This window comes from Camelina sativa, chromosome 6, assembly GCF_030686135.1.
Source record: "Camelina sativa cultivar CO46 ecotype springtype chromosome 6, ASM3068613v1".
Classification (NCBI taxonomy): Eukaryota; Viridiplantae; Streptophyta; class Magnoliopsida; order Brassicales; family Brassicaceae; genus Camelina; species Camelina sativa.
Genome location: NC_141885.1, coordinates 23,810,881 through 24,055,775, shown reverse-complemented (window position 1 = coordinate 24,055,775; position 244,895 = coordinate 23,810,881). Strand labels below are relative to the sequence as shown.

At 35.2% G+C, this 244,895-nt stretch overlaps 48 protein-coding genes, 2 long non-coding RNA genes and 12 pseudogenes across 77 annotated transcripts; 29 read left to right on the top strand and 33 right to left on the bottom strand.

Moving 5' to 3' along the window:
- The first annotated feature begins 2,413 nt into the window (after window positions 1–2,413).
- Window positions 2,414–5,702, top strand: LOC104792666 (KH domain-containing protein At2g38610). The gene is made up of 7 exons (XM_010518863.3): window positions 2,414–2,913; window positions 3,021–3,112; window positions 3,492–3,643; window positions 3,828–3,944; window positions 4,054–4,170; window positions 4,313–4,456; window positions 4,942–5,702. Exons 1-7 carry the CDS (start codon window positions 2,828–2,830, stop codon window positions 5,092–5,094), a joined length of 861 nt encoding a protein of 286 aa, XP_010517165.1. The 5' UTR covers window positions 2,414–2,827; the 3' UTR covers window positions 5,095–5,702.
- A 21-nt stretch (window positions 5,703–5,723) lies between these two features.
- On the bottom strand, window positions 5,724–7,102 carry LOC104792665 (acid phosphatase 1-like). Of its 2 annotated transcripts, none has more exons than XM_010518859.2 (4): window positions 7,055–7,102; window positions 6,434–6,821; window positions 6,140–6,352; window positions 5,724–6,048 (listed from the first exon to the last, which is right to left on the bottom strand). In XM_010518859.2, exons 2-4 carry the CDS (start codon window positions 6,796–6,798, stop codon window positions 5,871–5,873), a joined length of 756 nt encoding a protein of 251 aa, XP_010517161.1. In that variant the 5' UTR covers window positions 6,799–6,821; window positions 7,055–7,102; the 3' UTR covers window positions 5,724–5,870. The 2 variants fall into 2 exon arrangements, with proteins under 2 accessions (XP_010517161.1, XP_010517162.1); XM_010518860.2 differs by having other exon boundaries at window positions 6,956–7,099.
- Window positions 7,103–8,764: 1,662 nt separating this feature from the next.
- On the bottom strand, window positions 8,765–10,104 carry LOC104699303 (putative F-box protein At5g41510 pseudogene; annotated as a pseudogene).
- A 967-nt stretch (window positions 10,105–11,071) lies between these two features.
- LOC104792663 (uncharacterized) lies at window positions 11,072–15,409 on the bottom strand. Of its 10 annotated transcripts, none has more exons than XR_015559419.1 (17): window positions 15,216–15,396; window positions 14,754–14,967; window positions 14,365–14,409; window positions 13,990–14,052; window positions 13,849–13,911; window positions 13,693–13,755; window positions 13,528–13,590; window positions 13,363–13,425; window positions 13,199–13,261; window positions 13,042–13,104; window positions 12,880–12,942; window positions 12,533–12,595; window positions 12,369–12,431; window positions 12,209–12,268; window positions 11,918–12,036; window positions 11,751–11,843; window positions 11,072–11,665 (listed from the first exon to the last, which is right to left on the bottom strand). XR_015559419.1 is itself a non-coding variant. In XM_087453775.1 (17 exons), exons 2-17 carry the CDS (start codon window positions 14,961–14,963, stop codon window positions 11,282–11,284), a joined length of 1,530 nt encoding a protein of 509 aa, XP_087309901.1. In that variant the 5' UTR covers window positions 14,964–14,967; window positions 15,216–15,409; the 3' UTR covers window positions 11,072–11,281. The 10 variants fall into 10 exon arrangements, 6 of the variants coding, with proteins under 6 accessions (XP_087309901.1, XP_087309898.1, XP_087309900.1 ...); XR_015559421.1 differs by having other exon boundaries at window positions 14,365–14,406; XR_015559420.1 differs by having other exon boundaries at window positions 14,754–14,981; window positions 15,216–15,380.
- A 75-nt stretch (window positions 15,410–15,484) lies between these two features.
- LOC104792664 (uncharacterized) lies at window positions 15,485–17,267 on the top strand (annotated as a pseudogene). The gene is made up of 7 exons (XR_015559423.1): window positions 15,485–15,960; window positions 16,088–16,168; window positions 16,269–16,343; window positions 16,426–16,470; window positions 16,565–16,654; window positions 16,752–16,853; window positions 16,933–17,267. The product of XR_015559423.1 is annotated as an uncharacterized LOC104792664 (transcript).
- Window positions 17,268–17,440: 173 nt separating this feature from the next.
- On the bottom strand, window positions 17,441–19,816 carry LOC104792662 (transcription elongation factor TFIIS). The gene is made up of 2 exons (XM_010518851.3): window positions 19,365–19,816; window positions 17,441–18,775 (listed from the first exon to the last, which is right to left on the bottom strand). The coding sequence occupies exons 1-2, from the start codon at window positions 19,527–19,529 to the stop codon at window positions 17,705–17,707; spliced, it is 1,236 nt and encodes a 411-aa protein (XP_010517153.1). The 5' UTR covers window positions 19,530–19,816; the 3' UTR covers window positions 17,441–17,704.
- A 126-nt stretch (window positions 19,817–19,942) lies between these two features.
- Window positions 19,943–22,524, bottom strand: LOC104792661 (protein FATTY ACID EXPORT 3, chloroplastic). The gene is made up of 6 exons (XM_010518850.3): window positions 22,030–22,524; window positions 21,375–21,759; window positions 21,117–21,284; window positions 20,729–20,778; window positions 20,604–20,641; window positions 19,943–20,310 (listed from the first exon to the last, which is right to left on the bottom strand). The coding sequence occupies exons 1-6, from the start codon at window positions 22,276–22,278 to the stop codon at window positions 20,190–20,192; spliced, it is 1,011 nt and encodes a 336-aa protein (XP_010517152.1). The 5' UTR covers window positions 22,279–22,524; the 3' UTR covers window positions 19,943–20,189.
- Window positions 22,525–23,450: 926 nt separating this feature from the next.
- Window positions 23,451–24,292, bottom strand: LOC104792660 (non-specific lipid-transfer protein 1-like). Its single transcript, XM_010518848.3, has 2 exons — window positions 23,789–24,292; window positions 23,451–23,673 (listed from the first exon to the last, which is right to left on the bottom strand). Exons 1-2 carry the CDS (start codon window positions 24,133–24,135, stop codon window positions 23,664–23,666), a joined length of 357 nt encoding a protein of 118 aa, XP_010517150.1. The 5' UTR covers window positions 24,136–24,292; the 3' UTR covers window positions 23,451–23,663.
- A 1,181-nt stretch (window positions 24,293–25,473) lies between these two features.
- LOC104792659 (non-specific lipid-transfer protein 1) lies at window positions 25,474–26,235 on the bottom strand. Its single transcript, XM_010518847.3, has 2 exons — window positions 25,813–26,235; window positions 25,474–25,700 (listed from the first exon to the last, which is right to left on the bottom strand). The coding sequence occupies exons 1-2, from the start codon at window positions 26,157–26,159 to the stop codon at window positions 25,691–25,693; spliced, it is 357 nt and encodes a 118-aa protein (XP_010517149.1). The 5' UTR covers window positions 26,160–26,235; the 3' UTR covers window positions 25,474–25,690.
- Window positions 26,236–27,549: 1,314 nt separating this feature from the next.
- Window positions 27,550–29,210, bottom strand: LOC104699302 (non-specific lipid-transfer protein 1 pseudogene; annotated as a pseudogene).
- Window positions 29,211–34,424: 5,214 nt separating this feature from the next.
- Window positions 34,425–35,211, bottom strand: LOC104792658 (non-specific lipid-transfer protein 1). Its single transcript, XM_010518846.3, has 2 exons — window positions 34,781–35,211; window positions 34,425–34,631 (listed from the first exon to the last, which is right to left on the bottom strand). Exons 1-2 carry the CDS (start codon window positions 35,128–35,130, stop codon window positions 34,622–34,624), a joined length of 360 nt encoding a protein of 119 aa, XP_010517148.1. The 5' UTR covers window positions 35,131–35,211; the 3' UTR covers window positions 34,425–34,621.
- A 3,112-nt stretch (window positions 35,212–38,323) lies between these two features.
- Window positions 38,324–39,784, bottom strand: LOC104699301 (protein DETOXIFICATION 53). Its single transcript, XM_010414626.2, has one exon. The coding sequence runs from the start codon at window positions 39,782–39,784 to the stop codon at window positions 38,324–38,326; it is 1,461 nt and encodes a 486-aa protein (XP_010412928.2).
- A 6,332-nt stretch (window positions 39,785–46,116) lies between these two features.
- LOC104792656 (gibberellin 2-beta-dioxygenase 8-like) lies at window positions 46,117–47,831 on the top strand. The gene is made up of 3 exons (XM_010518845.2): window positions 46,117–46,778; window positions 46,988–47,312; window positions 47,402–47,831. The coding sequence occupies exons 1-3, from the start codon at window positions 46,270–46,272 to the stop codon at window positions 47,627–47,629; spliced, it is 1,062 nt and encodes a 353-aa protein (XP_010517147.1). The 5' UTR covers window positions 46,117–46,269; the 3' UTR covers window positions 47,630–47,831.
- A 1,729-nt stretch (window positions 47,832–49,560) lies between these two features.
- LOC104792655 (CBL-interacting serine/threonine-protein kinase 22) lies at window positions 49,561–51,890 on the top strand. The gene has a single exon (XM_010518844.3). It carries the CDS (start codon window positions 50,133–50,135, stop codon window positions 51,417–51,419), a length of 1,287 nt encoding a protein of 428 aa, XP_010517146.1. The 5' UTR covers window positions 49,561–50,132; the 3' UTR covers window positions 51,420–51,890.
- Window positions 51,891–53,121: 1,231 nt separating this feature from the next.
- Window positions 53,122–57,258, bottom strand: LOC104792654 (uncharacterized). The gene is made up of 4 exons (XM_010518843.3): window positions 56,978–57,258; window positions 55,095–56,779; window positions 53,951–54,891; window positions 53,122–53,674 (listed from the first exon to the last, which is right to left on the bottom strand). Exons 2-4 carry the CDS (start codon window positions 56,550–56,552, stop codon window positions 53,590–53,592), a joined length of 2,484 nt encoding a protein of 827 aa, XP_010517145.2. The 5' UTR covers window positions 56,553–56,779; window positions 56,978–57,258; the 3' UTR covers window positions 53,122–53,589.
- A 2,788-nt stretch (window positions 57,259–60,046) lies between these two features.
- LOC104792653 (CASP-like protein 4B1) lies at window positions 60,047–61,311 on the top strand. Its single transcript, XM_010518842.3, has 3 exons — window positions 60,047–60,571; window positions 60,662–60,785; window positions 60,867–61,311. Exons 1-3 carry the CDS (start codon window positions 60,324–60,326, stop codon window positions 61,056–61,058), a joined length of 564 nt encoding a protein of 187 aa, XP_010517144.1. The 5' UTR covers window positions 60,047–60,323; the 3' UTR covers window positions 61,059–61,311.
- On the bottom strand, window positions 61,209–64,022 carry LOC104792652 (putative WRKY transcription factor 33). The gene is made up of 5 exons (XM_010518841.3): window positions 63,292–64,022; window positions 62,813–63,016; window positions 62,188–62,723; window positions 61,945–62,106; window positions 61,209–61,839 (listed from the first exon to the last, which is right to left on the bottom strand). Exons 1-5 carry the CDS (start codon window positions 63,526–63,528, stop codon window positions 61,428–61,430), a joined length of 1,551 nt encoding a protein of 516 aa, XP_010517143.1. The 5' UTR covers window positions 63,529–64,022; the 3' UTR covers window positions 61,209–61,427.
- Window positions 64,023–65,116: 1,094 nt separating this feature from the next.
- LOC104792649 (uncharacterized) lies at window positions 65,117–65,808 on the top strand. Its single transcript, XM_010518839.3, has 2 exons — window positions 65,117–65,305; window positions 65,445–65,808. Exons 1-2 carry the CDS (start codon window positions 65,177–65,179, stop codon window positions 65,568–65,570), a joined length of 255 nt encoding a protein of 84 aa, XP_010517141.1. The 5' UTR covers window positions 65,117–65,176; the 3' UTR covers window positions 65,571–65,808.
- Window positions 65,809–66,155: 347 nt separating this feature from the next.
- Window positions 66,156–69,133, bottom strand: LOC104792651 (solute carrier family 40 member 1-like). Of its 2 annotated transcripts, none has more exons than XM_010518840.3 (8): window positions 68,859–69,133; window positions 68,388–68,548; window positions 67,878–68,225; window positions 67,318–67,797; window positions 67,047–67,218; window positions 66,748–66,885; window positions 66,547–66,657; window positions 66,156–66,430 (listed from the first exon to the last, which is right to left on the bottom strand). In XM_010518840.3, exons 2-8 carry the CDS (start codon window positions 68,543–68,545, stop codon window positions 66,266–66,268), a joined length of 1,572 nt encoding a protein of 523 aa, XP_010517142.1. In that variant the 5' UTR covers window positions 68,546–68,548; window positions 68,859–69,133; the 3' UTR covers window positions 66,156–66,265. The 2 variants fall into 2 exon arrangements, with proteins under 2 accessions (XP_010517142.1, XP_087309897.1); XM_087453771.1 differs by having other exon boundaries at window positions 68,388–68,551; window positions 68,859–68,994.
- Window positions 69,134–69,360: 227 nt separating this feature from the next.
- Window positions 69,361–70,468, bottom strand: LOC104792648 (uncharacterized). The gene is made up of 3 exons (XM_010518837.3): window positions 69,933–70,468; window positions 69,730–69,799; window positions 69,361–69,629 (listed from the first exon to the last, which is right to left on the bottom strand). Exons 1-3 carry the CDS (start codon window positions 70,257–70,259, stop codon window positions 69,592–69,594), a joined length of 435 nt encoding a protein of 144 aa, XP_010517139.1. The 5' UTR covers window positions 70,260–70,468; the 3' UTR covers window positions 69,361–69,591.
- A 166-nt stretch (window positions 70,469–70,634) lies between these two features.
- On the bottom strand, window positions 70,635–76,998 carry LOC104792647 (protein SCAR2). Its single transcript, XM_010518835.3, has 9 exons — window positions 76,377–76,998; window positions 76,001–76,164; window positions 75,779–75,902; window positions 75,564–75,693; window positions 75,221–75,282; window positions 71,668–75,109; window positions 71,501–71,587; window positions 71,205–71,312; window positions 70,635–70,967 (listed from the first exon to the last, which is right to left on the bottom strand). The coding sequence occupies exons 1-9, from the start codon at window positions 76,529–76,531 to the stop codon at window positions 70,914–70,916; spliced, it is 4,326 nt and encodes a 1,441-aa protein (XP_010517137.2). The 5' UTR covers window positions 76,532–76,998; the 3' UTR covers window positions 70,635–70,913.
- On the top strand, window positions 76,982–79,497 carry LOC104792646 (uncharacterized). Its single transcript, XM_010518834.3, has 8 exons — window positions 76,982–77,168; window positions 77,344–77,652; window positions 77,892–78,042; window positions 78,130–78,283; window positions 78,352–78,432; window positions 78,632–78,739; window positions 78,829–79,098; window positions 79,178–79,497. The coding sequence occupies exons 2-8, from the start codon at window positions 77,352–77,354 to the stop codon at window positions 79,271–79,273; spliced, it is 1,161 nt and encodes a 386-aa protein (XP_010517136.1). The 5' UTR covers window positions 76,982–77,168; window positions 77,344–77,351; the 3' UTR covers window positions 79,274–79,497.
- An 863-nt stretch (window positions 79,498–80,360) lies between these two features.
- LOC147942950 (putative F-box protein At5g41500 pseudogene) lies at window positions 80,361–81,492 on the top strand (annotated as a pseudogene).
- Window positions 81,493–82,096: 604 nt separating this feature from the next.
- On the bottom strand, window positions 82,097–83,603 carry LOC104792645 (pentatricopeptide repeat-containing protein At2g38420, mitochondrial). The gene has a single exon (XM_010518833.3). It carries the CDS (start codon window positions 83,573–83,575, stop codon window positions 82,205–82,207), a length of 1,371 nt encoding a protein of 456 aa, XP_010517135.1. The 5' UTR covers window positions 83,576–83,603; the 3' UTR covers window positions 82,097–82,204.
- A 147-nt stretch (window positions 83,604–83,750) lies between these two features.
- On the top strand, window positions 83,751–85,287 carry LOC147942949 (putative F-box protein At5g41510 pseudogene; annotated as a pseudogene).
- Window positions 85,288–86,517: 1,230 nt separating this feature from the next.
- LOC104699299 (putative F-box protein At5g41510 pseudogene) lies at window positions 86,518–87,395 on the top strand (annotated as a pseudogene).
- A 2,240-nt stretch (window positions 87,396–89,635) lies between these two features.
- Window positions 89,636–91,245, bottom strand: LOC104792644 (uncharacterized). The gene is made up of 5 exons (XR_015559418.1): window positions 91,106–91,245; window positions 90,837–91,003; window positions 90,288–90,440; window positions 90,152–90,191; window positions 89,636–90,020 (listed from the first exon to the last, which is right to left on the bottom strand). It is a non-coding gene; the product is annotated as an uncharacterized LOC104792644 (long non-coding RNA).
- A 417-nt stretch (window positions 91,246–91,662) lies between these two features.
- Window positions 91,663–95,286, top strand: LOC104792642 (TOM1-like protein 6). Its single transcript, XM_087453770.1, has 9 exons — window positions 91,663–92,110; window positions 92,321–92,399; window positions 92,500–92,598; window positions 92,691–92,804; window positions 93,057–93,346; window positions 93,457–93,538; window positions 93,621–93,706; window positions 93,823–94,116; window positions 94,201–95,286. Exons 1-9 carry the CDS (start codon window positions 91,992–91,994, stop codon window positions 95,057–95,059), a joined length of 2,022 nt encoding a protein of 673 aa, XP_087309896.1. The 5' UTR covers window positions 91,663–91,991; the 3' UTR covers window positions 95,060–95,286.
- Window positions 95,287–95,715: 429 nt separating this feature from the next.
- LOC104792641 (alanine--glyoxylate aminotransferase 2 homolog 2, mitochondrial) lies at window positions 95,716–98,401 on the bottom strand. Its single transcript, XM_010518831.3, has 7 exons — window positions 97,971–98,401; window positions 97,007–97,552; window positions 96,744–96,920; window positions 96,426–96,651; window positions 96,224–96,337; window positions 96,054–96,140; window positions 95,716–95,968 (listed from the first exon to the last, which is right to left on the bottom strand). The coding sequence occupies exons 1-7, from the start codon at window positions 98,211–98,213 to the stop codon at window positions 95,925–95,927; spliced, it is 1,437 nt and encodes a 478-aa protein (XP_010517133.1). The 5' UTR covers window positions 98,214–98,401; the 3' UTR covers window positions 95,716–95,924.
- A 5,868-nt stretch (window positions 98,402–104,269) lies between these two features.
- Window positions 104,270–106,150, bottom strand: LOC104792639 (peroxidase C3-like). The gene is made up of 4 exons (XM_010518830.2): window positions 105,857–106,150; window positions 105,495–105,686; window positions 105,231–105,399; window positions 104,270–104,853 (listed from the first exon to the last, which is right to left on the bottom strand). The coding sequence occupies exons 1-4, from the start codon at window positions 106,082–106,084 to the stop codon at window positions 104,390–104,392; spliced, it is 1,053 nt and encodes a 350-aa protein (XP_010517132.1). The 5' UTR covers window positions 106,085–106,150; the 3' UTR covers window positions 104,270–104,389.
- A 2,752-nt stretch (window positions 106,151–108,902) lies between these two features.
- On the bottom strand, window positions 108,903–110,889 carry LOC104792638 (peroxidase 22). Its single transcript, XM_010518829.3, has 4 exons — window positions 110,512–110,889; window positions 110,178–110,369; window positions 109,920–110,088; window positions 108,903–109,466 (listed from the first exon to the last, which is right to left on the bottom strand). The coding sequence occupies exons 1-4, from the start codon at window positions 110,737–110,739 to the stop codon at window positions 109,006–109,008; spliced, it is 1,050 nt and encodes a 349-aa protein (XP_010517131.2). The 5' UTR covers window positions 110,740–110,889; the 3' UTR covers window positions 108,903–109,005.
- Window positions 110,890–113,370: 2,481 nt separating this feature from the next.
- Window positions 113,371–116,007, top strand: LOC104792637 (WEB family protein At2g38370-like). 2 transcript variants are annotated; one of them, XR_015559417.1, is made up of 3 exons: window positions 113,489–113,777; window positions 114,219–115,759; window positions 115,964–116,007. XR_015559417.1 is itself a non-coding variant. In XM_010518828.3 (2 exons), exons 1-2 carry the CDS (start codon window positions 113,595–113,597, stop codon window positions 115,632–115,634), a joined length of 1,599 nt encoding a protein of 532 aa, XP_010517130.1. In that variant the 5' UTR covers window positions 113,371–113,594; the 3' UTR covers window positions 115,635–115,962. The 2 variants fall into 2 exon arrangements, 1 of the variants encoding a protein (XP_010517130.1); XM_010518828.3 differs by lacking the exon at window positions 115,964–116,007 and having other exon boundaries at window positions 113,371–113,777; window positions 114,219–115,962.
- Window positions 116,008–117,458: 1,451 nt separating this feature from the next.
- Window positions 117,459–118,588, top strand: LOC104792636 (PRA1 family protein B4). Its single transcript, XM_010518827.3, has one exon. The coding sequence runs from the start codon at window positions 117,592–117,594 to the stop codon at window positions 118,252–118,254; it is 663 nt and encodes a 220-aa protein (XP_010517129.2). The 5' UTR covers window positions 117,459–117,591; the 3' UTR covers window positions 118,255–118,588.
- Window positions 118,589–120,818: 2,230 nt separating this feature from the next.
- LOC104792633 (dehydration-responsive element-binding protein 2E pseudogene) lies at window positions 120,819–121,752 on the top strand (annotated as a pseudogene). The gene has a single exon (XR_015559416.1). The product of XR_015559416.1 is annotated as a dehydration-responsive element-binding protein 2E pseudogene (transcript).
- LOC104792634 (protein DETOXIFICATION 44, chloroplastic) lies at window positions 121,664–124,988 on the bottom strand. 2 transcript variants are annotated; one of them, XR_015559415.1, is made up of 13 exons: window positions 124,437–124,792; window positions 124,233–124,342; window positions 123,980–124,135; window positions 123,752–123,873; window positions 123,505–123,640; window positions 123,197–123,310; window positions 122,998–123,098; window positions 122,744–122,907; window positions 122,530–122,601; window positions 122,333–122,449; window positions 122,158–122,253; window positions 121,949–122,070; window positions 121,664–121,871 (listed from the first exon to the last, which is right to left on the bottom strand). XR_015559415.1 is itself a non-coding variant. In XM_010518825.3 (13 exons), the coding sequence occupies exons 1-13, from the start codon at window positions 124,667–124,669 to the stop codon at window positions 121,811–121,813; spliced, it is 1,587 nt and encodes a 528-aa protein (XP_010517127.1). In that variant the 5' UTR covers window positions 124,670–124,988; the 3' UTR covers window positions 121,664–121,810. The 2 variants fall into 2 exon arrangements, 1 of the variants encoding a protein (XP_010517127.1); XM_010518825.3 differs by having other exon boundaries at window positions 123,214–123,310; window positions 124,437–124,988.
- Window positions 124,989–132,978: 7,990 nt separating this feature from the next.
- On the bottom strand, window positions 132,979–137,471 carry LOC104792632 (protein trichome birefringence-like 34). Of its 2 annotated transcripts, XM_087453769.1 has the most exons (6): window positions 137,390–137,471; window positions 135,183–135,488; window positions 134,488–134,665; window positions 133,969–134,165; window positions 133,721–133,879; window positions 132,979–133,367 (listed from the first exon to the last, which is right to left on the bottom strand). In XM_087453769.1, exons 2-6 carry the CDS (start codon window positions 135,272–135,274, stop codon window positions 133,007–133,009), a joined length of 987 nt encoding a protein of 328 aa, XP_087309895.1. In that variant the 5' UTR covers window positions 135,275–135,488; window positions 137,390–137,471; the 3' UTR covers window positions 132,979–133,006. The 2 variants fall into 2 exon arrangements, with proteins under 2 accessions (XP_087309895.1, XP_010517124.1); XM_010518822.3 differs by lacking the exon at window positions 137,390–137,471 and having other exon boundaries at window positions 135,183–137,358.
- A 1,540-nt stretch (window positions 137,472–139,011) lies between these two features.
- LOC104792631 (abscisic acid receptor PYL4) lies at window positions 139,012–140,303 on the bottom strand. Its single transcript, XM_010518821.3, has one exon. The coding sequence runs from the start codon at window positions 139,922–139,924 to the stop codon at window positions 139,301–139,303; it is 624 nt and encodes a 207-aa protein (XP_010517123.1). The 5' UTR covers window positions 139,925–140,303; the 3' UTR covers window positions 139,012–139,300.
- A 2,030-nt stretch (window positions 140,304–142,333) lies between these two features.
- Window positions 142,334–144,457, top strand: LOC109133366 (protein neprosin-like; annotated as a pseudogene). Its single transcript, XR_015559414.1, has 5 exons — window positions 142,334–142,539; window positions 142,680–142,829; window positions 143,013–143,177; window positions 143,467–143,520; window positions 143,684–144,457. The product of XR_015559414.1 is annotated as a protein neprosin-like (transcript).
- Window positions 144,458–145,208: 751 nt separating this feature from the next.
- On the top strand, window positions 145,209–145,832 carry LOC104699297 (uncharacterized protein At5g01610 pseudogene; annotated as a pseudogene).
- Window positions 145,833–146,831: 999 nt separating this feature from the next.
- LOC104699296 (protein neprosin-like) lies at window positions 146,832–149,102 on the top strand (annotated as a pseudogene). Its single transcript, XR_015559413.1, has 7 exons — window positions 146,832–146,954; window positions 147,044–147,115; window positions 147,230–147,379; window positions 147,565–147,729; window positions 148,037–148,090; window positions 148,252–148,401; window positions 148,674–149,102. The product of XR_015559413.1 is annotated as a protein neprosin-like (transcript).
- A 284-nt stretch (window positions 149,103–149,386) lies between these two features.
- LOC104792629 (uncharacterized protein At5g01610) lies at window positions 149,387–150,754 on the top strand. Of its 2 annotated transcripts, none has more exons than XM_010518819.3 (3): window positions 149,387–149,641; window positions 150,006–150,063; window positions 150,264–150,754. In XM_010518819.3, exons 1-3 carry the CDS (start codon window positions 149,555–149,557, stop codon window positions 150,632–150,634), a joined length of 516 nt encoding a protein of 171 aa, XP_010517121.2. In that variant the 5' UTR covers window positions 149,387–149,554; the 3' UTR covers window positions 150,635–150,754. The 2 variants fall into 2 exon arrangements, with proteins under 2 accessions (XP_010517121.2, XP_010517122.1); XM_010518820.3 differs by having other exon boundaries at window positions 149,418–149,641; window positions 150,006–150,060.
- A 593-nt stretch (window positions 150,755–151,347) lies between these two features.
- On the bottom strand, window positions 151,348–153,120 carry LOC104792628 (small ribosomal subunit protein eS4x). Its single transcript, XM_010518818.2, has 5 exons — window positions 152,974–153,120; window positions 152,549–152,626; window positions 152,276–152,456; window positions 152,088–152,185; window positions 151,348–152,004 (listed from the first exon to the last, which is right to left on the bottom strand). The coding sequence occupies exons 1-5, from the start codon at window positions 152,974–152,976 to the stop codon at window positions 151,576–151,578; spliced, it is 789 nt and encodes a 262-aa protein (XP_010517120.1). The 5' UTR covers window positions 152,977–153,120; the 3' UTR covers window positions 151,348–151,575.
- A 3,749-nt stretch (window positions 153,121–156,869) lies between these two features.
- LOC104792627 (uncharacterized) lies at window positions 156,870–158,951 on the top strand. Of its 2 annotated transcripts, none has more exons than XM_010518817.3 (5): window positions 156,870–157,470; window positions 157,638–157,714; window positions 157,819–157,855; window positions 157,984–158,056; window positions 158,166–158,951. In XM_010518817.3, exons 1-5 carry the CDS (start codon window positions 157,248–157,250, stop codon window positions 158,740–158,742), a joined length of 987 nt encoding a protein of 328 aa, XP_010517119.1. In that variant the 5' UTR covers window positions 156,870–157,247; the 3' UTR covers window positions 158,743–158,951. The 2 variants fall into 2 exon arrangements, with proteins under 2 accessions (XP_010517119.1, XP_010517118.1); XM_010518816.3 differs by having other exon boundaries at window positions 156,907–157,470; window positions 157,945–158,056.
- Window positions 158,952–165,216: 6,265 nt separating this feature from the next.
- Window positions 165,217–168,632, top strand: LOC104792626 (ammonium transporter 2). Its single transcript, XM_010518815.3, has 5 exons — window positions 165,217–165,757; window positions 165,839–166,129; window positions 167,417–167,702; window positions 167,818–167,921; window positions 168,000–168,632. The coding sequence occupies exons 1-5, from the start codon at window positions 165,446–165,448 to the stop codon at window positions 168,432–168,434; spliced, it is 1,428 nt and encodes a 475-aa protein (XP_010517117.1). The 5' UTR covers window positions 165,217–165,445; the 3' UTR covers window positions 168,435–168,632.
- A 97-nt stretch (window positions 168,633–168,729) lies between these two features.
- LOC104792625 (AMP deaminase) lies at window positions 168,730–174,800 on the top strand. Of its 2 annotated transcripts, none has more exons than XM_010518814.3 (20): window positions 168,730–169,405; window positions 169,562–169,746; window positions 169,828–169,993; window positions 170,324–170,502; window positions 170,580–170,631; window positions 170,745–170,872; window positions 170,957–171,136; window positions 171,219–171,286; window positions 171,475–171,617; window positions 171,742–171,803; window positions 172,505–172,618; window positions 172,747–172,887; window positions 173,025–173,177; window positions 173,263–173,316; window positions 173,406–173,516; window positions 173,612–173,785; window positions 173,992–174,072; window positions 174,172–174,270; window positions 174,357–174,450; window positions 174,551–174,800. In XM_010518814.3, the coding sequence occupies exons 1-19, from the start codon at window positions 169,036–169,038 to the stop codon at window positions 174,423–174,425; spliced, it is 2,529 nt and encodes an 842-aa protein (XP_010517116.1). In that variant the 5' UTR covers window positions 168,730–169,035; the 3' UTR covers window positions 174,426–174,450; window positions 174,551–174,800. The 2 variants fall into 2 exon arrangements, with proteins under 2 accessions (XP_010517116.1, XP_087309893.1); XM_087453767.1 differs by having other exon boundaries at window positions 168,796–169,405; window positions 174,357–174,465.
- A 367-nt stretch (window positions 174,801–175,167) lies between these two features.
- On the top strand, window positions 175,168–177,022 carry LOC104792624 (bifunctional monothiol glutaredoxin-S16, chloroplastic). The gene is made up of 2 exons (XM_010518813.3): window positions 175,168–175,629; window positions 176,452–177,022. Exons 1-2 carry the CDS (start codon window positions 175,192–175,194, stop codon window positions 176,950–176,952), a joined length of 939 nt encoding a protein of 312 aa, XP_010517115.1. The 5' UTR covers window positions 175,168–175,191; the 3' UTR covers window positions 176,953–177,022.
- A 642-nt stretch (window positions 177,023–177,664) lies between these two features.
- On the top strand, window positions 177,665–222,284 carry LOC104792615 (vacuolar cation/proton exchanger 1). Of its 3 annotated transcripts, none has more exons than XM_087454572.1 (11): window positions 177,665–177,682; window positions 218,545–219,011; window positions 219,314–219,381; window positions 219,988–220,016; window positions 220,127–220,323; window positions 220,592–220,816; window positions 220,915–221,043; window positions 221,175–221,291; window positions 221,418–221,588; window positions 221,684–221,774; window positions 221,867–222,284. In XM_087454572.1, exons 2-11 carry the CDS (start codon window positions 218,727–218,729, stop codon window positions 221,947–221,949), a joined length of 1,395 nt encoding a protein of 464 aa, XP_087310698.1. In that variant the 5' UTR covers window positions 177,665–177,682; window positions 218,545–218,726; the 3' UTR covers window positions 221,950–222,284. The 3 variants fall into 3 exon arrangements, with proteins under 3 accessions (XP_087310698.1, XP_010517105.1, XP_087310699.1); XM_010518803.3 differs by lacking the exon at window positions 177,665–177,682 and adding an exon at window positions 216,400–216,556 and having other exon boundaries at window positions 218,565–219,011; XM_087454573.1 differs by lacking the exons at window positions 177,665–177,682; window positions 218,545–219,011; window positions 219,314–219,381; window positions 219,988–220,016 and having other exon boundaries at window positions 220,215–220,355.
- On the bottom strand, window positions 178,240–179,815 carry LOC104792623 (trihelix transcription factor GT-3b). Its single transcript, XM_010518811.3, has 2 exons — window positions 179,260–179,815; window positions 178,240–179,002 (listed from the first exon to the last, which is right to left on the bottom strand). The coding sequence occupies exons 1-2, from the start codon at window positions 179,572–179,574 to the stop codon at window positions 178,442–178,444; spliced, it is 876 nt and encodes a 291-aa protein (XP_010517113.1). The 5' UTR covers window positions 179,575–179,815; the 3' UTR covers window positions 178,240–178,441.
- LOC104792622 (jasmonate-induced oxygenase 4) lies at window positions 184,514–186,918 on the top strand. Its single transcript, XM_010518810.2, has 3 exons — window positions 184,514–185,233; window positions 185,823–186,156; window positions 186,547–186,918. Exons 1-3 carry the CDS (start codon window positions 184,587–184,589, stop codon window positions 186,793–186,795), a joined length of 1,230 nt encoding a protein of 409 aa, XP_010517112.2. The 5' UTR covers window positions 184,514–184,586; the 3' UTR covers window positions 186,796–186,918.
- LOC147942948 (uncharacterized) lies at window positions 187,006–187,828 on the top strand. The gene is made up of 2 exons (XR_015559412.1): window positions 187,006–187,314; window positions 187,445–187,828. It is a non-coding gene; the product is annotated as an uncharacterized LOC147942948 (long non-coding RNA).
- On the bottom strand, window positions 187,993–189,515 carry LOC104792621 (pyridoxal 5'-phosphate synthase subunit PDX1.1 pseudogene; annotated as a pseudogene). Its single transcript, XR_015559411.1, has one exon. The product of XR_015559411.1 is annotated as a pyridoxal 5'-phosphate synthase subunit PDX1.1 pseudogene (transcript).
- LOC104792619 (E3 ubiquitin-protein ligase APD1-like) lies at window positions 189,491–191,924 on the bottom strand. Its single transcript, XM_010518808.3, has 10 exons — window positions 191,838–191,924; window positions 191,520–191,662; window positions 191,317–191,423; window positions 191,093–191,221; window positions 190,854–190,947; window positions 190,500–190,580; window positions 190,342–190,427; window positions 190,091–190,243; window positions 189,915–189,990; window positions 189,491–189,797 (listed from the first exon to the last, which is right to left on the bottom strand). The coding sequence occupies exons 2-10, from the start codon at window positions 191,650–191,652 to the stop codon at window positions 189,631–189,633; spliced, it is 1,026 nt and encodes a 341-aa protein (XP_010517110.2). The 5' UTR covers window positions 191,653–191,662; window positions 191,838–191,924; the 3' UTR covers window positions 189,491–189,630.
- LOC104792618 (E3 ubiquitin-protein ligase APD4-like) lies at window positions 192,869–195,543 on the bottom strand. Of its 2 annotated transcripts, none has more exons than XM_010518807.3 (10): window positions 195,136–195,543; window positions 194,926–195,032; window positions 194,701–194,826; window positions 194,459–194,552; window positions 194,062–194,124; window positions 193,899–193,981; window positions 193,662–193,814; window positions 193,488–193,563; window positions 193,115–193,370; window positions 192,869–193,015 (listed from the first exon to the last, which is right to left on the bottom strand). In XM_010518807.3, exons 1-10 carry the CDS (start codon window positions 195,407–195,409, stop codon window positions 192,940–192,942), a joined length of 1,308 nt encoding a protein of 435 aa, XP_010517109.2. In that variant the 5' UTR covers window positions 195,410–195,543; the 3' UTR covers window positions 192,869–192,939. The 2 variants fall into 2 exon arrangements, with proteins under 2 accessions (XP_010517109.2, XP_087309891.1); XM_087453765.1 differs by having other exon boundaries at window positions 194,062–194,139; window positions 195,136–195,528.
- LOC104699295 (protein neprosin-like) lies at window positions 199,535–202,513 on the bottom strand (annotated as a pseudogene).
- LOC104792617 (E3 ubiquitin-protein ligase APD1-like) lies at window positions 204,538–207,931 on the bottom strand. Of its 2 annotated transcripts, XM_019246973.2 has the most exons (12): window positions 207,789–207,931; window positions 207,202–207,302; window positions 206,861–207,108; window positions 206,655–206,761; window positions 206,440–206,565; window positions 206,227–206,320; window positions 205,831–205,911; window positions 205,667–205,752; window positions 205,419–205,574; window positions 205,252–205,327; window positions 204,834–205,140; window positions 204,538–204,694 (listed from the first exon to the last, which is right to left on the bottom strand). In XM_019246973.2, exons 3-12 carry the CDS (start codon window positions 207,096–207,098, stop codon window positions 204,619–204,621), a joined length of 1,347 nt encoding a protein of 448 aa, XP_019102518.1. In that variant the 5' UTR covers window positions 207,099–207,108; window positions 207,202–207,302; window positions 207,789–207,931; the 3' UTR covers window positions 204,538–204,618. The 2 variants fall into 2 exon arrangements, with proteins under 2 accessions (XP_019102518.1, XP_019102519.1); XM_019246974.2 differs by lacking the exons at window positions 207,202–207,302; window positions 207,789–207,931 and having other exon boundaries at window positions 206,861–207,188.
- On the bottom strand, window positions 208,276–210,125 carry LOC104792616 (GDSL esterase/lipase At2g38180). Of its 2 annotated transcripts, none has more exons than XM_010518804.3 (6): window positions 209,753–210,125; window positions 209,404–209,481; window positions 209,147–209,287; window positions 208,968–209,044; window positions 208,744–208,887; window positions 208,276–208,656 (listed from the first exon to the last, which is right to left on the bottom strand). In XM_010518804.3, exons 1-6 carry the CDS (start codon window positions 209,861–209,863, stop codon window positions 208,386–208,388), a joined length of 822 nt encoding a protein of 273 aa, XP_010517106.1. In that variant the 5' UTR covers window positions 209,864–210,125; the 3' UTR covers window positions 208,276–208,385. The 2 variants fall into 2 exon arrangements, with proteins under 2 accessions (XP_010517106.1, XP_010517107.1); XM_010518805.3 differs by having other exon boundaries at window positions 209,758–210,120.
- A 357-nt stretch (window positions 222,285–222,641) lies between the features above and the next one.
- Window positions 222,642–224,763, top strand: LOC104792614 (uncharacterized). Its single transcript, XM_010518802.3, has 5 exons — window positions 222,642–222,976; window positions 223,154–223,265; window positions 223,455–223,551; window positions 223,760–224,308; window positions 224,413–224,763. The coding sequence occupies exons 1-5, from the start codon at window positions 222,871–222,873 to the stop codon at window positions 224,497–224,499; spliced, it is 951 nt and encodes a 316-aa protein (XP_010517104.1). The 5' UTR covers window positions 222,642–222,870; the 3' UTR covers window positions 224,500–224,763.
- A 977-nt stretch (window positions 224,764–225,740) lies between these two features.
- Window positions 225,741–227,172, top strand: LOC104792613 (uncharacterized protein At4g19900-like). The gene has a single exon (XM_010518800.2). It carries the CDS (start codon window positions 225,816–225,818, stop codon window positions 227,028–227,030), a length of 1,215 nt encoding a protein of 404 aa, XP_010517102.1. The 5' UTR covers window positions 225,741–225,815; the 3' UTR covers window positions 227,031–227,172.
- Window positions 227,173–227,961: 789 nt separating this feature from the next.
- Window positions 227,962–230,233, top strand: LOC104792610 (uncharacterized). Its single transcript, XM_010518797.3, has one exon. The coding sequence runs from the start codon at window positions 227,962–227,964 to the stop codon at window positions 229,987–229,989; it is 2,028 nt and encodes a 675-aa protein (XP_010517099.3). The 3' UTR covers window positions 229,990–230,233.
- A 69-nt stretch (window positions 230,234–230,302) lies between these two features.
- On the bottom strand, window positions 230,303–231,094 carry LOC104792612 (small ribosomal subunit protein bTHXc). Its single transcript, XM_010518799.3, has 3 exons — window positions 230,819–231,094; window positions 230,669–230,733; window positions 230,303–230,572 (listed from the first exon to the last, which is right to left on the bottom strand). The coding sequence occupies exons 1-3, from the start codon at window positions 230,973–230,975 to the stop codon at window positions 230,438–230,440; spliced, it is 357 nt and encodes a 118-aa protein (XP_010517101.1). The 5' UTR covers window positions 230,976–231,094; the 3' UTR covers window positions 230,303–230,437.
- Window positions 231,095–231,122: 28 nt separating this feature from the next.
- Window positions 231,123–233,587, top strand: LOC104792609 (N-alpha-acetyltransferase MAK3). Its single transcript, XM_010518796.3, has 5 exons — window positions 231,123–231,278; window positions 231,665–231,882; window positions 231,974–232,094; window positions 232,275–232,330; window positions 233,153–233,587. The coding sequence occupies exons 2-5, from the start codon at window positions 231,703–231,705 to the stop codon at window positions 233,357–233,359; spliced, it is 564 nt and encodes a 187-aa protein (XP_010517098.2). The 5' UTR covers window positions 231,123–231,278; window positions 231,665–231,702; the 3' UTR covers window positions 233,360–233,587.
- Window positions 233,588–234,966: 1,379 nt separating this feature from the next.
- On the bottom strand, window positions 234,967–239,462 carry LOC104792608 (auxin transporter protein 1). The gene is made up of 9 exons (XM_010518795.3): window positions 239,040–239,462; window positions 238,595–238,800; window positions 238,304–238,489; window positions 238,077–238,189; window positions 237,787–237,970; window positions 237,411–237,508; window positions 236,622–236,829; window positions 236,264–236,521; window positions 234,967–235,513 (listed from the first exon to the last, which is right to left on the bottom strand). The coding sequence occupies exons 2-9, from the start codon at window positions 238,769–238,771 to the stop codon at window positions 235,274–235,276; spliced, it is 1,464 nt and encodes a 487-aa protein (XP_010517097.1). The 5' UTR covers window positions 238,772–238,800; window positions 239,040–239,462; the 3' UTR covers window positions 234,967–235,273.
- Between the last annotated feature and the right edge of the window lie 5,433 nt (window positions 239,463–244,895).

Sequence of the window (244,895 nt, the reverse complement as noted above, 5' to 3'; positions counted from 1 at the left end):
CTGTAACCTTAATCTCCAGTATTCAACGATCATCGAGATGGAGGTAACTCTTCTAAAAGTTTTATTGATGTGGAATATGAAAAGTTTAATTAGTCTGCCATGTTTTGGATGACTTTGTGAAGATGAGCTCTTCCAAAGTCTGCGTTTTTTGGTAGATTTGGATTTATCATCAAATTTACTATAAGTCTATAGATAATCAACAGATTTAGTAGCTAGTCTACGGAAATTCATAGACTTCGGTGAAGTCTTCTTTTTTTTAGTTGATTTCAAAATTATATTTTGTCAGACTTATAGTTAGTCTACGGAGATTCATAGACTTCGGTGAAGTCTTCTCTTTTTTAGTAGATTTCAAAAATATATTTTGTGAGACTTATAGTTAGTCTACGGAGATTCATAGACTTCAGTGAAGTCTTCTATTTTTTAGTAGATTTCAAAAATATATGTTGTTAGACTTATAGTTAGTCTGCGGAGATTCATAGACTTCGGTGAAGTCTTCTCTTTTTTGGTAGATTTCAAAAATATATTTTGCCAGACTTATAGTTAGTCTGCAGAGATATATAGACTTCGGTGAAGTTTTCGCATTTTTGGTAGACTTCTTAAATATATTTTGTTAGACTTATAGTTAGCCTGCGGAGATTCATAGACTTCGGTGAAGTCTTCGCATTTTTGGTAGACTTCAAAAAAATATTTTGTTAGACTTATAGTTAGTATGCGGAGATACATATAGATCGGTGAATTCTTCGCATTTTTGGTAGACTTCGTAAATAGATTTTGTCAAGTTAGTCTGCATATGTTGAGTCTATTAATCCAAAAGATGTTGAATTGGAGTCTTCGTTTGATATAGCAAACAAAAGATGTCTTCCACCGGAGGAAATTCGTGGTGCTGGTAGACCAAAGAAGTCAAGATACCTTTCTGCACTTGAAAAGGCGATGGGTAAAAAACTCTTCAAAAAAAAGAAGAAGAAGAAGAAGTTATGTGAGAAATCATCAACCCAGAAGTTACGTAAACATCATACATGTTCACAATGTAAAATGGCTGGGCATAATCGTGCAACTTGCAATAACATTTAATTATTATTTTCTTCAGGTGCTTTAACATATTATTTTTGAGAATTATGCTTTGGTTTTCAGATTATCGTTACGTAGTTTATAATTCCAAAAGCCTGATACCATCGATTATTAGTGAAGTGTCATATTCATATGAAGTTGCATGTGGTGGCTGCCACACGTGTTGTTACAACTTACAAGTAATACTCTCTTATTTTATATATATTGAGTTGTTTGTGTACAGAGAATTCAATTTTTTAATAGAAGTTTTAATCTAAACAAGAACAGAGGATTCTATAAACGAAATCGGAGAATAGAGGTTAATAATTAACAATAACCCAGCCCAGAAATCCAATTAACTTGAACAACTAAAACTAGTCAATAAGGAAAAAAGCATAATAGAGTTTGTCATTCTAGAAGTAAAACTCCCTTGAACAGAGAACAAGAACAGAGAACAGAGCATTGAATTGCTTAATAGAAGTTTTAATCTAAACTAGAACAGAGAATTCTAGAAACGAAATCAGAGAATTCTAGAAACGAAATCAGAGAATAGGATTTTATAATTAACAATAACTCAGCCCAAAAATTCAATTAACTTAACAACTAAAATTAGTCAATAAAGAAAAAGGCATAAGAGATCTTAGGTTGGTAGTGATTGAATTTGTTGTATATGGAGAACAAGAGAAGGATGTTTCACGTTTTGAAACGGCGAGCACATGAAGAATGAAGAAAGTTTCTTTGACTCATGTTAATACCAAATTAGGTCTTAAACAATTAATATATTTCCATAAATATTTAGAAATTGGATTTTAATTTAATAATTTTACGAAGAAAATCATTTGACATTTTATTTTAAAAGGAAAAAGACAAAGGATAGTTTTGGTATTATGAAAACTATTACACAAAAAATAAGTTAGTCTAACAATAAAATTAAAATGAGGTTACCATGGCTAATCATTAATAAAAGTGGGTTATCATGGGTAATTCTCTCTTTTTATTTTATATTATTTCACTTCAAAATTACGGATTAGTATGATACTTTGTTTTAGTATATACTGTATCTGTATGTAGAGGTAAAATCCATAATTTAATTGTGCGTTACATATGGAAAAAAGTCTCAAACCCAAACCTAACCATCCATCCCTACAAGAAAAAAACACATTTATTGTAAAAATATTAAATGTAAGGAAAATAAAAATACGTATGTAAAGGGCCAAAAAAAGACAGCTCTAATTGAGCGATGGCATGGGTGACACGTGTTCAGTTTTAGCGGCGTTAAAAGATACGGTCTACGTAGTCTCGCACACACCCCAAAGTTTCTCCCCCGAGTAGTAATAACTAATAATAATGTTAGTCTTCATCACTCATTTAAAATTACAGAAAAGAATCAAACGGCGACGGTTGATTTCAACCTTTTGTAATAAAACCAGAGAGATCCACGCTGTCACTTATTACACAACCTTTTATAGTTTCCTCTGTCTGTGAGTTGAAAATTACATTTTTTTTTTCTTTTCTTTCCCAGAAGATATATAATTGTTTTTTTTCTTTTCTTTTCTAATAAACAAGAAAAATAGAGGAAAAAACCAAAAAAGAAAAAAAAAAAAAAAGTCTGGCGTCTTTCCTGCAGAATTCACATTTGGTGTCTGCTGCTGGCTTTCTCTTTCTCTTTCTACTTTCTGCGATTTCCATCAAAACAAACCCTTTTGCGCAAACAATCTTGGTTTTGGGGGTTCTTGTACAGAGAAGAAGATACAAAGCCACACACCTAAAAAGAAACCTCATGTCTGGTTTGTATAATAACTCCTCTTACTTCTCTCCTGCTCGAGCTGCTTCTCCTCAGATTAGAAGCACTCCTGAGATCGACAGGTTTGTTTTCCTTTTTTCCAGACAGTCTTTTTGTTTTTTTATTTATTTATTTGTGAAAAGAAAAAAAAAACCGATCTGTGTTGTGTTCTGTTTCTTGTTTCTAACAGCTCTCAGTACTTGACGGAGCTTCTCGCCGAACATCAAAAGCTTACTCCTTTTATGCAGGTCCTACCCATATGTAGCCGTCTCTTGAATCAAGGTTCCTTCTTTTTTCCCTTTTTTTTTACTAATTTTGATTCTGATTCGGATCTAAAGTTTTCTTTTGTTTTCCCACACCACTAAAGTGTATAAATTTATACTCTTTTAGCTCTCTCTCTCTCTATCTTCTGTTTTCACCAGATTGGGGGGGGGGGGATGATGACTTGATCATGCCATTTGATTTCTTACAAAATGTTCAATTCAGTTAATCTTAATTAGTTCAAGAGAGTGAGATCAAGTTCGTTGATCTGATTCTTCAATTTTTATTGTCTGTTTGAATCCGGCATTACCTTACTTTAGTAGTAGCCTTTTTATGAGTGTCAATTGACTTGTGTTGTTGTTCTTAACTTCTTATAATAAAAGGGTTTCTTGATTTGCAGAGATGTTCAGGGTATCTGGAATGATGTCTAACCAAGGATTTGGTGATTTTGATAGACTTCGACACAGAAGTCCCAGCCCCATGGCTTCTTCTAATCTTATGTCTAATGTCTCTAACACCGGGTTAGGCGGCTGGAACGGCCTCTCTCAGGAGGTATCATCATCTACCTTTTTTTTTTTAATACAACCACTCTCTTTCATAACATGAAGCTGCTGATCTGTTTTAAACCATGTTCTAATGTTGTCTAGAGTTTCACCTTTGCTAGAGTACTAGAATACTTTTACGCTAGCTTCTGTTAAGCATTGTGAGATAAGCTAAAACACTTAGTTTCTTACAGAGGCTTAGTGGAACACCTGGAATGACAATGGATTGGCAAGGTGCACCTGGAAGTCCCAGTTCATACACCGTCAAAAGGATATTGCGTCTGGAGATTCCTGTAGATAACTATCCTAATGTGAGTTTTCAGGTTTACTAGTCTTATTTATGTGTGTTGTTCATCTTATGCTCCATCATAGATGGTAATATTTCTCAACTCCCCATTCTTATTTCCTCTGTTTTGTCAGTTCAATTTTGTTGGACGACTTCTTGGCCCTAGAGGCAACTCTTTAAAACGCGTTGAAGCTACCACAGGTTGCCGTGTATTCATCAGAGGGAAAGGTTCAATCAAGGATCCTGAAAAGGTGAGATCCATGAAACATTGAGGGGACTTTACCAAAAACTTTCACAAATTAACCAACCAGTTGAGTCCAAATTGGTATTGTGGTATTTAAAAGAGTACTGAATAACATGTCTTCTACTTGTGTTTTTGATGATACAATGTAGGAAGATAAACTAAGGGGAAGACCGGGCTATGAACACCTGAATGAGCAGCTTCACATCTTAATAGAAGCAGATCTTCCAGCGAGTATCGTGGAGATACGTCTGCGACAAGCTCAAGAAATTATAGAAGAGTTACTAAAGCCTGTGGTAACACTCATTTTTCTCTTCCCATTACTTTTAAGTTATTTCTTGTATTATATGTTATTGGTATCAGTACAAGGCATTAAGAGAATAGTCCTCGTCTTCCATGAAGGGTATTACAATGAAAGGACACGTTTTTATTTTAGGTTTTTTCCGTAGCTGTTTTGTCTCAGTGAGACTATTAGTTATTACCTGTAGGGCCTCTGTTGTTTTGTCTCAGCGTCCATATTTCAGTACCATTCTTTGGAGTTTGTGGTTAGTGTTCAATTATGCAGACATGTACATGTGTGACCACTACTGTGACGACCAACACCAGTCAAACAAAGTAGCGATTGGTGTATTCGCACACGCCAAAAATATGCCATCTTCTTTTCAAGCACTTGCATTGTTATGTCTTTTGACTATTCTTTGTTATCAAAATGCAACCATAATAGGAAAACTTGGCTTCCAGTATTATAACAATTTTTGGTTTGTTTGTTGCTATATTGAAGGATGAGTCGCAAGATTTTATAAAGAGACAGCAGCTGAGGGAACTAGCGTTGCTAAACTCGAACAACCTGAGGGAAGAGAGTCCAGGTCCAAGCGGAGGTGGAAGCGTTTCGCCTTTCAATTCAAGTGGTAAACGCCCCAAAACAGGATGCTAAGAAGCGTTTTGTTTGTCTCGCCCGTTCCTTTAAAAGCCTTATAATGGTTTCTTCAACCAAAAGAACATGTCTGCATGCATACACAGACGCACATGTGTATATTTGGTTTCTCCAGTAGTGCCTGCAATGGTGGTGGTCTGGTCTTAAGCCGTCCTGGTCTCTCTCTGGTGAGTGGACCCTGTGTGGCCTTTTTCCTTTTTCTTCCATTTTGTTTTTTTTTTTTTTTTTTCTTTGGTCGTCTTTATGAGAGACGACATAGAGATTCATTACAGATTATTTGAAAAAAAAGATTCGTGCAAAAAAAAATTAAGGAAAAAAGAAGGTATGAGATTTTATATATTATATATATAGGGAGAAAATAGATGTGGTGGCTTGGGAGGGTAAAGGGCGAGGATTGAAATTCTTATTGTAAAAACATAAACCAAAAAAAAAAACACATTTATTGGATTGATTCTTATCTTTTGATTTTTCATTTTTGAGACTTTGATGTAAAACTTTGGCTCTTTTTCATTTTTAAATATTATATTTATTTTATATTTTATTTTGTCAGTTACAATCATATTTTATATTTTAACAGGATTACTTTGCTATCAAAAAAATATTCGAAATTGTAAAACTAACACAATGTCTTTTCTAGAACTATGGTCTGATTTGTTCACACTTATTGTTATAGAACTCGTACACCATAGAACTTGAGTTGAGACATACCCTTTTGTATGTTGTTGTACATGTATTTTGATTGGTAGTAAGAAAAAGTAGTTAAAAGTAAAAAAGTCTTAGGGAACAAAGTACATAGGATTAGGAATCTTAAAGGTACGATCCCCTGAATATTCTCCTTGTAAGTCACTCCATTGGTCGCCTACATTACCCCAGATCCTGTAACCTTGTTCCATCATTTCCTTTCTGATTCTTGTTTTGTATGTTATTGCGCTTTGTCTTTTGTTATCTGCTGTCCTGCAAGTACGTAGAATATTTCGTCCAACATTGTATGTGACTTGATCTTCCAAACAAAAATCTTTAAAATAATGAAGTAAGCCTCTCTTACCTCATAATCAACCTTTCATAACCAGTATATCCTTGGTTATGCAAATTTTCTTGTGTAGCCTGACGAAGTGTCTCTTCATCTCTTCCGGTTACTAGGAAAACCTTGAAACCTGTTTCTATTAGTGTATTAAACAATTCAAGAACAGGTTGTATTGCTGGACACTCTCCTTTCATCGACCATGTTCTAAATCCGGTTGGATCATAAGGGTCACATCTACATATTAACAATTTAAACATATTATTTGGTATCCAATAATTTTCGAGTCATAGGTCTAGGAATGACGCGTGTACGTACCCGTATCTCTTAAGCCGATAGTAAAAGACGTTTGACAAGCAAGTATCATCAACATCCAAGATCCATGCGTCCATGCCATCACCAGGAAGGACTATCTCATTGAGATAAAACTTGATTTGGTCCACAATTAACTGGACGTCTCTGTCATATTGACCAGCAAGCATATATACCTCAACGTAACGGAGACACTGCAGAGGAACAATGCGCCACAAACGTACATTGTTGGTCTCTACTCCTAGTCTCCAGCTTAAGCAATAGCTAGCACCATAGTTTTCGTCCATCGGCCATGGACTTGTGCTGGTTGCCACTGAGGATATTGTCAGAAAGATGAGAATCAACGTCTCTCTCCTACACTTGTGATCCATTGCTCTTGATTCTTCTACTTCATCTACGCACCCGTGAAGGTTTTATGCAAATATTAGTAGAGATATGAGTAAAAGTGTGTATGGAAAAACTAGTGACTAATGACAAAAATTTGCTAAGAAAGGAAATTGACATAATACAAGAGGAGAGAGTTCACACAAAGATAGAGATCGAGAAAGAGAGAGCTTTGTTACTGGTGAAACAAGAAGACTAATGCTTGTAGTAATGCTTGAAAAGTGAAGATCAGAGTAATAATACCTACAGTGGTGGTGGATCAGCTTAGTTAGTAATTTAGTATTGTAGACTTTGTAGTCGTGTTATAGACTAGTATTTAAAGAGTTTTGGTTCGGTAGAAGATTCCGGATGAGGTTTCATCCACTAAGTCGCACCATTTTTTACGACCAATTAACTTAAATTATGAGGTAAGCAAAATTATTATTTAAATTCTTGAAATGGGGTCAAAACCAGCACCGAACATATTCACTAACACACATCTATCGCCACTATTTATATTCTAAACACATTCACATCCTCTACTATCTCTAATAATAAATCTTTCGCATTTACTAAGTGGCGCATGATATCTTTTAGTTAGTCCTATATAACACTATTACACTAGGTGGATGAGCTCACTAGATTTTTTTTTGTATTTCCTCACTAATATTCACGTTCATATCCAAGTTTTAGGTTTAACGATCATCTGGTTTTGGTTCAACATGTTAAATTTGTAAGTCTCCGTGCTCATGCAATATAGTAGACAAAAAGATATATACAAATTTGCAATATAGTCTTAGCTAGGAGGGTGTTATTGCTAATTATGAAGAAACCAATAGATACACATTTGTCAAACCAACAAAAAATGGACCGACCAAACAAGACTACATTTATGGATTGGATGCTGACAAGGATTAGATTGTTATTAAATTTTTGTCAACAGAAAAGTGGATGACACGTACGTTAGTAGTCTAATGGAAAATGTAAAGGACACCAACTAATGAAGTTTAGAGTTTGTCTGTCAACACTACTAAATTGGCAAATTCCGTTAAGAGGTGTTGCCTTTAATCATTAAAAACTTAAAAAGAATGCTTCAACTACTTAACTAAAACATCACAATTGCGCAACAACAACCAATTATCTTATCTCTCTTTGTTGATAAAATAGGGGCGGCAAACCCAACTCCTATCACCTAAACATTTCTTAGCAATTTAGGCGATTAAAATCTATAAATAGCATAATATTATTATTAACAAACTTCTTCTCTCTCACTTCTCTCAATCATAATAATCTTATGATTATACTGAGCCGTCCATCTTCCTTCGAGGTACTTCTCTCCTACTATATAAGAGCCACCACCGAGCTCTTTCTTCTTCTTCGCTCTCTTCACTTATCATATAAACATGTAAAAACCACAATCAAGAAGACTTGGCAGATGGAACCAATAAAAAAACCATTTGAAAATATAGCCTCCTGAATATATAATTGCTGACTTGCACTCACATGAATATTCAAATGATTACATTTAATTTGCACTTAAAACAGACCATCCACCAATACAGTTTGTGTATGAAGCCTCAGATACGTCAGTATTTCAATTGGTCTCCATTGTGAAAAAACGATGAATAGATGAAACTTTTTATGCATGGGTCATGCCTGTTCAAATGCATGAAAATTACTGGTAACGAAACACAACTTCTGTTTTGTCACACACAAGTTCAGTCCTTCACAACCAGGGCCGGTGATAGGCATGTGCAACAAGTGCATTTGCACTGAGACTATCTCAACAGCACCAACAACATCATATGGTTCTTTATCAAGTAAGATAGTAGTCATCACAATGCAAGAAGTCCTATATGGCTCGACCCTTTCAGTGTCTGCTCTTGCAGATCACAAAGTGTAATCACCATAAGCCTCACTTGCGATAAAGTATATATATAAGATACAAGAACACAACAAAAATTACCTGTAACTTAGCAACCAATCTCGTATTTGCTTCTAATCATCCCGTTTTCTCCTTCTGCGCCTCCTCCTATCTACATCCATGTCTATATGGCTTCTTCATTAGCTTTTCTATTTCAGCAAGTCTCAACATGTTTTGATCAAATTGACGCTTTTCTAAACTACTGTGTTCTATCCTTTTGCCTCGTGCAAGTTTCTTGATTTGGACCAAACTTGGAACATAAGAGCACACACTAATTAGCCAACGGTTTTTGTATGCAGGTACTCCGAGATCCAAATCTTTTGAGTATCCAGCCTCTCCGATGATCTTAATAAATGGTTTGGGACATTCGTCAGAATAAGAGTCATAACCATAGTCTCTACCAACACACATGAAGACTTTCTTCTCCTCGTCAATGAAGAAACAGTCTGGAAAATTTATCTTAAGCTCTGAATCAATTCGCAAGAACTTGCTCCAGGACACCATTTCGGCCTCGATGTTAGTTGTAATCCATATCTCAAACTCATAATCATAGTGGTGGTGAAATAAAGCTGCAATCTTCTCTTCTTTAACACAAGATAAATGTACATATGCATATTTAAGATCCTTAACGCATGATGGCAGAGGCAAAAGCGGCCCAAATCTCTCTTTTGTAAAATCAAAACAGATTATGCCATCCTTGCAACCTTCTGAGCTCCTTTCTTTAGCACACCAGTAACTGTTTCCCTTAAGAGAAACGCTACTGCTTGAACAATATATTCCCCAGTGTGGAGCGACGTCAAGAGTTGTCCATAAACCAGAATCAAAATCGTACATCTCATACCAAAAAAATTGCTCTTCGGGCTCTCTGTGAAAATAATCTACAAACCTCAACAATTTAAGGCTACGACAAGATTCCTTATCCTCGTATCCGAGAGTATAATTGAAATATCCTTGTGGAAGGTGAGTATATCTGAGTTTGATCCACCTTGTTTGGCCCCAATACGGATTCCAAACCACAATCCTTGTAACGTCTTTCAAGAAGCATAACACTAAACCCTCATAGTGGCGAATTCGGGATATACTGACTTGATTGTTAAGGAAACTAAGTTTACCTTTAAGCTCTATACATGGATCAACGTCAACCACGCTGCTCATTAAATAAATACTGTGATGCTGCACCACGATCATCATTGACTCCCTTTTTCTTGTTGATTTACCAATGTGCATCTTCTTAAAGCTCTCACTTTGGGATAGACTGTTCCAACTTTTGCATGTTAATCTCACAGCTTTCAGAGATTTCATGGGAAGCCTATTAATAATATCCTCGATCAAATCCCTTGGAAGATCGGAGATCATCGTCTTCGTCGTCGTCATCGTTTCAAATGGCAACCAAATGTGTATTTATCTTTGTTTCCTCTGATTTCTTGCGGCTAAGGTAAAGAAAAAAAAGTATACGACACATAGAGTGCAGATACATAAATAACCCTAAATAAAGTTGGGCCTAGCCTGGGCTCAGAATCTAGTCAGTCTTTAGATGTTATTACATTACTTACAAAAATTCATTAGAGTCGGTTAAGATAATCGGCTTGTATTGTATGATTAGAGTCTGTTTTTTTGGGTCACACTTGAGTTCAACCTAAAACATTTTATTGTATACCAAAACACAGCAGACAGTATCTTTGACCTGAGACTCCGGTTTATGTAGATAGTAGTAGTTCTAACGCTTCAGCATAGTTTATAGTCGGGCTTTAGATGTATCTAGTAGCCCTTGGATGTTAATTATCTCTATCTCCTACCCAAAATGGAAACACAAGGCTAGAAATCCAAGAGAGGCCGCATAAGTATTATTCAAGATAACATATCATAATCAACATTAATGCAGGACAAATCAACAATCAAATGTCTTGCAGGATTAAGCTCAGCCAGTGGAACAAAAAACAAAGTGATCTTTAAGATGTTAGAAGACAAATCATGTAAAAAAATGTGGCTAACATAAAGTTAATATCAGTGATGAGATGTATCTTATATTCTAAGAACAATAACATAGAATAATAATTAATTATATATATATATATAATTAAATTTATAATTATAAAAGAAATATGGAGTTCAAACAAAAAAAATCAAAAGATATATTATAAAATACCAAAACTAAGCAGCAAAGAAAACATATAGGGAAAATTATCACATGTGTCTAACGCATATACATTTCTCACACCTAGCTATGCCTATTAGTACTGAAGAGTTGAAATATACGGAGGATTTGACATCGTTTGTTCTGATTTTGCTTACATAGCTCAGAAGTTCAAGACTTACGTTTGAGCTTCCATGATTTTTTTTTAAAAAGAAGGACTCAGTCATCAAAATCATCATCATCAAGTCATTATCCTATCAAAAAATTACAATAGACATCTGTGTACTGTAAGTGTTGTGAATAGCTAATCAATGATCCTCATTGTATCTATGTAAGGTCCCTTCAGATTAAAAAAACAAATGAGAGAGGGAGAGAGATAGATATTGCGAGGCATCTTCTCTGACTCCAATGTATTGTTGAGTTTTACAAAAAACTATTTCTTTGCCGCCAAATCTGCACCACTCACGTATCTTGCTACAAACGAGACTAGCCTGAAAGGAGCACCTATGAGTGGAGCGTCCACCAGAGGCACACCAGCACTTGCTTCGTCTTCTCTGGCTACTACAACCTGTGATTCCACGTCTACTTCGCCATTAGCATTCAGAGAAACGGGCACTGTTTCTTCAATTTGGCCTTCTGACAAGTTCCTCTCTACCAATGCAGTATCCATGTCCCTAGAGTTATCAATTCTAATCAACTCGTCGTGTATAGGTATTTCTTCTAAGGATTCAGACTTCTCTACTTCAATGGCTAGGCTCTCAGGGGATGAAGTAGAAGCATGTTGTGCTTGGTTGAGCTTAATACACAACTCGTTCACCTTACAACGTAATAATCATAACCAGTGAGACTTTCAATCATTCAACACCAAAGTAACTCAGTAGATCTATAGCCGTGCACCGTACCTTTTCAACAAGTTCAGCATTTTCAGTGATAAGCTTTTCAACTAGTGTACACGCTGCTTCAATCTGTGAGTTTAATTCTTCCTCAGAAGCACCCTGTATCAATCATCAGAAACCGTTTTATCCGTTTCTGAGTCTCTTACATATTGTAACGTAGTCAAAACTCTAACCTTTGCGTTACTCTCATGGTTTTCATGCTGGACTTGAAGAGTGGATACAGGTTCCTTAAGACTCTGATTCTGCTCTAGAAGATTACTCTTACATTCTTCCAACTCCGTAACCTGCCAAACTTTGTTTTAATCTTCATATCAGACTAAATCTATGCAGTATTATGCATAGCCGCTTCATGTTTTACACGAATACAGCCACTAAACGTTCACTTAGGAGGCTAGAGTATCGTGTTCAGATGCAATTTCGTGAACCATCCTCGGAAATGAGAAAAACAAAATTGTGTGACATACCTGTGCTTGTAGCCTTGCAATTTCACTGTTCAGGCTAGAGATCATTTCTCTGGATGACTTCTGCAGGATTTAATGTGTATGACGAGTAAAAATGACCATCTTATTCAAGAGACTCAACTTAAAATGAGTACCAAGCTTTTCTAGCGTAAGATAGAGTTACCTCCATAGCCACCGAGGATTCTTCATCATGTTGAAGTTGTTGAACTTTCTTTTCCAGACTCGCCTGATTGAAAACCATGCAATTTTTTTACCAAGATTAGGCAACGGCAATGCATTATAACAGAAGAAAGATGCAACTTTCATCTCCAATGAATGGAGACATACCTCTTTCTGAGTGAAGGTAGATCTTTCATCTTGTAGTTGTCTCATCTGGGATTCTGTACTAGACTGTCAAATTTATATAAATGTCAGAATTACACAGTATCTTCCTGCATATGATACGAGATGTAACATATATAGCAATCTGATATGTCCTGACAACATGACTTTCTTTCACGTTAGCTAAGACCAATTCCTAGTCTATTATGCAAAATACTGGTAGGTGCTAATTTACATACTGGAGAGATAATTATAAAACAAACCAAGTTGAACAGAAAAGCAACTTTCATATGATCACACAAAGAAGAAACTGTAGTACAAAACTAACGTTCCCGGTGCTGAAGATGTCTCACCATTTCACGAAGAAGCATGTCATTCTTGTTTTTGTACTGCACAAGTCTTTCCTCCAACTTTTCCTGCATAAACACAATGTTATTTTGACCTTCACCTTCCATATGATCCTACAAAATAATATATAGCTATGGATACGGCTTTATGCTATTTTCCTCACTAACTTCATTTTGTTTGTGAGCTTCATTTTCAGTTCTCAAATGTAAGAGCCTTTCTTCCATCCGTGCCTGTGAAACACCATGTAATTTTGACCTTCAGCTTCCAGATAATGCAGCACTATAGCAAAGTTAGGATATGGTTTTATGCTATTTCTTCACTAACCTCATTTTGAATGTGAGCTTCGTTTTCTGTTCTCAAACGCAAGAGCTTTTCTTCTAGCATTGCCTGTAATACACCATGTTATTTTGACCTTAAGCTTGCAGACAGTGAAGAAAATAGCAAAGCTATGGATACGGCATCATTTTTTATGTAATTTCTTCACCAACCTCATTTTGTATGTGAGCTTCATTCTCTGTTTTCAAATGCACAAGCCTTTCTTCTAACATTGCCTGTAATACATCATGTTATATTGACATTCAGCTTGCAGATAGTGCAGAAAATAGTAAAGTTATGGATACGGCATCATTTTTTATGTAATTTTCTTCACCAACCTCATTTTGTATGTGAGCTTCATTCTCTGTTTTCAAATGCATAAGCCTCTCTTCTAACAGTGCCTGTAATACATCATGTTATTTTGACATTCAGCTAGTAGATAATGCAGCAAAATAGAAAAGCTATGGATACAGCCTCATTTTATATGTTATTCCTTCACCAACCTCATTTTTTATGTGAGCTTCATTCTCTGCTCTCAAATGCACAATCCTTTCTTCTAACAGTGCCTGTGAAACATCATATAATTTTGATTTCTCAGCTTGCAGATGAAGCAGGAAACAAAAAAAGTAATGAAAAAGACTTTAGTCTATTCCACTAACCTCTTGTTGTAGGTGAGCTTCATTCTCAGTTTCCAAGCGTCTAACATTTTCTTCAAAGCCAGCCTATTAAGACATGACAGTTCATTATCTAACCTTTAAGAATGAACTGAGAACAAAGAAAGTTTGCGAAAAGAATATAACCTCTTTCTGAAGGTAGGAGCCATTTTCATCACGTAACTGTTTGATCGTATCTTCCAGCAGCGCCTACAATAGCATTACAAACTAGTTTCGGAATCCAAGTGAAAAGATAGAAAACAACAGATTCGTCATGGTAACAAGTAAACAAAATGTCGATATTTCACTCGGGTGAACACTGATAGATACTACTGTTAACAAATTCTTATTATCAGCCAATTTATAGATAGAAACGCAAGACTTTTATTTGCCTCTTTCTGCAAACAACAAACAATGCAATACTGCTGTTCTTTTATCTTTCTCATCTACGATAATCTACTCTGACAAGTAGATACACCAAATAACGGATTAAGATATAAGACACAGTGGGAAAAATCTCACCTCATTTGTGTGGGACTTGTCCTCAACACCAGATTCATCTGCCTGCTTGAAAAAAGAAGATTTTAAAAGTATCAGACCATGAGAGGGCTCATCTCACTTGTAATATCCCATAATTTTAAGTCAACCATCTCTATACCACACAAACGGATTACAAGTAGACTCTATAGACACATGAGTTACAATAAGCAAACACCCACATAGTAAAAGGATAAAAAACGAATTTGCATTCTATCAAACCATGCAATGTAGCATAAACAAAATCAACAATATCAAACTACATTGACATTGTAAACCAAACTTAATGAATCAAAAGTCTTAACACAATGTCTTATCATCAACCAAGAGAATTAATTCAATGTAGTAGTCAGGAATGTTGCAATCGATCTTACAGTTGCGACGACATGATTGATCTGGTGAGATGGTTGCGGCTCATGGGCATCTGGACCTCCGCTAATAAGAGCAATGTCAACATCTCCGACATGATTATCATCAGGAGAGGTGGTCGTCGTTACACCGTCGTCAACACGTTTATTATTATGATTAGTCTGCTGCTTGTTCTTCTTCTTCTTGTTTCTCTTCTTCTTCTTCTCGTCATCCATTACCCTGAGATCCACCAGCTTCCAAAACGTATCAGTTATCGATTCGAAACCCCAACAAGAGAAAAAAACAAAAATCAAAACTTTATCTCATCAAAAATTAAGCAAAAGTCTATGAAACGAAGTCAGATCTGAATGAATCCGCGTAGAGAAGAAGAGAGAGAGAGAGAGAGAGAGAGAGAGAGAGAGAGAGAGAGAGAGAGAGAGAGAGAGAAAGAAATCGAATTGGAGAAATGCGTGATTCGTAAAGCTCACTTTGCGAGAGAGGCAAATCGAAAGTCGAAACCTTAGCGCTGAACGGGGAATAAACACGGGGAAAGGACAAAAACTTTGTCGAGCAGAGGTCGTTTAACTTTTTTTTTTTTTGGTCGGGGGACGTCTTACCAGCTAAACACCAATTTTATTAGACTTTTGTCTCTCAATTCAATTTAATGAGAGTGATTAGTATTAACTTTAAAGGTTAACCCATCTTCCCTTGTCCACATAGAGAGAGGTTGAATTGCAAAAGACTTCTCTCCAAGGTAATGTGCAATTGCTCTTCTTCTTCTTCCTTGTTCCTCTTTTCTCTACCCGTCCTCCTCAATGCTCGACTGGTGGTGAAACACAATTCAGAGAATTGTATTAGATGGAGGCTCATCAATTGCTCAATGAGGAATCACGTCTCAGTCCTCAAAATTGATACTTTATCCTCATCAAAAAGAGGAGCTTCATGTTCGGATAAGTTTGCGTTTCTCGGGCAATTCAGCTTTGGAGAGAAATCGAGTGACAACAATTTTGTCCCTTGTTTGCGTTCATCATCACTACCTAATGAAGAAGATCAAACTGTGGAGAGTGGAAGAGCAGAATTACCACGAGAGAGTGATTTGATTCGACTAGTTGATGAAAACGAACTGAGTAACAGACGACTACGAGATCGAATCTTGTTGCTAAGCAAGTTGTTAGTATTCAGTCAGCTCTGAGTTTAGGATTTATCTCTCAGCTCTGGGTTGACATCACTTCTGTAAGTTTTTCTCAAAGTCATTACCTTTTGGTTTCCATTACATCACTACTGAGTTTTTTAAGTCCGCTTCTTTTTCACCAAATTTGGGAATTGCAATGAGCTGGTTCATTCTGATGTTTTGTTTCAGTGGTTGGTTTTGGTGGTTGATATTAAACCAAGTTTGCTATCTGGAGAATCTGACAGATTCCTGCTCAAAGACATTACCAGGGTATACTACTACTATGTTTGGTTTCTGCCTACCTTGAAACAATTTTTTTTTCTTCTGGTAATGTTTTTACATCTCATTTTTTATATTAAGATCTTTGTAGGTGGGTGATGTTGTGCTTGTAAACGATGAGACTGTATTGGATACTGAATTCATGATGGTTGGACTTGAAACACTGGTATATATATATAGTCTACTGTCTTGTGAATTACCCCCACCTTTAAGCAAGTCTAAGATTGAGTTCTCATTTTTTGTTTTAGGTAGGTTACAGAGTGGTGACACAAGGAGGCCAAAACATTGGAAAGGTGTTAATAATATTTCTAGATCTTATTCAGTGATGATATCTGTCTCTTTTGCCAATATCTTGCCATTAGCTAAAAAGCATATGATTGATTTTAGGTTCGAGGTTACTCATTCAACATTAACTCAGGAATAGTTGAATCGCTTGAGCTCGATTCCTTCGGGGTAACCATCATACCGTCAAGCCTGGTGGGTTACCTTATTCCCTTCTTGCTTAAAACGACTTGGTTTATATGAGATACAAGCACACTGTTATGATTAACTAACTCGGTATGTGATAATGCAGGTGACTACATACAGATTAGATGTCGAGGACAGAATTGAGGTCTTACAAGATATCGTTGTGGTTCACGAAGCTGCAGCTTCTAGAAAACAGAGATTGACTAAGGTATAGGTCTTGTAATGGCATGCCTTGGGATTTTCATGTATTGTTAAATGGATGATTGAAGAAAGATTTTCAATTACAGGGACTCTGGGATACTCAGTTTGGTAGTGAATACTCTGATGATGAAGAGCTTGAAAGTTCATCCTATAGAAGACGGCGAAAGAGAAACAATAGATCCAGTAGGAAAAGAAGAGATTTAGATGATGAAGATTGGGACATCTTCCGCTAGAAGTTATGATTCTATTGTTTATCATTCAGCTTAACATATATTATCTCACGCTGTGTCTGATAGAGAATGAATATAAGATTATTTAAACATGACTTTGTTCACAATGCTATACATGTGTAATGCGATGACTTGTATACATGTCATGTTCACAATGCTGCTATACATGTTTAGTGACTTGTTCCGCTGTTTTCAGAAGTCTCTTTTTTATTTGCAGTTAAATCGAGTCAAAATCAGTTTCAAGTGATGATACTTATCGACCAGTATCACATGTACACTGAAGGCTGTTAAAGTACAGCCGTTGGAGTCTACTTCGAGATAATAAAATGGAGGACAAAAAAAGACATAATCTAAAACAAAACAATTAAAAAAACTTCAAAATTTGGTAAAATCTGCAAAAAAGTTGAGTTGACAGTTTCGACAAAGAGAAGCAAAATAAATAAGAGCTACAAACACCTAAATCAGTAAATACCCCTACTTACTAATCTCTAAGACACTGAACGATATCCTTAAACAACATCAGAGCCTGAACATACTCAGAATGCTGGCAAATGGACATAAAGCTCCTGATAAATCAATCAGAGCCTCTATGTCTTCACATGGGTCTCATGAAATAGAAAGACACAGATTAACAGAACTTCCAGTGGTTGTCGCAGTTAACACATGTAACATAAGTCGTCATTGGCTCATCAGCACTTCTTGTTTGCATCTGATAGTAGGTGCATTTGCGCTGACCACACCGCCCGCACTTGAACTGGTCAGTAGATGCTTTTGCTGCAAGACCACGCTCACAATCAAACAGATATTTCTCTTTGATCTGGTTGTTTTCTTGTTTCCTCTTGTCGCTTGCCATTTCTTCAGCAGACAATGTGATGAGTTTTTCTGGTGAAATCTCCCCGGTGAGAACCCTTCTTCTTAAGTCTGGGTTGTTACTGTCCCTCAGGTTGAACATTATAGATCTGTACTTGAGCTTCTGAGCTCCAGTTGAGCGACCCAATTTCTCAAACATGAGTGATTCCACTGAGACAGCAACACGGAGTGGATCACTTGCAGTTACTGACTCTCTCTCATAGTCATCAGCTTCTCCAGTAACCTTGACGAAGGCATCCGCAAGCAACTCACGGATTTTGTCACGCACAGGATCATTGCATCTGAGCATTGAAGTTAGTTTTGGAGGAGCATTAGGTGCCTTTGCTGGAGCTTTCATACTTGATTGGTTTTCCTTTGAGACCTTTTCATCCTTCACAGCCTGACCACGGTAATCTATCTTGGCTCCATTAGTGACTTTGTTGTCTGGTTCCTTAGTCTCTACCTTGACACCAACTTTGTAGTCTGAATCCTTTCTCTCAACCTTGACACCGGTAGTGACTTTGTTGTCTGGTTCCTTTCTCTCTATCTTGACACCGGTAGTGACTTTGCTGTCTGTTTCCTTTCTCTCAACCTTGATACTCTTAGCCGAATCACCCCTCTGAAGTTTCTGGACTTTAACAGGAGCGGGATTTGAAGGCTTCTCAACATCCATCTTAATCACCTTAGCCCCTTTGACAGTTTCAGCTTTACAACCGTTTGTGCTTTCGGTTTTCTTAGCCTTGGCAGTCTCTTCAATGACAACTTTCTTCCATATCTCAAGCAGATCAGTAGCTACGGTTTTGATATCCTCAACAGGATGTTTTGCAAGAGACCTCAGCTTCTTTCCCACCTGCAAAGCAAGAAAAGTATATAACTTTATCTAAAGCAATACACGCACTATATAACATTCCAAATAGTAAAAGTATCAACAACAATCTATACTTAGCACATTTTTCCAAACCACTACAAAACAAAAAAGTAATGTCTAATGCCATAACTCGATTCATTCTGTAAAACAAGTGTAATCATTGCTCACCCTCAAGTAAATCATATTTATGTGCCAAATTTGGGTTTGTTTCCCTTACCCTAACATGTCGAGCTGAGTTCAATGTCCAAATTGAGTTTGATTTCGCATACAAAAGCACTAAGCAGTTTGCTCAAGCTTCTTCATTTGTTGATCTGAAGTTACTCTTTTTAAATTTCTGTGATGTTTTCTCAGATGAAATCAATTCAACCCTAATTTAAGAATCTAAGGTAACAACAACACAAGTCAATGCAACGAGATTAAGCAATCAACACCCAGAAAAAAAAAACCCCCTCCAATCTAAAAACGTATCAATCGAAGGAAAAAATAAGAGAAAGATATAAACTTTTTCCTAAATGTAAAACAATCAAAATCATTTATTTAGGGTTACGAGAGAGATAAACCGGAAACAAACCTGAGTTGCAACGAGCGTATCGTATGTGACAGGAAACTTCTTGAGTTGTTTCAAGGCATCGAGACATCTCGAAACCTCCGGACCTGAGGATGCAACACCGTCAAGAGCTGCCGCATCGGCCGCCTTCTTCGCTCCTTCGAACAATTCAATCAAATCACTTTCCATCGTCCCCTTAGCTCCAACAATAAAGCGCCAACACCGACAGATCCAAACCGACACAGAACAACAAAAAAGAACAAAAATCTCTCAAAAATGGACAAGGATAAGAAGATGTTCGGTTCGGCGGAACCACGTTTTAAGTCGCGACGAAGAAGATTAGAGATTACGGACTGAAACTGTGTTTTGTCTTCCTTATTTATTTATTTATACAACCGAGACGAAGCGATCAACGGTTTCAATTAAAACCTTAAAGAATCAACGGTCTCGATCACGTGGCTAGGTCTATGGATACTACTAGATTCACGCTTCTGCTCTTTCTCCTCCTCCTTATCCCATCAAACATGGGCTCACTCAACAAGGCCCTTATTGGGCCAGAGCTATACATTTGTTTTTCCTCAAAAACAATTTATTAATACGGATTTATCTCTAATAAAAAATTCATTATTTGTTTTTGTTTAACACATCTCCCAAACGGGTCTAAACCATGTTATTGTTTGTTGAAATATCGTGAAATTGAGTGACCAATCCAAACACTCAATTTGAAGATGACTGATCGCAAAAGAATTGTACTACACAACTTGAAAAGAGAGATACGAAGGGGGGAAGTTTGGATTATCGGATGCTTATGTTGACAAACAGACACAAACATTCTCTTACCATTGTTCTCTATCCTTCACTTCTTACAAACCCATCGGCTGATTTATCTTCTTCTCCTCCATCTTCTATCTTTGGTCCTTTTTCTCTCTTTTCCACCATCTTGTACAAGTAAAATGCTAACACACCACCACTGCAACAATAATCCAACATATTTTTAAGCCTTCTTTCTCATAAGAATCCTAATTTAACCATTCTATATGCAAAAGTGTGTTTTCTTTTCTCCATGGAGTATTTGAATATAGGATTAGGAACTTTGGTCGGTTTACGAAAAAGTAAATGTGTAAAGTATATGACTAAAATATTCATTAACATATCTCTTTGGGGTTTAGTTTAGGCTCTTTTCGCAATCATCTTCCTATCGTGTTTAGGCTGTTTATGAAATTGCAAATGTATAATGATTGGTTTTGACTTTTGAGAGTGTACCTTGTAATGGTGGTAAAAAGACCGCAGAACGCCGATTTCTGTAGAAAGAGAAAAAAAGAGAGTGGATTAATGTTTCGTTAAAAGCCATTGCCATTTGAAATACAATATTAGGAAGTGTGAGTTACCTGAGACAGTAGCAACCGCAACTCTCTCAAAAATATGATTGCCACTATAGCTGTTGAACATAAGAAGAACACGGCAATAAATGAGTGGTCACAAAACTTGCTTTTCATCTAATCTCAAACCGACATGTCGGGGACAACCTCATATATCACATTGGCGAAAATATAATTTGCTGACTAAAATCATTCTGTAGGATTGATTGAACAAGTATCTCCTGAAACAAGCCTCAATTCTATACAAATCAACAATGCAACTCTTAACTAATTCTTTCATGGTTAGCTAATAGGCCATGTCAGAGGGGTTATCAAATTCAAAACTTCAAAAGCATAGAGTCAAGTAGTTCAAACAAAAGAGCTCAGTAATTCAACACAGATGAAAAACTTTACTAACCTATCTGTCCTCTTAAGAACTTGGTAGATGATTCTCCTTTCCTATGAGACTTTAGACTAGCCAAGCTCAGTGCACAAAGAGCTCCACCAAGAATGACTCCAAACCTGATGGCTGGAATGCTTCCCGATACCATAAAGTTAATGAAACCACCCACAAGCAGGAGTAGACCTGGAACGTAAACAAACATTGTCATCTGGTTCCAAGATTACTCACCAATGAAAGTTTATAAACGATAAACAAGATATATAAGATGTTTACCATAGGGTATTCCAACATGAAAATCATTCGCTCGAGAAACATCTTTCAGATCCTCAGTGGAGGCGAATGCTTCAACGATCTCTTTCACATCTGAGGGTGATTCTTCTGCTGCTTTCAAAATATATTCTCTACCCTCTTCGCCAACAACTTTAGCTTTTGTACCCAACTCCTCTTTCGCCTTTTCCGCTTGAATCCTAAGTTGTTCAGAAGTTTCTTTCAATACTGTCATCGCCTTTTGGGAGTTAACAGAGTATGCCTCTGATGACACACTCTGCATCTTTGATACCTGCTCTTTAAAAGACTCGAGAGTTTTTTTCCATGCTTCCTGAGATGTGCCATCTTCAATATCACTCTTGTCCTTCTCTACCTCAACACCTGATTCTTCCTATTTGAACAATGGCGATAAAGGGTAATAATCAAAACATGTTCTTTAGCTAATCAAAGATCATTTGATAGCAAATATTAGTCAAAAATGCCAATTTCAAACCCCCAAAGTATTGCACCTCACTTGAAATTAGCAGATTCAATTGCTTAATCAATTAAATATTCACCAAAATCTAATTCTTTTTGAGCCACGGAGCAATTTACAAGATAAAGCCTCTAAATTTCGAGATACCCAACAGAGAATTTTTGAGCACCAGCACACACTACTCACCGAGTCTTCGTGGGATGCAGCGAGAGCAACGACGGATCGATTAGGCAAGACTTGTGGAAAACAAGGCGAGCTAAAGCCGAAACGTATACTTGTACACGAAACAACAGCTCGAGGAGCAGTGAAATGTCGTCGGCTGGGGAGGAGAGGACGTGGCGGAGCAGACAGAGCTACCGGCGGACGAGAATGAGGTCTGTAAAGCAAGGTCGAATTAGGGTTTCTGATGGACATCAACTCCATTGGGATGCTCATCGCCTTGGTGAGAGAAGTCTTCGGCGAAGCAGAGATTAGAGTCTGAGAGAGAGATGAGAGAGTTAAAGCTTTAGGGATTCTCAACCTCTCCTGTGTGTGTTGTGAATGCTTCAACTACGAAGTAAGGTATTTTCTCTGAAGGATTTGTCTAAACGCAGCAAGAACAACAACAACAACAACAAAAAAAAAAAAAAAAAAAAAAAAAAAAAAAAAGATGTTTACGAAAACGACGTCGGAACATTTGGCAATACCTAAGTAAAAGCGATTGGTGCAATAAGAAAAATATCTCGAAACACATTGAAAAGCGTTTGGGATCAAAATCAAGAAACCTTCTTAATCACTAACCGAGGTTAAACCAATCTTATTTATCCGGTTAACTTCTAACCTGCATTTTGGTTTCTAAAATCTTTGAGTCAACCCTGAATTTAATCTTTCATAATTCACTGAACATATAATAGAGGCATAGTTATGGGATTTATGGTCGCATTTGGTATAGTCTCCGGCAAAATTTACATATTAGTATTGAAAATCAAATTAACCCCATTAAGATGTACCATAACCATTACGGTCTATCTACTATGCCGCTGCCGCATCCATATCATTGAATTTAATATCGTCGAGAGATGTAGAAGCGAAGCATTTAAAGCAGAATCTAACAAAGTTCCATATTTAGTGGTAGTGACGAAATGTAGCTACACCAAACCAAACACACTACAAACACCAAATTTTCCTATCGCCCAATAATTATAGTATAACTTTGTTTTTTTCATAAATTTAGTGGGGTAACACACGAATTAAGGAAGCAATCCATCTTTTTCTCGGTTATCAAATCAAGTTTTTTTTTTGCGTTTATAAACAAGTTAATAATTACAAATTTGGAGATGATATATATTATTATTATTATATATATATATCATTCTGTGTAATACAAAACTTGGAAAATGTCCCGTTTACTTTATTTATTTAGTCCATCACGTACCAATTAGTGACGAATATTTTTAGCTTTTGAGAGTCCTATAATTAGTGTGGATTTTGGTTTAAGATTTTCCGTTATTAAATTTAAAAACATGTACAAGTACGATACTTCCCAACTGTAATGCATATTAACCAAAAAAAGCAAAACAGATCAAAATAAACTAAAGCATGCTTTTAGTAAGAAGAAGATAGAGAACGACTTAAACTCCAAGTTTGAAATATCATATAACGTTGTTTGCGAACATAGTACAGACGATACATTATATGAACGCCGCGATAGAAAAGGACAGGGGAAATTAAAAACTCTAAAAAACAGCCATTCGAACATCTTATTTTAATATGATATCTCATCCTTTTTATATAATATTCGAAACGTTACGCTAGTAGCTTCATCTGTGACTCGTCGTCCATCACCTTACGCTGCAAAACCACATACAAATTAACACAACACCGTTAATATATATAACCATTCCAAATATTTAACCCAAAAACAAGTTATAACATATATATGACAGAGAGTGAGAGATTGACTAACGTCTTGCAGTTGGTGCTGGTGCTGATCTTGTAAGGAATGTTGACTCCACATGCCTTGGGGATTCCAGCTACACGGCCAGCGTTGAGACCAGAGCCTAGGCCTCTAGCGACAGTTTGAATGCAGTTACAAGCTTGCTGACGGTCTGGGGTCGTACGGGCCATGCTGTTAAGGTTTCTAACGCCGGTGCAGCACGCTGGGGGAATGACACCACCTTGCAGCACGTATCCAATGCACGGTCCCAAGTTGCTGTTAACGGCGCCACAACTCAGAGCCGCGTCAGCTGTGATTGGACCGGCAACGATCATGCAGGCCAAGAACAAGCATGCCAACTTCATCACTCCGGCCATATTGATCACTGACTTAGTTTTTTCTTTTCTTTCTTTAGTTGGTTTGCAAAATGAGATGTGTGTAGTGATATTGGATGATGAAGAGTGTTGCGGGAGTGGGTGTTTATATAGAGAAAAGGAAAGTGTATGTTTGTTATATGAATAAGATAGATCATTATAGAGTAGAGGAAACGGAGTAGTTGGTTGTTGCCTCATTTAATGTGTAGAGGTCCTAATTCCTAACTTTGTAGGACCACTCAACTAAATTTGTTTGACATGTTAATTGAACTTTATCATATGAAAAGTGATAAAAAAAAAAATACTTTTTTTATAATGTACGTGCATTCGCAGTCACTTTTATAATTATTTCAAAATTATAGCTGTGTGATAAGAAGATAGTTAATTTACATAGAAAGTTAATCATCGTCTAACATGAAAACTGTTTTGCAAAGACTAATCTTTTTCCATGTCTAAAGTGTGTCTGCATAAGTTTACCCTTTTTTCGAATGCATATAGACGATTATCTCTCATCTCAAAAATTAATGGACAAGAAAAATCAGCAAACGAAAAAGCCTGAGAACCAACATGAGTTTAACTATTTGGACTACTTGAACAAACTAACAATTAGAGATTTTAATTGTTTTCAAACAAATATTTTTGTTGAATGATGTCTCTACTCTCTAGCTAGGTTTACGATGAAAACATCGTCTTTCCTATAATTATTAATCTGATTTTTAGTTAAATGAATGAATATTTATATTATTTTTTCTTTTGCATAAAAGTAATCCTCCGTAAGGGATATACACCAAGAAAATGTCGGTTTGTTCCCACAGTACCATCGATATTAGATTGTCTCTCGGTTATCAAATCAAGTTATTATTATTACTAAATCAAGTCATCAAATCGAGTTATTTATTATGATCGGATTTTTGTTTAATGATGTCTCTAGCTAGGTTTAAGATGAAAACAACTTCTTTTCTACTATAATTAATCTGATTTTAGTTAAATGGATGTTATATTGTTCATTTGCATAAAAGTTATCATCCGTAAGGGATATTACAGCATTGATCCATCTTTTTCTCGGTTATCAAATCAAGTTAGTATTATTACAAACTTGGAGATTATTATCATTCTGTGGAACACACAAACTTGGAGAATGTCCCGTTTACTTTATTTATTTAGTCCATCTCACGTCCCAATTATTGACGCTAAAATTAGTATGGATTTTGGTTCCGTTATAAATCAATTTAAATACAAAATGTTGCCATACTCGATACTTCCCAACTGTAAAGCATATTAATTATTTATTTAAAAACTATTAAACGATTAAAGCAAGCTTTAGTCAAGAAAAAGACAGAATAAACTTAAATTCCAAGTCTGAAAATATCATATAACGTTGTTTGCGAACATAGTACAGACGATCACATAATATGAACGCCAGGGTAGAAAAAGACAGGGAAAATTATTACAAAAAAAAAAACTCTAAAAACAGCCATTCGAACATCTTATTTTAATATTATCTCATCCTTTTTATATAATATTCGAAACGTCCGCTAGTAGCTTCACCTGTCGCCCTTCACCTCACGCTGCAACCATATACAAATTAACATAACACACCGTTAATATAAATCCAATATTTAACCCCAAAAAAAACAAAAACAAATTATATATCTGAAAGAGAGTGAGAGATTGACTAACGTCTTGCAGTTGGTGCTGGTGCTGATCTTGTAAGGAATGTTGACTCCACATGCCTTGGGGATTCCAGCTGCACGGCCAGCGTTGAGACCACCGCCTAGGCCTCTAGCGGCATTTTGAATGCAGCTACAAGCTTGTTGACGGTCTGGGGTTGTACGGGCCATGCTGTTAAGGTTTCTAACGCCGGTGCAGCAAGCTGGGGGAATGATACCACCTTGCATCACGTATCCAATGCACGGTCCCAAGTTGCTGTTAACGGCGCCACAACTCAGAGCCGCGTTAGCTGTGATTGGACCGGCCACGATCATGCAGGCCAAGAACAAGCATGCCAACTTCATCACTCCGGCCATATTGATCACTGACTTAGTTTTTTCTTTTCTTTCTTTATTTGGTTTGCAAAAGGAGATGTGTGTAGTGATATTGGATGATGAAGAGTGTTGCGGGAGTGGGTGTTTATATAGAGGAAAAGAAAGTGTATGTTTATGTAATGTGAATGCGCGATAGATTATAGAGTAGTAGAGGTAACAGAGTAGTTGGTTGTTGTCCTCTCAATTAATGTGTAGAGGTCTTAATTACTAACTATGTAGGGTCACTCATCTATTTTGTTTGACATGTTAATTTAAATTTTATCATATGAACAGTGATAACTCTACCAAAATACATTATATTTTGCATTCTGATTCATTTTTATAATTATTCCAAAACCATAGTTGTGTGGTGGATAAGAAGATAACTATTTTACATATACGATGTGTGAAGTCACTAAACATCTCTGGGTCAAAGATGAAAACAACTTTTTCCTATATATAATTAATATGATTGAAGAATTAGTTAATGAATGTTTTTTTTTTTTATATTAAAATAACTTGTATAGAAGTTTTCATCCGTGAGAGATATACACTAAGAAGATGTCGGTTTGTCCTGCCCTCCCACACCGTACGTAGATATTAGATTGTATGTAGAAAGTTCGTCTTTATGTGAAAAACTGACTGATACACATAATAAATACTGAATGCACCACACATGGGTAGGATGGGGTCACGGTCGGTTGCCTGAACTCTATAATTATTGGCTTTGCTTTTCAAAACCATCACTCCTCCTTCGTCCCATATCTACTACTGTACTATACTACTATTTCTAGTCTTATTTTGGTAAAACTAGGTGTGGTGTATTTTACTGATACTATTTCTAGGCTTAAGTCACTAATTAAACATTTAACGCGCGGCGATATTTTCTCGCATACATACATACCCGGTCCGAACGACGAGAACCGCATTAACTCAAAGATTTGAGTCTCCATGTTCTATATTTTTATTACCATTTTTCCTTTATTGTTTTCAGTATTTGTTAAGAAATTGTTATTCAGTAATCAGTACTTTACTACTTTTCATCGTGGTACCACAATAGTTCCATAGTATTTAACCCGTGTTCTTTCGGTCCGACGATATGTTCAAATGTCCTCTATTTGGCTTTAGTCACACGTCAAAACAAGCTTTTTAAAAGTTTATGTAATATTATTTGCTGTGAAGTAGAACGGCAAAAATATAATTTACTGTTTCAAATTAATATTGTCGGTGCCTAAATCAAGGCTACATGATTTACGCAGTTTTCCTTTAGTTTCGGTAATTTGTTTTTTGTTTATATAATTAGGCACCGGTACCACATGCAACGTATCGTCTGTACGCACAACACGTGTGAGCATAAAGGTACATAGGTATAAGTATTCAATGCATACGATAACTACGCATGGTAAGGACCTCTATACGTGTTAGAAATTGCAATCTCTCTACATGTTATAGAAATTGAAGTATATTTCAACCTCTATACGTGTTATTAGAAATTGCAATCAAATTTAGGTGAAAAGTTTTGATGACGAAAAATTACATAGACAACAAAGAATAAGAAAGGATATACAAAATTAGAAAGGATATACAAAAAAAAAATAATAAGAAAGGATATACAAAATTAGAAACTTATGCAATGTGAAATAGTACCTGAACATAAACCTTAACCAAGTTGAAGGATTAATATAAGATTTACTATCAGTGCTGAAGTGCGCGACTCAATTTGTGATGGATATAGATAACCATCTGATTTGGAAGGAGGATCTTCACATAATAAATGAGATGAAATCTAGAATAATTCATAAAAATATGTGTAAAATAATATATAGCGAATGTTAAACCATTGATTACTAATCGATTTTGATTTGGAAATCAATAAAATTTAGCAAACTGCATTTTTTGGATTTTTAATTTGTTATCTCGATACGAGATATATATTTTTTTTTAAAACTTTTTACCAGTGTTTTGATGTTACTCGAAGTTACCTCATCAACATGTAAATTCCACCATATAAAACATTCTATGATATATTCGAGCAGTGACGTGTGTAGGAATATGTTTTTGGCGCATTTTATGACATTTGAGATTGTCAGGCCATATGGCGCACATCGGCACATGAACATCATTTGACTCAAATGGTAGTATGGACTGAAAATTCGCTTCACATACATCAAATAACTTATAGCGGTGATTACTGATTATGTTCACATACTAAAGTTGAGAAGCAAATTCATTTTAATTGTAACCATCTTAAAGATAACACCAGTGAATGTGTTGTTGGAGGTGTGTGGATATAAGGAACCTCGAACTTTCACAAGAGAAAGGAAAAAAGAAAAGAAAAGAAAAGAAGACGATAATTAATTTAGGTATAATATAGACATAATGATGCAAGATTTGATGACAAGAAATGTGAAAGTAGATGTACACGATGCACACTTATATAGTTTGGGGAAAATATAACGTAATTATTACAAAGTACATTTACATTGGCAACTATTATGGATTATTCTAGATTTTGGTACATTGCAAATGTGTCAAACAAGAGAGAATAAGCGACGGCTCATGTCTACCACATTTGATTGAGTGGGCCGGGATTGGGTTTGGGCCGAATCAGGCTTGTTGTATATATGAGTGAGAGAGAGAGAGAGAGAGAGAGAGAGAGAGAGAGAGAGAGAGTGAGATACTTTGCAGTTGGTGGTGCTGATTTTGTAAGGAATATTGACTCCACATGCCTTAGGAATTCCAGCTGCACGGCCAGCGTTGAGACCAGACTCTAGGCCTCTAGCGGCATTTTAAATGCAACCTCAAGCTTGCTGACGGTCTGGGGTCGTACGGGCGGCCATGCTGTTAAGGTTTCTAACGCCGTTGCAGCACGCTGAGGGAATGTCACCACCTTGCATCACATAGCCAATGCACGGTTCCAAGTTGCTATTAACGGCGCCATAACTCAGAGCCGAGTTAGCTGTGATTGGACGGACCACGATCATGCAAACCAAGACCAAGCATGAAGGATGCCAACTTCATCAATCCAGCCATATTTATCTCTTAGTTAGAGTTTTTTTTCCTTGGTTTGCAAAAGGAGATGTTTGTATAGTGATAGATGATGAAGAGACTGATCAGGGGAGTGACTGTAATGTAAATGCGATAGACTATAGTGGAAAAAAAAAAATACTGGGATTGGTTGTTCTTCTCGCTCATCTAATATAATGTAGGACCTCTGGTCTATTATTTTGACATGTTAATTCGATTTTATCTGAAGAGTGATAATTCCACCAAAATACAATTTAGTGACGTACTATATATATCTATTATTGTAGTAAGAAACATGTCATTTATTATGGGTTCTATTGTAGTAAGAAACATATATACCATTTATTGCCAATAGTTTTCTTTCCACAGGTGTACGTTCTATCGTGAGGTATAAGTTATAGAGAATGATTTGTAACTTGAATGAATGATTATATTACAATGTCTTACATCCTATTTATACAAGTATGAAGTTCTAGAGCGTTCTAATTACAGATTATACACTTGACATAAATAGATGATATGATAGTCCTTAACATATGTTTGATTGATTCTTGATTGATCCTTGATACGCCCCCTCAAGATGGAGGGGTCTTGAGCACTCCAATCTTGGACGTGAGATACTGGAAGGTGGTGCGAGATAATGGTTTAGTGAGAGCGTCGGCAAGTTGATCCTTAGTGGAGATGTGTTTAACGCGGAGGTGACCGGCTTGAATTTGATTCCTGATGAAGTGATAGTCCAGCGCAATATGCTTCATGCGAGAGTGAAAAACAGGGTTTGCACAGAGGTATGTGGCGCCAATGTTGTCACAGTAAATGACAGGAGCATCGTGAAAGGCGAGACCAAGTTCAGTAAGCAAGGAGCATATCCATGTTAATTCAGAAGAAGTATTTGCAACAGCTCGGTATTCTGCTTCAGTGGAAGAGCGAGCTACACCTCTCTGCTTTTTGGAAGACCATGAGATGGGATTTTGACCGAGGTAGACAATGTAAGCATTGGTGGAGACAAAATCATCTGTGTCACCCGCCCAGTCAGAGTCTGAGTAAGCATGGAGGGATAGTGGAGAGTTACGAGCAAGGAAGATGCCATGAGTAGGTGTTCCGGCAAGATATCGCAGGACTCGCTTAGCCGCCTGCCAATGGACTGTCGTCGGGGAATGCATAAACTGAGAGAGCTTGTTGACAGCAAACGAAATGTCCGGACGGGTAAAAGCTAAGTATTGGAGACTGCCCACAACCGAACGATACTCTGTTCCATCAGAGAGTTTGGTTCCCGAGTTTAATGTCAGCTTTGGTGATGTAGCGAGAGGAGTGGCAATAGGCTTGGCATGAAGCATGTTGTGACGAGAGAGGAGATCAAGGATGTAACGACGTTGTGATAGATGAAGACCAGTGGAGACTCGTTTAGCTTCAATGCCAAGGAAGTAGGACAGTTCTTCATGGTCTTTGACAGAAAAACGATCAGCCAAAGATGTGAGGGTGGCTTGAATCAGACGATGATCACTACCTGTGACTAAGATGTCATCGACATAAATCAACATATAGACATAGGAGTTACCTTTCTTTAAAATAAAAAGAGAGGTGTCTGCCATCGAATTTGTGAAACCAACCGAGAGAAGATAGTTCCGGAGCTCCGTGTACCAAGCTCGAGGAGCTTGTTTGAGACTGTACAGGGCTTTCTTGAGATGACAGACAAAGTGAGGCCGATCCTTGTCAACAAAACCAGGTGGTTGAGTCATGTAAACATCTTCGGTTAGAGTACCTTGAAGAAACGCGTTGTTGACGTCAAGCTGACGAATAGGCCAATCGAGTTTCACCGCAATGTCAAGAACGGTTCTGATGGTGGTCGACTTGATGACTGGACTAAAAGTCTCATTGTAGTCGAGACCTTCTTGTTGTGTGTAGCCTTTGGCAACTAGCCTCGATTTGTATCGATTTACAGAGCCATCGGGTTGGAATTTGGTGCGATAGACCCATTTGCAACCTATGACATTTATTGACGGAGGTGGTGGTGGAACTAAATCCCAAGTAGAGTGAAGGACCTGGGAATTGAATTCATCGGACATTGAATTCCGCCATCGATCGTCTTTGAGAGCTTCAGCAAGCGTTCGCGGTGCCAGATCAGAAGCAGCAAGTGTGGCAGCGAGAGAGTACTTGATATTAGGTTTAACAATGCCGGATTTTGAGCGCGTAGCCATAGCGTGCTGGGGAGGTGGTGCAACAGCCGGGACTAGGGAGACAGAAGACGGTGACGGTGAAGTCGTTGTCGAAGGTGACGAGGTAGGTGATGTCGAAGATGGTGATAGAGAGAGTCTTGGACTCGGAGACTGGGTCGTAGCGTGAGAAGACTCATGATGGGCCGTGTCTGAATTTGTAGCAGATTGGGCCTGACTATCAGATTGGGCCTCCACAGTTGTATTAGGCGACACAAGTAATCCAAAGTCGATCGAGTGACCCGGTGAGATAGACGGCGAAGGACCAGAGGACGGAGGCGACTCCGGTGGTAAAGAATGCGGAAGCTGAACGAGTGACACAGGGTTGTATGTGGAAGGGATAGGAGAAGCGTGGGGTGGATCAGCGGTGGTCGAGGAAAAAAGAGAGGAAAAGGGAAATGAAGTTTCATCAAATTTAACATGCCGAGAGACATAGATGCGGCCAGTGTGTGGGTTGAGACAGAGGTATGCACTTTGGGTTAAGGAATAACCGAGGAATATACAAGGAGAGGATTTTGGTTCGAGTTTATTGGAGATGTAAGGACGTAACCAAGGAAAACATAGACAGCCAAATGTTTTGAGTTTATTGTAGTTAGGAGCGGTTTGAAACAGCTGTTGATATGGAGATTTATGCGAGAGGACGGGTGTTGGCATACGATTAATGAGGTAGACAGCAGTGGACAAGGCATATGGCCAATATGATGGTGGGATAGAAGCATGACTTAAGAGAGATAAGCCAGTTTCAAGGATGTGGCGATGTCGTCTTTCAGAAAGACCATTGTGTTCAGGGGTGTGGGGAGGTGTGGTGAGGTGAGTGATTCCATTAGTGGAGAGAAAATCTCGAAGAGCAATGTACTCACCACCATTATCAGAAAATAAGGTACCAATTTTTGTTTGAAACCTGTTTTTGACAAGAGCTTTGAAACGGATAAAGGTGTGTTTGATATCAGATTTTAGTTTAAGTGGATAGAACCATATATAGCGAGTGTAGTGATCAACAATGATGAGGTAGTATTTGTAGTTGTCAATAGAGAGAATTGGTGATGTCCAGACATCACTAAAAAGAATTTCTAGAGGTCGAGAAGAAGAAATAGAAGTATCTGAAAAAGATAACTTGTGACTTTTATTAATTGAGCAATCTCTGCAAAGAGAGTTTATTTGAGAATGTGAAAAAGGTAAAGAAAATTGAGAAACAATAAGTTTAAGAATACGAAGGGAAGGGTGACCCAAACGAGAATGCCAATCTTGCAAAGTTGGTTTGATAGAGGTGGAAGTGGAAGTGAGATAGGAGAAGGGTGAGGAAGAGAGGATTTGCCACTCGTATAGCTCCGCTCTAGTTCGACCTTGGAGTAAGCGGACCCCCGTTCTGAGATCCTTCACCTGAAAATATGCCGGGAAAAAGTGAACCGAAACTTGATTAGCATTGCATAATCGATATACAGAGATTAGATTTTTGTGTATTTGAGGAACACAAAGGACATCTTTAAGAGTTAAAGCAGTAGAGGAGGAGGGAAGAGATGTGGAACCAGTATGTGTAATCTTTAAACCAGAGCCATCGCCAATGAGCACCTCCTCACTACCGTTATATGGTTGATGAAGAGAAAGATTGCTTAGATCAGAAGTTATGTGATGAGTAGCGCCAGAGTCCAAGACCCACAGATTGTTGGTGAGAGACGTGGGTTGAGCAGTGGTAAGATGTGCCCTTAGCTGCCAGTTGGTTGGTGGATACGGCAGTGTTGGAAGCAGAGCGGGATTAGCCATGGTGGAACCGGTCAGCATCTGAAACTGCGGACAACGCTTGGCCGAGTGTCCTTGCATACCACAGATCTGACACTTACCAAGATATGGTCGGGGTGAGCGGGTCTCCTGACCACGAGGAGGAAACTGGGGCTTCCATTGTTGCTGGTGATTCTGGTATGGTTTGGAACCGAACCGACCGTTGCTGCGGGTATTGTTGACATAGTTGGCGGTGATGGGAAAGGTTGCAGGAGCGGGAGCAAAGATGAGCTTAGCCTCATGGTTAAGCAGTTTTTCATGGATCTCAGTAAGGCTAGGAGAAATGTCACGACCTTCCAGCTGGTCCACAACGGATTTGTAATCTTCAGAAAGACCACCGAGAATGAAGTCGATTTGATCTTCATGATCAATGATCTTGCCGAGTAAAGCAAGGGAATCAAACCTGGTGGTGAGACCAAGAACATACTCATCAATAGTACGAGTACCCTTGGTCCATTGTTTGATTTGATGTTGAAGCTGCTTGATGTGACCACGACTTGGTTTGGCATAGGTAGCGGCAAGAGTGGCCCAAACTTCAGCGGACGTGGTAGCACGCGAGACTGTCGGCTGTACGGTGATGGAGAGAGCACCAATGAGAGCGCTGTAGATCAGTTGGTCTTGTCTGGTCCACGTATCAAAATCAGGATTTGGTTTGACGACATCATCAACGGTGATGCGCTGAGCAGGGATCGGGGCAGACGCATCAAGGTGGCTGGAGAGACCATAGCCATGGAGAAGAGCGTGAATCTGACGGCTCCACATGATATAGTTGGAAGCAGTAAGCTTAGTGACACTTGACATGTTGATGTGAGAGAGAGTGGCACCATTGACAGAAAGGGTTTCAGAGTTTGCAGTAGCCATGGAAGGAGACAAACAAGGTAAGAAAGAAGAAAGACGATGGAAAAAAATAATAATAATTAGATTTTTGGGAGTCGTATATGCTCTGATACCATATAGAGAATGATTTGTAACTTGAATGAATGATTATATTACAATGCCTTACATCCTATTTATACAAGTATGAAGTTCTAGAGCGTTCTAATTACAGATTATACACTTGACATAAATAGATGATATGATAGTGCTTAACATATGTTTGATTGATTCTTGATTGATCCTTGATATAAGTTAACTTTATTTTTTTGAATTGCCATGATAGTCGATGTTAACACTTCCCAATGTAATGCAAAATTATCAAGATTCTCATATCGTCGATTGAACTAAATTGAAAGCTTTAGTAAAAATATAGAGTAACTTAATCAATAAACTTCAAGTCTGAAATTCATATAACGTTCTTTGGGAACATAGTACACACAGACGACTACATAACGGGAACACCATGATAGAAATTAAAAACAGCCATTCGAAGTTCGAACATAATTACTTAATATTATCTCGTCCATTTTTTATTATTCGAAACTTCCGCGAGTAGCTTCATCTCACCGTCGCTCATCACCTCACGCTGCAACCACATGATACAACACCGTTATAACACATGCATAGATATAGTTTTTTATTATCTAAAACTCCTTTAATTTACGGTATATGTGCATATATATATATATATATATATATATCTGAGAGGGGGTGGGGTGAGAGAGATTAAGATACGTCTTGCAGTTGAGGCTATAGCTGATCTTGTATGGAATTTTGACTCCACATGCCTTAGGAATTCCAGCTGCACGGCCAGGGTTAAGAACAGATCCTACGCGTCTAGCGTTCTGTTGAATGCAACCGCAAATTTGCTGACGGTCTGCGGTCGAATGGGCCGTGCTGTAAAGGTTTCTGACGCCGTTGCAGCAACCTCGGGGCATGACACCACCTTGTATCACGTAGACAATGCACGGTGCCAAGTAGTTGTGAACGGCCTCACAACTGAGCAGAGCCGCGTTAGCTGTGATTGGACCAACCACAATCATGCATGCCAAGACCAAGCATGCAAACTTCATCCCTTTGGCCATATTGATCACTGACGTAGGCCTCTTTTTTTCTTATTTGTTGGTTTACAAAAGGAGATGTGTGTAGTGATGGATGGTGAAGAGTGTTGGGGGTGAGTGTTTATAGAGTAGTAACGGATCGGAGTAGTTGGTTGTTGCCCTTAGTTAATGTACAGGTCCTATATCCTAACTATGTAGGACTTTGGATATCACTAAACATCGTGTATCCAACACAAAAACTGTTTTACAAATTAAAGTTTCTTTTTTGTTTTTTTGTATCGAAAGAGTGACTGCATAAGTCTACCCTTTTTCGAATGAATAGACGATATTCTCTCAAATCAAAAGTTAATGGACAAGATAAATATATCAACAAACGAAAAAGCCTTAGTTTATTTTTGACTCCTATATAGCCTTGAAAACAGTTGGAGGTTTTAAAATTTTTCAAATAGGGATTTTTCTTTTAGGATGTCTCTACGTTATTAAAACACAATTGGTTCTTTTGTATAAACGCTTTCCTCCGTAAGGAAAGATATATACACCGAGAAGGTGTCGGTTAGTCCTGCCGTCCCACAGCACATATTGTATGTAGAAGGGTCGTCTTTATTGACTGATAAACATAATAAATACTGAATGCATTATGCACAATGGCCGATCCAAGTAGAATGGTGTGGGGTCAAATGACCCTCCATGTATTAAAAAAATATATATATATATATATATTATATGGTTTAAATTTATGAATTTTAATGCAATTTATTATAATGAACTCACAAAAATAGTTTCTTTAGTCCAAAACCTATAATCAAATTTGTTTTTCATTTCCTTTTCATATTTCGGCAGCTCATTTTTAAAAATTCTATCTTTTTATATGTTTTTTTTCTTCTCATTTTCTTTTTCTAATAGAGCAAAAAATCTAACTTAATTTATAGCATGAGTCTATTTGACAAAAGAAAACATTCATGTTATAAAACAATTTCTCTTTGAATTATATCTTCGATCCCGTTAAAAAAGGTTTTTGGATCCACCACTGATTATGCATGACACATTGGTAAGATGGGGCACGTACGGTCGGTTGCCTGAATTCTATATGGTAAGATGGGGCACGTACGGTCGGTTGCCTGAATTCTATAATTATTGGCTTTGCCACTCCTTCGTCCCATAACTACTATAGTACTATTTCTAGCCTTATTTGGTAAAACTAGGTGTAGTGTGTTTTACTGGTACGATCCACCAGAATTCTATGAGGTACATTTTAACTTTATCAGGACGACTTATAAAAATTGATCCCTTATTTTAACTGTAATATGTGTGTTAGAAATTGCAATACATTTCAACCTCAACACTTGTTAGAAATTGCAATCAAACTTGGTGAAAAAGCCTGAGACGGAAATGACAATAGAGAAAGAATACTAAAAGAGGATATATATATATATATATATATATTCTTTGTAAAGTAATTTTGATTTATAGAAACCTATGAAAAAAATTAATATAACTCAAACATGAACGTAACCAGGCTCGGCTTAAACATCAGCTACAGCCGGTGCAAAAGTGAATGTCTAGAAAAAAAAATTTGATTGGAGAAACAAAAAACCCAAAAACTGATTTATCCAAACAAAATATGAAAGGTTAAGTATGAGTAGGAAGAAATCACTAAGGGTCTAATCAAAATTAGGAGGAAGATACAAGTTTTATCCATTGGGTATTCGAATTACTTACCAGATTTTGAGGTAGCTAGTTGTAGTTGCATAATTTTGTTGAAAACAAAATAGAACGGGAGAAGCAACGATATGTTGCATAAAAAAAGAGAAGAAAGACAATTATATTGTTCAGAGTTTATTAAATAGTTTGGGTAAAGTTAAAAAACAATAAAATGAATTTGGGTTCAAATGCACTTCTTGCATTGGGCCAGCGTCGGGCCTGAACGTAACTATACTAAGTAGGAGGATTCAAAATAAGAATACTGTCAATGCTATACTGCGACTCAATTTGTTCGGGATTGAAAGAATCATCTTATTAAAAGATGGTGTAATTAAAATTTCACATGGAAATTAAGATGAAATCTAGAATTATACGTGTCTGGTAAGTTTTGGTGCATTTCGCGACATTTGAGATTTTCAAGCCGTATGGGGGCAGGGGCACATGAACGTATATTGATAATATTGGTAACCATGATCTCAACGATTATTCTAGCGAGAGGTAATCAGGTAAGTGTTGTTGGAGGTGGATATATAAAACGATGGTCGACAACAACTTTTACGAGAGGAAAAAAAAGAAAAGAAGAAGGTATTTTAGGTATACGTACCATATAGCTAGACAGGATGATGCAAGATGTTGTGATTGATTCAATATAGAAATACATGATACACACACATATAGGTTGGAGAAAATGTATACATAATTAATCTTCTTAATACTAGTATATTAACAATTATTGTGGATCACTCTAGATTTTTGTACAGTTATCTGTCAAACAAAAGAGAATTAAGCAATGGTTTAGGTCTACCACATATGATTGGGTAGGGGTGGACACTACAAGAAAACATTCAATTTCCTATCGCAGATTACAAAGGAAAATGGAAGGAAACACTTGTTTTCTACCATTTTCCTTCAAAAAAAATGGAGGTAAACGCCCGTAGGAAATCGATTTTGGAAAGAAATTCGAAGAAAATTTCTTACGAAAGTCCTACTAAAAATTTTTTATAAGAATTTTGAAGGAAAGTGGAAGGAGGGTTTCTGACTATTTTCCTCTCAAAATATTAGTAGGAAATTCAATTTTACTAATTTTCTACCAAACTGGTTTTACAATTTTCCTACAAACTTAATAAAAAATAAGTTTATTGCTGCTTGTTGGGTTGGGTTTGGACCGAATCAGGCTTGTTGCTTGTTGTATACACTGATCAAAGCCATTTGACATCCAATATCGTGACAACTGTTCTTCACTACATACTTCTGAGTTCTGAATCCCGACATACACATACAAAGATAAATATGTGAAAAAAGGAAAATATATAAAGACCAAATTAGCTCACATGTTAATAAAAGCTAAGCTCAAAATAATTAAATGATAGTGACTCTTTGGCCAAAATATTGGTTAACAGTTCTGACACAAATTAAATCTAATATCTTTGGTATTTTAGTTTGCCAAAAAATAATTCCTATATCATTAAAAATCCGTTAAAATTGTCGATTGATAATTTTAACATTTCTAGATTAGTCATTTCGTGTTTTGTAGTAAACCAATCTCCAGATCATTACTACCAACATCATCTTCGTCTTCTACTTCAGCATGGACGGTTTCTTCTTCCGAGTGACTTTTATCGGCTGCAGCGGAGGTAAGTTCCTCAGCCCGCTTCACTTGATGGCCCCAGTCCGTACGGATCAACGTATAAAGCATCATAACCAAACACGTCATCTGTGCAGCCAACAGTCCAAACCATAGCCCACGAAACCCAACCTTAAACCCAAACGTGGTCGTGACTGCCACAGGCAACCCTACAATGTAGAATGCGCATAGGTTAACGCGTGCACCATCTTTAGGCCTCGCCGTCCCCGTCAAGACTCCGCATGCAGCTGTCTGCGGCGAGTTTCCAATCTCACAAAGCCCCAATATAGGAAGCGCGGATGAAATCAGCCCGAGAATCTCCGGTTCATCCGTGAACATCTTTCCCCAAACCGACCTAAGCGCCGTTACAAAAACAGCAGCTGCTAAGCCGTACGCGACAGCAAGTATCAAACCAATCACAGTCGTACATTGAGCCCGTGTGGGTTGGCCGCCTCCTAACGCGTGTCCTACACGGGTTGCTATGGCGCTGCTTATCGCAAACGGGACTACGTATAATATCCCCGTGGTCTGAATCAGTATTCCCATGGCGGCTACACTTGCTTTAGGGTTCCCAAGAAGCCCACAAAGAAAAAGCATGATCTCATACCACCAATACTCCAAGCACACCGAGATAGCGCTTGGTGCGGCTAGAGAAAGCAGTGGCCACCAGCCGCGGAAAAGGGACCGCAAAGCCAGCCCTTCCCACGGTTTGATGATAGAATCCGAGAAGCACGTGTAAACTAGAAGTCCCACGTTGATATTCATAGTGTTAAAAGCCATTGCGATCGCAACACCCTTAACGCCTAAACGCATACGTACGACGAAGACGTAGTTGAAGAGAGGATGAAGAAGAATGGATACAATGGCAGATATTGTTAGCGGTGAAGTCAGGCCTTGCGTTCTGAGGAACGTTCGTAGGGGGTGGAGCATGGCCTGAGCCAGGAGCTCAGGGACGAAAAAGAGCATGTAGATTTTGGCGACCTTGGTTATATCCGGGTCTTGACCCAACTTGAGGAAGATGGGTTCGATGTTAAGCCACGCAAAGGCGATTGGAATGGAGACGACAATTAGAAGACAGAACATTTTCTGGAACGTGTGGCTAAGTACAGTCCAACGTTTAGCTCCGAAGGCTTGGCCACATATTGGGTCCATACCAACGGAAAGGCCTTTGAGTACGGAGACTCCGGTGATGTTTCCGAAGCCCATGGCAAGTGCACCGCCAGCGAGTTCTACTTTTCCAAGGTGACTCAGGAACCACATTGAAATTATTGATCTTGAAAAAATGAGAAGTGATGTCATCACGATCGGGCATGCTATTTTTGTGAGTGACGCCATCTCCTCTCCCACCTGCATGGGAAAACATATAAAAAAGATATGATTGTCGTTAGGTTTTTAAATATTATAGAACAACTATTTACTATTCTAGTGTTATAGGCTTCTAGTTCTAGCTAAACGCACTCAAGAAAATATTAGTGGGATTATTGGTTTGAGATATGAATAGAGTTTTAAAGATTTTAAATGTTATGTAGAATCTGTTGTTATAAGATCAACATTTTGTTAAACTCTGTTAAAGTTTAATGTTATTAGTTTGCGATTTGTAAAAAATCATTTAAAATCTTAACAAAATTGGGTTATTGGATTCAAACTTTTATAAAATCATTAAAAGTTTTGTGTTATTCAACTAAAACAAAAGAATCTGAAATTGTTAATGAATTCAATTATTATGTTATTTGTTCATGACTTTAGATACTTTCTTTACAAAATAAAGTCATGAAAATATCACATAAATACATGGATTGTTTAGATTACTTTACAAAATTTTAGAAAACCAATCAACAAAACTCTCTAACAAACTTTTATTTATTCATTTTTAATGATTTTGATGAACTCTTTTAAAATATTTATAAAGTAGAATCCAAGAACGGCATTGAGCAAAGAAGAAGATTTTTTCCTTCGTATATATATGATTTAGTATTTTGATATCATTTTTTCGTATACAACGGAAAAAGTCTTTTAATATCATATACAAGAAATGTTTAGTAGTAGACTGATTAAAGATTTGTTGAATATAAATTCATCTATTTGTATCAATAATGTGAAGTGATACAAATGAATTTAGATTTGAATAAAAATAATTTTTCTTCTGAAACAGAAGGACATAGAATACGGAAAATAATATTATATAACATTATAAAATTAAGAGCAAATTGTAAGCACGAGGAAGATGGTCGCATCACATGGCCACTGGGACTGGGATGAGAAAGTTGAAAAAGAAGAGAAAAAGTTTAAATTCTGTAACTTTTAGAACTGAATAATCAAAAATTCACAAGTGACAGAAAAAGCGAATGGCTAACTGTACCAACATTCTAGGATCTTTTTAAATAAAAATCATAATGGGTTCTAAAAAGCTCAACTGTTTTAATTTTTATATTTTCTTTTTGAACACACAAAATCAGCTTATATGTATGTCTTTCTTTTCATTCATGAGCTTGATTAGCAATATCGATATTTTAAAAACATGAAACCGTGTAAAACTATACTATATAACATAAAGACACATACATATATATATGTATATACTTGTAAAAATATCATGAACTACTACTGAAATTTCATAAGCAATTGGATAAGGATTACAAGAAACTATATTGAAAAGTAACTAGATTATATTAAAAGTGGTACTAACAAGATAGTAAACTTTTCTGTACTAAGTAACTAGCTAGCTAAAGGAACTAGTTAAAAAAAATAGAATAATAGAATGAGAGGAAACATATATAGAACACTTTCCTAAGTAAGTACAACCCAACTGTCAAGAAATAAAAAGTACAAGTACAACACAAAAAGCATCTCTCTCAGTCCATGAAAGTGATGATACATCTTTAGACATAGATATGAACATGTATGCAAACTAAAACATCATATCTACATAGACAATATGTATTAAATGTGGATCAATATATTTGTCAATCACGTGAAATATAGATGAAGCTTTCTTCAATCCATTTCTTAAAAATATAGGGATGCATTACATTTTCATTCATTAAAATGCTATAAATCAGTCAAAAGCAGCATTCAATCCAGTATAAAAACCAATTTCCAAGAATTCCATATTATTTACCACACAGAGAAAACTGTAAAGGTGGCTGTAAATAGTTCAATAATCAATCAAAAATGAGCAAACTCGTTTGAACAGTCTCCCAATATATTAATTTGATCCTGAATGAAAAAAAATAGAAGAAGAAGAAAATGTAAAAAAGGAAAAAAGAAACAAACCTCATTGAAAGGGATGCGACGGAGACCAGCGGAGAATTTGGGGTTGCCACTAGTTTCTCCTTTGACGGATGAAGACGTTGAAACATCGCATTCTCCATTTATAATCTCACCAGATTCATTGCTGTTCATGTTGGACCTGCACATGCCTCAAATATATTTGTATATATATAAAAGATAGTATTATCAGTACACTTCGTCACTTAGAACAAAGAGATATGTTGGTTACTACGAAAAAAGGATTGCCATAGAGGTTACGAGTATTTGTGTTTGTTTGTTTGTGTGTGAGTGAGAGAGAAGAAGAATGTTTAAAGTTCCTTCCCCTTCGTATTTATGTACGCTTCCCTTATTATTTGGTGCATTTAGAATTGATTTTATTTATTGGGAACCTGTTACTTGCTTTGATTTTTTTTTTTTAACTTCCACAAAGTCACCTTATAGACTGAACTAAAGTGTTTCCTTTTAACTTTATTTTCTACTTATAGTAAGGCTTGTTGACAAATATAGTAAAAAAACAAATATAATATGACTTCACATTGGTGGTTCTTCAGAGCATAAAATATTTGCCAACTCTTGCCTTTTATTATATTCGTTACTTTCAGATTATGTTTTGGCAATTTTTTTTCACATTGGTGTTACTAACAGTTTATAGATTACTCCCTCCATTTTATAATATATGTCGACATATTATTTAACACAAAGTGAGATTCATTAAATTTTCTGCTATATACCTTATATATATATATATGTATATATTAACTTCTGGTATTCTTTAAGATAAGTGAAGTTATTTTATATCAAATTTTACATCAAAAATCTAAAAAGATGATTATTTTAAAACAAATAATGAATCTTTAAATGACATTTAATCTGAGATAGAGGAAGTATATACATCTTAAAAATATGTAATACCTTAGTTAAGCATAAACAATACGCAGTTACAAATTAAAGTAATAAATATGAAAGCGAATATTCGAAATGTCATTTAAACTTAAATATAAAATAACAAAGCATCAACTTGTATGTATAAAATACTCCCTCTGTATTAGAAAAGATGATTTTTAAAGATTTTCACATAGATTAAGAAAACAATTAATGTTTAATCATAAATGTATTTTTATTTATAATAACATAACTATTAATCAATAGTAGTTTATCAAAATTTTAAATTCTCGTTTAATGAATCTTGAAATCTACAATTTCATAGCATTATTAATTAATTAAAAAAATACAGAAAATCAATCTTTGTGATAACAATTAAAGTTTAATCATAATGTATTTTTTTCTTTCTGAAATGTATTTTTATTTATAATAATGTAACTATTAAACAATAGTAGTTCATCAAAATTTTAAATTCTCGTTTAATGAATCTTGAAATCTACAATTTCATAGCATTAATTAATTAAATTAGAATGGTAATTAAAGTTAGAAAAGTAGTATCTATAATTTTCTTATGTATAATCGTCATTATAAATAAAGAACAATGTCACCAGGGTCATACTTATCAAATTCATCTTGATCTACTCCATTAGCCTTACAAGTATAAAGTAACTGGTCTGTTTTGTGGTTAATAAAGAGCGTTGCAAAATTAGTTATAAAAATGAGAGCTATGTTTCCTGACAAGAGTATGTAGATGATATCGGGAATTTACTGCCAATATAATGTGTTTCATTTGTTAGGATGTAATGGTATAGATGTTTGATTCCGATAATGAAGAGAAAGACAACAAAGGTCAAGTACGATTATCCCATATATGTTATTTGAGAAGTTAGATTTTATATATTATATGAAAAGATCAAGTCCCTATCTAATTAGAATGCCTTTCATGATGAAAGTGGAGAGATAAACAGCTTTGGGAACTCGATGTATATCATCTTTAGAGAAACCTTGATAGGACTAAATTATTATTTATAATGTATCTACAATTGCTACACCTATACTTAACTCCGCATGACTAAGAATGAATACAATTCCCATCATAGTTACACAAACAAAATAAGTCCAACAATTGTAATAAAATTTGTGAAGTTTTTTTCTTAATGACATTATGTACCAAAATTATATATGGCGACGAAGATTTTGTTCTGGTTCGACGCCTGTATGTGCTATACATGGTAAATCTCATTATTGTCGCGCTATAGAACTTGATGCAGCTAATGCACTTTATAGACGTTTTGTTGTCCTTTATGAGTGTAGCAAATAAAGTGATATGGGTGTAAGTCCAAACTAATATGATTTTCTATAATATATTTGGATAAAAAAATAATATATAAGAATAACATCTTTACTCATGTAACCAAGTAAATGTTAATATGTGTATTTAACAAAAAGAAATGTTCATTTGTCTATTTCTGATTAAAAGTAAATCTGACAGAAAAAGATCTATAAATTTTTTTTTCAAATTTGAGGATCATTTGTTAGGTTTGTCTCTTGGTAAAACCTATTCTCATTAGGGTTTTAGACTCTATAGCCTAATTAATGTTTCAAATATCAACAATTAACCTCAACAAGAGCAAGAAGATATTTTTTTTTTAGATAGCTTAGCTAATTAATTACGTAATTATACATTTGCAATGTTTTAAACCCGAGCCTTATTACTTTGAAAACCACATTTATGGATTATGAATTCGTAACAGAAAATTATCAATTTATATATTAATACAAGAGTTTAATAAGTTTGTTATTTTCGATCATTTTGCCACAAGTAACTTAAGGATAAACATCATAATAGTTACACATTGTTGAAAGGGAGAAACCAATCAATCAATAATGGTGATTAAGGGCTTCTATTTGCAATTTACATTTTATAAATATAAATTTCTTGGATAATGTAAAAGATTCTGAAGAACAAATTAATGATGGTGTCATCTTAAAGGCATATTTAGTTGCAATTCTCTTAAGATAAGTAATTTCTTCGATAAAGTGAATGTTTTGAAATAACAAAATCATTAGGGGAGATGCGGATTGTCTACTCAGAAGCATGCACAAGAGATTATAAGGTATTTGATAGATTCATTACATCTTCTTTGATAGCGACAGCTTTGGTGCCAACAAAACTTGTTTCATGTCTCCCTATTTCGACACCTACACAAATTTAATATCGTTACAACAAACAGCTTCTTTTTGAGTGTATGTAGATTTTAAAACTATTATATATACATAGTTCTGCGCTTCTAATCCGTTTTGCATAGTTAAATTTGTCATCGTATTGCCCAAAATCCTATGAAGTAGAAGAATTTTAAAGACTAATCGAACGGGGACCATACTGTCGAACCTTACTAACGTACGGAAGATGCTATATGACTAACCAATTAGTATATAATCACATGCATGCCCTTCAAACTTCAATTATGCGGACACTCACTTACCACACTTATCTTTTCTATTTTGTATGTTAAAATGTAGATTAAACAAATCCTTGTTAACTTAGTTGGTCCACTTATCTAAATTTTTTTTTAAGAAAACAAATAAAACGAGACTTGGTTGGTACAGATTTTTGTTTTTTAATTACTCCGCGAGAAAAATTGGAACTCAGAGACAGCCAATGGCTATAATGATATACACTTTGTAATACATAACAATTAGTTATAACGACCCTTCGAGTTTCGACTAGCTTGGGGTTCTTATTAACTTACTTTATAGAATTTGTTTCTGTAAGATTTGATCATTCATGTCAACGTCGGGCTAACTAGTGACTTTCCATTTAAATTCCTCGGTTGGAAAAATGTAGTTTATGGGGCTTAATTATCTTTAATAATCCTAAAAGGGACAGCCACAAAAGTATACATAAAATATTTTATCCAATCGCATGTTTCCACTTTGTTATTTGTTTACTACTTTTTATTCCATACCAACTCAACAAGCTGAAAATACCAAATAAAACAATTCACTAAGTATAAAACTAAATGTTATTCAAAACTCAAACTGAATATAATTAAAAGTTGACCAAAGAAAAAAATATTACACCTGATTTTAATTCACTAATCACAAATTTTATTATTTTGACTTGGTCAAGTGTGTTATCTACATTTAAAATCATTTTGAATTAATAATCGCTATGATATGATATTTTTCTAAGGCTGTGAGTTCCCCTCCTTTTCTGTATATGTTCCTTACACAAGAGAAGAAGTTCGAAGCCTTTTTGTCTCTTTTAAAGGCTTATCTAATCTATCTTGTCATTTGAGATTGATTCGCAGCAACTAGAAAGATTGCACATTCAATGCGGCCCACATAATGGCTCAGCCCAAAGGTGGCAACATCATCCCTGTCTAACCGCGTTTTCCATCTGACATAATCATATTCAAATATCCAAAGCTGAAATGAAGTTAGAGACCCCATATGATCATGATCATTCACCATATCATAAAACAATAAATATTAGTTATGCTTCATACAAAATTCGTAATGGACCCTCACTTTCTTATAAGAAAAATTATAAAGAAAATAATACAACAACGATGTGCCTCTAACAATTGAACGAGTCTTTTTATTTCTTTTCTTTTTCTTTGGGGCGGATCATAGTTTAGAACCGCCCGAGACCTTCGGACTCTTTTCTCTCTCTGTCTCCGATGGCTCTGATGCGAACCAGGAGCCAATTGAACGTATCTTCTTTGACTCCACCACCACCACCTCCGTCTCCGATCCCTAGAGCCAGAGGTTCTCGTTGCGCTGCCAGCGAGATTCTCACCGAGATCATTGAGAGATCCGTTCAGGTTCCTGAGCTCACGCTTCCCGAATCTCATTCTGGAGGTGAATCTTGCGGTTCACGTCATCTGATCCCCGCGGAGATTGATTTTAGGTTATTGGCGTCGAGGAGAGAAGGCTCGGTTGATCGGTTGGTGCGATCCGCGAGAGAGTTCGGAGCGTTTCGTGTGAGCTACCATGGGATATCAGGGGAGGAGCTTAGGTCTCTTGTCAGGGAATCGGGTCGGGTATTCGGAGTTTTGGAAGGAAGAGAAACCGGGTTTCGCCGGAGTGTTGTCGGAAACAGGGACGAGATCGTTTGGGTACGGTCGTGGAAAGAGCGAATGGAATGGGCCCGCGAGTATATCGGACCTGAAAGGTACCGCTGCTTCAGGTATGAAAACATCTTTGATAACACTTTGTGAAAAGGCGGCAATAACACTTATTTTGGTAGATGATAAAAAGCTTCGTTCGAACTAGTTACCTTGTGTAATACGTGTAACCTAGGAACTTTTGCTGCTGATGGTATTGTTGTGAAATGTGTGTCACAAGTAACCAGTATATTTCCAAAATAATTTATTGAAAATCTTTAATTTGTTGCAGCGAAGAAATGGAGAATGTAGCTGATAAACTTGAAGGGATAGCGAGGAAACTAGGGCAGATAATGGTAGAAAACTCAAGAAGACAAAGTGATAAGAGGATACAAAGAGGAGAATCTGTGCTCAGCGTTTATAGATACAATCATGAAAACGTAACTGAGCAAAGCCCTCCTCTGCCCAAAGAGAAGACCGAAGATATGCTTCATTACACACTTAGCCTTCACCTTCCGGCTAAGAACTGTGAGTTCCGTGTCAATTCAGGGAAAGGCCCGCTTTCTTTCCACGCCGATCCCGACACTATCCTTGTCACTTTTGGTCGTCAGCTTGAGGTATATATGCATGGACATTTAAACACTATACATATGATATGATCAATCAGTTGTATAGTAATCTTGTAAACAAATTTGTGAAACTACAGGAGTGGAGTTTAGGAGAATTCAAATGTCGTCAAGGAGAAATCATCTATCATCCAGATGTGTATGGCTCCCCCACTTCCTTCTCCGTAGAGCTCAAGTGCATGTCTCTTTTCTTATCACACGCTTCTATTGCAACGTCCAAAACCTTCTCTTTAACCCATCAGATTGTCACTGCGTTACTTCTACTTTTTATCTTCCAATCCTTTTGGATTTATGGGTCACATATATGACCACTTAGAATATTCACATATATATGTGTACATTGTTTTTTTTTGTGTGGGAAACATATGCGTGCATTTGAATCTTGGATGATCAACGGGTAAAGTGTGTTTATCTATTAGGGTGGAAACTTCGGTTGTATATGTAAACCCAACACACAAGCTTTGTTGCTCTTATAAAAAGAATGCCAACATAGAATTTGATTGATGAGTATTTACTTTGTTTGGGCTCGAATTGCTCGACTTTAGAGAAACACAAATTTTCGTTATAAGCAATTTGTGTGATCTTGAAAACGTTTTCCCCCTCCTCTGATGAGTATATATAAAATTATTTTTCATATTGGAAAAGATTAAAGATTGTAATGTGTTTTCGTAATTCAACTTTGAGAAATCGCAAATATAAATCCCTCAATATTTGATTGAATGAGTTGTAATCATAAAACCATCAAACTTTTATCATCAGAACTCCCTAGATCTTAGTAATGGTTAATGTTTTTGCGAACTTTGCTTCGTAGAGCTTATAATATATATCTTTAAAGAAATGAGACCATGACGATGTGTGACAAAGAAGAAACGTCCTAGATTAAGAGTGACGGTGGTTGTTTCTTGTGATGGTACGGACGATGTCGATGGCTTACATACAGCATCACGGTGTTAAAGACGGTGTCTCCTCGAAGCAAGATGTCTTTATTCGTGATGACGGTAACAATGAGAATCATTATTCAATGATAAAACGAACGTGACGTATTACTTCTAAAAAAAAAAAAAAAAAAAATGTTTCCACAGCATAATAAAAGAAGTACGTTGACCCGGTAGGTTGGGTGTAACAAGGATATGACTCCACAATGACGCCCAAATGTTATATCCGCGAACTTAAGATGAATAGATATGATCGACGGTCATATGGTACAATATATACAGCAAATACAGTTTCGAAAGCTAATAAATACATTACATATGGGAAACCATATGAATCAGCAGGAATTTTTTTTTTTTTTTTAATTTGTTTTACTTTGTCGAGTTTTAGCCTTTGTTTCTTCTTTACATATATATTATCTTTTTGCGGAAGTTCACGTGTAAGGATTAAATTTTGGCTTTTTCAACAACAAAAGGGGTATTAAAATGATTTTACTCCACATACGAATGACTTGGATCCACGAAATCAACTTCAAATAAATTATGAGAAAAAAGAATTCGCCTATTATTAATCCATATATTAATCAAAATTTCCAGCTATCAAAAAGTAGTTATTATAAAGCTATTGAATTTCAAACAGTATTTTAACATTTGAAAATGTTATTATTTGTCATTCAAATTTAAACGGTATTTACTCATTGGATAATGTTATTGGTTTTATTGGGTAACTACGGTTTCACTTAGCTGTTAATTAAACCAATTCTCACAGTTGAAGAACCATCTTTTATAATTAGTTCCTTCTTTTTTTTTTTTTACATAAAACAGTCTCGGTAACTCCTTGGAGATGATGAACTGAAGCTTTTTTCCGTATACTTTGGAAGATCATTCATTCATTCTTTCTCTGTAATAAGGTATCGCTTTGTTGAGTTTTAAAATGTCTGAAATCTCTTTACTAATCAAAACCTCAAAAAAGAGCACAAAAAGGATTTTACGGGTTCCTCCAAAATTAATTTAAAGAGATTGTTGATTAATAAATTGTTGTTGATTAGTGTCTCAAATTATGTCGAGTAAATTTATTATCAACTTTACTAGAGAACAGTACTCTCAACAATTTATTATTAACTTGGTGCAAAGAGAGATTACAAAAGAAAATCAATGCCGGAAACTTTTTTTTTTACAGAAGCAATATAATTAACTACACCGGTAGTGTGAAGCTTAAACCATCTTCATGAATAATTTGTTTATAAACATTTCAATAGATAGTAACGTCAATCCACGTTGTTTTATCTACGACATCATTACTCAAAAAAAAGATAATTATATCCAACTTTTCCTTCTTCTTTTCGATACAATTTTTTTTGTCAACGATGATATTTTCTTAAGAAATATACTAACTATACTATAAGACTTTAAATTCCACCTGGAATTAGGATGTTTTGGTTGACCTGACAAGTCATTTTTTTTTTTTTTTGGTTTATAAACAACAACAAGAATTTAAAATACATGAACCACACACTGGGGAAATAAAAATCATGATCAAGCGTTGAATCGTAAATTACTGACTCTTATCTATATAACCTGGATGGTATATCGCATCTAATTCGAATGAGTAAAATCGTAAATATATATTATTGTATTGCATTACCAATTTGAAATTGTCTTGTATAAAGATTAATTCTTCCGTTTTTATTTTTTTAATCTAATTATATCATAAAGTCAAACAAATATTAAAATCTGTTTTAAAATAAAATAATGACTTACGTGGCAAATTGTGGCATTTCAATAAGAAGAGGCACCGCGCGCATGTCTTTTCAATATTTTGAGTTTGTACTATAGACTGTTTCTCTCCCTATTTGGCTCTGTTTTGTTTATTTTGTTCATGGCCGAAGACTCAAGCTCCTCCGATTCAATCATCGTTAACGTCGTCGGAGATGATAACAAGTCGGCCTTGTTCGGAAAATACGATCTCGGTAAACTCCTCGGCAGCGGCGCGTTTGCCAAAGTCTACCAAGCCGAGGATCTCCAAAACGGCGGAGAAAGCGTCGCGATCAAAGTCGTCCAAAAAAAGCGTTTGAAAGAGGGACTAACGGCGCACGTTAAGAGAGAGATCTCAGTCATGCGCCGTCTCCGTCATCCTCATATCGTGCTCCTCTCCGAAGTCCTCGCCACCAAGACGAAGATCTATTTCGTAATGGAGCTAGCCAAAGGAGGCGAGCTTTTCTCCAGAGTCACCAGCAACCGTTTCACTGAGAGTCTTAGCCGGAAATATTTCCGTCAGCTTATCTCCGCCGTGAGGTATTGCCACGCGAGAGGTGTTTTCCACCGTGATTTAAAACCGGAGAATCTCCTCCTCGACGAGAATCGAGATCTCAAGGTTTCCGACTTCGGTCTCAGTGCGATGAAAGAGCAGATCCATCCCGACGGTATGCTTCACACGCTCTGTGGTACTCCTGCTTACGTGGCGCCGGAGCTTCTTTTGAAGAAAGGCTACGACGGTTCCAAATCTGATATCTGGTCGTGCGGCGTCGTTTTGTTCCTCCTCAACGCCGGCTACTTGCCGTTTCGTGATCCCAACATCATGGGACTATACCGGAAAATTCACAAAGCTCAGTACAAATTACCGGATTGGACTTCTTCAGATCTACGGCGGTTGCTCCGCCGTCTCTTGGAACCGAATCCGGAACTGAGGATCACCGTCGAGGAGATTTTAAAGGATCCGTGGTTCAATCACGGAGTAGATCCGAGCGAAATCATCGGAATCCAAGCCGACGATTACGATCTAGAGGAGAACGGGAAAATCTTAAACGCTTTCGATTTGATTTCTTCGGCATCGTCCTCGAACCTCTCCGGGTTGTTCGGGAATTTCGTGACGCCGGATCATTGTGACCAGTTCGTCTCCGACGAGAACACGGCGGAGATTATGGTGAAGGTCGAGGAAGTTGCGAAGCAGTTGAATCTGAGAATCGCGAAGAAGAAGGAGAGGGCGATAAAGCTTGAAGGGCCACATGGAGTAGCCAATGTCGTCGTTAAAGTTCGCCGGCTAACTAATGAACTAGTCATGGTGGAGATGAAGAACAAGCAAAGAGACGTGGGCCTTGTTTGGGCCGATGCTCTTAGGCAAAAGCTACGTCGTGTGATTAACCAACCGGTTTATAGAAATCCCTGACCAATCCATTAAAAAATGGTTTCGAACCGTGCGTGAGAAATTTTTACTCGGATTTTTTTCAACGTAAAAAATACAATCGTGAGGGTTTCAACATTTAAACAAGAGAACCGGTTTTTTAATTTTCAAAACTTGATTGAGGATTCGAAAAGCATTATGGTGAACCGGTTCGGTTTACATTGGAGCAGAGAGAGTAATGGAAATGTTCCGCCTCTTTGTATATAAAAAAGGAAGAATACGAACTCGGTTTCTATTTCTTCCGGAGTAAACCAAATACAAAATTTATTTATTTTATTTGTTGGAGAGAATTTGAATAAAAAGTTGATCTGAAATTTGTAGTGTGTGACTCTGTGTGCGTGTGTGTTTGCAAATTTGGGCCTTTGTTTTTGCTAAGGGACATTGCTACACCGTTTGTAATATTTCTCGTGTTTGCTAATGGTACAAGAAATAAATAAATAAAAAAGAATTTTAGAAGTTGCATATGTAGATAGGAAAATACGAACTCGGTTTCTATTTTTTCCGCATCTTTGTATATAAAAATAAAAAAAGGAAAATACGAACTCGGTTTCTATTTTTTCCGGAGTACAAAATTATTTAATTTATTTGTTGGAGAGAATTTGAATAAAATTCTGATCTGAAATTTTAAATTTGTAGTGAGTGACTCGGTGAGCGTGTGTTTGCAAATTTGGGCCTTTGTTTTTACTAAGGGACAATGCTATACCGTTTGTAATATTTCTAGATATCGATTATGTTTGCTAATAGTACAATAAATAAAAAAAAATTTTAGAAGTTGCATATGTAGATAGTTAGTCTGATCACTAGTATGATGAAAACAAAATCTTAATAGTTAGTCTGATCAAAACAATATCTTAATCTTTACTTTGTTTTGATACTGTTTGATCCTCTCCTTGTATCTAAGTATTTGATCATTTTACATATGTAGATAGTTAGTCTGTTGTAACAATTCAACATTTGAAGCTTTTCAAGTGAGTCGTAGAACAGACATGCTCACTTGTAAAACTTCAAATATAAAGTTGTAGAAATTTACCCCAATAAAACAAAACAAATATAATAATCATAATTTAAACAATAAATTATACTATCATTTGCACTTTTTTTGTCCTAGATTTAAGTTTCAAGATTATTATTGTCTTATGTGTGACTATTGTTCTTGATCAATTATCACCCACATCCAGATGCCACATCCACTATCAATCCTATAATAAACCAAATCTATAAATCAAAATCATTCTTTACAACAATACTCAATGCCAACTTTGAACGAAGTAACTAAATTTTTAGATATTTTACATGATTAAGTATATGTAAATGTAACTAAAGCCAATTTTCAAAATTTTAGCTATCTCATGTCTGTTTTACATATCTTATCAAGAAGAAATATGAATCGTCTTATCGATTCAATCCATATACTCCTTCCGTTTTAATATAAATGAATTTTAGGAGAAAAGAATTGTTTCAAATTAAGCCATATTCAATTTTTCTGCAAAAGATAAATGTCACAAATTTCTTTTTGACCAACCTATTTTACATTATATTTTCTTATTGGTTGAATTCAGTTTATTTATATAATATATATATGTGTGTAAAAAAAGGTTATATAAATATTTTGTATTTTCTTAATTGGTGTGTCAAATAGCCCAAAATAATAATAATTGGTGTGCCAAAACCTTAAATATCAACTAAATAAAAGAGATGAAGTATTTTTTTAGTCCTTTTTTAAACCAAATTTACAAATACAAAAGTTAAGAACATAATTAATTAAAATTTTCGTAAGTTAAAAAACGCTACCAGCATATGGTTGAAAAGGCCCTACGAAAATTAATCTTGCCAAAAATATATGCAGTATTATCTTCCTTTCATAGAAGGCTTGAACTTCTTTTTTTGCCTCAGATAAGTATGCCTCAAAATGAGTCGAAGAGTAAATGAGAGAGGTATGTTATAAAGCAATAGTAGCTTTCCGGTAATTACGTGTTAAGTGTATGTAAGTCTAATCGAAGCTAGCCATCTTTTTTAAGTAAAAACTCAAAATCTTAGGTTAAAGAAAACCAGAGGACAGAGAGACAGACGAGGTATATCTGCGAAAGTTGTGTCCCAAAATGATTTTCAATGTTTGTTTTTTTTTCTTTTTCTTTTAACTTTCTTGAATTTGTGACTACCAAAACGACTGTACATCTTGGTTTAGGAATTGACCCTCCACAAATTGCCTCCCAGTCCCATCACCAGTCTTCTTCACTTTCCTGCACATTATTAACAAAACACAAAAATCATTACACAGTCCTCTTCATTGCTACTGTTCAAAATTCTAAACAAACCTAATCTTATAACTAATGTAATTCAGAATGTCAACGAGCAACTCTAAATCGTGTTACAGGCATAATCTGCTCTATAGCCTAGGAAAAAAAGTTACTCTGTTACTTCAACCTAGTCTCCTTGGACACATTATTATTATATCAGCCATGCCCACAAATATATTGAGCAAAGATAGGAACTAGAGGTTCAGAAACTAGTCTTACTTGAGCCAGTGATTCGGAGAAGGGAGTTCAAATGGGTTGTCTGGAGCCATCCCAGTTGGACTCATATATGCAACATTATTCGGGCTGGCTTCTTCTGGTCGACTATGTGACAAAAGACTCTCTGTGCCAGATGATGCTGGGAGGAACATTTTCTGTGACCAGGGATCATGGTTGCTTGGACCAGCAATGGGACTGAACGCGCCACTTCTCTGATCATTTTCAAAGTAGTCATTCCTGCGTGAATACGCACTGTGAATAGGGTCATCTTTTGCAAATAACGATGATGTCCTATTATGAGGCACATGATGCACAGCATTTTCCTCATTAGATCTACTATTCTCTGAAGGTAGAAGGAGGTCTTGGCCAAAGGTGGTCTTCCACATTTGCCAACTTCCATCGTTAACTTGTTTTTCATCTGCAACTCGTAATCTTGACAAGGGAGATTCAATCGGAGATGGCTTATTGACCTCACAAAAAGGTGCATTCTTCAACAAGTGGGATTTCTCTAGTCCTACACCAGTTTTAAACTCGGCCCTTAGATCAAGTGATTCTGAAACAGGTCCCAGAAGAGATATTGGATCCGGAACATAACACGGATCTTCAAAACGCTCTTCTTCAGGCATAAAAGTACGAGCATTTTCCCCAGGCTGAGGGTGACAATTATCTCTTGAAGATGAGAAACCTAAGCTACTGATAGTCGATCCGCTGGAGTATGTAGTAGGTATGGTGAATGGTGATGGGAGCCCAAAACTGATTGGATTATCAAAGGTTCGTATAGAATGATCTTGATTAGGAACCTGTGAACTCTGAACATCTTTGGGCTTCGTACTAGGTCGACTTATAACACTAACATTGGAGGAAGCAGGCACAGATGGCGTACGGGCAAATAGTTGCTGCCATGATTTTTTAGGTTCTCCACTTGGTTGCGGCTCAGAAATAACCTGAGAGGAACATCATAATAATTTTAAGTGTCCTATATAAAACAAGTTGACGAAAACTAGAACAAAATTTAAAGTTGAACCTACTTCAACAGAGCAATCTTATCAACTCAACATATACAAAAAAGATTAGTTTAACAGAGTAGTGATTACTAGGTTCATCATTCAGATTGCAATGGCATAAGAAATTTGGCAAGAACACTTACATGACGATTAGTATTCCTTTCCCCTCCATTTGAACCAGATTTTCCAGCAACAAATTCAGGAGGATTAATATGCCTAATCTGAGCAGGTGCATGAGAATGGTCTGCAGAGCCAATGGTTGGCTTATTCTCTTTTGCAGTTGGAGCTGACATGTTGACACCTCTTCCAAAGAACCGGTTATCCGTAAAAGCCTTAGAAGACGAGAAGAACGTACCCTTCACACGATCAAAGTACCTACCGCCAGCACCTGTCATGTTACTGTTACTAGTAGCATTATTATCTACACCATGCCCATGTCTCTTTTCCATGTTCGGGCTCCTGAAATGATCATTTTTCTCAAGCTCACGCTTATGGTCAGAATCTTTTCCTATTCTCTTATCAAGTTCTTCGGCATCGGAATTGCTCTTACTAGAAGCCTTATCTCTTTCTTTCTTTCTCTCCTGACGCTTTTTCTCAGCCTCCCTTTTGGTATCTTTTTCCTTGGAAGCAGATGATGCTTTGCTACATTTCTCGGCTTCAGTCTTCTCATCTCTTAACTTTCTCCGTTCCTCCACTAGTCTAGCGACTTCCTCTCGTTGTTTTCTCTCTTCTTCCTCCAAATGCTCCTTTTCTAGCCTAGCTTGTCTTTTCTCCTCAGCCTTTCTGCGTGCTTTCTCAACCCTACTCTCATGAAAGCTGTTCCCATTCTCACCCTGCCTAGCCAGCAATCGTCTCTGGTCAGCATCAGTTGACGAATCATCAACTGAAGAGGTAAAGCTAAAAATCTTTCTCCAAAGCCACCTAATGCTCATGAAAAAAGAAGTAAGCAGTCGGCAAGCAAAAACAACGCCACTAGGATATGATTTTTCCACCAAACAATTCTCATCTTCACCAAATGTACTACCACTATTATTCCGCCAATGGGCAGACTCGCTAGTCCATGTGCTGTTATCTGGCCATTCTTGCCCGTGCATCCAACCATTCTCGTTCCATCCCTTTCCATTCAACATCTTACCACCTCTTCCTACAAGATCCTTCAAAATTCCAGAACCAGAAAGTCCTAACCTTGGAGGCACAGGCATGTCTAAGACAGGTCTCTTTGAAATATGCCCACAATAAGAACACATAAATCGCCCACCACCAGGGTTTTGGTCACGGTAAGGCGTTGAGCAGTTACGACAGCGACGTGTAGCAGTTTTCTTAAGCTTATGCAGTTCCATAGCTTCCAATCTCTTTCTCTCCCTAAGACGTGCATTTCTGCGGACCCTCCAAGTAGACAACTGAGGCATCAAAACCTCGTACCAGAACAAAGTAACCAAAAGGACAAATACACAAGCTAGCCTTGGAGAAGTGATTTCGAAACGAAAAGCAGGTGGAAGAAGCTGAGAGAGAGCCCATAGTCCAATCAAAGGTAAGACCAACCAAGGCAGCATCGTTGCAACCCGGCGAGACCACTTTTGAATCACACACAATATACACATTATCCTCTCAAACCAACCCTTTTTCTCTTCTTCCTTATCAGACCGTAACCAAACCAAAAACCCTAAACTTTTTTTTCAGAAATGATTCAACCCGCGGGATGTGCTGAGAACAGAAAACCCTAACCCTAATCTTCCTGCCAGGTTGTTGTATACCATCGAAAGTATACTTTGCTCCCCAGCTCCAGAAAAAAACTTGAGCAAAAATTAGGGCTTCAGAAGAATCAAACCTAAAATGCAAGAGCGACAAATTTGAAATCAAATTGAAGACCGCCCACATTCACAAATTGAAAGAATCGATTCGATTTATACAAGTAATGAACAAAACCAAGAAAACCCAGTTCGGAAACGAGCTCGAATTAAGTCATGGTGCAATGTGATAGATGGGAGTGGGCAAGAGAGAGAGAGAGACAAAGGAAGAAACTTACCGTGAAAAAGGAAATTAAATGGGCGAGTTGCAGCAGATTCAAGATTCGGATCCAATTTCGGGTAAAATAGCGTATTCGTTTCGATTCTTGGCAGCGAAGAAAACGAAAGATTGATATTAGATGACGAAGACGATGATGGTGATGAGAGAAATGAGAAACGACGAAGAAGAAGAAAAGAGAACCCGGGTGGTGAAATCGGGGCTGGGTCCTTAATTGTATTCTTCTTTCTATTAGTCGGTGGTGCCTTTCATGCGCCCCCTTCGTTTTAGGTTTATCCAAACACTCTTAATATTTTATTATTTTTATTTTATTATTATCTCTTTTTTTACAGTACTAATTTACACATGTTGAGTTGATAGATTAATTAAAAAGACTTTGTATGATTTTTTTCTATATTAAAAACTAAATTATGTATATATAGATTTTATATAAATCAATTGACATGAGATTTTCCCTTTTTTAATTGGGTATTGCTTCATTTATCTTTTTCCTTTGTTGGATAGTGTATAATAATGTTGATTATTTCTACTTTCTTTACTTTTTTTTTTTAGTTTATACTTTTAACTAACACAATAAATTAATGGAGCATTTACAACACCAGTAAAAAAAAAAAATGAATTTACTTGTTGTACTCTAAACACACGTATAAAATGAAATGATTGAATTAGCTTAGATACACGTGGGAAAATTGTCAAATTTTAGGTGAAAGACTACCCATTTTTTTCATTTTAGATTATCCATTCTTTTATAATTTTTTAAAAAACATTTTTGTCAGCCATTTTAAATTAGACTAATGTTTGGTTTATATGATGTAAACAAAAAAAAATCGGATATATACTATGATATGATATAGATTAAATTTAATTTATTTTCCATCACACAAACGAGAGACTTCATCTTATATGATAAGAAAACAATTGTACTCTTTAAAACAATCAAATTAAAATGTTCTTTAGAAGAAAGAAAACAGTTGTGCTCTTTCAATAAATCTCAAACACACGTCAAAGTTCAAACACTTGACCCTACCGTAACTCGACGTGACGCTACCGCCAAGCAGAAGCTCAGTGGTGGTCAATGCAAGTGTTGGTAATTTTGCAATCACGATGAACTCTAAAGTTCTTTTTTTTTTTTTTTTTTTTTTTTTTTAATATTCTTTTTGAGGTTGTGAACTCTAAAAGTTCCACAAGCCATTCCGAATCTTCTCTGAGGACATTGACGTCTTCTTCATCCATCAAGATCACTCGTTCATGTCTAAATGTTGTTATATGTTATTTCTCTGAGCTAGAGCTAAGTTCAATATAAGAAATAAATATTTTTACATTTTATATCTACAACTTGATGTAGAAGGACCTGCTGGAGATCCTCGTCGTATACGAATATAAAGATGGGTAGAAACCTCACATCCTAAGAACTCGCATGATAACGAATATATAGACTGAAGTATTTTTATTTTACTAGGGACATTGGTATAAAGAAAATATATTTAACCATTTGACGGGCCAAAGTTAACATATGGATATCTATGGAAATTGCACATTAGTATATCGAAAAATTTAGATGTAACTAAATGAAAAATCGTTCTCAGAATAACCAAAAAAGTGTTATATTACAACTGAACAACAATCTATCCCTATTTAAAGTCAAATGTTGCTGAAAATTTAGGAAAAATCTAGTAATGGTTTGCTTTGAAAAATCTCACCGAAGAATTTGTCGAAAGCTGAAAGATGGAAATGTTCACATTGTCACTTATCATGTTTACAATGTCAATTATATAGTAATGCATTGTTTTTTTTACACAAGACTCCGTTGCAATTTCTCTAGTGAACTTCTTTATGCCTTTTTTCTTTCAAAAAACTTTTCTTGATCAATCACCCCGTTTTAATTCAATGCCTATTTAAGGTTTTTTTGCCTTGGTCTTTAACAATGTTCCAGTTAGAATGAGAATTGGATCTCCGATCCCTCAATTATTTGGTGTTTCTGATGAACACATCATCACTAGATAGATTCAACAAAACGACTCCTACTTACCCCTTGCTCTGATCTAGACTCAGTATTTACAAAGTTTTGGTTTGTGCTCGATAACAACCTATTTTCTATATCATGTTTGTAGTATTAGTAGCACATGTTTTTACTTCTATATATTTTAACAGAAATGGCCGACAATAATATTTGAATAGCACATGTTTCTTGGTTCTTGAGGTGTACCTAAGACAACAAAGATTAACAATCCTTTCTCACATGTTTATACTGAAAACAAAATCCTCCAATGAGAAAAAAATAAAATAAAACCAACTCTATCCACAAAACATCCAAACCAAACTTTAGTTCCAATCCAAGGGTTTCCTAAATAGATTCTCTTATGTCTTCATTAAGCTTTTGAAGAAGTATTCCATATCCTTGGCAGTTAGCACGAAAGTTACGGAATCAAAACATCACAAATCTTATACACATTTTATATAACAAAGTAAAGTTCGACAAAATCTAAGAAATTGTCATTGGCGTTCTATTGTTGCCACATGTGTTATTTTCTTTTCAATATTTTAATTTATTTTTTAATTGATTTTATATAATATACATTATATTATTTATTTTTATATTTAGACAAAATATAATTTAATGGAATAACAATTACTTTAAAGAGTTACAAATAAAGAAAATTAGAGTTTTTCTTTTTTAAAAAAACACAAAAAATTTAAAGGTTTTTTTAAATCAAAAGATTATTCAATTCTTAGTGTTAAATTATAAATTCATATCATTGAATAAAAGTTGATGTATTTTATTATTTTCAATTATAGCAAAATTTATAGTAAAATACTGTCAAAGAAAATATTTTATTTTTAATATTAGATAATTATAACTATATTTAACGGTTTGGCATTAATAACAAAAAAAAAAAAAGTCTTGGGCAACGCAAAGGTTATTAATCTAGTTATATGATAAAATTATGTACAATGGTCGTATAATAATGTTAACTAAAACTCAAATAGTGAGTATATTTTTTTTCAGTCCGCCAATGATAAGGCTTCGCTGGCTATAAAGGCAAACAAATGCTAGCCACGATTAAAATTCACACATCTTTGTTACGCGCCGTGCGCCTCATAGCACGCGTCGAATTTAACATCTGTTAACTCACATTCATTAGTTAATTACCATTTTAATCACTCCCGCCACCACGCGTTTTCTTCACATTACAAAACTCGAAACCTTAATTACTCATATGTCGTGTTTTTTACAACAAACTGAGTTTTACTTTTCTTCCAAGTTTGTTATTCCTCTTTCCCGAATCTTCGCATTTAAAGCAAAAACTATATTCTGACCAAAAAAAAAATTCCTGAGATCTAATAGGATGACGAATCCGGATAATCAGAAACCTGTTGAAGCCACCGACGTGGAAGCGGCGGAGAAGACGACGCCGGCGTCTGGAACGTCGACGTTTTCGACGATCACTCAGAGATGGAAAAGAGAGGATTTGATCAAGAAAGCATCTCCGATCATGAGAGGATTTTGCCTTTTGTTCTCTCTTCTCGCTTTCATAATTACGGTCTCTAACAAACATGGCTACGGTCGAAACTTCGATGAGTACGAAGAGTACAGGTAACACAAATTAATCAAACATTTTGATACAAGAATTTTAAAAACTGGGTTTTGTCTATAATAAAATTTTGAGCTTTCCTATTTCTTCAGATATGTATTGGCGATCTCGATCATTTCAACATTATACACTGTGTGGCAAACTTTTTCACATTTCTCAAAGAAGGAATTTTTCGATCGCCGGACTTCTTTGTTGGTGGATTTCTCCTGCGACCAGGTAATGTAGAAGCTCATTAGCAAATTTTCAAGACTTGTGTATTTGTTGTAAAGTTATGATCTTTGATTCAAAATTCTGCAGATTGTAGCGTATTTGCTCATATCAGCTGCGTCGTCTGCAATCCCATTGACCAACAGATTCAGAGAAGGACAAGATAACATTTTTTCTGATTCTGCTGCTGCAGCTATCAGCATGGCTATCTTTGCATTCATCTCTTTAGCTCTCTCTGCTATCTTCTCCGGTTACAAACTCTCCACTCATTCTTTTATCTGATTCCTTTTCTACAGTATTGTGATCGTCTTTGCAATACGTGTAAATCTCATTCTTTTATGTGTTCATATAGCTGATGCTAATTTGGGTATGTGACTGTGTGTGTGTCAGTGTGTGTGTTCTTCTTTGATACATTACACAAAGTGGAAAAAATGTAAAAATTGATTGGTTTTATTCAGTTTTTTTGTTTCTATGGTACAAACATTAAACATATTACAGGCGTGTGAAAAAAAAAACAAATGAAATAATTTCTCTATGGACTATAGACTTTAGTAGTCTGTCTTACTATCCTGCAGGATCACTCGTAAGTAGTAAAAATCCTTTGGTGGCAAGAAATGTACAAAAGGAACAAACAGATTCCTTTTTTCTTCTTCAGGGCATAAACGAATCGAAAAACGAGGACTCCTCGTTTGGTTCTTCCTTTGCTCTAGAGAACCCATCACCAACAAAGTTTTGTTGAAGGTTGTTGTTGTTGTTGTTGTTGTTCATAGCGTAACCGAAAGGTCCAGCATTAGTGTTGTTGTTGTTGTTGTGCAGCATCTGAAGTGTATATGGTGCTTGAGAAGTAGTGTAGTTGGAGTGACCAGCAATAGCAGCTGGTCTAATTGGGACTGAAGAAGCATCTTGTGATGGTCTGTTTGTGGCGTAACCGCTACCACGAGCTGCAGGTACATCATGGTTATGTTTCCCTTCGTAGGTTGTGATTACCGCTCTTGTATCATGTGATGCTCTCTCAACATGTTTCCTCACTGGACAACCGACGGTTGTGCACTTGTAGTAGCTTCTGTTAGATTCATCAAGTGAAAAAGAAAACAAAAAGGTCAGATTCTTTTAGAAGCTTGGTTTTGTGATTTCTTGAGGAAGCACAAATGTTTATGTTATTATTTACCTTGGATTTGGGTTTCCTTTAACAACCTTCTGACCGTACTTTCTCCATCTGTAACCATCGTCAAGAATGTCGATATCACTTGTTGTTTGCACTACAATTCTCGGCTCTCTCACAGTCTTGCTTACACCACCATTCCCACCATTTATTTCATTTTCTCCTTTCCTGAAACACACAAACATGTTAGAACATTCTCATAATTCAAGGTTTGTTCAAAGGAGTGAAGAACTGATAAATGAAACGTACCATCTCTTTGCTTCAGGTTCACTTCCACAATCTTCTTCATCTCTGCTGACAATAGATGAGCCTTGTTCAAACTCATCATCACCCACAGAATCAGAAGTGGTGTTATCCTCTTGTTGCATAGGAAAGGAATCAGAGTGATGGAAGCTATTATTATTGGAATTAGGTTGATCAGAAGAAGGTTGACGGTGATGATCTAAACTGGCATTGTACACAGCTGAATGAAAAGTGGAAGAAGACGAAGAAGATCTCCTAGTGGACTGAGGTTTAGGATGGTTATGGCTTCCTTTATAGACAATCTCTGTAATCTGACCTTCCAAAGATCTCTCCACTTTCTTCTTCGTTGGACAGTTTTGGAAAGTACACTTGTAGTAACTCCGAGGATTCTCACTTCCTTTAACCTGTTTCTGTCCGTACTTTCTCCAGTTGTAACCATCTTCTCCTTTCCTTTGCTCTCTTCCATTGTAAGACACAGCTTGATTGTTTTGACGAGTCTCTGTTTGACTCCATTGATCTGACTGGTTCTTCCTCTGTTGTTCCTGAAACACAAAAACGGAGTTCAGTTATTATACACAACAATAAAAGAAAAAAAGGGATTAGAGGATCTGAGGCTGTTGTGTGAACATACCTGAGATTGAAAGATAGAACTGTTCGTTGTTGTTGTTGTTGTTGTCTTCGGAGCAGTAACTCCTGATGATTGTGTCTGGAATGAGAAATCGAAAAAGTTAATGTTGTTGCTGTTGCTGCTGTTGTTCTTCTTATCTCCCTCGTTTATAACTATGTGGTTACTTTCGTTTGTGATCAAAGCTCCTGTGGTTGGAGAAGCAAGAACCTGCAAAACCATCCCAAGAATCCAATAAAAATTAAGGATTTTGTTTAAGAATTCAAGAAAAGAGACAAAACAAAACTAAAAACACAATCTCTAGAGAGTTGACTCTGAGAGTCTCTCTCTCTATCTCTTTGAAACCGTTGACCCATGACTTTATATTACTTCCGATTATATCAATAGAAAGATGTGTTTAAATCAAAGATTCGATTCGTTGCAAAAGAAATTGAGAAAGGAAAAAAAACAGAGAGAGAGAGAGAGAGAGAGAGAGAGAGGCTTACGTTAGCAGAGGAGGAGACAAAAGCAGGGGAATCGAGGAAAACAGAGGGACTGAAACAAGTTGAAGGAGAGACAAGAGAAGGAGATATTGAGATGGAAGAAGGAGCAAAAGATCTGAACTTTGGGATCTCAAGATCTTCCAAAGATGTTCTTCCGTTTTGTTGTGACCAACTAGCAGAACCATTCATGTTCTGTCTGGTTCTGCTATTGTCCATTGTAAGAAGAGAAGAAGCAGCCATACGAAGTTGAAAAGTTTGTTATATGAAAGACCAGAATCAGATATTTATAGAAAGGTGTTAGGGGGAAGAGAGAGAGCTTGGAGAAGAGGAAGAAAGAAGAAGAGAGAAGTGATTGTAATGTTTTTCTGTATTTTTGTTAGTTATGTCTGAATATATAAAACATATTGCACGGTCTGATTGGTGAATTTTCTTTTTAATTTTAATTTTAATTTTATGATTTTTGGGGTCACAGATGAAATTTTTTAAAAAGAAGTGTAAGTTTCTGAGAAGGTGATAAAAAGTTTGACCGTTGAAAATATGATTAGAAGAAGAAGAAGAAGAAGAAGAAGAAGAAGAAGAAGAAGAAGAAGAAGGAGAAGGAGATGGTCAGACCTTGTGGCCTTGACTCTCAAATACGTTGAACAAGTTTTTTTTAGAGGCGGCTTCATGCTTTTGCTTTCATCATCTTAGGATGCCTTTGAGTGCCACGTGTATTTTTGTTTTTTCGTTTCGATATTTTTGTAAGCAATTGGGAATATTGGAAACTTTTGACTCTTCTTTTTTTTTTTTCAAGTAGGTAAGGTAGTAAGTAGTAGTAGTACTATGAAAGGTTTCAATCTTTCTTTAAAGCACATCAAGTAAAGTTTTGGAGTGAGTTTGTGAATAGAATAGCAAAACCTCTCCTAATTAAAGTCGATATTTAAACCCATTTATTACAAGGCTTAAATTCTATGACAGAAGTTCTTAATTGAGCTCAGATTATTAATTTAAAGAATATAAATTTAAGTTTTTTTAAAAAATATTTCTTAGAAAGACTACTAGTATTTGTTTTCGTCTTTTATTTGCTATTTTTGAAGTGGGTAAGGTAGTACTAATGAAAGGTTTCTCTATCTTTCTCTAAATAAAGGACATCATTAAGTTAAGTTTTGGAGTGAGTTTGTGAATAGCAAAACCTCTCCTAATCAAAAAAGTCGATAATTAAACCCATGTGCGGCTATTTTGGTTTCAATTTTACATTTATTATAAGGCTTTACATTCTATGATTAAACAAAAAAAGTTCTTAATTGAGCTCAGATTATTAATTTAAGAATACTATCAATTGAAGCTTTCTAATAAATATAATTAATTAGTAAGATTTAAATTCCATAATTTCAAACTATATATATATATATATATTTCATACTTTAACGGGTCAAAACTAGTAACACATAGAATTATAATATTTTAACGGGTCAAAAGAGTTTCACTATAGTAACCCTTGATCACATTTATAGACCTTTCCGATCAAGAAATTGGTAGTGTTATCAAGCGTAGTGTAAATCGTCAATCGCTTAGGTAAATAAAGTAAACAGTTTGTTTCTTGTTGCACGATATATGTGGTGTGGTATGGTTCTTCACATGGGATTAGACTACACGTCATGGATTTTGTGTCGATTACTTGCAAGTTGCAAATCTATTTGATCCGATGACAATATTCTTTTAGCCCAAAAAGCCTCTTACTTTAATACACGTCGGTTATCTCTACGGCTGACACGTAAACAGACGTGGCAAGAGTTGCTTCCAGAATCATTTATAGTTAAAAATTCATCTTTGGCTCTAGAAAGTGAGAAGTTATATATATTTGTAGCCTTGCTCTCAAGTCTCAAGTACCTTTATTGAAACAGCAGCGATGCAAGAAGCCGAGTCATCACGACGGTCGTCGAAGTCCCTTACGGATCGGGTGAAGACGAACTGTTTATCCATGGTAGTCACGTGCCAAGAAGGATTTAGCTATGTCAAGGCCTTTTTTGTTGGCCAGGTACGTATACAACAAGACGACCTCGTTTTGATATTATTATATGTGGTCTTGAATCAATGATCACATGACGTATTTGGTGACTCATGAAATTGCTTAATTGATTAACGTCATGTTACTGTATTGTTGTTGTGTTTGGAAGACGAAGAAGCTGACGGCGAAGAACGAGAAGGAAGCTACGGAGGCTTATCTAACGGAGACAAAGATGCAAGTTGACGCAACCGATGAAGCAGAGAATGCCAAGAAGAGACTTCATCAATCTTCTTAATGATTATTTTTAATTATATAATAAGGGAGTGAGTGTATACTTTATTAAGTAACTACAAATATCTGTTTTTTTTTTTTTTTTTTAATTCTGTTTTTACAACTAATATAAATCTTATTTCAATGTTGTTTTTTTCCATATAGAATAAGGGAGTGTATACTTTATTAAGTAACTACAAATATCTGTTTTTTTTTTTTTTTTTTTAATTCTGTTTTTACAACTAATATAAATCTTATTTCAATGTTGTTTTTTTCCATATAGAATAAGGGAGTGTATACTTTATTAAGTAACTACAAATATCTGTTTTTTTTTAATTCTGTTTTTACAACTAATTATAATGTTATTTTCAGTTTTAATTTTTGATATAATTTTTTATTCTCAAAAGATAAAATGGAAAAAATTCCATTGTTGTTAATTTATTATGGCAAATCATAAAAGTGAGTTTCATACAAAAACAGAGTGATGAACATACAAAAGAGAGGCAATTTTTTCCCAACACATCACAAAAAATTGTTATTTACCCTTTTTTCTTTTCTTCTGTGTTCTGTTTTGAGTTTTGACTATGTCTGTGACCTATTTGAACAACTATTTTAGCCATTTCAATTATTTTTGGCTGCTTTATGGTCATTTCATAAAATCATCCATTAGTAGTCATCCATGTTTGATAAAATGGTGGCGCATTCTACAATACTAACTAATCACATGTTCCCGCGAGAAGGGAGTAGCTTAAATAAACATTTGTTCAACAAAGGTATCTTCTCAAAGTGAAAAATGTGGTTTCTAATGCGGTAGAGATGAACCGTATAGAGCATTCCTGCTAACGTAACCGTGGAGAATGAGATCAACGTCAATATCCAGAAATCCTGAAAAGTGAAATCACACTCAAAAAGTCAAAATACATTATGATCTCGATTGTATAAAACGTTAGTTTCATCTACTGTATTAGATCCTTATAATTTGAAGTCCAATTTTTATTTACCTTTGGATTTGATACAATGATACCCAATAGATATGCCATCAAGTCAAGAGCCGATTGCAATGAGTTCTGAACACCTCCAACAACACAACGATCGGATTCTGAAATGAGATCCTAAACATGACCAAAAACATTACCTTTTTAGTCTTTAAGAAGTACACAATACTATAACATTACCAAAGGTTCTTAGAAACGTAAACATACCTGCATTTGTTGGATGACGGCAAGATCAAACATCCATAAGCCAAGCCTTGAAGCAGCAACTCCAGCCATTAGCATGTAAGATGCTAATTTATCCTTTTTTACCCAAATTGAGCCAACGCAGACCAAAAGGCAGCTCCACTGCAGGAACAAGAACCCTACCTTTGTGACTCTTTTGTTTTTGCATGCCTTATAAACAATTGATACTTTTATAATATTGATTACTCAAGTTCCATAACATGGTCAAGTTCTACTAGGTTCAGGTAGGTACAATTAACAAAGACTAGCTATACATAATGAACCTGAGACCAGAAGGACCAGAGGCCGGTTCTCAACGTTGAGAGACGGGATTGCATTAGAGGATACACGAATGTAGCCGCTAGTCCAACCGTTGCACTTATTCCCCTGCCTATACCGATGATATATGTAGGTATACCTTCCCACTGCAATGTAGCCGTCATCAATGTTCCAAAGCTGTGTCATCGAAAAACCACAACAATGTTCCACTTGATCGGTAGGATATGCATGTTCAAACTGAGGACTCTTAAACATAGAGATATAGAGAAAATGAACCTGAGGACGGTGAAGAACAAAAGAGCTAGAGAAACCCCGGGGAGTACAACTTCTTGATTGAAATATATTCTCCACGCACAAAAGAAAGAGGACTTGGATACTCTATCAAGAATCTTCAAGATTCCGGTTCTACTTGGTGGGGTTCCTTGAGAGCCCTCATTTGTTTCCGGAACAGTATAAACAGAAACAGGTGCATCTGTTGCTTCTACTGGCTTTTTCCGGGAACGCAAGATCCGTCTCTCATTACTTCGTGCTATCGCAGGAACACCACTATACACAGAAATGAAGAGCCAATATTCAACCCAAGCGGTTATAGTAGCCCAAGCTGCAAAAGTGATAGCTGACGCCTTAAGAGAGACAAAACTGATGATCAAACCGGTAATGACTGGAGACAGTAGCTTGGAACTCAAATCAATGCCTCTAATGGAGTTCATTCTTGTCAATACAGCTGGTGGATGACTTTCTGACATAACCACAGCCCTGTTGGTTGCCAAAAGAGTCAAAATTAACTTACTATAAATTGCACTCAAGTGTGCAAATATACAATCTAAATATTTTACCAGTCTCGTTCGATCAATATAGTGCCAGCAAGAGTCGAAAGCACTCCAACGGCGCCAGCAATGTTCGTTAACACAACCAAGATTGCAAACACCGGGAGATTCTGAGACTTGAGATCAGAAACTAGCAACAGCTTGATGACTGCTCCACCAGCAATGGTGTAGGAGAGGTTCTGGAAGAGGAGCCAGAGTCTTAGAACTTTAACGTAGTCCATTCCTTCGACCCATTGCCCCACAATGGGGCCAAAGATTGCAGTAGAACCAGATTCAATGGCGCCATAAATCGCTGCTAGACGCAGAGAGTTTGGCCACAAGTGGATCATATACAAAGCAACAGAGAATTCCCATGTTCTGCATCATAAAAACCAAGAAACTCATATACAAATCATCTCTCAACTCATCCAAGATTTTAAATCAAGTAAGAAGCCCATAATAATATTTAACAAGTTAGGATTTGCAGTGACCATTTTATTTAGATTCTTGAATTGTAAAACATGTTATCAAGAAACAAACCTAGCACTACATCTGGCAAGAAAATATCCAACATAGAGATAAATCACAAAACGGCGTCGTAACGCTGGTTGGTTTTGTGGCTGTGCTTCTTCCTCTTCTTCTCCTTCACGTTGTTGTTCTTCCTGTCGGACAACTCTCAATTCTGTCTCATTCTCCATGTTCTGCTAAAAGATCTCAGATTCAATATGGATCATACGATTCAGTATGCATTGTATATTGAATTCTGAACGAAACATAACATCTGTTGTTATTTTAGCGTATATAGACAACATTTGCATGATCGTTAGTGTGTGACAACAAAGTCATTCCTCGACAATTACGATAAATATGAACAATCATATAAATAATAATCAATCTAGGAAACAAAAACAATAATCTAGGAGTAAATTAATCGGAAAATTCTCAAAGAATCGAATGAAAAACATAAATGAGCGACTCATCAACTGACGCTAGAAACTAAGAAACGAAAACCTTATTTGTGCGCCGCAGACAGAGTTAGGAGGATGAATGATGGAAACAGAATCCAAGATTCCAAGTAACTCAGAATTACTTTTTATTCTAGGGTAGTCTTATTAATTTTGGTGAAATTCAAAAGGGATGAATTGGTGGATGAAATAACATATTCCCACTAAAGACACTTGTGTACTTGTAGTATCAATGAGTGATGGTAGAAAAAGGAAAAGAGAAACTTGTGGGAATATTTATGGTTTCGTTTGTAAAGTGACATGTTACAATTCTACTATCTCACTATTCAACTAATGTATCAGTCAAGTTTTGGACTTTTGGATGCCGAAAGCCAAAAATACTATGACTTTGAGTTCCCAAGTATGTGCTAACAAACAAAGAAACCACGGCTCAGCCTAAGCCCTGCAGTTCCAACTCCTTGTCTAACTCAACTCGTAATAACCTTTTATCCGTACAACTTGAAGAACCCGACATTGTTTACTTGGAAAATTAAGACTGACAAAAACAATACCTAAAACCCCTTTTCATTGCTAGAATCATACACTATCAGCAAAGGCTTTCACCAAGATATAAGAAAAAAAAAAAACTAAAACTTGAGTAATAGAGCTACAAAATGATAAGCAAGCATCAAAATGATTTGCGCTGATACAAAAATATATAGAGTTCATTCCTGGAACTTGGAACAACCAAGACTGAGACAAAACAGAACAAAAAACAAGCTCTTTCGATCAGGATTATGCTAATCAGACTCTGAATCAGAATCACTTGCGTTGTAACCTGAGAAATCAGAACAAAGAAAAACAAAGTTATACATCCATAAACCAAAAAGGATCAATATATTGATCAGCTAATTTGACAAGTAACTAGAAAAAAAAACCTGGTCGTTTATCTTTCACTTTCCACACTGAAGAACGAACTCTTGATGCTTTTGTAATCCAAAGTCTCCCCTATTAATGAAAGAAACAGAGAATTGAATTCAAAAATGTCAAAAAGGAAGAAACTTGCAAATCAAATTACAGAGTATAACAAAACCCTAAACTTTGGAATGATGAGATCGAAAAGAGGGGATAAAGAAGAAACCTTTTTAGCATCTTTAGGGACTCCATAGCCAGAGTAATACATCTGACCCAATACAACCTGCATAGTGATGTTCCCAGCTTTAGCTTCCTCAAGTGTGTCTTTGAACCACCGCTTCGCACAATCAGAGACCACCGTTGAAAGCGGAACAAAGCGTCGGCTACTACTATCGCTGGTTGTGGCGGTGGCGGTGGCGGTGCCGGATGAGGAATCTTTACCGGGACTGTCCATGGAGGAAACGGGTCGGATCGGTTTCGAGGATTTGATAAATCCAGCTGCTACAGCTGACGCTCCTCTTAGCCCTGTTTTGATTGGAATCGATTTTCCCATTTTAATTTATAAGAAAAAAAAAAAAAAGTAAATAAAAAGAGACGAAGTTGGGATTTTGATTTTTAATCTCTTTGTTTGGTTTGGGTTTGAGAATATTCTTCTTCCGACAGCTGAGTTGAGCAATGTAGTTTACGGTTTGGTCCGAATCACGGAAATTAAAACTATTTCTTGTTCAGTTTGACTATGGTTTTGTTTTTGGTTCAGTTTATAATCTTTTAAAATTTTGTAGTAACCACCATTTAAGTGTGTCTCATTGGGAGTTTGGGACTAGATTGTTTTTTTTTTGTCTCGTACATGAGAATGAATATGGTTCCAAATACAGTGATACACACATAACAATGATACATTACATAGGGCACTAAAAAGAATGTTCTATTGAGGAAAAAGAATATATAAGAAAATAAAACCCCACAAAGTTTTTGTAACACTACTGTAAATTCCGGAATTTACTTACAACATACACGCACAAACCTATAAAACAGTATACAATATACATACATACATGATATATAAGAGATGATAGTACTGTATTTTTTTTATGTTAATATGTCTGAAATAGAAATTGTATAACCTACCTGAGACTCTAAGCGCTTGCGCACTCATCGTGGAACAAGAACGGACACAACGGAAAAGCCAAACGATCATGGATTTAAGTTAAGAGTCACTCCAACTATCTGAATCTTCGTCCTCGTCGCTTCCAGCCATTGCCTGCACAAGTGTCACACCGGTTTAGGATGTGTATGTGATAGGGAAAAAGTGAGTTTTTAAAAATGGTCTATGATCAGGCTAAATAAGTCAATGTTTCCACTTAAGAAACTGCTTTGGAATCCAATGTGGGACAACATGATGTCTCTAGGATTAGTAAGAAGAACCATAAAAAGGAACAAAGGAAAAAACTGGAAAACGTTTACTGTTTTAAAAGGAATCCGAAAGAGAGTAACGAACCTGGCGTATTGTGTTTGCTTTCTCTAAGATTGCAGCTACCCTTATATTCGTTTTAGGACCAGTTTGGATGCTGGGTCGTGTAGCTGCTGCAGGCTTCAGATTGACGGACTGCATATAGACAAAACAGGGTCAAAAACCTCCAAAAATCTCAGATTCTGTTAACAAGATTAGATATTGCATTTGGGTTTTTACATGATCAATATAGAACCATTTCGACCTAGTGCATTAGCCAGAGGTGAAAGATACAAATTACTACAATGAACTACAACTAAAGAGGAAGAAAACAATGTTGCTACCTTATTTCGAATTTGCGCGAGCAACGAATCTTTGTCATCTTGCTTTGATTTAATTGGTGGGTGGACCATCTCAGAGACTTTCTTCATCTGCCAAATCATCAGAACAAGCGATCAGAGTCAAAATTTTAGCATAGGCATGGTATTTGCCGACAGGATGTAATTGTTACCGTGCGTCTGTCATGAGCTGCAACGGCATCAACAAGCGGACTTCTTGGCCGAGGAAGCCGAACCGTAGGGACCACTTCTGGCTTATCTGTGTCCAAGGTAGGTGCAACAGAGAACGCGTTGACAGGCCACATAGCATCTCCCGCTGCACCAGGAATTATCTTCTGAACTGACGTGTTTGATGGTTCTGCTGTATCTGCATTTGAAGCATCAGGAACACAATGACTCTCATCTTCTACCTTTGTTGATTGAGTTGGTGTCAGGGATTTGGTTTCAGGACAATGGTGATCATCGGTTGAGCTTAGTGACACAAGCACATCTGTATCGTCCTTCAAATCTGCCGATAGATCTTGAGGCAGCTGCAGTGACGGCTCTTGTGAATAAACGAAATCTGTATCGTCCTTGAGATCTTCGTATTTTGCCGATAGATCCTGAGGCTGCTGCAATGACGGCTCTTGTGAATAAACGAGCTCGTGGTTCTGAACTGCATTATCAGCCAAAAGATTGTTCACTTCAGAACCAAAATCCTCTATACATCCCTGATTAGGCATTGTAGGGAGCTCAGGACTGTCATACTGACTATTCGAATCAGCGTCAATGGTTGGGAACTGAATGGATGATTGCAACGGCGTTTCTGATGCATTGTTCACAAACCCTCCAGGAAGTTGTTCTGATTCGTCACTTCCTAAGGATACAGACATCTCTGGTGATTTAGACCCAATTTGAACGTCCAAGCTAAAATCACTGGGTGGTGCCGCTGATAGAACAGAACTACTGGTTTCGACTGATTCCCCCATGAAGGTAGGAAAAGAATGTGGAACCTTCCCAATACGCCATTGCATAGGAGGAAGGGGTGGCAGCGGTGGCATGTCCTCCTGATTGGGTGGAGTAGTCTCAGGGATCAAGCCAAAGCTAGGAAAAGTAGGATCCAGATTCAGTTCTTGGTTAGGTCTGTTCAATTCTATACCTGCAGATTGGGGTGCAAAATCTAAGCCAGCTGATTGTGGTACAAACTCTAAACCTCCGAAAACATTTGACTGCAGAAATTCCTCATCTGCAACTGTATGGCTTGCACAAGGTGTTTGCTCTCTAACTGTCTGCTCGAGAGCCTCACTCTCTATGAGGTTCAGATTATTCACTGGCGAGGAATCTATACAATTATCAACAAGAATGCTCTCACCAGGATAACTGGTTTCTGTGTCTCTGTGCCTTTGATCCTGAGATGGCTTGGGACTTATAGATTCACAACTTGCCAGGTCATTGTTGTCTAGGGAAGTATTCAGACCTTCTGAGGACACTTCCTGTGGGCTTTTCTGCATTTTTATCTCTGACTCTAGATTATCCTCTGCTGGTAGTGTCCCATCAGACTCTACTACTGTGTCTTGGCAAATCTCTCCAGCTTTAGGAGACGATCGATAAGTATTAATCGGAATCCAAGGTAGAGAACCATTCAAACTAGTAGATGACAGGCTAACGGCATGGTTAACACCACCACTGGAAGTGTCACTGTCATTATCAGATACATCAAGCTCTATGTTCGGGACAATGTCTGTAGTTGCATTGTCCAGCCCTGAAAGGTCATGAAAACCTTCATCAGAGATATGTTCATCGCTTTTGCTACAAGCAGATGAAGCATCTCCCCCCAATTTCTCTCCTCCCGAGTTAAAATCAAAAGTCAGCTTACTATTGACTTCAGCAGGCATGGACATTCCATTCTCTAGTGTGTCTTCATGGGACTCTGAAACAGATACACCAGCCGTGTTGCCAAATGCACCTGAATGTTCATTGGAGATCTCAGCAACTGAATTTTGAGAACCAACATCAGCAACTGGAGTCTGAGAATCAACTGAATTTTGAGAATTTACGTCGGTTACTAAATTTTCAGAATCAACGTCGGCCACTACATTAGTCACTGTTACACAATCAGTTTCATCACCCAGAGCATTTTTTAAATGAATTTCATCTACTGTACTTGGACCACAGACTTTATCGGGAATATCAGGTGAAACTTCCATCCCCTTCCCAGCTGAGCAAGGTAACAGCTTCCCTGCTAGGCTACTACCATCATGGCCTTCAGGATCGCTACCTGAGTTTGCTACAACTTTAGACCAAGCAACGGTAGAGTTTGTCTCAATATCATTATCACCGCTACGTAACTGTTCACCTGTTTGGATATCAACAAAAACTTGAGGACTAGTGGCTGACTTTACTAAATCTGAAGAACAATCAACCATATCGTTCTTCTCAATGGTAGTATAGCATCTGCTTCCCTCAGAAGTTGAACTAATTGACGAAGATTCAGAAGGGAAGTTAGAGTTTTTAGCATCAAAAGATGCACGGGATCTAGAACAATCGATTGGATCCACCTTGCTTACATCATTGCCTCCGTTAATTAGATCAAGCCTATCAAGTTCTGGAGAATTTCCAATGTCTACTGGTGCTAACGATTGAACAGTCCGTGGACATGATTCATCATTCTGAGAGACTGGCCTTGGACTTGAACATGTATCATTCGATCTTAATGATGTCTGGCCATCTACATTGCTACTACTAACTGATTCATGAACATTATAATCATTAGACACTTTGCTGGCTTCAGGAGTTACATGCAGCTCACTCTTAAAACTAGAAGTAGAAGGTAAACATCCAGAAAGTTTCTCTCCATCAGACTGATCATCGATGGATACGCTTGCAGTGTCCGAGTAAGAATAACTAGTGCTCCGTTTCCCGAATGAGCTTCTCCCATTTTCTGACACAGGTGTGTTTCCATTTGAATGAAAAAATGAAAATTGAGGTGGGTCCTCCATCCTCTCTTCATCCGCATCAGAATATGTATGATGGTTCTCATCCTTCAAAGCATCTGATCTGTTCTTAGTTCTATACTCATCGTCTGTTTCTGTTTCCGACTCCATGGTCGCTGGTGCGTCAACATAATTGTCAGCATCACTGGTCAAATCTTCAGAATAACTCCTCTGTTGAAATAATCCTGGCTTCTCGTTCAAATTAGTTTGTGAATCCTTTGTAAAAGTTGTACCATGGACTTCATTGTAAGAAGTAGATTCAGGCACTGTCTCTATATCTTTTTCAATCAAACCCCTATTTAAGTTACCATTTGTCACATTTTCCTGCTCACTTGGTAATGAAACCTCTGCGCTGCTTCCTCCGTGAGACTTCTCCATAGCATCCACCATACTGATTTCAGGTATATCGGTTACTATGTCTCTAGTACTATCCATATTCCATGTCAACAATCCGGGGTTTTGGGTGATTATTTCATAACTTATTTTACTATCTACACGTGTCTGCACAAATTTCTCCATGTAGCTTTCCCCTGATTTTGAAATAATGGTACACCCATCTAGCTTTCTAGTTTTCAACTTCACAACGCGCGCTGGGTCTAAATGATGAGTCTCTAAATGCTCCTCCAAAAACAATTCATGCAATCTGTGCCAGTTGAATGATATGAAGCAGCCATCGTCACTCACAATCAAATACCAATATGGGAACTAAGAGAATTATAACAAACATACAATACATAAAATAGACAATACTCACTTGGCATGTGATGATAGTGCATTTTCAGGTGTTCCTCCATTCCTCCATTGAGTAGCTCTTCTCTACAAGAGATTAAGAGGAAAAACTATGAGAAGTACGAAGAGGAAGATAATTACACATTCAAAACACCATGAGCATAAGCATTTTTCAATGGACCTGTCTAAGTTTTATGGTACGCTAAGACAAGAACATATAAAACAGAACCTACTATTCAGCAAATCGACCAAAATACCTAAGAAGGCTAAGTTACTTTTTTCCTACTTCTACAGCCTAAACTAAAAGTAGGTTTTGTCTACTATGTAACAGAAAAGTAGGAAGCTCCCTCGTTCAGCAGTACAACTACCTTTGCTTTCTGTGATTTCTTCTCTTTCTGAATATCATCCCATGATTCTTCATATGAAGACGTTTCGAGCCTAACAAATGATGGATCGGTGTAGCGTTTCAAGCATGCTCCAGCTCCCGAGATATCAAATCTAAACAAACCCATCAAAAGATGTTACATCCTCAGCTCTCACAAACTACTAGAGAAGAAATATTAACAGAAAAGGTAAATCATACTTGTCCAAAAGAAATAGCCTTGGGGGACCTCTGCATTCCTCATAAGAATCCATAACACAACGGGGTAAGTCACCACGTGTAACCACACTCTGTTCCAATTGTAGATTCGGATGCCATTCCACACCTGAAAAATAGAGTCATAGAGTCATCTTAAACTAATCCAACATCAAAGTAAAAGCTGACCAGATCATGAATGTTCATAGCAACACCAATTTATCTGACCTTTATAAGAGAAAAAAGGTGAATGATCGGTCTGACATAGTAATGCCTTCTCTATAGAAGGGAACTCTGCTTCCAGTTGCTGTACACGAGCCATAAGACCATGGCTTCTAGAAGCAGTTGCCATTACTTCTTCGTGCAAGTCATGAAACATCTCAGCAGCAAACCTTACATCACAAATTACATTAATTTAAAGTCAATTCCATCAAAAATCAAAACTTTCACTTCCAAAACTAAATCTAGATTCGTCAAAGCTCTAAGATTGATAAAAATTGCAACTTTAGAACTCGTGTGGGCCAAGGACAGTAGATTCCAAAAACTCCGAATTTGCAGCGATTTGAAGTCAATTACATAAACTTCGATTAGAGAGAAAACTTACTCGGCGAGATCACCGAGTTGACGCAATATACCAACGAGACCAGCCATGGCGACACCTTCAAGCAGAGCTTCGGGGTCATCTTTATCAGCAGCTTGGTACAGATCCGGATCTGCTAATCCGTACTCGTTACGAGACTGGTACCTCGTCAACGGCATTGTTTAAGCTTTCCTGATCAAGCTCTCTGCCAAGTAAACTTTGTTTCAATTTCAAAAAGGGAAAAAAACTTTACAAGGAAGAAAGAACTAGAAAAGCTCCTCCTCCTCTGTCTTCATTGAAGTAGTGACCGACCACATTAGATATGTGACGACATCACTTAGCTAGCTGGAAAAAAAAAACTAAAAAACGGATTTTCTGTGGTTTCGAGACGGCGGATATAGGTAGGGGCAAAGAAAGAAACAAAGAGAGAGAGTGAAAAAAAAACTCAACGCTTAAAGACTTTTTTTTTAGAACAACAAATTGAGAAATTGCCTAAAAATACAATTTTTTTTCCTTTTTTCACTAAGCCTAAAATACTTAAAAATTGTTACTTTTTCACAAACATCGTATCAAACTTTGTTTCAATAAAACCTGCATTTAAGACCAGAGAGGCCCCTCGGGAACCTGATTTTTCCAGCGCAAGCTTGAGTTTTGGGTTATGGACTCATAATTTGACTTGTCCAATTGTGAACCTTATCGAAACAAAACACAATCTAATGAAGTTAATGGAGAGATAAAAAGGGAGCGAAGAGTCTCTTTTAAGTTCACTGTTACTCTCTCTGTAGGAACATCAAAAGGCGTTGAGTCGACTAAAGGGTATAATTCGCCTTCTCACCTTCCCACCTTCCCACCTTGAAATTCTCAGCCTTTTCATATATCTCCATTAATTTCATTAGATTGTTCCTCTCTGACTATCTCTGAGCTCCAAGTTGAAGTTTTTTTTTTTCTTGAATTCGTTTTTTTTTTTATTTTTATTTTGGGTGAGTTTCAGGTTCAAACATGCCTTATATTCCACCACACAAGAGGCATTCAAAGGATCCAACCAAACCTGACCCTGTTCCAGATTCTCTTGATATAAAATTCAAGAAAAACCTCAGCTTGAACAGTAGCTGTAGCAGTGATAAAAGCAACCGGATAGTCTATTCAGGAGATTCCATTTCTAAATGGTTTCTTGTTGGTTCAAATGGAATCGAGGATGAGGTTCCTTCGTATGTTAAGTTTGTGCCCTTGTCCTCGGATTCTGTCGAGTGTAGAAAAGGAGAAAAGCCTTCGGTACTGATGCTCAACAATGTCCGAAACGGTAAGGATCTGTGTTTGTCAGTGGTGTAATAGTTAAAAATGATGTAAGCTTTATGCAGAATTGTTTGTGTCTTAACGCAGTATTTGGACTTTGGTTATGTATGTATTTAACAATACAAACATCAACTAGTTGTGACTACTTTGCTAGCGTTATGATCTTTCTAGTCAAAAGAAGGATGCATTGTGTATTTTTTAACTGTGTTTTTATATGTTTATATTAAGTGAATATGTATCTTGTAGAGAGTGAAGAAAAAAAAGAACAGTGGCTGTTAGTAGCAGAGAACGTTGGGGAGGATCTTGTGTTGGCTTATGAGCGAGCTAAGACTAAAATGGAGGAGCATCATCATGTATTGAGATTGGTTGCTCGGTTTGGTAAAATTTTCTTCTATGGGTAAGTGATTCAGCTTCTGATCTGGCATCTTTCTGCTTACAGAACCTCTTTGTATTTCTTCTTCTAACTCGTACAACATATAACCAGGCATCAAGGTAGTCCTGTGAGTGAATGTTCGCTGAAAAACTCTAAGACGTTCTCTACAGATGTCCCAACGTCTTACTTACAACACATTAAGTCTGAGGTTGTACGAAGCCATGGATTCTCTCTTGACTTGGAAAAGGAAACATACACCGTGAAGGTACGTGTTTGGATCTGTCTCTTTGATGGCACTGAATGTGTTTGATTGTGTTTGGCTTCTATTTTCAGGTATCACACCATACTCGTCCCAATGCAACCATCAACTGCAAATGTAGCCTCAAGGAAGATGGACGGCTCAGTATGTACAAGGCAAGTTTCGAGTTCTTTGTGTATGTGATTAGTTTTAGAGTAAAATCTCTTCTTTATTCCTCAGTGATCTAACACGAACAACAAATAAAAACAAGAATTTAAAGATAGAAGCCATGTTGTCTCCATATAATTCATCTTATCATTGATATTACCTTACTGTCTTTGAACTTTGAGTTTTTTTGCTGTTACTGTTGCACAGGCCGAGCTTAATCCTGTAAGGCATATGGTTGTTGATGTGTCATGCATTGACAAGAATCTCGACATGAGACTGATGCTCTCTGCTAAAAGGAAAATGACGTCTCTCACAGTGAGTTGAATTTTGGTAATATATATCTTTCTGGATAAAACACCTCTTTTGGACTTAGGTTGGGTTGATTATCTTTCTATAATGGGCAGGATAAAGAGATAAGCAACATTAAAGCACTATTGGATTCAGCGACTGTTGATCCAAATGTGAAAGGCGGTTTAAGGTGGCCATTCGGTAAAGCTTCATCCGAGGATGGATACAGACTTTTTGAAGCTTGTCACGTTAGAGCTACTATTTACAAAAGCCAAACTCTAAGGCTTAGGGTAAGAGAGACTGATAGATTCAATGAGAGGGTTGGAACAGGGGAGATCAAGAGGGAGATTACACTGATACTTAAAGACCTAAACTCTAAGTTACAGGTAAATTACTGCGCTCTTGTATTATTGAAACTCTTTTTGGAAGTGTAAGGCTTATAATGAAAACCCTTGCTGTCTGCAGGAGCAGAACATTGAGAAAAGTTGTGTTTTGGAAATGCTTTGTGGTACTCTTGGTTCTATATGGGACTTCTTGCAGTGCGATGCCTATCTTACATGATAAAGGACCATATGATGTTGCTCGTTCTATTGGGGTTGTCTTTTTACTTCCTGATGTGTGTTGGTTCGTTTTATTGGGTTTCTCTTTTACTTTCTGCTGTGTGTTGGTACGATAATGTTTTGGGTTTAGGGTTTGAACTTATGGCAAGTTTCATGTATCTGAACTTGGTATCTAAAAACAGTAAACCACATTTTGGTTATGAATGTGACCTTGACTCCTTGAGATTTGGAATACGACCAAGATTGAGACTCGTGGACCAAGTTCTTGAGAATCAATACGGGAGCTGATATCTATATAATACTATTATAATAGTTGAGAGAAGTGAGAGAGAAGAAGAAATTTGTTGAAATATTATGGAAGGTTTTAGTTTGAAAGAAATGAGAAAACAGTGTAGAAATTAGGTGTTTTTAACTTACCCGACTCAAACAATGTTTTCTAAAAACAGTAAACCACATTTCAATCTTCCTATCTTGATTCGTCTTCTACATAATTGTTTGAAGTTTGTCTCGTTAGAGTCTAAGAGGTACTATCTACCAATAACCGGAGACCGACAGATTCTATGAGAGGAGAGGTTTGGAACAGGGGGAAATCCAGAGGGATGTGACTTTGATTCTTCAAGACATCATACTTTAAGATTTCAAAAATAAGAATAAGAAACATTATAACGTACATGTAAAATTATTGTCTTTTGCATTTTTTGAAACTCTGTTGGAGTTATTATGATTATAATTACCCTTAAGAGGTTGCAGCAGTCGAGAAGAATATTGAGAGAGGTTGTGTTTTGGAAATGCTTGGAGATGGTCTTGGAACCATATGCCTGTCTGTCTTACATGATCGATAATGAACCATATGCATTCATGGCGTGTGCATAGTGCATACAAGTCGTTTAACTTAAACCGACTCTATAATGATCTTTCTAAACAGACAGAGTAAACGACATCTAAAGGCTGACTAGATTCTGGAGGCCACGCTAGGCCCAACTTTATTTAGGGTTTTTTTTATATATCTTCTTCAATATATATGTGTAGTGTATACTTTTTGTTTTTCCCTTTACATTCAAATACACATTTGGTTGCTATTTGAAACAATGACGACGATCTCCAATCTTCCGAGGGATTTGCTGGAGGAGATTATTAATAGGCTTCCCATGAAATCTTTGAAAGCTGTGAGATCAACTTGCAAAAGTTGGAACAATCTATCCCAAAGTGAGAGCTTTAAGAAGATGCACATTGGTAAATCAACAAGAAAAGGGGAGTCAATGATGATCGTGGTGCAGCGTCACAGTATTTATTTAATGAGCGGCGTGGTTGATGTTGATCCATGTATAGAGCTTAAAGGTGAACTTAGTTTCCTTAACAATCAAGTTAGTATATCCGTAATTGACCACTATGAGGGTTTTATTGTTATGCTTCTTGAAAGACGTTACAAGGATTGTGGTTTGGAATCCGTATTTGGGGCAAACAAGGTGGATCAAACTTAGATATTCTCACCTTCTACAAGGATATTTCAGTTATACTCTCGGATACGAGGATAAGGAATCTTGTTGCAGCCTTAAATTGTTGAGGTTTGTGGATTATCATAGAGCGCCCAAAAAGCAATTTGTTTGGTATGAATTGTACGATTTTGATACTGGTTTATGGACAACTCTTGACGTCGCTCAATACTGGAGAATACATTGTTCAGACCGCAGCGTTTCTCTTAAGGGAAACAGTTACTGGTGTGCTAAAGAAAGGAGCTCAGAAGGTTTTACGGATCACATAATCTGTTTTGATTTTACAAGAGAGAGATTTGGGCCGCTTCTGCCTCTGCCATCTTGCGTTAAGGATCACAAATATGTATGTGTGACTTTATCTTGTGTTAAAGAAGAATTTAATACGGAGCTTAAGATAAATTTTCCAGCTTATTTCTTCATTGACGAGGAGAAGAAAGTCTTCATGTGTCTTGGTAGAAGGTATAAATATATTGACATATATCCCAAAACATATATTGACATCATTGGAGAGGCTGGATACTTAAACAATTTGGTTTTCGGAGTACCTGCAGAACAAAACCGTTGGGAAAGTATGTGCTCTTATGTTCCAAGTTTGGTCCAAATCAAGAAACTTGCACGAGGCAAAAGGATAGAACAAAGTAGTTTAGAAAAGCGTCGATTTGATCAAAACATGTTGAGACTTGCTGAAATAGAAAAGCTAATGAAGAAGCAATTTAGATATTATTAGGAGGAGGCACAAAAGGAGAGGGGAGGGAAATCAAGAGGTAGGTTACCCTGATACTTAAAGACCTAAACTCTTTAAGTTACAGGTAAGTTATTGCGCTCTTGTAGTTTTTTGGAACTCTTTTGGGAGTGTAAGGCTACACTTGCTGTCTGCAGGAGCAGAACACTGAGAAAAGTTGTGTGTTTGGTAACGCTTCGTGGTACTCTTGGGATCTATATGGGACGTCTTGTAGTGCGATGCGTATCTTACATGATAAAGAAGAACCATATGATTTGTGTTGGCTCGTTTTATTGGGGTTTCTATTTTTACTTTCTGCTGTGTTACGGTAATGTTTCATGTATGTGAACTTCGCATCTAAATGGCTCAGTGCATCTATTGAAGTTTCCTTTGGCTTAAACAAAATGACTCAATGCGTACTGGCCATTCTTTTACTTAAAGGTCTCATCGTAATCTAAGCAGGACAATACACAGTCAAGTTTGATGAATGTGTCAAATTTGTATACACATTAGTGCAAAGAACAAATCTAGTTCCAATATTTGAGATAAGTAATATTTGTAAGATTTCTCTTTTGCTTCGAACATGTAGTTTTGAACTCTTCTCAAATCATTGCACAAACAAACTAATTTCCCTTCTTTTAAGTTCTATAACAATCATCCATAAGTAAGACCAAATACCATCAAATTTTACAAACTCATTTAGAGTTGATCCATAGGCTTATACCAGGTGTGCTAAAAGTTCAACTGCTTTATCCATCAAGCCTTTATCACATAACCTGCTAATGACTTCCTCAGTTCTTGAACTCTTGACAAACACATTCACGTTAAACGCTTCCTCCAAAAAACCTTGAGCAGAAACAACATCGTCTACCTCAATAAATGCACTAATCATAATATCATACGTGTGGCTGTTCCTGTTAACTCCATTCGTCTCCATCTCTTTCCATAGAGTCTTAGCTCGACTCAGATCCCCGGCCTTAACCAACCCCTTAATCAATATATTGTAAGTAATCACATTAGGCTCAGAACCTAGCTTGTTCATGGAATACATCATCGTTAACGCGCCTTCAACATCGTTCTGCTTGCATAAGCCATGAATATACACATTATAGGTATACACATCAGGAGCCAAACCCAACAAGAGCAACTCATCAAAAAACTTGTCTGCTTTCGAGTACTCCTCATCCGCAATCACACCTTGCAACAGGACTGTATAACAAACAATATCAGGCTCGATTCTGTCACATTTCATCTGATTCAGCACACTCACAACTTCTTTACCCCTTCCTCCTTCAACCAAGAACCTCATAACAACTGTATAATCCCGCAAACTTGGTAAAAACCGAGTCTTTCGCAAATCTTCCAAGTATCCAAGTACATCGAAACAAGACGAATCCTTGTGTTTACATACAGAACTCAACAACCGAGAGTATAACCTTGGATCAACAATAACACAATCAACGCTCATGTACCTCACTAACTCAGTAGCACAATCAACCTCACCGATTCCACATAAAGCATCAATCAAAATCCTCAAAGTAGATTCCTCTAACCTCACTCCCATCTTACTAGCTTTAACCAAAACCTCAGGAACCAATTCAAGACTCTCTCTTTTCCTCACGAGAACCAAAAGCAAAGCATTGAGCGTGTAAGCAGAAGGCACACACCTGAAATAAGGGATCTTGAAGAAAACATCAACCGCTTCTTCGATTCTTCCGGAGAAACCATAAGCAGAGATGACATCTCTGAAAATGGATTCAGGTGTATCGAACTTCTCAGAGACTTGAAGATGATTGAGAACAGATGCGATGTTGTCAAGCTGAGAGGTTTTAGCTAAGGTTTTGATAACAAATCTGTAAGCTTGAGGCGTGGGCTCACAGTTATGGAGTCGGAATGAGCTTACCAGTGTTCGTATAACACCACCACCGTCGTCGTCCTCTGAATCTGCGATTAGACTGCTTCTTAGCTCTTCCATTGCATATTTCTGCTTGAGATTGTCGTTCCATTTGGTTTTGAAAGAGGAATGAGGAAATTTTCGATATTTTCTCAAGAAATTGGACAATCGATGCCATGATGACGATCTTGCCATTTTCTTCAATTCGACAATGTAAATAAAACTGGAGGAAGAAGAAGAAGACATGATGTTATATATTTAAAGCCCATGTAAAGCCCACGATTGGCCCAGCTTCGTTTAGGTTTTTTATTTATAATATGTAGACATTATTATTAGACTTGCCCTTGGCCACAAGGAATCAGAAGTTGATTCTAGGGTTTTGATTTGAAGGTTGAAACAATGACGACGATGATCTCCGATCTTCCAATGGATTTGATGAAGGAGATTATATGTAGGCTTCCATGAATTCTGTGAAAGCTGCGAGATTAACTTGCAAAAGTTGGAATGATTTATCCAAAAGTGAGATCGGTAAAGTAACAAGACCAACAAGAGAAGGGGAGACTATGATGATCGCGGTGATGCGTCGCAAAGTTTATCTAATGAGCGGCTTCTTCGACGGCGTTGATCCATCTATAGAGAAGAGAGGTAGACTTAGGTTCCTTTATCACGTCAACATATCCCGAATTGACCACTATGAGGGTTTATTGTTATGCATCATGAAAGACGTTACTAGGATTGTGGTTTGGAATCCGTATTGGGGCCAAACAAGGTGGATCAAACTCATATATGCTTACTTTCCACAAAGTTATGACATGTCCAATTATTCTCTCGGATACGAGGATAAAGAATTTTATCGTCACTTCAAGGTTTGTAGATTTTTTTCACAGAGCGCCGGAAGAACAATTTCATTTGTATCAAATCTACGATTTTTATACCGGTTTATGGACAACTCTTGACGTTGCTCCACACTGGGGAATATATTGTTCAAGCAGTAGCGTTTCTCTTAAGGGAAACAGCTACTGGTGTGCGTCAGAAAGAAGCTCAAAAGGTTTTAAGGATCACATAATCTGTTTTGATTTTACAAGAGAGAGATTGGGCCGCTTCTGCCTCTGCCATCTTGCGTTAGGGAACGTAACTATGCATATGTTACTTTATCTTGTGTTAAAGAAGAGAAGATTGCAGCTTTATTTCGGCATGACGATGCTCCTGAGTTTGAGATATGGATTACAACTACGATTGAAGCCGAAATGGTTTCGTGGAGCAAGTTCTTGAAAATTGATACGGAGGTTTGGATAAATTTTCCAGACTGTTTCTTCATTGACGAGGAGAAGAAAGTCTTCGTGTGTGTTGGTAGAGACCTTGGCTATTCCCAAACTTATACTGACATCGTTGGAGAGGCTGGATACTTAAAAAAATTGGATCCTGGATTTCCTTTAGGACGAAACCACGGTTGGTCACGCGTGAATTCTTATGAAGTTTGGTCCAGATCAAGAAACTTTCACGTGTGGACAAAAGGATTGAACAAAGTAGTATAGAAAAGCGTCAGTTTGATCAAAAGATGTTGAGACTTGCTGAAATTGAAAAGCTAATGAAGACAAATTATTATAGGAGGAGGCACGGAGGTAACACAAAGGGAAGATTAGGTCAAAATTTTAGTTTGGTTACTATAAGTTAAATGTAAATTTTTTCGTGTGTTCTTGTATCTTAGATACTTTCTATTGGAAGTGAGGCTTAATTAATATGGCGATTACACTAGTGATATGGCAGGAGCAGAACATTGAGTGTTGTGTAAGTTTTTGAAACGCTTGCAACGTGGTTGGTGTTGTCGGGATTCTTTTATACTTTCTACTGTGTTTTTCAACAATAATGTTTTATTTTTGTTTTTTGTGTGTTGTGATGAAGGATTGAACTCGTGTGTGACAAAAAGAAATCAGAAGTTGTGTTTTGTTACCAGTAATTTCATGTATGTGGTGAAGGTCTTTGCTACTTTTAAAAACCTGTTTGTTCATTTTGACTCCTTTTTGTTTTGGTTTAAGATTACATCTGTTTATCGTTTTCCACAATTGAGACCAATTGGTATACTGAAACGGCGCTATCATGCGTCTCACACTATATAAAAGGAGGCTATATTCAGGAGGCTATATTTTTCAAATGGTTTTCTTATTGGTTCCTCCATCTGCCAAGTCTTCTTGATTGTGGTTTTTATATGTTTATATGATAAGTGAAGAGAGCGAAGAAGAAGAAAGAACTCGGTGGTGGCTCTTATATACAGTAGGAGAGAAGTACCACAAAGGAAGATGGACGGCTCAGTATAATCATAAGATTATTATGATTAATAGAAGTGAGAGAGAAGAAGAAGTTTGATAATTATAATGAAAGGTTTTTAGGTTACTGAACTTTAGAAATGAGAAAACAGAGGACAAAAGCTGTTTAACTTAACCGACTCAAACACACCTTTTAACAAGAGTTAAAACCACATTCTAAAACCTTCTAACTTGATTCGTCTTCTACATAATATTTGAAGTTTGTCACGTTACAGTTATAGAGATACTATCTACAAAAACCGAAGTCTCAAGCTTAGGGTCAAAGTCTCAAAGAGACTTGACAGATTCAATGAGACGTTTGGAACAGGGGAAAGCCAGAGGGATGCGAATTTGATACTTTCATGACTTCAAGACATCATACTGTATTTTGCATTTTTTTGAAACTCTGTTGGAGCTATAATGATTATTACCCTCAAGGGTTGGCAAGAGCAGCCAAGCAGAACACTGAGAGGGGTTGTGTTTTGGAAATACTTGGAGATGCTCTTGGAACCATATGCATATATTTCTTTCATGATAGATAAACGAACCATATACAGTACTTGGTGTGTACTTACGATACGAGTCGTTTAACCTAAACCGACTCTAATTAACTTTCTAAACGACATCTAAAAGCCTTACTAGATTCTAGAGCACACGCTAGGCCCAACTTTATATAGGGTTTTTAATGTATCTTCTTCAATTGATTTGTGTTGTGTATACTTTTTCCTTTACTTTAGCCGAAGAAAAAAAAAAGTGTGGTGGGATTTTGAACGATGACGACGTCGATGATATCCAATCTTCCAAGAGATTTGATAGAGGAGATTATTTCTAGGCTTCCCTTGAAATCCATGAAAGCAGTGTGTTTAACTTGCAAAAGTTGGGACTATTTATCCAAAAGTGAGAGCTTTAGGAAGAAGCACATTGGTAAAGCCACAAGAAAAGGTGAGTCTATGATGATCGCCATGATGCCTCACAATCTCTATCTAATGAGCGGCTTCGTCGACGACGTTGATCCATCTATAGAGCATAAAGGTCAAATTAGCTTCCCGAGCAAACAAGTAAGCATAGATCGGCTCTTCCACTATGAGGGTTTAATATTATGCATCTTGAAAGACGTTACTAGGATTGTGGTTTGGAATCCGTATTTGGGGCAAACAAGGTGGATCAACCTTAGATTCTCTCACCGTCCAGACATATGGGACATATTTTGTTATGGTCTCGGATACGAGGATAAGGAATCTTGTCGGAGCCTTAAATTGTTGAGGTTTGTAGATTTTCTTAAAATAGCGCCCGAAGAGCAATTTTGTTGGTATGAAATCTACGATTTCGATTCTGGTTTATGGACAACTCTTGACGTCGCTCCACACTGGACGATATATTGTTCAAGCAGTAGCGTTTCTCTTAAGGGAAACAGTTACTGGTGTGCTAAAGGAAGGAGCTCAGAAGGTTTTGTTACGGATCACATAATCTGTTTTGATTTTACAAGAGAGAGATTTGGGCCGCTTCTGCCTCTGCCATCTGTCCTTAGGGATCGTGAATATGAATATGTGACTTTATCTTGTGTTAAAGAAGAGCAGCTTGCAGCTTTATTTCAGCACAACAAACAAAGAGATGTAAACATACTGTCTTAGCTTAACCGATTTAACCATGGTAAACCACATCCGGATATGAAAACCAATATATGTTGAGACGGCAATGCGACTGAGTTCATAAATTCATATCATGATTCATGCATGAACTAATATTAAATCGATCTTTATTTTCTCCAGCATGTAGAAGTATTGATCTTTTTTTATTTGGATTTTTTTGTATGTGAAATTTAGGAATAATTTGTAATTTTTAAAAAATTAGCAATGTTGTCAAAATTAAATACTATACAATGCTCATCACATTTACCAAAAAAATACAGTGAGTTAAAATTCCACATATTTAATTTTCAATCAATAATATTTCCACTAATTATTTTTTAATCAGTAATATTCAGGAAAAATATTTAAAACCAATAAACTATTTTTAGTCATTTATATTTAAGAGTGATTATCAGAAAAAATCATTGTAACTGTTTGAAATTAGTAACTTAAAATACAAAAATTAATAAACCACGTATAGTCTTTATAAAATGGGTCTAGTATATCAAAATGGAGTACACATATCTAAAGTTTTTATAGAAAGTTATTTTAAAATGATTCTTTTCCTCTTTTATTTTTTCTTTTCAAAGTACTAACACCAATTAAAAACCACATGTCACTCAATTGTAGATTAAAACGTATCACAACTTTTTATTATATACACTTTCAAAAAAATAATACTTTATATTTTCTTATGTTTTGCTCATATTTTTCTTATGTTTTGCTTATAGTATGCCTAAACATTTCAAGAACTGAAAAAGATTTAAACCAATAATTCACAATTTTAAAGTATCTTGTTTGTGTTGTCTATCAAGATAATTTATAATACATAATATACAAGAATATCACAGAAATGGTAACATGTTTTTTTTAAAAATCAAAATTTGGTAATAATACATCATAAGTTTTTTTTGATTAATGTATTTTGGTAAAAAAATACAGTTTCCTAGAAATAAACCCTTCTATCCTTTTCATAAACCCTCACTTGAAACTAGTAGATTATATTGATTAATCAAGAAAAATTACATGAGCCGGAGCTGATGAAAACCTCCATAATTGAGAAGTTGTCATCATCTCCAGCTCGTCCTCTTCTTCTTCTTCTTCTTCAAGCTCCTCTCCAAGCTCCTCTTCTTCTACAAGACTGAGTTCTCCAAGCTCAAGCTCACCACCACCACCACCAGTGTGCTGACCACCGGATTTAACACAATACCACCAAAAGAGAAAGGAAAGAAGAAGAGAAAGGACAATAACAATGGATGTTACTGCAATAACAAAAAGAGAGAGGGTTACAACTATTATTGAGAGGTTTTCATCATCTCCAAGTTCCCCACTGGAGGAGGAGAATCCTCCATTCTGGTGGAATCTTCCTCCAAGCTCCTCTTCTTCTTCAAGCTCCTCTTCTCCTTCAAGCTCTTCTTCAAGAGCCTCTTCTTCTTCAAGCTCTTTTTCAAGCTCCTCTTCTTCTTCAACACTGACTTCTTCTGCCACACTGAGCTCTCCAAGCTCAAGCTCGCCACCACCACCACCAGCAGTGTGCTGGCCACCGAGTTTAACAAAGTACCTCCAAAAGAGAAAAGAAAGAAGAAGAGAAAGGACAATAACAATGGCTGTTATTGCAATGACAAATAAAACATGGTTAGGTTCGAAATACAACACAATGGAACTAGTCATTGTGTTGTGTGAAAAAGAGCTTCTTCATTCTTCATCTTTTAACAGAGAAATTAATCGATAGTACGCTTACCTACGAATTAAACCACCCAGAAAATGCAGAAGCAGCAGGAGTAGACTTTGTGGTGGGAGGTGCAGGACAGGCGTAGGCTAGAGGCTCTGGGTTTCTGATGATTGTCTGGATTTAATTTGCCATTTCTTGTTTAAGATTACCATACTGCATATTAATCTTTTTCTATATATATAATGATTATTAATTAAAGAAATCATCGTAACTGTTTTGAAATTATTAACTTAAAATACAAAAATTAATAATCCATTTATTGTAGTCTTTATAAAATGGGTCTACTACTATACTTATCAAATTGGAGTACAACATAATTTTAAATTGATCGCAAAAAAAACTAATTTTAAATGATCCTTTTCCTCTTTTCTTTTTTTTTTTCTTTTCAAAGTAATAGCACCAATCAAAAAATTATGTGTCACACAATTGTAGCTTTCCCAACTTTCTAGATAATATTATATATATATAATGATTATTAATTAAAGCAAGCTTTATTAAGAAACACAGAACAGAACAAGTTAATTTAAACTCCTTAGAGCATCTCCATTGGTTGCTCATTAACAAAGTTGCTTAAAAAGAATTTTGTCATAAATTTTGAAAAATAATATGTTAAGCAATTCATTAAGAAACTTTGAAATTTCATGGGTCCAATGATTGATCCTAAACTATTACAATTACATGTATGCAAGTATATATCTACTTCTTCTCTTCTTCTTTGTCTTCCCTAATACCAAAATCTATACAAGACCCAATATGATGATTCCTTATATCACTCTGTTTGTGTACCGGCTTGAGAGGTTTCTTCAGGTTGATCAGATCTGGAGTCATTAGCAACGACAGTAGGCGGAGACCATTGATCAGGGACCATGAGGAAGTAAGTAGTCATTGTCTTGCCTTTCTGAATCTTCTCTTATATTGCTTTGGAGAAATTACGGTTGGTGCTTCATTCTTTCTGAATCTTCTATTATTCTTTGGTGCTGCAAACAAGTTTGAATAACAGAAGAACAATTGTATTTGTATATATGAAGCCTAACACACAATTTTAAAATAACCAAATCTTTGGAAAGTGGTATCAAAAGCCTGTGGAGAAGAGAGAAAGAGAGAGAACCTGGTAGGCCAAGAAATCACACTTGTTCATAGCTAGGGTCCTTTTTAAGTAAAAAAGCAAAAAGAGCTAGGTCATGTTTTCTTTTGCTGTTTCGATCACTCGCTCTTTAATCTGAAGATTGTATTGGTATAATTACCTCATTGATCCCAAATCTGGGGGCAAAGTAGCGGCTACAGAAATCAAATGGAGAAGCAGCGGCAGTCACCATCATTCCTTCACAAGGGCATTTCGATATCTCATCTAGTCTTGGCTGCAACTCAACGACTGACTCCCAAGATGAAAGCACAACCTGCAATGAATCTCAATGGGCGCCATAGCTAGAGTAGAAAAATATGGAGACAGATAGTGAAAATATATGTATATATTACGAGATGTCTTTCTCTGTGGCTTTAACAGAAGAACAATTGCTTCTTGAACATGAAACTCATTCAATGTAAGAAACATACAACCGATCATTCAAACTAAAAAGACATGAGTATGTATGATTACTAAGCAGAACAACTAGGAAGTTAATCTTAGCCTGCTTCGATCTATCTATACTCAGACCTCAATTATAAGCGTTTATTTATTCAACAAAGTCCTCCTAACATTGTTAACTCTTTTTCCCACAGATGTACAAGTCCATTCATCGATCAAACTAAGATAGGAACCCAAAATCACCAACATAAAAGAAGGAGATACGAACCTCGTAACAAAGTTAACTTCAAACCAATCAAGGTTCGGATACAAATTCTTAGCCTTGTCAACGCATATCTTCGCTCCATTGTAATCATTCCCCGAAAGTTTCTTCTCAGCCATATTCATTGCTATTCTAACTTCTTCCTCGCTAGATTCCACTGTGGTTATATTTCTCTACTAGAACAAATCAGAGAAACAAACAAGATTCTCTGTAAACATTCCCAAACAAAATTCAGAGGTTCAATGATTTAAGAATAAGAAAGGAAGATGAATTACCTTGTATGAGCTCTTACTATGGTCTCCACTTTGTAGTCGACGCCAGCGATATAGACGAGACGACGGCAAAGAACAAAGAAACAAAAAAAAATTCCCTAGCCACTCACATACCGACACGTTATAGTTAAGATACAACTCTAAAAACTCTTAAATTAGCATCGATGGTTAAGTTTTTAGCGCTGTTTTCATTTTTTTAATTACTTTTAATTCTGAAAGTTTCTAAAAAATTGATTAAACTACCACCAATGGAGATGCTCTTAGTTCTGAAATTTAATATTACGTTGTTTCCGAACATAGTACAGACGATCACATAATATATATATATATATATATATATATATGGAACGAACGCCACGATAGAAAATAGGACAAAATTTTATAATAAGTTTAAAAACAACATTAAAAAGGGAATTATCCACCTAAAAGAAATTAATTAGTCTTTAATAATTTTAACGTTGACCGAGTAAAATAGACGCGTGGTGTTAACGCACTAAATGAAAGAGCGTGGAGCGGGAAAATTGCCGTCCTTAAGAACTGAGAAAAAGATATGTGCTTTTAATAAAATAAATAAAATAGAAGGAAGAAAAAAAAAAAAAAAAAGATTTGTTTCCTTTTCAATTTTTTTTGTTGTGTGTGTGCTTTTTGTATCTTCTTCGTGGAGATTAGAAAAGGAAAGAAAAAAGAAACAAAGGCTTAAAACAGCAAAAAAAAAAAGCAAAGATTCCTCTCTCGCTGACTTCGTCTTCTCTCTATCTCTCTCTCTCCCGCTGCGCTGGCGAAGAAGAAGATTTTCTAGGGTTTTTTTTGTTTTTGTTTGTCTCTTGCGAGTTGGGGGAATTTTATTATTAATCGGAGCACCCTTTTGATCGGGCGAAAAAAAAAAAATATGGCGTCGTCTTCTGCTTCAGCGACGGTGGCTGTTGATAAAGCTACCAGCGATCTTTTGTTAGGTCCTGATTGGACTACCAATATGGAAATCTGTGATTCTGTCAATTCTCTTCACTGGTAATTTTTAATGTTCAGATTTTGGAATTATCGTTTTTGATTTTTTGTTGTTGTTATTGGATTATGCTGGATTAGTTAATGATGTTCTTATCAGAAGGCTAACGATTACATGCAAATTTGGAGGATTTGGTGTTGTTTTAGTTCTTTGATTTTGTAGTTTACTTAGGCATCTGCGATTAACGGTTTTTTGCGTCTATTGATTTTGATCAGGCAGGCGAAAGATGTAGTTAAAGCTGTTAAGAAGAGGCTACAGCATAAGAGTCCTAGAGTTCAACTACTTGCTCTTACGGTATTTTTTTTTTTTTTTTTTTGTCAATTTTGGGACCTTGTTACTTGTGCGTTGTTTCGACTCTTCTTAACTCTCTATGTATTTAATTATTTCGTGCTAGCTTTTGGAGACGTTAGTGAAGAACTGTGGAGATTATTTGCACCATCAAGTTGCAGAGAAAAACTTATTAGGGGAATTGGTCAAGATTGTGAAAAAGAAGGTACTTCTTCTTGTTCTGTGTTTCTATGTGTGTGTGTGTGTTTCCATAGTGGTGGTGATTGTTCGTGTTGCTGATGATTTTGGACTTTATAGGCGGATATGCAAGTTAGAGATAAGATACTGGTCATGCTGGACTCTTGGCAGCAAGCTTTTGGTGGTCCAGAGGGCAAATTCCCGCATTATTATTGGGCATACGATGAGTTAAGGGTGAGTATCTCGCTTGAAATGTAAATTTTTATTGGTGGACATATATACTGTTTGGTTATTGTTTGTTCTAAATTTTGTAAGTATTGTATATTGGTAGTTTAGTATTTGATGCCACTACTCTTTTTTGGCCGGTGCTAAGTGTTGAAAGTTGAGTGTTTATAGTTGTGGAGTCATGTTATATACGGCAGTTGCTTTACTGAGATCTCATTTGCATGATATTCTTATTCTAATGGTTGATGTTACATGTTGCAGCGTTCTGGAGTTGAATTCCCCAGGCGTTCACCTGATGCGTCCCCTATAATAACACCACCAGTGAGTCATCCGCCGGTAAGACAGCCTCAGGGGGGATATGGAGTACCTCAAGGTGGTTATGGAATACCTCAAGCTGGCTATAGAGTACCTCAAGCGGGTTATGGAATACCTCAAGCAGGTTATGGAGCACCTCAAGTGGGTTATGGAGTTCCTCAAGTGGGTTATGGAATGCCTAGCGGTTCGTCGAGAAGGCTTGATGAAGCAATGGCAACTGAGATTGAGGGCTTAAGGTTAGTTAGTGGATTTGTTAGTTCAATATGATGTCGATGTGGACTGGCAGTTTTAGATTTCGTACAAATATTTACACTATTTCAATATTCTTGTTTTGGTTAAATTGTAGTTTTTCAAGTCTTGAGTCCATGAGGGATGTGATGGATCTCTTGGGCGACATGCTACAAGCTGTGGATCCCAGTGACCGTGCGGTATTGAAACCTACTATACAGCTATATTTGTAGGTTTGGGGATGAAATGAATTGCTTTACCCATGGTTTTCCTGTTATGTAGGCTGTGAAAGATGAAGTCATTGTTGACTTGGTCGAGCGTTGTCGTTCCAATCAGAAAAAGCTGATGCAGATGCTAACCTCCACTGGGTTAGTCCTCTATTTTTAGTAATCACTTTGTATTTAAATCTGTTAGAATGTGTAATGATACTGTTGACTTGAGAGGTTCCAGTGTTGTGCTAAACATCCTTTTGTTTATGTGGCAGGGATGATGAACTTTTGGGTCGGGGACTTGATCTAAACGACAGTCTTCAAATTCTGCTAGCTAAGCATGATGCAATAGCTTCTGGTACTCCTCTGCCAGTTCAGGCTTCTGGTTCTCCTCTGTCACTTCAGGCTTCTAAACCTGGTGATTCGAGCCCCAAATCTTCTGAAGCTAAAGATTCGAGTTCCATAGCTGGTTCTAGTTCCCCAATACCAGCCACTGTGTCTACGGGGAAAAGCCCTATTGATGAAAGTTACGAAGAGGAGGAAGATGAGTTTGCGCAATTAGCTCGAAGGTCTTTCTTACTAATTACGATTGGATCCGGCAACTGTGCATATCATAAACGTAGTATTTGACATATCACTCTGTATTGTTTCAGGCATTCCAAACCGCCAGCATCTGTGACTACAGACCCCACCAGTTCAGAGTCTCATAATGCTGCAAGCAATGCTCTTGCTCTTGCTCTGCCTGACCCGCCTCCTCCAGTGAACACCACAAAGGAACAAGACATGATTGACCTATTGAGTTTGACACTGTCTACACCGTCAACTCCACCGCCTCCATCCTCTCAGCCTTCTCCTCCTCCTCCCGCTGTCTCAGATCAAAACACCCATATCTATCCACAGCCTCGACCACAGTTTGATAGCTATGTTGCTCCATGGGCACAACCCCAGCAACAGCAACAGCAACAGCAACATCAGGGCTATTCTCAAAATCAACAACCTCAACAACAGCAGGGCTATTCTCAACATCAACAACAGCAGGGCTATTCTCAACCTCAACAGCAACAGGGTTATTCTCAACCGCAACAGACACAGCAGGGCTATACTCAATCACAACCGCAAGCACAATTCCAGATGCAACCGTCAACTCGACCTCAGAACCCGTATGAATATCCGCCTCCACCATGGGCTTCAACATCAGCGAATGCTTACTATACTCCACGGGCTAATGCAAGTGCGTCATACACAGACACATCGGCCGGGAGATCACTGCAGCAATCCAACTCATTCCCCACAAGAGCCGGAGATCCCCAGGCAACTTCAGCTGCTAGCAATCCAGGAGTAACTGTAGGACAGAAGCCGTTTGTTCCATCCTACAGATTGTTTGAAGATCTTGATGTGTTTGGGAGCGCAGATGGGAAGCATAATAAACCGACGAACAGTAGTAATGGTTCTCAAAGCTTGTCTGGGTCTCAGACGCAGCAGAGTATGATAGGAGGAAGGAAAATGATTTAACAAAAGTGTGGGTGCTTCGTATTTTCCATTTGTGAATAGATGGTGTACATTTTTATCCCCTTGTTTGATTTTAGGATTTGGTATGACATACTGATACGCTTTGCTGAGACCAGGAGATTTATTTTCCTTTTTTACTGTTCTGTTTTCATACCCATTTGTGGAGTTGTGTGAACTATTATTGGTTTGGAGATAAGAGTTATAACAGTTGGGAACAACAATTCATCGAATTGGGAGTGGAAATGGTACAATAGTCAGTTTCTAGTATTATTTATTGGACTGCTTTGGGTCCTTTAGTTTTAACTCACTCTCGACCTTTTAATAGGCTACGGAGACTAAAATGCTCTGGTTTTATCTGTGTCACATCATAGTTTCAGCATTCATTGTATGCACTATGCAGTATCAGATTCTTCAGTCATTCAACATCAGCTTTTTCGTTTTTAATCTCTAGTTTTCTTGGCACAGAAAACTATAGTTTGTTTAGGTACAACTTATATTGCATCCAAACTCACATACTGTCTGTTTTTGGCACTATGAACAAACAATTCCAGATATTGCATCCAAATGAGACAAATAAAGAAAAACGAACAACCACGATGACACTCGATTGGCAACACAATTTAGAAGTGATGAAGTGTGATGCTAAGATACGATTTAAAGGTTTGTAATGATTTGACTTTATTTTAACGCAAAAAAAGTTGTGAACATAAAGAAAACATAGTGACTGAGAAGCAACGAGATGTTGGCTCATCAATCTTTTGGTCGTTTGCAGCATAATCTTACAAGCATACTTCACCACAACTTTTTTTTTAACCACAACTTACTAAAGACCATATATCATAATACCATCGATCACTTTTTATTTTCTTCACATCTTCGACATTGAGTAGTCCATTGCTTCCACGAGATAATCTGCCACAAAGAAAAGAGAATTTAATTATTGTGTTCATTTTTCTTACAATAATCCTTCTTATTAAAGAAATTAAAGGGCACAAACCTGCGTCATCCTTAGTGAAGCAGAGAGGTGGTGTGATTCTAAAGACATTTCCAAAGTAGCCTCCTTTTCCAACCAACACGCCCAATTCTGTAAAATATAACTCAAGACACAAATTAATTCACCATTTTACTTCTAGTTTCACCGGAGGAGACAAGTGTAGAAACACCAACCTTTCATTTGATCCATAATGTGCAGAGTCTCAGCGGCTGCAGGAGTCTTAAGCTTGCGATCACTCACCAGCTCTACTCCAAGCATCAGTCCTCTTCCCCGTACATCCCCAATAACTACATTTAGAGACGTATAAGAAACTTAGAAACACAATGAGGCTAGTTTAAAGAACAAAGTTATGAAGAGGGAGAGAAGGATATTTACTTTCGTGCTTCCCTTTCAGCTGAACGAGTTTATCTTTCAGATAAGATCCGACCATTGCTGCATTTTCCTGAAGCTTCTCTCTCTCAATCACCTTCAGAACAGCAAGACCAGCTGTAGTAGCCACAGCATTTCCACCAAATGTATTGAAGTAGCTACGACGAGTCAATACTCCTGCTATCTCTGGAGTTGTCACAACCGCTCCCAATGGAAACCCGTTCCCAATTCCCTATGTTTTCACACCATAAACCAATTAGCCAGAGATTACACTAAAGTTAAAACTTAAATGCAGAACAAACTAAAGTTGGGACAAACTCTAACCTTTGCCATGGTTACTATGTCAGGGACAACATTGTGAGCCTCAAATCCCCAGAAATTACCAGTACGAGCGAATCCAGACTGAACTTCATCGGCAATGAACAATCCTCCAGCTTTCTTAACAGTGTCGTAAGCAGCTGACAAATAGCCTGGAGCTAGCTCCACAATCCCTCCAACTCCCTATTCACATATGCAACCATTCTTAACTCTGATCTAATAACACTTCATAAAAATGAGACTACAGCAATAGTCAAATGTTGATTTACCTGAATAGCTTCGAAAATAAAGCCAGCAATGTGTCCTGTGGTGCCATATTGAATGAGATCTTGCAAATCCTTTGCATACTTCTCTCCATCAGAACCAAACACACCTCTATAAGGATCCGCGTTCACAGCATGATGAACTCCAGTCTGAACCACATTAAACTTCCACGAGCTATGACCAGTAGCCCCCATTGTTGCAGCCGCATTACCATGATACCCGTTTCGAACCGACACAATATCTTGACATCCAGTGTACAATTTAGCCATCATGAGTGCCAATTCATTAGCCTCTGTCCCTGAGTTGGTGAAAAACACCACGTTTAGATCACCAGGGAGTTTAGAAGCTAAAGCCTCAGATAACTCAGCAATGGCATGGTTAAGGTAAAGAACAGTAGGATGCTGAAGTCTCTTGATTTGTTCAATCACTGGCTCCACCACGCCTGGATGACAATGTCCACAGTTCACAACTGCAATCCCAGCAAATGCATCTAAGTACCTCCGACCACTCTCATCAAATAGATACTGCATCTTCCCATCCACAATGTTCAACTGCAACACATCAATACCAAAACAAACAAACACACATCAATACAAATAGACAAAAAATGAATATTCTATTTGTCATTAGTCAATTTCAAAGCCTGCCAAAAAAAAAAAGATTCAACATTTATGTATTTTATTATAATATTTTAATAGATTCCAATTCCATTATTGATCAAGAATATTCGGATAAGAACATCGTAGTCTGAACCAATTTAAAAATCATAAAAAGTTTAGCTTTTTCCGATGAGTCGATCAATAAAGTTTCAAGCTTTTTCCAATACGATCAATAAAGTTCCAAGCTTTTTTCGTCATTTTCAAAAAACAGAGATCATCAACAACACAAGATCATGAGGCCGAAGAGTTCCTACACGAACCAATAACAAAAAAAACCAAAATGATGATTTCGAAATGGGATAATATGTACCGGTTTGCGATAGAGACAGAACATGGAAGGACTGAGAAACTCCTTCCTTTTAGCAAGGATAACATCGGCTGAAGGGCCAGTATACGGCGGAGGAGTGTAATCAAACGGAGGAAGCCTCGCCTGAAACTCATCAGAATCCTTAACGGGAGCAGCCGCCGTGGCCTGAGACGTCGATGAGAGGCATCGTCGCCAAAGGGAAACGGAGATGTTTTGCACCGATCTTTTCGCCGCGAGTCTCTGCATGGTCTCTCTCTCTCTCTTTCAAATCTCTCCGATGATAAATAGTTTTACAGAGAGACGACACTGTTTCGATGGTTACAATGATATGTGTGAGAGACAGAGGAGACGATAGATGTTATTTATATAGAGAGAGGACTCGGACTCCATTGGATCAATGCTGATGACGTGTTTCCAGTGTATTGAGTTCTACCGAACTTGATTTTGTTTTACATCATGGTCCTTTAACTTTTAACTTAATTACCTACTTACCTCATGTTACCCTAAAGTGTAAACAATTAGCCCTTAATTGAATTAAAAATGTTTTAAAACTAGAGTTTAAATTAGAATACGTAAAGTTTGGGAACTTAATGGTAAAATCTAAAAAATTATGTTGTTAAAAAATATCTGAGATTGATTTCCGTATATGACATTAGCAATAAATCCAACAAATGTTGACTGGCTTAACAAGACATTAAAGTCCAAAATTAGTATACTACTGAAATTATATTTCATATAGAAACAAATTGCCCCAAAAGAAAAAAATTTATAGAAACAAATTACTTTTATAAGAAGATAACATGCCAAAAAGAGAAAAAAATCAACAGAATTTCATTTTTCTTATAGTATCAAATAGTACAATTTTGTTATACAAAATATTCATTAACCTATGTATACAGTTTTATAAACTAGAGATTTTTGTTATCTTTTAACAGAGCTTACGTTAAGGTGGTTCCTCAAACCGCCTTTAGATTTTTAGAAAGGCTAAAAGTTTTAATGCAATTTTTTGGTTACAAATTTCACATACACTAAAATAAAACGACCAATAAAACAAACCCGTGTTCCAACTCATTTTCCTGACTTCATGATAGACCTATACATGTATAATTAGTAAATGTTTTAATACATGCTGTTTCGTACGTAGGCAGCTTTATATAACAAGTTGTGTAATTAAGTAAATGTTAAATCATAGTTAGTGCATGTACGTATTCGGTATTGTACCAAAACAAGTAATGCATTTGGTAAATGGAATGGGTGTCATGTGACTGATCACCTACGTCCTTACGACACTATTTGAATTTGTTTATCATTTGATAACTACAAACAAAGGTTTAATCATCTATCGTTATCCTAACACTATAAGAAAACACTTGATTTGCGACGGAAATCTGCGACGGCGCTACGCCCTCGCAAATTTGCGACGGCTTTGCGAGTCAATTGCTAGAAACACGAGAGCACTTGCAATTCCCTCGCAAAATTTGCGACGAATAAATCTCTCGCAAATTTGCGAGGGAGTTAATACAGATTTGCGACTTCGAGAAATTTCCTCGCAAATCCCTCGCAATATTGCGACGAATTAGCGATGACTTCTTCCAGATGATGATGTTAGACGAATTCGAAGAATCCGATGATGGAGAAGATTCTAATGATGATAATGTAATGGGTTTGATTGAATAATTGTACTTTTTGTTGTTTTTTTATAAAGAATTTCCAAGTTGCGAGGGATTTGCGTTGGATTTCTTACTTGTCTTTGCAGATCTCTCGCTAATCCATCGCTACTGCCTCACGGTTCCCTCGCAAATGTATTTATTCATTTTAATTAACATGTTAATATGGTTAGTGATTATCATTAACATTTTCAAACTAAAGGAGAGCATCACTAACCAACATCAAGAGACAAGAAATTTTTGATTGGTTATTGATAAATGTTGTTTAGGGTATAGGGTTGATAAATGTTGTTTAGGGTATAGGGTTGATAAGTGTTGTTTAGGGTATAGGGTTTATAAGATATATATGTTTAGGGATTTCTTTTGAGCTTTTGATTGAGTTAATTGTATGAGGAGATGTGATGACTATTACTTACTTTTTCTCTTTGCATGTTCTTGAGTTTATGAAAAATTTAATCCTTAGTTTATGAATTTGGTAAAATAGATTTGCGAGGGAAGTGCGAGGAGTTTGGTATGCGCGCTAGCGAATCCCTCGCAATTTACGAGAGATTAGCGAGGAGTTCTCGCTAATCCATCGCTACTGCCTCACGGTTCCCTCGCAAATGTATTTATTCATTTTAATTAACATGTTAATATGGTTAGTGATTATCATTAACATTTTCAAACTAAAGGAGAGCATCACTAACCAACATCAAGAGACAAGAAATTTTTGATTGGTTATTGATAAATGTTGTTTAGGGTATAGGGTTGATAAATGTTGTTTAGGGTATAGGGTTGATAAGTGTTGTTTAGGGTATAGAGTTTATAAGATATATATGTTTAGGGATTTCTTTTGAGCTTTTGATTGAGTTAATTGTATGAGGAGATGTGATGACTATTACTTACTTTTTCTCTTTGCATGTTCTTGAGTTTATGAAAAATTAAATCCTTAGTTTATGAATTTGGTTAAATCGATTTGCGAGGGAAGGGCGAGGAGTTCTCGCTAATCCCTCGCAAAACTGGTGCATTTTAATTGGTTAGTTTGTCGGCGTCCGGCGAGGGATGTGCAATGATTCCTCGCTAATCTCTCGCAAAGTTTGGCGTATTATTATTGGTCAGTTTGTCGGCTTGTTGCGAGTGATTTGCGAGGGACCAGAGTTAGTCCGTCGCAATATGTGCGAGGGATTTGCGAGGTTACAAAATATCTATATATACAATCCAGACTCAGTTTGAGCGAAGCTCAAACCCTAGCCGCACAAACCCTAGCCGCACAAACCCTAGCCGCACAAACCCTCTCTCAAACCTTCTCCCTCAAATCTCTGTTTCAATCTACTTCGTCTCTGTCTTCTCCGTCTTCTCCGTAAAGAGATTTCTATTTAGGCTCTCTTTCAATCTTTTCCGGCTTTCCCGATCAGATTTCCCGATCTCCTTCTCTGTCTTTTCCACTTCTCCGTCAAGGTAGTTCCCAAACCCTAATTTTAGTTCAGTTGTTTAGTTGTTTAATTTTAATTGTTTAGTTTGAACTGTTTGAATTTTACTTGTTCAATTTCAAATGTTACTTTGATTTTTCTAACTAATTTTACTTTGATTTTTATTGTAGATGTTTCATGGTAATGATTACACAAGATTTCTCACTAATCAACGTGTACCCGAACCCACCAGTTCAAACCGTAGTCGGGGTTCCGCCGGTTCTCAGAACACAGCGGCGGTCCAAAATAACCGTCGTTCAACGTCGCAACCACTGTCCTCTCAACAACCACTGCCCTCTCAACAACCACGGCCCTCTCAACAACCACTGCCCCCTACTAATGCAGATCCAGAGATTGGTACGTCTCCACCTGCTCATTCGACTTCTACTGGAGCTTCTGCCCGACTGAACAGTCTAACTCTGGAAGAGTTGCTCGATAGTCCTGGGCGTGCAGGTTTAACGAGGCTAGATCCGCGCCGACCTCAAGGAACTCTCTGGTAATGTTTTTGATTTCATATTAGAAATCTAATGTTTTTAATTTCATTTTTGAATTCTAAGGTTGATTCATATTCTTTGTTTCTCTTTATGTTTGAAGGTTTGGTCAAGATCCTGCTGTTGCTTCTACTGTACGAAGAATCTTTGAAAGAGATTTCAAAGAGCCCCATGCCAATTGGACACAAACGCCAAGTGCAGTGGTTGACCGATGGTATGAAACTTTTGCGTTAAGTCATTTTTTTGTTTTCAAGTTTTACATATACTTTTTTTTGTGGTTGACTGAGACTAATATACTTTTTTTCTTGGAGGCAAACATATAATTGGGACCGAGCCATTAATGAGAGAGTAAGGCAGGAGTTTGAAGCCAAGTTGAAGGAGAGGATGTGTGATCAAGTGTCGAGGTGGAAGCTAAAGTGGAAGCGAAAAGGTGATGAGGCAAAGCCACGGTGGATTGATCCTCAAGTATAGGAAGGTCTGGTTCAGTATTGGCTTGGTCCCAAATCCGAAATCAAGAGCATCAACAGCCGTAATGCTCGATATCATGACCCAGAAGGTACCGGAATATATAAGCACCGCTGAGGCCAAACTTCTTTTAAAGCTCGTGCTCGGAAACATGTAAGTGTAGTTATTTAAATTAGGCCTTCTTTTACCTTATACACAATTATTATTTGGCTAATCAATTCTCTTTTTCTCTAATTTCAGTCTGAGCGGACCGGTCAGTTAACTTCTGACTTTCTACTGATCTTAGAAGACACACATCGAAAGCCCGATGGGTCATTTACGGATGGAAAGTCCGAGTCTCTGTTCAACGAGGTGTCATCCAAGATTCAAGAGTTGGAATCTGAGCTTTGTACAGGGGACAATGGAGAGAGTGTTGGGGTGCCCATTCATATTAAAAATAAAATTTACACATCGGTAAGTTTTGTAAACTTTATATACTTTGTATAGATGCAATCATATAGTAATGTTTAGTACTGCTTCTGCTTGGTTTGCCAATCGTATAGTAATGTAGAGTACTTCTTCTGCTTGGTTAAATTTTCATTGGATAGTTGTGTCTCTCTTTCTTATGTTTAACTTACAAGTTCATATGTTTAACTTACAAGTTCATTTTTTGTTTTGTTCTTAGGTTGCTCCTAAGAAAAAAAACAGAATTTTCGGGGTTGGTTCAATGCAATTTGAAGCGTCTTCTTCAAGTAGCTGTCCACCGCCGTCTGTGTCTCCAGCTAATGATCCAGTCATTTTGGCTCAGAAACTAGCTGCTGCTGAGGAATGTATTCAGACTCAAGCGAGTCAAATCCAAGAGAGTGCACAAAGGATGCATAGCTATGATGCTTATTTCGACTATCTTGCTGAAAAAGATCCTGAGTTTGCTGCAAAGTTTCGAAACAAGACAATGGCAACATCGATGGCAACACCGACGGCAACACCAGTAGCCGGAGAAGAGGGCAACACCGATGGAACAGAAACCAATGCCGGTAGCGGAAGTAATACCAGAAACATCATCTCTCTTTCTCAATCTTTTTAATTACTCTTCCTTTTATCATCTCTCTTAATTTTCTTAATTAAAGACTATGTTTTGTAATGTAAATTTTTTGTCAAGACAAGTTAACTTTAATTTTAATTTTTATATCTTCTATTCCTAATTTTAATTTTAATTTCAATTTAATTTTAATATATTTTCAATTCAATTTTCATTCCTAATTCATTATATTTTCTAATTCGAGATTAATTTCAATTTAATCCAGAATTTGCAAACCTATATTTCATTTTAAAATTTGCGAGGATTGAATCTTGCAATGTATTTGCGATGGATTTTATTCCTCGCAAATTGCTTCAGATTTGCGAGTCAGGAGGTGTCTCGCAAACGGCTAGGGATGTGCGAGGAGTGTGGTCCTCGCAATTTGCGAGGACTTTGCGAGGGAAAAAGTTCCTCGCAAAAATTGCGAGGGATTTGCGATATATTTAATTTGCGAGACGCGATTTGCGAGGAATCGTTGTTTCTCGCAAATCCCTTACGATTGTTTATTTGCGAGGAACTTGCGATAAATTCTTCCATCGCAAATCGGTTGTTTTCTTGTAGTGTAAGATTGAACAAATATTTGTCTTTCCTTTTGAAAATAAATCAACTATCCCAAAGACAAAGATCATACACATATATTATGTGTCTTTCCTTTCTATAACGCGTATACAAAATCCCAAAATAGTGGCATAAAGTTATATAAATACAAAGTATGGAGGGACCATAGGTTTGTACGGTGCACGTGCTTTCAAGTTTATGATAAAATGCGTCTAAATATTGTTTGTCCCATTAGCAACCCAAAAAAAAAAAAAAATGTTGTTTGTCCCAATGAAACCTACAATTGTAATCAATTCGCGTACTTTTTTATTTTATTATGCGTCTGATTACATTAAGATATTCTTTAGTGGTGTGGGTCGAAATTTAAATTGTTTTCTGTTTGCCGTGAGCCAACTCACTTGCACGTATGAGTACCAAAATTATGAATATTGTCCCTCTTATCTTTATCATCTCCGCCTGACTAGGATTGAATGGAGGAGTTGATGATGATGTAGCAACCAAATCTGCTTACATATTCTTTAAAATTGGGCTTCTATGTTGTTTTCGTCCTTTGGGCTTATATTATCACCACGTAATTCATACACTTTTTTTAGTACTCATAAAATCGAATCAAAGGTATCATCAACTAAGACCAAATTTCATAAATCTCATAACTTGTAAGAACGTTATTTAGTCGAAATGTTCCCACACATTCTTATACGTTCTTACATTATCCATATATCACTAACATGCATAATCAAATAGAACTCACAACACCATCGTCGTTCTCCACAACCCTAATTCTTCGTGAATTCACAACCCTACAGTTCTGTCTTATCTCGCCTTGCGTTCCAGTCAATGGTCTAAGATTTCCCATCCTGATCATTGCCTCAACGAATGCTCGGAAGAACACGAACGTGCTGCTGCTGTATTGGTTTACTAGTGGAATGGTGTCGGCTCCTGGAGTCGAGAAGAGTTCTTGGTCACTCTGAATAAGACCTTTGCCGTTACGGAGATTGGTGTAGTATTGACTATCGAAAGCGTTTGGAGTCACGGAATCGAAGTCGACCAGAACGGTGCCGTTTCCGTTTCGAGGGCATAATCGACGGAGTTCGGTGAGGTAAGTTGGGTTCAGAGTTGGGTCTGGTCTGTTGGTTCCATTGAAGTTGTAGAGACGAGGTGTCACGAATTGGCATTGTGCTTTTCCAAATGTGTGATCACCTACCATTTTGACAAATGAAAGATTATATATACATTGTATGTTTTCTTTTCAAAGATGGTCATGTTTTTTTTTTTACCAAGTCATTTTTTATAATTAAAAGTGACGTGGTATATATTTGTTTGAGATGGTTTTCTATAAAGTCTTTTTTTTTGTTTCTCAAAATCTAGCAAATAATTTTATTTGATCATTATGACTAGATTCAGTTTAATTTAACAAATATTTTAGTACAAACTTTTATCAAAGCCAACCAAACCATTTCTAAGAAAGTATAAACTAAATAGTAACAATTGAAGTTAAGCATGCATTCTATTAAAAGTTCGAGTTAAAACCTTTAATTATATAGATGATATCTATTGAAACAATGCATGAAAATTACCAGAAAGAGCGACTAGATCCGAGGCGCGGTTAAGGCCAACGTCAGCAAAAGCAGCTTTAAGTTGAGCAAGTGTGAAAAATGGAGAGGGAAGAGCTGTATTAGCCAAGTCGAAGAAAGCTTCTACGCTGTCTCTCCTCCCCAACGGTACCGGCCACCATGGACCTCCCGACTATATATAGAACAAAAAACATTGACGTCAAAATCATAATATTTTCGATTAGTTTCATCTGAGCTATAAGTTATCTAGGCATATCAGTTATATACCAAAAGCACTGATATTTGAGAGGCGATGGTGAGCATATCTGCACAAGACACCGTTCTCGGGCAAGCTCTCTCAAGGGATGCTTTCATTCTATCTATGACATTGAACCCTCGAACCGAATTTGCGTTTGGAGCAGCATCTTTCTCGGTCCGGAATGATGTGGAATTGTCTAGCAAGATCGATGCATCGCAACCCTACAATAACCACATATAGATAACATATATAAGATGGTGTCATGATTTACTATTCAAATATATGGCTTTTAATCTAGCCTCTACTACTTCTATATATTGGCAAATGGTATGTAAAAGTAGAGGCCGTGGATTATCTTCGATAATTAAAAATGATACTTTTAAGTTCTTACACGAACAAAGCAGTCATGGAAGTGAAGACGAAGGATGCTCGCAGCAATACGAGGGTCACTCCGCAGTTCATCGACGATGGTATCCCCAATGATGCTGAAAACAGATGGGCAAGTCCTGAAGTAGAAGTCAGGCCTCAACTGAGCATTAGAGTTTGATGCTTGAAGCAGAAGGCAACCCAATATTAGGGCTCCCATAGCACTGCAAGAAAATGAAGGTGAAAACCCCATATTTTCAGGAGGGTGATGATTTGAGTTGTGAGTTTGGATGATGAGTTAGCTAAGGCCTAGAAGGATATTATATAGAGAAGCTTGAGTCTTTTTTATATACTACTTTAGACTATTAGGTATTGAGTTTAAGAAAAAATACTATTACGTCTTGTTTTAAGGCCATGTGTTTTACTAGAGTGGTTGAAGGATAAATAATAATTAGAATTTAAAAAAAAATAACCTATTATTTCGACGTGCTATCTATTCTTTGCAGATATAAAATTAAATTTGTTGGTGTTTGGTTGTATTTGTCGGACGCTGTGATAAATTAATCAGGTAAGATTGAAAATTTTCACTGTAAGTACGACTTTTTACAACTAAGTCCATACATTTTTTTACTACAAATCGACGTATCTTCCGCCTATATATAATCTTATATATTTCTAGATTTATGTTTGATAAATCATTTATAAACGACACAAATTTCAACAGTGGTAGGAAATATGAAGACTGTACGATATCGAAATCAAATTTGGATTCATTCAAAAACATCAAATTCGGATTATATATGTAGGGGCGATAAGGTATGGTTGTTGATTCATGTTAAACGTAAGTTATGTCCATGTAAAACGTAAATATTATCATGCTGTAGTATTAATTAGTAACTATGTTTTTATTCATCAAATGTATAATGACTGGTTTTATTAGTGGCGTGTGCTTGTTAATATCTGAAATTTTAAGAGGATGGAGATATTTGTATCTTTGAATAAGAACAACTTTGAAAAAACAAAAAACAAAAAAATTCTAAATCGGCGAACGCCAACGTATTCTCTATCCAAATTTATGTTATATCGATGAATGCAACATTTACTAGTTTGACCTGAAATTTTTTGCAGAGCGTTAAAAATCATGTAATGTTATTCGATTATTTAAAAAAATATGTGCTAAGAGTGTTTTATTTTTTACTAATATTTTGTGACTTAACTATCAGGCTCCATTTGTTCAAAAAAAAAAAAAAAAAAAAAAAAAAAAAAAACTATCAGGCTCCAAATGCGCCGGCAGGGCTATGTTTCTATTGAGTTTTTTTTAAAAAAAAATTAAGTGTTTTTATAAACATGCATGTAAGAGATGAATTACGTGTAACATAGATCAGTAAATAATTGAGTTGGTTGTGGTTTCGAATGAATGTTTTTAATTTCATACCTGGGGTATATAATTGGATACAAGACGAATGAGTTTTCTGTTTTCTCGTAGAACTTATCCTATCAAAGGATTATATTTCCTAATTTAGCAAACATTTTCTGAGTAAAAAAAATTAGCAAACATTTTTTCAAACTACTTTCCTAATATTTGATACTAGTATTCCTACCCGTACTACGTACAGGATAGTTAAATAAAATGATTAACATACATATAATATTACCACAAAATATTTTGAATGGTGAAAGATTTCAACATCATAAAAAAAAAAATTGAGTAATACTCAAAATAAATCTGATAAATACATTAATTTTGCTTAAAAGTATATCTTATAATATACTTTTGTTGATTTTTTCTAACGTGTTAAAATAGTTTAGAGAAAGACATAGCCAAAATAATTCAATGCAAATTGGAAGACTATATAGTTTTGTTTTTACCAACTTGAGAATTGCGCACACATATGACAAACAACTTTGGATTGAAAAATTGAAAATGAACCAAGATAATGCTAAACTTCACTTGTATATTTTATTGGAACTGAACAATCTTAGACTACAAACTTATTTAGAAATCGTCATTTCTTATGTTAACCTGCGCATAAAATCAAAGTATCTAGGGAGTAATGTAAGTGAATGGTGGCTATACTGTTTAGCATTATATGGTGAGAATACGTACATGTACTTTGGAATTATCTTCTCATAGTCATACATGTGAAAAAGTTAGAGATTTAATTCTACATAAAAGAGATTATGTGAGAGATCTAGAGAACGTACGGTCTAAAAAAGGAAATCATGGATAGGTTGGATGAAATACACCAAGTTGCAGATTTACCGGCTTACCACTTCCGAGTTCCAGACATCAGTGATTGTAGATAAAACTGATAATTGAGAAGAAAAAAAAAAATACAATTATGGTGATCAAATGCAAAGATATTGAATAAAATGAGAGTTAAATAGGACATAAATCGGTTATAGAGCGTGTTACGGTTTTGAACGTGGTAGTGATTGTGCGAGCAAATTTAGGATTTATTTGTTGCAGAATCAGTTATTCATGTGTTCTAATTATTTTGCTTTATTTCTTTTTTACTCATTATCTCATTTTTTGTTTAGGTTATTTTAATTCAATTTAAATGAAACAAATGAATAAAGGATTTGTGAAATTTTATTGGATAGGTGATTTGTGCTTTATAGAATAAAAGATTTGACAAAAAAGAAACCATGTCCTTGTGTTTCCCGTGAATACCCTAAATGTAGTCTCAGAAGTCAGAAGCCACCTTCACAAATGGATAAACTATACAAATCTTGCCCAAAATAATTTAATCTGGATTAACAAAGTTACCTAATACATATATCAATCAATTCCATACGAGTCCATATGCTAGACTTTATGGTTAGCAAAAGTTGACCTAATCTAATACTTACGCTCCTTGTCTTTTCTTCTCATTTATAAATAACCAAATTAGCGGACAAAAAATTCTAAGATTTTATATATCAAGTATCAACAATTTATTTGAATGTATATTATAAATTTCGACGTGATGTTATATCAAAAGTTACTTCGGTACATATCAGAATTTGAAGTGTTATAAACACCACGTATATTTGTATCATAGTAATCAGAAGATCGAGTCATATCAGAATTTCATAAAGCTCATAACTCGTGAGAACTTTTATTTAGTCGAAATTGTTTTCACGCATTTTATACTTTCTTACATATATATGATATTTCCCCAACATGCATAATCAAATAGAACTCACAACACCATCGTCGTTCTCCACAACTCTAATTCGTGAATTCACAACCCTACAGTTCTGTCTTATCTCGCCTTGGGTTCCAGTCAAAGGTCTAAGATTACCCATCCTGATCATGGCGTCAACGAATGCTTGAAAGAACACGGACATGTCGCTGCTGTATAGGTTTACTAGTGGGATCGTATCCGCTCCTGGAGTCGAGAAGAGTTCTTGGTCACTTTGAATCAGACCTTTCCCATTACGAAGATTGGTGTAGTATTGACTATCGAAAGCGTTTGGAGTCACGGGATCGAAGTTGACAAGAACGGTGCCGTTTCCGTTTTGAGGGCACAATCGACGGAGTTCAGTGAGGTAAGTTGGGTTCAGAGTTGGGTCTGGTCTGTTGGTTCCATTGAAGTTGTAAAGACGAGGTGTCACGAATTGGCACTGTGCTTTTCCAAAGGTGTGACCACCTACCATTTTGACAAAACATTAACGTTTAGATACATTGTATGTTTGATTCAAAGATGAATCATGATTTGTCGTTATAACAACTCTTCTTATAATTCAAAACCACGTGCTCGATGATATTTGTATTTGTATTTTATTTTCTCTCTTTATAAATTTTCTGTTCGATCGGTCATTAAAACACAACAGCTAATGGTCATGTATTTCAAGCAAATGGGTTTTCTTACTTAACTCATGTTAACTAATTCTTATACCTTCAGAAAAAGAAAAAAAAAATACTATATATATATATATATATATATTGTGCTAAGAGCCTAAGTTCCTTGTAGGAAAATAAGTCACCCCATTTCAATTTACGAACTATTATTGTAAATTTATTAGATATTTGCTCCTTCAGCTGTTATTTTTTTCGTATACTACTATGATAATATGATATTAAAACAGTATGAAAATTTTACCAGAAAGAGCGACTAGATCCGAGGCGCGGTTTAGACCAACGTCAGCAAAAGCAGCTTTAAGTTGAGTAAGATTGAAAAATGGAGAGGGAAGAGCTGTATTAGCCAGGTCGAAGAAAGCTTCTACGCTGTCTCTCCTCCCCAACGGTACTGGCCACCATGGACCTCCGGACTATTTAAAACATTAAACATTAACGTCAAAATCATGATATTGTTCGGTTAGTCTCATCCGAGATAAGCCATGTAGGTATATTTATATACCAAAAGCACTGATATTTGAGAGGCGATGGTGAGCATATCTGCACAAGACACCGTTCTCGGGCAAGCTCTCTCAAGGGCTGCTTTCATTCTATCTATGACATCGAACCCTCGAACAGAATTTGCGTTTGGAGCAGCATCTTTCTCTGTCCGGAATGATGTGGAATTGTCAAGCAAGATGGATGCATCACAACCCTACAAAAAGCCATATATATTACATCAGATGACGGCATTATTTATTAATTCAAATGAGGCTCTATTCTATAGACGTTTACGTAAATGGTATGTAAAAGTAGATGTCGCCTTGGATTTATTTAATAAGAGATAAATTCTTCACCCGAACAAAACAGTCATGGAAGTGAAGACGAAGAATGCTCGCTGCAATACGAGGATCAGTCTGCAGTTCATCGACGATGGTATTCCAAATGATATCGAAAACAGGTGGGCAAGTCCCGAAGTAGAAGTCAGGCCTCAACTGAGCATTAGAGTTTGATGCTTGGAGCAGAAGGCACCCCAATATTAGGGCACCCAGAGTACTACAAGAAAATGAAGGAGAAAACCCCATATATATTTTCAGGAGGAAGACAGAAGATATAATATATGTTGCGAGTGTAGATGATGGTGAATTAGCAAAGGCGTAGAAGGAGAATTATATAGAGAAGCTTTGAGTGTTTTCTTCTATAGTATTCTAGACGACTATTAGATATTGTATAGTATTTCTCTCTCTTTTTGAGACTATTAGGTATTGTACCAAGGCCATGTGTTTTACTAAAGCTAGAGTTGTTGAAGGATAAATCGTAAATCCTAAAAATAAAAGTATATTAACCGATTCTTTTGACTATGCTGTCTATTCTTATTTGCACATAATTTTTAGTTTATTATTGTTTGGTTGTATTTGTCGCGAGCTGTAATTTTCTTATAACTAACTCCATACACTTGTATGGCATGGACTTTAACTTACTAAAGTATCTGCCCATATATATTCTTCTCTTTCTATAATTTATATTATTTCAAGACATACATGATTCCTTCTGAGAATTGAATTCGCATTATTGGGGTTGATAAGTAATTTATATATAACCGGCACAAATTTCAACTGTGCTACGAAAATTGAAATTGTACGATATTGAAATCAAATGTGGATTCATGTAGGGTCGCTAAAGATATGGCTGTTGAATCATGTTAAACGTAACTTATGTCTATGTACAAGTTATCTATAATATCATCATGTAAGAAAATATGTTTTATTACTGACGTCTTCTTGTTGATGTCTGGATTTTTATTAGAGAATATTTGTATCTTTGAAAAAGATGCATGGAAAACAACATATGGAAAAAAAAAAAAAAAAAAGCGATTTAAATCTGCGAGCGCCAATGTTATTCTCTTCATAACTTTATGTTACATCGACGAGTGTCAACATTTACATAGGTAGGATCCATAGAGCCATTTTAACCTGTTATTGTTTGGAGATACTTAAAAGCTTTGATAAGTGATAACCATGCTCTATTACACTAAAATACGGCGTAACCATAAATCTCTTGTAAACCTGAAAGATTTATGTAAATTTGTGTGTAGACATGTGATCAAATCTATCATTAGTTTCAAAGAATGGAACTTCTTGTACCTCTGATCAGTTTCAACTTTTTGAGATGTAAAACTATTTAAATCAACTTAAAACGTGGATTGGATTTCTAAACTAAGCATCAAAAAAAAATAATAATAAACCGAGATATTACTAGAATAATGAATTTGGTCATTTTCAAATGACTTTTTTTAAAACCATCTTACTTCCAAATATATTTCAAAGGAATGTTTTTATAGACGGGGGTACATAATTTGTATTCGAGATATATGATGTTTACTCGTAGAACCTTCCTAACAACGATTGTTTTTCCTAATTGACAAATTTTTTCAAACTCTATTTTTTTCCCCCTAAAAACCAATGTACTGTATCCTCAGAAGTCACACACCATCATAAACCGATAAATAATACAAATCTTGTCCAAGATAATCTAATATGAAATAACAGAGTTACCTAATACATATATCATTTCATACGAGCCCATACACAAGACGCTATGGTTAACCTAATCTAATACTTTAGCTCCTTGTCTTTTCTTCTCATTTATGACTAAGATTAAAAAACGGACAAATGCTTAAACCGAAATTAAATCGAAATCTTTTTGTTTCATAAAGTAGGAATGCAAGTAAAGGGAAATTTAAAAAAAAAACATTCGAAAGCGTTAGTCATTCCTGAAAACAAGACGAAAGCAAAGATAAAAGAGAAAGAAACAACATGAAAAATATTAGTCTAATGGGTTGAACAAAAAGAGGAAAAATCAAACAAAAGATGGACAAATATTTGACGACACTCTACATAGCTCACTTTTATTTGTTTTCACCTTTTAGGTGAGAAAATGTACTAGAAGTTTAATCCTGTAGACAAAAAGACCTGTGTGTCGGGCACACGTTATTATCAAGACTTATATTTTTCTATGAAAGCTAATACTCACCTAAAAGATAACAAATATGATATTTTTGTGTTCAGATTCTTGCCAAGTTGTTACTCGAACTCTTCACCCCATTTTATTATTTACTCGAACTATCTTCTTGGTGGTTTGTCAAGACTGTTTTCCGGATTATCAGTAAGGTTAGCTAGAGCTCATATTCGAACGTAGCTTCTTCCTTGGCAATAAAGATTGGAATTCAAAGTACTTGAAATTGTATCTCATCCAATCACTAAGACCACATGATGAATTTACTTAAACACAAAAATAATCTCTGGTCATTTCCGCAAACATACTAACTTACAAAAATCAGTCATAGCCAACTAAGTTAATACGGAAATGCACACATAGTTTAGTTATGAGAGAAAAGGTCCAACCAAGGGACTAGCCAAATAACCGGAAATAATTGAGAGACCAATGACTCGATTTGCCAATTAACCGGAAATTAATCAACAATTTGTTTCGTTATTATTTAAATAACTATTTTAATCAGAACACATAATCTTAGAAAAATTGTTAGATCACTTTTCTATTCTAGCCGATCTGATCACAATCAAAATGTTTAGATGGGTTTTAACTATTAGCAGTTTAGAAGAGAGTGCCTCAATTAAAGTAAAGGAACTACGCGAAATTTTTGGCTTATTTCAAATTTAAACGGAGAAATAATTGTTATTTTTGCTTAAAAAAACAGAAACGGATAGGTGACTTTACAACACTGTACACGAGACGAGACGAGACGAGACGACCGTGGCGTGTGTTCCGACACGCCTTTATCGAACCAGTTTCAATTTACAAACACAACACCCAAAAGACTTTTTGGTTCCATCCTCTGCATTTCTCTCTCTTCCACTTCACTCTCTCTACTTCTGCTTCTCTTTCGTCTTTAGCTTTTTTTTTTTTTTTTTTTTTCTCTATGGCCGAATCCCTAGAACCCGACACTGTGTTAGAGCCGGTGAGTTTGAACCCTGACTCGGATCTCTCCAATGGCCGAGCCGAAATCGACACTTCAGCGCCTTTCGAGTCTGTGAGAGAAGCAGCCACTCGATTCGGCGGTTTCGGTTTCTGGAGACCTAACAAAGTCCCAGAAGCTTCTCAGGTTTCTCACTCTCTCTTTCTCTATCTCCCCTCACTTGTTTCAGAGTCTTTTCTTTACATTTTGTCTAGGAAAAAGTGATTTTTAGGGTTTTTACTGTTGTTAGTTGATTAAGCGTGCTTGACATTGCTGTTGTTTGGATCGACAAAATGTTATCATCAGATTTGGGAATTGATGTTTAATGATGTTTGGTTCCTGTCTTTAAACCCGACATTATGATGATGATGATGATGATGATACTTGATTTCCCTTTCATGTTTAGCAATAATGATGAAGAGATTATAAGAAATTTGTTCATTACCTACAATATTGCAACCTGATTTTATGGGTAGTAGCTGCGTAAAGTCATCACATTGGTGTTCTGTATCATAGTTCGAAGTGTCAAAGTTGGTTACAATTGGTATATGTAAGGTAAAGTCTCTGTCTTTCTTACATTGGTGGCAGGAAAATGTGGAAGAAACTGATATCATTGAACTCAAAGCACAAGCTGCTGAGCTACAGAACGATCTGATTTTGAAAGAAAGCGAGACACTTGAGGTGTTGAAGGAGCTTGAGGCGACTAAAGCTACTGTTTTAAAGCTCAGCTCAAAGCTGGAGCAGAGGAATGAAGCTTATGAGGAGGATACATTGAGAGAAGAAGTTCACGGTCATAGCAAGCCAGCGGGTCTGGTACTGAAGGATTTAAATCAGGCAAAGATGAATTTGTGCAAGATTGCAAGTATACGCGAATCTGTGGAGCAGCTGAAGAAGAAACTGAATGAGGAGAGGGCTGCACTTGAGAAGACACGTGAGAGACTTATGCAGAAGTCTCTCAAGGTGATTTCTTTAGAGGAAGAGGAAGTGAGAGTTCGATTTGGAAAGGAGGGGGAAACCAGCGAGAAAGATCTTGAGAATAATGCGTTGGGAATGTTGAATGAGGTTCAAAGACTGAGCGGTGAAGCTCAAGAGGTCAAGGAAACAGGAGAGAATGCACAGTCTGAAGTTGTGAAAGCAATGGCTGAGATTGAATGCACGAGAGACAAGATTAGAACAGCTAAGATAAGGTTGGTGGCTGCAAGAAAGATGAAGGAAGCGGCAAGAGCTGCTGAGGCGGTTGCAATCGCAGAGATTGAGGCTGTTACTGGATGTAAAAACGCTGAAAAAGCCAAGGCTGTAACTATCTCTACTGAAGAGTATGATGTGCTTGCTCGTAGTGTTAGAGATGCAGAGGAAGAGGCGAGGAAGCGAGTGGAAGATGCAATGTCGAGAGTTGAAGAAGCGAATGTTTCAAAGACGGATGTTCTTAAGAAAGTAGACGAAGCGGCTCAAGAAATTGAAACCAGCAAGAGGGCATTGGAGGAAGCAGTGGAGAGAGTTGACGCTGCAAATGCTTCAAAGATGGAAGCAGAAGAGGCGCTGCGAAACTGGCGGTCATCAGAGAATGGACAGAGGAGAAGATTATCTTCTTCGGTGAACAACACTTCCAAGTTCAAGAGCAAAAGAGAGACAACGCGTCTGATGGATGTAAACGGTCTGAATCTGGCATACGATGCTTTTGAAGGGTCATCATCATCTTCGTCAGTTCCTGTCTTGAAGCCAACAATGTCAATTGGGCAAATACTCAGCAAGAAGCTACTTCTTGCAGAGGATTCAGATATGAATGTTGCTAGCGAGAGAAAGAAAATGTCCTTGGGTCAGATGCTGGCAAAGAATAGCAGTAGTGATAAAATTGTAAGCAAGAGGAGTGATGGGAAAGAGAATGGAAAATGGTCGGCGACTCGAAAGAGAAAGAGCTTCGGATTTGCTAAGATCTCTGTGTTGTTGAACAAAGACAGCAAGAATAAGAAGAAGAAGAAAAAGATAGCTTTGAACTTGAGGTGATAGAATGATTCAGTGTTTTTTAGTGCAAGGAAAAAAGTGAATCAAGTGTTTATCATTATGCTAATCTCAGCTATCTAATCCCAGGACGTACGACCATATATATTAGCCTTGATAGAGAAGATGAGGTGTGGAAATTTTCAGCCATTTAAGTTCTATTATTACAGAGGTCTCTTTTATATCCTGAGAGCTTACATAAGAGGCATAGAACAATTAGTTAAGAAGTAATCTTAAAAGTGTAGAGTCTTGGTCAAATGAGCTTGGAGTCTTTTTCTAACGGTATGACTTTGGTGCGTTTACTAAACATTGAAATTGTTGGAAATTTTGTATAGCTGCAGTATGAGCCACATGCATATGTAGCGATTGACACTTGCAACTCTGAGCATATATTCACATGCCACACGAATTTCACAAATTGCCAAGACCATGGATGTGAATATGGTTATGAATTATAATGATACAGTTACTGTAAATTAATGAACTGTAGCTCTGACACCTCCTCAAGGCAAATCTCAGCCATGGCGAAATCGCTTGTCCAGGAAGAGATAGGTTTCGTCGGAGGTCTATATTAGGGTTTAGATCTTGATATGATATTTTTATTAGTACCACACAATACAGTTTATATAACAAACTAGATTTTAACCCTTTCTATTATAATTTCTATTTTATTTGTTAAATATTGAATGTTTTGTAAAGATAGGAATAATTAAATTTTCTAGTTGTTGTGCGGCTAAATATTTATATTATTTTTTAATCCGCAATATATTTCATGATTATTTGTTTGTTATATTTAGTTTGTTTTGTTGAGTGTTTGAGATTCTATTTTGATTTTTAATTATTTTAACAAAAAATAAATAATCTAAATACATAATCAGTAATTATACGTTGTGATTAAATCACATCTTTCCTAATGATTTAATACAATCTTAGTTAAATCAATTTGATTTTATGTCAAATATTATAATATTAGTAGTGTTGTTAAATAATTAAATGAGGATTTAATCCGTGTTAACACAAATTTAATAATATTTTATTAATTTCAACATTTTCTCTTTATAAATCATCTACTATATAACCACATTATATAGTATTTTTTAATTTTTTAATTTTACATATTCATAATAATTAATTTTTTATTATGTTTATATATGTTAATTATGATATTTAAATAATTGTCAATCGAACTTTTTCTTACGTTAAGAATCAAAGCTCACAGATTTTAGAAAACAAAACGAGAATCAAATTGTTTTTTTTCTTTGTTTACGAAAGATTCAGATATAGAATATCTTCAAAACACAACATAATATATGGTTAAATATATGATAGTTTTTGTTTCCATATTGATTGCTAATTGAAATGAAATGTAAAATATTTAGGAAACAAAATCTGGAGAAATGTTAATTTTGGAAATTTTTTGAGATTTAATGTTGTAAATAACTTTTTAAATAAACAAAACTAAAAGGCATAACACAAAATGTATTTAAAAAATGTTAATATTGATTAGATCTTGTAAGTTATATATATAGTACTTGAAAGAGTTAAATATAGCTACATAATAAAATCTATATACAATATTGATTGATTGCCAAAATAAATTAAAATTTTCAATAGAATAGTTTTTTTAACACGAGATATTATTTTATTTGTCGGTTAACACGAGAATTAACCTAATACAAATCATAATTAAATCAAATAAAAATTGGAAAACCAAAAAAAAAAGGAGAATACTGAAAAAAAAAAAAAAAAAAAAAAAAGCAAAAAGAGTAAAATAGTCACGTTTATTGTCGGTGACCCGAAGCAACGAAAGAGAGAGGAAGGTCAACAATTTTCTCAATCCTATATATATATATAAACTAAATTCTCTTTGCATCCTTCCCTCTTTAATTTTTATTAATCCCCAAATCTTCAACCCTAATTCTTCTTTCTCTCTCAGAGATCTACCAAACTCTTGAATCTCCCAATGGCGTCCACAGCACCACCAGTTCTCCCAATCTCAAACCCCCAAACCGTTCCCTCCGCCGCTCCTTCCTCCGTCGAATCCCAACCACCGATCGCAACCCCAGCGTTTCACAATTTCGTCAACCAGATCACCGATACCGTCAAAAACGGACTCTCTAAGCGTCGTCCTTGGACTGAGCTCGCGGATCGTTCCGCATTATCTAAACCTGAGTCGATCTCCGACGCAGCTGTTCGGATCCGTAAGAATTACTCTTACTTCAAGGTTAATTACCTCACCGTCGCTACGGCCATCGTCGGTTTCTCGCTCGTCACTCATCCTGTCTCCCTCGTCTTCCTCCTCTGTCTCCTCGCTTCTTGGCTCTTCCTCTACATGTTCCGTCCCACGGATCAGCCGCTCGTCGTCTTCGGCCGTACGTTCTCGGATCGCGAGACGTTGGGGTGTTTGATCTTGTTCAGTATCTTTGTGGTTTTTCTCACCGATGTTGGATCTGTTCTTGTTTCGGCTATGATGGTTGGTGTTGCGTTGATCTGTGCTCACGGTGCTTTTAGAGCTCCTGAAGATTTGTTCCTCGATGAGCAAGAGCCAGCTGCTACCGGATTCCTCTCTTTCCTCGGTGGCGCCGCTTCTAACGCCGCGCCTGCTATTGTTGCTGCTCGCGTTTAAATGCGACTCCGATCTACCACTCCCCCCGCGTCGGTGATCTGTTTTTTTTTTTTTTAATCTTTTAATATGATTCGTTTGTTGAATCCAATATACTTAGGATTTTTTTAATCTGAAAACAATAATTTTTTTTGTACTTTGTTCATTGGCAATAGCTATTAGATGAAATATATATATATATATATATATATATCCTTTGAAGAATTTTTACTACATTGTGTTCATCTTTGCAAGTCTTGTATTTGAAGAACTGGATCTGATTTCATGTTCAAACACAAGATTCAATGGTTTGTTTTTGTTTCCATCTGTTTATTGGATCTTGTAGCCATCTTTATGATTTGTTATGACTAGGCTTTGCATGTAATAACAATCGAAATAGTCAGAGTTGGATACATGTGTGGTATGCAAGATCCATCCGAGTTTTTTCACGGGTTTTTAAAAAACACTCATCACAATGCCGGGCTGTAAAAGTAAAATGCTTCCCGATGAGCAGCAGAGCAATGTCTACATTGTTGACTACCACGCACTTGACTTGGAATCGACTAGCACACATAATTTTTGGGGGCGGAGCAGATGCGGTTCACAAACAATTCGATGAGAAGCTTTGTGGGTGTACTCGAGTCCGGCCCATTAGAAGCTCGTTTTGCTTCTCATGCAGTCTAGTTCGCCCAAGGCACAATGTCAATGTCAAATCTTGATGATGTCAACGACCTTCAATATCGATGGGAAAAGATTATGTAACTTCTTAAGTTTTTAACATGTCTTTGATCTAGCCGTGCCACGAAAAGAAGAGATAACATTTGCTGATATCTTATTTCTGTTTACCAATCAAAAATACTTTAAAACCGAGACTTGAACCCTTTTACTTCATTCACCGCAAGCAGTATTTTAAAATGATTGGGAAAAGTTAAAATACCTATTAGGAAAAAAAAATTGAAGTGGAAAATATCAAATTGGTGGCTTACAAGTTACAAACTTAAGCCAACACCTTTTAAAGAAGCTTTCTGTTAAAACTGAATTGTTTCTTACCTAAAATTTATACTATTGGATAACAATCCACCACCTTAACAAAAGTCTTTCTTTTTCTAGAGTTGTGGCTTACGGTATAATCCACCATTTTGACGTCTTCCATCAATAGAATATTCGTGGATTACAAAAATTCAAAGTCTTATTCGCCGAGAAATCTAGTATTACAAAAAGCAAAATAAAATCGAAAGTTGCATTGACCTCGAAAACCAGAACCTCGGTAAACTAGGATTTGTCAATGCCAATGACTTGCAATTTGTTTCCTTTAGTTAGGACTTGGGCGCGCATTTTCATCGAGCTTAACGAATTCTTCAGTAACCATGGAATAGTAACAATTTATTAGCTTGTGGAGTATTTTTTATTTAACAGATTTGTCTTAAGATCTAGTTTAATAAAAGATATATATATATATATATATATATATATATCTTATTATATATTTGTAAACCATAATAATGGAGTCACCAAATAAACCATATAGTTTTCAGAACATTTAGTGTGAAACAAAGAAAAGAAAAAGGGACACCATTGCCAGAACTCAGAAATAAATAAGTAGAAGATGTCAAATTTGTTAGCTTGCAGCGTAAGCCAAAAACCCTGAAAAAGGAACATTACCCAAGATTTCATACTACAGTAAAACCTCTATAAATTAATAATGTTGGGACTAAGACATTTTATTAATTTATAGTAATATTAATTTATCTATAAATTAATAATTATTATTTTATAGTATAAATTAATAATTATTAATTTATATATAGATATTTTTAATTGTTTCTTTTTAAAAAAATTATGAATTGGAACAACTATAGCAAAATAAGATTAAACTTTCGGATGTTATAAATTTTATGGTTTAGAAATTGAACTTGTAATATTGTAATATTTAGAAAACACTATTTACAATAAATTACAAATATTAATCTGTCAAATTATCAAATTGTAAATGATGCATATCTAAAAATTAAAATTTTAAATTTTAATTATTTGTATGACATGTTATAAAATATTTTAGAGATATTATTATAGGTTGAAAATACAACATTACAATTGTTCTATAGAATTGAGTTTTAGGAGAAACATACACTATTATATCAGTATATATATATATATATATAAATTTACATAATTATTAATTTATGATATTATTGGAAGCATATTTTATAAGAAGATTTCGAAAAAATTATTATCTTATTATTTTATCGAGTATTGTTAATTTTTACATTAACGCGATTTAGGATTAGCAAAATTTATTAATTTATAATGTTTATTAATTTATAGGGTATTAATTTATAGAGGTTTTACTTTATTTATATTTTTTCGGACTTTTATTAATTAAGAAAATTAATATTCAAAGTCTTAGTCGCAAAGAAATCTATGCACCCAAACAACAAAGACCAAAAGGGTATTTGATGACGGCGCATACCAGAATTACCTAAACTGGGGACTCGCCACGTGTCCCGTAGCCGTACATTTTAGTTGTCGTCTGCACCACGCGTGTTCTCAGAGGGTATATCTAGATAAGTGTTCCCACCTTCCTTAATTTTCTGACGTCTCTTAATGCTAAATGGTGAATACTAGGCCAATCTATTTAGACCCAACTTTTTAGTTTATTTTGTTTTTGTGTTCTACGATGGAAAAAGAAGAAAGCGGATCAAAACAGAGATACTCAAGAAGACGAAGAAGAGCAGTTGAGCCAGTGGAAGCGACGTTACAGAGATGGGGGAAGGAAGAGGACGGGGAAGGGTTGGAGAGGGTTCGCAGGGTTCAAGCGAAAGGTTCGAAGAAAGGTTGTATGAGAGGTAAAGGAGGACCAGAGAATCCTGTTTGTCGGTTTAGAGGTGTTCGACAAAGGGTTTGGGGGAAATGGGTTGCTGAGATACGTGAACCAGTTAACCACCGTGGTGCTAACTCGACCCGTAGCAAACGGCTTTGGCTTGGAACGTTCGCTACTGCTGCTGAAGCAGCCTTGGCTTACGACAGAGCTGCTAGTGCCATGTACGGTCGCTACGCCCGGCTAAATTTCCCTGAAGGTCTTCTAGAAAATGGGCCTGGTGGAGAAATGAAGAAGAGCGATGGGGCGGGGAGTTCTGGAAGCTATTGGTTTGAACCTGACAACGTATCTGAAGCCCCTGATGGCGTGTTAGAAACAAAAGATGAGAAGGACTATTTACTCTACGACAACGGTATCGAGCTTGGCCAAGACAAGATTGAGAACCTTGATCTTACTGATACCAAGATGGTGGAATCAATGGTTTACAAGAACCCAGCAGTAAAAGTAGAGGAAGGTTACAGCTTTGATCGATTCGAATTGGATAGCGGATTGTTGTACAATGAACCTGGAGGCTCCAGTTATTACCAGGGAGGTGGATCTGATTCGTATTTGGAGTTTTTTAGCTTCTAGCTAGGGTTTTAATACTGTATTGATATACTGTAAGATTATGTACTGTTAGTTAATTCCATTTCCATTATTCTTAAGAGTCACGCATCATACCACAAAAATGTTGAAGCAGAACAGGATCATGATCGATCCGTTTCATTTTGGCTTCTCTGGGGTAGACCACAACATTTTCCATGGACCGGTTCTTGTCCCTAATCTGAAACATAACGTAACATCCTTAGAGGAAAGTTGTTTTGACGTGGTTGAAACTAGAATGGTCTTTTTAACTGTTACCTCCAGGTTCCAGCAACCAACCGCAACGCCATGAAGAGGAACAAACCCGCCCAGATCCCGGCAAGGCCAAAGGTTGGTGCAGCCACAAGCATGAACAATGAAGATATGAATCCAACAATCACCTGTTTCAAAACAAGAAATTTATCGAGTTATGTTAGGTAAAGAAAGTAAGAATTAAACCACCGAACTGATGAAGAAGAAAGAGAGACCATAGAGTAAGCAGCAAATCCAAAGTCAGAGACACCATAGTAGAGCCCATCCAAAACAAACGCTAGAGCATTCACTGGTTGAGATCCAGCCACAAACTGCATCATATAGCATTATTTAGATATTGTCTGAGACTACCCTTTCAAACTCTCTAGAGATTATAAGATAAGATCTTACCAAGGTCCCTGACAAAGCAATCTTTAGAACCTCCGAGTCCGTTGTGAATAAACTTGAAAATGGTTCGAAGGTGATGAACAATACAGCAGCCAAACCAGTTCCAGTTGCTAAACCCACCTATTTAAATATTGCAAGTATAAATATAAAGCTGAATTTTATGCAGTAGAATATAAACAAAAGATGCTACTGAATCGTACTTGAAGGACTCCGAATAAAACTTCCCGGGCTTGTTTATATTCTCCTTGAGAGAAAGTGGTTGCAAGAAGACTCTGAAAATAGAGGTAGAAAATATAAGTGAAAAAGTTCTCCACATAACGTAATCATGCATCATATCAGCGGGATTCTAATATTTCAGTAACATTTTGCTCGAAACGATCTATTTTGAAGTTGAGTTGCTAAAAGATAATAAACCTGTGCAGCAATGGCTAAAGCATCGGTGAGTAAAGAGACAGCCAACCAGATTTCCAAAACGATTTGATGACCAGCCATTTGAGTAGGTCCATTCTGAGCTGCTAACGAAGTAGCCAATGTGAACGGCACTAGCAGTGCCACCGTTCTACCAATCAGAAGCCCACCTAAGCATGAATCAATATATATATCATCTAGTAGCTTTGCATTTTGCGTTTGAATCGTTTATAAAAACTCGAAAATGTTTGAAGAGATACCTGATTTGAGGTATTGGTTGGCTCTTCCCACTTTGATTTGAGGAGAAAGCAAAACCACATTCTCATTCAACTTCCACAAAAGAATAAACGCAATCAAGTATCTGAAGAAACATTAACAAGTGAGAAAAAAAAGTAAGAAGCCACACATTAAGATAAATATGCTTATTAGAAACCGAGTCTACTAGTATCAAAAGATTACCACATATTTGGACGTACTCAGAAATCACAGTAGCAGCCGCAGCACCAGAGATACCAAAACCAAGGACAAATATCAGAATTGGATCCAATATCGCATTAAGTACATTCCCCGCAACTGTTGATCCAAAGTTTTACCATATCAGAGACAACGTATGTGGAACTACTAATGCATATCCGGTTCTATGAATACATTCAGATTACAAAAACTGGAAGATGAGTTTTTGGCAAAATGTTGGCCATACTTCTATTTCAGTAGATCCATTCATGCGTAAATACAAGAAGATAAAGAGATGGTTGTGCAATACTTACCAACGGCATATAGAGGCGTCGTTGTGTCCTTGAAACCTCGAAAAGCTCCTTGCGCAGCCAATGCAACTACAATTGGCGGTGCACCATACGCTCTAAGTCTGAGGAACTGCTCTGCTGGTATCCGCATTGGTGAATCCTGAAAAAATTACAAATCGAGAGAGAGAGAGAAAGATCACTTATACGAAACATCAAATATAACAAAGCTTAACACACGTTTGTATGTTCCAAGAGAGGCTTAAGACATTACAAAAGGTATAGCCATGACGTCCATCAAGAAATCAGAGCCAAGAGAGAGCGCAATCGCCTCAGCAATACCAACTCCAGCAGCAAGAAGTAAGGATGTTGAAACAGAAGGCAGCACTTTCTTACCTTAAAACCAAAATCAAACAACAGATTCAAAGTAAGAACCAATCTTTGGAACAAGACAGTAACCCATTTTACATTAAAGCTTTGAAAGAAAGAATATATAAACTACCTGTTTCCGTAGAATCATCATCAACGTCTTTATCAGCAATGGCTTGCTCCTCCGCAACAAACGATGTAGTGACATTTAACAAAGGAACATTGAAGAGCTTCGACACCAAATTGAATACAGAAACTGAAACTCCTACCGCAGCTAATTCTGCAGAACCTGTAACATTACATATGGATGTAATAGTAATGTTAAAAATGTGATTTTTATTTCGAAAATGTGAAAATTGAAAAACCAAAACAAAGAGACATGTTACCAATATGGCCAACGAAGGCAGTGTCGACAAGAGATGTAATAGGATCAGCAGCTAAAGCTAATGCAGCAGGTAATGCAATTGACATTATCTCCATTCCAATTTTACCAATCCTAAAACCCCCAATACATAAGAAAAAATTAGGAACCAGAACAAAAAAATATAGATAACACAGAAGCAGCAGCATTGGGTTTTTTATTGACGAACCCAGGATCCGGTTTGTGATCATGATCCGGTTTAGGAGAATCCACTAGATTCTGCTGTTTCTCCGGTCGACGAGAAGAAGCGGTGACGGCGGGAGATTCATCGGGAGGCGAAGATTTACAGACGATTGATCTTCGAATCGATGGATTAGGGTTCTTAGATAAAGTGTGAAGTTTTGAAATTGAGGGGGATCGAAGAGGAGAGAAACAGAAGGAGGAGGCTGCGACCGCCGCCATTGCGGAGAGAACGAGAGACGGAGAAAAATCTCGGCGGAGGAGGAAGAAAGATAACCCAAAACCACCACATGTTTGTTTCACTCTCTTTTTAATCTATCTTCTTTACTAACTGATTAAACGGTCGGGTATGTGTTAACTAGACTGTATCTTGTACTTGGACCTTTCATGGGCTTTTCAGTGGGCTTTTAAATAGCTTGTTTGTTTTTTCCTTTTCCTAGTAAAAAGTAATAGTGAAACACCCATGCATTTTCATAGTTATTTTATCAGGGAATCTCACAAATAATACCCTTGAATATCTCATACTATATACTATACGATTGAGCAGAGTTGGAATTGAATAGGTCCGTCTAAAGAATGATAGAGGAGCATTGTATTTTGAAGTCAGGCTTTTTACATCGTAAATTGGAGCGTTAGTTGAAAGAATTAAATTGAGAGAGTAGTGTTGCGACGCCGTGCAGCATCAGCAAGGCAAAAGCCTCACATGACTTGCGGTCCCAGCAACTACATTAACAGAAGAAGACACCTATACGGCTATACATCCTCTCTCTCTCTCTCTCTCTCTCTCTCTCTCTCTTTTTTCTTTTTTTTTTTCTTTTTTTTTATCCGGTACGAGTTACCCAAAATGTAGACGGTAGACCTATCTATCTTTTTTTTTTTTTTTTTTTTTTTTTTTTTTTTCCCTTTTTTTTTTACTTCATTTGTTTTCCGTATACCTGGATTATGCACGCTAAACATACAGTAACACCAGTAACCATACGGCAAATATCAAACTATATATTACACTATTACAGTAACATAACATTCGTAATGATTGGTGATAAAAAAAAAAATGGACCAATCCGACAACGGTCGTTAATTCAACTTTATCAATAATGTAAGTTTGTAAGATACATATGTATTACTTAATATTTACCAGAATCAGTTTCTCCTACGATTATTGTTATAAGATTAAACTTGTTTCACACCGAAGATGCTAGTAGACTTATCTGATTACCAATCATAAGAATGTTATTATTGTTTTATAAAATACCTAAAATATATATATATTTAACAGTAAATATTGATATAGAGTCATCCTTGGTAATTGTTATTATTGAGAAATAGATAATTGTGGTTGAAAGTTCAGTTTAAAAAAGTTTTTGTTTAAAGAAAAATTGTTGTGTGATTTATTTGTTTAAACTTTATAAACCTGAAAAGGGTGGAGAGAAAGAGATTGTGGTTTTATGATGAATAATTGTTGTTTTTGTAAAGAAAAATAATTAATTAGTAGCTAATAAATTTAAAATATAAGATTATAAATAAATATATATATATATAAATTATGAATAATATATGGAGAAAGTGAACACTCATAATTATTAATTAAAAATTATGAGTTGTTAAACTGAGAGTGATTTTAGAACTTTTTCATTAATTTTTTGAGGTGTGTTAGAAAAATTTTAAGAACTAATAGCATAAAATTTATTTATTTTAATTTATTTTGAAATTAAAATGTTTTTTTTTGTTATGCCAAATAGAAAAGAAGACTTTACCATTATTCTCGTATATTATGTATTATACTTCATTTTTAAAATTATGAATTATTGGTTTAGACCTACTACATTGCTATCAATATGTTATAACTACTGTAATTTTGAATATAAAAATAAGGTAAGAAATAGATTAAAATTAGCAAAACATAAGGAAAATATGAGCAAAACATAAGAAAAATATGATAGCAAGAATAACAAGAACTTGATAGTTTTGTTCCGAAAACACAATGAAACTAGTCATTGTGTGAAAAAAGAGTGTTGCTTCTATGGAAGAGCAATCAAAGCGTGAATAAGCAAAGATGATAAAGTTTTTATCTGAAAACTCATCTTTAACAGTAAGCGAGTGGTAGACACTCTATGTGATGTAGTGTATCCAAATTCAAACCAGTCCAGTCTTTCTTAACCCCTAACCGAGGTTAAACCAATCTTATTTTAGGCGGTTAACTTTTAATGTGCATTTTGGTTTCTAAAACCTTAAGTTAACACTGAATTTTAATCTCCAATAGAGACATTAGTTACGCGATTTATGGTCGCATTTGGTATATAGTCTCCGGCAAAACTTTACATATTGTTTACTAAAATCAAATTAAACCACATAAAGAGATTAGTGAGCTAACACTAATTTAAGGATGCAATCCATCTTTTTCTCGGTTATTGAATGACTCTTTTCACTTCGTGGACCACTACAATTTGATTTAAATAGTTAAAAAAAAACTGTCAATTTATATGCAAGTAAAATCAAACCGTAATTAAGACCCTGAAGTATGCTGTTTCAAACTTTTCTAACTATATTTTTATTACATATTTTTGGAGGAACGATGTTTAAAGAAACGGCTCAACTAACAACGCTATTCGAGAGTTATTTTCAATTCAATCAAAATTTTATATTTAGCGTGCTACATTACCATTGTATTATATAAATGTCAAATAAAAACATTTTATCATGTTTACTAATGCCAGATTAATAGTTACAGTATTGATTATAATGTTGAGAACCAACTCCTATAGTAAACAGTCGTTCCCATATATCATCGTTTATACCTCCTTTTCTTGTTGTCTATCATATCAGCAATGCACTTTGTGAGATTAATTGGTTGTGTAGATCAGTCCCAATTTTCTAAATAGACATGTCTAGTAGACTAGTATTAGTGGCATAGACAGAAAAAAAAAAAAAAAAAAAAAAAGTCTGTCACTAAAATTCATTGTGAATGGTTATTTTCTCCAAAACCCAAAAGGCCAAAACAATGTTACAGGTTGCAATCTTCGCAACATAATGATTGTCACAATGAAATTCCAATTACAACCCATCATAAATTCATAATGCATTAATTCTTCGCTGTTTATTAGTAACAGTATAAGAGTAATTAAGTAATTGAATAGTGAGGTCACAAAAAAAAAAGTAATTGAATAGTGGAATATGTTTTTCTCCTTATAAAAAATCAAATATCTCTCATCGTAGTATATCATATTTTTTTTTTGATTGGAATCGCAATATATAATATTTACGTTGAAACATTTACACAGATCGTTTTTTAATAAATATTTTCTTATTCGTTTGTAAAGCGAAACTCTAATTAGTAGAGAAAGTGAGAAACAAACATGTCTATCAAATGAGAAACTGAAATGTTCGTAAATTACTTGTGAATTCGATTTGTATGAATATTACAGTATTTTCATGCAATAAACAGATTAATACAGTATTTATGTACGTATTTGTGTGAAGAAGGGAGTGAAAACGTGGAAGAAGATATATGTAATGGAAAATTTTAAAATGAACAACCTATAAGAAAAAATAAATGATAACTGTGTATATGCATGTTGGTCCACGTGGTTCATGCAGAGCATATCTGTTCCCCACTTACCCTGACCCCAACCACAGGCATAAGTAAGTAAATCCTAAAACAAATCTTAAAGAAAATGAAATTTTGATATTGCAACTTTGGTTATAGTAGCATATCCGTTGGATGTGACCTACTTTATAATGTAAAAATAGTGGCGTTTTACCTTTTTCAGAATAATTGGTTTATAAAGTTTGGACCGACATTAATTAACTAATTTTTTTTTAACCAAAACGGTATAATAACAACACTAATCATTCCAATTATTAAGATACAGATGAAACCTACCCGACGGTGGACTCACTTCACCGGAGAAAAAAAGACTAAAGATGAGATCCTTCTTTTCTCTTCATGATGTGTTTGAGACTAATACTAACTTTTCTTAGTTTGCAAAAAAACAAAACAAAAAAAGAGATAGGAAATAGGATACTTTAATGAAGGCGATATGAAAAGAACTAAAATAAAACACTACAAAGATTTAATTTCCGAAGTGGTTTCAGGCGTTACGGCTTTGCCTTTTTGCATTGTAGTAAGAAGAGCCAATGAAACTCAGGATGGATAGCGCCAAATATAATCTATGTCAATAATGATCATCATGGCGCTATCCCTCCTGAGCTTTACAGATTCTTCTCTACTTCTTTTTTTGGAGCTATAGAGAATGAAGCTTTTTTTTTTTGTTCTATAGAGAGTAAGCTAAGACATGATGGAAGTGAGGAAGATGAAGGAGAAGAGAGGTATTATTTATAGACAAACGAAACTCAGGTTTGAAGGAACACACGTCATCTCCTCTTCGATAAACGTGAAATTATGACTTTGCATATTTTATAAATTACCATTTTTATATTAAATTTTACCTTTATTTGTGTGGAAAGTATTGATACTATATAGTCCAGATGTGATTATTGGATCCCGTATCAATCGTTTGACTTTATTTTCTTCTTCTCAGGTCCTTTGATTCACAGAAATGGAGGATACTTTGTTCAAATACATATTAGTATATGCTTTTGGTGACGAACAGTTGTAGTCTTGTAGATGCATCTATTACATATTTACATACTAATACATATGCTATTAATTTACTCCGGCCTTTAAGTATAAAATACTAGATATCATATTTGTGATTAATCTGGAAATATATATTTAGATACCGCATATAATTAAATCCGTTGGTCCAGCGTTCAAAATATTCGAAGACCATATTGCAAACTACGAGACTTTATACTTCTTTTCTTTTACTACAGTGGGTTAGAAAGTACTATAAAATATTAGTATTGTGATTTTAGATCGCGCTACTAAAAAACTATCAGAAAATCATTTATAAGAGTGATTAATTAGATTTTTTAGGTGAATATAAAACATCAGAGGGGGTCAACATCAGAAGGGGATATGATCCCTTCATCAACGTCAAAGAGTCTAATGACCATGACAAACCTTTCATCTGCCGAGTCCCTAGAAGATGTGCATTCAAGTAACCGTGACCTCACATGTTCCAAACAGCCTTTAGGCTTTTGTATCATAGCTCTCATGGACTACTACTTGATGTCTTATATTTCTACATTTCTAGTTAAGGCTTTGGAAAAAGCCCTTCTTTTGTATGTGGTTTGATTTGAATGAATGAATCCATATGTTTTGAACAAAAAAAAATAAAACATCAGAGGGGTAACAATTCTTGCCAAAATAGGTAAATTCTGGTAAATAGCGGTGAAGTGTGTTTTCCATATGTGTTTACAAGAAAATGATTAGATTAATGACTTTCAAGACTTTAACCTTTTTAAATTGTTGTTTGTATCTTTTTCATGCACTCCTATGAACTCCTCCTGCCGACTACGGTCGTTAAGTAGAACATGTATTCACTTGGTTTCAAAATATATATAAGTATATATGATTTTTATTCTCCAGCTAACATACAAAATTACCTAAGTTATAATGGCTTGTCGAGAAAAGAACTAACTTACAAAATGGCCTAATTTATAAATGATTTTGTCGAAAGCGCTAACCTTCACAATGATAATACTACTTAACATGTTATCATTTTAAAATTCCTTTCATTATATATTTTTTTTGTTATAAATATTCTGAAATTTGCAATTATATTTATAACTCTAACGAGACCTTTTAGCCGGAAAAAAAATAAAAGAAGAGAAAGAAACTGTAATAGCTATTATTTATCAAATGACTTGCTATTATTGTTTATAATTAACGGTGTATTGGATTTAAAAAAAAAAAACAAACATTTTTTGTATAGTTGGGTAAGTTTTGATTGCGTTTAGAAGAATTTATTACCAAAAGCCTGGATGGTTTAAGGTTAGGTTATATATAATTCTAACTCTAAAAGACTAAAACAAATGGAAAAAAAAAAATGAAAAAAGTTGTATTCATTCTTTTCAAATGATGATTATGTTCCCCTATAAAACGAATCTGAGCATTGATGAACAGCAAATTTTAAGATACATTTTCTCATAAAAGTGAGTCTGGGTGTTATTAGTTACCATATTCACATCAATCTCACATCATGCGGTGTGGTCAATGCTTTCAATAGTCCATCCCATATATCTCACTTTCATCACTACATGTTTTTTTCTAGAAATTGAAATTTATTTCCACTTATTTCTTTCTAAAAGAATGATGAAATCATAGGATTCATCACCAAATAGTTTTTCGGTTATTAAAGTGTTAAAATCTGTTCATAAATTTATACAAAATATATTAACATTCGAAAATTAGCTGATAGAATAAAAATCATGAATTTTTTTGTTATGAGTCATTTAACATCTCTAATCTTCACGTAGGTTCGTTATCTACCATCAAAAGTTTAACCAACTAAAATATGAAAAGTATGTTGTTGGAAGAAAGTATGATCATAATCTAACTATAAAAACTACATAGAAAATAAATGGTAACTTTTAATTGTATTAATAAGAGATGAGATGAGGATCCATGTACTTGTAAGTGCCTTAAAGAACTTCCAAATAAAAGAAAACAAAAACACACACAAGAATAATCAATTAGATAAATGTATATATATCTCCATATCTTTTACTGGCTGAGAATTTACAAACATTCAATCTGACATTATTCAATTAAATTTGGGTCAGCTTTTCGTTAGGTCATTATCATAGGCAACAGCCCTCAATCAATAGCCTGTTAAATAAATATCAAAAGGAAAAAAAAATGATTCTAAAATCTACATAAATACATGAAGATGAACGAATCTAAGTTGGAGTGTTATTTTTGCTATTAATACACACAGAATTCTATAGTCTCCATATTCTGCCATCTCTACACTCTTATGGTGTGACATAGAATTTACGAACATAGCATTTTAACGTATTTTACATATTTTGTAAAATCATGATGTGTTTTTGCTATTAATAACATATTTTACATATTTTACCAACACAGTATTTTAACATAAAAATCATTAGCTTCTGTTTTTTTTTGTTGTCAAACAGTTAGCTTCTGTAGTTCAGTAGTTCTGTTAGAAAATTTAAATACTAGTACAAAAGAACGATGGTTTGGGGACTTTGGGCATATCATAACCAATTTAATTTTGGAAACAAAATATGGCATTGGACCTGATCTACGAGGCCAGGTAATACATATGTTTGCAAAACTTTAAACTCCTTAGCTATTTTAATCATTCTTCTTCTTAATTTATTACCATCATAGTTTATGTAAGACTACAAACTAGGTATTCGAAACGTTTAACTTATAATCAAGTGTTTGTTTGTTTGTTTGAAAAAATTTAAAATCCTTTACGAAGCCAAGATTCATAGAATCAGAGTAGTGGGAAGCCTCCATATAAAAGGAACCAATATACATTCAAAAGTATTAATTGGCTGAAATTTTTTTGCAAAAGACATTCATTCTGACAAAACTCAACCTCATTTGATCAGCTTTTCGTTAAAATGGTCATCATCCACACAGTCTTCAATCAATGGGGTCTATTGCCAATTTATGAGTCAAAAACAATAAAAAAGTAAAGAAACAAGAAATGTAATATGAAGAACGAGATTCTTCGAAAAATCCAAAAAAAGGATGATTGAAATATAAGTTTTTAGAAATTCGAGAAATGAGAATTGAGTAAAAAAATAATGGAGAAATTGGGAAGAAATCAAAACAATAATTGGAGCGTCACTTCAGGGCGGCTTTATGATTCTGTAATATGTCCTGCCAACCTCCCAGTTTTTCCGCCTTCTACTTTGTGACACAGAATTTAACACACACAGCTTTTCGTGCACATACTTTCTTGAGTTTATGGTATGACTGGTAACACCATTATTTTTAGTAAAGAACTATATATATAATTGTAGAGTCTGGTTTTTGAAAACGAAAAAAAAAACATTAAATCTGGAATATATCCTAGTCCCAGTTTATCACAATTCACAAGCATGATTCTTAACATAGTGTACAAGGATAAACTAAGTAATATAAACACATATTTTAGTGGTTTTTACATACAATTAACAATTGTTATATCAGCATATGCTTTTCAGCATTTTCTGTAATATGTGTAGATTTTACAATATTCCACATTTTGCAAGTTTCATAGTTTCAAAATATTTTTAAAACTACATAGACTAAAAAATGCACATTTTTAACTAGCATATCTATGATTGATGGATTTTCTTGAAAACATATTCAATACTTTCAAAGCCTATACTAATTATGGCCCAAAACCAAAAAAAAATGTCTTGACCCAAAAAAAGGATTTTTTTGGTAATGGTTATGATTATTTAATAGAAAACTTATAGGTTCCAAGATTAAGTTTAATCAGTTAGAAAGGAATACCATCTCACCTAGCAAATTCATCCATGAAATAAGAAATGAAAATTAAGAAAACATGTTAAATTTTTGGTTTTAAAAACAAATGATGGTAAGCTAATCAACTGTACAATTGAAGTGGAATACGTAGACAAAAAAAAAAAAAAAAAAAAAAAAAAAAAAAAAAGATGTAAGCGTAGCTTTCAACTAGAGTGATTATCAACAATATAAGCATAAAGGAGTTCATTCCAAACATCAGGAACTCCAGGCAAACACCAATGTATACAATCTGAGTTACTATTTGGATTCACGATTTCATTTTCCTTCGATGGTACTTCCCACTGTTTTCTGTAGATCGAAGGATGACCTTCTTTTCGATACTCCGATAGTTGCGTAATGTTTATCATCTGCATGTTCAATCCTCGACTTTTAAGCCCGTCAAGCACATTTTCTAAGACTCTCATCATCTTTGGATCCGACCCTTTTCCAGTATATCCTTCTTTATCTATTTTACTAGTTTCTCCATAACAATTCTCACGAAGTTTTCCTCCCCATTCTTCAGCCCTACATATAATATATGTAGACTGTAGTTAATTTTACTTGTTATCTACTGTAAGAAACCAAATAATATCCTCATTATATAACAATAGTGTAATTTTAAAAATATATAACAGTAACATAATACGCTATGGAAAAAGACGTGGGAAAACACAAAAGGACCTTTAATTATATTCGAACATGAAACAAAGTTCAACTAGAGAAAATTCCACTCCCACTCTAAGAAACCAGTTGATACATTAGGAGAATAACATATTTACCAAAAAAAGTAAAGAATAATAATGAAGATACGAAAGGTAAAAAGAAAGATAAAAAAGCAGTATATATCATGGATATCGAAAAGAGTTAGAGAAAGGTACCTTTCATGGGTGGGAGACATGGACATGAAAAAAAGTTTGGTAAGATTGGGGTTAACGTGAACCTCCAACCACTGAGAAAGAGTTTGCAAAGCCATCTCATAAACCCTCACCATCTCCACTTCCTTGTATATTCCATCTAACTTCTCAAACGACCCCCACCTTTTTATATATATTTTATAGTACATTACCCATTTATTACATATTGGGAATAATTGCGTTTAACTATAAGGTAAAGAAAAAAAACTTACAATGACTTGATATGAGGCATTCTCCACCATAAATAAGAGTTGAAGACGATGATATCAGATTCTGTCCAATGCCTTGCATGTCTCTCTATTGATTGGATCCGAACTATCCGATCGGGTAATCTATGGTTTGTTGGGTCGTCCGAGTTGGATTCCACCAGTAAAGGAGCCCAATAGAAGTCTATTGTCGCATTGTACTCCTGATTATCCACAAAAAATCGAGCTCATATTATTTGGAGATCACTTTTAAACATTAATCAAAGGAATATTATTGTTCTAATGAAAAAGAATATTGGAAAAAAATATATAACAAAAGGCTTTAGTTTTTAGAGATTTTTTAAACTTTCTTCAAAAAACAATTTTAAAATTGGGGAATATTGAACTAATACACTATTTGCATATTTGCATGCAACTTTCTTGCGCATGTTCTAAAAGATGGTTCTAACCCACACCATTATTTACTCTTATGTAACCGCCCACTTTACAAAAATTAATTGAGTGTGAATTATTTGGAGTACTTACGAGAGATTTGAAGGTGATAAGGTTAGAGCCATTGTTGTGCATATACATCGCATTTGGGTTAGTAATGACCGAACTAACCATACACACCATTGATACCCATTGGCCTCTGTTCAAGGAGTCTCCTACGTACACCATCCTCTTATTTCTTAGCCTCTCCAGCAACTTTGTCCCGTTGAACCTTTTTAGATGATTTCAAGAATAACAATATTGGTAACACTAATCGTCTTTAACATATAAACAATAAGGGCCCAACTTAAGCCAAACCACATGTAAATTCACTTTTACTTTTCTGAGTAATACAAAGTGATATTACCAAAAAAAAAAATTATCTTCATATTGTCAAAGCTAATTCTCATCAATTTAACTAATATAGGACGATGGAACAAAGGCTTTACTTGTTGCTACAACCAAATGTCTCAATTAGTTAGTGAAATGAAATCATACCAACCTTTATGTACAAATCATACATCCTTACCAAAAAAGAAAACAAATCTGAGATACACATTTAAAGAAGAAGTTAGTTGACTTATGTCAAATTCTTTTTGCTAAATTAGTAAACAAAGATTCTTCTTGAATAATTTTAACTGAAAAAGTGTATAACTAGCGGAGATAATGCAACATGTTTGATACTAATTGCCATAAATAAAGAAAAAGATGTAAAATGTGAAGTGAAAACAATACAGAAGGAAATAAACCTTGGGAGATCGCATGTGTGAGGTTGCCACCTCCAGAATTTGTAACTCAAATCTTTCCTCCCAAACTTCTCACAAGCCAACTGGTCAGACATGAACTTGCAATCTTCTTCTTTATAAAGAGGGTATGACTCGTTATCAAATACCCATTTCCCTTCAAACAAATTACACTCCCTCCCACTATCTCCCCCTCGGTCCGAAACACCGTGGCTCTGATTGTATTCCTTTGGCACACCATTTCGGGACAAAAACACGGCAGTGAATATTACTCCGGCCACAAGCACGGCAGCGATAGTGTGAAAGCTTGCCCTAATTCCAAGCATCAACAGTTGTCGCTTTGCCATTAGTTATATGTTTGTTATTGTTGTTGTTATGATGTTTTGTTTTGAGTTTATATTGATGTGTCTTTCTCTGACTTGCCTTTTAACTCCAGCCTTCTTGAAGTTGTTTTGTAGTTTGGTGGCCAATCAAATTTCAGTAGCTGTCTATGAATAATGTATGCCTTTTATATACATCTGAACCATTTTCTTGATATATATTCTATAATTTCTGTTGATAGTTTGCCAAGCAATGCCCACTTGCAGAAAAATAATAATTTTTAAAGTTGATTAGCTAGAGAGGAAAGCTAACTATTCAAGACAAAATATTGAAGGCTTAATTTGGAGAGGTGGAAATTAATGAGCTCATATGACTTGAAGTTAGAGTCGGACAAGGACTCTACTAAATAAAGTAGGCAAGTCTCTATGAGATAAAGTCGAAAGCTGACTCTAGAAGAAGGAATCTGACCGTAATCGGTCTTTACAAAAATATTGAGAGAACTTTTGTATCCTAGCTGCGTGTTTCATGTCACGACTCAAGTGTTTTCTTGGCTCGTAAGTTTCACCAGCGTTGTGTGACTTGTGCACCTTTATTGTCGTTTTCAGTTAAATCACATATTGTATATATGTATCGTCAACGACTTTCATAAATAGTTTTAGATAAAACCTTTTACCGAAGAAGTAGTGGGTCAGACAACTAAAAACTGTACTTTCTTTGGTGTGGTGGTTTCGCATCTCCCTTGGTTTGCAAGTGAAGGCGACTATCGATTAGATTGTTTCTTACCGAGAATACCCCTTTGGCGTTCTTCATAAATCGTGAGAACCAATGGATTCGTATGGGTATTTCTGTACGACAGTTTAGAGTGCTTGATAGCTTTTATTTTCATAATCCAAATAATATGGTTAGATATGGTCAAATAATATAATATGTAAACGTAAGGTCAAGTTGTTGACGTTTCCACATTTATACTATTCGTTGTCTTCAAGTTACCTCAAAATTTGATTTGCGTTGTTTCGTTGTTTTTAATTAAGAATATATTATTTTATTTCTTTTTTGATGTTTTTCTGTTTTTTTTCTTTTATATACGTTTTTGTTTTAGTAATGGACCGATAAAATTAAATTAAACATTATATAACGCATAATGTAATTTGGTATTTTTAATCAAATGAAAATAGTAAACCAATAAACTCATTGAAGAATCTATTTTTTTTGTGGCATGATATTTGATCAGTTCTATCAAGGAGTTGGTTGGATCTTACTATAATGCTAACACGATCTCTCTCGAAAGAAGATCAACTGATCAAGAGATTCACGAATCAAAAAGTTGTCCGAACACTGTGTGGCGTGAAGGCAAAAAAAAAAGAGAAAATGCGTCGTGCGTGTGTAATTGTTATTACGTACACATAGGTTGGGATTGCGATCATATAAAAACGACGGGTCCAGTTGGGTATAGGAGGCGAATACTATAGGCCCATTGGTCGTGGTTCCATATATATTGACTGAAACATTAAAAAGAAAGAAAAAGAAAAAAAATGGCCGGTGCTTTTTTTTTTTTTTTTTTTCTTACAAAACAATTTTCAAATGGTGTTATATATTGTAGGCTTATGTAAGGTTGAATACGTTTATAAATTTCGTACAAAAGGTTACATTTAATATCATTGATTACGTCTCTATATTCACTTTTTGTGGATGGTGCTTCTTGTACAAATTAATTTTACATTTGTGGATTAGTTATTTCTTTATTCTTTACATATATATATATATCTATATTTTTAAAACAAATTTTTGGAAATTAGTTATTTGAATGAACCTAAAACAATTCTTCTCCTATACTTTTGGTCTTGGACCTTCTAGATGATATATACAACATAAAACAGAAAGATTGAAGTTACCTTAACTCGACCGAAAATAGAATTAAGGCCGTACGCTAAGTCGCTAATATAGGTGGGTTCGGTTTAGAAACATCACCTGAACCCAATGTGATGCAATTTGTGCATTATATACATGTTATATACGTTTATTTCTGAATTCTTATGTTATTTTCCTACTCTTTAACGAGCGGGAGAGGTCCAATCAAATTAGAGGAAACAGTGGCGTGATGGATCTCAAAAGCACACATTTATTTTATTTTTGAAGAAAAAGAAAACTCAATTTGCAAATCACAATTAATAAGTTTTGCCCAACTTGCAAAACATTGCAGCTACCCCACTCCCACTTGCACCGCCAACTTCTTTCCCATTCCTTTTTTCCTTATTTTTACAACTTTCGTGGCCACATTAAGTATATATCTTATGATTAGTAAGCTATGCTATATTTGTCAATATTTGACAACCACAAAAAAAAAAAAAAATAGTAGATGATAGTATGAAACATATTCGCTAGTATTACATTTTCATTTTATTCACAATATTAATTAAACTTTAATTGTGTATCTATGTTATATAACTAATGGTAAACTTCGATAAAAGTTGAACAAATTATAAGTTTTTAGATTTAAGGACAAAGATAAAACTTTCATTGCATACGATTCATGTTTTGTCGATCGATCACATATTTTTTTTTTTTGTGTGTGTGGATAGAGAAATGTAGAAACCTCTCGAATATAGAAAAAATCACATCTACGTATATATATATATATATATATATATATATATTCTAAGAAATCACTTGGAAACGAAACATATCGTGACTCTCGTGATGTAAAAGGACATGCAACTTGCGCTTCTCTATATTTTAAAATTATATCCTTTGGATTGAGAAGAACCATAAAGAAAGTAGAGGTAAAGATAAACAATTTGCAACTTGCATTTCCTTTTTTATTTGGCAGGAAAAAAAAATATATAAAAAAGAGAACAGCTTGGCCTTGTTGGGTTATCATTCAAAGCATCGTCCACTTGCAAATTCTTATTTCTTTAATTTCATCAACATGTTCGTATTTTATATATATTTTATTTTGACGGCCATGTTCGTATTTTGTATTCATGTAAATGTTTTGTCCATTTTACGCATTACCTTTAAAGCCTACAAAATTTCCAACTACTCTTTTAATTTAGTTTCTATCAAATATATGACAAATAAAAACTCCAAATGTTGATTTCTCTATCAAATGATTCAATTTTCTTAAAAACTTGTACAACTAAAAGCTCTATTTTTTTTTTGGAAAGTTAGTAATTTTAAATCATTATGAAATAATAAGAACTTAAATCACGATGGAACTATTTAAATCTTTGTCGAAAGGAGGACACTATATTATGCTCAAATTTAAAGCTGCCTTACAGAAAAATCATCGAATTTTCTCAAAAGCTGTTTATATAGGACGTAAGATTTTGTGTCGATCGAAACAAAGATGGCCAACGACTCAATAATGTTACGAGTTATACAAATCTGACTCGAACATTATGCATTGTAACCTTTAGACCGATCATTTGATTAACGCATTTTATGATGACATATATATACTATAGATAAAAAACAAGACTTTTTAAATGAAAAATTGAACAATAAACATAATCAATTTATCCTAATTGAATATTATTATCTTCGAGTTGTGAAAGCCGGAATAGGGCTATCCGAATCAGTTCTTTATGGTCTTATGGATATAACATACAAAAATGAGAAGAAGTAAATAAGAATAGAAGATAAATCATATGCATGAGAGATTACTCCACTAATGTAAGTTTTTTTTTTTTTTTTTTTTTTTTTTTCACACATAAGCCGGAAAAACATAGATCACACGACGGCTAAAAATCTAGAAAACGACGTCGGATCTAACGAAACTACTCTACGACGACGACAAAGACTCATTACAGAGACATCTTCTTCTTGCTCTCCGCCGCTGTATGCTCGGCTATTTTCGCAAGAGATTGAAGATTGCATCGTACGATAACGTCAACGAAGTCACAAGTCTCTTCCTTTGTGTTTCCCGGAGGAACATCAACCACGTAAGATTCCACAACGACGGTACCGGAGATCGGAGAAGGGTGAAGGGTCGTGACGGATCGGTAGTTAGAAAGCCGGTGGTCACCACCAACAACGCTGAAGCTGATGACGTGGCGTTCGTCGTCAAGGATATCGAGTCTCTCGGTGGAGCTTCCGGCGGGGAGGCCAGAAACCACGTGGACTTTACGTAGGCTACCAACGTTACCGCCGTCTCCGCCTATGACGCTACAGCTTTTGAGGAAGTGTTTGTAAGCTTGTGGGTTATCGAAGCGGCGTACGACGGACCATACGGTGGAGATTGGAGCGGAGATCTCTTGTACCACGGCGGAGCAACACTGGTTTGGACCAACCTCGTGCGTGTGAAAACGTGCCGCCGTGGAGTCGCGTGAGAGAGAAGGAAAACGTTTTTGAAACGACGCGATCATCATCGGAATCTGAACGGAATCTCCGTCGGATACGGCGGAGGAAGGACGGTGAACGGCGAGCATGTTGATCTGAGTGATGGTGTCTTCTTGTTTACAAATCTTGATCGATCTTTGATTGATCTTGAATTCTTGATCTCTCTTCTTTGAGATGGTTTTAGGGTTTAGAAAAAGAAGTGAAGGATTTGAAGAGGGAAGGTGTTGTATGGAGGAGAAGTATGTGTATATAAAAAGAAGCAAATTAAACTTTACAGCGACTTGCGAAAAGTTGGGCTGTGCCTTTCGATTTGAGAGAGAGGGATAGAGTTTTTAATGCAGAGTTCATGTGAGTGGTGATAACGAAAAAACCCGAGCAACTTGCTTAGCGTTAAATTACGGTTTTGGCCTTAGCTATAGTTGTTGACTTGACTGTTCTATACGATATTTTAATCTGGCAAGTGACCAATATATAATTCTCGTATATCAACACTAGTTCTTTTTAAAAAATGAACTAATTAATTTATTCTCAATACGTAGTAGGCAAATAAAATGATGTAGACTTTTTAGTTGCTTGACCATCAAATTTTCTCTTCTTCTTCGGATGACCAAGATAATCTAGGACGAGATTTGATTTACTAGGCTTTGAAAGTTTTGACGACATTTCGAATGGTTGGATTCAATTCGTCGAAGCCGTATTCAATTATAAAAGCTGAGTTAAAAAAAGCAATACGACAATCAACAATATTAGTTCGTTTAGCTTTTAAGTTCTTTTATTGTTGTTTTCGGTATACAACGTTTTTAAGAGTTAACCAAGTCGGCTTGATCCAATGATAAAGAAAAAAAGTTTCGTTGCATGGGTTCAAGTAATGTTGGCCAGGAGGTTCTAAATTTAACATTATTTTTTCCAGGTCCAGAAAATTAGTCTTTTTCCTAGGACTCCTAAGTTATATTTGAAGTATTCAACATGAATACCCAAAGGCCCAAACTCAAAGTGATACAACTCTCCGATATTTAATAACTTGAAAGATCTGATTGAAACGTATCTTGTTGCTTTTACTTTCATATGAATCAGATCTTCAATATAAAAAGCAAAAGTAGGATCCATTTTAGTATTTTCATCACGAGTATGATATGCATTTTCCATCATGTGATGATATGATACACATAAGATGGAGAAGAGTGAAATAAAAAAAATTGTTTGCTAATCGAAGATGATTGAGATGTGCATAGAGCTAATTTTTTTCTACAAATTAAGTAATACGCATTTTTCATGTGTGTCGATACTACCACGACGGATGAGATATGCACAGCCTAAAAATTGATGCAATGAAGTACATAGAGGTTCCAAATCAGAGAATGCCATAGACACAAAAAAAAAAAAAAAATTACTACTTTATCTATTGTTTATCCTTGCTTTAGAAAAAACTAATCTGAAACCTAAATTTATATGCAAATTATAGATATATTTGATTAGAAACTCGAGTACAAACCTAAACCTAGATCATGATCATCTATATTAATTGTGTTTACTTTGCTAATTTGCTGTTCAATTTTTTTTTTAAACCAAAAATCCAAACCGAAGTCGAACAAATTTTTTTTATTGAATGCTATTAGAAAGTTTCAACCATCAAATGACATTTTCTCTAAAACATTTCATGCATAAGAAAACATTTAATTCCACATATAACACGGGACAAAACCAATTTATTTAAGTTTTATAAAATTTCACTTTATTTTTAAAAATATTAATATTAATTTAACAAACTAGATTTTTGTATTTGACACTTTTGGTAGGTTTATGAAAGGTGATGTAATATAACTAGGATAATAGCAAGTTCTTATGGAGTTTTTTTTCTGGTTAAATTGTCGGATATTAGCATTAAAGTTAAACTGGAATAGTGTTTGGATTGCAGGTTAACCGGTCGGACTGGACTGTTCGAGTTGAGCATGAGATAACTATTTTATTATTTCCGGGACGTCCCATCAAGATATAAGGTAAAAAAAAATTCTTTTATTTTGAAGTTGAAGATTTTGTTATGAAACCAAATTTTTTTGGTAACCAAAAGAAATTTACTTTCTAATGGTGAGTCCAAAAGAATTGAGTAGAAATTTTTGTTTCTTCCTTTATGTTGTATTAGTCAACTATTTGTTTTTGTATTTTACAGTTTTAGTAAATTTATAAAAGGTGAAGTGGTATGATTGCAACACATCTGATACAGTTGACCAGAAATGATTTTATTTTGAATAATTTTTTTTTTGTATTTGACACTTTTGGTAAGTAAATAATACTAAAGTGATATGACTTGCAATAAATTTATGTACAATAATAAATTTGTTATTGTTGATCAAAAGTAATTTTATTTTTTTGTATTTGACACTTTTGGTAAGTTAGTAAGTGGTAAATGATATGACTAGCAATAAATTTATTAGTAGTTGACTCACATTAGTATATATAACGGTAAATAATTAAATGAAAAATACAAGTAAAACTTAAAAATGGGTTTACATCTAACACTCGTTTTTTCTTCTTATTTCCTCTTAACGTTAGGTGCCCATGGAAGTATAGATGTGAGATACAATAACTTATACTCTGTTGGTCTATTCTCTAAAATTCAATTGATTTTTCAGGATTTCGATTGTGTGGATATATATACAAACAACCAGCTTTTCAACATCCGATGTTGAAACACCACAAGATTCAGGTTTGGTGGCTAAACTTTTTCAATATGAATAAATGTGGTGAAAATATCTTTAATCTATGGATTAAAATAAAAGAACATATTTCATGATGTAATTCTATTTATTTTCAACTTAATCTTGTTATTCATGTGTTATGATATAGGCAAAATTCATTTCGAATGAAATCCATAAAAGAAAAGATAATTATAAAATGAATGATCAAAGTTGTCCAAAAGGAATGGTACCAATTTTAAAGCAAAGAATTGAATCTGATAGCGTTCATCTCGACACGATCGAGTATCCTGGCCAACATGTAATTTTTTTTTCTATCATGGTTTTATTGAAATACTTATATCATCTCATTCAATATTTATCTTATTCGTAGCACAATAAATGATTATATGTCATCACATTTGTTTCTTCTTTCTAATGTTGTAATTATAATACATGAAATTTTTATTAAAAGTGACAACTTCTTTATTTATGGTATATACAGTTTGCAACAATTGAGACTATATTGGATGGGACCATCTATCGAGGAGCTGAAGCTTATATAAGTATTCATAATTTAATTCTACAAAATAACCAATACAGTAAACGTCAAATTTGGTTAGAAAATGGACCTCGCAATCAACTTAATATCATACAAGCTGGTTGGGTGGTAAGTTGTTATTAAACTTATAAAATAAAATGTGCACTTTATACAAAGTAATACTATTTAACATAAGGGCAAAAACTTACAAATGTATACCTAAATACATTTAATTGTATTTAAGAGCATGTATATATTAAGTAAAAGATACTTAGAATGATTATCCACAAATATAAGAATATAACTAATTTATGGTGATCCAACGTTTGTAAACTCATCATGAGATATTGGATAACCAGACTTTGAGTATACATTTTCCTAAAGCAAACATTTTCATGAATTTTGAATTTTTATACAGGTGCATCCAAGATTAAACGGTGATAGTTTAATGCGATTTACAATATATTGGACCGTGAGTAAATTAATTATTTCTCAACTATGTTTCTTTATATATACATGGCAAACAAAAAAAAACATTTTGTGATCATAAAAATAACTAAAGTGAGACCAATGGTTTATTTTACCCTTTTTCTTGGATAATTGTTTACATTCTATTTTATGTTTTAATTTATTAGGGAGATGGCTATAACAAAACTGGATGTTATAATGTAAAATGTCCTGGCTTTGTTCTTGTTACTCGTTATCATCGGCTTGGAGCAACTTTTGATAAATCCTCTATCTATGGTGGAAAACAGATTGCTTATTTTCAACCCAAAATTTTCCAGATAAAATTTTCTTTACTTTATATATAATTAATAATTTATTTCACAATAATGACGATTTTTTTTTTGTAATAAGCATATTTGACAATAATTATAAATTCTTAATGATATCTTAACATATTGTAATTATATAAAATGAGGAAAAATGAAAATAAACAAAAACAGTATTTACATAAAAGTATTTCTAACAATTTCTCTTTAATATATTAGGATGGCTTCACCGGAAATTGGGTACTAAAATTATTTGATGAAATAATTGGATATTGGCCCAAAGAGTTATTTACACATTTAAACAAAGGAGCTTCTTTGTTATGCTTTGGAGGAAATACGTTAACATCTTATGATGGAATTAGTCCTCCAATGGGAAATAATCATTTTCCAGTTAGGGACATTCAATGAAGTTCAAATTTTGAGTATGTTAAAATTAAGGATTCGGACTATCAAACCGTTGATATTGAAGATAGGAAAACAAGACGTTACATAGATTCTTTCCAGTGTTATAGAGAAATGGAGAGAAATGGAGTATCCTTCATTTTTGGAGGACCAGGTGGAAATTGTGGTACTTGATGATTTATGAATCATGTATCGATCAAAACTATAACAAATGTAGAAGAAATAAAAGTTGACTAAACTATATCCTTAATTATTGTGTTCGAAAAGTATTTTAGATATATATATATATATATATATATATTTTTTTTTTTTTTAAAACGTAACAAAATTTAAGTTGTAATTTCAAACCACACAAGGAGACAAATGGCTTTACATTATACATGACTGTTATCCATCTAAAAATCGTTCACCAAAGCTTAAACTCATAATCTACATGAGAACGTGTTCAAGTTGACCAAAACGTTTTTGGGGGTGTATTCAAACTAGTATTTTAATTGATTTGTGAAAGATCTCCAAATCCTTTGTTATTTAATTATAAATTTAAAAACTCTAATGAAATTTAGTAGTATTGAAACTAATGAATTAAAGTATATATTAAACTCCGATGTTATTGAAAACACTTTGTGAATTTGATTTTTAATTATTTTAAAAAATTTGAGAGGATTTACAAAATACTTCCCATAAAATTTATTTGAAAAAAAAATTACAAAATAATTATAAGAACTTTCCTAATATCATCAAACTCTCATACAAACTCAAATCACTAGAAATAATAATTTGAATACACCATAGGGTTTTTGATTTTTTGACTGTTTCTTTAGTGTCAAACACTTCGAAAGAGCACGGCAAGGTAAGAGTGAGTATCGTGTCGTTTTGTTATTCAACGATGAAAGTTGTGCTTCTGTAAAAAACGCACAGTGAGAAAAAACACAAAAAAATAAACCTTAGACGGCTATCTTTCAACGGATCAAGCTTTACGTAGAAGATGAGAGAAGATATGGATCAGATACTGAACAAAGTTGGCCTTTATTGGTTAGGGCATAAGGGTAACAAAGAGTTCAACTCCGTCGGTGACGATTTCAATGTATCTTCTTTTTTATCATTTTCCCTTTCTTTCTTTTATATCTTCAAGACTTTGCTTTCCGGATTTAGTTTCCAGTTTCAGAGCAAAAAGTATCGGTCTTTGATTTTGGGTTTTGGTTAGATTCATTCTTGCAGTAATTTCTAGCAGTATTGAAGGTTTAAAAACTAAAGAGTTTTTTTTTTTTTTTTTTTTTTTTTTACTTTTTCCAGTTTTGGTTTCATAAGTTTCTTTATATCCCGTTTAAAATTGTGTTTAGTTTGATGATAGTCCTGGTTTGTCTATGTTTATTGTTTATAAATGGTTCATTGACAATTGAATGCTGCATCATTCTTGTTCTGTATGGGAAAAATGCAGAAGCCATTGCCTGAGTTGCTGAAGGAATTTGGTCTACCTGTTGGTATCTTTCCACAGGATGCTACAAACTATGAGTTCAACGAAGAAACGGGTAAATTGACTGTATTCGTCCCTGAGACCAGTGAGATTGGGTACACAGATTCATCGGTTCTGCGGTTTTCAACTACATAACCAGGAGAAAGGGAAACTAGCAGAAGCGGAAGGTTTGAAAACAAAGGTGATGATCTGCGTGAAAGTGACTTTTTGTGTGGAACTTTTTGGAGTTGTAACTAAAGTGATTATGTCGGATCAGAACCTCTATCTGGGAACATGACAGAGAGACACGGAAGAGTGAATTACACATAATATAAAAAGTGAAGTCAATAATAATAATCTCAATATTTGTAATTTTCAAGCATATTGAAGAATCCAAATTCGAAACGCAAGGCCTTTGTATCATAGAAAAACAGAGCTCACAATAGTTTGATAGGATCTTTTCTTCTGGTGTAATCTCAAAAGAAAACAAAAGGAACTCTAAAGACATAAAAGTATGAAAACAAAGTAACTCACTAACAAAAAAGGAGCCAAAAAAAAAACAAAATAGTTTTCTGAAACTGAAGGAGCAAAAAAACAATTTAAGCGGCTTGTTGAGCACAAAGTTTCTTCCTAGCTTCCCCAATAATGGTAACCTTAATACCTTTTCCTTTTGGAAGTGACACCCATGGCTTTGTTCCTTTCCCAAGGGTGAACACATTCCATAACCTCGTTGCAAGTTCATGTCCTGTTGAGTCTTGAATATGGATGGTCTCAAAGCTTCCCTTGTGCTTTTCACGGTTCTTGATCACATCAACACGCCCTCTGTTTCTTCCTCCAGTAACCATTACAATGTTGCCAACATCAATCTTTGACCAAAAATGATTTGATTGACAACAAATTTGTTACCATTGACCTAAAATGAATTTATTTGAATAATTATTTTTTGTATTTGACACTTTTGTTAAGCTAATAAATAATAAGAGGTAACGTAAAGTGATATGATTTACAATAAATATATATATATATATATAATAGTAAATTTTAGTAATATTTATTTATTTATTTTTTTTTTGTCTTTGACACATTTGGTAAGTTAATAAGAGGTAAGTGTTATGACTAGCAATAAATTTATTAGTAATTGACTCATACTATTAGTATATATATAACGATAAGTAATCAAACGAGAAATACAAGCAAAACTTAAAAATGGGATTACATCTAGCCCTCGTTTTTTCTTCTTATTTGCTGTTAACGTTAGGAGCCAATGAAATTATGGATGTGAGATTCTATAACTTATACTTTGTTTGTCTATCTCTAAATTTGATCTTTTTCAGTTTAAGAAAATAAAATTTCTATTAACTTTTCAGGATTTCGATTGTGTGGATATATACAAACAACCGGCTTTTCAACATCCAATGTTGAAACACCACAAGATTCAGGTTTGATAGTTAATTTTTTTTTTTCCAATCATATATGAAAATCCGGCTTTTCAACATCCAATGTTGAAACACCACCACAAAATAGAATTGCGTTATTCATGTGTTATGTTATAGGAAAATTTCATTTCGAATGAAATCCATAGAAGAAAAGATAATTATAAAATGAATGATCAAAGTTGTCCAAAAGGAATGGTACCAATTTTAAAGCAAAGAAATGGAACTGATAACGTTCATCTCGACACGATCGAGTATCCTGGCCAACATGTAAATTTTCTTTTTCTATCATGGTTTTATTGAAATATTTATATTATCTCATTTAATATTTATCTTATTCATAGCACAATAAATGACTATATGTCATCAAATTTTTTTTCTTATTTCTAATGTTGGAATTATAACACATGAAATTTTTTTAAAAGTGACAACTTCTTTATTTATGGTATACACAGTTTGCAACAATTGAGACTATATTGGATGAGACCATCTATCGAGGAGCTGAAGCTTATATAAGTATTCATGGTTTAACTCTACAAAATAACCAATAAAGTAAAAATCAAATTTGGTTAGAAAATGGACCGCGCGATCAACTCAATAACATACAAGTTGGTTGGGCGGTAAGTTGTTATTAAACTTATGAAATAAAATCTGCACTTTATACAAAGTCATACTATTTAACACAAAGAGCTAAAATTTACAATATATATTTCTATGTATTACATTTATGTAATAAAATTATATCTAAATACAATTAACTGTATTTAATAGCATGTATATATTAAGTAAAAGGTACCTAAAATTGTAGAATAAGTATACACAAATATAAGAATATAACTAATTTATCGTGATCCAATGGAGAACAAGAGTTTGAGTCTATGTTTTTTTTTCAAACAAACACTTTCATGAATTTTGGATTTTATACAGGTGCATCCAAGATTATATAGTGACAGTTTAACGCGATTTACGATATATTGGACTGTGAGTAAATTGTTATTTTTCTTAACTATGTTTCTTTATACATGGCAAACAAACAAATATTTTGTGATTATAAAAAATAATTAAAGTCAGACCATTGGTTAGCTTTTATCTATTTTTCTTGCATAATTGTTTACATTCGATTTTATGTTTTAATTTATTAGGCAGATGGCTATAGAAAAACTGGATGCTATAATACAAAATGTCCTGGCTTTGTTCTTGTTACTGGATATAATTGGCTTGGAATGTATTTTGGTAGATACTCTATTAATAGTGGTAAAGAGAGTATTTATGTTCAACCAAAAAATTTTCAGGTAAAAAGCTATCTACTTTATGTTAATAAATAATTTATTTGACAAGAATGATGAATTATTTTTCTTTATAATAAACATCTGAAATTTCAACTATTTGGTTTTTGCTTCAAAAAAACTTGAATCTTTCCTCTTTAGAAGTTTTTGAAGATTTGTTTTAATATAGTTTATTTTTACGTTTCTTATTCAAATCACATATATAGTTGTAAATTTGAATCCTTCCTATTTTTTAAATATAGTTTGTTTAATATTTTTTATCTTTTAATATTTATTAGGATGCATTCACCGGAAATTGGATAATACAAGTATATGATGAATTAATTGGATAGATATTGGCCCAAAGAGTTATTTACACATTTAAACAACGGAGTTTCTTTGTTACGCTTTGGAGGAAATACGTTTCCATCTTCTGATGGAATTAGTCCTCCAATGGGAAATGGTCATTTTCCAGTTGTTGATATACAGAAAAGTTCAAATTTTTTGTTTGTTAAAGCTAAGGACTCAAACTACCAAACCGTTGAAATTGAAGATAAGAAAACAAGACGCTACGTAGATGCTTATCAGTGTTATAGACTATATTATGGGGGATATACCAAAAGCACTGGAGTAGTCTTCACTTATGGAGGACCAGGTGGAAATTGTGGTATTTAATGATTTATTAATCTTGTATCAGTCAAAACTATATTATATGTAGAAGAAATAAAAGTTGGCAAAACTATATCTTTATCGTATTCAAAAAGTATTGTAAGTATTGAAAAAAATCTATTTTAAAGATAAACGTAACAAAATTTTAATCAAGTTGTAATTTCAAAACACAAAAAAAAAAAAAAACTAACGACTTTACATTATACATTACTACTGTTCTTAACTTTGTACGTGGGTTGTGTCAAGTTGACCAAAGCGTTTTTGACTTTTGGAAGAACACGGCAAGGTCAGAGCGAAAACTCATGTCGTTTTGATTATTCAACGATGAACGTTGTGCTGTTTTTGAGTTTCTCTCAGTGTTAAAAAAACACGGTGAGAAATAAACACGAAACAAACAAAAAAAAACCTTAGACGAGGACGAACGAGTCCTCCCTCATACGCGCAGAAGTCTTCGTTCTCTCTCTCTCTATCTTTCGACGGATTAAGCTTTACGCAGAAGAGGAGAGAAGATATGGATCAGATACTGAACAAAGTTGGCTCTTATTGGTTAGGGCAAAAGGCTAACAAAGAGTTCAATTCCGTCGGTGACGATTTCAATGTATTTCCCTTTCTTTCTTTTATTTATATCTTCAGGACTTTTGCTTTCAGGGTTTTTAGTTTCCAGTTTCAGAACAGAAAGTATCGGTCTTTGATTTAGGGTTTTTGATTTTTAGGGTTCTTGGAGTCCTTTTATTGTTGGTTTTGTGAACATAGGAAATGTTATTTGAGTTGCTATAGAGAGAAAGAATTGGAATTACGTATTTGCTATTGGTTCTTGAATTCCATTTTTAATAGTTAGTTCTGCAATCTGTATTTTATGGTAACAAATCATGAACAAGTTTATTACTTTCGATCATCTGAGACACAATTTTTTTTTCTTGAGTACTGATGATATTTTTTTTTGGTTGGATTCATTCTTGCAGTCATTGTCTAGCAGTATTGAAGGAGGTACCAAATGGTTGGTCAACAAACTCAAAGGTGGTTTTTTACTTCTTCCAGTTCTGATTTCATAAGTTTCTTTATTTTTTGTGACTTCACATGCTCTTTATCTTGATAGACATGGGGAACACAATCTACCCAGTTCAAAACTGTGTTTATCTGGTAGTCCTGTTTTGTCTATGTTTATTGTTTATAAATGGTTAATTGACAATTGAATGCTGCATCATTCTTGTTCTGTATAGGAAAAATGCAGAAGCCATTACCTGAGTTGCTGAAGGAATTTGGTTTACCAGTTGGGATCTTTCCACAGGATGCTACAAACTATGAGTTCAATGAAGACACAGGTAAACTGACTGTATTCATCCCTGAGACCTGTGAGGTTGGGTACAGAGATTCATCGGTTCTGCGGTTTTCAACTACGGTAACTGGTTACCTGGAGAAAGGGAAACTAGCAGAAGTGGAAGGTTTGAAAACAAAGGTGATGATCTGGGTGAAAGTGACTTGTGTCTCAGCAGACACATCGAAGGTATATTTCACGGCTGGGATGAAGAAAAGCAGGAGCAGAGATGCTTATGAGGTTATACGGCCTGGTGTTGGTGTTGATAAATTCTAGCTTATGGATCAGTTTATGCTTACAATAAAAATACAACTGCCTAAGTAATGTTTATGTGTGTATGGTGTACTCCTTGTGTCAAACTAAATCTGATTAATCAAAGTTTTACTTTTAAATGTATAAGAATGTTGGTACTTTGCTACTTTTTACAATAGATATAATAAGTAGAGAGTAGCAAATGGGTAGTGTGAATTAGTGTTGGTCATGGAGTAGCTTGAAAGAAGGATTTGAGTGCACCAACAAATAGCAGCAGCAGGACCATGGAACCCATCCATACCCTTATCCCTTCACCACACTCACTTTCCCAATCGAACTCGTAGCATATCTCTCGCAACCGCAAACTCACTTCACTTCCCAAACTAACCACTCACTACTAACTTTTAGCAAGGTCTTGAGAGTATCCACGGGAAACATGGCCATGTGTTCGACGGACCCTCCAATCGAACCGGTGATCATGAACTGCCAAGAAGAGTTCGTCGTGAGATGAGAGGGTCAAGATGTCTGGTTGGAGATCTGACCAATCGTTGGTGCTCATGGGTACCGTGAAGCGAAGCTTTTAGTGTGGTACTTTTTGGGGGTTGTGAGCTTAAGTGATTATAACCGATTAGAACCTCTATTTGGGAACATGACAGAGAGAAACTGAAGAGTGAGTTACTCAAAAATAGAAAAATTGAAGACAAAATCTCAATATTTGTAATTTTCAAGAATCAAAATTAGAATCGCAAGGCTTGTATCCTAGATAATACTCCATATACAGGAGCAAGAAAAACAGAGCACATAAGAATCTGATAGGATCTTTCTTTTCTGGCGTACAAGTCTGAAAAGTGAAAACAAAAGGAACTCTAAAGACATAAAAGTCTGAAAACAAAGTAACTCATAAACAAAAAAGAAGATGCCAAAAAAACAATAGTTCTCTGAAACTGAAGGAGCAAAAAAACAGTTTAAGCAGCTTGTTGAGCTGAAAGCCTCTTCCTAGCCTCCTCAATGATGGTAAGCTTAATACCTTTTCCTTTTGGAAGTGAAACCCACGGCTTTGTTCCTTTTCCAAGGGTGAACACATTCCCTAACCTCGTTGCAAATTCATGTCCTGTTGAGTCTTGAATATGGATGGTCTCAAAGCTTCCCTTGTGCTTTTCACGGTTCTTGATCACACCAACACGCCCTCTGTTTCTTCCTCCAGTAACCATCACAACGTTGCCCACATCAAACTTGATAAACTCCACAATCTTGTTCGCCTCAAGGTCGAGCTTGATAGTATCATTTGGCTTGATAAGCGGGTCGGGGTAACGGATAGTGCGACCATCATAGGTGTTCAGGTAAGGAATGCCCTTCTGACCAAACTGGATAGATCTCACTTTGCACAGCTTGAACTGCACCAACCAAAGATTGAAACTAGTTAGGACTAACAATTCTATTAAGTTAAATGTAATATCAGGGATTCAGATAAACAAACCTTTGCCTCCTCATCCCTGATGGAATGGAGACGGAAACGTCCCTTGGTGTCATACAGAAGACGGAAGCTTTCATTTGTTTTTGGGATAGACACAACATCTGCAAAAGAATGAAAATGCATAGGATTGCCACTTGAGTCACTGATCATGGAAGCTTGTGTGAAAACCAAATATAAAACCCTGAACTCACCCATGAAACCAGCAGGGTACGTCTTGTCAGTCCTCACTTTCCCGTCAACTTGGATATGCCTTTGCATCAAGATAGAAATCACCTCACGGTATGTCAAAGCATACTTCAATCTATTACGGAGGATAAGAACAAGGGGAAGGCACTCCCTTGACTTGTGTGGTCCAGAAGATGGCTTGGGGGCCTGCTCATTGAGATAAAGCATATATAAGCAGCAGTCAGGAAACACATAATCAAATGGATGAAATGAAGATTCAAGTAAAGTGATGGACTTACAAAGGCACCACCAAGTTTGTCAAGCATCCAATGCTTAGGGGCATTAAGCCTCTTCAAATGCTTCTTCAATCCCCTTGCCTGCAGAAACACACAAAAAAAAAAAATAACGTTTGATATAAAATGTTAAACCCAAACATCATCTTCATTCAAGCTCCACCATTAAAAAGACCAATCCATTCAAAGTAAACAAAGCTTTCGCCACATAAACATCATTCAAAGACTTCCAAAATTCATAATGCAGATCCAATGTTAAAGCAATTCAAACATTTTTTAAACTAGGACGAGAGATTTTATAAATCCAAATCTAGGTGAACAGAGCATAAATCACATTGGCTTCTCTGTTAAAGCATAAATCACAGAGTGAGACAAATAAAAAAGAGAAAGAAGAATAAATGGAAAAGTAGCTAGTGAAAAAGACGACGAACCATGTTTGCAGGTGAAACTCCGAATACGTTTGCTGATTTCCTCCGGCGGCCGTTGTTTCAGCAATTCACCTTCTTCTTCTCTTATTATCTACACCTTCTCTTGTGTATGATATAAATTGGAGCTTGCAAAAGTAAAGCCCTATTGTTATATTTCTAATTGGGCCGAGACTTTTTATATTTGGGAAGAAAATAACCGGTCCATCAAATACCAAACAAAAAAAAAACGAGACTTGTTTAATTATTAGAGGAGCTAGTATTTAGTATTTACCCTGCGGGAATTATTTTTCTAATATGGTTAAAAGGTTATTATTGTTTTATAAAATACCTAATATATATATATATATAGATTTAACATTAAATATAGATTCTAATTGATATTATTGAGAAATAGATAATTGTGGTTGAAAGTTCAGGTTAAAAGGTTTTTTTCTTTGTTTTAAATAAAAACTGTTGTGTGATTTATTATTTAAACTTTATAAAACTGAAAAGGGTGGAGGGAAAGAGATTGTGGTTTTATGAAGAATAACTATTGTTTTTATATGGAAAAATAATTTATTAGTAACAGATAAATTAAAAATATATATAAATTTTGAATAGTATATGGAGAACGCATAATTATTAATTAAAAAATTATGAGTTGTTAAACTGAGAGTGATTTTAGAACTTTTTCATTAAACTTTTGAGGTGTGTTAGAATTTTTTAAAAATTAATAGCATAAAAGTTATTTATTTTAGTTTATTTTGAAATTAAAATGTCTTTTTTTTTATGGCAAATATAAAAGAGTTTCTTTCCAGGAAACTGTATTTTTTAACCAAAATAGTAAGAGCAGAAAAACACATTTACCACCAAAAAAAACTTATAATGTATTATTAACAAATTTTGATAAATAAAACAACATGTTACCATTTCTATGATATTCTTGTATATTATGTGTTATACATCATCTTGATAGACAAGGCAAACAAAATAGTTTAAAATTGAGAATTATTGGTTTAAATCTTTTTTTAATTCTTGAAATATATGTTTAGGCATACTACATTGCTATCAATATGTTATAACTACTGTAATTTTGAATATAAAAATAAGGTAAGAAATATATTAAAATTAGCAAAACATAAGAAAATATAAGCAAAACATAAGCAAAACATAAGCAAAACATAAATTACTTATGTGAATGGCTTTGCTGATGGTAATAATGAGCCTTATCTCTGTTGTTGAATTTTGAGACTCTACATCACATAGAGTGTCTGCTTTGTTTTCTTGATTTTGATCCAAACGCTTTCAAGTGACTTTGGTTGGAGATATATTTAATTTTCTCATTGCACTTTTACTTAATAATTTGTATTTCCGACGTTGTTTTGAAAAACATCATCAGTTTAGGACAAAAACCCTACGTCGTAGTTGAAGCAGCATTCACATAGAGGATTTTTGAATCCCCAAAGTCTCTCTATCTTTCTTACAGGTCTATTCTTCTTCTTCGCTCTCACCCAAATATGAAGTCCATCAGACAATCATCAGAAACCCAGAGCCTCTAGCCTACGCCTGCAACAAAGTCTACTCCTGCTGCTTCTGCTTCTTCTGGTTCTGGGCATCCTAGGTAAGCCTACTACTACTCATTCGATTAATTTCTCTGTTAAAGATGAGTTTTCAGAGAATAAATCTTCATCTTTGCTTTTTCTTCTCCTTCGATTGCTCTTCTTGCAACACTCTTTCTTTTCATACTCTCTTTTTCACACAAAATGCTATTGAATGAAAAAGTTTAACGTACTTGAATTTTGTTTTAAAGAAATTAATTAATTTCTTAATTAACTTTATAAAGTTAGACAAAGGTAACAAACATTTATTATGTTGAAATTATTTCAAAACACAAAAAGAAATAACGAGGTTAAATTATCCATTATATGAATCGAGAAATCAATCAACATAAGAACCTGGTCCCTATTAAATTCTTATGATCTTCTCTGTTTTTTTTTTCACAGGTTTAGTGTACTGTTTTGTCTAATTTAATAGTATGTCACAACCATCCACTTTCATGTACGTATTTTTTACTAAACAATATGCTTTCATTATCTGATCCAAACACGTACCGAAATCACTATTTTGACTCAAACTGAAATGTCCCTCCTCTTTTTCAAGGATTTAATGCAAATGCCTTGTAACTCGAGAATGATGATATATATATTTCATTATATGTTTGCCCAGTATATATAAGTCATTCTCACATTTGCCCAGAATTGAAGCTTATCTAGTACTTTAGAAGTGCCTGCGGCTGCAATTGCAAATACAAAACATATACATATGGATATGTACACATAAATGTGGACGTGAGATGCAGACGGAGGAGACAAACAAGTGTAAAGAAAAAAAACAAAGGAGTGGCGACGAGAAGCTTGTGAAGGATCGATTGGAAGCCTCTCTACACGTGGGGGGAATGACAAAGTTCTTCTTTTTCCAACTTCATATCATTAAAGCTTACAATTTCCTCTCCTCGACAACTCTTTTTTTCTTTAGCTTGTATAAAATCACATTCATATATATGCCTGTTATATATATTAAAACATTTATAACATGATTTATCTTTTTTTTTTTTTGGGTACTACCGGAGGGTTCAAGAATGAAGTTCATAGTGAAATATGCTGAAGAATTTTTATATCGATGCATATGTTACATATTTAAAGTATCTGAATAGACTTATGACCATGGTTGAAATTGTAAATTATTAAAAGACTCAAATATTCGTCTTCTAATTAACCATTGAATGACTCTTTTCACTTCGTGGACCACTACAATTTGGTTTAAATAACAATAATAAAAAGTGTTAATTTCTTTGCAAGTAAAATCAAACCGTAGGACCTTGGAGTATGCTGTTTCAAACTTTTCTAACCATATTTTTGTTACAAATTTTTGGAGGAACGATGTTTTAAAAAACGGCTCAACTAACAACGCTATTCATCGGTTCACGGGGTCGGATGTGTATCGTAAACAAAGCAAAGGACCACTTTAAAACATAAATTAATTCTCTGATACGAATTCACAAAAACACATAGAGATCTATATAATTTTGGGGTGAGAGAGAGAGAGAGAAAGAGGAGCAATGCCCCGTGATTCGTTGAAAAAAAAGAAGAAGATGTGTGTGATGGAGTCTACATCAGAGACAGCTGAGCAGTCACACGCCTTGTAATCGTAATTTATTCGTCTATCTACCACTTTTTTGCCTTTGGCATTTAAGTTCCAAGCACAAACCCTAAACCTCATCATCTCATCAACCAATTTTACTTTCTACAATCGAAAAGAATAAGGCAGAAGATTAATTAAAGGAAATTTAATTTGAAATCGAAGGTCATAACTATGATCTCGATCATCAATGACCTTGGGACATTAATTGACAAAGTCTTTAATTATTCAAGTTCTTAAAAGTTCAAATCCTAATTCCGACAAAACTACTCTGAGGTATTAAAATTATATTTTCTGGAAACTGCATCACAGTATCAAAATTTAAAATTAATTCTTCGTGTTTTGTTTGTTTCTACACTCAAATAATTATACTACTATTAATGTATTTTTCTTACAAGGGTTAATTATACTAATGTCATTCATAGACTGTTGGTCACAATACATTATTTAAAAAAAAAATATATTGATCATTGTAATCGAAATGTTTGCTTGACGAGTCAAAGCAATCTAAGACTACTAATTATATGTTATCGATTAAGCATAATTCTTATCATACCAACCGTTGTTTTTTATAACTAAAGAAATTGTTACTTGTAATTATTTTTTTGGTATGATATAATAGCCTTAATAGTATATAATCAAAATTATAAATATATCTTTTAAAGTAATAGTTTTGTCCCTGCATGCATAATACTAATATGCATACGTAAATTAAAAAATACAACGTCTATTTATATATATAGAGCTCTATAGAAGAAAAAAGCCAAAACGAATTAGCTGTGAACAGAAAAGAAACACTTTTTAACATCTGCAACAAGATTTAGGTGAGGGGTTTGTCTACTTGCCCCGGGAAGAGAGAGAAATAGAGAATCTGAAGTGTATCTTGATCTAGGGTTTCTCATCGACACAGACCAAAATCTCCATGCTTTGAACTAGGAAGGCGCAGTATTCATCTTGTCTTTTATGTCTTTCATGTCAAGCCAAAGGACTTTTCTTCCAAAATCTGTATCTAGCTAAGCCTAGAATTAACCTCCGATCTATATCTCTCTTTACCATATACTTTCTATTTTTCTTTTGAAATCATTTAAATAAGAAGAAAAATGATCTCAAGTATGGAGGAAGGTGAGAAAACTGATAGAGAAGAAGAGGAGGACGAAGGAGAAGGCCAAGAGAGTAAGGCTTCCAGCAATAGTACAGTAGAAGAGAGCGATAAGAAGACAAAGGTTAGGCCTTATGTGAGATCTAAAGTCCCTCGACTCCGGTGGACTCCTGATCTTCATCTTCGTTTTGTCCGCGCGGTGGAGAGGCTTGGAGGTCAAGAAAGTACGTCCCTAACTACTATTTTTCTACAATTCACCCACATATATGAAGCTTAATTAAGCAATTCCTTGGTTATTCTTGGTTTTACTTTTGGTCAAAATTTGATGTACGCACCTTTTTGGTTCTTGTTTCTTTATATATGATCATCTTCTCTGCTTAACTATGTATAGGAGCAACACCAAAGTTGGTTCGTCAGATGATGAACATCAAAGGGCTTAGTATTGCTCATGTCAAGAGCCATCTACAGGTAATTGATCTATACATACACCCTTATATTGTCGATTTTTGCTTCGAAGGATCTACAAAATTAGACAAAAGTTTCTCACTAACTTTCGTATTGTGGAATTTTAGATGTACAGAAGCAAGAAGATAGATGATCACGGTCAAGGTATTGATTATGATCTATTTGTATTAATGAGTTATCAAGCTTCTATATATGTCAACAAAGTAGGGTTTGAATGTTTGATTTCCCGGCAGCCATATCTGATGACAAATATCTATTTGACACTTCCACAGATCGAAATATCTATAAACTAAGTCAGCTACCAATGTTCCGAGGCTATAATCATAACAATGATTCTCCATTCAGGTTAATATTGTTTAGTAAATTTAGATTTTATGTGTTCATTCATTTGATCGATATCTTTACTTTGAAACTAAATTTATACTCCTAGTTCAATTTTTTTTGTAAATTGTAGATATGGAAGTAAATTTTCAAATGCTTCGTTGTGGAGTTCTAGCTCTCACGAAACAAACCGGAGTTTGGTAGACCAAATTAGGCCCGGTTTAATCCGCAGCTCATCGGTTAGCAATAATATACGTGGTAGTGAATATTGGACTAACAACAGGTCTTTCCAAAACATCTACTCTTCTTCAGTCTCTAATCACTTACCAAAACTAAGACACGATCATCAAGAACGGACCAATTCAGTCAGCATTCAAGGACACTCATCAAGAACGTTAGAAAAGTTCCAGATCGGCGTTGAAGAGAGAATTAATATGCATGCTTACTGTAACAAGACAACGGGAAAAAGAAACGCAAGTAAGAGCCTTGATCTTGATCTCGATCTCTCTCTTAAGATAACACAACCCGAGAAGACAGTTTCGGAAGAGACAGAATCAGCAGCAACAACAACGGATCAAACGTTGTCCTTGTCGTTATGTTCGGGGTCGTCTGCATTGAAAAAGAGCCGACTGATCAAGACAGATGATGAAGAGGATCGGACGGTTAAGAGTGGTTGTCGTCAGGCAAGTACTCTGGATCTGACTCTATGAATTATAGTTAAAGAATGAGACAAATTCTAAGTGAGATCTTGAGGTACTTATCCGATATTTAAATATTCAGTGTCGTTTGTTGTTACTTGTTTCTGTATTTTAAGTATTATTAGAAAGGAAACAAAACGGTCTGATTATATTAACCATCTTGAGTTTGTTTGATACCGCCAATTTGTATCGTCATATATATAAACAAATGTTACTAGCTAGATAGTGATTCGATATGTTGTTCGTCTCCTTCTCACGCAATAATTATAATTATACATACAAGTAATTTATATAACATTTTAAATTGATCTTAGTTGGTGCTTCCTTCATCACTTGTAGAGTTGTATACGAGACCTAATTAACTGCTAAACAGTACAAATTAGCTAGTTTCTTGATTATTCAAATTATAGACACTAATATAGAGAATATACGATATCCTTGTAATTATGTTGATTACTTCTCCATCACATTTGTAATATTTAGTGTATATTCTCTAGATTAGCTTCATGCTCTCTGTATAAATAGCTGTACTCATGTCTATATTCAATAAGAAGAAATATCTTTCTCTATATGGTATCAAGAGCTTTTCTTTCCTAAAAACGAAAAGCAAATTTTTTTTTTCTTTCTTCTTCTCTGTCATGTCTTCTACAGCTTCCTCCTCCTCCGCTGCAATCACCGATGCCGTTACCACCGGCTCTTCCTCATCAACTCTGGTCAGCATCAACATCAACAACATCACCAAGCTCTCCTCCACCAACTACCTCACGTGGAATCGCCAGATCCACTCTCTCCTTCGAGGTTATGACTTGCTCGCCTTCATCGACCCCTCTCACGAACGTCCTGCCGAGACTATCACCGTTGATGGCAAAATCACGCCCAACCCGGCACATGCTCTGTGGCTCCATCAGGACAATCTCCTCTACAGCGCCATCATTGGCTCTATTGAAGTTGCCCATCAGCCACTCATCGCCGCCGCAAACACCTCCCTTGAAGCTTGGACCACTCTTGCCTCTACCTATGCCAAACCGTCTCGTGGTCATATCCGACAGTTGAAAGATCAACTGAAATTTCTGGTAAAAGGCACCAAGACCATTGATGAATATATGCAATTCATCAAAACCAAATCTGACGTTGTTGCTCTTCTTGGCAACCCCTACCACCCTGAAGATCTCACCGACATTGTTCTTGGTGGTCTGACGACTACAAACCCGTCGTTGATGCCGTTCACGGTCGTGATGTTCCCATCACTTTTGCTGAACTTCATGAGAAACTCATCAATCGGGAATCTCATCTCCTCAATCAGCCTTTGCTCTTGTCTCCGTTTCCGGTTACAGTGAACGCTGCACAAAGTCGTCCCCAACACTGGCATCACCCCACTCCCAGCTCGGTGCCTTCCAAGCCATGTTACTCTGGTCATACCAACCAGCGACTTCACTCCTCCGGTCAACGCAGACCTTACCTTGGCAAGTGTCAGGCATGTGGTGTTCAAGGTCATACCGCTCAGAAGTGTCCTCAATTTTGGATTGTCTCCTCTAGCCATCATCCTCAGCCGCGTTGTGTCTCTCTCTCGCCACCTCAAGCGTACCATGCCCTCACCGGACCTAACGAGTCACCATCTTGGCTTCTGGACACTGGCGTTTCCCACCACATCACCTCTGATCTTGCAAATCTCTCTCTTCACTCTCCCTACAACGGAAGTGAAGAAGTGGTGATTGGCGATGGCAAAGGTCTCGCAATCACACATACGGGTTCCCTTTCCTTACCCTCTTCTACACGTTCACTCACTTTACGCAAAGTTTAGGTGTTCCTAACATTACCAAGAATCTCATATCAGTTAAGAGATTATGTACTGACAATGATGTTTCTGTGGAATTCTTTCCCGATATATTTCAGGTGAAGGATCTCAACTCGGGGGCGTCGGTTCTAAAGGGCCAGTCTAGAGGTGGTGGTTATGAATGGCCGTGTGGGTTTCTCGCTCCCTCTGCTTTTTCTCTCAAAGTCTCTGCTCCTTTATCACTTTGGCATTCTAGATTAGGACATCCTTCTCTTTCAGTTTTAAAAACAGTTGTTCGCAATTCTTCATTTTCTCTTTCTAATAAAGAAAATTTTATTCATTTTCCAGCTTGTTCACTAAATAAAAGTCATAAAACACCATTTTCCATCTCGTCTCTCTCCTCCTCCAAACCACTCGAACTTGTCTTCTCTGATGTGTGGACATCTCCTGTTCATTCAATAGATGGTTATAAGTATTATGTTATCTTTGTCGATCACTTCACTCATTATATTTGGTTCTATCCTCTTCGAAAAAAATCTGACGTGAAAGACACGTTTCTTCGATGGAAAGCGTTGGTCGAGAACAAGCTACAACACCGACTAGTCTCCTTATACAGTGATAACGGTGGTGAATACATTGCACTTGCAAATTATCTCAGCAGCAATGGAGTGACACATCTCACGACGCCACCACACACACCGGAGCACAATGGGTTCTCGGAACGACGTCATCGTCACATTGTCGAAACAAGCCTTGCTCTCCTCTCCCACGCCTCTATCCCCATCACCTACTTGAGCTATGCCATTGCTACTGCTGTGTATCTCATCAACCGCTTACCTACGCCAACGCTTGCCAATGCTAATCCATATGAAAAACTCTTTCACGCTCCTGCCAACTACTCAAAACTTAAGGTATTCGGGTGTCTCTGTTACCCTTGTCTTCGTCCATACACCAAACATAAATTAGATCCTCGTTCTGTGTCGTGTGTGTTTCTTGGCTACTCCTTAACTCAAAGTGCTTTTTTGTGTCTTGATACCGTCTCTACTCGAATTTATGTATCTCGTCATGTTTCTTTCATTGATAATTCCTTTCCCTTCAAAACACTCTCCTCTAACACTCCCATCATCTCTCCCGTGTTTCCTCTCGACACGTCTCCACCACACACAACCATCTCGACACATTCACTCTCTCCACCACCAGACGTTGAGCCCCCATGTTCGGATTCTTCACCACCGGCACCTACAGTCTTTGACTCCGTCTCACACTCCACTCCTACATAGACGTCACCTGTCTCTGGTCACGGATCGTTGCCATCTTCTCCACTCTCCACTCCGACTTCGCCTCTCATCCCCTCACCACAGTCCTCGTCGTCGTTGGAATCTGTTGGTTCGATCATGTCACCATCCTCCTCTCCACATTCGACACCACCGTATCACAACTTGCATCCCATGGTCACACGGGCGAAGAACAATATCACCAAACCCGTTAAAAAAAAATTCTCTTGTTGCCTTGTCTGGTGATTCTGAAGTTGAACCCAGCTGTGTCACTCAAGTATTGAAAGATGAACGATGGCGAGGTGCGATGAGTTCTGAGTTCAACTCTGCCGTCCGTGAACACACCTGGGATCTGATACCACCTGATCCATCTCTTAATCTTGTTGGGAACAAGTGGGTTTTTCGCATAAAAAGAAAACTCGATGGCTCCATTGATCGATTCAAGGCCCGCTTAGTTGCAAAGGGGTTTCATCAACGTCCAGGTATTGATTTCTTTGAGACTTACAACCCCGTTATCAAACCCGCAACAATTCGACTGGTTCTTGACTTGGCGGTGTCTTGCGACTGGGTTCTCCTACAGTTGGACGTCAATAACGCTTTCTTGTTGGGCACTCTAACTGAGGATATCTATATGAAACAGCCTATTGGTTTTGTTGAACGTGACAAACCGGACCACATCTGCAAACTTCGCAAGGCACTGTACGACCTCAAACAAACACCTCGCTCTTGGTACTTGGAGCTCAAGACATTTCTTCAAGAGTCTGACTTTGTTAATGCTCTCTCTGATGCATCTCTCTTTTCTCTTCTCCGCAAGGAAGTTACTATCTATGTTCTCGTTTACGTTGACGACATAATTGTCACAGGCAACGACTCTCGCCAGGTGGAAAAGTTTATTGCTCTCCTTAGTGCTCGTTTTTCACTCAAAGATCAAGGTGAGCTTAGCTACTTCTTGGGCATCGAAGTGGTACGTTCCAAGTCTGGTCTCCATCCCTCCCAACGCAAGTACATCAATGACTTGTTGGCTCAAGTTCACATGCTCAACGCCAAACCAGTTACAATTCCCATGTCCACCGACTCTCGTCTTCAACTGTCTTCCGGTACTCCTCTCCCTGATGGCTCTGAATATCGCATGGTTTTGGGGAGTCTTCAATATCTCCATTTCACACGACCAGACGTTGCATTCGCCGTTAACAAGCTCTCTCAATTCATGCATTGTCCCACTGATCTTCACTGGACCACCGTGAAGAGAGTTCTCCGTTATCTCTCTGGTACTCGTGATCATGGTATTCTCCTTCGTCGCACCAACAATCTCAGTCTTCATGCATTCTCCGATGCTGATTGGGCTGGCAACCGCGACGACTACACATCCACCAGTGCTAACATTGTTTATTTGGGTCCTAATCCCATCACGTGGTCTTCTAAGAAGCAAAAGACTGTCGCTCGTTCATCTACCGAGGCGGAGTATCGTGCGGTGGCTGACACTGCTGCCGACCTTCGCTGGATCACTTCTCTTATGCAAGAATTAGGCGTCACCTCTTCTACTCAGCCTGTTATCTACTGCGACAATGTTGGTGCTACTTATCTTAGTGCTAATCCGGTCTTTCACTCCCGCATGAAGCATGTGGCGCTAGACTATCACTTTATCCGTGAAATGGTTCAGTCCGGTTTCTTACGTATTGCTCACATATCATCCAAGGATCAACTTGCAGATGCACTTACCAAACCGGTCTCGCTCCATTCTTTCAGCTCACTCTCCCAAGATAGGCCTCTCTCCCGGTCGTTTATCTTGCGGGGCATATAGAGAATATATGATATCCTTGTAATTATGTTCATTACTTCTCCATCACGTTTGTAATATTTAGTGTATATTCTCTAGATTAGCTTCATGCTCTCTGTATAAATAGAGTTGTACTCATGTCTATATTCAATAAGAAGAAATATCTTTCTCTACACAAATAACATATATATGGACATGTTGTAATCCAAATAGAGTTAGTTACTAGATATGGACTTTTTAATGGGTTTTATAGTTTTTGCTATTTTACCTTAATTTTTTTAGATTTGCCATTTTTTAAGATTTAAAACACAATTTAACACATAATATTTAGGTTTTCTTGGTTCCATTTTTTCTTAGGGTTTAGTATTTGATATGAGGTATGTATTTTAGCAAAAAAAAATTATGAAAACAATTTTGAAAAATAAAAAATGGTAAATCTATAAAATTTAAGAGAAATGCATGGCATATTCATAATATTTGAGTGAAGAAATGGCAAAATCGATAAGAATCCCAATCCAAATACCATAACATATTTATAGCTTATAGTGTTTTCATATCTTTTCCAAAATCCATCTTCACTCATTTTCAACCTTTTTATAATATTCTACTTTTTGTAACAAACGAATATAGCTCAATATCCAAAAGTGGCACTAGACGTTTAATCTGACAGACTATCGTAAAATAATTTATAATAAAAAATGGTGGTACTTATTTCCATATGAAAGTGACGTCGTTTCTAATGATATTAACATTGATACTGTTTTTATTGAATCTATATATTAATTACTTCGACGTGACAAATACAACGTTCGAACCAGTATCAAATTATGAACAAAAAAGAAATAAAGAATCTCCGAATGTTTGATTAGAAACAGTGTCAATATTGAAAAAAACGAAAGAATCTTTGCTTCTTAAACATTCGATGTGTCACGGCCCGGGTCAACTCCTTCAGTATTAAACATGGCCGCACGATCAATTTGACAAATCGAAATTTCCAAATTTTGGAATCGTATAGTATAGTCCTCTACTTCTAAGTCTACCTACACGTCGGCCAGTCCATTTTTGTTTTGGTTGGGAGAATTCAATTTCTCCAGATAAGAATCTAAACGAATATCTGAAATGAATTTGGCAATATAGCTAATTAAAGAGAAAATGCATTACGTTTAATATTGTACCCACTTAAAACACTACACAACAATTTAATCTTTATTAAAAACCTTGACAAAGTATAGTAATTAGTAATGTAATATATTACTAATACCTTGAGATTAATAATTCTTCTATAAAAACTCTTGCTCATCTTGTTGCCAAACTAGTCCTTGCAAAACATGTATCAATCTCTTTTGTCCCATGCACAATTACGAGGAGATTTTTTTTTTTTTTAAACCGTAAGTTTCATATATCCTAGAAATAATAGGAATTATTATTACTATTACTTTTGAAAAAAAATATGAATGAATTTTATCAACTCAGACAAAAAAAAATCTTAAAATTGGCAACGACTTATAAGATAATGAAATATATATCAAAGGTCCACATCTAATTCAACTTTGTTTTTTTTTCGTACACCAAATTTGTCTTTTACATTGTTTTCTTATTAATCCGAGTTATTTTTACAAAAAAAACAAAATAAAAAAAGCTTCACTGAAAGATCAGGACTCGGAATTGAAGAATGAGAAACATATCCATCCATCAAATCATCGAAGACTTTTCTTCAAAATGTACAACAAAACACCAAACCCCAACTTGTGTCTTGTCTATTTTACACTCATTTATTATTATCATTAAAGGTTTTCACACCTTCACAACATTTTCGTACCATTGACTATAAACATCACAAACTCATTCAACAAAATCAAAAAAGATCATCAACTCTTGGAGAGAGAATACATGGCCGGAGCTTACGATCCAAGATTACCGGAAGTACCTGAATGGCTCAACAAAGGAGACAACGCATGGCAACTTACAGCAGCGACTCTGGTTGGTCTACAAAGCATGCCAGGTCTTGTTATCCTCTACGCTTCCATCGTCAAGAAGAAATGGGCTGTGAATTCAGCTTTCATGGCTCTTTACGCCTTCGCCGCCGTTCTTCTCTGTTGGGTTCTCCTCTGTTACAAAATGGCTTTCGGAGATGAGCTTTTGCCTTTCTGGGGTAAAGGCGGTCCAGCTTTTGACCAAGGATACCTAAAGAGCAGAGCAAAGGTATTGAATTTGTTCGTGCACATAACATGTTCGATAAAATGCCTGAACGAGAATTTTGATTTGATTTTGGTTTGTTTACAGATCCCAAAAAGTAAAACCATGGCGCCGTTGTTTCCGATGGCGACGTTGGTTTATTTTCAGTTTACGTTCGCGGCGATAACGACGATATTAGTGGCGGGATCGGTGTTGGGGAGGATGAATATCAAAGCTTGGATGGCGTTTGTGCCGTTGTGGTTGATCTTTAGCTACACAGTTGGAGCTTATAGTCTTTGGGGAGGTGGGTTTTTGTATCAATGGGGTGTTATTGATTACTCCGGTGGTTATGTTATTCATCTCTCCTCCGGTGTTGCCGGCTTCGTCGCCGCTTATTGGGTACGTTCTTTTTTTTTTCTTTTGCTACCAAATCCAAATTCAAAGATTTATTAAGGTTAGTTTATTTAGTTAGTGAGACTAAAAGCTGGAATTAACTTCTCAGGCTAATAATATTTGATATTTGGTTCTTATTACTAAATAAAAATAAAGATTTAAGACTTAAAAGAATAAGATGTTTTGTTGAAAATATTGGGAATTTAATTAATGTACGGTAGTCGGTTAATGACATAGTCTTACGAAATTTAATCTAACTTGACATTTTAAGTGATTTGTGTGAAATTTACAAATTCTAATGTTATTGAATCATGGATTTTGAAAAGTCTATTAAAATCCACTGTTATTGAAATGATGATTTAAAAATCTACTTTAAAATCCATTAAAATCCACTGTTATTGAACTGATGATTTAAAAATCTATTTTAAAATCTACTGTTATTCAAAACAATTTTGTGGATTAGGATTTTAATAATTTTTAGAATTCTAGAGGATTCTGGAGGATTTGTTTAGTTAAAAATACTGAAATCCAAATCTTATAGTTTTAGATGGGATTTGAAAGAATTTTATACAAAATCATATGAATTTCCCTAAAATCTATCAAAATTCTAAATTTCCTAAATTCCATCAAATTCTCCAAAATCATGGTTTAAATACACTAACAAAAAAAAAGATTTCTCAAGTAATATTTTTGATGTAGAGTGGTCTTTAATTGCCAAGTTTTGTTTTGCTTTCTCTTTCGGTATGATTACGTTATTTAAGGTCATTAGTTTATAAGATAAGTTCGATGATTGATTCGGTCCAGGTCCACTAACAAAAGGTAAATAATTTCCAAGTCGTAGATAATATTTATATACAATCAGTTTAGAATTTGACACACGATCTTTGATGATGTGTAATTGTATATAGTATAACCAACTCAGAAAATTTAATTTGTGAAGAGTACTAGAGTAGTAATCCAATCATCTCATTCAACTGAAAATAACTATTTTTGCCTAGTAGCAAGTAAACTCCATATTTGCAATTTATATCGTATAGATATGAACTACTTAATTTGTTTTCTTGTTTTCTGTATTTTGTCGCACATAAGCAAAATGGTAAAAGTCAAGTCAATTCCACATGACGACGACATAATATTCCACATAATAGTTATGCAAAAGAATTGAAATTAAATGGTTAGTTGAAAAAGCAAACACTAGTTGAAAAATTAAAAGAGTCGTACCATATGTCTTATACCGAGACTTTGATTATAACTTAAAACTATATGCGACTTGTGGACATGATGTTACTGTAGGTAGGACCTAGGCCTAAGGCTGACAGAGAGAGATTCCCACCGAACAATGTTCTTCTAATGCTCGCTGGAGCTGGCCTTCTATGGATGGGATGGTCAGGTTTTAACGGTGGTGCTCCTTACGCCGCTAACTTAACCTCCTCGATCGCTGTGCTCAACACCAATCTTTCTGCCGCGACAAGCCTCCTTGTATGGACCACACTTGATGTTATCTTCTTTGGTAAACCTTCTGTCATCGGAGCCATTCAAGGCATGGTTACTGGCCTAGCCGGCGTCACTCCCGGAGCAGGTCTCAATCTTGTGATCTCAAAATTTTTGTTTCTACTCTAGTTTTCTAATGCATGATGAAAGTTAAATTATGTGGAAACTAATGAATATTGCATGGTTAAATTTATATATTGCAGGGTTGATGCAAACATGGGCAGCTATAATAGTTGGAATAGTCTCAGGAACAGCTCCATGGGCCTCTATGATGATCCTTCACAAGAAATCCGCTCTCCTACAAAAGGTAAACTAAAGTTGATTATGTAGTTCTTTGACTTTGAAGTTTTGAAATGTAGTATTTTGATTGGATTTTAAATAACAGGTTGATGATACATTAGCGGTGTTTTACACACACGCTGTGGCCGGTTTACTAGGTGGAATAATGACAGGCTTGTTTGCACATCCTGATCTCTGCGAATTGATACTTCCTGAGCCAAAGACGAGAGGAGCTTTCTACGGCGGCAATGGCGGCAAACAGCTTTTGAAACAGTTAGCCGGAGCTGCCTTCATTGCTGTCTGGAACTTAGTGTCGACGACAATCATACTACTCGCTATCAGGATGTTCATACCATTGAGAATGGCTGAAGAAGAGCTTGGTATTGGAGACGACGCTGCTCATGGGGAAGAAGCTTATGCTCTTTGGGGAGATGGAGAGAAGTTTGATGCTACAAGACATGTCCAACAGTTTGAGAGAGACCAAGAGGCTGCTCATCCTTCTTATGTTCATGGCGCTAGAGGTGTCACCATTGTTCTATAATTTTTCTTATTATTTTTGTCATTTTTTTCTGTGTATTATTTTCCTTATGACTTAGAGATGTGTATGAGTGATGTTTTTGTATAGGTGGTGAAACTTCATTTGTCAATTTTTTTCCGGATGTATTTGCAGTTAACAACCATTTGTGATTTTGTGACCTATTCTCTTAGTGCCAAAGGCCCCAAAACCTAGTTTTTGAAATTGCTATATTGTAAAATTATGTATAAGAAAATGAATATACTTGTAAAATATGAAGAATCTTCACGGATAAAAAGGAAACATAAAAATTAAAATAAAAGAGTTGGACAGAAAAAAACAAAAACTGGTGTTTGAAATAATTGAAACACTAATGAAGAAATTATTTATTTATAAAACTGTGTCACCACTTTTTTTTTTAGTTTTTGAGCCATAAAGGTTACAACTTTACAAAGAAGACCCAGCCTTTTGCAATTGCAAGTGTGGCGTGGTTTCACTCGTTGGGCCTGTATAAATATCAGCTATCCCTCAACCTCCCACCATCGCCACTAAACCAGAATCGTGGTCCTTCACTGTCTCTTCTTCTGACCTGCACACGCACAGATTTTTTTTGATTTCGTTGTCACTCATGGAACCCAATATTTACCAACTTGCCCTCGCGGCTCTCTTTGGAGCTTCCTTTGTTGCTGTTTCTGGGTTTTTCATGCATTTCAAGGCACTGAATCTAGTCCTTGAGCGTGGTAAGGAGCGTAAAGAGAACCCTGATGGAGACGAGCCTCAAAATCAGACCTTGGTGAGGCGGCGTAGCCAGGTCCGAAGGAAAGGGAATGACCAATACGGTCGCAGTCCGGCTTCGCTTCCAGATGCTACTCCCTTTACCGATGGTGGTGGCGGCGGCGGCGGTGGTGGTGGTGTTGTTGATGCTGGGCGGAGCAACGGCCATGTTTATGTTGACGAGATCCCTCCTGGTCTCCCGAGGCTTCATACCCCATCTGAAGGTATGAGAAACCAAACCTGGATTGATCAGATTAGATTTTGGATATAGGTTTCAACAGTGATGTCAAAGTTTATCCTTTTGTGGGTTTTAGTGCTATTCAATTCCACTGTTATCATCTGATGATGCTGATAGATAGCTCTGTGATTTTCTTTTTCAGGGAGAGCTTCTGTACATGGAGCTAGTAGTATCAGGAAAACTGGAAGCTTTGTTAGACCAATATCTCCGAAGTCACCTGTTGCTAGTGCTAGTGCTTTCGAGAGTGTGGAAGAATCAGATGATGATGATAATCTGACTAATAGTGAAGGTTTGGATGCTTCCTACTTGCAAGCTAATGGGGACATGGTGAGTTTCTTAATTCACACTTTTTGGTGTCCTGCTTTGTTATTGAATCGGGGGACTGACAGGTAAGCCGTTCTTTTGCAGCCTGCAGATGCCAATGGAGAGCCAATATCTATGGCTGCTTCAAGTATGATTCGTTCCCACAGTGTGTCTGGCGACCTTCATGGAGTTCAGCCCGATCCTATTGCTGCTGACATTCTGCGTAAAGAGCCAGAGCAAGAAACCTTTGTCCGTCTTAATGTTCCTCTTGGTAAGAATGGTTACTAGTTTTTTGTTTATGTCATTCTTGCCTAACCTGGTTCATGTATTCTTAGCTCTTCTCCTGTTGCTACAAACCATGACATGTTAGTTTTGTAACCCCATTAGTTTAAAAGTTTTTGCTAGTGGCAATTAGTTAAGTGGAGTTACAGATAATTATATAACTAGTCTTGAGTGAGACAAGCAAAGGATCAGTTAAGGCTTTACTCTATTTGGGAGCTGAGCCATTGAAATTCTTAAAAGTATAGTTTAAGAATTATAGCTTGAAACAACTGGAGTTAGAGACATTTCTTATTCATATTTTTACTCATGATCTTTCTAGAGGTGCCAACGTCCGATGAAGTTGAAGCCTATAAATGTCTTCAAGAATGTCTTGAACTGCGGAAGAGGTATGTCTTCCAAGAAACAGTTGCGCCTTGGGAAAAAGAAGTCATATCTGATCCTAGTACCCCAAAGCCTAACCCAGAGCCATTTGCACACTATCCTCAGGGAAAATCTGATGTAAGTCTGTGGTCCTTACTTTGTCATGGAACGAGATGCATTGATGAACTTTAACTTTGCTAAATTTGTTTTTACAGCATTATTTTGAGATGCAAGATGGGGTAGTCCATGTGTTTGAAAATAAAGATGGTAAGAGTAGTTTGATATTGAAATGCTTCTTTTTCCTGTATCCAGAAAAGCTGATCTGGTTACTTTTCCTTATTTTCGAATAACTGACCCTGTTTCCGTTTCATTATTCCCAGCGAAAGCAGAGCTGTTCCCGGTAGCTGATGCCACAGCGTTTTTCACCGACTTGCATCACGTACTCAAAGTCATAGCTGCGGGAAACATCCGGACTTTGTGCCACCGTCGACTAGTACTCCTAGAACAGGCAAGTGTTTTTTAGCTATAGAAGAATGAATGTCAATAAGCAAGTTTCATCTGGTTAACATAATGGCTTTTTTGTTTGTTTCAGAAATTCAATCTCCATTTGATGCTTAATGCGGATAAAGAATTTCTTGCTCAAAAAAGTGCACCACATCGTGATTTTTATAATGTTAGGAAAGTCGACACGCATGTTCATCATTCAGCTTGCATGAACCAGAAACACCTTTTAAGGTTTATCAAGTCAAAGCTCCGGAAAGAACCGGATGAGGTAACTATTAGAACCATATGTTTGAGGAAAGTATACACTTCGCTGATTTGCAGATATGATAATCTTTAGCTTCTCTATACAGGTTGTAATTTTCCGAGATGGGACATATTTAACCTTGAAAGAAGTTTTTGAGAGCCTGGATCTGACTGGGTAATTACATTTCCAACTTCTAAGAATTACCAACTAAAGTCAGTCTAAATTAGATGGCTGGAAGATTGTTAAATTACTCTCTTATGAGGCACCTGGTTGTTGTGCAAAGTATCTATGGCATTTTTTTTCAATTTTTACCATTATGCTGAAGAAATAAACCATCTTCACCTTGTTTGAACTTTGCACAGATATGACCTGAACGTCGACCTTTTGGATGTTCATGCAGACAAGAGTACCTTTCATCGTTTTGATAAGTTCAACCTTAAGTATAATCCCTGTGGTCAAAGTAGACTTAGGGAGATTTTCCTTAAACAGGATAATCTTATCCAAGGTAACTGAATATCCTAATCACTTTTACCACCATTTGTAGGTCATTTGATGCATCAGTTATGCACTTCCATATATAGGCTGTGTTTCAAAAGATAATCTTTTGACATTTTTTTCTTTGGATTTAGGTCGTTTCCTTGGTGAGATAACAAAGCAAGTCTTTTCTGACCTTGAAGCTAGTAAATATCAGGTAAACACCACATGAATCTGCAGTAGTCTTATGCATTAAGAACGAACTTTATAACAGAAGAACAGTGTTACAGTCAAATCTTAATAAGTAAGCTCTTGATAAAATGATTTGCTGGAAATACAGAGACACGTAGGATTTTGGTAATGGATCTTTTCCCACTCTCCCCTGAGCTTGCTCTTTGCCTGTTGCACATGTTATATAGACAGAGTACAACTACACTAAACTTTTAGTTGTTTTAGGAACAAACTTGTAGTAGTAAGAAAAACCTTGGATTTTTAGTCTCAGTGACCATTTCAAATTTGCACTCTCTTTCGTATGCCTAACTTTTACTTTCTTGAAGCCGATCTATTTTGCATTGACTTGAGTTCCGAAAACGTCATGGAATTCTGGTCAATTTTCTGTGTTAAGTCTTCTCCCCTGCATACGCAAAGCTTGCTCTTTGCCTGTTGCACATGTTATATAGACAGAGTACAACTACACTAAACTATAATTTTTTTAGGAACAGACTTGTAGTAGTAGGAAAAACCTTGGATTTTTAGCTCAGTGACCATTTCAAACAGACTCGAAGTTTGTTTGTGTTTTTGTTTACTTTCTTTGTGCCAATCTATTTTGCATTGACTTGAGTTCCGAAAACGTCATGGAATTTCTGGTCCAACGAGATGGAATTCTGATTTTTCTGATGTCTACCTTGAATACTGCAGATGGCTGAATACAGAATATCTATATATGGTAGAAAGATGAGCGAGTGGGATCAACTGGCTAGTTGGATTGTGAACAATGATCTGTACAGTGAGAATGTTGTCTGGTTAATTCAGGTTGGCCATCACTTTGATGCTTTTGTTCTACATGTTCAATCCATGAGTGAATGTGTTTTTCTCTCCTTGTGTGACATGACTGCTAACTCAGCTAAACTTTCCTCGTTCTCTGTTTCTCTTTTCACTAGCTCCCACGCCTGTACAACATTTACAAGGACATGGGTATTGTTACATCTTTCCAGAATATCCTTGACAATATATTCATTCCTCTCTTTGAAGCCACGGTAGATCCCGATTCGCATCCCCAGCTCCATGTTTTTTTGAAGCAGGTTAGCATCCATAACTGTAAAGAACCTTTCATCCGCATGTCTTTGAACTATTAAAGAGTTGATTTAACAGGTTGCTATCTCTTGTTTGTTTTGATTGTTTATTTGGTTTTGTGCTCGTTTCTTGTTTGGTATTTCAGGTTGTTGGGTTTGATTTGGTCGATGATGAAAGCAAACCTGAACGACGTCCCACTAAACACATGCCTACTCCAGCTCAATGGACTAACGCCTTCAATCCTGCATTTTCGTATTATGTCTACTATTGTTATGCTAACCTCTATGTGTTAAATAAGGTACCATTCCTCCTAACCCTTTTGTGTAATATGGAGTAACTATAATTTGGTGTTGTAATAACATGGAGTAACTATATTTCTTCAGCTTCGGGAGTCAAAGGGCATGACTACCATCACGCTACGACCACATTCTGGAGAGGTATTTTATTTCTTACTTTATGCTATATAAAAAAGTTTTTTTTCTTCAGTTACCGTGTAATGGAATTTTAACTTGTCTACAAATTTCAGGCTGGTGATATTGACCACTTGGCTGCTACGTTTCTCACATGCCATAGTATTGCACATGGAATCAATCTGCGAAAGTCTCCTGTGCTTCAGTATCTCTACTACCTCGCTCAGGTTTGTGGAGACTGCTTGGTTGTATTACATATGTATTATTGTTTCTTCTGTTCTAAGAAATTCTCACTGGACATTTGTCCCATTTTGTTTGACAGATTGGTCTTGCCATGTCTCCACTGAGCAACAACTCTTTGTTTCTAGATTACCACCGAAACCCGTTTCCTGTGTTTTTCTTAAGAGGTCTCAATGTTTCCCTGTCTACGGATGATCCCCTTCAGATTCACTTAACTAAAGAACCTCTCGTGGAAGAGTATAGCATAGCTGCCTCAGTAAGTCCTGATGTTTTCGTTATGCAGTCATGTCACACATCATATACCATTAAAGGATACACCTTATTACGTTTGGATGATTTAGATGGTTTTTTTTGGTGATTGCAAATATCTAAGAAGCATGAAACTTCTTAGTATATATCCTTTTCTGCTAGGATCCAGTGATATACTGATGTGCTAACTGAAGATAATAAATGGACTTTCAGGTTTGGAAGCTGAGTGCGTGTGACCTGTGTGAGATAGCTCGTAACTCTGTGTACCAGTCAGGTTTCTCACATGCGCTGAAGGTACTCATTATATATATCAAACATTGCCTATAGTATTAATGTACAAGGTATCTCTGTTCGGATCTGTGCTCATAGAACTAACTCTGTGAAATGTTTTAGTCGCACTGGATTGGTAAGGACTATTACAAAAGAGGACCTGATGGAAACGACATTCACAAAACAAATGTGCCACACATAAGGGTGGAGTTCCGTGACACGGTAAGGGACCAAAAAATTTATGTTCTTTTTGAACAGGTTAATGCATTTTTGTAGGAAAACGAATTAAACGTATGAAGTTGATGCAGATCTGGAAAGAAGAGATGCAACAGGTATATCTGGGCAAGGCCATTATCTCAGATGAAGTTGTTCCATAAGAACCGCAATCAGAAATGGCAACGTGTAAGAATCCAACATGTATACACAACTACACAACTCAATGATCTTTTACCACTTCTGTAGCAACAGTGTTTCTTATGATGTCAAAAATTGAAAATTTCAGATTTCAGGAGAAGAAAGAGAGAGAGAGAGAGCATCTTGATGAGTATACGAAGCAGGAAACCTAGTAGATAGGGTAATAATGAGCGGCAATGTTGTGTGCCCTAAGAAAGCGATTTGGCTTTGTCAAATCCTATTGTTCTATGAAAAGCTTCTACAAATCTATAATCCCTTTTAGTTTTACTCATACAAACGAGACAAGTTTAGAACCGGTTTTAAACTTTTAATATAATGGATTTCAGTTTTTTGGATTATAATGATCAATTAAAATTTCGATTCAGATTCAATTCACATATATATAAGCAAATCCAGTTTTTTCTTGATTCGGTGCTGTTTAGGATTATTTTACTGATAATATTGATGCATTTTAAAGTTGTAAACCGCACTGACTAGTGAGTCTGTGACTACTGAGGTCTCACTCAATGATATGGTTTTTGAATCAGATCAGTCTACTGATTAAACACCTATTTGGGTGACACTTGGAAGACAAATGTGTTATGTTAACCTTTGGCAAAAATAATATCAAGGAAAGAAAGTCTTAAGGAAAAAACTAAGCGGGTACAATTTTCCTTAGACTTTGTATTAAAAGGCCTTAATATCAGCCCAATTAAGGCCCATATTAATACAATCCTATTCCAGATAAAAATGAGCTCATCGTTTCCAGCGATAACTCTCTCTCAGTCAGCTCCGACGAAAATGGCTGCAATCAGTTTTGGCTCCTCCTCCTTGCACGGCTCAGCCTCTCCGCGTGTTTTTCGTCCACAAGTTTCCCGAAATACCCCTGGGATCGCTCTCTATTCACGCTTCACACCACCGTCCATTTCTTTTCCCTCTCTCTCCTTCACACTCCGTGACACAGAACGGTCTCGTCGTCGTCCCTTCGTAATCGCCTCCGCCGTAAAGTCTCTAACGGAGACGGAGCTGCTACCGATTTCGGAGTCTGATTCGATTCCTTCCGCTTCCGGAGTATACGCTGTATACGATAAAAGCGACGAGCTTCAATTCGTCGGAATATCTCGGAACATCGCCTCGAGTGTCTCTGCACATCTCAAATCTGTGCCGGAGCTTTGCGGCTCCGTCAAGGTAAAAGCTCCCCATCTCCCTATCTCGGTTGATTTCATTATGGTTGACTTTGTTTATTACTGTTGATAGAGTATGGGAATTGTCTTGGTGAATCCTGTAAAAAGTTTATCACTTTAGTTCCAGAATTGTGTTTTATATCTATCATTTAGGATCACTCCATCTCTGTTTGCAAAAGTTGAACTAGTGAAGTTCTTGGCTCTGTTCTTGATCAGAGTCTTTAACGGCACTTACCACATTTAGCAACCTTGGTTTATTGAGTTTGAGTAGGAGATGCATCATTATGAAATGAGACCCTGTCTATGAGAATTGTATATAGTGGTTATGATATGCGACTAGTACCGAATCGTAATCATGAGATGAGAGAACACTAGAGAGATGCTTCCATTAGAAGAGTGTGGCCTTGTTATGTTTACTTAGGACTTGGTTCCGACTTCCGAGCTTCATTTAGCATTTTCTTTAAATTAGTTGTTTTCGGAAGTTCTACTTATAGAGACAGGATACTAGGATAGTGCTCATTCGCTAGATTGATCCCGGTTACTTGGTTAGAAGAGGTTTGGGAGGTATATTGGTTTTCTACCGAGTAAGAGAATACGGCATTCGATTCCCTATTCTCTGTCAATTAGAATAACTTTGGGTTTGTTTTGATAGCTCTTTGAGAAACTAGCTGACATTACTGTTTTTAGTGTATATTTGCTCCATTGACTCCTATAATCAATAATGACCTTGAGTGGACTTTTTTCTTCGTCTTGAAGAGATGATGAATATGGGCAAGTTTTGTTATTGTTAATAACTTTGATAATTGATATCGTTGTTGGTTGATAGGTTGGTATAGTAGAAGAACCAGACAAAGCGGTTCTAACACAAGCATGGAAATCATGGATAGAAGAGCACATTAAAGAAACCGGAAAAGTCCCGCCGGGGAATAAGTCAGGGAACAACACATTTGTCAAACAGACTCCTAGAAAGAAATCAGATATCCGTCTCACTCCAGGTCGCCATGTCGAGCTCACGGTTCCTTTAGAGGAACTGATTGATCGTTTAGTGAAAGAGAGCAAAGTGGTAGCTTTCATAAAAGGATCAAGAAGTGCTCCTCAATGTGGATTCTCACAGAGAGTAGTTGGGATTCTTGAAAGCCAAGGAGTTGATTACGAAACGGTTGATGTTCTTGACGACGAGTTTAATCCTGGGCTAAGGGAGAAGCTGAAGAACTACAGCAATTGGCCAACGTTTCCACAGATATTTGTGAAAGGAGAACTTGTAGGAGGTTGTGATATATTGACCTCAATGTATGAAAATGGTGAACTTGGCAACGTCTTGAATTAGTTGTGATATTTGTGTAACTTCAAACATTCATAATTGAGAATCCTAATAAACACGCTTGAATTCTCTTCCATTGTTTCAACCTCGTTTTCATTACAGTAATTGTCTCGTTACAAATTGTTGAACAAAACCCAATCAGAAATAGAGCAATAAAAAAACGTTGACCATTTTCTCGAGTCTCAAGGAGACAACTTATGGCTTTTGCTTTGCAGCAAAAAGGTCAATGTCGGTGACAGTATATGTGTTATTGTCCCTTTTAACAAGACGATGCATGATACATCGATTCATTGCCTCAAGCTAAGTGCGTTAACCTTTATGTATACTTCTTTGAAATGTTTTAGAGTTTTCTTCGATATTCTTTTATGGGCCTTGAAGATATAATTGGGGTGAAGTTAGTAAGTTACCATGTTGATATCGAGTACAAAAGAATAATTTTCAGAACTTTGATCAAAACGTGGGATAAAGATAACTATGTCTGCCACTTCTTATTTTCCTTGCAATTGCCAAATTATATCCAAATTATAAATTATATTTTATTATTTATTTTTCATCTATTATACTATAAATGACTGAAAGTATTATGAAAGATTATATACAAAGACTTAAAAAATGGTTAGGCATACTCGTTCGTTCCAATTGAGAGACGATCTACTATACAAAACCGAATATCCCAATAAAGTATTTCTATAGTAGAATGTGTATTCAAATTATGTCCTTCAATATATGTATGTATGTCAATGACAAATGAAAAAAAAGAAAAAAAAAAATTTATTATGTGGGTAAGGATTGTCACACGCATACACGTATTGTACTGCCATGTTAGATATGATTCATCACCAAAAGAAAAAAGAAAGATCTATCGATAAATAATATAAAAGAATTAGAGACAATCGACCTAAAAATGGTCCCAAAATTCATAGGATCACTTTTCATCGTTGGACTTGGATTTCGTATTAGTTTTGGTACTCGTATTAGTTTTATGCTTTGTTTTTTTTGACCTCTACATTCTCATCAAGATTAGTCCATTAAAAATCTTCCTTAGTATTATCGTACCTATTTTTTTGTATGAAGATGATATTTGGGATCGACACTTCAAATATTACATTCGCCAACATTGTATGTTTAAAATAACTCTTAGAAAAAAATTCAATGTGTTCAAGATTATTCAAGAAATCAGCTTTGTTCCGTTTGACATATACTATACAATATCGTCCTACAAATTACTAATTAAATCCATTAAAGATTAATTGGTATGCAAAAATTTTTGGCTCACCAAAATGCAAATCAGAAGAAAGAAAGAATGTGGGGTTAATATGTTACTGAGGTCTCACTAAAACTCAAAATGTCCTCATATCAAACAATATAGGAGTGTTGAGTGTTTCCATGAATAAACTAACTATTTCCCCCACCAAATAATTAAACCTACACTACACCCCAAACAAGCATAAAAAGAACAATTTTATCTTAGGTTAAGAATAGTTGATGAGAAAGATTAGAGAGAACCATCTCTAGTAAGCTTAGCAAGCAATGCATTAATTTGTGAATCCCTCTTCTCTGCTCTCATCTCCTCCCTTGACCGTCGTTGCTCCTCTCTATCACGCCACATGCGCTCCATTGTCACCCTCTCCTTCTCAAGCTCCTCCATCTTCCTTCTCCATTCTTCTTCTTTCTCTGCTCTCTCCTTCTCCCTCGCCTCCCATCCTTCTCTCCACTCACTCTCCATCCTTATTTGATGTCTCATAAACTCTTCTAACACTTCTCTTACACCATTGTTGCTATTACTACCGCCTTTTCGCTTCTTTGCAATGTTCTTTTTCGGATTAGTTAGGATTTTCGGGTCGTTGCTAACATCTACTAGCTCTTCATTGACATTCTCTTCTTCCTCATCTGAAGAATACTCTCTCTTTCTCGCTACTGTCCCGCTTGTTCCCCCTACTCCTCCCTCGGATTCAACCCATAGCATTCTCTGCATTCTAGTGGTAAATATAATTTGCATATCATCATAAAAAGGGAATTGTTGTCTCGCTATCTCTGCCTCCATTGTCTCACATCCCTAGAAACATCAAGAATACATCACCAATGGGATTATATATATGCATATACAACTAAACTACTTGGAATATTATGGAAAACACCAAATTCAAGATTTGTCTCTGTCTTGGAGTGATTATGGACAATAGGAGATTAAAAATTTCTTGGTTACAAAAAAAAAATTATTTATTTGTTCCATGCAAGGCTACCAAGATTATAGCACTAGATAATTAAAGATATAATACTAAACACATCCACAAAAATAATTAATATTGGTACCTTAAAACGAGTGACGAGGTTCTTCCACTTGCACTTGCACTGTTCAGGGCTACGAGGAAAGCTTTTGTCTCTCATCTTGTTAGAGATAACTTCCCAAAGAAGCTTGTTCCGTTTAGTCTCCATGAAAGTCTGATCTAGCTCTCCTCTTATCCCTATCAACTCTTTCGTCTCTTCAACGGTCCACTGTGGAAACCTATCCCCACCCGCTACCGGAGACGCTATTTCCGGCGTCTGCGATGATTGGGGATGAGGATGATGAAGATGATGATGCTTGTTGAGGTATTGAAGCTGCTGAAGATGATGATGTCCATCCATTTGAAAGAATCAAGAAGAACTAAAAATAAAAAAGAGAAACAGAATCAAGAAACGATCTCTAAAGCTAAAGATTACGTTATTGTAATCTTTGATGAGCTTTCACTTTTTTTCAGATCGCCAAAAAAAAAGAAAAATAAAAAATATTACAATACTAGTTTTTTTTGTTTGGTTTGTGTGTTTTGTAATGTGAAACGTCGGGAGAAAGAAGTCTAATTTTCTCACAATTCTTTTCTTCTTCTCCACTCTCTCCTTTCTCCTGTCGCCATCTGTATACGCGTTTACTTTTTTCTCTATCTTGGATTTTTTCTTATAGTATATAACTTTTTTCTTCTTTTTTTTTTTTTTTTTGTCTCTGTTTTGTTTTTTTCTTTTGAAAAAATATTAAAAAGAACAAACCTTTCGGTAAATGTGTCAATCTCTAAGATAATTTAGTACTTAAATATGTTTTAACTATTGATTATAATTTATAAATGGTTTAATAGAGGATAGATTAGCGTCTTTAAAGTATTGTCTAATGTCTAGAGAGCGAATTGACTAGGGTGATCAGGAAGGACGTGGATCTTTCAATCGTTTTCTCATAATGTGTGTAATCACTTTAGTTTGACAATAGTATGCTAGATTCTGAGTTTCTGACAGTACGTCGACATATGATCAAATTTGTTTGTATGAAATGAATTTATTACTGAGTTAGTTTGGTAAAACGGTAAGAATCATAAATTTAGAGACTTCTACCTATCTTGGTTTAGCTCTAAACTCGGTTAATGTTGGTTCAGCTTTATTAGACTCGGTTTACTTATTGTATTTTAAGAATTTACTTGTTGTGCTATTAGCAAAATTAAGAAAAGGTAAAGTTAGCGTGTGAATTTGTTGATTGTGGTACTAAAAATCTTTTCTATGTTATTTTCATTTTTCATAAATACAAACAAAAATAAATGATGATGTCGAGTCTTAACTCTTAAGAGGACAGTTAAATTACAACTTTGTTTTTGTCAACAGGAAATTGATTTATGGCAGTTTCAGTCACCAAGCTGTATATGGTTTTTGGTCATATGATAGCAATCTAATTTTACTTTAACAAATTAAACATCTATAAAAACAATAACATGTTACGAAAATAATTAAGATGACGCGTCTTGTAATGTTGAAATCACAATGATTTGTTAAAATAAATGATTGTTTACATAATATATATATCGTCACTCTCGAAAGGATGCTTTCATTGCAACCATTAGAAATTTGATCAGTTCACAGAGTTCCACAATATCATATCACTTAATAATGTTCTGGATGTATGTGTGGATTCTCACGTCTCTCAGTCCACAATCAGCTAGTGGACCTTAATCTCAATTAATCTATTCCAAAAGAGAGAACCGATGAATTTTTTTCGTCTGCAAAATCTCCTTGAAATTGCTAAGTTGATGGCTCATTTTTTCTATTATAAACGAAGAAACTATCATTTTCGATTAAACTTCTTGTAATATATATATATATATATTGTCTAAGAAAATTATTATATGTATATATTACTTTCAGAATACTTCAAAATTTGTACGTTGAATAAAAAAGGGCATATTCTACCATTTTCAACATCTTCAAAAATAACTTTAAAGTGTTTTAAAAACATTTATGATTTTTTAAGGACTTCTAAAATTTAGAAAAGGATAGAAATCACTTAGTTGAATTCTATGAATAAAAAAAAAGTCTGGTATCTTATATTTGTGAGTGACTTGAAACAAAATTTGAAAACATATTAATGATATTTTTTATTCATGATAAATTAAAAACAAATCTAAAATTTTATTTTATAAATGAAAACAAAATTAAAATGTTCCTTTTATGTGGGGGTAGTTTATGTTTAAAGCCTTGACTGCTTTTCATATTCATATTATATAATGAGGAACTGAATGGGGATGTGACGATAATATTGCGTTGACGTTTCATCACCAACGCCACTGCGAGAAGTTTCGGTTTTTGTATACACACTTTTGCAAATTAAAATATTAACACTGTGTGGTTCTTAATCCTCGGCGACCAGTCATATCCTTAGCTTCATTCCCAAGTTTTCTATTTCAGCTTTTTCTTTAGATTTTTTTTTGTTCCCTTTTTCAACAAAATTTTAGCTAACGTTTTTGAGCACGATAATATGTAACTTCTCTAGAATCTCCTCTCGTTTCCTAAATTCCTGCACGTGTAAAATTACCCTTTGATGGTTATCAACATTGTTGGGATGATTCTTCATTCATAAAGAACCAATTATTGGATTACACGTGGAATTTGTCATCAACTAATAATATCCTATGATCATCATACTTCATAGATGTTATTATATGGTAGGCCAATTTCGCATTTTTTAAAGCATCAACATGCCAAACTGATTTTGACTAAGGTTTATCATGGGTAGGCAGCCCAAACCCATTCTACATAATTGGGCCAATTCGTCACGACGTATAACATACAAATTGGCAATCTGAGTCTCACGTAAGAACAGAGCTTTGGGTAAAAACTAGTAACCTCTAAAAACCGCAACTCTCTAAAGAAGTAACCAAGGTCTACCTAAATCAGGGCTGGGAAAATCTTTGTCTGCTTCGTTTACCTTTATCTTTGGAATGAACCACTTGATTGACTATGATTTGAAAAAATATGTGTTTGATGATTTTTTTCTCACCGTACTCAATCCATGCAATTATATGAAACATTAGAACATATATGTAAGACGTATAATATAATATCTAGGGTATCCACTCTGGATCCCAAATATACTATATATGTAATATTTTACATTTTAATTTAACCAATAATCATGTTTTTAGTACTCACACCTACTAGGCTGCTACGAAGTCATGACTCATGTGTTGCACAACTTTTTCAATATATTTTTTTGTTGCAAAAAGCTTAGGAATTTTGAAGTGAAGCTTTAGGGACGAAAAGATTTATTTCAAAGAGAGAATACAGACTTCCCAAATAATTTTGTAATTCGCGTATAAATTGCAAATTGTCAACGCACGTAGTTTTTTTCACATGTGTGTTTGGTAGCTGTAAAATGAATGCATCCCATACCGTAGCCCACGTGTAGCAATTGTTTTTTTTCTCTCTTAATTATTACCTTTTGGCAACGTAGCTGTTGTCCTCAAGACAATCAACGAGTTAGATGTTCAATCCTTTTGTTAATTATCATACAATATACATTGATGTTCCGATCGATTTTTTTTTTTCTTTTTTCGTAAAGGGGTGAATGACTATTCAACATATTGGGCGGACAATTTCTTTGTATCACGATCATCTAGTATATGATTTTAACACATCCCGATCTATCTTGAAGATGAAGAAATAAATATAAGATAATATTGGATTTTTATACTTGCACAATATTTTTTACTCATTTCAGCGCAAAACTGTAGAACTCAAGCGTCAACTTGGAAAATATTATATTATGTAGCTATTTAAAAAAAATCATAAAACCTATTTAAAAATTTGTGGTGCTTTTTCACTTGATATTATACCATTTTTTAATTAAAATAATTATAGTCTTCATTGATACTGTATAATTTAAGCGCTTACAACGTTGTAGAATGCATGATTCAACCGATCTGAAACCCTTAAATCACAAATATTCAGCCCCAATTTACCCGGTGAGACATTTACTGTATATCTCATTCTCTAGTCGATTTTAATTAAAACATGTGATGCATAAGCATAAATATACATTGCGTATTCTATAGACGATATGGTCCCGGCCGTTATTATTATCAATAATAAATTAAATATTCCAATGAACGAAAATTTTGTCCGACAATAACTAAAGATATATGGTTGAGGAAGTGTTTAAATTTCCTTTTAAAAATGCAATTTGTATTGATCAATAAAAGAGGCTAATATACTTTACAAGTGGCTGCGCTCTCACAGAGGTCTTGAGATGTATGATTCACTATGTCAAACTTTTATTTTTCAGTCCATGTTATGAAACAAGCTCTCATCCGATCAACCTCGTAAGCAGCACGTAGAATTGAGTTCTGCTATGTTTTTTTTATAGATTAACAGATGTGTTATCACTCATATAAGAAAAACGATATTATGTTATTGCCTCATACTACCATTCTACGGAAGAAAAAAATGTAAATATATAAAGTTAGATTTTTTTTAATATATGGTGTATATATATATACATATATATATATATATATATCAGTAATTCTTTTTTTTGTAAACATGTTTGTAGAAGATTTGTTATATATATATACTATATGGACGTGTTGAGAGTATAACTAACCAATTATATAAGTTTGAGTATTTCATGATTATTTTTGGAAATTTCATTACGTAATTCAACCAGTATGGTTCCGCTTTCAATCATTCAACTATTCTATAACAGTTAAAAGACGTTCAACCACTATAATGAAACCACTAATTTCAAAACAAAATCTGGTATATATATAAATAGTTTTTCCTTTTGTGGTTTACCAATCAAAACAATAATTTAGATTAAATAATGCATCACATGCATGATGATCTCGACTATAGAAATTACAATGAACATGAAGCAATCACTAAATATGGGGTTGGCTGGTTTTGTTCAATGTTGGCATTCTATGATTGGTGTTCCAAATGTTGGAATGACCTCCACCGATAATCAGTTTTTTTTTATTAGGTATAATTTAAGTCTATCAATCTACAACAGATTCTCAAAACCTTATTTGATAAGATGCAAAAGTTATTGTACTAAATCATAATATTGTCTTTTACATAAATTACCACAAATTGTATAATAAGTTTTTGTGAAGACAAATTGTCTATTACTTTTTGTGATGCAAGCCGTCGCACGGCGCCGAAATTATTTCCCTATCTCATCACTTCAAAAGTCATTGAAGACACAAAAAAACAATATTGTCGACATTTATCCACAACTCTTTTTAAAACGTGTCTTATTAATGTTTATCATCCAACTTAGCTCAGCATGCAAACTTTACTAAGTCGACCTCGAAATTCAATAGAAAAAGAGGCTGGAATAAAAGAATATGGATCGTATCATTAATTGTCTCACGTTTCATTTCTATTTATTTATTTTAAAATCTCTATTTATATCCCTTACTTGTCCCTGCTTCTTCCAGCATCTAAAACTTTCATTCCCCTTATCTCTCTCTCCCTTGAGTATACCTTATCTAAATTCCAAAATAATTCACAAAATGGCTGCATACTGGCCTGAGCCGATTGTTTCCGTGCAAGCCTTGTCCCAAACCGGCGTAACAACCGTACCAAGCCGGTATGTGAAACCTTCTCATCAGAGACCCGTCCTGAACTCTGCCCAATCCGATGCTGAGATGGAGATCCCCGTGCTAGACATGGGCGACGTTTGGGGGAAGCCAGAGGGGCTGATGCTCGTAAGGAAGGCGTGTGAGGAGTGGGGTTTCTTCCAAATGGTGAACCATGGTGTGAATCATGCGCTGATGGAGAAAGTGAGAGGAGCGTGGCGTGAGTTCTTCGAGCTACCGATAGACGAGAAAAGGAAGTTCGCAAACTCACCGGACACGTACGAAGGTTATGGAAGCCGCCTTGGGGTTGTGAAAGATGCTAAATTAGATTGGAGTGATTATTTCTACCTTAATTACTTGCCTTCTTCCATAAGAAACCCCTCCAAGTGGCCATCTCACCCCACTAAGATCAGGTACATGATTTTATGACCTGATTTATGCGACTATGTAAACGTTTATGACCTGATTTTTCTTTATATTACGTATTAATATACGGTTTAGGTTTGCTAGTATTTTTTCTATTCCTAAGTGTATATACAGTAGTTTCTAACGAAACCCTTTACTAAAACAAAGAGTTTTTACTAAGTGAATGTGAATGTTTTGCATGGGGACACGTTGCTTGTGTGTGTTTATATTTTTAGGGTGTTCAAGCATCTGAATTATGTGGAAGTACAGCTTGCATAAACGTACACACATGGCCGTTTGGTCGAAATGTTTATTTAGGCACGTGTCTAATGTGTGAACACGTTACATGTGGTCGTTAATACCCACGTGAAACATGACTTTTCTTTGTATTGCGTATAGATAACATAATTGACAGATCGGACAAAAAAAGAAAACAATAGTATGTAAATATAATATTGTGCTATTTATAACCTAGATGTTAATATTTACTGATGGTTACTTCACAAAAAAAAAATTGTAATAAACGGATCTCACATATAGTTGTTCAATATAGATCATTGTAATTAATTAACATTTTGAGGGAAAACTAATGTGCAGAGAGTTTATCGAAGAGTATGGAGAAGAAGTGAAAAAACTGTGCGAGAGGCTGGTAGAGACGCTCTCAGAGAGTTTAGGTTTGGAACCAAATTGTCTGATGAAGGCCTTAGGAGGAGAAGACAAAGTCGGTGCATCTCTCAGGACAAACTTCTACCCAAAATGCCCTCAGCCACATCTCACGTTAGGTCTCTCTTCCCATTCTGACCCTGGTGGCATCACCATTCTCCTCCCGGACGAGAAGGTTTCTGGCCTCCAGGTCCGTCGTGGTGATGGCTGGGTCACCGTCAAATCAGTTCCCAATGCTTTGGTCGTCAATATGGGAGATCAGATTCAGGTATTTGGTTTGCTTTGTTGTGTTTTTTGTTTTCCTTGTCTAAAACTACTATTTTATGGTTTTAGAGATTTTCTGTTCTTTTTACATCTAAAATATTAAAATCATAACTGGTACATATATAGAAAACATTTGATTTTAGAGCCTCCAAATCTGTGGTTGGAGCTAAATCAATTGGATTTTACAAAATTTTAGCTAAGGTATAGGTGGTTTACAAATGTGCCGATCGGAGAATTATATGTCTTTTTAAAAGATTAGCTCTGTTTTAGTATTTTGGCAAAAAATCATATAATCTTGCCATCTTAGTATTATGTGATATTTCATCTAATATCTTGAAATGGAATCCGATAAGAATACTAACCAATATATAATAATGTTTGGGTCAACTTGTAGATACTTAGCAATGGAATTTACAAAAGCGTGGAACATCAGGTGATCGTTAATCCTGGTATGGATCGAGTCTCTTTGGCATTCTTCTACAACCCAAGAAGTGATATACCGATTGGACCAGTCGAAGAACTATTAACCGAAAGCCGACCCGCTCTTTATAAACCAATCAGGTTCGACGAATACCGTCTTCTCATCAGGCAAAACGGTCCTTCTGGAAAGAACCAAGTCGATTCACTATTATCAAGTAAATGATTACTGATAATTATACACCCCAAGTACAATCTATAATATATAGTCCTATGTACTTGTTACATCCGTTACCAAATGATATGTAATAAACCGTGCACTATAATTAAAAAAAAAAACTTAAAATAACTGGTTATAAAGTATTCAAATTCTCATGTTTACATTTTCTAATATACTGATTCTACTAACCGGGATTGATTTGATAAAACCGGTCAGTGTAAACAGTCACTACAGTAAATCTAAGGACCGACTTTGGTTTACCGGAAGACCCTCTCTAGGTGCGATTGGATGGATTGTCAATTCAGCAATAAAATTGTTTACCTTGACGCATCCAACGGCTGAAAACATAACATAGATCTAACACGTTTTATGCTTGAGATCCAACGGCTGAAAAACATGACAGATCTAACCCTCTTATCCCCAGACAAAAACAATGATTAACCCGATCAAAAGCCCTAATTTGCTTTTGTGTTTTTCAATTCAATTGTGATCATCTCTGTGGAAACCATGAACAAAAAATTTCTAGTAAGATCTCTCTCTATTTCTATCTATATTTCTTGATCGAGTCGATCTGTCATATAATTATAAACTAATGGTTAATGGATCCGATCAATAATTCTAATGTAATTTGTTTTGCGTTATACGTTTTGTGAAGGGGCGGCTAGTGTCACATACCTCTTTTGGTACGTCGAGGATTGCATAGTCCCTGAAGATCTCAATCTTAATTCGATTGAAAGAAATATTCATTCAGCTCTTGAGAATCAATATGGGTTATTATGATTTCAGCGATCGGGTGGAAATCTCGGCTTCCGGTGAGAAGAAACACATCTCCTCAGAAGACGCATCTAGAATCTACTACATATCCGAAGGTGAACTCTTTTTACAAAACATGAATTTTGTTTTGTGATCAAACACTTTAACTTTAGTCTCCATCATCAAATATGAATTAAAATCCTAAATTTGTAAGCAAAATTTCAAAGATTGGTAGCAAAAAATTTCTAATCAATAATATAGGGTGAAACCTCCCTATTATGCTAAATTAGATGATGATGGGTTCTGTCATGCCGAATAGTCCAGTAAAATCTACATGTCACCCGTGACTCTTCAACGGTTTATGCCAACCCCAATGGCAAATAACGTACGTAGTCGCATTTTTTATCGTTTATACTTTTGTGGCTGAAACGCACTTTTAAAAAAAAAACCTTACAAAAGCCAAATAATATTTAAAGTTGCCACAAAGTTTAATTTCATGAAATAAGACAACCAATTTCTCTTACAAACAGAATATTTTAATTTTCATAAAAACCTTTTAATAAAAATAAAAATTAAAAACATGTGACATCTGATTGGTTTACTCAGAGCGGCTAGCGAACCTCTCAACCTTATCATCCAAATTAAGACCAACCATTGCTTCACCCAACCCACAGCTCACCTCCGCCAACACCGCCGCATCTCTATAATTCGTAACCGCCTGAACAATCGCCTTAGCCCTCTTCACCGGATCTCCACTCTTGAAAACACCCGACCCAACAAACACCCCGTCACACCCCAACTGCATCATCAGCGCCGCGTCAGCCGGCGTCGCCACTCCTCCGGCAGCGAACTGAACCACCGGTAACCTCCCAAGCTCCTTCGTCTGCACAACTAAATCATACGGCGCAGCGATCTTTTTAGCAAAAGTGAAAACCTCGTCGTCGTCCATGTTACGAAGCAAACGAATAGCTCCGTTCACACTCCTCACGTGCCTAACGGCTTCAACAACGTTTCCAGTTCCAGCCTCACCTTTGGTTCTAATCATGGCGGCTCCTTCACGGATCCGCCTTAAAGCTTCACCGAGGTTCCTACAACCACAAACAAAAGGGATCTTGAAGTTATGCTTGTTGATGTGATTGTCTTCGTCGGCCAGAGTGAGTACTTCACTCTCGTCGACGTAATCAACTCCGATTGCCTCCAGGATCTGAGCTTCGACGAAATGGCCGATTCTTGCTTTAGCCATCACCGGAATCGTAACCGCGTTTTTAATCTCCTTGATCATCTCCGGGTCACTCATACGAGCAACACCGCCTTGAGCTCTGATATCAGCAGGAACACGTTCAAGAGCCATGACGGCGCAGGCGCCTGCTTCTTCAGCGATTCGAGCTTGTTCTGCGTTGACGACGTCCATGATAACACCGCCTCGGAGCATCTGAGCGAGACCTACCTTGACGGAGAAGGGAGATTTCTGCTTCGTTGTTTCGGTCATGGCTAGTTCGCCGTACACCGCCACAACTCCTGTTTCTGCCATTTAGGGTTTTGAGAGAGAGTGTGTGGAGCAGAGGAAGGTGGATTATTATATATGGAGTGAGTGAGGGTCGTGATTTGAAATATGTTTGTGGACTGTGAGTGGTCCGATGAAGAGAAGATGGTCAAAGTAAGTGAATCGGACGGTTCTATAGATGAAGGAGTTTGGGGATTGTAATGGGAGGTGAGTGTAGAGAAAAGAAGCTATGTGTATGGAAACTTTGACCACAAGATTTGTTTCCCTATGTATATATATTCCCGAAGAGATGTTTTATCTTGTTGACGTGGAAGCTCACTTCCCTATAAACATCGTGTGTCGAAGAAACTACTGACTCGGATAGTGTTCTTCCTTTTTTTGGTTAGAAATAGTATATGACAGAGACTAGAGATTTTGGAAATTTTTGTTACTTTAGACAGAAAAAAAAAAATCAGCTATATAGAAGAAATTGCTTTAAGAAAATATCATATACACTCATTGTAATAGAATTATGAACATGAAAATTATCCTCGTAAAGCTTTAAGAACTACTATTCAATAATTAAAAAAGAATAAGCAACGACACTACACAAAAATACTAATGGTGTTTCGATCCCATATCGAGTACACCAACTTATAATCATCAACTTTGTCTGCAAGTAGAGGTGTTCTTGCTGAATCATTATTTTCGGTTAGATGTCCCTCTCCACCACAACACTGTGTAGCTACAAGCATGAACCAAATCACCAGACCTGCATATGCATTTATATGATACATGTAACTGATCCCAAGTTTGTTTTAATAAGAGAAAACTAACCAATGATCAAATCCAATAATGAACTGACTTTTGAAACATTTGAAAAGTTTACCTGTGCAAGTTACATATGCAATCCATCTATGTTCATATGAGACGCTGATGCACCATTCATCGTCGATGGATACTCCCTATAAACCCAGAGAGGTAGAGACAGTGAGATGAACACTCATTCAGCTAAGAGTCATAATAATAATAATAGTGTTGGTGTTTTGTATTACGAGTACATACCTGACTCGGTGCTGGTGAAGTTACGACAACAGACTTTCCAGCAAGGGACATTGCATTGAGTTTGAATGTGCACTCGCCATTGCTGAAGGTACAGTTGTATAATGATTGTTTAGTATCATACAAGACAGCCCTCACATCAATAGTCAGTTCCACCTGAACAAACAAACATCAGGTTGCAAGTAAAACAATGAACGGTGCGGGAAACCAAAAAAATCTAATCCAAAGTCATTACTTGATCAGTAATTATTTACCTCTACGTCCTTACTCTTCTTCAAGTTAGCCACAGCAAGATAATAACCTGAAGACTTACTTATCTCCAATTGAATCATACCACTCCCTGTAAAGGAATATTCTATTAACTCATGGGTAGCACAATGCATTTTTAAGTAGGAACTTTCATTTGACTAACCATGAATTAGATTCCATGACCAAGCGAAGTCACGATGAAATGTAATCTCGTTCAACGATGAAGGAGAGATGCCTTGCGATCCTGTGAATTGAGAGCCTTGACATTATCAGTATTATATCACATAAAGGCAACAAATACAAACATAAAATCTCACTCACATTAAGACTTCTATATCCTTTTATTACTATATACGAATATGATGTTCAGCGATTAAGTGGTTTTCATCAATTTAGGTTTTTCTTTGTGTTCATGGTTTTTTTCTTTCTAAAACTCTATCACAGCCTTACTGACAATGGTAAACCAAACAGCAAAGCACAGCAATCAGCATATGAAATAACTACAATATTTACTAACCTTCCTCGACCACAAGCTCGACCGCTGAACCTTCTGGTTTTACGGTATAGGTAATATTCAGGAAAGTCCCTCGGTTAAAGTAATATGGCCAACCCTGAGAGAACCAGTTCAATAAATTGTCAAAAAGAGAATCCAATGACAATCAAAGCTAACCATGAGTAAAAAATAGGTAAAGAGATTGAATCTTTGATTTCAATTCTCAATGACAGTTTCCAGAGTGCATATAATCTTAAACCTGCCTTGTAAGAATCATGTGAGACAGGTAACACTCGGGATTCTGACCAATTCACCAAATGATTCAAGGGAGGAGACCCATAGAATCCATAAAGCTGGATCCCTGCAGGTTTAGAGTAATCAAGCTCCTTCACCTAACAAAAAAAAATCAATAAATAAGCACAAACCGTGATGATAAACAGAACCAAAAGAAGAAGGAGATCTATAGGAGGGACCAAACCAGACGAACCTTAATGCTTTGGACAAATATGGAACTTGGTTCAACAAGAATGGACGAATTCGGTCCAAGCCAGATATTTTGTGATCCGTAAACACCCACGATCTGAAGAACCGTCCCTGTGAGACATCATCGTGAATTAGTCAGATTCATATATAATCAAAATCAAAACTGTAAACTGGAATTCAAAAAAAAAAAAGGTTGAAGAAACCAACCGAGGATAAACAAAACCATGACGAGACCGAAGCAGTACACCTTAATCTCAGCACACGAGTAGAATTGTCCATCCACGTTACGAGATCGATACCTGACGAGAAATGGAGATTGCATTTGCATACGAACTTCCATTTCGGTGATTCTTAGAGAAAGAGAGAAACACAGAAAAAAAAAATAAAGAGTTGAGAATTTGAGGTTGATGAAACCCTAGAAGAAATCTAAAGGGATTATAAAGAACCTAAGAGAGGATCTGTGTGGTGCTGAAGTGTGTCCATGATATAAATAAGGATAAGGACACGTTTATTAGTGTAACGTACATGTTTGCGCAAAACAGGTCCACCGGCGGCAATTCTTAGTCTCTTCTTTCTCTTCGTCGTTTACACGGTAACGACGAGAGGTCAAACTGTCAAAGACTCTTTTGAATAGATAACAAATCCTGAGGGTATTTATGTAACTTTCCTTAAATAAATAAATACACAATGATTAACTTCAGATTATGTTTTTGTTTTAGAAAATTGTCTATTTTATTATTTTAATAGTTTCTTTTGTTATTCCATAATTGTCCTTTCACAAAGTTAATTACTATTAAGTTAAAAATCAATATTTGTATTTTTAAGTTAAGTTTTTTTTTAAAAACTCAAGAGTTTGACTCATTTATTAGTATGCTAAAATAAAATAGACTATTGACTCTTTTTTTTTTGGCCTCAAATATACTATTGATTTAACTATTTCCAATAAATTTATTTAATATTGTGTTAGATTTGCTAAATGGCTTGTATTAATAAAAATTAAAAAAAAAACTCTCATTACATGAATATCCTCGTAACTTCATAAACCTTTTATTAGGAACTGCTACTATATTTATGGATATCGACATGTCGTAACAAAATATACTCTCTATTTCAAAATATATGATATTTTGAGTAAAATCATGCATATTAAGAAATAATTACTTTTAAAAAGTTCAACCAATAATAAACAATACTGCATAATATAAAGTATTAAACTAATGAAAAATTGTCTACAAAGTTTGAAAACATCTTATATTATGAAACAAAATAACTTCTCTAAAACATCGTGTATTATGAAAAGGATGAAGTACAATATTAAGTAAAAATGAGTGAGTAACAAATTCATTCATTCATGGTATTTTTGTTTTAATCCAAAGTCTCATAGTTATTGGTGAAGAAGAAGATGATTAAAAAGAATTTTGTGAGTTGGGGAGTACTCTCTGTTAGTCACCAAGATACCATCTTATTGCCTTACCCTATGGACTATGGTGTGATACCACAATGATGGTCAAGAGATGAAACGAATTAATGCAGATAAATAAGTGCTACTTTGTCAATATCAAATGAGAAATTTATTATTATTAATGCTCTATTATAATAGATTCACTTTATCTTTTACTTTGAGATCTTAAGCTTTATGGTTTCGCTTCACTTTCATCATTCTCTTTCTACATATTGGACATCTCCCACCAGCTTTTTTTATCCTGTGCCATTTCACAACGTTTGATATGTTAGATCAGTCCCTAATACGGTAGACACATTAGCATTACAACAACTTGTACATTAGTGGATAAAAAACTTACTTTGTTCCGCACTGAAAACAGGAGACGCAATGGCCGCACGGAAGGAAAAAACAATCTCTTGGAGCATCATAACAAATAATACAGACACATCTACTTTCCTTACCTGCTTCCTCATCATTTCCTTCCAAATTAGTAGACAAAGAACCATCGTCATCTTTGTCTGCAAGCAGAGGTGTTCTTGGTGAATCATAGTCGGTTGGATCTCCCTCTCCACCACAGCACTGTGTAGCTACAAGTATGAAGCAAAACACAAGACCTGTATATGCAATTATCATACTTGTAACTAACTGATCCCAAGTTTGTTTTAATAGAGAAACTAACCAATGCTCAAATCCAGTTATAAATTTGACTTTGAAACGATTTAAATTTTTACCTGTGGCAATTATATATGTAACCCATCTATGTTGATATGAGATGCTGATGTACCATTCATCTTCGATGGATACTCCCTAAGCCCAGACGCATAGGCAGTGAGAGGAACACTCATTCAGCTAAGAGTCATAATAATAATAATAGCAACAGTAACAATTTTGTTAGGAGTACATACCTGACTCAGTCCTGGTGAAGTTACGACTATAGAACTTCCAACAAGGGACATTGCACTAAGTTTGAATATGCACTCGCCATTGCCGAAGGTACAGTTGTAGGATGATTGTTTAGTGTCATACATCACAGCCCTAACATCAATAGTCAGTTCCACCTGAACAAACATCAGGTCATGTCAAACAGTGGGCAAAACAAAACTAAATCCAAAGTCATTACTTGATTAGTCAGTAATTATTACCTCTACGTCCTTCCTCTTCAAGTTAGCCACAGTAATATAATAATCTGAAGACCTACTTATCGCCAATGTAATCATACCACTCCCTGTAAAGGACTTGAATTAACTCACGGTGATCATTGTGACACAATGCATTTTTTTAAGTAGGAACTTCCATTTGACTAACCCTGAATTAGATGCCGTGACGAAGCAGTCTTGTCCAACGACGAATGAGATCTGACTCGCTTTCCTGTGAATTGAGAGCCTTGAGATTATCAGTATATATATATCCCATAAAGGCAACAATTACAAACAGAAAATCTCATGATCACTCACATTAAGACTTCTATATCCTCTTAGTTTATTTAAAAGTTATTTTCCTTTTCTAGTTGGGGTTTTGCCTTTACGTTTTAGTATATACTACCATATACGAATGAAGTTCAGCGGTTAGTGGTTTCCATGAAATTAGGTTTTTCTTTGTGCTCATATTATTTTCGAACTCTATCACAGCCTCAATGACAATAGTATACCAACAGGGCAAGCATAGCAATCAGCATTTGACAAAACTACAATATTTTACTAACCTTCCTCGACCACAAGCTGAACCGCAGAACCTTGTGGCTCAACCTTATAGGTGACATTAAAACGAGTCCCTCTATTTAAAAAGTATCGCCAACTCTGAGACAAGTGAAATCAGTTCAATAAATTGTCAAGAAGAGAAGTCAATGACAATCAAAGATGGAATCAATTCTGAGTAAAAAAGATTGAATCTTTAATATCAAATCTCAATGACAATTTCAAACAATACAGAGAATCTTAAACATGCCTTGTACATATCCTGTGAGAGAGGTAACACTCGGTATTCTGACCAGTTCACCACAGAGCTTAAAGAAGGAGACCCATAGAATCCATAAAGCATAAGCCCTGGTTTAGAGTAATCAAGCTCCTTCACCTAACAAAAAAGTTCAATAAACCATTGATGATAAACAGAACCAAAAGAAGAAGGAGATAAGGGGGGGGGGGGGGGGGGGGGAACCAAACCCAGACGAACCTCAATGCTTTGGACAAATCTGGAACTTGGTCTAATAAGAAGGGACGAATTTGGTCCAAGCCAGACATTTTCTGATCCGCAAATACTCTCCATCAGAAGAACCGGCGCTGTGAGTCATCGAGAAACTAGTCAGATCCAAAAAAAAAAAAAAGACAAAAGCTTTCGAAATCAAAACTGTAAATTGGAATAACAAAAGTTGAAGAGACCAACCGGAGAACCACAATGCAATAGCGAGACCGAAGCAGTAAATCTTAAACTCCCCATACGAGCGGATCTCTTCTTCCAGGTTACGAAATCGAGAACGTGGATGTTGCATTGTCATACGAACTGAATTCATTTCGGTTATTCTTAAGAGAAAGAGATAACCAAAAAAAAAAGAGTTGAGGATTTGGGATTGAAGAAACCCTAGAAGAAATTTATAGGGGGGGGGGGGGGGGGGGTTAAAAAGAACTTGAGAATCTGTGAGGTGAGGAAGTGTATCCATGATATAGATAAAGGATAAGGGCAAGTTTATAAATAATGTAACGCTCAATGGTTTGAACAAATTGGTCCACCGGCGCCGAGTCTACTCTTCGTCTCGTTTTTTTTTTAATTCTCCCTCGACTGAACGGTAACGACGAGGAGAGAGCGATAGAATCTTTTGAAATAGATAACAAATACTGAGGCTATTTATGTAACTTCCTCAAATAAATAAATAAAACAATTAACCGTAGAGTTTATCTTTTGCTTTATTTAATTTTTATCTGTTTTGTAATTTTAATTAAAGTTCCAAATTTATCCTTTGGCCAAAGTTAATTAACTGTGAAGTCTGTTAAACACTTAAACTCAATATATTAGTAAAGTATTTTAAAGTTAATTCTGTTAGTTTAAGTCATTATTAGTATGCTAAAATAAAATATATTGATTTCACTTAAGTCCATCAAATTTTATGCTAAGTGGCTTGTAATCTTTTTTGATAGATTAACAATCGTAATGATACTTAAATCTTACTAGTAGGCAACGTTATAGCAATGTAATAATGGAAACTAAAGGATTGGATTCTACGAACAACATACAGCTTGATTAAGGTAATTTGTGAATTAAAATTTTATTTATACTATGTTAAATATTGATAGTTAATATTAACTTATAATAAAATTTTAAAAGTAATTGAAAATATTCTTTAGTTTTCATTTATAATATAAACATTTTTTAAAAATTTATTTTACTATTCATACAATTTTCAAAACATTTTTTAAAATTTATTTTACTATTCATACAATTTTCAAATAAAGCCTTCAGATTTATTTAACATGAAATTTGTATCAAAAATATTTTTCTCCCAATATACAGTGGAAATATGATTACTATTGTATTATAAGATTGAAATATTATTAATAAACATAATTTTTTATTTATTTTCAAATAAAAAAATGATTTTTAATATTTATTTTTCTTTTTTTTTGTTCCATTTGTTTCTCATCAATTTTGGGGAGGAACATTTTTGTTTTATTGTTCCTCATTTTATGAAAAATGTAGATGAATGATGTGGAAATACTATTACATGTAAATAGTATAAAATTTAAAGAATGAAGAGAAATATCACATTTCTCCTCGTTATTTTCCTAAATCATGGTTACCAATTGTAAATATATCTACCTATCGAACTAAATCTATCTTCTTCTTTTTTGTCATCTGATAGGAACCACCAACAAATAAAAAAGAGTAGCAACAAGGAAAAGATAAACTAGAAGACCAAAGAAACAATTAGTCAACTTGGGTCCGATCCTTACTTGATCATGAAGTCAAGTAGGCTCTCCAAATGCTAAGTGAGACTGGAATCTTCCATCTCGCGTGACATTTTTTGCAATAGTACTAGCCACCTTATTTGCCGAACTCGCAACGTGATGACACTCCCAGCCTGAGAACTTTGATAAAGCTTTATGAATGTCAACCAGGATATAACAATACCTTGGCCAATCATTCGGATGATTTATCGCCTCCATAGCGGCAATATTATCCATGGCTACTTCAATTTTAGTGATGCAACGTAAGGCCCATAAAAAAGTCTCAAGAGCCCATTAGACGCAACGTAAGGCCGCTAAAACCTGGGAGCCTGTAGTCTGCAAAGCATCCCTAGCATGAAATAAAACCTGTCTTTGGTCATCTCGGGCAATCTATGCACCACAAGACAAATATGAGTTGTTGTACCACAAGGATCCAACATTACATTTAACAATACCCTGCAGTGGTTTAGACCATTTTACCTCCATTTTAGAGCTCTTCTTTTGCCAATTGGACTACACAATTGAATTAACATTCTTTACCAAAAAAAAAAACAAATTCTGTACCGCTTACCATTGTGATGAATCCTCGAATGCTTTGATCACCAGTTCTTGTATGTTACCCTGCTTTCCTTGAAAGACCAAGGTATTCCTGTGCTTCCATATTCCCCACATCAACCAAGGAATGGCAACCCTTGTTTCAGTCAGAGTATCATTACTTTGAAGTTTGAAGTAAGAGCAGATGTTCCTAATTTTTCTCCACATGAAAACTAGAAAAACCACCACTTGGAACTGAGACATTGCCCAGAGCAAAGGCCTGTCTAGCCACCGGACACTCAAACACTACATGACATATTGTTCTTTAAAGTGACCACAAATCGAACACCGTAGATCACCAATACAACCTCTTGATGCTAAGCACTCCGACACAGCCAAAGCACCATACAACATTCTCTGTATTAGGAGTGAAATAGTTGAGCCGGTTTTTGTTATTTAATTGTAATTAGATATCGGTTTAGGTTAGTCCGCTTGACTGTAATTAGATGTATATAACACATCTTGTAAAGTTTGTTATGATCAATAAGAGAAGTAAAGTATTCGACAAATCTCTTTGCTCTCAAACTCTATTACTCCGTAAGAAAAAAAATCTAATTTAGTAACGCAAATATATGATAACAAATATATATATAGGGATATTTGTCCCAGCATCTAAGAAATTCGATTTGAACATCATCTTTGATGGTCACCTTCTCCTTTTACAAGAAGAATAAAAATACACTAGGTAATAACTCACACTATATGCGGGATAAATCGACTCAAATAAAATTATTACAAGTAAAATTATTATTTGGAATTTAAGGTGTCATAATAATAATTTTACACATAATTTTTTTTTAATTCAAATTTACATTTAATTATTTTGTGTAAAAATATATTTCACCCGTGAAATGTGGAATATAATGTTAATTATTGTGATAATTATAATAATGTTATTTATTTTTAAGATTATTGTAATAATTAATTTTTAATATAGACTCCTTTTGTTTCATAAAGAGTGTCATTTTACATTTTCAATGCACTATTTTATATTTTCAATGCATCTTTTTCATTAGATTGTCTAGTTTTACCCTTAATCTATGACTAAATTAACCTATTAAACATTTATTAAATAAATGCATATATGTATATATTAATATTTTCTTAATTTGTGTGAAATGTGTCAAAATGACACTTATTGTGAAACAGAAGGAGTACTTGAATAGTCATCAAATGTTTTAAAATTGGATAATAAGTTTTGTATTTCAAAAAATTAAATAGATGAATAAGTTTTTAATAGTTTATGAAATGTAATTTACTTTAAATCATTAAATATGTTATGAAAATGATAATTAAATTATTAACCATATATATATATATATATTTTTTTAATAGTTGATGAAGTCTTTCATTTTAAAAAACTAATAGAAAGAAACATTACCTTATATATTCTAATGACATTTATGTAAATAATAATGATATAAAGATTTCTTTATATATTTTAATGGTACATTTAATAAATCAAAGACTTATTTTTGTAAATATGTTTATCTTGAGATGCTTAATTGTAATTAAATCTCCAAATCGCTCTGGCGACGACACATCAACATTTTCAACAAAATGCTTCTCTATTAATATATAGGGGATAACGGCTAACCGTTTGGTCTATTCTAAGCAAAACGAACCGATAACCAGTTTCATATATAAATGTTGCCTATCAGTTTTGTTTTTTGTAACCGAATAAAAAACTAAAACTGAAAAGTTTGGTTCACATCGGTCTGACTATTTTGGTTCAGTTAAGTCTAAATGGTATTACAAAGAACTTTAGTTAAAGCTGACGTCCATACCGCAGAAGCTAAACAGATATGTTTGTAGTTATGGTCCAATGACGGTTTTTGGAAAAATAAATCAAGTTGTTTCTTGTCCTAATTGTTTGCAATGACTTTGTTGTAAATATTTGAAGCAAATAACAGATCTTCTGTGCAATCAAAAATGTTCATAAGAAAATGACGTAAACGAATTCTCCAACTTATATTTTTGGCCAAATAAAATTCTTAAAACTCCAAATGAGAAGGCTACTACTGATTGATTTTTTGATAGGTCACAACAATGTATAATGTAAAGTTGTTGTCTTCTTTTGTGTTTTAAAATAAAAACTTAAAATTTTGTTACGTTTGTCCATAATTTTTGTTTTCTTGAATACCTTAAATACTTTTCGTACATAGTAATATGGATATAATTTGGTCAACTTTATTTCTCCTGCAAATTGATATAGTTTTGGTCGATACATATACATGAATCATTAATCATCAAGTACCACAATTTCCACCTGGTCCTCCTAAGGAGAAGGTTACTCTACTAAAATTAAGATATCCCCAATACGTTAGTCTATAACACTCGTAAGCGCAGTGCCGGCCCAACCAATTTTGCTGCCTAAAGCAAAAAAAAATTTTTTTTGCCCATTAACAAACATTAGAAAAAAAAAGTTACAAAAACTGCTACACAAAAGTTCGAACTCTTAACACTGAAAAAAAATAAAGGCATATCCAAACACTGTACCACCGCAAGTTTTTGAAAATTGATGCCCCTTAAATCACTAATATAATCTGGCGCCTAAAGCTCTTGTTTTACGGGCTTTAGGTCAGAGCCGGCACTACTCGTAAGAATCTGCGTAGCGTCTTGTTTTCTTAGCTTCCAAATCAATGGTTTGGTAGTTCAAATTCTTCACTTTAATAAACGAAAAATGTGAACTTTTCTGGAAGTTTGCAACTGGAAAATGACCCTTTCCCATTGGAGGACTCACTCCATCAGGAGAGGTAAACGTCTTTCCTCCAAAGCGTATCAAAGAAGCTCCTTTGTTTTTTTTTTTTTTTTGTCAAACAGAAGCTCCTTTGTTTAAATGTGTAAATAATTCTTTGGGCCAGTATCCCACTAATTTATCGACTCTTTTTAGTACCCAGTTCCCAGTGAAGCCATCCTAATAAATATTAAAACATTAGAAAAACTATTAAATTAAATCTCTAGAATTTATAATTATATATGTGATTTGAATAAGAAACATGAAAAAGAACTATATTAAAAAAGCCTGCAAGAAATTCTAAAGAAGATGGATTCAAGTATTTTGAAGCATAATTCAAATAGTTGAAATTAATATAACTATCATACAAAAAAAATAAAAAAATTCCAACATTCTTGTCAAATAGATGATTTATCATACATAGAGTTAGAATTTTTTACGTGAAAAATTCGCGGTTGAATAAGTGCGCTTACTTTACCACCATAAATAGAGGTATTACCATACGCTTCTCCGATCACAGGATTTCCAGTAACAAGAACAAAGTCAGGACATTGTGTATTATAACATCCAGTTTTTTTGTAGCCATCTGTCTAATAAATAAAAATATAACATTGAATGTAAACAATTATGTAAGAGTATCTCTCATGTATAAAGAACATAGTTATGCTGTAAAAAACGTAGATAAGAAAATAATTAATTTACTCACGGTCCAATATATTGTAAATCGTGTTGAACTGTCACCATATAATCTTGGATGCACCTGTATAAAATTCAAATTTTATGAAAAGATTTGTTACAAAAAGTGTATACTAAAACTCTTTTCTCCAATATTTCATGATGAATTTACAAACATTAAATCATCATAAATTAGTTATTTTCTTGTTTTTGTGGGTAATTATTCCACATATTTTAGGGATCTCTTAGTTAATCTATGCTCATATATTTTTATATATATTGTTGGGTACAAACCAACGTCCCACATCGGAAGATTAGAAAAGAAGTTTAGAATATATAAGTCAAGTCCAAACCTACTTAGTATGAGGCTTTTTGGGAAGGATCCCAATAACAAATCTGTGCGGACTTTGCCATCTCGGCCCAAAGCGGACAATATCATACTAATGGGGACTTGACTTAGGTTTAGAAAACTCAACAATTGGTATCAGAGCCTAGGTTGAAATAAATGGACCTAAGAAATGGGTATTGGCTTAATGATTAGTGTGGAGAAGCTCCTAAATGTGACACAATAAGAAGGGTACCTTGCGAATAAGGAAGCACCGAGTTAATGGTGACAAGATTTCACTGAAGGGGAGACCTAAGGTTCGTGGTCCTTGGTTTGAGGGGGAGTATTGTTGGGTACAAACCAATGTTCCACATCGGAAGATTAAAAAAAAAGTTTCTAATATACAAGTCAAGTCCAAACCTAGTTAGTATGATGCCTTTTGGGAATGAGCCCAATAACAAATTCGTGCGGGCTTTGCCATTTCGGCCCAAAGCGGACAATATCATACTAATGGGGACTTGACTTGCGCTTAGAAAACCCAACAATATATACTTTCATTACATAGATCGTATTTGTAAGTTTTAGTTCCTTGTGTAAAATCGCATGACGTTGTTATAAAGTACACATTTTGGTTTATACGTTAAATAAAAACTTACAGCCCAACCAACTTGTATGCTATTAAGTTGATTGTGAGGTCCATTCTCTAACCAAATTTGATTTTTACTGTATTGATTCCTTTGTACAGTCAAATTATGAACACTTATATAAGCCTCTGCTCCTCGATAGATGGTTCCATCTAAAATGGTCTCAATTGTTGCAAACTGTATAAATCATAAAAGTTGCCACTTTTAATATATAAAGTTTGCATGTATTATTATAATCACAACACTAGAAAGAAGATAAAATAATGTGATTGCGTATAATCAATTATTGTGCTATAAATAAGATACAGGATGGTATATATGAATATTTCAATAAAAAGATGATAAAAGAAGAAGATTTACATGTTGGCCAGGATACTCGGAATGAACGCTTTCCATTTATTTGCCTTGAAATCGGTACCATTGCATTGGGACAACGTTGATCATCTATTTTATATTTATCGTTGCTAGTATGGATTTCATTTGAAATGAATTTTTCCTATAACATAACACAAAATAACAAGATTAAGTTTAAAAAAAAAAAGAATTACAACATTATTCTCTATTAATTAGAGAAAATGTTGGCCACATTTATTCATGTATGATTGAAAAAATTTAACCACCAAACCGGAATCTTGTGATACTTCAACATTGGATGTTGGAAAGCCGGTTGTTTGTATATATCCACACAATCGAAATCCTGAAAGATCAATTAATTTTGTTTTTTCATATCAAATTTAAAGAATTGACAAACAAAGTAGAAGTTATAGAATCTCACAAGCATAACTCCGTTGGCCCCTAACGTTAATAGCAGATAAGACGTAAAAACGAGCGGTAGATGTAAACCCATTTTTAAGTTTTACTTGTGTTTCTCATTGATAAATTTTAGTTATATATACATATATACGAATATGAGTCAACTATTAATAAATTTATTGCTAGTCATATCAACTACCTCTTATTAACTTACCAAAAATAAATAAATACAAAAAAGAATAATTATTAAAAGAATCATTTTGGTCAACAATACAAAGTTATTGGTATGGAGTTTTTAATAAGTGTATTAAATATAATATTTTAAATAGTTTGAGATGAAGACTACAAAGTACAAACTATATGTTTGTAGGAATAAGTAAATATTTAGGAGAGTGACTGAGTGAGAGTGTATTCGATTATTTTAAATGATTTGAGTTTTATTGAGTTTTTATATGTTATTGATGATTTTAGAGATAAAATAGACAGTTATTGTTATAAAACATAAGGCAAATATATAATAATATTATATTATATATGTATATGTGTATATATGTATGTATAATATATAGTATGTATGGTAAATAAATGGAGAGAGAGATCGAGAGTAGAGGGAAGAGAGTTAAACAATGATGCTCTTCTTATTATTATTCCTCTTCTCGTCTTGTGTTATTACATCGAAGCAAATGAACTTATATATAGGGAAGTTAAGGATAAGAAGATAAGAGTAAATACTACTGTACTTGTAGCCCTAGCTACTTAGAGGGGAAGTATGTGATGGATAATCACAAATTATCCATTTTATAACAGTTATGAGTTTTGGTTTGATTTACTGTTTTAGGCCTTTATTTTGTTTTTCTATATCCTCTTAAGTTTATTCATCAAAAGTCATTTTCCTTTTCTAGTTGGGGTTTCAATTAACTGCTACTATATACGAATGAATTCTCTCGGTTGTAAGAAAACAACGCGGGAAATGGGATTAGGTATATTTTTGCGGTTTTGCTGCGGATTTAGCGGTTACGTGTTTCCATCAATAAAGAACTCATAGGTATTTCTTTGTGTTCATGTTTTTTGAAACTCTATCACAGCCTCACTGACAATACTAAACCAACATGCAAACATAGCAATCAGCATTTGACAAAACTACAATATTTACTATTATTACTAACCTTAATGCTCGACCAGAAGCTGAACCGCAGAACCTTGGGGCTTAACCTTATAGGTGATCTTAAAAAGAGTCCCTCTATTGATATAGTATTGCCAACCGTGAGACAAATGAAATCAGTTCAATAAATTGTCAAAAAGAGAATTCAAATGACAACCAAAGCTATAATCAATTCTGACTAAAAAATAGGTAAATATTGAATCTTTGATTTCAGTTTTTCAATGACAATTTCAAACCGAATCTTAAACCTGCCTTGTAAGTATCCTGTGAGACGGGTAACAGTCGGGATTATGACCAATCACATCACAATTCAAAGAAGGAGACTCATAGAGAATCCATATATAGCTGACGCCCTGGTTTAGAGTAAATTGAAACAAAAAAAAAGTTGAGAAACCAACCGAGGAACCACATACCCATAACGAGGACGAAGCAGTACATACACGAGGGAATTTGTTCTTCCACGGACCACGTTACGAGATCGATACACGAGATGTGGATGCATACGAACTGGATCCATTTAGGTGATTCTTAGAGGAAAAGAGAAACCTTATTACTAATATGGGGATATAACAATTAAAAATAAACCAAATACTAGCTGATTAAAGCAACATACAGCTTGATTAAAGTAATTTATTATTAACATACAGCTTGAATTATTTTTTCCACACCTACAGCTTGATTAATGTCAGAAATTTGTGCATTGTAGAGGGTTGTGTGTTGGAGGGGTGATAGATTTGTACGGTTCAATCCCACTGTAACGCATATTCCCAAGTCACCAAGAGATACTCGACTTACCATTTCAGGGCGTCGACCCATTCCGGAATGTTATAGTCAACAAACAATGATTTACTATACTTTCTTAAACCTATGGTGGTTTTAAGTTTTAACAAAATGGTGTAATTTAAAAGATGGTCAAGCGACGAAATGAAATAATCATGCCAAGAAAGAAATGAGCATTGTCAAGATCAAATGATAATTTATTATTAATGGTTATATGGATTCAACATCATGTTAAAGAGATTTATATATTGATTATCTTACACTGTATAAATTCGCTTTACTTTCTTCATATTCCTTTGACATATTGGACAACTCACACCAGCTTCTGCCATCCTACACATTCATAAGGTTTAATATTTCAGATCAATCCCAATACAGTAAACACATTAAGCAAACATCATTGTGCGTAGTGCAATCAAATAGTTTTAGTATGTTTAATTGTATATTATCTTATTCCTGTACAAAAACTTACTTTGTTCCGCATTCATAACAGGAGACGCAGTGGCCACATGGGAGGAAAAAGCAATCTCTTGGAGCATCCAAACAAATGGCACAGAGACGTCTAGTTTGGTTACTTGCTTCACCCACATGTCTCATATTATCTTCTAAATCAGCATCATCATTTGCAAAAGGCTCATTACATGAACCTATGCTTGAAACATCGTCATCTTTGTTTCCAATTAGATATGCTCTAGCTAAATCATTATATCCCTCTTCACAAAAGCACTGTAACTTGTTGCAGAATAGTAACGCTACAACCATGAAGCAAGTCACCACACCTACATTTGCAATAATACTACATGTCACTGCTTCAAATTCTTGTCAAAGAGAAACTGACCAATGCTCAAATCCAATTATCAACTTGACTTTGATAAGATTGAAATGTTTACCAATGAAAATTACATATCCAATCCCTCTAGGTTGATATGTGAACTTTATGTACCATTTATCTTCGATGGATACTCCCTAAGCTCAAAGTCAAGGATAGAGACGAACATTCATTCAGCTAAGATTCATAATAATAACTTTGTTGGTGTTTTGTCTTACAAATACATACCTCATGACTCGGTGCTGGTGAAGTTACGACAAAAGAATTTCCAACAAGGGACATTGCATTGAGCTTGAATGTGCACTCGCCATTGCTGAAGGTACAGTTGTAGAATGATTGTTTAGTATCATACAACACAGCCCTCACATCAATAGTCAGTTCCACCTGAACAAACATCAGGTCAAGTAAAGCAATGAACGGTGCAGAAACCATAAACATAATCCAAAGTCATTACTTAATAAGTCAGTAATTATTACCTCGACGTCCTTCCTCTTCTTCAAGTTAGCCACAGCAAGATAATAACTTGAAGACTTAATCATCTTCAATTCAATCATACCACTCCCTGCAAAGAACTTTTATCAACCAATGGTAATCATTATAAAACGATGCATTTTCAGTTGGGAACTTTCATTAGACTAACCCTCAATTAGATTCCACGACAATGCATTAATGTAATGAAATGCAGGTTCTTCCCAAAACGTCCGAGAGATGCCTTGACTTCCTATGAATTAAGAGCTCCGAAATAATCAGTTTTCCCTAAAAGGAAACACTTTCAAAAAAAAAAAAAACAAACTCACTCACACTTCTATATCCTCTTAGTTTATTCAAAGCTATTTTCCTTTTCTAGTTGTGGTTTTGCTTTACGTTAGAGTAGATACGAATGAAGTCTCGGGTTTAGTCAAGTTATTTGTTTTGTGTCAAGCTTTTAGGTTTATCTTTGTGTTGTTACATGATTTTAAACAGCCTCACTAACAATATCAAACCAACAAGCAGAAGCAGGCATAGAAAAATGAAAAAACTACAAATATATACTAACCTTCATTGACCACAAGCTGAACCGCAGAACCTTCTGGTTTAACCCTATACGATATGTTCATTGAAGATCCTTCATTAAAGTAGTAAGGCCAACCCTGAGGAAAATGAAATCAGTTCAATAAATTGTCTACAAGAGTATTCAATGAAAATCAAAACTATAATAGATTCTGACTTCAAACATATTGTAGTACAGAGAAATCTTAAACCTAGCTACCTTGTAAGTATCATGTGAGAGAGGAAACACTCGGGATTCTGACCAGTTCACCAAACGATCCAAGGGAGGAGACCCATAGAATCCATAGAGCTGAAGGCCTGACTTGGAATAATCAAGCTCCTTCACCTAACAAAAAAAATTCAATAAATTAACACAGCCCTTGATCAACAGAAGAGTGAGTAATTAAAGAAAAGAAGAAGCAGAAAAAGACAAACCATAATGCTTTTGACAAAAAAAGAGCTAGGGTCAACAATAATGGACGAAGAAGGTCCAAGCCAAACATTCTTTGGTCCAAAAAGATTCTTAACCAGAATAAACGACGCTGTGGAAGTCATCATCATCAATCGAGAATTAGTCAAAAATTCAAAAGCAAAAGACGAAAATCCAAAAAAAAAAAAAAAAAACAAGTTGAGAGACAAACCAAAGATCCAGACAAGAAGAGCCAAAGTGGCCCAGCAGATGTTCGGCTCTGAAAGGTTTCGGAACGAGCAAAACTCACCCCAATTGAAAACCCCATGACTTCTACTACTACGAGCACCATCATCATCATCTCCTTCGACGACGTTATCGGAAGAAGATGAAGCTGACAACCTTGAGACAAACACAGGAGAATATGGTACATTAAGGTCCGGCGTTGATGGATGAAGAGGTGAATCCATCTCGGCAGTTCTAGAGAGACAAAAAAAAAACAAGCTGAAGGAAAGGTGGAGAATTGATAAAAAAAAAGATTGGAGAAATTTATAAGGATAAAAAACAAAGAACCTGTGAGAATCTGTGGCAAAGCTTATCAATAATGTAACGGTTACACTTTTATGATTGGTTTACCGGTGAATCTTCCCTCTTTTGGTCACCGGGGTTGAACGCTAGATGGAAAGATATCACTATATTACCTTATAATGTTTTTGACTTTTGAGGACTTTTTTAATTAATTTAATACAAAAACAAAAGTTGAGGGTGTTTTCGTAAACTTATGTTAAAACAGACATATATTCTTCGTGTGATTTGTCGTTTTTGGACTATGTTTTTAGAAGTTTCTGTTAGACACATAATACTTATTTTATTCTTTCTTAATAGGTTAAGTTTACCCATGACAATTTAATTTAATTAGTCTCTTACCAAAAAAAACATAGAATTTAATTAGTAGTGTTATTGAATAAAGATATTGATACACAATTTTAAGTAGTCTCTTACCAAAAAACATATAATTTAATTAGTAGTGTTATTGAATAAAGATATTGATACACAATTTTAAGTTATTAACACTTCTCTATGGTAAATTAATCTAACAATGATTATACAATCATACAGTATTATGTAACATGAACTGATTCAGAAAACATTTTACGTACCTTTTCTCTATCATCAATCATCATAATTTACGACTTTACTTGTTTCCATGAGAACGAACAATCTCACCTAACTTGTTTTCATTTGTTATGATATATGTGAATGGGGACACCTTAGTAAACACACACATTTGTGCATTTCCATAATCGTCTTAAAGAACCTGCAAAGTAGAGCGAGGAACAAATGAACTCGTTTGTGAAATAACTTGTCGAATCGAACTACACTATTGTCTACCCTTAGCTTACAAATTTTTATCATATTTTTGTGATCTGTGAAATTCGATAACTAAAGTACCATACGGTCCATAACACCCACATTTGTATGATTTTAAAAAAAATTGGCTGAGTAGTGACCACCACTAGTGTTCACCAAACGAAAACAGAGTTTGTAGATTTGAATGAGTTTTGTTTTGTATTTCGGAAGCATACTAGTGAGAATTGATTGATTGTTGTTATCCAACGACCCAATGAACCTAATGATACATAACAAAGCGTCTAACCAAATGTTAAATTAGCAAGATGAATATCCAGATGCAAATAAAGAGTGAAACTGGTAAAACCATGTCAATATAGTAGCATAATCTCTAAATAAGTGTTGTTTTACAACCGGGCAGTAGGTGGTGGTGACTCCAACTGCTCGTTTCTGGTTAACTCTTGGTCACAAAGGCTCACGGTGTCTGGCTCATACCGCATGTTTCTGTTTAATTCCAAATCACAAAGGGTTATGGAGTTTGGAACACCAAAATCAAATGGAAACTCAATCGGTAATGACTTCCAGTAAAGGCTCGGTTTCCAATCCGCTTCTCTCACTGCCTTCAGTATCTCCTTCAAGACAATCTCGCTTGCCTTGGCTGTGAAATGGATCCCATCTCTAGGAAGTAAAAACAAAATCCAAGGAGTAAGTTTAACCGAGAATCATTTCAGAGTTAAATGAATCATGAAGGTTATAGTAGCTCACGTGAAGCAGCTGTTCAACCAATCATCTTGCTGCTGTATTGCCGTCCAAATATCAACACCTTTCACATTGATCTCTCTGCATAGATTTAACAACGCTTCTGCATATGGACGACACAGCTCGTTACTCCGGCCTTTTATCACATCCCTGAGACATGATTTATATAAAGCTAATGATCAAACATCCAAAAGATAATAGTAAGAGACCAAGTTCAGCAAGGCATGTACCCAAAAACTAGCTGGATCTGTTTCTCATTCATTGGCGGAGGAGTAAGGAAAATGACGCGGGTCTTATCCGAGAGTCCCTGGTAACAAGAGGAATAAGAAGATACCAAGAGTTAGCAAGTAAAGTAATGAAACATGTCACTAACATCAAAAAAAGATTGAAACTTTAAAAAGGGCATTACCAAAAGATGCTCTCCAATTTTTCTCATGTTATCAATGAATTCAGATAAAGGAACATGAGGACCAAAGCCTGATGGATGAGGATCCATTGAATCATTCCCACCGAAATAGACTATCACCAATGAAGGTTGTATCACAGCATCCTAACAGTACAACGAAAAAACAAAAACAGAGGTCAAGAAAAGACAAATCTTTCACTATGGGAGATCATCTCAACGAGGAATCATACATAAGATTGACTACAAGAACAAGAGTGTACCTTTGGGAAGACTTGGTCTAAGACCTTCAAGGCAAACCTAGAATTCCAACCAGCATAACCACGAACGATGATGTCAGCCTGTGGATATGAAATCAAAACACACACACACATAAAGGTACGAACTTTATCTTCAATCATTAGCTTTACTAACACTGAAACAGTTTCTCCACTTGGGAATAGTAAAGGGTCATCAGCATTAAACAAATTAGGTGGGTTCATTGTTACATTATTCACTACACAATCAAAGTCCTGACGGCAAATTCCAGAACTAAGAGTCGAGATTACAAGGAATTGGGAAGAACAAAAATTGGGAATTGGAAGGGAGAAGAAGAGGAGAGAAATTACAAACCGTACGAGAGTAGATGTCAGCGAGTGTGGCACCCCAACCACCATCGGTGAAGCTGTATTGAACAATTGAAGAACCGAAGAGGACGATTTGAGGTCTTTGTGGTCCAACCATGGCTGGTTCTTCTTCTCGCCAGGAGAATTTTGCTTCGTCTCACTCCGATTAATGAAAAAAAAAAAAGAGAGAGAGAGACTGATTAATAATAAATTGATTAGGCCATGCAAATAAGGGTTTATGCGTTTTGTGATAATGTCAGATCGCACTACTGATAAAAAAAGGTACCAAACACATCAGACCCAATAACAATTCCTTAAGTATATTATTCTTAAAATAATCAAAGAATCAATTCCTATGTGTGGTCTCGCCAAGTCAACGTATTATTTTCTCCGTCTCACAAATATATTGTTGATGTTTTAATACTTTCACACATATTAAAAAAAAAATTAGTTTTTATTTATAAATTAATTTATAATTACTTTTTAGTAGAGAGAGAAAATATAAATCAATAACAATTCAAAAAATTTAAATATTTTCAATGATTACTTCTTGAAGTTTATAAAACATCAATTTTTATGGAACAAAAAAATATCTCAAAACATTAATCTTTGTGAAACAGAAGGAGTATATCATTAGTATAGTTACTGAAGTAACACAATAATTTTATGTGAATTAGAGACAGCAGTACTGGTTCACAAGTCAAAATTAGGTTTTACTAATTTTTGAAACATTAGAAATCGCTCTAAAGTAAACATTAGACAGTACTGGTACCTTTATTTTACTACCGCTAATGTGCTTCCGTTTTTTAAAACGCTTTTGATACCACTTACGTGAATCAGGCTTTTTAACAAAGTTGTCATGTTTATTCGGTTGGGGTAGTTCCTCATCATATTGGAGTGGTTCAAGTCAACCGCTCCATTAGGTTTGATAGTATCATATAATTATATAAACTGTTTCGTTCATATATATATATATATATATATATATGAGAATTACTAATTTTCAAGCTTAAGAATCTTTTTCTTTTGCGGAAGTTTATACCAAGTCTTTTTTGCCAAGGGACCAAAGTCTATGGTAATCAGAATGTAAATCCAAATTTTCATGATATATTATATTTACTTGCTTAGCAAAAAAAAAAGTTTATACAATCGGGTCAGCTTGATTTTTTTTTTTTCACTTTAACCATACGTTTCATATTTTGTGAAGTCCGAAAACATAATAATCGCTTTTCTACAAGACTGAATTGCTTCACTACTGCAGGCTATCAAACTTCCAAGAAGAAAAGATTGTAGTTTATGTGATAATGTAAAATTCTCATATATATTATATCGTTTGTGTTTTTGCTGTGTGTTGTGCTACCTTTACCAATTTATCCTTGGAACACTAATTTGTACTGGTCGTATGCGAATAGAATTTATGATAGACAACAATAATTGCGAAGCCGTTATTTATATTCGTACTCATTTTTGCTTAGGATTCTTTGCAAAAATATGGTTATTTATACTGTTGAGAGAATGTATGATTATGATTCTTTCTAAGAAGAGATTAGGTAAATGATAACATTAGTCTCTTACTCCGTACACACTAAAGGCCCCACCCGCTCTCCTCAAATGGTTTCTGACCACGCTAGGCAAGATGCCCTAACAAGTAAACAGTAAGGAAACAAATGTAGGCGATTGGATTAGTTTTGATATCTTTAAGTAACAAAGACAAAAAATCGTTATAGTTGTTTTATCCAAGAAGTGTCGATAACAACATCTTCCACATGCAAATGAGAAGTACATAGACGCAATATCAAGAAGGCAGCTTCCGGGAAGTTTCCTCTAAGGTTTCTACGTTAAATACAATTTTGGTTTTATTCTCTTGGCCTTTACATTATTGTGTACCCAACGCCTTTCATCCATTGTCGCCCATACGTATATAAGATTGAACCAAAACAAGAAGCTAGTGTAACTTCCAAAATCTCTAAAGATTTGTGGGGCTTTTCCAGAAATATCAATGTTGTTCTGTATTGGGACACCACATATGAGTTGATCAGCTGTGTTTGCGTCTTTATCTACCCACTTGGGTTCCCTACTCCTCGGCCACATCCGCTTGAGTACTTACGTTATGGTTTAGAGACCATAATTGCAATAAATACATCGTTATCGAGCGCTTATGATATTTAGTTTTATAGTTCTCCGGGACTAGTGGCGCTATATAACTGAACAAATTGATGGGTATAATTACGAAATCATCTTGGAATATTTGCATTATGCGTACAATTACGAAATCATCTTAGAATGTTTTACTTATATACTAGTTTAACTTTATCACACATCTCGCTTTCTTGATGAGATCTTTTCAAAATCTTCAAATTCACATATTTATGGGTACGGATTGGATGGTGGGTGTTGAAGCAAAAGGTCATCAAAATGTGTTGGAGCTTGGACTGTTAAATCAACCCTATCGCTAGATCTAAGGTTCTATTAAATATTATACTCCTACAAAATATAGAAATGTATTAAGAAGTGGTCCCTTCAGAACATCCTGATAATTTGGAACGATCGATAAAGAAAAATATTATACAAACTACAATTTCATAGCTTTGCTAATAATTGAGAATTCAAAATAAAAATTCTTTGGCAATCTAAATATGGATATATACGTCATTGTGTTTTTTATTTTATTTTAATTATTTTATTTAATACCTCCCTCCAAAAGAGACATACTTGGAACATCACATATTTTTTTAAAAGAATGAATCTCGTTTTTATGTCTTTCTTATTCTCGTTAGATTCTTTCTTTATCTCGATTAATTTGTCGACCTCCTTTTTTTTTTATCTTTTTCTTTTGATCAATGTCGACCTCTTTTCTATGGTCTAATTTTAATCACCATTTTTTAGATGAATATGAAATAAATATCAGCTAGAAGTTAATAACATCATAAATAGTAATACTAGCGAACAAGAGCCAGCAGCCGCTTCCTGCCTTTTATGAAGCTATTATTACCTCCTCGTTAAGCCAAAAAGCCACATGGCTAAACCATCAACTTCGTATCCGTACTAACTACACAAGTTTAGGAGTGTATGATTGAAAAAAAAATGAAATATTGGAGAATACATGATCATATATACCAAATATATTATTGTATACTTAATTATACAAAGTATATATATTACATAACTACATGCATGAATTATATGATGTTATGTGGTCAACATCATAAATATATAATTTAGTACACTGGTCAACTAACTCCAGCGAACACCGAAGTTGACCAACACTTAAAAAAAATACTCGAAATAATAATAAAAAATTATTACAGTAAATAGTTAAATTAATTTTTATTTTTCAAGCTAAAGTAAATAGTTAAATGAAAATCATTTATAATTATTTCAAGATAAAAAATTCATTTATAATTATCTTCAAGATATAAAATCATTTATGATTATTTTCAAGATATAAAAATAACTTATAATTATTTTCAATATATATATATATATATATAAATCTCTCATAATCAGATTATTTAAATACTACAAAAAAATATATACTACAAAATCAATAAAATCAAATTCAACTACTTTCATTAGAAAATAATTTACATACTCAAAATAACATATAAACAACAACAACAAAATTCACAATATTTACTTTTAACATATGAACATTTTCATTTTTACCATCTTTTACACAATTACAATATGTCAAATTAATTTTTAAAAACTTTTTTTTAAGGTTTGGGTTCTCTATTTTACATTTAGGATATATTTAGGAAATATATAAAAAATATTTAGATATTGAATTAACATATAAACAACAACAACAAAAATTCACAATATTTACTTTTACCATATGAACATTTTCATTTTTACCCTCTTTTACACAATTACAATATGTTAAATTAACTTTTAGAATTTTTTTTTAAGGTTTGGGTTCTCTATTTTACATTTAGGATATATTTAGGAAATATATAAAACAATATTTAGATATTGAATTAACATATAAACAACAATAAAAAATTCACAAAATTTACTTTTAACATATGAACATTTTCATTTTTACCCTCTTTTACACAATTACAATATGTTAAATTAACTTTTAGATTTTTTTTTTAAGTTTTGGGTTCTCTATTTTACATTAAAAAAATATTTAGATATTGGATAGAATATTTTTAATTAATAAAAAACCATAAATGATTTCATATAATAATTATATTAAAAAATTGGATATTCAATAGAATATGTCTTTTAATCATAAAAACCCATAAATGATTTACTGTAATATTTTTTTATTATTATTTAGAATACTTTTTTTTATTAAGTGTTGGTCAACGCCGGAGTCAACATCGGTCTTCGCCGGAGTTAGTTGACCGGTGATATGCTCAAATTAAACCCTAGAGCTACTCTCTCAAACAAGAGATCAATGTAGTACTTAGGGGTCGAATCCACAGGGACTCAGGATCAAACACAATAAATTATAAAGTTTTTGATATTACGCTAAACATATTAAATTATATTAAAAACAAAAGAAGACAATACAAAATATTAAATCAAAGTGTTGTGAAATCAGAAAATCAAAAGGTTAAGCCTAGAGAATTTCTCAGATAATTATGAAATATTAAATCAATAACTTAATTAGGGTTCATGCAATAAAAATCAGATCTAGAACTCTAAACAGTTTTGGTAAAATAATTCAGTTCTCATTGCAATTATTATATAAATTTGAAACCAGAAATCCAAATCTCTTTGTAAAATTCTAGGTTAAAAATCAGCTTTAAAAACAGGTTTAAATAAGTTCACAAAATCACTAATTCAAATCTCTTTGTAAAAAGTAATTTTGTTCATCAATGGTTTTAATCACGGAAACAATTATATTCTCATATCAATTAATTTCCCTAAGATAATAATTCTAGGTGATCAATCAAGAACTATTGTGAAAAACAACCAAGGATGAAGATCATAAAAGATTAAGAACCCTAAAAATCACAGATCTAATAAATCATAAAAACTCTGTGAAAAACCCTAAACCTAACAAGCAAACTACTCAGACATGTTTAGGGGCTGTTATTGGAAATGTGATTTCTAAATCCATATAAAATTACAAATAATGGAAATCAAAACATATGGACTTTGAAATAACATGTTTTATCCTTAGATTTGAATCCTTCTATTTTACACTTTCAAATCCATTTAAAACATAATGTGGATTTTGAAATCCTAAAATAAATCATTAAATGAATAACATGAGATTTTAACAAGTATTTGTAAATCATATAACCAATAACACATAATTTTGATAAGTATTTTAAAATGAATGATCGAATAACACATGATTTTTGTTTGGATTTTCAAATCCATTAAAATCATAAACCAATAATCCCACCTTAATGAAGAACAAATCATTCTGAATAACAAGCAATAGATATTAAAAGAAAAAAAATGGAGTTCAGAAATCTTCTCTCTACAAAGAATTCAGATCCTTCTCTCCCAAAAGCTCTCAATATCCCTCTCTCAAAAACTGCTAGAAAATAACTTAAGGGTTTTCTAAAACTCAAAAACATTATATATATGTCCTAAAACACGTTAGAGACTTGTGTTGCAATTTAGGAAAACTTTGGGTAAAATTGTAAAACTTCCAATTTCTTATTTCTCTCGTCGGATAGACATAGGTGTCGACCGATGCTCCTTCGGTGCCGGTCGATGCTCCAACTCTGATCCGACTCCAAGTTCTTTTCCTTCGGTAAAATGCTCCAAAATCATCCAAATCATTTTGCTCCTTCCATGCCAAATTCCTAGATAATCTGTAAAGACTCAAAAACAACCTAGAAACAAATGAAAAGACTCAAAAATCACACTTATATCATGATTAAAAACCGTAAAACCATGATATATCAACCGGTGTACTAGATTATATGTCTATGATGTTGACCGCATAACGTCATATAGTTCATGTATGTGGTCATATAATACATATACTTTGTGTAGTTGAGTATACACTAATATACTTGGTATGTATGACCATGTATTCTCTAATAATTCCTGTACCTAACCATCTTTTTTCATTTAAGATACTCTGAAAAAACACCCCTCTACCTAGCAAGTGTTATTGTGACGCTAATTCGTTTTCTTATGCGAAATTCATTTAATACACAACATGGTATTTTTTTTTCTTTATTACCGAACATGTCTTTTTACCAGGAGTTTTTTTTTTATTTTATTAATTATCAAACTTTGTTTTCTTGAGTTCTTTTTCCGGGTTTCTCATTTTCGGTTTTTTTCATGTCAACCTAAAGTACTGGAACTGGACAATGGTAATATGGAATCATGGTTCGATGACAATCTGACATCACATCATTGATGAGCTTCTTTGGAGTACGATGAGGACTAAATATGTCTTGACATCCACGCAACGGGTACAATTTCCACCAAAGCCTTTGTCAAGCAGAGTTTGAGTGTCTACTGTTTACTGTTTAGTGATCTCCGCACTTGAGCTTATTCGAGTGGGGTATTGAGAGAGATATGTACAACTACTACGTATCTCTAGTTAAAAATATTCTATTTATTTATTATGATTTATCATTTTGTAGTTTTCTCTAAATATTTTGTAAACAAGGTAAAGTTAAACCTTCAGTATGCATAAATTATATGTTCATTTCGAGGCCTAATAAAATGTTTTCAATAATTCAATCACTCATAGAATACTAATAATATTATTTTATGAATTATAATATACTATAAAGTAGCTCACACGATGTGTGGTTGTATGCATTATTAATTTGAAATAGATAATGAAGTTTTTATTCAATTATATATGAAATGTAGAAATGTAATTATTAATATATGTCTTAAAAAATAATATTCATAATATTATGGTTCAACTATAATTTATAATTTATATATGTTATATAGTGTTTCATAGAAGGACCATGAAAAAGAGAAAAGTTAAAGTAAATATTATTAAATATTTTTGATTACAATGTATTGTTGAAATTATTTAAACAGTATGTTACTATAGTAATAAGATCATTACTTATAACAAAGTCAACTATATATGGTATTTTCGTTAAATAGTTAAGATCAGTTATATTTTCAATCTTTTTTTCCTTTTTTGAAAAATAAAAAACTGATAAGTATTCTAGAAAGAAAAGTGTAAGATCTAGCCTAATTTTTTTGATAGATAATTTTATGTTGTCCTATATATTAATTTTACTGTCATCATCTAAAAGTAATAGTTAAAAAAAATAGTTTTTATGATAAGTCAATTTTAAAATAATTTATTAAAACAATATCACAAAACAAATATCTTATACTATAAGTTTAACCAGTTTTTATAAAAATTCATGAAAATAAAAGTGTGTGTGAAACTTAATATATTTTTTATTTTCTATCCATTGTCTCTATTTCTAATCATTTTAATATAAATAGTATGATTAACAATAAATTAAATTTTGAAATTATTGTTTTCTGTTATATCATAGGGTGATAAAGCAATTATTTTATAATACCATTATGTTTTTTTTAGTACATATAATTTAAACACAATCAAAATGTCACTTATAAATTACTATTAAATACAAATTTGAGTTGTGTCTTTAATACAATATATATATGATTAATGAATATAATGTGAGATTTTTATATATTAGAAAATCTTTTATATTAAATTAGTCTATCATAAATTAATTTGGTTTCAGTTTTTACTTTGAAATGTATGAAACCATTTTATAGTAATAGGACAATTAGTTACAGTAAATTTAATTATTTTTTGTATGTTTGTTAAATAATTATAATAAATTAATTAATTTATACTTTGGTTTTTTTGGAAAAAAAACTGATAATTATTCTAAGAAAAAAAAGTGTAATATCTTACTTTGATAGATAAATTATGTTGTCCTATAAATTAATTTTATTTTTATATCTAAAAGTAATAGTTAACAACAAATAATTTTATAATTTGATAAGTCAATTTTAAAATAATTTATTAAAACGATATCACAAAACATATATCTTATACTCTAAGTCTAGCTAATTTGTTATAATAATTCATGAAAATAAAAGTGTGTCAAATTTAATATACATATTTTTTTTTCTTCTATAAATTGTCTCTATTTCTTATCATTTAAAAATAAATAGTATAATTAACAATAAATTAATTTTGAAACTATTATTTTCTATTATTTCTTGGGAAAGATAAAACAATTATGCTATGATACCATTTCTTTAGTACATATGTTTTAAAGACAGTCAAACTGTAACTTATAGAATACTATTAAATACAAATTTGAGTTGTGTCTTTAATACATTATATGATTATTAAATATAATATGATTTATATATATATATATATATATTTGAAAATCTTTTATATTTTTAAATTAGTCTATCATAAATTAATTTGGTTTCAGTTTTTACTTTAAAAACTTTAAAAGTATGAAACTATTTTTCTGTTCTGGTCATAAAAATAGAGTGTCAAATATCACACTGTTAGGCAAAGTTAGAAAAAAACCTTCTTTTCTCTTATAAAATCACTCAATGTGGTAGTCAAATTTTGGTCTTCAACATATTAATTTTTAACCATTTTGCTACTAGACTAAAATATGACTAACCAAACCTATCTTTACAATATTTGGATATTAATCCAAATAATTAATAATTTCCCAAGAACCAAAGATTTACCAGCCATGTGTTATACTATCGACTGGCAATATCTTTACATACCATTTCTGACTTTGGTTTTCCAAATATATAAAAATGCAATAACATCCCAAAACATTAAATAAATAGAAAAATATCACAAGGGAAACTTCGAGGAAGTTGCCTTGTGGACCCAGTAGAAAAAAAAACTAATCAGTATATATATACAAACCAAATCATGACGCCATTCATCGTATAAAGAAGAATCAGCAAAGCAAAACTCAAAAGAGGTCACAACAACAACAAAAAAACATTTGTGACTCAGAATTAAAATACATAGTTTTTGAGTCAGTAGTGGTGCAATGGCGGGAATCGTGACAGAGCCGTGGTCATCGGCAGAGAACGGAAACGCGAGCATGACACCGAAAGGATCGAGCAGAGAACTGAGACATGGAAGAACAGCTCACAACATGTCTTCTTCTTCTCTAAGGAAAAAATCAGACCTCCGAGTGATTCAGAAGGTTCCATACAAAGGTCTCAAAGATTTTCTCACCAATCTCCAAGAAGTCATTCTCGGCACAAAGCTTGCCATTCTTTTTCCGGCCATTCCTGCCGCCATTATCTGCACCTATTGTGGCGTCAGTCAGGTATCTATAATTTCCTCTGTTTCATCAAACCTTGGTTTCGAAACGCCTAAATCTTGGTTTTTAGGATCAATTTGTTATTAATATTTAAGATATTTTGGAATTATGCCATTATACGCTTGTTTTCTAATCAAAATTATTGCTCCCCCTAAAATTAGATTTGCAATCATTGTATTAAAGTAAAAATTTTGGTGTATCTTAATCTTGCCACGTAATTGTGCACTTAATATAAATGATTAACTACCATATACTATATATACATAATACATGTACATAACACTTTGGTTAATATTTGAATAATACAGCCGTGGATATTTGGACTGAGCATGCTAGGACTGACACCTTTGGCTGAGCGAGTCAGCTTTCTGACAGAGTAAGTAGTATTCATCCTCATCTCTTATTCTATCGGTTTACATATTTTATTATTTGAATTCTTCACCTTACGATCATGACAGAGTTTAGCCAACTGTCGATAAAATGAGTATCTATCACGACGTTATACCAATAGTTTATTTCGTTTTCAAGAAACTCTTACTAAACCAGCCACTCATTTTAACAATTTTTGTTGCTCTATTGTTTTTTTTTTTTTTTTTTATCAACAAACCAAACGTGTCTCTTTTACTTCCACTAAGATTTTCATTTTCTTCACTACTTGATTGAAATCTAAAAGGTTATTATGATGGGCAACACGTTAGTTAGGTATTTAGGTCCAATTCCACCATATTCTTATGCTTTTTTTTGAAAAAAATGGACATGGACCAATATTCTTTGGGGATTCGGCAATGCATGATTGGATATTATCACCGACCACATACAATTATTTCCCACTCATATGTCAACGTGACAGCATAGTTACAAACTCTTATCATCTAGTATTCAAAGTACAAGCATCTTTATTATCTTATCAACGTCAAAAGGTTATAACGTTATTTTGGTTGTGGTAAGTTTATATTCACGTTCTCTCGTGCATCTCGTGCAGGCAACTCGCTTTCTACACCGGTCCTACATGTAACGTCTTCTTACCAATTTTTCTTTTTTTTTCAATCTGCAAACGTTAATTACTTTATTTTATATAGATACTCAATTTTGTTTTTTTTATGTGTTTTTTTGAACCGCAGTGGGTGGTCTACTAAACGCAACGTGTGGAAACGCGACTGAACTGATAATCGCGATTCTGGCATTGACCAATAATAAGGTCGCAGTTGTGAAATATTCGCTACTAGGTTCGATTTTGTCGAATCTTCTATTGGTTCTCGGGACTTCACTTTTCTGCGGCGGAATAGCTAATTTGCGGAGGGAGCAACGGTTCGACCGGGTATGCTTCTATTTTAACTCCGGTTCGACCGGGTATGCATATCAAAACCAATATTATTTTGTTAGTTCAAATAACTAAACGGGAATGGAATACAGTAGATTTTGTATAGCTAGAGTGTTTAACCAGGATTTTATATAAAAATTATAGCTTGATAAACAAGCAAGTCGTAGACACTATACTATGGTGACGATAGGTTAATTAGTTTGAACAAAAATTAAATAGCGGGTTTTGTTAAACCAAATCAATTTTGTGTGGTCATTTGTTGCAGAAACAAGCCGATGTGAACTTCTTCTTACTCCTACTAGGATTGTTGTGTCACTTGCTCCCATTGTTGTACACATACGTGGCAACTGAAGATACTCCGGCTGCTGTTATTTCCGACATGTCACTGGTTCTATCGCGATCCAGCAGTATTATTATGTTGATCAGTTACATTGCATATCTCGTTTTCCAGCTTTGGACTCACCGCCAATTGTTCGACGCACAAGATCAGGTAACTAAAATATATTATATATACTTACATGCACACGATATAACATAAAGAGTATTGTGTTGTAATGGATCTTTATTAAAATGGAATTTGGTATTCAGGAAGATGAGTATGATGACGATGTGGAAGAAGAAACCGCAGTGATTAGTTTTTGGAGCGGTTTTGTATGGTTGGTTGGGATGACACTAGTCATCGCATTGCTATCCGAGTATGTTGTTGCCACCATTGAGGTAATTTTTTTATTATTATTATTTTTTTTTTTTTGCATCTAATTGATTTTGAGTTGAAAAACATGTTAATGTAATAATACACGTGTTTGACCAAAAAAAAAAAAAAGTAATACACGTTATCTTTGGTTTAGACCGCATCGGAATCATGGAACCTATCAGTAAGTTTCATAAGCATCATATTGCTTCCCATTGTTGGAAATGCGGCTGAACACGCTGGAGCCATCATCTTCGCTTTTAAGAACAAGCTCGTGAGTGTTTCATTTTCTTTTTATTACCCTGATTGCTTTTAATTAGTTAATCCAATATCTTTTTATATGTAAAAGTTGTAGAAAATAATGCATAAACTTATGTCAAATGCAAATAATTTTTTACAGGACATATCACTGGGAGTTGCATTAGGCTCTGCGACACAAATTGGCTTATTCGTCGTCCCCTTGACCATTATCGTGTCGTGGATTATAGGAATTAACATGGATCTTAACTTCAATCTCCTCGAAACCGGTTCTCTTGCCCTATCCATCATCATCACAGCCTTCACATTACAGGTTAAGCATTTCTCAGTTAATACCTTATTAATCTATTAGACCAATCAATATGGATGATCTAAATATTTGTTTGTTATGTTTTTGTGGTTCTTTAGGACGGGACTTCACACTACATGAAGGGATTAGTCCTTTTGATGTGCTATTTCATTATTGCCATATGTTTCTTCGTCGACAAACTTCCTCAGAGTGCGTTAATTTCCACATATTCTATACTACAATGTTATAATTAATAGTACTTTAACATAACACTAAGATTGTGATAATTGTATATTTTTCAGAACAACCAAATGGTTTTCACATGGGACTTCAACAAATGAACAATGTTGTCACTGCAACAGGGGGAGGAGTTTTTTCATCTTAAATGAAGACAAGTACCAATGTTTTTGAAAACAAAATTTCCAAAAACCAGAGACAATGGAGAATCGAAAACAAACAAAAAAAAAACCCCAAATTTTCTTGATTCATTTTATAAATATGAAAGATTTGTCAGAGAGATTCCTGAGATTCAGTGTTTATTATTTCATGTTTTTTTATTTTGGGTGTCTTGATGAAGATGAGTCTTGTTGATAAGTTTCTCAATTCCTCGTCTTGTGGGTTTTGTGACTTTTGTCTATGAATGCCTTTTGTCGTCTCTCATATCTCTCTCTCTATTCATGTTGATGTTTTTAATATGATCAATAAATAATTTTTGTCTAAGCAGTTAATATAAATTACATATAAATAATTAAATACGTATGTATGATTGGTATGACTGACCGCGATAAACCTCCAATTTTCTCTAAACCGGTAAAAATCAGAAATTTTGTGGGCTTTTGTTAAAAACCTAAACAATTAGCATAATGGGCCGCGTAGAAAAATAAATGAACAGAGAAGTGTTTTTGAATTTCACACGGTCTACGAGGCAGCTTTCATTGGCCAGTCTATTCAAATATCAAACGTCCGATCAGTCAATCGCCGTTGTGAATCCAACGGTTCAGATCTTAAGTTTCAGTCTGATTAGGGTCCTACGTCATTTACATCTATACCCCCTCTCCTCTTCTACTACTTCTAGCTTCCTCCGACGCTCCACCATCTCCTCAACAAAAAAAAATTAAAACAAACACCTGAACTGAATCAGTGGCAGTTTCGTGAATACGCGACTGAATCAATCTCTGTTTGTTTCTTCTTCTGCATTGTTAACCTTTCGTTTCGTGTTTTTTTTTTTTTTTTTTTTTTTTTGGCTACGATCTTCATAGTGAATCATCAGCTAAGCGTGAAGAAGAGGTTTTCTTTTTTCCGAGAAATGGAGAATGTGTTGGTGGGTCGTGATGGACATGAAGAGCTCTCTTTGTTTTTGGAGATGCGAAGACGCGAGAAGCTTCAAATCGTTTCTTCTCTTCCAGAATCTGGTTAGTCTACTACCGGATCTTCTTCATTTCTTCTAATTTTGACTTTGATTTCTTCGAATCTGAGCTCCTGGAACCTAAATCTAAGAAGTGAACTATGGAATCTTAGATTCATTTTTGAGTAATTAAGAGTTTTTTTTTAGTGATTTTTGTGTTAATTTTGCTGTTGGATTTGTACAGGAGCAAACAGTGTTGACAAGAGTAGCACAAAGAGTTTAGAGATCTTGGAAACGAGTAGGAGCGCTGTTGAAAAGTTCTTGGACTCTGAGAGTGACAAATCTGATTACGAATGGTACTTCTTTGAGTGCTCGAATGTGTTTCTCTTAATGTGTTTAAAGTGTTAAGTTGTTTGATGAGATTATGAACATTAGCTTTGCTTCTAAGCAATTCCAATTCTGAGTTGTTAGATAGAATGTTCGAATAGAGCAGAGCTATTCGCCTTTTTTGTTGAGATATTTATGTATAGATGATCTGATTCCAGGTTACTTGCGGCTCCTGAGACGCTAGGAGGGCAAGAGAACTCAATGGTTAAACTCAAAGAGACTAAAGCTAGGTCCAGTACTGCTTTGAAACAACGGGTGAGAACCGATTTCTTAAAACTCCTCATCCTTCCTATCTATCTATCTATCTATCTTGTCTTTAAGAGGAAATAAGAGATTGATATGTGTCTTTCTTAGTCTATCCTAGTCCTAAGTACTATGTTCACACTATGGCGGTTCATGTTTCCAAGCACTAGCTAGTTTATTCACCATCAATGATTACTCATGTTAAGCTTTTGTTTTTAAGGTTGAAAACATTCCTCAAGAACCTGTGACACGGAGCGTCAAAGTTTCCAAGCCAATCTCAAGAACTGCTTTAAGCAAACAAGTCATCAACACCGCTGAAAAAGTAAAACTAAGCAGTAAACCGTCAAGACAACCCACACCCACTTCACGAACTACATTACCTTCCACAAGACTAACCAACTCTGCTCAGAGTTCAAATCCAGACACTAGAACCTCTACAATCAAATCCAATCCAAGAGCATCTGCCTATACCTGTTCATCCTCAGTGGGAAAGTCGATTTCTAGTGCTAAATCTACAACTCCAACAATCCCTGAAACACGTGCTAGACCTGTCTCAGCCTCAAGAAGCAGAGTGTACAGCTCAGGTGACAGATCAACAGGACGGTCCAAGACTAGTAATGATGTGAATCCTGTGTTGATGGGCACTCAAATGGTGGAAAGAGTTGTGAACATGAGGAAACTGCCACCTCCAAAATACGACGATAAAACGAGCTTGGGCTTTGGGAGAAATCTCTCTAAGTCCTCCCTTGACATGGCCTTGAGGCATATGGTACACATCCTCATTCCTTTAACAGTTCAAGATTCTTAGTAAATGAAACTTACAAGCCTTTTCTTCTTAAACTTCTCACAATAATGTTAAATTTCGTTTTGCAGAACATAAGGCGTAGTAGTGTTTCGAAGAATCTGAGGGTAACAATCAATGCCCCAACAAATTTGATGGACAAAAACGAGTCATCGTGATATATATCCTCATCTTTGGTGATGATCTCTTATGGAAATTACCTTATATTTTGCTACTTATTATATATAAACTAGACTCTACATAGTATTATTTCGAACTTGTTTCATTAGAGAATTGTTTCCTAGCAACCATTGGTTATATGTATGAGGTATCTCTCAGTAGACATCGACTAGTACAAGTTATATCTCTCATCAGAGATCGACTAGTACAAGTTGAACCTAGCGGAGTCTTTGAGAATCAAGAGAAAGATATATTCTTCAAAACGTCCGTATACGGTTTAGACTGTTTTGTTATAACAATAGTGATGGAGTTTTTTTCTGAACCAACCAAACCATGGAGATTGTGTTTTGAGTTTTCAAAGAAGAGACATATACGCAAAAACTCAAAACCATTCATCATTGTATACCGATCCGTGTGTTCTCACAAGGGGGAAAAACACATATGTTGCACGTATGATGACTACTTTTTTCAACATCAATCGATTAGAATCAACAAAAACAAAAAAAATCAACTCAACCATTAAAGAGTTTGGCAAAACTGATCAATTACAATCATTATAGTTTGGCAAATTAATTAATCATAATAACTATTTTTTTTTATAAGTTTCAATGGCTTATTTAAAAATTTACAACAATAGTAAATGAAAAAATAACATTTGTGTAATAAGAATAAAAAACTGCAGTTAAAACTGTGGATAGAAATTATCATAGTTAACCATTATACGTATAACTATAAAAACCATGGCACTCAAAAAAAAAAAAAAAAAAACCCTCAAAACCTTCGCTACTAGAAACATTATAAGTATAATATTTAAATAAAATTCTAGTTCTAAATCACCACAGGAACAGCAACAAAAAGCATGGCACCCTTAGTGGTATGCACATCTTCAGCATATTCCACAATCATATGTAATCTATATGGCAACCAAACTCCCACGTAAGGTTGACCTATAGTTTAACAGTTTTTTTAAAGCCAATAAAACATGAAGAACCTTAAAATATCCTAATCCCAAAACAATACCAAGAAAATGGAGAAAGATGAGTTCATCTTCATCATGCGCTTTCATCATACTCAACATTTCAACTATGTTTATGTTTAGAAAAAGGAAAAAAATTCCTCTATTAAATTAATTCAACTACATAGACCAAACCACATTAATCTACATCTAATATAATCCAACTACCTAGACTAAATCACATTAGTCTATAAGAAATAATGAAAATATAATTGAGGAGGTTATTATATGCATTAGCTTCAAAGACTCCATGTGAGATTTTTGACTTTCCCTCTCTCTGTTCCACACATTCTGAAAACTATGGAGAAGGATAATAATAACAAAAGGAGTCTCTCAGAAATACTTGATGTCCGGCAATACAGGCACACGAATTCCCCGGTGTTCTCTACCGCCATTTTCGCGGTCATAATGCTACTCGTTGTTGTGGGAACAATCCTCTCAAACATGTCTCTAGAATCAACTCTCTTCTGGTCTTCACCAACTTCTGAGGTAACACAAAGAAACAGAATGGAGAGAAAACCATTGGCTCCTCCAAAGAACACTACAAGCAGAGATAGAATGGCTTGGCTTCGATCACATCTAACAGAGTTCGAGGTTTTTAGGTCAACTAACATTTCAGAGCAGTTTCATCAAAGGGTTCTTGAGTCTCTCGACGACAAATGTGAGGTTAGATTCTTCATGACATGGTTTTCACCTGCAGAGTATTTTGGGAAAAGAGAACTTTTGGCTGTAGAAAGCGTCTTTAAAGCTCATCCTCAAGGATGCTTGATGATTGTATCAGGATCCATGGATACTCTTAAAGGAGATACCATCCTAAAACCACTACTTGATCGGGGTTACAAGGTTTTTGCGATCACACCAGACATGTCGTTGCTGCTTGAGAACACACCAGCCAAAACATGGTTTCAAGAAATGAAAAGCTGCAAAAGAGATCCTGGAAGGATACCGTTACACCAGAATCTTTCAAACCTCGCGAGGCTAGCGATTCTATACAAGTACGGAGGCGTGTATCTAGATACCGACTTCATCGTCACAAAAAGCTTTAAAGGATTGAAGAATTCGATTGGAGCACAAACTGTGGTGGAAGGAGACGCAAAGAACTGGACAAGGTTGAACAACGCGGTTCTGATCTTCGAGAAAGAGCACCCGCTTGTTTACAGTTTCATGGAAGAGTTTGCTTCGACGTTTGATGGGAACAAATGGGGACACAATGGACCGTACTTGGTAACCAGAGTAGCGCAGAGAGCTCGAGAAACGATCGGGGACAGTTTCACAGTATTGCCACCAGTAGCATTCTATCCATTCAATTGGTTAGACATTCCAAGACTATTTCAGACGCCAAGGAGCAGCAATGACTCCACATTACTCAAAGCCGATCTGGTCAAGCTGAACAGAGATAGCTATGGACTGCATCTATGGAACAAGATCACCAGAAAAATTAAGATCGGAAAGGGAAGTGTTATAGAGATTATAATTTCAGACCACTGTGTTGTTTGCATAGGAATACAGAGATAACAAGAAATAAAACAAATAGGTGTTTTATGTTTTTTACTCTAATCTTGATTTTCTAGGTTTGTATAAGATTGTATCCAAAGCCTAAATGGTAAACACTTTTTCACTTATTAATCAAATACAGAAGACGATTATTTTTCTGTTACCTGATATTTTGATCTATAAACTTAACTGCCATGCGACTGACGTATCAAAAGCTCCACACCAAGATCCCTCGTCTTGTCTTGATATCTATATTATATTTTAGTAGCTTATGTGGTAGTTGAATGTAGTTATTAGAACTTAGAAATATAGCGACGAATTTGTAGAAATTTTAATATATTTGTCTAAATGGATCACCAATTGAATCCATGTTAGAAACATATAGGTTGAACAGAGTAAACACTTCATCGTTGTAACAGAGTCAAAGTAAACACTTAGGTGAAACAGAGTCAAAAAGATTTCATCTCAAAGTAAACACTTAGGTGAAACAGAGTTAATACAATGAGATAAAGCGAACAGAGTCAAGGTAGAGAGAATGAGAAAGCGTGGCGTTCAAGGTTGTTTTTTTGGTTTTTTATGAAGTCAGGTTGGGTTATTAATTTTAAGAAAGATTATCCAATCAAAATACGGTATGATTTAAGAAAAGGGAAATACATATTTCCTCATGTTGCATTATTTTTTATATATATATAGAAGATAATCTTAGGAAAAAAATAAAAAGGATCACAATTATCCATTATTAGATTAAGGTATTTCCAAAACCCACATGGCACCAAGGGATGGCTGATATCGTAACCATAACGTAATCCAATTCCATTACGGATTCTTAAACCGACACAACTTTGATATATATGGATTACCTCTAGTCTTGTTCTGTCTACGATCTTATATTCTGAAACAAGAATACCCTAGCAAGAGCTTTTTTTTTTTGTTTCACAAGATAGGATCAAAGATGCAAGCAAGGAAACCCTTATTCGCAATCTATGCGATCTCTGTTCTCGCGTTGTATCTTCTCTTCATTGAATCTCCAAAGTCTGTTGTTCCTGACAACAACTCACCCTTCAAACGAAACTTACCTCTCTCCAGAACCGATGACCCCGTGGCCATGAGTACTCGTATCGTCAAAGTTGTAGACTCAGACCATACCGAAAAGAAAGACTTCGATCCGCTGGTAAATCCAAGCGAAGCTGCCAAGTTTGTGAATATTGACTGGTTCACAAGAAACGTGCCTCTCTCCAGAACCACTAACCCCATGACCATGCGTAGTACTAGTATCGTCAAAGTTTTTGACTCAGACCCTAACGACAAAGAGGAGTTAGATCCGTTGGTAACTCCTCGTAAAGATGGCAAGGTTGAGAGAATTATTGACTGGTTCCGAAGAAACGTGCTTCCCTCCAGAACCAATGACCCCGTGACCATGAGTATCGTCAAAGTTGTGGAATGCTCCGACTGTAACGAAACAGACGAGTTAGATCCGTTGGTACCTCTTCCTAAAGCTGGCAAGATTGAGAGCATTGACTGGTTCAGAAGAAACATGCCTCTCTCCAGAACCAATGATCATGACCCCGTGACCATGAGTAGTAGTAGTATCGTCAAAGCTGTGGATTGCTCCGACTGTAACGAAACAGAGGAGTTCGATCCGTTGGTACCTCTCCCTAAAGCTGGCAAGATTGAGAGCATTGACTGGTTCACAAGAAACATGCCTCTCTCTAGAACCAATGATCATGACCCCGAGACCATGAGTAGTACTAGTATCGTCAAAGCTATGGATTCCTCCGACTGTAACGAAACAGACGAGTTAGATCCTTTGGTACCTCTTCCTAAACCTGGCAAGATTGAGAGCATTGACTTGTTCAGTAGAAACATGCCTCTCTCCAGAACCAATGACTCCGTGAACATGACCAAGAGTACTACTAGTAGTATCGTCAAAGTTGTGGACTGCTCGGACCGTAACGAAACAGAAGAGTTAGATCCTTTGGTACCTCCTCGTAAAGCTAGCAAGATTGAGAGAATTGACTGGTTTAGAAGAAAGCTACCTGATATGGAGATACTGAAATCGACTAGCAAGAGCAAGCGATTCCATTCTAGACTCTTTGAGCTGTACAACAACAACAACTGCTCTGCTCAGTTCTTTATGGTTTGGCTTTCTCCTGCAAAATCCTTTGGACCTAGGGAGATGTTAGCTGTTGACACTCTCTTCACCACCAATCCTGGTGCCTGCTTGGCGATTTTGTCCAACTCCTTAGACTCCTGCAGAGGAGACACCATCCTTAAACCATTGATTGATCGAGGTTTCAACCTCATTGCTGTAACCTTTGATATCCCGTTCCTCGTTAAGAACACTCCTGCTGAAGCTTGGCTGAAAAGACTAAAGAGTGGCCGCATGGATCCTGATTCTGTCCCCTTGTTCATGAATCTCTCTGACCTGACAAGACTCGCGGTGCTCTACAAATATGGAGGAGTCTATCTTGACACAGACATCATCTTCCTTGACGATATATCAAGACTAAGAAACGCCATTGGAGCACAGAGTATAGATCCCAAAACCAAGACATGGTCAAGACTAAACAATGCAGTGATGGTCTTTGACATCTACCATCCGGTTATGAGAGAATTCCTACACGAGTACTCCACATCTTTCGACGGAAACATATGGGGACACAACAGCCCTTACCTTGTCTCTAGAGTTATCACGAGAGTAGGAAACAAACCTGGATACAACGTCACAATCTTGCCCCCGGATGCATTCTATCCAGTAAACTGGATCAAAATCCCAAAGGTTTTCAAGAAACCTGCAACCACAAGAGAAGCAGAATGGGTAGAGAAGACGGTAAAGGACATGAGCAAAGGGAGTTACATGATTCATCTATGGAACAAAGTCACAAGGAAGATAAAGATTGAAGAAGGAAGCGTCATGTACAATCTAATCTCTACTCACTGCACAGTCTGCAGAAACATCACAAATTCTCATACTGTCTAAACAGATACAAGGCTTCTAGTTTTTCAAGGAAGCGTCATGTGTATAGTCTCATCTCCACTCAATGCACAGTTCTACAGAAACATCACAAATTCTCCTACTTTCTAAGCAGATACAAGGCTTCTAGTTTTTTCAAGGAAGCGTCATGTACAGTCTCTCATCTACACTCATTGCACAGTCTACAGGAACATCACAAACTCTTGATACTTTCAAAACAGATACAACAACGCTTCTTGTTTTTCTTTTGCTTTTTAGGTGTTCATATTTGCTTTTCTTTCCCTTTGTAAAAGACTCAAATCAGAAGAAAAAAAACTGATTCAGAGAAAAAAGCAAGCTTTCATAGAAAGAGAGATGTTTTAACAACAAAAGAGAGTCGCAGCATCAGAACTAAAAACTCAAATTAAAATTACAGTGAGAGAGAAAAACAAGTGAAGAGAATCTCAAATTTCTTCTAATTAGAGAAGAGAGACTCGTCAATATCGATTTTGATCTTCTCATCGTTCTCAAACTTATCTTTCCTCGGCGGTGCTGGAGGAACCGGTACTCTCTCTGGTCCTCTTCCTTTGTTCTTGTTTCGTGGCCTCGCCTATTCACATCATAAAACCCAAAAAATCAAAACCCAAAATTTTCGAAATTCGCAAAGTAAAATTAAGAAATTTAGAAGAGAGATTTGATTACTTACATTCCCAAAAGAGTGGTTAAAGCGCTTTCCTTTAGCTGTTTTGCGGTCACCTCTTCCACAGTACACTGGAGAAAAACCACTCCATCAACGATATATGAGAGGTAAGAGAGAGATTGATACATTTGGGAGGGAGAGTTAAAGAGAGATTACCGAGTGGAATTGAGCTGGATGAAGAAGCGGAGAGAGAGAATTGCTGAGTGAAGCAAGAGAGAGAGACACCGGCGGTTTCTGAGTGAGAAGATGATAACCGTGAAGAGGTTAATGCGACGGTGACTCGCGGAGGAGCTCCGAGTATTAGCGACGCCATCGCCGTGTTGCTGTTTTCGAATGTGTTCAAAGGAAGACGAAGAAGAAGATAAGGTAGTGAAGTTGAAACAAAAATGATTTTAGGATAGCCTTTTTTAATTAATCTTTACATATTTGGTCTTCATTTTAATTATTTGGGCTTTTAAATAAAGCCCAAATCTATCTAAACCCTACACATGCTTGTCACGTGGCATCAACCTTCTTCTTCCTCTTTCTCTCTGGAGCTTCTTCTTCTTCTTTTTCATCAGACATCATCACCCAATCGTAACTTGAATCTTCGAATTTCTCAAAGCTCAATCTCTTGGTAAGTATTATTTTATCATCCCAGTGATATTGGTATCTGAAATTTTCAATTTTGATAACCCTATCTCTTTCTAACCTCTCTCACTACTTCGTATTTGTTATAGATTCTGCTTTAGCCAAAGTCGTTTGATTTACTAGAGTGTTTTTATAGATTCTGCTTCAGCTATTGATTGAGCTATTTAGAGGTTTTCGTGAAAGCACTAAACTTTCAAGTTTGAAACAATCAGCTCATTTTTTTTCCGAGAATGCAACTTAATTGGATCCCAATCAGCTCACTCTTTTACAGTTTCTGCTTTATTATCTTTTCTGACTTTTGCATTAAGTGATCCTGTATCATCTATATATATATAAACAACTGATCAAAAATTTCATCTTTCTCTTTGTAAGTATATACATACGATTCAGGATCTCAATCACTTGTTTCAATGGAGAAAGGGATGGAAGATAAAGAAGAATTTGATGAGGCAGAGATTGAGTACATGAGTTACGCTGGTGAGCATCATCTGCCGTTGATTATGTCTCTTGTTGACCAAGAACTTAGTGAACCTTACTCCATCTTTACTTACCGCTACTTCGTCTACCTCTGGCCGCAGCTCTGCTTCCTGGTACTTTTTTGATACCCTGCCTTTTGTTTTCCTATCATAAGTTTTATGTTTTAGTGGATTATGAGTAGCGTTCGTTTCTTTTCTTAAAAAGGCCTTTCACAAAGGTAAATGCATAGGAACCGTAGTCTGTAAGATGGGAGATCATCGACAAACTTTCAGAGGGTACATCGCCATGTTGGTCGTTATTAAACCATATCGTGGCCGAGGCATAGGTAATAATATTTGAGCTACTCCTCCCTAACTTCTTACAGAATCAGATTGATAGTGGGATTAGTGGATAGTGGTAGCTGACATTTTTGTGATGATTGCTGATAGTGTTTGATCCACTGCAAAGCCATGCCTCTCTTAAGTTTGGGATTTTGTGTGTGCTAACTTTTCATTGTGTTTGACAGCCTCAGAGCTTGTCACAAGATCGATAAAAGCAATGATGGAATCAGGCTGTGAAGAGGTATGTTGCTCTTGCATTTTTACTTCTCTCTTTATTGTAAGATTACATTACATGTCCTCAAACATTGCCTCCTTTTTATCATACTAGTATCGTGTAGAATTTCAGAGCTGAGTTGATACAGTTGCAAAAATCATTGCAAGTGTTCTTATTGCATCTAATTGTTTAGCTATAAAAAGCTTGTAGATCACTGTGTGTGGAAGTTCGGTTCCACCTATGAGAGTAGTAGTTAATCATATTCCTAAGAGTTGGAAACATTCGATATTCGTTTAGACCTGTTGGTATTGTGTATGTTACGAATGTTTGTAGTTGGAAATCACAAAACCTAGTCTCTCACCTAGTATGCATATATTATATAATTTCTGTATGTAGTCCATGACTCGTTATAGTCATTCGCATTGGAATGTAACTGATGGTATTTTGAAATAAACAATCCCTGTCTCCAACTTATTAATTTTGTATTCTGTGATATTATTAACTATAATTTCAGTAGTAAATAGAATGCAAATAGAACCTCCTGAGTGGCATTTCCTCTTCAAATTCCTCATAATCAAGTCTGATTACAACATGAAAGTATGGTTTTGTGATTTGAATAGTAACTTACTACTAGAAAAGTCCTCATAATCAAGTCATTCTCTGTTGTATCTGTGAGATTCCTCAACTGTGATTTGAGTAGTAACTTACTACTAGTAAGTCTAGATTGCAACTGGAACCAATTGAGTGGCATTGTTCTTCAAGTTCCATATATTCAAGTCTGATTTCATGACGAGAGTATGGTTGTGTGATTATGCTATCTAATTAACGGAAAGATGTATATGACTATAGGTAACTCTGGAGGCAGAAGTGAGTAACAAAGGAGCATTGGCATTATATGGGCGCCTCGGGTTCATAAGAGCCAAACGGCTATACCACTATTACTTAAATGGGATGGATGCTTTTCGCCTGAAGCTCTTGTTCCCTAAGCCTCGTGTACCTCAAATACCTCCTCAAGCTCATACCCCGATCGTGTTCCCTACGCCTCGTGTACCTTAAATAGCTGCTCAAGATCAAACCCAACAAGAGTAAGAGAATTTTACTGGATGAACCAGTCACTTCCTTTTCATCTGAGGTCGAGAGAATCTTTAAGGCCATGAACAAAGGTGTGTTTCTTCTATGTAATTCAAAATCCTGAACATGATAAGACAATGTTCTATTTCGTATTAAGAATTATTAGAGGGGTTTCTAGTCCCATGTTAATGAAGTATTCTCGACTGGATTGAAGGTCTTAGTCCAACCCGTTAAGTTTAGTGGGACATTTCATCGGTCTTCTGTGTCTGCAGGAACAATTTATCATCTCTCAAAACTTGGCTGATGATTGGAAACAAACATCTGAATGTTTGTTACAAATTCATATAACGCACTTCACTTACCCTTGTTCATGTGTTTGGGTATGTGTAGTGTAGGATATAGTAAAAATCAAAAAATGAGTTTTGATAATTCAGCCATCAAAACTTTCAAACAGCTCAAGATGCCTCTAAAGAAACAATGATATGTCAAAATAATGGATTTGAGGCCAAAACGAGAGAAAGATGTCAAATGTTATGAAAAGACATGATTGAATCATTGTTGCGAGATATTTTATGAAAATACTATTTATTGCATACATCATCAAACAGTTTTATTTTCAACAAATACCATCATTGATATGTTAGCCAGATTTTTTTTGAATCCAGATAGTCCATCTTCCACTAATTTAAAAATGTCTCTATTACAAACGAAAAATAACACAAAATGTCTCAAAAACTCACATGGCTTAAATCACAAAAACAATTTAAAGACGATTCATCTCTGGCCATATCCGCATATATGTGACTCACATTCACATTGTGTCACATTCACTTCTTCTTTCTCTAGAACAATTATATATGCTATTACTATTAGAAGAAACATTTTAATCTTTTTTTTTATATGATACAGAAAGAAACGAAAAAAAGTCAGATGGAAAGTACAGAAATCATCTCTGGATTCAAACGAGAATATTTTAGTTAATAATACATATATAATAATAGTATATAGTTATTTTTGAGCAAAGTACATGTGAAACCAGAGCATATGATATGGGAAGGTAATGAAACGATTGGGAGAGTATGAACAACACATGCCATATTTATTAAGAGAGACAAGAACGGTCCTCTGATCCATTCTTTGATCAGAGACAAGAGTGAGAAGTAAATAATGGCACGTGACTCCGACGAAGAATCCACGTGCGACCCCTCCCCACACACCCATGTGGCCCAAAGATGGATGACCGGCTCCCTCGGTCCAACTTGTCCCATGTTCCATTAGTTAAATTAATACATTCCCATTAAGTAACAGTTTCAAAATATTTACTTAAATGTCGTTTATACAAATAGAAAGTTTTATAAAACTCAAGAATCAGCTGTTTTTGTTTTCAAATACAGAATCATAATTGGTTAAATTATATGTCTTTAAAAACAATCATTAGTATGTAGTGATGAGCCGCTTAATAATGATTTGTGTTAGAATTATAAACTAATATATAGAGTAAATATATATTGTTGATATAAAAGAATTAGTGTTCAGTTTAGTAAGAAAGATATAAATATAATGACTGTTTTCTGTTACTAAAGCCAAGGAAAAGTAGAGAAGAAGATACATTACTTGCCTTTGGTTTTAACAAATACCAAATTAAGAAATCACACACTACATTATATTATCGACTATTCAATTAAACAACTAAGGAGTGAAAACAAAAATACAAAACCCCAAAAGAGAAGGAAAAAAAAAATTAAGAGCTTAGCACGCATTTAAAAAGGGGTGTGTAAAAAGAACACTATTTTCGTGACTTTTACTCCCTCACGTATACGAACGAACACAAAACACAAGAAGAACAAATAATTTTGTAAGAACCCTCCACAGAGGCGTTTAGACCCTTGGCTCCATCTCTCAAAGACGGTGGTGTAAAGCGGAGACGGGAGCATGCGCAGCGGCTGCAGCTGCAGCTGGTTTACATTGGTAACACTTAGCAAAGAGACCAAAAGTATCCACTTGACGAACAAAGTTGGTAACACTAGCCCATCCACCGAACCCGAATCCGACAATGAGAACCCAAACCACCACGAAAGCGTTCAACACGTACATCGCAGTCCAGCTCGGCATGAAGAACGGTGGCTTCTCCGCCGCATTCTACAAGAAAGATCCAAAAAATAATAATCAAGAACCATCAAAGAGAGAGTGTGTACAAGAGTTTGTGGGTTTTGGTCGTATAATAATGGACAAAATCCAAAGCTTTGTTGACCCATGAGATAGAGAGAGAGAGATATACATGATTGTGATTTGTCATACTTAGACTCTCACTTTAGATTAATGTTAGGCACAGAGTCCCTATTGTACAGCTCCTTTTCATTCATGATTATGACTCTTACCTATTCCTCACCCCTGTTTTCCTCCCAAAATAACCCTTTTCCTCTACTTTTTTCTTATGTTAATATCATAAAATCAGATTTGAAAAAGGAGAAAATACGTCATGGTCAATTACTATTTACTAATAATACTAACCTAACCATATGTTATATACTACTATTTTTTTCTCTATATGTAAGCATATAGAAAAAGAAGAATGAGCTGAAACCAACTCAATAATAAATATTTGGAGGGGACGTCAGTAAGGAATGTGGGTGATGATCTTATCTTCCGTAAGATACGGAACACTGAACCCCATCTATCTTTTATAACACAAGTCGTTTTTGCCCTCCAGTGTCAATAACTATTCACAACCCTACCCACAGGCCACAACTATAATATTCCTCCACCGACTCCTCAACTTTGGTGTATAATTTGGTAACATTTTTTTAAGTTGTTTTATAGATCTAAACCATGGTTAACTCAATAAATTGTTATCAATCAAGCAAGCTACGAATAGTACAAAATGAATACCTGACGAGCGGAGGCAGATCGGTATGTGAGCATGTGAGCAAGTGAAGGGATGATATAGACGGTGAAGCTAACGAGAAGAGCACCAACCGCGGAATTGATGGGACCGAAAAAGGGGAAAATAATAGCTAAGAACCAAATCGGTATAACCACAGGCAATCGAGCCAAAGCCCTTAAGCAAATGCTCTTTGTGTCATGCATCCCTATCACTTTCTCCCAAACAAAGTACAACGGCGTACATGCGAATCCGAACGTTATAAACTGCACCAATAACACATTTGCATAATAAGTTAATAACGTCATGGTAGAAATTTAACTAAAACGAAAAAGAACAAAAATTGTTAAATATGTAAATGAATACCTGATGAATGAGCATGAGGATAACGGCAGCATCACGCCATCCGTTCTTGGGCATGAGAGAGAACGCGTTGGAGTGGTCGAGGAGTGCGTCTCCGAAGGCCCAGTAAACGGCGGCAGCGGATGGAATCGTTAATGTGAAAACGTATAACGTCGCCATCAAGTAAATGTACTTAAACTTCTGAGGCTTCCACATCGCATGCATAATCTCACTGCAATACAAAGTTACTGTTAATAATATTCAATAATTAAAATCCTAAATCAAATAAGTGTAAAAGATTAACGATGCACCACAATCATCAAAGGGTGTATTTGACATTTCAAGGAAACGTGGTACTAATTCCTACTACTAGTAGTAGTGCTTTGGTAGCAATAGTGTTTGTTATTTCTTTATAGGGATAGGAATAATGACTACTACTATTCTTTTATTTTACATATAAAGAAAGATTAGAAATTTTATTAGAGTACTACTACTATTTTAAGGATAGGGAGAAAAAAATAATAATGATAAATCATCATGACAGTAATAATAGTTACACCATATTTGCCGGCAAAAGCTGCAATAGAAGCGGCGAAGAAACGATACAATACAGCAGCCATTATTTAATATGACACCAATTTAAGATATCATACTTTTTCTGCTAGTATTTAGCTTTTAAACTTAAATAGTACTTATTCAACTATGTCTGACAGAATTTAATTGATCTTTTATATAAAAAATGAAAAATTTGGATATTAGATTAGAATAATCATTAAAATATGAAAAGAATAGAGATAAGAGATAAAAACTTACACAGTGACCGCGTGACCTCCAAAGGTGTACAAAATATTTGTGGCTCCGGTAAAATAAAGCACTAGCTTTGTTGGACCTGAGTGTTTCACACCTTCCGTCTAATTAACAAAAAATTCGATTAGGAGAATATTATTGAGAGTGCTAATTTTGTCCTAGTCCTAAACTTTATAAAATACAAATTTGGGTTTAGACCAAGGGAATAATTCTAACAATTCTTTTTCCCTGATCTTAAAGAGAAAATATACGAATTTCTTTCTTTTTTTAAATAAGGCATATACTGTCACCTCATTACAAAGCATATAAATATGATAACGACAGTGTAGTGATCTTTATAAATATAAATATGAAAATACTTATATAATTTTGTATAATTTACCTGGCCGTGGATGATGGAGGCAATGGCTAAGTACCAAGCAGTGTAAGTGGTCATACCAAGGCCGAGGAATGACCAAATACGGTAATTGTGAAACGACGGTATAAACACAGTGGTTGCACAACACGCGCCGAATATGTAAGTCCATGTTCTCTTGTCCAAGTGATCGTTTATGTAATAAATGTTACTGCAAAAAAAATAACCAATCATTTATAATTCATTATTCAATAATGATTTTGTAGTAGTATAATGAAAGAGTGATTAGAAAGAAGAGATTAAGAAAGTAGTGAGACCTGGCACAAGCAATGAGTTGGATAACAGATCCGAACAAGAGGAAAGTGCAATTAAATGCGAGTCCTGCTGCTTTCCAGTAGGTACCAAGTAATCCATCGAGTACTTCAAACCACTGTTAAGTAATAATAATAATATTTGTAAAAGATTAGTGAGATAGTTTGATTATGATTAGTGATTTTGATTAGAGAGAGAGAGAGAGAGAGAGAGAGGATTTATGTGGGGGGACCTGAATGACGTGGTTTTTGAAGCTTTTGCCTTCTTTTTCCTTACGAGCTCTGTACTCGACGTAGAGAACACTGATGAGATAAGCAGTCCAGCTTCCGAGTAAACCATAGAAGATCTGAAGTACTATTCCCGACAACATCCCTAATTGACTGAACGAGTACGGTAACGTCAGTAGCACTTGTGCCACCTGATAACCATCATCAAAAGATTCATCAGATCTTTTTCATTAGTAAAGAACACGAAAAAATTCTAAATCACTTTTTCTTAATGAAGGGTTTGTTTTGGAATTTACCTGGTTAGATGCGCAGCTGAACCAAGCGTCCCAAACAGAACCACCGTGCCATAGGAAATTGCTTAAGGCAGAACTGCCTGAGCCGTCGTGTTCTTCGTTATCTTTTCCTGTTCTGTTTCCGTTTATCTGATCTGTTCCGTTGTCATTCGCTACTATTGCTTCTACTCCTTCCGACATTTTTTTTTCTTTGTTGGCTTCTTCTAGATCTGAGAAAGAACAAAGAAAACAGAGAGAGTAATCAATTACGTTAGTAGCTAAAACAGAGACGATAGAAACAGAGCATGCAGAGTGAGAGAGAGTGAGAGATCTCTCGTACTTGAATATAATTTCAAGAAAATAAAACTGACGGTTACGAAGCAGAGTGTTAAATTCTTGTTTGTTCACGTTTTTTTCTTTCTCTTCTTTAGAAGGTAAAAGACAGAGAGTTAGAGAGAGAGTGACTTACGTTTTCTTATTGAAGAGAAGGAGAAGAAGGTGAGAAGAAGGAATCAGAAGTAAGAAAGAACCAAAACTTGGTTTTTGTCCCTTTTCAGTTCTCTAACTCGGTTCTTCTTTTAAGTACTCTGTACACTCAGTTGTCTCTCTCTCTCTCTTCTGTCTTTAAAGAAAACAGAGCATAAGAAGAGCGAACCAAGAAATGTGCAGAGGAGAGAGAGAGAGAGAGAGAGGGAGAGAAGACTTTGATCTGAGCAAAAGAAGGGAATGAAGCTACTAAAAATACTATAAGATGCTTCGGGCTTCACCCCCCTCTCCTTTTTATATTACCAAATCTCTTCTCTCTCTCTCTCTCTCTCTCTTTTTTCATTCTTTTTACTTCTTACTTCATTTTTTCTTTTATATAAATAAAGAGATTAAAAACAGCTGCTGTAAAATCACACCACCATTAACTTCACTTTTGTTTTAGGTAACGGTAGCATCAAACACTTTTTTTTACGTTTCCGCATTTAATTATTAATCTGACTATTGACATCCAGAATTTCCGGGTTCGACCACACCCAAAAACAAATAAAGTAAACTAGTAATTTGTTAAGCCATATGGGTTTCAGAATACAATAATAATCGTCTACTATATTGTAAAAAGAAAAAAGAAAAAAAGTAGAGATACATATCAACTACTAAAATCATAAGTTGTGTCGTTATTTGAAAAAAGGAAATAATGCAACACATTAAAGTTTTGACGAGTTATTGACTTTTTTTTTATAGACAACATAGTCTAGATTTAGGTATCTCTCTCTATTTTCTTTTTCAACAACAGCTATATCTAGATTTAGATAATCTATTTTTTTTTTTTGAACAAATGATTTAGATAATCTATTAATAATACTAAAGTTTAACATCGTACCAAATAAACTACCATGGACAAATCAATAATGCAAATTTGCATGGTTTAGAATTCGCACCATAAAAACGTAATCACGTTACCAGAAGGAATACAAATTTAGGTCTAATTGTACGATCAACCACTAAATTAATAGAGTAGTTATTACTTGCTTAATCTAGTTGGACTAAATGGGTCAGTTTGATTGAGGTCCTATGATTTATATAAGAAAACAAAGATCCTTCGCATAATAGAAAAATTTACAAATAACGGTCCACGGAAAAGTTTTAAGAATTTATAGCCTAATTTGTTATTAAGTAGTTTCTAGCTTCGGAAATCTCTCAAAGTCCTTTGTTTATGAACAATAGGAATAGATTCTCCATGTTACAGTAAATATTATTCGATCTTAATTATAATCTATATGGTCGTAGTTAATTTAAGATATCTGATCATCGACCGAAGGCTCATGTTTTCAGTGATCATGAGCTTGCAAATACTCATATGCCATCTAAGAAATAATTGGTTACTACGGTATACGGCATATATACCAAATACATGATACTAAGAAATAATTGGATACTACTGCTTACACATTAGAGTTTGAGTAGAATCATGTTGAAACTAGAAATATTTTCTTTTCATGTATGACAACTAACACCAATCATGTAGAAATATTTGAACATTTAGTTCTCACAGTAAATAAATAATTTTACTTTCAATTTTTTTTATATGTGTGACGGATCCATAGCCTGTTTTGTAAATACCAGTTTGATTCAAAATGGTAAAAATAAATTATATTTACAATAAGTTTAATTTAACGAATATATATATTTATATTTATATGAAAATCAAATAGTTAGATGAAATAGTAATTTTCTTTATCTTTACTCTCCAATGCCATTCCGTGATACATGTGTTATAAATTTTAGGATATTATATAGTATATTCGTAAGGTCAAGGGTAGGTAGGTACTAATCTATATGAGTTTTAAGATAATGTTATGAGTTTTAACATTTGGTTTGTGAAAGAAATTTGGACATAAATAATATGATGTTGTTTTATCATTAAAATAAAAATAAACGGATGTGCATTGTACGAATTCGCACGTCGTATGAATATTATTAGTATGACAACCTTTGTTTCTAAGTTTTGAAACTTGCTTGTTCATCTGCTTAAAAGGTTGAAACCCCTTGATTTCTCTCAGAGTTCTCACTTCTCACTAGCCATAACCCATAATCTCTAATTATATAGGCCGATAATACTAAAATGTTGGTTACGTTACCGTAAAATCATAATCTATCTAAGAAACGGTTTAATTATTACGTACACATCGAAAATTTGACTATTTATTGAAACTTCAGAAAACTAAAAACAACTCTGTGTATCCATGAAATTTAATCAACTTGGATAATATTTTAAACAAATATCGAATACCAAAAGAGATACAGAGCCTATGCATCTAGTGTGTGTATTTATGTAAAGGCGGCAATGTTGCAGGTCTTCTTTAACTTGGTGCAGAAACTGCAGATTTCATTTTACCCAACGAGTTGCTTGTTTTTGCTTTTGTTTCACGCAATAAAAATATAAATTTATAATTTTCACTAGTTGATGAAAAATATAAAACTTGGATTTCCAAGCACTCAAACTCATTTATTTATTTATTAGAACCTCTAATAAGTCTCTCTAATCCCATTTCCAGGCTTCACTAGTTGATGAAGGCATTGATTTTCAATAGTTATTATTGAACGGTTAAAAAATTGGTCAACAAAAAAAAATATATTGAACGGTTAAATATGAACTACTTCATATTGTCTACCACTTCCACAATATGTCCACCACTCCATTTCGTAGTTAAGAGAAACTATTTACAAAATATTTTATAGTTTTGATATGTTTGATATTAATTATATATATACTTAAACCAAATTACAAAATAATTGTTTATAAAGATTATAAATAAAACATGGAAATAATCAATATAAAAGGCAGATTTGAGATGAATTATGGAAATGAATTTTTTCCCTACTCAAATTATAAGTTTGTTAAGCAGTCATTATAAACGATGATTAATTATAAGAACGACGTTAGAAATGTTTTGATAAATATCACTCTAGCTAGGGTTCAATAATTAAGCCAAAAAATGAACTTCAGATTAAATGATATGTTTTAATCGATAAATTTAATCTTAAACTTTATTTCTGTATAAAAAACTAATAATGATTTTATTATTCTAATTCTATTTATATGCACAATTCTGATCACGCATGCAGAAACGTCTATATTTATTTTGTTTCATTGCACTCAGAATTTTCTTTTCTATCTTATCAAAATTATTATGGATTTGCACACTCCATCATCGATTTGATATCAATAATCAGGTGGAAAAGTATTGAAAAAAAGAAAAAAAAAATATAGGTTGAAAATTTAAAAGTCTGAACCCAAGAGCTCTTGGCTTGGGAGCCGAAACCAAAACACTCGAGAATCTATGAACCAAGAGAGTCAAAACTCAGAGCCTTAAATGATGAGCCAAGCGAAGCTAAGCCAGAAACAGACCCTCCGCGAAGTCACTCACACGCTTAAGGCTTTTGCAAAAGAAAAGAAACATGCGCACTATGAACACCTGCGCCCCCACACGCCGCCGTTTCATCATTTATAAAGATGCCTTTTTTTCTTTTATCGAACGTTTTTTGTCATTGAGCCTCCTATCGGCTAGTAGGTCCATTCCTTTTTCTCCTACATTTTTATTTTTATGTTTTCAGGTCAAATAGTTTCCATTTCTTTGTTCACATTTTTATCTTTCACTTTCTATGGGTACTTCTTTTTGACGATTTCTCACAATTTGTTATTCATGAATAACCTGTAATGACTTATGTTGTAATTTAATTTGTAACGCCCTCAGGATAATCTACAAAAACAAAAAAGAGGTATCATTTATAATTTTGTGAATAACGTGTTATAATGAAGTACAAAAAAACAAACAATTTTCCTTACTAAATGGTGCGTCATAGGCTATCACCGCCATTTTAGGGTATTGTCTTGTTGAATAATTTATGATCGTTAACATAAGATTTTGTTTTCCTTCGATTTCTTTTTTTTTTTCAAGATTTGAAGTATCTAATCGTACTATATTACATCAACTGTATATTAATCCTTTTGACAACGTAGCTATCAAATCGATTGGGTCCATTTATCATGTAGACACATATCTCGGGAATCTTTACTCGTGTTTTATTCTATAAAATCCTTAAATTTGGTTAGTGAGATGCCTTTCAAATTATGAATATATAATAACTAATATTTTGATTGTATAAACACTATACTCGTATCGTTTGGTCACATGGGGAAGACTACACAATAAAAGCTCAAATGGTGGAGCCACATCGCCACCAACACTAAACAATTATTTGCAGTGTTTAATAACTGCAAAATTCTCAATAAAAATCGATCTTGTATTAGTATATGTTATAGCAAAATTATTACAAGTCAGATCTGCCAAATCCCTTATTTAGTGTGGCTTGGGTGTTAGTTAATAGTACAAAATACGCGAGTTCACGTTATCGTATTACACTCTGTTCATTAAGAGGTAGCCAAATCCTTATTCAGTAGGCCGAGTTGTGATTAAATGATTTGAGCAAACATCAACTTTGACTTTTCATATCCGCTCGATAGATGTCTCTTTTTAGTCATATATTTGCACAGATACAAAATCGGGGACCAATAAACAAATATAATCAGGCGATGGCGTAAGTACTAGTATCAAGTTATCAACACAAACATATACATTTATAATTTTATAACTCGGGCATTTCGGACCATATCTATTTTTGTCTTGTAAAAGAAAAATACATTTATTATTCTATTTCCGATTTTTGTCTCAACAATTGTTAAAGATATATTCTCAAATCTTTTTATAAATGATTATCTTTTTTATGACTAAAAGGTTTTTTTTTAACAAGTTTTTAGGATATAATTTTGACAGATATGGAAATGTTGGCGATGAATTTTGTTCATTAAATTAGCCACTCAACTTGTGACATGTAAATGTTGGATTGAGATGAAATCTCATGCGTAAGGTTTTCGCATATCTGCATATTCAAGAAACACCTCTCCTCGATGCAAAAGCAAACAACATCCAAAGTAGTTGAAAAAACATTGAAAGAGCCTTTCATTCGCGATTAAAAGACATGCACCAGTGTACTACATCATTGTAGTCTGTAAATAGTAACTTTCGCATGTTTGTTTTACCATCCATATTAATTTATAAATTAAAAGCAGCTACGTATGTCTCTCACGACCCGGGTTTTGTCTGATTGGTGCGGGTTGCCTTCTCGGCCCAACATAACTAAATATTCCATTTATTTTATAAAACGTATCGTTAGGTTTTTGAGATAAAATCTGTAATAATATAGTATTTTACACATATATACATCGATCTACGATCTAGCATGTATAATCCAATGATATAGTCATATGAAACAATCCGGTTCATTTCTTGTAATGATATATACCACACTTTCTGAACGTCATTATAAATCAGGTGTAAGAAGGTTTTCGTGAACTTCCTAATTGTCTGCTAAGAAACTTGCATTTGGACGAATAATGAAAACAAGTGGTATGAAAAATTAGACACAGACACATGTTTGTTGGAACTTGAAACCAATAAAAGACCCTCGGGCCAATGAGTTCACTGATTTTAACAATTGATGTGTTTACCACCAATCTAAGACCGAATGAATGTTTCAGTTATTGTCGGCTCGTTATGTTCCACCTCACAAACATAGCAGGAACGAGCTATATCGTATTCCCCACGAGAACTAACGAATATAAGACCAGAGTTCAACAATGCATAACGATGTAATGATAACTATGTAATGCAACATAAAACTTTTATTCTATTCATAAAAAGGAAACGGTATTTTTTTTAGTTGCTGCATATGCTGGTACTGCACCAGAGTATAGTACACATTGAGTTGTATAGTAACT

What these genes read in the sequence shown, in the direction of transcription:
- LOC104792666 (XM_010518863.3), top strand. Translation starts at nt 2,828, where the DNA reads ATGTCTGGTTTGTATAATAACTCCTCTTACTTCTCTCCTGCTCGAGCT. An exon ending in AGCACTCCTGAGATCGACAG is followed by an intron (nt 2,914 to 3,020) that starts GTTTGTTTTCCT and finishes TGTTTCTAACAG; the next exon opens with CTCTCAGTACTTGACGGAGC. An exon ending in CTGTAGATAACTATCCTAAT is followed by an intron (nt 3,945 to 4,053) that starts GTGAGTTTTCAG and finishes CTGTTTTGTCAG; the next exon opens with TTCAATTTTGTTGGACGACT.
- LOC104792626 (XM_010518815.3), top strand. Translation starts at nt 165,446, where the DNA reads ATGGCCGGAGCTTACGATCCAAGATTACCGGAAGTACCTGAATGGCTC. An exon ending in GCTTCGTCGCCGCTTATTGG is followed by an intron (nt 166,130 to 167,416) that starts GTACGTTCTTTT and finishes ATGTTACTGTAG; the next exon opens with GTAGGACCTAGGCCTAAGGC. An exon ending in AATCCGCTCTCCTACAAAAG is followed by an intron (nt 167,922 to 167,999) that starts GTAAACTAAAGT and finishes TTTAAATAACAG; the next exon opens with GTTGATGATACATTAGCGGT.
- LOC104792608 (XM_010518795.3), bottom strand. Translation starts at nt 238,771, where the DNA reads ATGTCGGAAGGAGTAGAAGCAATAGTAGCGAATGACAACGGAACAGAT. An exon ending in CAACTCATTGCTTGTGCCAG is followed by an intron (nt 237,971 to 238,076) that starts GTCTCACTACTT and finishes TTTTTTTTGCAG; the next exon opens with TAACATTTATTACATAAACG. An exon ending in TCCTCATGCTCATTCATCAG is followed by an intron (nt 236,522 to 236,621) that starts GTATTCATTTAC and finishes TTATTGGTGCAG; the next exon opens with TTTATAACGTTCGGATTCGC.
- LOC104792618 (XM_087453765.1), bottom strand. Translation starts at nt 195,409, where the DNA reads ATGGATACACTTCCTCACCTCACAGATTCTCAAGTTCTTTTTAACCCC. An exon ending in TCTCACAGGATATGTACAAG is followed by an intron (nt 194,553 to 194,700) that starts GCATGTTTAAGA and finishes CACTTGTCTCAG; the next exon opens with AGTTGGCGATACTTTTTAAA. An exon ending in TGAAGAGGAAGGACGTAGAG is followed by an intron (nt 193,815 to 193,898) that starts GTAATAATTACT and finishes ATGTTTGTTCAG; the next exon opens with GTGGAACTGACTATTGATGT.
- LOC104792610 (XM_010518797.3), top strand. Translation starts at nt 227,962, where the DNA reads ATGCAAGCAAGGAAACCCTTATTCGCAATCTATGCGATCTCTGTTCTC.
- LOC104792638 (XM_010518829.3), bottom strand. Translation starts at nt 110,739, where the DNA reads ATGGGGTTTTCTCCTTCATTTTCTTGTAGTACTCTGGGTGCCCTAATA. An exon ending in CTCAAATATCAGTGCTTTTG is followed by an intron (nt 110,089 to 110,177) that starts GTATATAAATAT and finishes TGTTTTAAATAG; the next exon opens with TCCGGAGGTCCATGGTGGCC. An exon ending in GGATCTAGTCGCTCTTTCTG is followed by an intron (nt 109,467 to 109,919) that starts GTAAAATTTTCA and finishes TCAAAATGGTAG; the next exon opens with GTGGTCACACCTTTGGAAAA.
- LOC104792662 (XM_010518851.3), bottom strand. Translation starts at nt 19,529, where the DNA reads ATGGAAAGTGATTTGATTGAATTGTTCGAAGGAGCGAAGAAGGCGGCC. An exon ending in ATACGCTCGTTGCAACTCAG is followed by an intron (nt 18,776 to 19,364) that starts GTTTGTTTCCGG and finishes CTTGCTTTGCAG; the next exon opens with GTGGGAAAGAAGCTGAGGTC.
- LOC104792636 (XM_010518827.3), top strand. Translation starts at nt 117,592, where the DNA reads ATGGCGTCCACAGCACCACCAGTTCTCCCAATCTCAAACCCCCAAACC.
- LOC104792661 (XM_010518850.3), bottom strand. Translation starts at nt 22,278, where the DNA reads ATGAGCATCCCAATGGAGTTGATGTCCATCAGAAACCCTAATTCGACC. An exon ending in TGCGGTTGCTACTGTCTCAG is followed by an intron (nt 20,642 to 20,728) that starts GTAACTCACACT and finishes CTCTTTCTACAG; the next exon opens with AAATCGGCGTTCTGCGGTCT. An exon ending in CTTTTTACCACCATTACAAG is followed by an intron (nt 20,311 to 20,603) that starts GTACACTCTCAA and finishes TTATTGTTGCAG; the next exon opens with TGGTGGTGTGTTAGCATTTT.
- LOC104792645 (XM_010518833.3), bottom strand. Translation starts at nt 83,575, where the DNA reads ATGGCAAGATCGTCATCATGGCATCGATTGTCCAATTTCTTGAGAAAA.
- LOC104699301 (XM_010414626.2), bottom strand. Translation starts at nt 39,784, where the DNA reads ATGCAGGTGGGAGAGGAGATGGCGTCACTCACAAAAATAGCATGCCCG.
- LOC104792631 (XM_010518821.3), bottom strand. Translation starts at nt 139,924, where the DNA reads ATGCTCGCCGTTCACCGTCCTTCCTCCGCCGTATCCGACGGAGATTCC.
- LOC104792614 (XM_010518802.3), top strand. Translation starts at nt 222,871, where the DNA reads ATGGAGAATGTGTTGGTGGGTCGTGATGGACATGAAGAGCTCTCTTTG. An exon ending in TTCTTCTCTTCCAGAATCTG is followed by an intron (nt 222,977 to 223,153) that starts GTTAGTCTACTA and finishes GGATTTGTACAG; the next exon opens with GAGCAAACAGTGTTGACAAG. An exon ending in GTACTGCTTTGAAACAACGG is followed by an intron (nt 223,552 to 223,759) that starts GTGAGAACCGAT and finishes TTTGTTTTTAAG; the next exon opens with GTTGAAAACATTCCTCAAGA.
- LOC104792629 (XM_010518819.3), top strand. Translation starts at nt 149,555, where the DNA reads ATGGATCAGATACTGAACAAAGTTGGCTCTTATTGGTTAGGGCAAAAG. An exon ending in CCGTCGGTGACGATTTCAAT is followed by an intron (nt 149,642 to 150,005) that starts GTATTTCCCTTT and finishes TCATTCTTGCAG; the next exon opens with TCATTGTCTAGCAGTATTGA. An exon ending in GGTCAACAAACTCAAAGGTG is followed by an intron (nt 150,064 to 150,263) that starts GTTTTTTACTTC and finishes TGTTCTGTATAG; the next exon opens with GAAAAATGCAGAAGCCATTA.
- LOC104792627 (XM_010518816.3), top strand. Translation starts at nt 157,248, where the DNA reads ATGATCTCAAGTATGGAGGAAGGTGAGAAAACTGATAGAGAAGAAGAG. An exon ending in GAGGCTTGGAGGTCAAGAAA is followed by an intron (nt 157,471 to 157,637) that starts GTACGTCCCTAA and finishes AACTATGTATAG; the next exon opens with GAGCAACACCAAAGTTGGTT. An exon ending in GATAGATGATCACGGTCAAG is followed by an intron (nt 157,856 to 157,944) that starts GTATTGATTATG and finishes ATTTCCCGGCAG; the next exon opens with CCATATCTGATGACAAATAT.
- LOC104792647 (XM_010518835.3), bottom strand. Translation starts at nt 76,531, where the DNA reads ATGCCGTTGACGAGGTACCAGTCTCGTAACGAGTACGGATTAGCAGAT. An exon ending in TCGCGCAAATTCGAAATAAG is followed by an intron (nt 71,313 to 71,500) that starts GTAGCAACATTG and finishes GTCTATATGCAG; the next exon opens with TCCGTCAATCTGAAGCCTGC. An exon ending in AAGCAAACACAATACGCCAG is followed by an intron (nt 70,968 to 71,204) that starts GTTCGTTACTCT and finishes ACACTTGTGCAG; the next exon opens with GCAATGGCTGGAAGCGACGA.
- LOC104792659 (XM_010518847.3), bottom strand. Translation starts at nt 26,159, where the DNA reads ATGGCCGGAGTGATGAAGTTGGCATGCTTGTTCTTGGCCTGCATGATC.
- LOC104792619 (XM_010518808.3), bottom strand. Translation starts at nt 191,652, where the DNA reads ATGGAAGTTCGTATGCAAATGCAATCTCCATTTCTCGTCAGGTATCGA. An exon ending in TCTCACATGATTCTTACAAG is followed by an intron (nt 190,948 to 191,092) that starts GCAGGTTTAAGA and finishes TGGTTCTCTCAG; the next exon opens with GGTTGGCCATATTACTTTAA. An exon ending in CTTCACCAGCACCGAGTCAG is followed by an intron (nt 189,991 to 190,090) that starts GTATGTACTCGT and finishes CTGGGTTTATAG; the next exon opens with GGAGTATCCATCGACGATGA.
- LOC104792622 (XM_010518810.2), top strand. Translation starts at nt 184,587, where the DNA reads ATGGATCGTATCATTAATTGTCTCACGTTTCATTTCTATTTATTTATT. An exon ending in TCTCACCCCACTAAGATCAG is followed by an intron (nt 185,234 to 185,822) that starts GTACATGATTTT and finishes ACTAATGTGCAG; the next exon opens with AGAGTTTATCGAAGAGTATG. An exon ending in ATATGGGAGATCAGATTCAG is followed by an intron (nt 186,157 to 186,546) that starts GTATTTGGTTTG and finishes GTCAACTTGTAG; the next exon opens with ATACTTAGCAATGGAATTTA.
- LOC104792641 (XM_010518831.3), bottom strand. Translation starts at nt 98,213, where the DNA reads ATGCAGAGACTCGCGGCGAAAAGATCGGTGCAAAACATCTCCGTTTCC. An exon ending in TTATTTTCGAAGCTATTCAG is followed by an intron (nt 96,921 to 97,006) that starts GTAAATCAACAT and finishes ATATGTGAATAG; the next exon opens with GGAGTTGGAGGGATTGTGGA. An exon ending in CTTCACTAAGGATGACGCAG is followed by an intron (nt 95,969 to 96,053) that starts GTTTGTGCCCTT and finishes TCTTTGTGGCAG; the next exon opens with ATTATCTCGTGGAAGCAATG.
- LOC104792658 (XM_010518846.3), bottom strand. Translation starts at nt 35,130, where the DNA reads ATGGCCAAAGGGATGAAGTTTGCATGCTTGGTCTTGGCATGCATGATT.
- LOC104792612 (XM_010518799.3), bottom strand. Translation starts at nt 230,975, where the DNA reads ATGGCGTCGCTAATACTCGGAGCTCCTCCGCGAGTCACCGTCGCATTA. An exon ending in ATCCAGCTCAATTCCACTCG is followed by an intron (nt 230,734 to 230,818) that starts GTAATCTCTCTT and finishes GTTTTTCTCCAG; the next exon opens with TGTACTGTGGAAGAGGTGAC. An exon ending in TTAACCACTCTTTTGGGAAT is followed by an intron (nt 230,573 to 230,668) that starts GTAAGTAATCAA and finishes TGATGTGAATAG; the next exon opens with GCGAGGCCACGAAACAAGAA.
- LOC104792653 (XM_010518842.3), top strand. Translation starts at nt 60,324, where the DNA reads ATGACGAATCCGGATAATCAGAAACCTGTTGAAGCCACCGACGTGGAA. An exon ending in GATGAGTACGAAGAGTACAG is followed by an intron (nt 60,572 to 60,661) that starts GTAACACAAATT and finishes CTATTTCTTCAG; the next exon opens with ATATGTATTGGCGATCTCGA. An exon ending in TGGATTTCTCCTGCGACCAG is followed by an intron (nt 60,786 to 60,866) that starts GTAATGTAGAAG and finishes AAAATTCTGCAG; the next exon opens with ATTGTAGCGTATTTGCTCAT.
- LOC104792637 (XM_010518828.3), top strand. Translation starts at nt 113,595, where the DNA reads ATGGCCGAATCCCTAGAACCCGACACTGTGTTAGAGCCGGTGAGTTTG. An exon ending in AAGTCCCAGAAGCTTCTCAG is followed by an intron (nt 113,778 to 114,218) that starts GTTTCTCACTCT and finishes CATTGGTGGCAG; the next exon opens with GAAAATGTGGAAGAAACTGA.
- LOC104792655 (XM_010518844.3), top strand. Translation starts at nt 50,133, where the DNA reads ATGGCCGAAGACTCAAGCTCCTCCGATTCAATCATCGTTAACGTCGTC.
- LOC104792656 (XM_010518845.2), top strand. Translation starts at nt 46,270, where the DNA reads ATGGCTCTGATGCGAACCAGGAGCCAATTGAACGTATCTTCTTTGACT. An exon ending in GAAAGGTACCGCTGCTTCAG is followed by an intron (nt 46,779 to 46,987) that starts GTATGAAAACAT and finishes AATTTGTTGCAG; the next exon opens with CGAAGAAATGGAGAATGTAG. An exon ending in CTTTTGGTCGTCAGCTTGAG is followed by an intron (nt 47,313 to 47,401) that starts GTATATATGCAT and finishes GTGAAACTACAG; the next exon opens with GAGTGGAGTTTAGGAGAATT.
- LOC104792632 (XM_010518822.3), bottom strand. Translation starts at nt 135,523, where the DNA reads ATGGCAAAGCGACAACTGTTGATGCTTGGAATTAGGGCAAGCTTTCAC. An exon ending in TTATCACCTTCAAATCTCTC is followed by an intron (nt 134,166 to 134,487) that starts GTAAGTACTCCA and finishes GTGGATAATCAG; the next exon opens with GAGTACAATGCGACAATAGA. An exon ending in ATGTCTCCCACCCATGAAAG is followed by an intron (nt 133,368 to 133,720) that starts GTACCTTTCTCT and finishes TATTATATGTAG; the next exon opens with GGCTGAAGAATGGGGAGGAA.
- LOC104792665 (XM_010518859.2), bottom strand. Translation starts at nt 6,798, where the DNA reads ATGGATCACAAGTGTAGGAGAGAGACGTTGATTCTCATCTTTCTGACA. An exon ending in TATCGGCTTAAGAGATACGG is followed by an intron (nt 6,353 to 6,433) that starts GTACGTACACGC and finishes GTTAATATGTAG; the next exon opens with ATGTGACCCTTATGATCCAA. An exon ending in TATGAAAGGTTGATTATGAG is followed by an intron (nt 6,049 to 6,139) that starts GTAAGAGAGGCT and finishes ACGTACTTGCAG; the next exon opens with GACAGCAGATAACAAAAGAC.
- LOC104792623 (XM_010518811.3), bottom strand. Translation starts at nt 179,574, where the DNA reads ATGGATGGACATCATCATCTTCAGCAGCTTCAATACCTCAACAAGCAT. An exon ending in ACCTCGTCACTCGTTTTAAG is followed by an intron (nt 179,003 to 179,259) that starts GTACCAATATTA and finishes TGATGTTTCTAG; the next exon opens with GGATGTGAGACAATGGAGGC.
- LOC104792646 (XM_010518834.3), top strand. Translation starts at nt 77,352, where the DNA reads ATGCCTTATATTCCACCACACAAGAGGCATTCAAAGGATCCAACCAAA. An exon ending in GCTCAACAATGTCCGAAACG is followed by an intron (nt 77,653 to 77,891) that starts GTAAGGATCTGT and finishes TGTATCTTGTAG; the next exon opens with AGAGTGAAGAAAAAAAAGAA. An exon ending in ACCTAAACTCTAAGTTACAG is followed by an intron (nt 79,099 to 79,177) that starts GTAAATTACTGC and finishes TGCTGTCTGCAG; the next exon opens with GAGCAGAACATTGAGAAAAG.
- LOC104792663 (XM_087453772.1), bottom strand. Translation starts at nt 14,963, where the DNA reads ATGGATGACGAGAAGAAGAAGAAGAGAAACAAGAAGAAGAAGAACAAG. An exon ending in TCAATCATGTCGTCGCAACT is followed by an intron (nt 14,410 to 14,753) that starts GTAAGATCGATT and finishes TCTTTTTTCAAG; the next exon opens with CAGGCAGATGAATCTGGTGT. An exon ending in GCTCCTACCTTCAGAAAGAG is followed by an intron (nt 13,912 to 13,989) that starts GTTATATTCTTT and finishes ATGTCTTAATAG; the next exon opens with GCTGGCTTTGAAGAAAATGT.
- LOC104792642 (XM_087453770.1), top strand. Translation starts at nt 91,992, where the DNA reads ATGGCGTCGTCTTCTGCTTCAGCGACGGTGGCTGTTGATAAAGCTACC. An exon ending in GGGCATACGATGAGTTAAGG is followed by an intron (nt 92,805 to 93,056) that starts GTGAGTATCTCG and finishes TACATGTTGCAG; the next exon opens with CGTTCTGGAGTTGAATTCCC. An exon ending in ACTGAGATTGAGGGCTTAAG is followed by an intron (nt 93,347 to 93,456) that starts GTTAGTTAGTGG and finishes GTTAAATTGTAG; the next exon opens with TTTTTCAAGTCTTGAGTCCA.
- LOC104792613 (XM_010518800.2), top strand. Translation starts at nt 225,816, where the DNA reads ATGGAGAAGGATAATAATAACAAAAGGAGTCTCTCAGAAATACTTGAT.
- LOC104792624 (XM_010518813.3), top strand. Translation starts at nt 175,192, where the DNA reads ATGAGCTCATCGTTTCCAGCGATAACTCTCTCTCAGTCAGCTCCGACG. An exon ending in AGCTTTGCGGCTCCGTCAAG is followed by an intron (nt 175,630 to 176,451) that starts GTAAAAGCTCCC and finishes GTTGGTTGATAG; the next exon opens with GTTGGTATAGTAGAAGAACC.
- LOC104792648 (XM_010518837.3), bottom strand. Translation starts at nt 70,259, where the DNA reads ATGGGAAAATCGATTCCAATCAAAACAGGGCTAAGAGGAGCGTCAGCT. An exon ending in TCCCTAAAGATGCTAAAAAG is followed by an intron (nt 69,800 to 69,932) that starts GTTTCTTCTTTA and finishes TTTCATTAATAG; the next exon opens with GGGAGACTTTGGATTACAAA. An exon ending in AGTGAAAGATAAACGACCAG is followed by an intron (nt 69,630 to 69,729) that starts GTTTTTTTTTCT and finishes CTGATTTCTCAG; the next exon opens with GTTACAACGCAAGTGATTCT.
- LOC104792649 (XM_010518839.3), top strand. Translation starts at nt 65,177, where the DNA reads ATGCAAGAAGCCGAGTCATCACGACGGTCGTCGAAGTCCCTTACGGAT. An exon ending in AGGCCTTTTTTGTTGGCCAG is followed by an intron (nt 65,306 to 65,444) that starts GTACGTATACAA and finishes TGTGTTTGGAAG; the next exon opens with ACGAAGAAGCTGACGGCGAA.
- LOC104792639 (XM_010518830.2), bottom strand. Translation starts at nt 106,084, where the DNA reads ATGGGGTTTTCACCTTCATTTTCTTGCAGTGCTATGGGAGCCCTAATA. An exon ending in TCCATGACTGCTTTGTTCGT is followed by an intron (nt 105,687 to 105,856) that starts GTAAGAACTTAA and finishes TGGTTATTGTAG; the next exon opens with GGTTGCGATGCATCGATCTT. An exon ending in GGATCTAGTCGCTCTTTCTG is followed by an intron (nt 104,854 to 105,230) that starts GTAATTTTCATG and finishes TCAAAATGGTAG; the next exon opens with GTGATCACACATTTGGAAAA.
- LOC104792628 (XM_010518818.2), bottom strand. An exon ending in GTACCCTGCTGGTTTCATGG is followed by an intron (nt 152,186 to 152,275) that starts GTGAGTTCAGGG and finishes ATTCTTTTGCAG; the next exon opens with ATGTTGTGTCTATCCCAAAA. An exon ending in TCAGGGATGAGGAGGCAAAG is followed by an intron (nt 152,005 to 152,087) that starts GTTTGTTTATCT and finishes TGGTTGGTGCAG; the next exon opens with TTCAAGCTGTGCAAAGTGAG.
- LOC104792651 (XM_010518840.3), bottom strand. Translation starts at nt 68,545, where the DNA reads ATGGAGAATGAGACAGAATTGAGAGTTGTCCGACAGGAAGAACAACAA. An exon ending in CTTGCCAGATGTAGTGCTAG is followed by an intron (nt 68,226 to 68,387) that starts GTTTGTTTCTTG and finishes TTTATGATGCAG; the next exon opens with AACATGGGAATTCTCTGTTG. An exon ending in TCTGGTCCTTCTGGTCTCAG is followed by an intron (nt 66,886 to 67,046) that starts GTTCATTATGTA and finishes TTGTTCCTGCAG; the next exon opens with TGGAGCTGCCTTTTGGTCTG.
- LOC104792617 (XM_019246973.2), bottom strand. Translation starts at nt 207,098, where the DNA reads ATGGATTCACCTCTTCATCCATCAACGCCGGACCTTAATGTACCATAT. An exon ending in AGAAGAGGAAGGACGTCGAG is followed by an intron (nt 205,575 to 205,666) that starts GTAATAATTACT and finishes ATGTTTGTTCAG; the next exon opens with GTGGAACTGACTATTGATGT. An exon ending in CACCAGCACCGAGTCATGAG is followed by an intron (nt 205,328 to 205,418) that starts GTATGTATTTGT and finishes CTTTGAGCTTAG; the next exon opens with GGAGTATCCATCGAAGATAA.
- LOC104792654 (XM_010518843.3), bottom strand. Translation starts at nt 56,552, where the DNA reads ATGTGTATATTGTGTGTGATTCAAAAGTGGTCTCGCCGGGTTGCAACG. An exon ending in AAAGGAATACTAATCGTCAT is followed by an intron (nt 54,892 to 55,094) that starts GTAAGTGTTCTT and finishes TGTTCCTCTCAG; the next exon opens with GTTATTTCTGAGCCGCAACC. An exon ending in TCTCCGAATCACTGGCTCAA is followed by an intron (nt 53,675 to 53,950) that starts GTAAGACTAGTT and finishes AATAATGTGCAG; the next exon opens with GAAAGTGAAGAAGACTGGTG.
- LOC104792652 (XM_010518841.3), bottom strand. Translation starts at nt 63,528, where the DNA reads ATGGCTGCTTCTTCTCTTCTTACAATGGACAATAGCAGAACCAGACAG. An exon ending in TTGTCTCCTCCTCTGCTAAC is followed by an intron (nt 63,017 to 63,291) that starts GTAAGCCTCTCT and finishes ATGGTTTTGCAG; the next exon opens with GTTCTTGCTTCTCCAACCAC. An exon ending in GAACCTGAAGCAAAGAGATG is followed by an intron (nt 62,107 to 62,187) that starts GTACGTTTCATT and finishes TGTGTGTTTCAG; the next exon opens with GAAAGGAGAAAATGAAATAA.
- LOC104792609 (XM_010518796.3), top strand. Translation starts at nt 231,703, where the DNA reads ATGGAGAAAGGGATGGAAGATAAAGAAGAATTTGATGAGGCAGAGATT. An exon ending in GGCCGCAGCTCTGCTTCCTG is followed by an intron (nt 231,883 to 231,973) that starts GTACTTTTTTGA and finishes TTTCTTAAAAAG; the next exon opens with GCCTTTCACAAAGGTAAATG. An exon ending in ATATCGTGGCCGAGGCATAG is followed by an intron (nt 232,095 to 232,274) that starts GTAATAATATTT and finishes TGTGTTTGACAG; the next exon opens with CCTCAGAGCTTGTCACAAGA.
- LOC104792616 (XM_010518804.3), bottom strand. Translation starts at nt 209,863, where the DNA reads ATGGTTGGACCACAAAGACCTCAAATCGTCCTCTTCGGTTCTTCAATT. An exon ending in CTGACATCTACTCTCGTACG is followed by an intron (nt 209,482 to 209,752) that starts GTTTGTAATTTC and finishes TCATATCCACAG; the next exon opens with GCTGACATCATCGTTCGTGG. An exon ending in TAGACCAAGTCTTCCCAAAG is followed by an intron (nt 209,288 to 209,403) that starts GTACACTCTTGT and finishes TTGTACTGTTAG; the next exon opens with GATGCTGTGATACAACCTTC.
- LOC104792634 (XM_010518825.3), bottom strand. Translation starts at nt 124,669, where the DNA reads ATGGCGGCGGTCGCAGCCTCCTCCTTCTGTTTCTCTCCTCTTCGATCC. An exon ending in GATCACAAACCGGATCCTGG is followed by an intron (nt 124,343 to 124,436) that starts GTTCGTCAATAA and finishes TGGGGGTTTTAG; the next exon opens with GATTGGTAAAATTGGAATGG. An exon ending in GATTTGCTGCTTACTCTATG is followed by an intron (nt 122,071 to 122,157) that starts GTCTCTCTTTCT and finishes GTTTTGAAACAG; the next exon opens with GTGATTGTTGGATTCATATC.
- LOC104792660 (XM_010518848.3), bottom strand. Translation starts at nt 24,135, where the DNA reads ATGGCCGGAGTGATGAAGTTGGCATGCTTGTTCTTGGCCTGCATGATC.
- LOC104792625 (XM_010518814.3), top strand. Translation starts at nt 169,036, where the DNA reads ATGGAACCCAATATTTACCAACTTGCCCTCGCGGCTCTCTTTGGAGCT. An exon ending in GCTTCATACCCCATCTGAAG is followed by an intron (nt 169,406 to 169,561) that starts GTATGAGAAACC and finishes TTTCTTTTTCAG; the next exon opens with GGAGAGCTTCTGTACATGGA. An exon ending in ACCTCTATGTGTTAAATAAG is followed by an intron (nt 173,178 to 173,262) that starts GTACCATTCCTC and finishes ATATTTCTTCAG; the next exon opens with CTTCGGGAGTCAAAGGGCAT.
- LOC104792615 (XM_087454572.1), top strand. Translation starts at nt 218,727, where the DNA reads ATGGCGGGAATCGTGACAGAGCCGTGGTCATCGGCAGAGAACGGAAAC. An exon ending in GGGAGCAACGGTTCGACCGG is followed by an intron (nt 220,324 to 220,591) that starts GTATGCTTCTAT and finishes CATTTGTTGCAG; the next exon opens with AAACAAGCCGATGTGAACTT. An exon ending in CGTCGACAAACTTCCTCAGA is followed by an intron (nt 221,775 to 221,866) that starts GTGCGTTAATTT and finishes TATATTTTTCAG; the next exon opens with AACAACCAAATGGTTTTCAC.